This window comes from Danaus plexippus (assembly GCF_018135715.1).
Source record: "Danaus plexippus chromosome 18 unlocalized genomic scaffold, MEX_DaPlex mxdp_35, whole genome shotgun sequence".
NCBI classification, from domain to species: Eukaryota; Metazoa; Arthropoda; class Insecta; order Lepidoptera; family Nymphalidae; genus Danaus; species Danaus plexippus.
The window spans coordinates 681,063-969,420 of NW_026869854.1; the positions used below are offsets into that span (position 1 = coordinate 681,063).

The 288,358-nt window shown below is 34.4% G+C and overlaps 20 protein-coding genes and 1 long non-coding RNA gene across 40 annotated transcripts in view; 14 read left to right on the plus strand and 7 right to left on the minus strand.

Moving 5' to 3' along the window:
• Window positions 1–548: 548 nt before the first annotated feature.
• On the plus strand, window positions 549–2,480 carry LOC116773336 (uncharacterized). The gene is made up of 4 exons (XM_032665772.2): window positions 549–970; window positions 1,401–1,568; window positions 1,906–2,038; window positions 2,341–2,480. The coding sequence occupies exons 1-4, from the start codon at window positions 697–699 to the stop codon at window positions 2,450–2,452; spliced, it is 687 nt and encodes a 228-aa protein (XP_032521663.2). The 5' UTR covers window positions 549–696; the 3' UTR covers window positions 2,453–2,480.
• Window positions 2,447–5,523, minus strand: LOC116773337 (uncharacterized). The gene is made up of 5 exons (XM_032665773.2): window positions 5,302–5,523; window positions 4,552–4,685; window positions 4,210–4,365; window positions 2,774–2,849; window positions 2,447–2,688 (listed from the first exon to the last, which is right to left on the minus strand). The coding sequence occupies exons 1-5, from the start codon at window positions 5,444–5,446 to the stop codon at window positions 2,573–2,575; spliced, it is 627 nt and encodes a 208-aa protein (XP_032521664.1). The 5' UTR covers window positions 5,447–5,523; the 3' UTR covers window positions 2,447–2,572.
• Window positions 5,524–6,793: 1,270 nt separating this feature from the next.
• Window positions 6,794–56,566, plus strand: LOC116773043 (papilin). Of its 7 annotated transcripts, none has more exons than XM_061528600.1 (54): window positions 6,794–6,999; window positions 35,882–35,954; window positions 37,564–37,742; window positions 37,833–37,982; window positions 38,059–38,209; window positions 38,448–38,571; window positions 38,666–38,746; window positions 38,821–38,996; window positions 39,160–39,292; window positions 39,457–39,679; window positions 39,784–39,904; window positions 39,987–40,166; window positions 40,305–40,481; window positions 40,556–40,741; window positions 40,966–41,101; window positions 41,540–41,679; window positions 41,934–41,955; window positions 42,053–42,097; window positions 42,276–42,347; window positions 42,574–43,776; window positions 43,905–44,009; window positions 44,094–44,162; window positions 44,279–44,419; window positions 44,492–44,702; window positions 44,775–44,842; window positions 45,058–45,213; window positions 45,378–45,551; window positions 45,707–45,824; window positions 45,974–46,260; window positions 46,339–46,515; window positions 46,610–46,786; window positions 46,854–47,033; window positions 47,279–47,449; window positions 47,936–48,020; window positions 48,099–48,265; window positions 48,342–48,512; window positions 48,580–48,703; window positions 48,774–48,861; window positions 48,942–49,140; window positions 49,314–49,484; window positions 49,587–49,870; window positions 50,027–50,210; window positions 50,288–50,461; window positions 50,725–50,910; window positions 51,321–51,546; window positions 51,625–51,746; window positions 51,818–52,012; window positions 52,158–52,294; window positions 52,475–52,622; window positions 54,081–54,503; window positions 54,995–55,150; window positions 55,417–55,527; window positions 55,602–55,698; window positions 55,809–56,566. In XM_061528600.1, exons 1-54 carry the CDS (start codon window positions 6,977–6,979, stop codon window positions 55,894–55,896), a joined length of 9,165 nt encoding a protein of 3,054 aa, XP_061384584.1. In that variant the 5' UTR covers window positions 6,794–6,976; the 3' UTR covers window positions 55,897–56,566. The 7 variants fall into 7 exon arrangements, with proteins under 7 accessions (XP_061384584.1, XP_061384585.1, XP_061384589.1 ...); XM_061528601.1 differs by having other exon boundaries at window positions 44,097–44,162; XM_061528605.1 differs by lacking the exon at window positions 54,081–54,503.
• Window positions 56,567–57,228: 662 nt separating this feature from the next.
• On the minus strand, window positions 57,229–86,110 carry LOC116773042 (baculoviral IAP repeat-containing protein 6). Of its 5 annotated transcripts, none has more exons than XM_061528597.1 (58): window positions 85,877–86,110; window positions 85,464–85,648; window positions 84,544–84,672; window positions 84,224–84,459; window positions 83,693–83,894; window positions 83,372–83,609; window positions 80,580–83,298; window positions 80,256–80,510; window positions 79,838–80,019; window positions 79,138–79,325; window positions 78,496–78,630; window positions 77,738–77,887; window positions 77,214–77,372; window positions 76,848–76,996; window positions 76,196–76,544; window positions 75,599–75,792; window positions 74,467–74,851; window positions 74,182–74,391; window positions 73,943–74,071; window positions 72,999–73,140; window positions 72,756–72,924; window positions 72,300–72,609; window positions 72,037–72,188; window positions 71,880–71,955; window positions 71,644–71,772; window positions 71,189–71,465; window positions 70,854–71,113; window positions 70,643–70,781; window positions 70,481–70,564; window positions 70,280–70,402; window positions 69,783–69,922; window positions 69,325–69,487; window positions 68,847–69,071; window positions 68,326–68,572; window positions 67,323–67,558; window positions 66,834–67,012; window positions 66,564–66,699; window positions 66,405–66,489; window positions 66,137–66,333; window positions 65,794–65,895; window positions 65,467–65,617; window positions 65,023–65,165; window positions 64,619–64,834; window positions 64,200–64,457; window positions 63,918–64,064; window positions 63,492–63,691; window positions 62,830–63,070; window positions 62,487–62,689; window positions 62,204–62,380; window positions 61,688–61,865; window positions 61,134–61,296; window positions 60,732–60,849; window positions 60,383–60,503; window positions 60,046–60,263; window positions 59,563–59,802; window positions 58,017–58,205; window positions 57,708–57,842; window positions 57,229–57,596 (listed from the first exon to the last, which is right to left on the minus strand). In XM_061528597.1, the coding sequence occupies exons 1-58, from the start codon at window positions 86,052–86,054 to the stop codon at window positions 57,381–57,383; spliced, it is 13,257 nt and encodes a 4,418-aa protein (XP_061384581.1). In that variant the 5' UTR covers window positions 86,055–86,110; the 3' UTR covers window positions 57,229–57,380. The 5 variants fall into 5 exon arrangements, with proteins under 5 accessions (XP_061384581.1, XP_061384583.1, XP_061384582.1 ...); XM_061528599.1 differs by having other exon boundaries at window positions 72,756–72,879; window positions 75,599–75,795; XM_061528598.1 differs by having other exon boundaries at window positions 72,756–72,909; window positions 75,599–75,795.
• Window positions 86,111–89,397: 3,287 nt separating this feature from the next.
• LOC116772884 (cystatin cpi-1-like) lies at window positions 89,398–90,011 on the plus strand. Its single transcript, XM_032665187.2, has 2 exons — window positions 89,398–89,506; window positions 89,609–90,011. The coding sequence occupies exons 1-2, from the start codon at window positions 89,444–89,446 to the stop codon at window positions 89,951–89,953; spliced, it is 408 nt and encodes a 135-aa protein (XP_032521078.2). The 5' UTR covers window positions 89,398–89,443; the 3' UTR covers window positions 89,954–90,011.
• Window positions 90,012–96,733: 6,722 nt separating this feature from the next.
• Window positions 96,734–98,023, plus strand: LOC116772888 (cystatin cpi-2-like). The gene is made up of 2 exons (XM_032665191.2): window positions 96,734–96,844; window positions 97,517–98,023. Exons 1-2 carry the CDS (start codon window positions 96,782–96,784, stop codon window positions 97,904–97,906), a joined length of 453 nt encoding a protein of 150 aa, XP_032521082.2. The 5' UTR covers window positions 96,734–96,781; the 3' UTR covers window positions 97,907–98,023.
• Window positions 98,024–101,053: 3,030 nt separating this feature from the next.
• On the plus strand, window positions 101,054–102,296 carry LOC116772885 (uncharacterized). The gene is made up of 2 exons (XM_032665188.2): window positions 101,054–101,164; window positions 101,569–102,296. The coding sequence occupies exons 1-2, from the start codon at window positions 101,102–101,104 to the stop codon at window positions 101,980–101,982; spliced, it is 477 nt and encodes a 158-aa protein (XP_032521079.1). The 5' UTR covers window positions 101,054–101,101; the 3' UTR covers window positions 101,983–102,296.
• Window positions 102,297–105,878: 3,582 nt separating this feature from the next.
• LOC116772886 (cystatin cpi-1-like) lies at window positions 105,879–106,707 on the minus strand. The gene is made up of 2 exons (XM_032665189.2): window positions 106,594–106,707; window positions 105,879–106,357 (listed from the first exon to the last, which is right to left on the minus strand). Exons 1-2 carry the CDS (start codon window positions 106,654–106,656, stop codon window positions 105,959–105,961), a joined length of 462 nt encoding a protein of 153 aa, XP_032521080.2. The 5' UTR covers window positions 106,657–106,707; the 3' UTR covers window positions 105,879–105,958.
• Window positions 106,708–108,097: 1,390 nt separating this feature from the next.
• Window positions 108,098–109,037, plus strand: LOC116772887 (uncharacterized). Its single transcript, XM_032665190.2, has 2 exons — window positions 108,098–108,249; window positions 108,632–109,037. The coding sequence occupies exons 1-2, from the start codon at window positions 108,145–108,147 to the stop codon at window positions 108,983–108,985; spliced, it is 459 nt and encodes a 152-aa protein (XP_032521081.2). The 5' UTR covers window positions 108,098–108,144; the 3' UTR covers window positions 108,986–109,037.
• A 2,178-nt stretch (window positions 109,038–111,215) lies between these two features.
• LOC116772890 (uncharacterized) lies at window positions 111,216–113,090 on the plus strand. The gene is made up of 2 exons (XM_032665194.2): window positions 111,216–111,331; window positions 112,743–113,090. Exons 1-2 carry the CDS (start codon window positions 111,269–111,271, stop codon window positions 113,028–113,030), a joined length of 351 nt encoding a protein of 116 aa, XP_032521085.2. The 5' UTR covers window positions 111,216–111,268; the 3' UTR covers window positions 113,031–113,090.
• Window positions 113,091–115,131: 2,041 nt separating this feature from the next.
• LOC116772889 (cystatin 10-like) lies at window positions 115,132–115,527 on the plus strand. Its single transcript, XM_032665193.2, has one exon. The coding sequence runs from the start codon at window positions 115,132–115,134 to the stop codon at window positions 115,525–115,527; it is 396 nt and encodes a 131-aa protein (XP_032521084.1).
• Window positions 115,528–115,582: 55 nt separating this feature from the next.
• On the minus strand, window positions 115,583–124,502 carry LOC116772891 (protein O-mannosyl-transferase 2). Its single transcript, XM_032665195.2, has 16 exons — window positions 124,316–124,502; window positions 124,043–124,123; window positions 123,688–123,772; window positions 123,486–123,590; window positions 123,187–123,295; window positions 122,813–122,901; window positions 122,533–122,721; window positions 122,332–122,438; window positions 121,863–122,055; window positions 121,380–121,580; window positions 120,466–120,576; window positions 118,738–118,867; window positions 118,374–118,522; window positions 117,726–117,891; window positions 117,023–117,154; window positions 115,583–115,987 (listed from the first exon to the last, which is right to left on the minus strand). Exons 1-16 carry the CDS (start codon window positions 124,366–124,368, stop codon window positions 115,770–115,772), a joined length of 2,118 nt encoding a protein of 705 aa, XP_032521086.2. The 5' UTR covers window positions 124,369–124,502; the 3' UTR covers window positions 115,583–115,769.
• A 320-nt stretch (window positions 124,503–124,822) lies between these two features.
• On the plus strand, window positions 124,823–140,810 carry LOC116772883 (uncharacterized). Its single transcript, XM_032665186.2, has 8 exons — window positions 124,823–125,036; window positions 125,363–125,656; window positions 125,732–125,929; window positions 126,588–134,490; window positions 134,796–134,919; window positions 138,643–138,821; window positions 139,381–139,497; window positions 139,735–140,810. Exons 1-8 carry the CDS (start codon window positions 124,866–124,868, stop codon window positions 139,878–139,880), a joined length of 9,132 nt encoding a protein of 3,043 aa, XP_032521077.2. The 5' UTR covers window positions 124,823–124,865; the 3' UTR covers window positions 139,881–140,810.
• Window positions 140,811–144,852: 4,042 nt separating this feature from the next.
• LOC116773134 (uncharacterized) lies at window positions 144,853–145,689 on the plus strand. The gene has a single exon (XM_032665530.2). The coding sequence runs from the start codon at window positions 144,982–144,984 to the stop codon at window positions 145,609–145,611; it is 630 nt and encodes a 209-aa protein (XP_032521421.2). The 5' UTR covers window positions 144,853–144,981; the 3' UTR covers window positions 145,612–145,689.
• A 2,332-nt stretch (window positions 145,690–148,021) lies between these two features.
• LOC116772972 (uncharacterized) lies at window positions 148,022–193,110 on the plus strand. The gene is made up of 9 exons (XM_032665311.2): window positions 148,022–148,160; window positions 148,867–148,930; window positions 167,989–168,036; window positions 172,034–172,107; window positions 179,103–179,308; window positions 185,793–185,820; window positions 185,949–186,033; window positions 190,219–190,398; window positions 190,472–193,110. Exons 2-9 carry the CDS (start codon window positions 148,894–148,896, stop codon window positions 190,681–190,683), a joined length of 870 nt encoding a protein of 289 aa, XP_032521202.1. The 5' UTR covers window positions 148,022–148,160; window positions 148,867–148,893; the 3' UTR covers window positions 190,684–193,110.
• Window positions 172,740–173,135, minus strand: LOC116772973 (uncharacterized). The gene is made up of 2 exons (XR_004353679.2): window positions 173,054–173,135; window positions 172,740–172,870 (listed from the first exon to the last, which is right to left on the minus strand). It is a non-coding gene; the product is annotated as an uncharacterized LOC116772973 (long non-coding RNA).
• Window positions 193,111–195,174: 2,064 nt separating the features above from the next.
• On the plus strand, window positions 195,175–215,799 carry LOC116772872 (zinc finger C2HC domain-containing protein 1C). 5 transcript variants are annotated; one of them, XM_061528594.1, is made up of 12 exons: window positions 195,175–195,411; window positions 206,247–206,368; window positions 210,422–210,592; window positions 211,311–211,517; window positions 211,620–211,703; window positions 211,821–211,972; window positions 212,275–212,365; window positions 212,588–212,641; window positions 213,115–213,138; window positions 213,574–213,750; window positions 214,388–214,553; window positions 214,804–215,799. In XM_061528594.1, exons 2-12 carry the CDS (start codon window positions 206,282–206,284, stop codon window positions 214,965–214,967), a joined length of 1,377 nt encoding a protein of 458 aa, XP_061384578.1. In that variant the 5' UTR covers window positions 195,175–195,411; window positions 206,247–206,281; the 3' UTR covers window positions 214,968–215,799. The 5 variants fall into 5 exon arrangements, with proteins under 5 accessions (XP_061384578.1, XP_032521065.2, XP_061384575.1 ...); XM_032665174.2 differs by lacking the exon at window positions 206,247–206,368 and having other exon boundaries at window positions 195,177–195,411; XM_061528591.1 differs by lacking the exon at window positions 195,175–195,411 and having other exon boundaries at window positions 206,204–206,368; window positions 211,824–211,972.
• A 157-nt stretch (window positions 215,800–215,956) lies between these two features.
• On the minus strand, window positions 215,957–228,833 carry LOC116772930 (amino acid transporter heavy chain SLC3A1). 2 transcript variants are annotated; one of them, XM_032665245.2, is made up of 12 exons: window positions 228,565–228,833; window positions 221,693–221,883; window positions 221,249–221,421; window positions 220,355–220,552; window positions 219,897–220,059; window positions 219,182–219,351; window positions 218,422–218,612; window positions 218,000–218,163; window positions 217,444–217,554; window positions 216,993–217,111; window positions 216,499–216,636; window positions 215,957–216,158 (listed from the first exon to the last, which is right to left on the minus strand). In XM_032665245.2, the coding sequence occupies exons 1-12, from the start codon at window positions 228,662–228,664 to the stop codon at window positions 216,059–216,061; spliced, it is 1,818 nt and encodes a 605-aa protein (XP_032521136.2). In that variant the 5' UTR covers window positions 228,665–228,833; the 3' UTR covers window positions 215,957–216,058. The 2 variants fall into 2 exon arrangements, with proteins under 2 accessions (XP_032521136.2, XP_032521137.2); XM_032665246.2 differs by lacking the exon at window positions 228,565–228,833 and adding an exon at window positions 224,027–224,160.
• Window positions 228,834–229,230: 397 nt separating this feature from the next.
• On the plus strand, window positions 229,231–230,360 carry LOC116772931 (actin maturation protease). The gene is made up of 2 exons (XM_032665248.2): window positions 229,231–229,892; window positions 230,005–230,360. The coding sequence occupies exons 1-2, from the start codon at window positions 229,408–229,410 to the stop codon at window positions 230,324–230,326; spliced, it is 807 nt and encodes a 268-aa protein (XP_032521139.1). The 5' UTR covers window positions 229,231–229,407; the 3' UTR covers window positions 230,327–230,360.
• Window positions 230,361–230,439: 79 nt separating this feature from the next.
• LOC116772928 (phosphofurin acidic cluster sorting protein 1) overlaps window positions 230,440–288,358 on the minus strand; it is a 58,931-nt gene continuing 1,012 nt past the window's right edge. Inside the window, exons 2-19 of one of the 3 annotated variants that reach the window (XM_032665241.2) lie at window positions 243,982–244,209; window positions 242,168–242,261; window positions 240,576–240,732; window positions 239,915–240,054; window positions 239,432–239,572; window positions 238,506–238,631; window positions 237,950–238,103; window positions 237,118–237,192; window positions 236,566–236,693; window positions 236,050–236,208; window positions 235,778–235,974; window positions 235,454–235,587; window positions 234,959–235,103; window positions 234,505–234,619; window positions 234,055–234,234; window positions 233,552–233,702; window positions 233,212–233,334; window positions 230,440–232,671 (exon numbers count right to left, since the gene is read on the minus strand). In XM_032665241.2, the coding sequence (XP_032521132.2) occupies window positions 232,547–232,671; window positions 233,212–233,334; window positions 233,552–233,702; window positions 234,055–234,234; window positions 234,505–234,619; window positions 234,959–235,103; window positions 235,454–235,587; window positions 235,778–235,974; window positions 236,050–236,208; window positions 236,566–236,693; window positions 237,118–237,192; window positions 237,950–238,103; window positions 238,506–238,631; window positions 239,432–239,572; window positions 239,915–240,054; window positions 240,576–240,732; window positions 242,168–242,261; window positions 243,982–244,209 (2,572 nt within the window). In that variant the 3' untranslated portion in view covers window positions 230,440–232,546. The remainder of the gene's footprint in view (window positions 232,672–233,211; window positions 233,335–233,551; window positions 233,703–234,054; window positions 234,235–234,504; window positions 234,620–234,958; window positions 235,104–235,453; window positions 235,588–235,777; window positions 235,975–236,049; window positions 236,209–236,565; window positions 236,694–237,117; window positions 237,193–237,949; window positions 238,104–238,505; window positions 238,632–239,431; window positions 239,573–239,914; window positions 240,055–240,575; window positions 240,733–242,167; window positions 242,262–243,981; window positions 244,210–288,358) is intronic. The other 2 variants (XM_032665242.2, XM_032665243.2) reach the window with 2 other exon arrangements.
• Window positions 246,778–250,432, plus strand: LOC116772932 (NADH-quinone oxidoreductase subunit B 2-like). 3 transcript variants are annotated; one of them, XM_032665249.2, is made up of 5 exons: window positions 246,778–247,312; window positions 247,394–247,589; window positions 249,320–249,447; window positions 249,883–250,108; window positions 250,294–250,432. In XM_032665249.2, exons 1-5 carry the CDS (start codon window positions 247,272–247,274, stop codon window positions 250,408–250,410), a joined length of 708 nt encoding a protein of 235 aa, XP_032521140.1. In that variant the 5' UTR covers window positions 246,778–247,271; the 3' UTR covers window positions 250,411–250,432. The 3 variants fall into 3 exon arrangements, with proteins under 3 accessions (XP_032521140.1, XP_061384622.1, XP_061384621.1); XM_061528638.1 differs by lacking the exons at window positions 246,778–247,312; window positions 247,394–247,589 and adding an exon at window positions 248,745–249,216; XM_061528637.1 differs by lacking the exons at window positions 246,778–247,312; window positions 247,394–247,589 and adding an exon at window positions 248,748–249,237.

Sequence of the window (288,358 nt, forward strand, 5' to 3'; positions counted from 1 at the left end):
TACAAGTTTTTGTGGATATCAGGGAATTACGACCATCATTTTTAAAAATGATCAAAATAAGAATGATATTTTCTTGTGGAAAATCATATTATATGATAATGAACGTACGTATTTTTTTCTATCCGAACGGAAAACGCCCGATATTTTACGAAGCTTTACGCATACCCTGAGTTTTCATTGTTACATACATTACCTGTCTTTAAATAACACCTATATTATTAACGTAGGTTATTAAACGAGAATCGGCAAACGATTCCTCAGCAATGAAACGATCTTAATTTGTGCGTAGAAAGATGCATCATTTAAGCAAAGATGATAGAGTGGGTGGGAATTATATTAGGGTACGTGAAATCTAACCGCAACAAGTGTACCGAACATACTTCTACTGATCCAGGTCTAAGGCTCACATTCTGATAAAAAAGAACACATAATATATTCTTATTAAACATAAAACAAATCCAACAATACGAAACAAGACAAACGACCAAGCACTTGTGTACACAATACAAACTTTGATCGAATATGCATCACAATAGACTACGCGGGTAGCTGACACAGTTACTAACTAACACAGGTAGCCTCAGCACGATATTTAACATTTGTTATCTATATTTTTGGACAAAACAGTGTTTTATAACAATTAATAACCTTAAAACAGTCGGTTCCACGCTAGAAAGATATAAGTTCTCAATTGAAATGTACGCTGAAGGTTTCCAAGAAGAATCTCCGCTACCTCTCATAAGTACTTACACGGTGATAAAAGAAACAGATGTTGAAGATAAAAGGGAAATAGAAGACCGTGTAATATTAGAAATAGGACGGCAAGAAGACAGACAGAAGGAGGAATCGATGTTTTCCCATAAGAAATACGATAAAACCACATCCCACCAACGGTCTTACGTGTTAGAAGATTATGAACCCAGAAGAATAACATACTACAGATCGCAAGAGATCGAACAATCCCATGAAGGTAGAGACACAATTCTATCTTTCTGATAGCTTTTTTTTATGAAATCAAATGAATTTTTCATGTTTTGTAAATTTTCTCACGACTACCTGATATATGTTGTCAAAGAGACGAGGATATTAAATTGTCATTAACAATGTAACATAACGTTTTACGAATATAATTTTTTTTTTCAAACACAATGCAAAAACGAATATTTTATTTGATCTATCAGCAGTAATAAATTTGCAATTTAGGTACGTAGTTATCGCTGTGGTTTGCCACATTGAAAATTTTTCATCAGTAGCGAGGCCAAAGATAAAACTATTATTCGCGAATTCGCCTAGTTGTTTTCCGTTCATTTACAAGTCACAAATTAATTTGATTGTTCTAAATTTAAAACATCATTACTATATTCGTTGCAGTAATTGAAAACTTTATATAAAAATTCAAGGTTCAAGGTACTATGATCACGATGACTATAGGGACTTGTTAACACACGATGCCACCAGCTCAAAGTCACCTTTGGAGTTCTCGCAGGAGTCCCAAGACACTGGCAAGTTCTCGGATGATCAGGACCACTTGTTGAATTGGAAGGAGAGAGCGATACAATTGGAGAAAGGTACATTGTAATGAGAAAGGTACATCTTTATATTCTGGTTAAAATCTAGTATTCCACACAAAAGGGGAGATATTACTAATGAATTTATTAAAATCATAATTATCATAACACCTCAAATGTCCACAAAACAATGTATTCGTCATTATTTAAGTGACATTTTAAGTCCTGATCTTTTGAATGACCTACATGTGGGATTAGAACAATTTTTATTATCAATGAACAGTGATTTTAATACCAAAATGTTTAATACAATTTAAAAAGATAAGAAGATTTAACAGAGACTGTGATAAAAATACTATTTTTATATTGGACAATTTAATATCGAACTATTTTATAGAATACAAAAGATCGGCCTGTGACAGAGAAAGAACACGTATGAAGGATATGAATAGAGCTTTCGACTTGCTGAGATCCAAACTACCAATCACGAAGCCCTCCAAGAAAAAGTATTCCAAGATAGAGTGTCTCCGGTAACTAACTCAATATTAAATACAATTTGGAGAATAAAATAACAGTTTTAATGCTATATATTATTTGGAATTTCAATCACAGTCAACTTCATCAAATACTCTCGTAAAATCATTAGCGTTGCTTTTCCTCATTATACATTACAGCCATCACGAATGATATTAAAATATATATGTATATATCGTTTGATGAAAATGCACTTTTTTTTTATATAAATATATAACTAATCTCATTCATCATTTTTAAGGGAAATATATATTTTTTTGTTAGCATGTAAGCTCTATCAATTATAATATGATTTCAGAATAGCAATTTGTTACATTCGCCACTTGGAGTACCTGTTGGACGGCGGCGCTGCCGAGGACAACACGTTCTTCGATATCCACGACGCGGAAAGGAGACCACAGAGATTTTAATAATTTTATAATATCATTTTTGTTATCGAATAAATAAATAAGTCAATGTATAATTGTCAATTATTTTGCAATAAATAGAGTTCTAAATTTCCAATTTGATTAGAAGAACCCAATCGAATTTTAAATTGATCTCTTTCTTATTTTTCTTTCCTGGTCTAACTCCGCCTGCCTTCTCTCGAGGGCCTTGATGTAATCAATATACGCACATTTCAATATCATAGGGAATTTCACGATACCTGTAAATAATGATATCGATAGTTTTATGCTAGTTACAAATAATAAACTTAGTCTGTACTTAAAAAATAAATATTTTTTTTTTACCTTCGAAGCAAGTAGTAACTATTCTCTTGTATATCAAGTACATTGGAGCTATAATACTCTCAGATGATTCTTTTTTCTGAAAAAGTTTTTCAATTATAACTACGTTGTATGTATCCCTATGAAATAATTTATTTAAATTTAATATTATTTTTATCAGTTTTTTTTTAAATTATGAACATTGTCAATGATATGACCCAATTATACTAGGGAGTTATCAACGTCAAGGAGGCCACTTCCTGCGCAAGGGTATGATTTTGTCCAAACCAGTGATGGCGACGTGACCGTGTCCCTTTTTGTATGTTATATTCAGTCAAGGCAAAGTATATATAGGATTTCAGATAATTATAATATTATTTTGCTGTATTTAATGATTAATTTATATCATCTGTAGAGTAAAGTTTATCGCACACTATGTTTTTGAATGTTTTCAAATAGCTTTTGTGCTTCGGTATGGAATGAATGAATACGATGTGCGGAATGACGTCCCTCGTATGCAGCTAACGTGAAGTTACCAGGACCGCATAGCTCCAAGATGTTGTGAAAACTATAAAGAGAAAACGGAATATCATCTGTTCTATTCGGCATGTTACCACCCGGCGCCCAGAAACGAGGTGGTTCAAACAGTAAAGTGACTGAGAACCGAGGCTTCAATATCCATCAGTACCAGTCTGCGGAAAGCTACCGACAGCGATGGGACCTCGCACGAACGTTGCTACGGGCGACGAGTTTTTAATATTGCTTGTCAGAAGGTATCGAGTACTAGGAACACATGAACGCTCAGGTGTTTAGAAATCAGGAACATAGATTAAAAGTCATTCGGCTGCTGGCCTATGGTTGGGAATGGACGTTTGTCGTTTGCCGTCGGTTTGCTCTAGCGTATCTCAATATTGGACTGAAACAGTCTACGAGTATTAGGACATCATGAGTTATGTAGAATTCTCGTTGCGTATGTTGTATCGAAAGAATGTTAAAATGGCGAGTTATTTTTGTAAATTATTTATACCAATTTCATATTATATTGAATTAAATGGTTTGGGGAAAGTTAATACGAGTATCTGTTAAATGAATAGAGTTACTAAATCAATGAATAGAGTTACTAAGCCAATTCAAATGACTGTAAAATAAGCAAATACAAATACTTGAAAATAAAATAATTTAAAGTTTAAGTAGTTTGACTTTTTTCTGCCGTTTAGTTTATGCGAGTTTGCAAAAGCAGAACGTTTCAAACATTAGCGTTTCCATAGTTACGGTTACCGTGGCACCTATTCGCGGTAACAACTGATGACGTAACTAGGAGGACTAGGACTTCATGAGTTTGTAGCGAGTATATTGTTATCGCTACAAACAGCGTCAGAAGAGTAAAGGTGACCCGTGAAAGCGATGTAAATTGACGTCTAATGCATAGGGGTGAAAGTTTTGTTTTGTTTTTAACTCACGATAACGTTTCCGCACTGGTCGAACACAGGTGGGCGTCTAGTGTTAATACTGCGAATATATTCCTGCCAACGCCGAATGCACTCCGTGACGTCTCGTTGGTCGCCCCACACTCCTTGCGTATACGTGAAGTAAACGGCACCTACCAGGATACCAGCCTATGGGGGAAGTTTATTATCACGGCTTGCTTTACTTCCACGGCTACTAATAGCTACGAAGTGCTTAGGAGGTTTACGTTATAACATTATTTCATTCTGCTAAGAAAAGATGTCTGTGAAATATTTCAAGTTTACTTGTTTCTTTGTTAATTTTCTTTTTGTATTTGTAATAGGCAATATACTTACTTTGACAGCATACATCAATTTACCGTGAGGACAAGGTACTGTTTTTACTGGCAATGTTAGTTTTTTACCACTTTTCCTTAATTTATACTCCTCTTTGCTGCAAACTTTGATGCAAGTTGGATGTATGGGAAGTTCTGTAACAATTTTTTATAATTGTGTCTGAAGGAGGACTAAAAAATAAATCGATAAAGATACAGAAGGTCTTATTTTTGTCAAACAACATGAGAAAGCGATCATCGATGGAACAAGAAAACGCTCTAAGAAGCGAGCCAGATTACATAACTTGTAATAAACACTAGGAAAGCAGAAGCTCAAGGAGCTGTCCTTAATTCGGATGTAAGTTACAATGTTACTCAATCAGATAGATGGTCTGGAAGAAAGAGATGGCTATATCAAACTAAATGTGTACCTTCCTTAACTTTTGGTTTACTTCAAAGTTGTAGATGAATCAACAAAAATTAAACCAGACTCTCAGATAGATCTTGGTTTTCAAAAAATAATAAATGTATTTGTTTGTTCATAAGGCATTAAAATTACAATTAAAAAAGTAGATTCACATTTTTTTCAATACAGCCGAAAATTAAAGTTGCGCGACGATCACGTCTCTACATAGTGAACAAAGTGAAGAGTTATTTTATTTGTAAAAAAAAGTTGTAAACAAAGTTTCTAAACATTGTTTTTCGTTTCTGTTATTTTCATCACTACGAACACCTCACCAGTACTAGGAGTGTAGTTAAAGCTAAGAGTTACCAGGGACGCGAGAACATATTTTTTGCGTCGGACTGCACTTCTCATATATTTGCATATCTGGCTTCGGTTGGTTGACATTTTTAGCAAGGTTAATTGTCCGACACGCCTCACATCTTATGCGATCCTGGCTTAAATTTTCACACATTTTGTTGACTATACACTCAAAATTTAGTAAAGACGAAGTAAAATGGTTGACTGACAGAAGATGTTTAGTTTTTATAAACTGATGATAGAGTTACTGTTTTGTGGACAAGTGAGATCTAAAGAGGTTTTTTATGAGCATTGCATGGTTTATTCTTCGGACATGGTTAACAACATCCTTTAAGATTTTTCTTCGCTCCAATTAACAAATTCTTTACCATTGTAAATTTTAAATTTTAAAAATAAATAATTAAAAAAGTTCATGTGTTTTTTACATAAATATGAACACGTTTTTATAACACTGTTCATTAAATCAGAATATTTTAACATTCTCTAACTAAATATAATTCAATTTGATAAAAAAAGATTTCTTTTTAAATATTTGAAAATTATTTATGTTACGGCACGAGCTTAATTCTGCTTCATTTACAATGTATTGTCGAGCAATATAGAGAAGCATCACAAAGTAATATTTTTCAGGTATAAATTCTATTTCATACTGTAAAATTTTATTTGAAAAATATATTTATATTTGTTTAAGCAGTTTCTCAGTTCTTAGTTGTGCCTTTGCATTAAAACTACATCGTAAACTGAGTTCATTAAAGTGAAATTGTACGGCGTTGGTCAGAAGTAAATTCTCGCTTATGAGATTTTTATCATCAGACTGCAGCCAGCTATTGGATGTACGAACAAAACGAAAGATAAATCTTAGACTGAATGGAATTACGAACTATTCAAAACGAGATACGTGGAGTCAAATCAAAAAGAAGTCGTTAAGAATGAACTAACAAAAAAATATTGATTTTTTTTAGAATGTCTCAGCGTTTGAACATATATGTATTTATATGTGTACCATTATTAGATAAATATACATTTTTTTTATAAAAAAATCAAACATCGTAAGCTGTGGACGTTAACTGACGGATGTAGATACACCCACGCGCATCGCTTCCCGTTGCGCAAAACACTGCTTCCGAGACTCACGATCCTAGATAACATAGGCGAATTGCGAAATTTTGCCCAAAATTATATTAATTACTGATTGAATATCATATCTTTTTATAATATATATATGTATATGTAAAATAAAAATCATTACTCTGTCATAATTAAGTTGTATTCTATTTCATTTTTCTTTCAAGCGATATTCAACAAAAAGCTAGGATAGATCTTAAACGAATGTCTCATTCGTTCAACATTCGTTCATAATAAAAATGATTGGTTCGACTTAAGCTATTAAGTCATGTTAAAAAGTAAACGGTTCGTTTCATAAAGCTTCCGTGCTGAATGAGTTTTCATGAATGAGCCGGTGGTGGGGGGTGCCGGCTTCACGTGGATCTGCGCTGGCGCAGCTACTTGACAGTCCTCTAGGAGCCGCCGCGGTCGTGCGGGTACGCCGCTTGGGAAATAGTGCGGGAGATTCAAATAGTCACATTTTTATTATATCGATTTAGACTTTATTAAATAAAGCTGTGATACATCAGTGTGTTTTTGTGTGTTGGGAGATTTATTTGATTTTTTTGGGCATGCGCTAATGATGGGGATGTCATCTTTAAGGTGAGTTTTTTTTTAATTATAATTCTGTTCTCGTTAAGGTTCGTGGATTGTGTTTTCATTTCATTTTTTTATGAAGCATATATATATATTATTATTACTGGTTATTTGAAACAATTATTCTTATTAGATATTTTAATTGTTTACTAAATGACATAAGTTTAAATTGTATAAATATTTGAATTAATATAAAAAGTGTCTCAACAGTTTTTTTTTTTCTTATACTTACTTATTATTTGTTTTTATACGAACTAATAACGCTAACATAGTTCTTCGTGATCGTTTCTTAATAAAAGTTTTTGCCCACAATTATCTATAAGTATTAAGATTTTTTAAAATGATTTCGATCATTAAATTTATCTATAAAAATATTGTTGCCCTTTCATTTTTAAAGAATTTAGGCGATAAAAAGGAGCGGCATTTATTTCAAAGTTTAATTTTTTTTTACTGTTTAAGACTATGAAATCAGTAATAGCTATAAAATAGCATCAGGCGTTATAATGATTCAGAATACTCTCTAGAAACTATTCCGTTAGTCCATATATTAGCAATGAAATATATTTTTAATATATTTTGTTAAATCTTTTACTTATACTATACTTTCAAATCTATGAATTTATTAAATATTGTAAAAAAGTTTTATTATTAATATGTTTATCCCTTTTTAAATTAAAACCTTTAATTCCAATCACTCTTCTATTTCATGACGGGGTATTATTACTCTCTTTCTGTAGACACATATCTTCTTCTTTAATGACTCTACACTATTGGACCAAATAATTGGTGATATAAACTATACATTTACAATTAACACTGAGTACTTCTTTACACTTAATAAAAAATAAATTAATGAATTTAATTTTATAATATATTTTGTTTTCATATCTTTTTGCAGATGCCTAGTTTTTTAATATTGCAATAATATATTTGCACACATAGAAAAGCTCACTGAACTATAAACTTAAAACTAGATGTACTTCAATTTATTAGGTACTTATGTACAATTAATACATTTACATAATAATACCAAGACACTGGAGAGTGTTCTTTTAAATAAAACGAATATTTTCTGATTAACAACACGCTTTTTAAAGTTTAAAATAATTAAAAAATCAGTAGTATGTAGGTTTTATTTAAATACATTTACCGTTTTAGTTTCCTGATGTCCTTACTTACACACCAAATCATCTCTTTATCTAATGTACTATGAGAATCGCTATATTCACCTCCAAGTGTCAACAACCTTCATCGCCTCCCTTAATTACGGTTCGTGGGTAATTTTCTGAACTACCATCTTTATAACCTGGTGCCGGGATTATTCGTAATCAGTTCATAATGCACCTTAATATAAACGGGCCTGGTTATCTACGAAGCGAATCTCACGTAAGGTCAGCGAGTGTGCTACGATGTAATTTGTTTTATAATGAAGAAATATTCTACATACACTGGAAGACATCATTGACTAGCTTTTACCGGCGACTTCGTTTTTGTTTTTATGTATAGTTATCATTTGATTCTTTATTAAACATCTTTATTATGGATGAAACATCAACTTATATATATATATATTTAACGACGAAACCATTTGCATTCGGTGACGATAAAAACATCGCAAATTGGATTTCATGTCAGTCACTGGAGTCTGCGGAGTGAAAGACAGACGGGAAGCCGCACACGAACTGGATCTTGGGAGAAAAAAAACGAGCCCAGATTAAAACTAAGCCTATTGTTCCTTTTAGTCCGCCGTCCCGACACACGGAGTGAAATTCTCCACCGCTCATACATATATTTATTGCCGGTTTTGTGGCCACTGCTGCGTATAATTAAACAGCAGATTTAGATAAGGGATGAAGAAATATTTCAAAGGAATGTGACGCCTATCCCAGCGACATAGGGAATCTAATCGTTTGAATGTATTAGTCGAGTTGTATTTTTGGAAACAGTAGCGTTAGGATTTTGCGCACGCGAGTTCTTTGAAATACTGTCTCCGGATTCGCCGATACTTTTTTTGTCCTTCATTTAAGTAATATCGGTCATATCCTTGAAGTAGTTCGGTGGGCATTCCTTCGCTTATACCTTTCTTAAGTATCATCTCTCTAAGTAATACAATGAAACGTTTAAACTTCACTTGTAGATTGCGTAATCTCATACAAAAGGCTATTTAGTATGTGAAAGTTAACAAACTAGTTGGCTAAATTATTCGTAACTTTTAAAAGGTGTAATGTTTATGGCTCTATTCTTAGCATTTCAAACATTCTGAGAGCCCCCATTAAACGGAAATAGGTCAAAGCATCAAACAATGGTTTTGAACTGTATTTTATGGTTCTCGGGTAATCTAGACTTAATGCTTCTCTAAAATAAAACAAGCTGCTTTACGAATACAATTTTAAGATACAGTAATTGGTTAGTGCAGGAATTAATTCAGTCAGATCAAACAGTAATCGTTTATCGAACGAGCGCTTAAAGGAATATGTTTAACAAATGAGACCTAGACTGAGAATAATCGATTGCCTGAAAACGGACTTAGTGCTCACGAAGCTCTTACCATCTATGCTATCCTAGTACTTGCAAGTACATAATAAGACCTAGGTCTAGACTTTAGACATACTAGCCAAGTCGTTCCGTCTAGGATATAACCAGTCTAAATATAGACCTTGTTTTATTAGTGGCTGAAGATCCGACATACTAGTTTCGCAACTCGGCTTTGCTTATCAGAATTTTAAAATAAATCTGGTTTTCTGTATTTAAATATAATATATGAACCAATAATATACACATACCTTTAAAATAGCTGAATATTAGTGAAAGTTCTTTGAATTTTGGGTTTAAATGTTTTAGGATGTTCTTCATCACTTGTAAAGGAAGTTGGAGAATTCGTAAAGTATTAGAAAGCTTCCTCTATAATTCTCGGTATCACGAAAGAAAACTAAATAAAAATGAAATGTTTCTCAAATATTTATTTACTAATGTGACATTATTTTTCGATATAAACTTTAAGAGGATCTTATGCAAATGACGCCATTAAAATGCATTAAAAGTTGCGATATTCATACTAGTTTGTTTGTCATTCTAGATTATGTCATTACATCGCTGTTATGATGTTGATCGCTGAGCATAATAATTATGTACGCGGCGTGATTGGTTTCTTGCTTATTTTATACAGGTTGATGAATTTTGATATTATCGATTTTTTTTTTCTATTTATAACTAAGAGAAAATAATATGTATTTTTTGTACATTGAAGTGTATTTATTTAGAAATTAAAAAAAGTCAACAAGGAGACTAATATTAAAAGATGATTGAATAAGTTATGAAGAAAAGTTGATTGCTATACTACAGCTTTTGAAGTTTGTGAATAAAATATATTTAAGTTATTATAAACAAGAGGATGGGTTAAATAAGAAGTTGCAAAAAAGAAAATATTAAAATAAAATAAGAATTATTAAAAACATAATGGTGTAAGCATTTTAATTGACGTTTCAAACATCCATCATTGTAGAGAGTTAATTTTGATCCAATAGAGATAATTTCAAAAATATTCTCGTTTTTATCATAACTTAGTTTTGAATCGTATTTCTCTGAATGTTTTCCAACTGGTCAAATAATGAGGCGTGTACGATACGGTCAAGGTTGTATCAATGAAGTTCCTCAGGGAAAGTCAGTGGGCGAGCGGGGTGTTGATTTGAGTGGGATTTACACACAGACATGTCTGTCCGTTAATACATCAATTCGTTCTTTAAACACGATAGTTTGGAGGTCGATGACATTTTAGGATTTTTAGAATTGAAAAGACCGATTTAGAATTACTTCATACGAGTTCCATAAAAGTATACTCGAAGGATTTCTCGGCTTGGTGTGGGTTTTAATATATTTTATATTTCAAAATTCCAAAAGGTTTCATTAAATAGAGTGATATAAAAAATTCGTGTCATGTATAACAGTAGGTTTCACAGAATAAAAAATATAATAAGTGACAGAAAAAAAAGTAACGTAGATTTAATTGCTGGTCGAAAAGAAACTACCAAAAAGTTTATGTATAATTTTTTGCCTTAATTATATTTAAATGTTGTTGAGTACATTATAAAAGATTGTTCTACATGTATGTACATTACATATAATATAGCCTAAACGTATTTTAAGACGTTTTTATTCCAAACGCAAACTATTCGAAGTTATATTACTGTGCGACTGGGTTCGTTCATAAGCATTTTTTTTTTGGTACTACATTGACAGTGTAAAATTATTTATATTTTTAAAGTAAAGTTTTGCAGGAAGTTAAAATAAATATTTAATCTGTATTAAGAAGAATCGTACTAATTGTTTGAGCAATGTCAATGTCATTGTTTTTTATTACATAATTCGAACGATCGAAAATTTTTCCTGCAAGTATATTAAAACCTCCTTTATTATGTTGTCTGGTAAACTTTCTAAATATATGAACTAGCAACACGTAACTTAATAGCTTAATTAGTTTTTAATAACGTTTGAAGTGTCTGGGATATGCGACATCGACATGGGAACCAAGGACAGCCGGCCGCCACGTGTGAGTCTGCGGGGGTGACGAGATGCATCACGTCAGGGTTGACGGCGGGAGAAAGTTTTAAATATATACAACATAAAAATATATTTCAATATTAGTTATATTTACTGAACATGTACATAATAACTTCCCGGTTGGCTTATTGCTTTTAAATTTAGTGTCAACGTTTATGTCACAATGCATACGAAATAAGGAATTACGTGATTTCCGTTAACCCTAGGTTAGTGTTAACAAAGCTCGCTAAATCACCCGCAGAGCGCGTCATCGCAGGCGTGTTCTTTGACGAGCCGCTATAAGTTTTATGACAAGCCGTTGGCGTCTTCCTGAGTTCGCCATTCCGCGTTCCCATACTTCTGCGACATCGTCCGACACTGAAATCGAACCTCCGTCCGATTTCTGAGCTCCTGGTACTTTCTTAACTAAAACTGAGACTTTTCTCAGTAATTTGGGGAAACCGTCGTTTTCTTTTTGTTTCATTCGTTGTAAATTGTCATAGGTACGCTCCCTCCCTTCCCTTAAGAAAGAGCGAGTCCCTCGGCGAGTACTTCGGCTTCAGCGTACATGACTTGTTTAATACAAAGTTGGTAACGTAGTTAGTGCTTCCAAGAAAGTCTGTCTACTATTATTGTAACTGCAAAAAGATTTATAACGTCAATCCTAAAGAAAATTGGCCGTTTTCAAAACTCTATTGCAGTTGTTAAGGTCTCAAGCAATAATTTCATAGCTTCATATCTGCACTATCCAAAAAATTACTATCGATTATGAATCTGCCAATTCGTTATTAATTTCGCTATTAATCTTGCTGATAAATAACAAAATGAAAATAAACTAAATCAGTTGCTTTAACAACTAGTTGAATAAAAACAAGCAATAAAAATGGTGCATAACAATTGTGACCTTGTGCCTTGGACGAGTTTCTAGTCTTGCTTTTAGATAAATAAATGAACTTATTTTTTTATTTTACTTATTTATTTTAAAATTTTACTTTTTTATTTTAAAATGCAGTGTAGTCACGCGATAAAGTTACTATTATTATCAGACGCTGTTATTTAATGCCTTGTTCCTTTCATTGTCATTTATTCAGCAAAAAAAAGTATAACAGGCCAACAACCTTTGTGCAGGAATATTAACCGGATAGCGAATTTACATGAATACGACGGCGCGGCGTCCCGCTCCGTAGATGTTTTGGAGGCCGACCCTATTTACTCCTCGGGAATTATGATGTCCTGGTAGAATTTACAAGATCTGTTACAAGGACATTTTGAATTTGGAAGAATAATTTTAAAAAACTTTCCGTTTGTTTTACTTTGCTTCCTTCCAATGCTGTCAAGTTTGTTACCATTTTAAATTACATTGTATTATGGGCCCAGTCGTTTTTCGATTCGTTAAGATTAAAATAAAGAGCAATAAATAATTTCGACTGAACAGTTTTTATGTACTTTGTAGCTGCTAAATTTTATTTTTGGTACGATTGTAAAGAGGAACAACGTTCATTTAAAACTAGTTGTAAATTAAAGACATCACAAGAGATCTCGGTTTTATCTTCAACAGGTACATAATTTAAAATAATGTTAATACTGACCACTGAACACTACAATGTTTTGGTTTTCTTATTCGTAGGCCATAAATAAATACTTCGAAACTGATAAGTACTTTATCCTTGGGAAATGTCGGCTGTTGAACCGATATAATTATTCAGAAGATATTATATGTACAATCTATAAATTACATTAAAAATATAACTTTATGTTATAAAACTTTTACGTAGTGTCTTTGCGTTGTAAAAAAGAAATATTTTGAACATAGGGGACTTGGACCTAGAGACTCGACAACAAAGTTTTCACCAACTTTTCCCATTCGTCGACATAACCTTGTCCAGAATCGATATATATCTGTCTCTGTCGCTCGATGAAGTAGCTTTCAGCTCCGTTCCATTTCTGTTCGCCTGGTACTTGCCGGGCGTTGGAGCACCGCACGCCCTCACGGACTCACATGCGCAAATAAATAAATGCATGGATGGACGGACACACACATCTTAGACCATACATACACACTTTGAATTTCCTAGTAGTGAAGTAATAAATAATTAATGTTAGTTTTAAGTTAGGAAAAAAACACCATTCGCCAAAATCGTAATTTGTGCAATTTGTTTGCATAGTTAATTAGTTGTCAATCAAAGTTATAAAAAGTATGAGGGTCCGTTATATCAGTCCCGTTTTTGTGGTTTGCTTTATACATACCAGAACCGACCACTTCAAAATAGCTAATTATGTTACGTAACAGTATAAAACCGCAGGTCCGACGGGATCACGTTACAGGATGAACAACGTGCCTATAAATCATTATAATACCCTCGTTAATTTGCGGTTTTATTTGTGATTAAGGATTACTTTTTTTCGAAAATGGCAGCTTCAATAAACTACATGTTACTCATGTTTTCCTAGTACGATACTTTTTTTTGTGACAAAAAAAAACTCAGTTGAAAATTTAGAATAAATTCATTTGTACCGATAAAAAGTAATTTAATTTCCTTATCTTATTTCTATTCTAAGCGAAAATCGATAAGTAAATCTTTAATCTATCACTAAATTTTGTCAATTAATCATATAAATAAATAATTATAAATGCAAATAATAATTAATTTATTGTGAACTGGACGATGTCGCTTGAGTCACATCCTCAGAACCGGACTGACAACAAAACAGACAACGGCTGAATATTATAATAAACTTTGTGCAGACTGACGAATGATCAACCAAAACAAGGCACCCATTGTTCTGCCCATGTATGGATTTCCGTCGTCACCAAAAATTACAAAGTTAGATTGGATGTTGACTTTAAAATAATATTGTAGCTATATCGATCGCTTTCAAGCGGTTCGCTTCCAACATAGGAATATCAGTCACATGTAAATATATTTTAGGACTAGATAAATAAATAACGAATAAGAAAGAATATCGTACATTTTAGCGGACGAGCTTACAGATGTGTTCACATTATTTCGTAACCCAACACCAGTTTTGCTCTCATTGTGCAACGACGCGACGGTCTGAAAAGGAAAATCGTAAATTTTTTTCTGTGTTTACTCCATCTTTATAGTTAGCTATAACTCAAATATGAATATTTCAAAATTTATGTTGCATCTGTCAAAACAGTAAAAGCCAGACGGACATGTTGCGTAAACCAGTAAACAAAGCCCTACGAGGCAAGTTCACCTAAATACCGTTCAGAAACTGATCTAAAAGGTGTAATTGTTTCAGGAAACAGAAGCCGCCGGTATGCGGCGCATTATATTAGCAAACTTAGTGTCTATTCGGGTTATAATTGAAGGGAATATTACTTTAGTAAACTTGATAGCCACGTGGCGTGGTCGATTGTTAGAGGTCAATAGACATCGTGGGATAGTGTGGTGGTCAGCTTGAAATGAACTACAGGTGCTCCAGAATAACTCGAGTAACATGTTCTATAAATCGAGCTTCTTAAAAAAGAGTCTATGTTTTGAACAATATTGACAAATAACTGCACTATAAAAATATATTTTAAACAATTTGTGACTCGTTTTCATTACTTTGGTGTGTTTAAAGAATATTTATTATAATGTGAGTTTAGAAGAGAGAAATATAATATATATCTTTGAAGCTTTAGAAAGATATGTCTAGTTCATAAGACGTGACGGAATATACAACGAATTTGATCTAGGTTAGAAGTAAAACAGCGAGGTTTTAATGTGCTATGATATCATTGTGGATGTCATCAGAGTCGTTGACCGAGTGATGTGCTATTGTCAAGGTATTTATAGCTATGGTCTATCCAAAATTTTTAATCAAAACACTTTGATTAAATCGCCATATTATTTTCGTTAGGAACATTAAGCTATATATTTTCCGTTGGAATAAAATGTGTATACTATTTATGTAACAGTAACAAGAAATGATTTTGTTAATTAAATCAATACTTTTGGTTTATATTTCATAAAACAAGTGTAGATATAAATTTCATGTATTACTTTTAATTCCTTTGTGTTTCCTGAGTGAGTGAACGCGGAAGTGTTAGTATACGGAAGTTATTTTCGGCTGCAATTAATTTTAAGCAACATTTTAACTTTCCGTGCGCTCATAAATATTACATAAGCTAAATATATTGGAATAGTAAAAATATGTTCTACTTGTTACTTAGAAAACTATCGGTAAGTTTTACATCTGCACAGCGTTAACAGTTTTTCATTCCTAAATTAACCTTTATTTATAATATAAACGGGGATGACAAACAGAAAACGCTCCGTTTGTAGTGTGACGATGCAAACTTGTGATAACAGTCATCGGTTTACCCACAAAACACAAATCATAGTTTACTTTAGAAGTTAACTGTTTGTCAGAATTTTTACTGAACTACGTTAATAAAAAAATCACCCTGAAAAAGAATTCAGCTTAGGAAGAAGCAATATTTTTTTATAATACTTCCCAATAATATAAACACTTGTACCAGGCGATCATAAAACGTGTGTAGCTTTGGGACTGGGAGCGGAAAACCTTCGCGGATTGTTGTTTACGTTTTTGCATTTCATTACCGGGAGAGCAGCAGTCATTGGAGGCTCGGTCATCAAACATTTAAAGAAGGTTAAATGATAAATCCTCCTTGGTAGAAATTGGAAGTACAGTAGCATGTTGTTACACAAGATAGACAAACTTAAAGTTAATTAAGAATCGTGAAGTGATTTACATTGATTCAGTGTTTCACGTAAATGGAAAACACATGTTGGAAACGTGTTCAACGACGTCCGTTTATGGTACCCTAATAATATACTGATATAAAACTAATACTTTAAAGTGTGTACATTAACAAAACATTACATTTTTTTTATATACGAAGTAAAATAAAAAAATGCAGAATTCATTTTCATGTAAATAAATAAAATTGAATTGTCTGTTTGTTTTATTAAAGGAACTGTTGTTCTACTAAATGCATATGTATCTGTACGCAGTACTTATATCAAAATACTGTATTTTTTACATTTTTTATCTGTACGTCGGTCTATTCCAGTTAATCTTTGAAACGAGTGGACTGATTTAATTGGGACTTTCTCTGACAGATATATTTTGTAACAAAAATTAACTTAGTCAACTTTTGTTTCGGATATTTTATTTATATAAATAATAAGTAACATTCACGTGTTACGAATACGGCTATAATATATGTGAGAACATATCAAAAATTATTAAAATATAGTACCACAACAAAAATACAGGTTAGTAGTACACTGTTGCTATAGAAAATATTTCAAGCGACCCACTATAACTGGCAAATAGGAGATAATAAATTTAAAAAAATCGTGGCTATCGACTAGCTTCTATTGAGCGCCGTCTTAACAGCTTAATTGTATCTGTCAGATGTATCGAACATCTTCTGGATAAGATTAACGAGCCTGTTATCTCATAACACACACTTTCACCGCTTCCTATGATGCATTTTATGAGTATATTCCACAAACAGTATCAGTTTATTTCCAAACATTTTTTTACTTTTATTAGGTTACAATGAAAATTCACAATTCTAAATATACTTTTAAATGAAACTAATTTTTTTCTGATAAACTACGAGGATTTTTATTATTTTAAAAAACTACATAATCCTGACGTTTCCGTTACTTTTCAGCAACCGTGATCACGGGCAGACGAGGTGTGAGTTCATCTCATTATCTAAATATATTTGTTTTAAAGTCAGAACACATATTCTACCTTTAAATCTTGATACCGCGTTCAATGTAAACATTCTTATTGGGTCGCAACCTCAATTCAGTCAACAATCATTTGTACCAATAAAGTAATATTCAATTTATAAATTTTATATCATTTTAACTGCAAATAGGCGTTGGTCTAGTTAAGGAAGGATATTTATTTAAAACATTTTAATCAAATCTAGTTATAAATTTTTCTCGATAAACCATGTAAAATTTTAGTATTATCAAATTAAATATGTTTGAAATTTTTTATATTTTAATAAAATGTGATTCGAAGAAATCTTAAAAAGTTACATTACAAATAAACGTTAGGCAGATGTTGTTGAAATACGAAATCCGTCCCGTTGTTTGGGCGTAATTAATTTGCCAGCCGTCTGTGTAATACGCGATGATTATAATGTTTTATTATCATGTAATTATAATAAGTGTACCAAATTATTACCGAATATAGATAACAATAAATGGTTATTTCAAGCTAAACAGTACCGAAGAAATATCCTCATATTAAACATTTCGTGCCAATAATAACATTAAACTAGCTTGGAATGTTGATGTATTTAAAAATATTAATCAATTTTTAAATTAGTATAAAAAATTACTTGATATTCCTCATCTCCTTATGAAGTTTGAATATTTTGATTGAGACGTTCAACCCTTTGCAGAAATTCTCTCAAAAAGGTATACAAAGTTTTCAAAAGGTAAAGGTAAAATTTAAGGCTATTTAATTCAAAATTTCAACTTATGTAACATTACTGTATAATTAATTATTTCCAATTAAATATAAACTATTTTAAAAGCTACTTGTATTGTTTTTTTATTTATTGTATTGTATATCGACAATATTTGCTAAGAAAATAAAATGTCTAAGACACGTTCGAGTAATTTAACTACATTTAAAGAGAAGGAGTTATGTTATTGTTTATTTTATTCCATTCGAACTCTCCTCGGTGTCTCATAATGAAAGTCGTAGGCGCCGTTTACGACGATGGATTGATGCTATTAAAATATTATGATTTTTATTTATTGATTTATGTGCCTTTTTAGTTTTTTATATCCGTAGATATTATTGATTACATATTTTATGATTTCAGCATATTTCTCTATCCGGTCTACGTTGTTTTGGATTGGAATTGGATTGGTGTGTTCTGGAATAATTCCACAGGTGACACGATGTATTACACACTGATAGTTTCAAAATATGTATATATTCGTAATAAAAACCGCTCACGGATGAGATACGATGCAACTGTAGGTGTTAAATTGATGAAAACACGTACTAAAACTACCGACCCACATCACCCTGATGTTATTCGACGCGGAAAATCTTATCTTGATCGTCCATTAGTAATTTGATATATTCAGGAATTAATATCACTAATTCATTAGGTAGTGAAATAAGGATCGCAAAAAACCGATAAGCCACCGGTAAAGAACCAATCAGATCAAAAAGGTTGTACTAAGAAGAAAACATAAAAATGGAATAAGTATTATTTCGGCCAAAAAAAAAATGCCATATAGATGAGTCATAAATGTACCGTTCGTAAGTGACTTACAAACTCTTTATATAAAATGTGTATTATTATTGCAAAAAAAAAGAACGAATTATTTAACGAAGCAATTCTTTTACATGAGTTTAATTAAAGTAAGAAAACAAAATTTTTTCCGTAAGCTACTAATCTCTATTCACAATCAGATCAAAACTACTGACACATTCAATCGTCCATGTTAAATATTGAGACCATTCCTATACGATATTGCTATGAATTAAATCGAAACCAGAAATATGTTACAATCGGTAATATATTTCATAATTTCCGTTTCCGTGTCCAGATATTATTTATAGCAGCCTAAAACTAATGCATATCAAATTACATCGTAAATTAGTTGCGTAGAAGTAATGCATCGGATCACGGTTCACTTTCTTTCTCACCATTAATACGAGATGCGTTCGGCGCCATATTGAGTAATTTATGTCTCACAATTTAGTTAAAACATTCTACGGAGACGCTTTAAGTGTGATTTTCATTGCAACTTAAAATAACAATATTCTATTTAGTTTTATTTAGTTTCTTCTTCTTAGCTACTAGACTTTCACAATTTCTGTCTATCAGTTATACTGATTTAAACCGTAATTATTATAATGAGAGTATATATATATATATATTGTTTCGAGAATTACTTCTTTGTAGTTCCGGTAGTGGATTTAGCAGTTAAGGTTATAAGGAGTCGTTTTAACCAAACAAAAGGCTTTAAAATTCAGTGTACATCATTCTATGTATTAAATTATCAATACTTGTGTAGTTCCTGACAAATCTGTTGATTGTTCCCTGCTTTTATATTATATTTCGTTTAATTAAAGTCTAAATAGTCCGGGATGCTGTCAGCTGGAGATGATAATGTGAAGCACATGTTTGAACGATAACCCTAGATATGTTTAGGTTATGAGTGGCATTATAATTAGGTCTTCAGTTTTTTTCATCACCTACCCGGGAGTCAGTGCATGATGTAATTGTTCATCATTGTTTTATTATTCAGCCGTCTTTGAGGTTAATGTGAAACACGTGTTTTAGTAGAAAAAATTGTCTAGACTTGGTCATATTTGTACGCAATTTAATGAAATAAATTCTTTTCAATGTTCTATGATTTAAAATGAAGGTAATCTATTGTAATTTGGTTATCATTTGATAGATTAATATCTGAAACGTCAAAGAATACCGAAACTTTAATGTACAGCCATTCCAAACTTTCTGCCCCTACTATCTTAACAATATGCGATTCTCACGTATTGATTTTAAATCGGAAACTCATATTACGCATTCATCGATTGCTTTGTAAGGGATTACAATTATGATCTATACCAGCGAAAATCAATGAAGAACGAACAAAATTCCCACGATTAAATATCATAACGACTATTTAATCGAAATTTGAAATGTATGTGTGGTATTAATTATGAAGTCTTTAGGCGCTTTACCGTTAAGATCTGTTATTAATGATGGGACTGGCTGCGCAGTAAGCATAACTCGATCATCATTTTTACCTGAACACCATGGCTAAGTTACGTAATACACTCTAGAACGAATATAACACAATTTGCACGGATTTGCATGTAATTTTATGGGAGATTTTGTTATATGTGATATTAAATTAGCCTCGTTGGGTGGTTCGATTATTGTTTAATGTGTTTTTTATTATACATTCCATTATAAAATATGTATTTCTTCCGTGATAACATACTGACTTTTGTGTAGACATTTTTTTAATAACAAATAATGATCTATAGTTAATACGTAAAATCTTATTTATTAACTTTAGGTGCTACTAATTCTTACATTATTTTCCACCAGTTTTAAATATTTTATACAAGAATATGTTATTATTATATTTGTTATATTTTAAACATGAATCCACTTAGTACTTATACGGAGACTATGTGTAAGTTAAGAATAATCGTAAAGAGAAAATAAATTCCACTGAAAGCGGATTCTCTATACTTACCCCAGATTTCATCGTACAACAAACTGACTCTAATAGTTTTGCATTAATAAATCTTATCAAATTATTGTAGGTATTAATACTGTTTGAACCGGAAACGCCAAACGCGTCGTTCGTAGTGTGAAGATGCAAACTCGTGTTAAGCATACTTTTGTCTTGGTCTATATAAGACGTGAGTGACTTTTCTCGGAACTTATTCGTTTCGAACATTAAATTCGAATTAAGAAACTTTAATAGTCCTCAAAATCTTCACAGATCTTGATTCAGGCGTGTTAAGATCCAGTATTTAACATCCGTCCAGGTGTTACCACCTACAATATTAAGCGTCCTCTAACGTATTTTTATTACAATTTAACGACCCCTTACTTTTCAGATTCTACTAAGAGCATTGGTAATATTTTTTTATATGTATATATATATTGTCTTTTGTCAATAACTCTCATGACTTTATTCGTTTATAATTTATTAAATATAATTAAATGTTATTTTTTTTATATGAAACAGTTAATATATAATAATATTAACATATGCACATAATATTATACAACTTAGAGAACAAATGTCACCACCGCTCTATAATAGAGATGGTTTATTTTTTCAAATATGTAAATACTTTTTTATATAAAACCTCTCACTGCTTTGATTAAAATTTAATAAAGACTCTTTCGTATTCAAATAATAATAGGTTAAACTCGTCGTGGATGGTTGCATCATAGAAAAAAAAAATGTTAATAAATAGGCGGGTCCTTAGAATAATCTTCAAAAGGTATTCCTAGAAGTTTCCTAATTAAATTAGTTAGTTAAATATCCCCACGATAACGATGTTGTCAGATAATGCTGGACTTTTTATCGATAAATAATTAATCGACGTAAAAACTCTACCGTAGTAAATGTGAATCGTTTCAAGTCATAGATTTAATTAATTTAATGTCTTTATATTGATTTTTTGTTTTTTCTTTTGATATATTTTTAAGGATCTTGAATTAATAAAAAATATTGTCATTACTTGTTCATTTTTCTCGGTAAACGTTAAAATAAATTCGTATTACTTTATATAAAAAAATATTAAAATCAATAACTTATAATTTGTTTGCTATCGTATCTCAGGACCATAACAATGTAATGCCCTTTAATCGGCTCAGGGCATTTTTTGCCGATCGGTCGATCAAAAGAACGGTTCTGTTCTATGCCGATTTATCAAAATTAATACTTAACCACCATCTCTCTAGGGTCGACTTTCGGAAAACCTTTATTTTTTTATTAAAAAACACTTAAGCTTCAGAGAAATTGGACACTAATGTGTTTTTAATATACATATATACAAATCAAGATATTTGACTAGTTGTACCGTCATTAGATGTATAATAAGTAAAACTGCCATTTAAAAATAAATTCTAAGAGTTTTTCAATTATAAGCCGCCATAAGTTGTCATATTAAAACGAACAAATTATTTTTAACTATGAATATATAGGAACTATTTGGTCATGTCAATCGTTAATGGACTATAATCGTTTCTGGACGTTATATCGATAAAATAAGGGCGACCCTATTACGTTACTGCAAGGGGTCAAACGCATTCGGGTATTAAAAATACGTTTATTACGCACGTTTCACGGTTCACAATGTTGTTATGGGATCATCTAAATGGTATCCATTTTTTATTTGATGGAAGCAAAATTGAGACTGAGACTTGAGAGTCTTTTTGTTTGTTGTAAAGTTTGCATCTTAAACCCGAAGCTAGATATAGTTTCAAGATCTGTACGTAAGTGCAAAAAGTTTCTTTCAGTTCAGCCGTGAATCATGACTTATATTTAGAAATTTATCAAATAAACTGTTTGGATGTTTGTACAAATTGTTTATTATATCAGCACTATCCAGAGTTCGGTTTATTGACCTAGTTGCGAAAACTACTGTAAAACTACTTATATTTTTAACATGTTCTGTTTAGCAACTATCTTCGCCCACATCCCAATGAATCTCCTCATCATGACAGTTGCTTACACAGAGCTGGTCCGAGATCTAATTTTGTATTGGTTAACTGATGCTATCTAGATCAGAAGTTAACTTATCGGTTATTGCTATCTGTTTTGTATAACACCGATTTATTTATAAAATAGTTAAGCGTTACTTACTGTACATAATTTCCAAGGCATTCAGACACTTTTTTAATTGGTTCCGTTAAAGAAAGTTCAAACTGATAAACACCTAGTAAAACAAAATTCATATATAAATTATAGGACAACAATGAAATCAGTATTTAAATATTTACCTACATCTTTAAAAACATAAGAAATGTTTGTTACCCGGAAAAACGAACAAAGGTTAGATTCCAAAATAAGTTGGATGACGTAACACTTGTTTCTCCTCTGGTACCAGGCGAGCATAAACTATGAGGAAGTCGAGTTTAAATCCAAAGGAGTGATCCTGTGTCACTACAAATGTTCTAATTTCAAATTTATAATTATTATATCCACCGAATGCTTCGTTCTCTTTTTTTATTAAAATAAACACAAACCTTAAAGAAATTTTTGTTTAGAAAATAATCTATTAATCAGAGATAACCAGTTTAGACAGGATCCTTCGTGTTAGAGAGAGACGAATGTATATGAAAAGGACGATAAATTCCTTCGGGACTCACTCTCCGGGCATTCCATAGAAAGGGAAATGTTTTTTAACCTCTTATTAACTTTCGTGAATAGTATTAATTATTATAATAAGGATTTTTGAACGTGATATATGGATCTCATAAACGTACAAGGTGTGAGGATTTTTTGTTTGTTTATTTTTTTGTGTTATAGGGTTTTATAGAATGTCAATAATTATTATAGAGATCCTCGAATGCCAACATGTGTTTATATTTCTGAGCTGGCTGAATGTAGTTCAACATTTGTGTTTGAGTTTTGAAGTTGACAGTTAAGTAAACTTGTTGCCACATTAAATTTGCATTCCACTTAAATTGTACTTCACGAGTATATAGTGAGGGCACCTGAACATTTATTAGCAAACATTGCCAGTTTCGAACAACAAAGTTTTTCTTAAGCAGAGCTTTGAATTCATTTATTACATTCACTTCTAATTTGCTGTGAGAGATGCTTCTGGGTTGCAAAACCTACAACTTAATTATAAGTTTCACATGTATTTATATGGTTTTTTTCCGGTTAAGTACTTTTTTAGAAGTTTTGTTTAATATTTTGATTTCAATTTTCATGATGTTAATTTAAAAATAAATTAATAATAATTAATTTATTATATTTTTGGGGAGTGATATAAAAATGTTGTAATAATTTATCATATGCTTTTCTTTTTCTTTCACTTTACATTCATACATACTTTATGTAAGAATTGATAATGAATCATTTGATTTATTATTCCATTAGAGATATATTTTAAACACTTCAGCTATTAAATTGTTGGTACTAAATAAAATAACTTTGACAGTACCGGACTTTGTTTTTCCTGTTATGAATCCATGCTCTCGAGGCTGAAGAAATATTGAGTTGCGAATTCTAAATTAATAAATAACAAAATGTAAGAGATGCAGATAGAAAAATATAAGGAGGAAGCATAATCAAAAAACATATTAATGATATATTGATTTATGTACAACTAGCCGGCATTTAAATAGTCTCATTTAACATGTAATGTTCACATAATGGCTATTTCGCGGTCGGTTGACTGTCAGATGTCCCCATTGAAGATACACAATGGTGTCCGATGACTCGTGTGCCCGATTAAGGTCCACAACGTTCAGACATTTATGAGACAGAGTAACGGGAAAATTAATAGAAGCAAAACTTTTCGGACAATAAATAATTAAGAATACCCATCAATTATTTATTAACAAGTCATAAGAGTCAACAAAATTTAGAAATTTGTTTTGTTGAGGTTTATAAAATATAAGTTTCGTTTTGGATAAAAAATATTGTTCCTTGTAGTGAATGAAAAAACTTTAGCAACTCACACAACAGCACATAAGCCTACATACATGATGAACCTTAGACTCACACATTCACACTTTCCCATACCCTTCTATGTGGAGGTTTTATTAGAAAATAAGCCATGACCGCAACCTCATCGGAGCGCCCTTTTTTATCAACTTTTGTCCTAAAATGGAAAACAAGTACCAGGCACCCAGAGCTTGTGAACAGTAAACGGAGGCCACCCTTAGAACAGCATCAAGATACGAACACTCGGAGCTGTCTTGACGGTAAGCGGGCGACATATCTAACTCCCTCTAACGTTCATCCAGTTCGTCGATTGATCTCTTTCCCTCCTGCTTAGACAGGGTTGGGTCGCCGCTGGTGTGAGTGTCGTGTCGTTAAGGGTGCATGTGCCACCCCTTGAATGTACGAGACGATGCGTGTGTGCCCATTCCGTGTGTTGGCTCCATACGAAGCCATACATGAGTCGACTTCCTATTCCCTTCTGTTATCCTGGTTCCCGAGTATGTGTAAAGATTAGAATTTGCTAAGCCAAACGCTCATTTTTTCTAACATATCCCCCATACGGAGCTAATATCTATTTTCTAATATTTGTTTTGTACTTTACGTGTGCGATGCTCATATTGGTTATATTATTAACATGTTTGTTATACCCACTGCGGACGGGGTTAGAAGTTGCCTCAATAGAGCTTAGATAAAGCGAGAGGGGTTGTTGCGGCTGTCTCCTTCCCACGTTCCTATTCCCGATTATACACACACATGTATGTACCCTGTTACCTCATAAGTTAAACTTCATTTGCCATAAATGTAAATAAACAAAACATACATTTAATATTTTGTCGCTATTTTATTAAAGAGATAATTGAAAAGTAATTTTAACTAAGCTAGATTTCTGTAAACAGAAACAATACTTATTAATAATAACAAAAATACAATTAATAATACTAACAATACCTATAACATTTTAGGTAAATAAATATATTAGCGCCCAGTTGATGTCGCTTTTAATTTTTACGAAATAAAATTATATTAAGTAAATTAAAAGTTACGATCTAATTTCTTGCAACAGCCTAAGTTTTCATAATGTTTAGTGTTCCCGGGTAACGGTTCAAGTTTCGCCTAACGTACCTGGACCCTGGATCATATTGTAAATCTCATCTAATCCGCCGTCTGGGAGGTCTGATAACTAAGTTTTTATGAACATCATATAACAAGATTTATTTATTGACCTTAATTCGGGGCCAAAAAAGCTTATAATTTAAATCGAATCGGCGACTTCAGGTTTAATAAAGTTAGGAATTATCAATTTTTTTAAAGGAAAAAAAGAATATGATTTTATTTAATAAGAAGAAGATTGAATAAAAATTAAGAAGAATCAGTGAGCTTAGTGAAAGTCAACCCTTCCGATGGTCTCAAAACTACCAGAACATCATAACAGTGAAGAAGTATCGAACAGTGATACATCGCGATATGGCTGTTGTAGCGGACGCGAGCCTTCCGCCGCCCACGGTGTCCGCACTCATGGCCGCGTCTCACTGTTACAATTATCAATTGACACATATTCAATATGGCCAAAACTATTATATAGAAAAAATATATAAGGAAAATGTTGTGAAATATACGAGAGAGTTGCGCTAGCGACAAAATGATTTACATAAAACATGTTTCAAAAATTTAACAACCTCTCTGTTTATATTAAAAGGCCACGAGACGACCCTTCTTAAGAATATCTAATGTGTCAAAAAAAATCTATAATCTTGTTTCCGAACTTAAAAGGCTTCTGTAAAGGAAATGTCATTTACCACCGACGACGATGTAAGAAATTGATATTAATGTCCTTATTGGAGGATTATTTTTTTACATCGAGTTTAAAAACATTGACTGAGTCAGATTAATTTTATTTAGTTAGCATGTTTAAGTCCGATATTCTTCGGGGAAAATTGGTAGAGCAAACATTCTTCAAAAGATTTTGAGATCAAACGCACCGTCGGTAAATATTAACTCGTGCGTCGGGACTAATTGCTTTGCGCTGTTTCTAGTACGATCACCGGATAATTGCTAAAATATACGAACGTAAACTTCAAGTTCAAGGAAATACTAACAGAATATACAACGAAATTTTGATTTGGAATAAGAAAATGTAAATAATATTTTTTTCCTAGTATTTTATGGTACAAACGGAATTTTTAACAAGGAACCCATCAGCTGTAGAACGAGACGCGTGCCAATCATAAACATGTAACTGTAAGTGTAAACACTAAACAGGTGTAGTTAAGGCGCATGCGCGGAAATCTTTCCAATAAACGTTGAGCTTCTATCCGTCCTTTGTTTTGTTCACCCGGAACCGGTATGCTCGGAAAGATGCACCCTAAGAGTGTCTAGCTAAACTGGCTACGGCTGACAGGTAGGACAGGTAGAACGCATGCGCCAGGTAGGCGTTGCAAGCCTCCTCGCAGTGCCTGCTAGCCTGGTACTAGGCTGGCATCGTGCCACAGGTACGCTCCCAAATAACAGGTGCTATGGCTCTTTCACGTTGGCCTCGCTGACCCTAACCTTGACACGTTAACTGGCAGTTGAGAATTTCACTCGAGCGCGGTCTATTCGAGTTTTAGGGGATGACAAGCCATTTTATTCCTTAACTGCGGGTCGGAGAGTCTCATTTCTCCATAATGGGATCGAATGGAATTTAATTTAAAATAACTTGGACCCGAGAATAAATATCAACATAGTTATTATGCGTCAAATGCTTATCCTTATCAATATTATCAGGTGATACTTCGTCGCGGCTGTCACTTAAGTTAGACGGGCGGTTATAAAGAAATGCCAGTTTAATTAATTGCTAATTCCACTTGCATGAAGCATTATGTTGACGGCACAAATCCATTCAGCCTCGGATGTCAAGTTTCGTAATGAGTATCTGCATTTTATTTCAAATATCTGGTACACTTAACCAGTCTTAAGTTTTCTAGATTTTTAAGTTGTTTTTCATACAGTTTATCATCGAACCGTTTTTGAATTAAGATTAGACGAATACAACCAAAAAATACAAATAGCACACAAGTACACCAAAAACGTATAAAAAAATATATGTATGCTAAAATTTTAAATAAACATTTTAAGTATCCTACTGGTTAAAGCTACTGCTTTTATTAAAAATGTCAGATTCCGGTTTCTCCATCAAGGTATTTTAATTGGTAATCCAATCCCTTGCCGGGAATTTGACGCGTTTTATAAATTCGCAATGTAAAAATTCTGTCACATGAAATAGTAGCTAGCCTTATATGTTGATAAGAAAATCTAATCTTTAATAAAAAGATCGTGTTTTTAATTTATAGAACATTTTTGACCTCTTTTCAAACGATTTACTGAAGCCAAAGATTAATAAGCCTTAAATAAAAATAAAAAAACTATTATAAAACCAAAATCAACAAAACTATAAAATAATACAGGTCATAATCGGAATATTATACATTTCTAATTTTAACTTATTGGATACAATCTATTATAAAAATGTTTTTAATTATATCGTTTTATAAACTGAAACTTCCCCTGAAGTTCAACAAACTATAAATGTCGTAAAAATCGTTATAGCTCCAGGGTTCGTTGTCCGAATTGGTCAAGTAAAACGTCGCGATACTAATTGATTATATCACTTTGTCTAGACCCCACCCGTGACCTATCTAGGCCGCATCAATTAGACATAGTTTTTTTAAATGACACTAAATCAAAAATGTAATTTAAACCAATTGCTCGCATAGACGATCGCATTCTCATAGACGACGCGTGGGAATTAATTAATAGATACCATCAAGGCATCTAGCAAAACGATATGTAACTTTAAGATTAAAAAAAAAAAAATTCACTCTTATTTCCGAACTAAACCACACTTAAGGTGCTTCTGGAAACCGTTAAGAACAAAGGAAATTAAACGTGGACAGCAATTAGCGTGTATACATACGTATTGTTGAATTAACAAAGGTTAGTTAGCGGCGAGGAGCTGGTGTATCAATCACTTTGTTATTTTTACTGCTTCCTTTTTAGAAACCGACTACAAATGTGAAATGAGCCGTTCTGCTTATATGTTAAGTAATTAAGAAACGTCATTTACAGAGTTATGCAAGACACGTGGTTGGTCTATGTAACTCTCTTTAGGATAAACACATTTTCTATGTAAAATAAGTTAAAAACATAGTCATTATAATTGAGTATTCGATTTAAATTTACGTTACGTATTATGAATGAATTCTGTAATGTTAAATATTCAAAAAAAAAAAAACGTTCAGTTTATAATTAATTCATTGGTCGTAATTATAAAACTTTTTAATGCAATTAAAATAGTTCTTGAAGTATAACTTTCAAACGATATTTTTTTTTTCAATGCATAAAACGTGAAATATTATGATATTTGAGAAGGTATTTCTTCTGGATTTAAATTTTATTATATTTAGACATGAAATGGCTTCCCACGAAAAAAATTAGGACATATTAAGATCTACCACTAAAATAAACATCGCTTAACAATGGTTTACTTAACCCAAATTGGCTGTCTAGAATTTAGATCGCGTTCCAGACGTTGGGTTTATAGTTTAGAATTGGAGTACTAAATGATAGTCACTATGGAATGAAGCGGATCAAAGGACATAACAAATATTACAACAAATAAAACTCTCTACATCGAAAGTTTATTCAAACATCTATATCAAGGCATATTAATATATATGCAACCTCTTTTAACAACCTCAATATATAATTTTATTTTTTTTTTAATTTTGTGAAAAAACTAATTTTATTTTAAGCCAGTTGTATGTTTATTTTATTCTGTTAACTTTAAGATCGTGATGTGTACCACAGATAATAAATATATATTCTTGGATTGTTTAACACAATACAAGTAGGCCATCCGACTGATTCACGAAAGTTTCATGGCTATCTGCGTGTGTACAGTTCAATTCTATTGGTATTAATAGATAAAAAAATATATATAAAAGTGTTCTACAAGCAAGGTCTCCAAATAATACTCGGGTAATTTAATTTAGAGTGAACTTTAGTGGATCAAATCTATATTCTTATATTCCTCGCATTGTTTAAGACTTTGACAAATCGTTTGACAGTTTCGTTACTCACTCTCTCTTTGTTTGTATTGTCTCAAAATAAGTATATTTTCTCTTTTCATGTCCTCACCCACATTCAATCAGATAAATGTAATCTTAAATAATGTCTTTGTTATACATTAAAATTGTTTTGTTATTATTTGGTGGTTTTCTTATATGCATAATAATAATTTTAATTTATTAATATGAGAAATTTGACACATGTATTATTTTGGGTTAACTATGAACTATGTTGCCTGGACTTAATTAGTTAAACAAATTACGAAGCATATATATATATATATATATATATTTGATGCTGGGTGAGATAATTAATGTTTAAATTCCGTTTAGTAACAAAAATGAGCTTTATAGAAATTCTTATTGAGCTTTATGATAAAAGTTTCAACGTGATATATATAGTTCAACGTTCTACGTGACGTATGAATAAGGCGCGTCTTTATACAGTTGGCTTCGCTCGGAAGCACACGTGATTTTATTATTGCTAAAACTGTTTATGGGTGTAAAGATCCCGCATACATCCAACTCTTTGAACTATTGCTTCAAAGACGGCAAATAATGTAATTTATTTATTAGATTCATATAATTTTTTCGTCTATTTTATATATATTTGTATGTTTTTATATGCATATCCTCTTGTTTCTTCTGTCTATTGTTCATTTTACCGACTTTTTAAATTAAAACACATAAAAGATGCAGCGGTCCCAACAAATGAAAGGATTTAACAACTGGTTGTAAACTCGCTTTTATTTAGGACTATAAATTAAAAATTATCATATGAAAAAGATAATATTTTACTCGAAGCTTATTAAATAGTGCATATATTTAAATTTGAGGGTTAAACACCTGGAGCTGGTGTTGGATGCCATTAACCCCGGTTCGTGGGCGGTCGAGAAGCTCTATGTCTAGATCGGTCATCAATCTTCAATGAACTAACGCCAGCACTTCCAGCATTTAATCGTTACCACAGGAATAAATCCGTCATCAGTATTTTCAGAAGATACATAAATTATTATAAAAAAGTATATATTACCCTTTATAACTGCCACACATTAAATATGTTAAAATGGTGCTATCTACGTAAAACTCACGTAGTTTTTTAAGACTGTACACTTTTCTCGATATTCTAGTTTATATTCGACATTCGTAGATCTGAAATGCTAAATTCATTGAATCCTATATTGCAATCGACCCCATACTGTGTTGATAGATCTGTTACGGGCTCTCCTTACCACGGCAAATACTTCTAAATATTTCCATGCGTTTCAATTATTTTAACGCGTAAGAAACAAATAAAGAAGATAGTGACATTTTATTCTATATTTTCTATAGTGCGAAGTTAAAAAAAACATTTATCAATATATTACCAGCCGATATTATGATTAAATGTGGAATGCTTAAGTGACGTATGCGAGTCTAAGTACGACAGCATAATTGATAAAGCAATATGGACGGAACGCTGAAGGTAGTCGAGATCCTACTTTTAGTCATTATATATATATCGGATTTATACAAATTCATTGTTTTAAAGACAGGACGCCAGCCTCGCTGACGTCACTAATGTCACTTGTTTCAGTACGTTCCAGATATTTTAAAATGAAACTTCAATCTTCTAAATGTTCTTGTATTCCTCGAAGGTTCTTCATAATCACATTCTTTATGATCCGCACTCGCTGAACTCTGCAGTCCGCTGTCGTGCGTCCAGACGTCGTATTTATACCAGAATTCAAACATAGTTCTATTCTCTTTGATTTCGTTTCACTTTTAACAATAGTAACGACGACCAATAAGTTGTTATAATAATTGATGACAGCCTTGAGTTATTTTCATGTTGCATCCGTCATTGAAGCTGCTTGCGCCGATATATATGAGTTTAATTTAAGTATTGTTAAATACTTAAAAAACTGCTAATAAAAAACTGCTTTTAAAACATAAGAGATGAGTAATACTCACTGACTGACTACATAACTTTAATGTTTTAGATGTACATCAGCTGTTAAAAATAGTTGAGAACATAAATTGGACAAACAAGACCGTCACAGCCTATTTTAGACAGGCTGATGGGAGCACACATTCTAGAATTAAAATTTAATTGTCCAAATTCCTTAAATATATCTTTAAATGCTTTGACTTATCTTAACGAAAACTGACAGTCTTGTTCATTGCTATATAAATGGTGTTTTATACAAATAAGACACAGATAATAAATAATACAAACCGGTATAATTAAGGCAATGATAAAGAAATCGAAGCACAAACATACCAACAAAAGCTATATATTTTGTATAGTGACAAAAAAATTGAAATCGGTTACGAAGTTTACAAACTTATGAATCTTTGATTTGTTAATAAAGGATTTTAATGTAAAATTACATCTGGTGTGAAATATTGGTTTTATTGAATATAACTTTTTATGATGGCTATTCGATTATTATTCCGCGCGCAGCCCGTCGCCGTCGGTGGTGTTGTTCGCGTGTACTTACGAACGGTTCATCACGGCTTATTCACGTCTATTTCTATGTTATGAAGTAATTCGTGTACGATACTACACTGGATATTTTAAACAAAATATAGTGAGCTCAATAATAAATTTTATAGTATTTCTTTCGGATCTGACTCCACTTTTACGCGATGTATAAATGTCTTCGCCGTTTTTAACATTTACTTGAAACGTTTATTTTTTGTAGGGAATGTGTTAAAGTAATGAATATCAGGGAAATATGAGGTTGAATATTAACATAGACAACGTCTTTAGTTACTAGATATTTTACAGTATCAAATTATTTTTAGCAAAGACGGTTTTGAGACATTTAAAAATGTACCATTTATATTATAGCTTATATAAGGTGCTCATTAATTTTTCAAGCTGTTAGCCTCAAGCTTGTACCCAGCTCTCTTTATCCACTTCATCCGTGCAAACTCACACCCTCTAATTATTGTAATTGGCTGTTCCAAGCGCAACATTAAATTGGTCTCGTCTAGAGATCTGACTTTTTCCTCACGAGACTTTGTATATATATATATAAAACATTGTTTTCGATGTATTGAAAATACTTTTTGTGGATTATTTAGAAAAAACTCAAATAATAAAGATACAGACACATCTATATGTAATATATATTATAAAATTAGAAACTATCATACGACTAGAAAATTTTGTGTTAGTTATGAATTTCCAAATTAATATTTTCTTTAATAAAAGTATAAATCTGAGCTTATTAAAAAAAAAATGCAAACTCTTTTTATATTTCGATAAATTTAATAATATCACCATTACTTTAAATAATGTAAGAATGTATTGAGATAGTTAATATTGAAACATTGATACCAACAAGTCTGAATAACGTATTTGTTTAATATATATTTAAGATATATATGTTTATTCGTTTCAAGATTCAATCGAGTTTTTTTAATTTCATTCAATGTATCCTTTACAACCTCACGACATAATTGTCTTATTTAAAACAAAATATCTTTACGTATAAATCAACCCTTTCCGTAACAGGCGGCTAATTGACAGTCGCGTTGAATCGGATCCGTGACGTTCGGTGTAGTGTTACCATCCTGCGGAACTGCCATTTGTAACGTGCAACACCAAGTTCATTACATGAATGCTATTCAATATGTTTTGTCTACTCTGTTATGTTTCTAATGTACTCCGTTATTGAATTGACTATATGTTAGTTAAAACTACAATCCTAATAGTACATTAGTCGAGAATCTTCGAATCGAAGTTATATGCTCTTTCAGATATAAACTACGAAATATATTTTAAAAAATAAGATAAGAAAGGGTTACAATTTATTCAGAAATTCTGCGTAGTTCTTTAGGAAACACACCAAAAAAATATGCTAAGAACAAGTTTCCGTCGTCACACTACCTACATACGTACATAGCGTTTGAAGTTTCTCATTCAATAACCTGCGTCACTACTGTATTGTGTGAATACTTTTCACTGAAAAACTGCTAACCATACATTTGTAGTTTGACGATCCAAACTTAGGATAAAAATGCAGGTGTATTTTCTATGGGATAACGATATAATGACCACAGATGTCGCTGTTGTTTGGATATATTCCCCAACTTTTGGAACATACTATTGTATTAGCTTTTACATAAGATTTCATAAATGGCAAAAGTTTTACAAGAGGATTAAAACTAAGTTATTTATCACTAAATTTCTTGAGTAATAAATATTTGGAGTATCGTGTATAGTGAAAGAATTACAACTTTATATTAAGTCATAACGAAATGAGCATATCCGTTCGCGAAACATGTTTCTTGTGTGTGATATTTGTGAAGACAACCGTTACACTCAAACTCAGCAGAGTCTATATGAACTTTTATTAGCGTTTCCCATTCCGACCTTTGTTTATTATGTGATTTACAGCTATTCGGAGTCCCTTTGATAAGTTTATGAACACCTCATTGTTATATGTTTGATGGAATCTCTTCGCACATGCCGGGACTTCACAGCTTCCTCCCAAGTTACACGGTTTATTGCTGCTGTTTTGTTATTTGTGAAAAAAACGAGTTAGATTCGTATACTATCACAAATTCGTATTACGGGTTTCCTTTCAAAACATTAGTAGCATGTTAAGAAAAATTATCTAACATAACTTAATACAGATTTCAAGATGACTATTTAAAATAAATTTATTGAAAAATACAAATATTGTTTTACAAAGATACTAAACGAATTATGAATGATAAATATCTTATCTGTCCGTGATCACGGTTGCTGCAAAGTAACCGAAACGTCGGGAGTACCTATGTAGTTTTTAAAAATAATAAAATATGCGTAGTATTTTCGAATACATTAGTTTTATTTAGATATATAAATTATTAATCACATAGTTCGTAAGCAACGAAATACATAATTAGGTCACCAGAACAATCTGAACCCGTCATCGATTGCTTTAAATGATTTGATAATTAAATTTCAATTCACATATGACATAAATCATACCCACCAACATTGGATTATAGATGTGTATTGTTTAAACACTACGTAGCTACAAGAATAGACTCTGTAATAATATTAGGCGCGCGCTTAAATCCTCATTTGTAATAATATTATTATATGGCAACATTTGTCACAATTTAAATATCCTCATATAAAACTTGTCGACATTTTATTTAATATAATTATGATTACATATTAGTATGACGAGTAAATGTTGAAGTATTTTTTAAATACTCTTGTATAAATAGTTCATCATAGATAGTGTGACGCTGTCACAACTAATAAGGTAACAGTGTTAGGTATTCAAGTCGAAAAATAATTGCTGTATAAAGTTTCTTAAAGACATGTTTAAATTGGGATTGTAATAATTGTTTATTTATCGATAAATATAAATGAACATGATTTTTTTATCGTCATCTTAAGAAAATCAACTATTGAGATTTTAATGTTAAGATGATATAATTTTAAAATTAAAATATTATAAAACTTAAGTAATCTTTCCGGTAGAGATTTATGATTTAAAGGAACGGAAATATTTTTTTTGACATCATGTTTTTTTGAATTAAAATAACTTTACATGAGTGGTTGTTAGATTACTACAGAGACGGAAAAATTAAAAATCCGACTTAATTAAAGATTTTCAAGGTAGAAAAAACGGTAATAATCAAATCAAAGGATCATTTTAAAATAAATTAAAATTATGTAACAATATGTAATTTCATTTAGAGAAATTAACTTTGAATCACGCAAATTAATATCGAATGAAACCTGGTCACAAGCTTGTATAAATCATGTTAAGATTAAGTTACGTCTCATAATTTGATATCAATAGTTTATCTAAGTTAAACGTTTTCAGATGACCGGATATGATAATATTGACGTTTGATCAAATCAAGTCTCTAGTCTCGTTACGAATACGAAGCGTTCAACTTTACCGACATTTATTTAACTGACGTAAAAATATTTTTTTTATTAAACATATTTGATGAAGTTTTAAAGGAAAAATTCTTATGTAATATTTGAATATTAGTTAGTAATGTTTAAACAATATGTTTTATTGCAATTTGTCTATATATTGTTTGTTTTATTTCCAGATCGCTGTTATTAGCAGCCTTCTTGCTAAGTAACGTCTCCTGGTCAACGTCCAGACACCACTTTAGGCACAACGTGAGTCAGATATCAGTTACTGCTTTCTTTAATGTTAATTATTAAATAAGAAGTTCCGCGGATTAAGATCGAGGAATTGTCAATCCAAAATTGAACATATTACTAACAGAAGATTAGTTTATTTGGTTACTTAGAAGAAGAATTAAACAGAATATACAAAATACCGAACAAATTCAATAAATTTATCAATATAATTTTAAGTTTTTTTTTTAAATTATAAATATTAAATTGTGATTTTCTATAAAAAATACGGACCTGCCCGAAGTGTCATTGCCTAATTCTCTTTCGCCATAACATATGTACATTTTCTACTATATGTACTCACTATGGTAATCGTGGAATAGACAAACACAAATATTTATAATTGGAACTAAACCAACAAAAACATTAAAAATTCCTTAACACTACTTATTGGGTGATTGGTCAAGTTATACATTCAGCCATTCCTACTTATTTGTGATAGATTAATTAAGAATTTTGCCCTAAAAAGTTATGGAAGAGGAAAAATATGTCGGATGTAACGCAAGTCATTTTACTTTCAAAAGCCATGCACCGTTACACCCATCTATCACTGACTGACCGCGCCAGCCTTGACTTTGACACGCAATAACTAATAATAAACACTCATTAAATTACAATTCAACAATCCACCCGAGACGCATCAGAACTAATATACACCGATGTAAATTGCACATTTATATCTATTCTTGAGACCATTAATTTATAGGCCTCAATACAATTTAGTTAGTTCTCAGTAATTGCTATCTTTTCTATTAGTATTGATCAAGCCTTATGAATTTTGAGAACTGTTATTTTGTATTGTGAACTGAGTATTGTACTAAGCCTAAATTTTTTATTACCTTTTATATTTCTATACTTTACATTTGACTTCAAGATTGTAAGTCACACTATTTACGCAAAGAAAATCAATAACAATAGTTAATATATATTCTGAATAGAAACATCGGGACAAAATTGCAAATCCTTTGTTCCCATCTCAGTGTTCACGATTTCTTTAACCGCGAATTGGCGTTGTCCCTCGAGAACTCACGATTTCGCAACACTCGAGTTACTTGCGTGCGAACCCAAAACGATTACGGATTACAGGACAGAAAAGACGTTGATATTGACAAGTAAATTTTGTAGGCTCTTAGCTATAATTAGCAAAATTAAAATCTATACATTGCTTTACTTGCACATATCAGTAATTTTATAAAACAACATATTTCCAAATTAACGAAAGTGGTGTTAAGTATCTCATTTATTTAGGACAGATTCAAACAGTACTTTGTGAGCGCTAAGGCAGATAAATATTATTATTACTCACGCAAACACTTGTCATCGAGAGTTCCAACATCCTACGTGGGTACATCGCCTAGATGTTTATCTTCCCAACAATAAGCACGGTCATGCTTACCAACCTAGATGTGATAACATAACAAATTTTTAACAGACCAGAACTGTGGATCTTTTAACACAAGTTAAACATTAGATAAATATTATCAGGAAGCAATATATTTAAAGATATTATTTTCCATGTAATTACAAAGTTTTCAGAAATATAGACTCTAATAAATTTTGTAAATTGTAAAATTATTACGGCTTTCAGATTCATGGACACAGAAGCAGACATAGGCGGCAAGATGCAGGCTTGTTTCACCCGGCTTCTTACGTAATACCGGGGGGCGAGGGAACCGGGGTGTGGGGAGAATGGGGCAAAGTATCTCCCTGTTCCAGGACTTGTGGTGGAGGAGTCGCCAATCAAAAGAGGATTTGTCTTGAAGTTGGGTAAGTACAAGCTAGTATATCACAGCAACTACAAGATTTCCACTTTATGACCTGTACGGACTTTATACTTTACTTACAAATCACATTCAGTCTAGATAACCAGCCTCTCTGCACTGGTGGAGACACAAAATACTTCTCGTGTCAAACTCAAGACTGTCCAGAAAGTGCCGGAGACTTCAGAGCTGAGCAATGCGCTGAGTATGACAACCAGGCGTTTAGAGGCAGCGGCATAAAGTATAAGTAAGCAAATTTGTGATTTTTCTTCGTACGATGTTCTGTATAATGCTGTGGTATAAAAACCAGCTGTTTCTCACAGTTGGGTGCCGTACACTAAGGCCCCAAATCCGTGCGAGTTGAACTGCATGCCTCGTGGGGAACGGTTCTACTACCGGCAGAAAGCTCAAGTCATTGACGGTACTCGCTGCAACGATGAATCTTTTGACGTTTGTGTTGATGGAGTCTGTCAGGTAAGAAAATTCATTCTATCTGTGAACTTTCCACGCAGCACGCTGTTTTGCCCTCCTCCTTGACATGTTTGATTTTAGGATAGTTAAAAGTGTAAATAATGTTGTTTCAAATACTTATTACGATGAAGCATTGCATAAATTTAATAACCTTAATTGTATAAATGAATAAAAATAACGATATAAATGGTTGACTAATGAATGAGGTGATTGTGATAATTTCATTTCGATTGGCACACAGCCTGTTGGATGTGATATGATGTTGGGATCGAACGCACGGGAAGATAAATGCAGACAGTGTCGGGGCAATGGGACTAACTGCCACACAGTCAGCGGTCTTCTAGACACGGATGACCTTCGAAAAGGTATATACTAACATGACTTATACACAGATACCTCTATTACATTCTGCACTGTCATTCATTTGATACAATCCTTTCTATTTGCATATATTTTCAGGTTATAACGACATGCTACTTATACCTCAAGGTGCTACGAATATTTTCATTGAGGAAGTCAGAGAATCTAACAATTATTTAGGTAATATAGAACTATTTTATTATACTGTATTATCATATAAAAATGGATTGTAATGTTCGACGATTGACTTACAGCGCTGAGAGCGAAACAAGACAATGTGTACTATCTGAATGGAGACTACCATATAGATTTTCCAAGAAGTCTAGTTATTGCTGGATCATTATGGCATTACGAACGCAGTCAACAAGGTTACGCCGCACCAGATAAACTGAGATGTCTCGGTCCCACGGACGAACCGCTCTATCTCTCGGTAATGATGTGTACTTATTACAATTTTAATTAACACAAATGAGGGATAAATTCTTAGATCTCTATTGCGATACAGTCTTATGTTGTCTATAATTTTATTTCTACTATTCATTTGATGGTGTGATTGTAATGCATGTTAATATAAGTTTTTATTTTATTTTTAGCTCCTCTTACAAGACTACAACGTTGGTATCAGCTACGAGTATAGCGTCCCTACTGCTTTAGCTCCTCCTTCAAACCAGCAATACAACTGGGTTCATGAATCCTTCTCTGAATGTAGTGCAACATGTGGTGGAGGTAAACATATATATATTACCACCTTCTTTTATTATATAAATCATCAAAGTAACGTAGCAAACTTATACTCAAATTGAGTTACCCTACATTTTCTTATTTAAATATTCGAGATTGTAATGCAAAAATAGATTTTTAAAACTAGTCTAAATAATATTTTTGGTCAGGATATCAAACTCGTCAAGTGACATGCCGGTCCAGAGAAGAATTAAATATAGTAGATGAGAGTTTGTGCGACGAGGGTCTTAGACCGGCTACAAACCAGACATGCAATATAGAGGCCTGTCCGCCTCGCTGGGTAGAAGGACCTTGGAGCCCTTGCTCTAAGCCTTGCGGCGACGGTGGAACGAGATCACGACAGATCTACTGCGAAAAAATTATTACGAACAGGTAAAGGTGCATTTTATATAATATTAAGGCCAAAAAGAATTGACTAACTTCGTGTCAGACTTACAAAATAAACAATAAAATTCTTTAACAATAAAATCATTCAGGTTTCCATCAATAGTGGCGGATAAGGAGTGCTTCGACCTCCTCGGACCCAAGCCTGAGTTGTATCAGACATGCAATGAGAACGCCACCTGTCCTACTTGGTTCACGGGACCTTGGAAGCCGGTGGGAATTTTTATAAACTTATTATTGGCTTTTCAAAAGTATATTTTCTGGTTCCTTTAAATATGAATTATTTTTTTTCTAGTGTGATAAGTTATGCGGAGAGGGTAAACAAACACGACAAGTTGTGTGCCATCAAAGAATCGATGGGTTCGTTCGAATATTCGAAGACAGTGAATGTGAGGATGAAAAACCGATGGCCGAGAAGAAATGTATTTTACACCCTTGCGATGGAGTCGACTGGGTTCTGTCCGATTGGTCTGGAGTGAGTTAAAAATATTAATGAATCCATTATTATATGCTGAAAATTAATAAATAAAAACAGGATTTTTTTATATAATTCGTGTGAAGTGAGTATATAAATTAATATGTTTATTTAACGTCATAACATATGAAATTCCAGTGCGACACATGTCTGTCTTCGGTCCGCACTCGGGTGGCTCTCTGCGCTACCAAGGATCGTAAAGTAGTAGATTCAGAATTATGTTCATATCACCCAAATCCATTGTTGGTGGAGGAGTGTGATCGCACCAAGCTACCGCCTTGTCAGGTGCAGTGGTACGCCACTCAATGGAGCAACGTGAGTTTTTATAAGTCTCTAACATCACATGTCTTAAGTTAAAAAAATATTTTATATTTTTATTCAATAAACAGTGTTCAGTGGAATGCGGCAAGGGCGTGCAAACTCGTAGAGTATTTTGTGGTCTATTTGACGGTGCTTCTGTTATGAAAGTCGACGACGAGAGATGCGACCAAGAATACAAGTATAACAGTACGAAAGAATGCGAGGTACCGCAGGAAAAATGTCCCGCCAAATGGTTCGCGGGTCCCTGGTCTGAGGTGGGAAACATTTGTGTTGAATGCGTAATGTTTGAAATCAATTGTAACTTAATATTTTAAAGAAAGCATATATATATGTTAAGTAGATCCGGTTTAGTTTAGGAACATTGAAATATTAGTATATATAAATTCGTTCTAAGCTAAAACGTCATTTAATTAATAAGTATTTTAACTAAGATTAATGGAACTTAATTATGAATGAACTGTATTATATAATATTATAGTGCACTAAAAAATGCGGCGGCGGTGAACAATACCGTCGGGTGATGTGTCTGGGTGGTGGTAAAGAGATTCTCATGTGCGATAAGGAAGCCGTACCAGACTCCACACAATCGTGTAACATCGGACCCTGCGACAAAGGTATTACAATATTACTATTTTAAACCAAAGCATTCATAGATTATATATGTCAGAGCATACGTATTACATCCTTCGGTAATTCCCTAAATGTAATTAATTCATATACTTTACATGTTGTAAAATAAATGTTAAACAAATCGTTCGTTTGAATGAATCTATCTTAAAGGATTTGATTTTTTCGTAAAATTTGTGGAAAACGAAATCATATAGATAACGTATTTTAATTGTTGTATAAAACGTACATCTTATAAGCTTTCTTGTAGACGTTGATTAAGAAACAACGAAATATTCGTATATTATTTCATATAACAGACATCAAGGCATTAATCATAACTTATCGCTTAATTTAAAAAAATGAATTAATTATTTAAATGCATGTGAAAATAAATTAAATAAATCTATTAAGAGCGATAACTGATAATGTAATTCTGTTTTGAGATGACTTGCTACCGATCGACTCAAAGTCTACTCCGATAATGGATGATTATGATGATGAAGAATGCGTCGTCGAAGATTATGAGTATCCGGAAGAGGGAGCCGAGGCTTACGTGTCTGAGGCATCTGGAAGCCCGACCCTGGTTAGTTACATTCAGACACCTTAGCAGTTAGCATTAAAAACTTTCATTTAAATCCACTACTTGTAACAGCTTGGGTCAGAGCAGTTTCGAGAAGCTGTGACGTCATCTCAAACAACATAGTTAATGTAAAACACACTCAAGACCAAAATCAAAATCTCAAATAAACAAAGCAATCGTCATTTAAATATTTCCTAGTTATATTAAAAATAAGTTACAGTCGCAAGACATAAAATAATTTAAATTTTTTGTTGCAGTTCCCTGAATTCATCTTTGGCGGTAAGAATGTAACCTATAAATTATTGATATAATTATTTGATGTTGTATTTCACTATTTCACTTATGTACATTTGTCTATAATAATAACATCTTACAGATTCCGACGCAACAATGTCATCGGACGACACCGGTTCTGGTTTCGGTAAGATAATCACATATCATACTGAGTAGACTCGATTTTATATTAATTTGAACTGCTGTTTTAAAGAGTACATTATATATATGAGTCTCCATAATCAAAATTAAAGTAGTAGTTATCAAGTGTACAGTTTCACATTTCATTAAATAATAATAATTAGTTTTTTTTCTCACATCCATAGAGACAACTGGGACTTACGAAACAACAGATATAACTGGTTTTACTGAAACAACCGAGACTGATTTATTAGAAGGTAAATCATTTAGGATATTTGATTGAATAAAATTAGATAACAAAAAAAATTTAAAAATACTTTAAATAAATTATAACAAATTTACATTTACCTACACATTTAATAATTTTTATTCCTTTATATATTTTTTTAATATTGGGATGATAACTTTATCCTTTATTTAATATATTTTTTCTTTGATGTTTCTTATATTTTATTCATTATTAAAAATAGTGTAATTTATTAGGGTCAGCAAGTGGTCCGACTGAAACAACAGATATAAGTGTAGTAACAGAAGTTAGTACTGAAAACTCAGATTCAACTGTAACTGATGAAACAGAAGCGAGCACAACCGAAGTTTCTGATGTTACCTCGTCAGGAAGTAGTGATTCCAGTGAAACAGACAGTACAGATTCAGTTTCAACAGAAGAAACAGAATCTACTTCAGAATATTCCCAATCTAGTACAACAGAAAGTAGTTTCAGTAGTACAGATAATGGAATGAGCACAACAGAAGATGAATTAAAAACAAATGAAAGTGGATCCAGTACAACCGAGAGTGGTATTAGTACAACAGAGAGTTCAACTGAAAAAGAATCTAGCACACAAACAACAGATTTCGTTAGTACAATTGGAAGTTCTGAATCTAGTGAATCCAGCACAACAGAAAGTGATTCATCGAGTACTATAGAATCTTCATCCCTCAGCACAGTAATAAACGAATTTGAAACAAGTACAATTTTGTCTAGCACGACCGAGGATGAATTGAGTACACTTGAGAGTGAACCTAGTACTACAGAAAATTATTCGAGTTCATCAGAAAGTGGGTCCAGTGTGACAGAAAGTGAGTCTAGTACAACTGAGGGTACGGAATCTAGCACTATATCAAGTTCTGAATCTGAAAGTACAGAAGGTAGTACATTAGAATACGATGAATCTAGCACACCAATAACTGATTTATCTAGTACAACGGAAACTGATGAATCAAGTACAACTGATAATGTTTTAACAAGCACGACTGAACTCTTAGAATCTAGTTCAACAGAGAGATCAGAATCTACCTCAACAGAAAATGTTGAAGTATCCACAACAGAGAGTGTTCAAGTAAGTACAACAGAAAGTGATAAAATAAGCACAACAGACAGTATCGAGTCAAGTTCAACGGAAAGTGTTGAGTCGAGCACAACAGATAATATTGAACTAAGCAGTACAGAAAGTAGCCAGTCATCTACAACAGAAACTGATATTTCAAGTACATCGGAAAATATATTATCTAGTGTGACCGACATTAGCGAATCTAGTACTACGGAAAGTGAAGTGTCTAGTTCAACAGCTACTGATGAAACAAGTACAATGACTACTTTCGAATCCAGTACAACAGACACATCCCTATACAGTACATCAGAGGAATTTGAAACTACAGAGACTAGTGAATTTTCATCTACGGAAGGTAATCGTAATTTTGTATTTAAAGATCTGTAGTAAATATTAATATAATGTATGTAGCTTTTAAGAAGAATAGACATAAATCTTATAAAGTCATAAGACAATAAATTATTTGTTTAAATTGCTAAACAGGTATTAGTGATAGTACCACAACCGTTAGCAGTACAGAATCTACAGAATCAAATCCAACAGAATCTTCTGATATAACCGGAACTAGTGAAAGCTCCACGGCAACAGGTAATTATAAAGCGCTTTTTTAAAAGAAATAAATAAAATAATATACGTTAATGTTCGTTGTGACGTGGTTTATATTTTTAAAAGCAGGTAGCACTGAGTCTAGTTCAATTACTGAAGAAACAGTTACCGAAGAATCTGTTGCACCAAAATCGAGTATGTACTGTGTTATTTTCATGAAATATATAATTTTTATACATTCCGTTTTTAATTGAACGGTGAACACGTAATTGTAAAATATTTTTCTTTTATAAAACGTAAATAATTTCTAGCACCTTGGGATTGGGCGTCAACGATTGAAGTTTTCACAAAGAAACCTTGTAGGCCCAGAAAGAGAACCGCAAAATGTGTCAAAAGTAAATTTGGATGCTGTCCGGACAAAAGAACACCTGCTGCTGGACCATTTGACGAAGGTAATTCTAAAGATTACCGGAGAGTCACATAATTTTAAATGCAAATTCTAAAAAAATGGTTTCTACTCTCAGGTTGTCCAAATCCCAAAACATGCAAAGAGTCGAAATTCGGTTGCTGCCCCGATGGTGTTTCACCAGCACCAGAACCGAAAGGCAAAGGTTGCCCCGTTACTCTTTGTAACGAAACACTTTATGGATGCTGTAAGTCTGACAACATCACTGCTGCTGAGGGTAACAACCAAGAGGGTTGCCCACCTCCGCCACCTGTTTGCAAGTCATCTGAGTAAGATATATATTATTTTATAATATAATAAAAATCTGATATTCTTGTCTTACTTCACATATTTTTTTTTAGATTTGGTTGCTGTGAAGATAATGAAACAATTGCTAAAGGTCCTAATAAAGAAGGATGCTCAGAAACAGGTAGGTTCAATTGGAAATGTTAGTTATCATTATTACATTTCATACTAGGTTTTTTCTTAAAAGTTTATTTTTGCACCTTCGATTCCATTGATCTATATAACAATATAATTTTCATTCTCATTAGAGAAAATTCTTAATCATTTTAGTCTTAAATTTATCTTTGTTTCTCAATATAATATTGATGTCTTCTAAACAATATATTTATAATATTTCAGTAACTGAAAAGGTAACGCCAGTCGTTGCAGTGGGATGTGCTTCCTCAGAGTTCGGTTGTTGCTACGACAACGAGACCGATGCCTCTGGTCCAAATGGTGAAGGATGTCCTTGCAGTATTAGTGAATTCGGCTGCTGTCCTGATGGTCTCACTACAGGTATTAATTTGATATAGTTATAGCAATTTCTTCAAGTAACAAATTATGATACTTAACTTGTGGTGTTGGTTGTACAAAATTTTTTTGTAGGTAGCTGCTTTTATTTTCTCTTTTAGATCTTATAGATTAATTACAATTCATGACAACTTTTTTTTGGTTTCCAGCTGGTGGCGCAAATATGGAGGGCTGTGTAATGTCATGTAACACGTCGGCTTACGGCTGTTGTCCTGATGGAGAAACTCCAGCACATGGACCGGATTCTGAAGGCTGCTGTGTTCAGACTTCGTTTGGTTGCTGTCCTGACAACTACAAACCTGCTGAGGGACCGCATCTTGAAGGTTAGAGTTGTATTCTTGTACATCGTCTGAAATGAAATTTCATTCCGGGTAAAGAACAAATATTTTACAAATACTGTTATTTATTTTATTCATTAAGGCCCAAATTTAAAATTATTTTGAATGAAGTTAAGAACTCCTTTATAACTTTTCTTCAGGTTGTGGTTGTCAATACGCTCATTACGGTTGTTGCCCTGATAACGTCACAGTGGCCCGGGGACCCAATATGGATGGATGTGGCTGCGCGCACTCTCAATATGGATGCTGTCCAGATAGGTATTAGCATTGATATTTATCGCAATAAAGCTCTTTATAAAATACGAAACTACGATAATAAAGAGCGATTGAAAAGTCTATTGACATTGACTTTATTTCATTGATTTCATAAATCTAGTGTTCATGTAAATTTTATCGTTTTTTTTTAGACACACACAAGCTCAGGGTCCTGAATTTGAAGGATGTGGTTGTCACACGTATCAATTTGGTTGTTGTTTGGACGGTGTTACTATCGCTTCGGGTCCTGAAATGCAGGGATGTCGCTGTGTGGACTCCAAGTATGGATGCTGCGGGGATGAAAAAACTCACGCTAAGGGACCCAATAACGAGGGATGCGATTGTTCAAATAGCAAATATGGCTGTTGTCCCGATGGCATAACTGAAGCTCAGGGTGAAAAGTTCCTTAATTGTACCGACGCTCCTATAAATAGACAAGGTACATCCTGATTTTGTTACAGAAAGAGCATTCACATATTATAAGGTTTTTTTCAATCCATAACGTTCCCTATTTTAGCGGCCTGTGCACTTGCTAACGATGGAGGGCCATGCCGCAATTACTCAGTTTATTGGTTCTACGATATGACCTATGGCGGATGTTCCCGATTCTGGTATGGTGGTTGTGAAGGCAACGGTAACCGATTTCTTAGTGAGGAGGAATGCAAAGACGTGTGCGTTCAGCCATCACCAAAAGGTTAGTTATAGAAAAAATCAAATACAATAAGAAATAGATTGTAAGAATACTAAGAATATTTATTATTTACTAACTAATGTTATTTTCTCGGCAGACGCTTGTAATCTTCCGAAAGTCAAAGGAGCATGCCAGGGTTACCACGTTCGTTGGTATTACGATTCACAACGTGAACAGTGCTCTCAGTTTGTATTCGGCGGATGTCTCGGCAATGCAAACAATTTCGACTCTAAAGAGCTCTGTCAGGAACGCTGTGAACCGGAGAAAACTGAAGGTAATTTTACATTTATTTATATCATATTACATTCTTTGTCGTTTCTACAATAGTAGTATTTTCTTAGACACATGTAACTTACCTATCGAGCGTGGTCCCTGCGCCGGTAACTTTGCCCGTTGGGGCTTCAATCCGGAAAAACGGCGATGCGAACAGTTCGTCTGGGGAGGCTGCGAAGGGAACGCCAATCGATTTAATTCAGAAGCTGCCTGCCTGTTACAGTGTGATCCACCCGGAACTCCGAAACGTCTGTATAATATGCATCAAGTATTTGTTAGGTTTGCCTTGCTAGTATCGGTCATTACAATGATTTCTAATTCTATTCCTTCCTCTTTTATATTTAATTTCTGGTAATGGTTTTCTATTAATCTTTCACACTGTAGTTAGCACTCACAATTTCAGTTTAATTTCTATTAGCATAACATAAATAAGATTATTAAAACTTGTAATAGTATGCTAGACAAATTTTACTAACACGGTTGCACGGTACAGAGGCATGCTCGCAGTTACAAGATGTAGGAAACTGCACTGAGAAGCATGCGGTGTGGTCGTTTAGTCAGACGGAGAACCGCTGCATCCCCTTCTATTACTCTGGTTGTGGTGGCAATGATAACCGCTTTGAAAGTGAAAGCTCATGCGCCAAAAGCTGTCCCAGTGTTTATGGTTAGTAACAGTAATTTAACCAGACATTTTCAGTTTTCCTGCAGAATGATGTTTAAGAATTGACTTTACCCACTGAGTCAGTGAGGTACTTTGTGATCTCTGAAGGAGTAATAAATTGATACAATAGCAGTTCACTTATGATGAAGATTTATGAACAGGGCCTTTGTTTATTTAGAAACTATCGACTATAATGAGAATGGCGTGGCTCCTGTATGACAAACTTATATGAAATAACCTTTATTTACAAATAATAACTAACTTTATGCACCAGTTACAAATATTTTATATATGTATGTTAAGTTATTGTGGTTTTTGTAATTATTAATATCTGTTAATCACGTGACATTTTTCCGTTTGTATTGGGTAAATTAAAATTAATATTTATGTAAGTTATAATTTAAGATTTTTAAATTATTTTTGATATTTAAATAAGTTAGTTTTTAACGTAGAAGATGACTTTAGTATAAAACTTTCATAAAATTGCAGAGCAAGAAATTTGTACTCTCCCTGCTTTGACCGGTGAGTGCGCGGACTATACACAAAGGTGGTTCTTCGACACTACAAAACAGAGGTAAAGCATATACAGAGTGTACATACAAAATAATAAATGAAGTAAAAGCGATACAAATGATAATATTATATTTAAAAGATGTCGGCCATTCTACTACGGAGGGTGTGGTGGAAATGAAAATAACTTCTACTCAGAAATGGAATGTGAGACGCGGTGCTCGGAACAACCGGTCACGACCACCGTGCAGCCGCTCACGATGCCGCCGACACAAACACAACCGAACGTCCCTACGCCGGAAAGATCTGGTACATACAAGGAAGAAACACTTCTTATAATTCCATACTACTTTAAATAATTATATCAAATGTAATACTTGCGCAGAATTTTGTTACCTGGAAATCGACAGCGGTCCATGCACGCAGCCTCAGACACGTTATGCGTTCGATGCTTCCCGCGGTACGTGTGTGCAGTTCCAATACGGCGGCTGTGGTGGCAACCGGAACCACTTCCCCAGCCTCGAATACTGCCAGTACTATTGCGGAGTCAGTCAAGGTAACTTGCGCTTTATATATTGAATTTTCCTAAACAAAAGGATTATCTTAAATAATTATATTTTTAGATGTATGCCAGCTGCCGTTCGCGGAGGGTCCTTGCGACCAGTCCATCATGCAATGGTTCTATGATGCTGCCTCCGACTCCTGCAGCCAGTTCACATACGGAGGCTGTGAGGGCAACGGGAACAGGTAAAATTAGATAATAGTAAAAATGTACCAATTGAAATCACAGGCTAAAATTCTGATTATTTTTTGTAAGGTTTAATACACTTGAGGAATGCGAAAGCCGATGTCGTCAAAGTCTTCCAGCTACTACGACAACCTCGTCTACTACTACTATAACACCGGTGAGGATCTTTATATAATCAGATATTTAATATTAGTTATAAATGAATTACTTTCATAACGCAACATATATATTGTACAGGTGTACGTTTCGAGCGAATGTCAAGTATCTCCGGCGTTAGAGGAGTGTCGGGAGAGCGGCGAGGTGTGGTATCTGGACCAGGAGCTTCGCACTTGCGTATCTTTCGTTAACGAGGCCGAGGGCTCAGGTTGCAGACACACGGGGGCCTTCCACTCTCAAGAAGCCTGCGAGCGAGCTTGCGGAGCCTTCCGAGGACTCGGTATGCATTCTATAACAAAAAGTAGTAATTTAAAATTATTATGTGCTCTTTCCTTAAGTTTTTATTACGATTATATAAAAACAAGCATAAAAATGAAAGATTACGTGTCTCAGATAACCTATCCAAACAGGAACACACTTTTCCTGTATATATATATTTCATATTATCTATAGATGTTTGCCGCTACTCCCTCGATCCGGGTCCTTGTCGCGAGATGGTTCCCAAGTTCTATTACAACGAAGCCACTGGCCGCTGCGAATCATTTACATACGGAGGTTGTCACGGAGGTCCCAACCGTTTCTCTTCTCTTGAAGAATGTGAACAAATATGCAGACCAAATACTGGTGAGACTTGAAATTTGTAATATAGTTAAATATAACGTAATTTCTAGTGAAACAGAGACAGTAATTGATAAAAAATCACTCATTTATGCTTCAATTGTTTAGATCCTTGCATCCAATCTCCTGAATCGGGCAACTGCTTGGCTTACTTCGTTATGTGGTACTACGATAGTTCCCGAGATGAATGCGGTCAGTTTGTGTATGGAGGCTGCAATGGCAACGATAATAGATTTGAAACACAAGCAGAATGTGAAGGTCGGTGCAAGAAGGGTATTATAACTACGACAGCGTTTACCCTCGCCTCGGTTCCGTCCACGACCTCGACTTCAACCTCGACAACAACTACGACGACGACCACTACACAGGCGCCATCACCAACGCCACAGTTTGTAAGTTTCCCTGAACAAATGTATTGATTAAGCAATTAAATATATATTAAAATGTATAGATCAGATAACTTTAGATTTAAAACACTAATAGGTAACTATCACAAAAAAGTCATTTATGTACAATCTTACCCATGCGAAAAAATTTATATTCTTTAGATAGTAGAAGCGGAATGCTCAACCCCAGAGTCATTAGCGGTGTGCGGCAAAAACATTACGGTGTATTACTTCGATACTAGGACTCAAGCTTGCTTAGCCGGAGATTTTGGCGGCTGTAGGTATGCCAACAGTTATCGCACTGAAGAAGAGTGTCAGAGACGATGTGGCGCCTTCAGAGGACTGGGTAAGTAAAGAATTTAAATACTAGTCTAGACTATTTCCTTTCGAATTTCTATTTCTTTATTTTTATATTTTAATCAGACGTTTGCGGTTCTCGTCTTGACCCTGGTCCTTGTTTGAACACCATTCCTAAATTCTACTGGGATCCTCTCTCTGGCCGATGTCTGAGCTTTGCTTATGGAGGATGTCACGGTGGACCGAATCGCTTCTCTACTGTGGAGGAATGTGAAGAAATCTGCGGAGCGACTGGACCAGGTAAATCTTTCATGCCAAAACTTCCATATTTTGATTTCCATACAACACAAAACTCTATTACGGTTTGTCTATAACCTATTGACGATGACGTCAATAGGTTTGGCTTATGCATAATTCTTTAAAATTCAGTAGATTTATTAGAGCCTTCGAGTAGTTAGTTTTATAACATTTAACCTGGCTTAGAAGCTATAACGTTGCGCGTTCCTAACTCGTGGGGCTTAGTATTGGGGTGTGGGGACTAACACGGTGAGGTGGTGGGGCAGAAGCGCGTTGTCTGGTGCCGGTGTCGTCGGGTACTCCGGGCTGTGGGGTTCCCTCGCGTCGCTGGTACTACAGCGTCAGCTTCGGGGACTGCCTGGCTTTCGTCTACTCTGGCTGTGGCGGCAACGAAAATAACTTCCACACGTATGAAGAGTGCGCTGCCTGCAAGAGTGATTACTTGATCCCCGGTATATTGCGATAACTGTACGGCACCTCCGCTTTGCGATAGCTCTGCCGCACTTTTAGGATGAAATGTTTTATTTCGCTAAAATTTAAAACAAAGATTTTATCCCTTAATGGTATTTTTATTTTTATTACAATAAAGCAATGAAATAAAACATTTATAATTATGCCTCAAGATTATTAAGGACATCGTCGTGATCTGCTTTTGCAATCATTTGCACTGCTTGCACGCTTGCTTGTCTTTTTGTTTCTCACTGTATTTGCACAAATGTATATGAGATTTTATTAAATAATATAGGTTTTTAATAAAATTTTAAGGACTGAATTGGACGTTGAATTTAAAAATGTGTTCCTTTTCTGAGTAATTTGCAGGAGAGAAAATACAAAAAAAAATCTTATTCCGATATATTTACAGATAAAGAAACTGGCAACGAAGTTTTACCCGACTGTGATGATTTTAATGCGGAGTGCGCAGCCCTGGAGTGCAAATATGGAGTGCAGAGGATACGCGTGGGAGGAGGATGCGAGCGATGTTCATGTATCGCGCCGGAGGTTGACTGTGAACCGTTAGCCAAGGAATGCAAGAACCTCAAGTGTACTTATGGACTCCAAAAGACTACTGACGATGATGGCTGCGAGAGGTGATGCGATGACTGACGTGACTTGTAATAATTATAGCTATAAAGTTCTAAATTACATTGTTGATTTTTAATTCGCAGGTGTAATTGCATCGATCATCCTTGCGCCAACAAGGAGTGCGAAATTGGAGAGCGTTGTGTTTCAACGCCCTACAGAGATGCAATCTCGCAAGAAATTCTTTACTCCTCTGACTGTAGAATTGGTATAATTAGTTTTCCTATGAAATATTTTGGTTAAATATAAAAAAATAAACATTACTTGATGTCTGTCCAGCAAACAAATCCGGATCGTGTCCATCGGAAGCTGTGTCATTAACGGCGACGGAGAGTCAGTGTAGGCGCCAGTGTAACGATGACGCAGACTGTCCTGGTGTAGGAAAGTGCTGCGAACGTGGCTGTAGTCATCTCTGTCTGGAACCAGTATCACCCACCAGCCCCACGGCACGACCTGTGCCCATCTATGTACCTGGTTAGCTGATTGTCTTTGATGCTACTTGTTATATCTCAATGGATGGATGGAAAATAATTATTTTTCTGAGATATATCTATTCTTGTATAAAAAACCCAAAATTCTATTTGTTCTCCATTATTATTAATGCTATTTAAATTATCAGAACTGCCTCAAGTGCCATACGCAAATGAGGCGACGGAGCCGGAAGTCCACGCCACTCTGGGTGGCAAAGTTACTCTACGCTGTTTGTTCCACGGCAACCCCCCGCCCAAGATCACCTGGCAGCGAGGACAGATCACGGTACACACAATAATTTCTTTAATTGATCAAAATGACATTAACTATAACAGTGCTACGTTATTCAATAAGAGTAATTCGAATTTTATATTCCATACTAAAGTTAATATTACTGCAGTTGACGAATTTTTAATGAAATTTTGGAATTCTAGTTATATGTATTAAATTTTCTTCATGTGATAGATCGAAGGAGACGTTGGTCGGTACCGACTAATGTCTGATGGCTCGTTGGAGATTGTTTCCCTTTATCGCAACGACTCCGGGGTCTACATCTGTGTGGCGGACAATGGACTTGGAATAGCACGCCAAGAAATCAATCTACAGGTTGAAGGTAAGCTTGAATCCGGTGAGTCTCGGTTACGGCCAAGTTGACTTCATATGTGATAGGTGTTTTGAAGTCACCGAAAAATATTCCTGCTCACCTCGACCTTCACAATCAGCTGTTTCAAGATAACTTTTCGTTGAACTCGGGATTTAAACATCTAAACATTTGAAATGGCATGTTATAGAAATTGCATTTTGATTTTGATTTTTTCTCTCTATAAATATATCGCAATAGTTTGAAGTAGTAGTAGTTTTATTAGCATTTTTTTCTAGTTATTATAGCTTCCCTCTCACGACTATCTTTCTGCACTCTTTTTGACTTTTATTTTACAATTAAACATAAAAAACAAACGATCACTGAGAGTTTAGCTGCTGTCAATGTAATATGATATTCTATTGATTAACTATTAAAGATAATTTGGTCCGCAGTCGATGTACGAATATTTAAATATTTTGATATAATACCAGCTGACATAATTATAGAATGATAATATAATCTGCGACGGAAATGCACAATAATATTATGTAGAATTGTTGTGTTTTATAAAAAAAAAACTGTTTATGTAACTTAACATAATAAACAACTTAACTGACACTTTTGTTCAGTCGCTATCGTGAATTTTAAGTAATTAATCTAATTTTCATCATTCCTCTTAATGACTTGTATTTACATTGTATTTACAAACCGAGTAACGAAAGCGTAACACGAAATTAGAAATTTGAAACATTCGTAACATATATATGTATTTTGATGTGTAGTAATTTTTTATTTGAATTAAATTAATTTAAACACATTAGTTTCTTCCGTCGATGTCATCGTGGAAACAAAATAAAACAAATTCGTTATCGTAATTAACAAGTACAATGAAGTTCAAATGTTAACAAACGGGAGTTGTTACATTTTGTCATCGGACGTCCGTTGTATTTCGCAGTCAACAATCTTTTATCTAAACATACATTAGTGTTAGTGGTCAGTGGTCACATCGCAGGCGGACACATGAGATCCATCCACGGTCAAACAGACATGTTGCTACTATCAGTGGTCGTGTGTTTTGCGCTCGCGTGCGCAGGCGCAGCTCAAGGTTATATTTTTATTAACACAGGTTTTGGACTGTTTCATTTGTTTTGGATTCTCTTAAAATTTCACGTGAATCATGATTAAGTTATATGAGAGAATCCAAAACATATTGGTTTTTTGTTAATTTGGCTTATTAGATTACTAATAACGGTTTGTGGAATGTTTCCTTTATAAAATTTAATTAACTTGTTGTAGAATCATGGCATCATTGTACGACGAGAGTATTTTTTCAATATATGCACTATACATTTTAAATCATTGGCTGGGGTACTTTACATTCACGATTGCATTGGATATAAGACTCTGTAACTCGCGATTCATAAAACTTGTTGTCACTGATCATTCCACAAACAGTAGTATGTAGTCACTAACAACGGGGATGGTTAGATGGAGTGGACGGACCGGCGGGCATAGCTGGCCTCACTGATACCGTGGTGGTCGGGGAGCTGGGCCAGCCGCTCAGCGTCAGGTGCATGGCTTACGGATATCCGACACCATCGATCTACTGGTACCACGGCCGGAACGGACCCATGGTGCCCTTCAGCAGCCCGCAGTATGAAGCCAGAGATAACATTCTACAAATAAGGAAGTTGTCCATTGACACACTTGGCGAATACATCTGTCAAGCTTATAATGGAATCGGCAAACCGGTAGACTGGTCGTTAATCGTGCAGGCGTATAGATCCGATGACTCTGTTGACTCGCCGTACTTAGTGTCACGACAGCATGAAGTATTGATAACACCTAGGGAACCTCAAACTGAAGCTACCACGACGATCGCACCGGAAATTGAGATACCCGTCTACACCGGTAAGACCGGACCTACTTACGATTCCAACAAAAATGTTCCTTCTAAGTTATTATATATAAATATAAGATTTTTTTAAAAATTACGATTAAAACATAAAGATGGATCATTTTTGTTAGAAGAATATTAATGTACTGCATGTTTTTCGAGGTGATAGTTTGACGCATGTGGCTTGCATGATCATTTCTTTTCAAATTCTAATGATAACATTACAATTATATACTATCTTTATTATTACCGGCTTCTGAGAACGCGGGTTATCGGCTATTCATAATTACGTATATCCAATAACAAGTTCAAAGAAATTCATTACATGTTATGTTAATTGTATGCTTTGGTGTTCAATGTTAAGATAAGATTATGTAAAAAATATATTTCGTTTACAATGAGTTATTTGTTACTTCAGTATTATGTATCTCATTCAAGGTAGGTATGACTTATCATATGTACCTAGTGTAAATAGTCCACATTAAAATTAATTTTATTAAAACAGTTCCCGTTACAACTCGTATTGTTTCTGAACGCACGCGGCTGGCTGCGGGATCGGAGCTTAATCTGTTGTGTGAAGTCGATGGCTATCCCGTGCCGGAAGTCTACTGGACCAAGGACTCAGTCAGAATATCATCGGATGAGAGAATCAGAGCGACAGGTCCGTTCTTGAGTTGTTAGAAATGGTCGTATATTAATTTCACATACCCGGAGTAAAAATTACATGTTTGGCAATATATGATTACCGAAATTAAAAATAGTTTTTATAATTTAGAATCTAAAAGATTGGAATGTGAGAATAATTAAGTTCAGAGTCTAATCTCTTCAAACTATGTCCGAGTTTAGAACTCTCACAATCATTTGTAACTAAAACTTAGTTGTATTAATTGTAATAGTGACCGTTTCTTACATGAATTTTACTTATAGAGGCGCGATTGACGGTGATGAGAACGAACACGAACGACTCCGGCGTGTACAGCTGCCACGCATTCAACGCCTACAACTCTCATTACTCCAGTGTGGAGATTAGCGTCGAAGGTTTGTCTTACATATTAAATACTAATTCTTTCTTTAAAATGACTTACATAATATTTAATGATATCTGTTTTAAGGTCTGTACATTCCACCCACTTGCAAGGATAATCCGTACTTCGCCAACTGTCACCTCATAGTACGCAGCAAGTTCTGTCACCACAAATATTACTCTGGGTGAGAAAATGCGATATGTTACGATCATAAGACTTAAAAATGTTACAGAATTAATTTCCTAAATGTGTTGTTGCTTATGTAGCACGACTTTAAACATTTTTATTGCGCAGATTCTGCTGCAAGTCTTGCGTGGAGGCTGGACAGCTGGACCCTCGAGAGTTGGAGCTGCAGGCGGACAGTCCCCTGTACCGGAAGTAGTCGGGACTAGTTTAGAGACTATTCACTTATTGGCCTAGTAGTAGCTCTAATGTGGAGACTCACACTTATTGTTTTAATTTTATTTGAATACATTAAATAATAAAATCTTAAATTAAATTTGAATAGTCTCGCTGCGTGGACATCGCAATCGTTGATACTCATTTGGTGGTGCCATATTGAAAACAGCCAAACACAAAGCGCTCCCGCAACATAACATAATTACCATAGATAACTAATTATTGTAGATAAAAACGTCAATGTAAATAATGTTTGTCACAAAAGCTCCATCTGTGATGGAAGTCGGAAATAAATCGGATAAGAAAAAAGTATAGAGGCTTAAGTCGACTACGTAAGGTATAATTTGTAACTTTATAATTTGTGTTCTTAGCCTGTACTTAGAGATCTGTTGTTAACGGATTCGCATATTTTTTTTACTGTTTTAAACTTAGCATAGATAGTTAATAAATATGAAACGTTATTCCACTCCCCGTCATCAAGCGGCTTGTGTGCAATCAAAGGAACCGAACGATGAACTGAACGAGTCCGGAACACAGTTATTTATTTCTTAATAAATATTATAATAATTGTAATTGTGAGACATAATAATTTGTGTATGTGAATTATTTTTATCAACAGTGTAAATAAAAATAAATCCCGTTTAAATATAGAATTCGTATTCGTATCGTTGCCTATCCTGCATCCTCAACTCGGACTCGATAAATGAAAAGCCAATATAATAAAAGAAATAATAAAAATAAAACAAAATAATAGCAATAACATAAATTTTTATTTACATCCCGAATTTCACAATCAAATAGATAACAACTAAATGTCCTATTACCTGACGATGAAAATACAGAGACCATGAGGTACTTTGATGATTTCTCATATATACAATCACATTCCGTAATTTAATCCATACATCTGCGCACGGAACACGATAAACTATTGTTAGCTAGTTTACACTGGAAATCATTTAAAACCATCAGGATCCGTCCGGATCCGCCTTTATCCTGATCGATCCGGTTCGTTCCGGTTCAATCCGCCTCGATCCTACATCTGCTGCACACTAATTTGTATAATTTATAGTCGCTCCATAACTCGCGCTGGCCGGAGCGGCGCGCGGAGTGTGAAGCGTCAATACGTTCTTAATTACAGAAATTAAAACAAAATAAAAGTTTATATACATCAAATTATAATTTAATATACATAGAGGTCGCTGGCCGCCGGCGCGGGCCCGGAGCCCGTTACATTATCACAATATGTCAAAATGAACAAACCGCGGGGCGGGCACGTGTATAAGTCTAATAAAAACATTAATAAGAAACCGACAACTGTTACTATCATCGTATATAATGTACAGTCGACCCCGGGGGGCTGGGGCCGCCTCGTATCCCGGTCGCACGTAGTAAATGCATCCCGACGTGACGCCCGTACATCATACGGCGTTAACGTTACGGCACTACACACTATCCGTACGAGACTCAGTCCAGTACTTGAGACACGATCTTCTCCATGTCGTGGTCTATGTCGTATGAGGGTGTGTCGGGAGCGGGGGCGGGCGGTGGGGGCGGGGCGGGCGGAGTCCCTGCGGGAGGCGGGGAGGGCGCCGCGGGCAGCTGGAACGGCTCGTCGAACTCCTCCAGCCCCGCCGGCACCGGCAACTTCGCCAGCTCCTCTTGTAACTTGACGTAGTGACGCTACAATAACATACAATACATCAGTTTAGTAAATGTCTTTTGTCTCTGTCGGTACACTCTCGCAATCTATCAAAAGCTATATGTATTGCAGCAGGTGCCGAGTGACCCCACCTTGAGCGCCATGAGGTTGAGTTGTATGCTGCGCTGCGTCCTCTCGTCCCCGGTCTGTCCCTCCAGCTCCGTGATCCAGTTGGCCACCGTCTGCATAATCTCGTTCCGTTTCATCCAGAAGTGTGTCTGTATCACCTGGAAGAACATTTATTACATTATCGCATATCACACTACACTATTCGTGGACATATAAGATAGAAATCACACGAGGATGACTTCTGCTTTTATAATCGGCCGTGTGATATTTCTGTTAAAACAATCTCCGTTCCTTCTCGTCGTTAGTTTTCTAAATAGTATTGTCACAGTTACCTCCTTGAAGCAGGGCTCGGGCGCCCTGAGATGGTCCAGCATGGCCCAGCGCACGCAGGCCTGGTATATGTTTGAGTTGTACTCGAGGCTGGCGCTGTTGCCTACTCGTGTGCCGCGACTCCGCTCGTAGCCCGGCTCGTTGAAGTACGGCTCGGGCACCAGGATGAGGGACTGGATGGACACCAACACCTGCAAGGGATATGTTGTATTAACAATGGAACACAGTACACTATTGACTGTACTAAAAATTTTCGCCTAAATGTATTTTACTGTATTAAGATTATGAAATGTCGCTTGAGCTGATTTCGGAAATCCAGAAATCTATTTAATGATGATTTTGAAATAAACTCCCAATAACTATTCCTTTTTGCAAGTTTTTCCTAAACCGTCAAACTGAACGGGACCGGCCCCTTGCTGTTTTTTAGGATGTTTCAATCCATTCATATCTATTTGATGGGTTTTTGTATAATTCCACCTTCATAAAAAAAGTATTCTTATGACGCGTCTTCATACAACGACATTTCCCTCGTCTGACACGTTCTCCACATACGGCGGGAGATCTACACATTTCCCGTTACATTAGTTAAATGTTTGATGATTTTAATAAAAAATTGTAATTGAATTGCTGAACAGAAGCACAACAAACATCAAATCATTTTCCTATCCGTAACGCGTTATACAAGATACTCACAGGACGAGGAACTCTCACACCGGGTTATGGGACTCTATACCTATGTTGGTCTACTGTCCGGTTATTTCTCAAAGCATCTAAAAACCATTACACTACCACCGTTCGTCTTGTGATCGGCGCACAAAACACGTCTATTGGATCCAAAAAAGTTTGGAACTTAGCCTCGTCAGTCCAAAGTACTCTTTTCCAGTCTTCTTCCGTCCCGGTTTTATGAGTTGTGAGAACTGATCTTCCTGCTTTGTTGTAGATTCGGGTCCAGACCTCTTCCTGCCTCGATTTTCTCCCGTAGCTCGCTTTCGCGTATGAGAGTAATGTACACCTTTACGTGAAACTCCAACCTTTTTTGCGTTGCGTTCAGAATATCCTGCTTTGTTCAAAGTACGAATAACACTTGGCTCCTCGAGAGAAATCCGTTTCCTTTTTGCCATATCATGCAGTTACCAACTGATGTCACTGTCGCGTGAACCACACAAAGCACACGGAACTCTGAACTAGATGCTTAATGGAATTATATACTTATAAAACAAACTGATCGCTATTTAAAACAAAAACAATGTTTGTATCTACCAATTTCAAGAAATTAACAATTGGCAGCGCAGCAACCTTTGTGGTCATAAAACACGTGCGCCGGTCTTTTGTGAAAGTACGGAATAACTAATAAGAAATGAGTAGTTTTCTGTATTATTGGTATAAGCATCACTGTCAAAATAAATTAACTTCAACAAGAACCTGTATATTTAAAATTTATTTGCGATATTTTTTTTATTTAATGAAAATAGGGTGTTTCTAAACTTTTGTAGGGTAGTGTAAAACGGGATATGGCAATCAATACATATGATTACGAAGGTGTATCACCTGGAGAAAGCTGGAGGTGTGTGCGTTCCACTTCTCCTCGGGCCGGCCGTGCCAGGTGTTGAGAACGGAGAGGCAGACCTTGCCGTCGTTGTACAGGTTGGGGTTGAAGCGCACCGAGTGGCGGCCCGTGGTCTCCAGGTTGATGAGCATGGGCACGGCGGGGTACTCCGCGGGGAAGTACACGTCCAGGATGAAACAGCCGTTCGCGTACGGCGTGTCCGAAGGACCCGTTATTAGCACCTACGACAGAATCGTCACAATTAATTGTGAAATATGTCAGATTTTTTTTATGTATGTAGACACATATCACGTTATTAGAGTCATTTATATACAATAATTATACAGGATGTATTATAATATTTTTTTATACTAAAACAGGTTCTTTACAAAAACTATGAACTTTAAAACGTAAACAAGTTCTAGCATTGCTTGAAATATACAATGTTTATATATCGTAACGTGTTAGCAATGTGTGTGTCGGACCTTCATGACGTCCAGCCTGTCGGCGTCGGTCCTGACGAACACGCTGGAGGAGTAGGAGAGCGGCAGGCTGGTGGCGAGCGTGGCGGCCTCCTGCGCCAGCCTCTTCATGCGGGCGGGGTGCGCGCGTTCGCCCGCCGCCCTCACCGTGCTCTCGAAGTGATACGGCACGGTGAAGCGGAACCCGCCCTCGGGACACTCGCACATCATCTCGAACGGTTCTATAATCATATCAGTTAAAAGTCGAAATTTTAACGATTTATTAAGTCTCTCGAGGGTTAGGTTATCTAAGCTTTAATTATAAATATTATTGAGATAAATGTATGTAGGTGTCGCTCACCGAACTGCATGGTCCTCATGAGGTGGATGTACCTCTGTTCCCGGGACACGCCCCTCAGAGGTCCCGCCACTCCAGCGCCCTCTGCCTCCCCTTCAGATCGATACATCAACGCCGACGTCGCCTATATAAAGACATGTAAAACTTAAGGGATATATTGTAAACTCTCGAGTGTTACTAATATCAAGCATCGTTACGTATGCAAGTAATGTGGTTAGCCAGTGTATTTCGATCTCTTGCCTTTCTATCTGACACAGGCCTCCCTCGAACATTTCTACAGCGATCGCTCGGATACTGTCTTTTGCAACATGGAGGCGAACACATGTGCGCACAGGTTAAATGTCATCCGTACCTGAATATCAGCGATGAGCAGCGCCAGACCCTCGTCCTCCTCGGACAGTTCAGAGTTGGTCGACGTGTTGAATCTTTGGCTGTACGTCATTTTACCGAATATGTTCTTTTTGCTCATTCTGAAAGGTGTAATAGAATCATTTAGCATGTTCCGTTTGATGAATCGTTAATTGATAAGAAATATTTAGTTTCTATTGTAATTTGTTTTATAATGATAAAACAGACACGACCAAATCCACTGTTACTCATATACGTATAGCAGGTCTCGTTACATTTTACAAAAGAAGTCATGAATTTACGATAATTATTTTTAAGTCGAATATTAAGTTGAAAAATGATGCTTAAGCATATTAAGAGCAACTACAGCACAGCAGGGCACGTGGAGTAGTTTGATATTCATCACCTCAGTTTGGTGGCGTAGGAGTTGGTGGTGCGACTCATGCTGGCCAGGAGGCGGGGCAGCGTGCGCAGGGCGGGCGACAGGCGGCGGCAGCGGAGAGCACGCAGCGCGCGGACGGCACGCAGCACGCACACGTACAGCGGGATGTGACGTGACATGTCCAGCACTGGAAATAACATGATGCGAAGCTGATTATATCATTGCCTGGCTGGATTATAAGAATTACACAACGATACATTTTTTATTTTGTTAGCAAAAAGCTTGATGAATTTTTAGTTGTATATATATATTAAATGAGATGTTTGAAACCTCGCCTGCCAGTTATCATGTGGAACGTGGGAGTAAGTGCATTTTAAAATAATAAAATACGCGTAGTAATTCGAAAAAAAAAATAGTTTCAATTAAATGAATACTCGTGAAAGTTAAGTTTAAAAAGTAAATACATGTTTAGTAAAACTATATTGTAAAGTATTATGTTAATTGAGTGGTGTACAAGATTCGACAGTTTCTAGAGCACCAATACTTTAAGAAACCCCGTCACATGTCATCAGACTTACCAGAATCGTTTCTAAGATATGAACATATGGCGGGTACGAGTGAACTTCCCGCCACTAGATCGATGAACTCAGGGGGCAGTTCCTTGGCCGCTCCCTCCTCTTCCTCCCCTTCCCCCTCCTCGGGAGAACCTTCTTCCGGCGGCCACTTCTCTCCCGGGTTCATGTATGACACTAATACCTGAACATAATATTTTTTGTTTCTGTGAACATTGTGAAGACTTCATGTTTCTTTAAAACAGGCAACACAAACTTTGAAAGGTAGAAATAAAACTGTCGAGGTTAATGGACGATGTCTTATAATTAATCTTGCAAAAATTTACCGACTCCGATGACAATAGTACAACGATACCAGGTCGATGGATACGAAGAAATGTAAAGAAAGTGGAGAATTGGATGGTAGATATACAAGTATTTTAGTTATTTTGTGAAATTAACAACTCTGCATATGGACTATTAATGGGTAACTTAATATTAATATAGGAAAACTATGGCTTCTAAAGTTATAATATTATTGACCTGCAGCAGTTGTGTGACGTGTTCCTCCTCGACCCTCTGCCTCACCAGCGCCTGCTCCACGTTCCAGGACTGCCGCGTGGAACCTGTGCCGAAGCCCGTACCCTTGGCCCAGTACAGCTGAGACTTCTCCTCCTTGCCGGTGCCGCCACCGGAACCGTTCGAACCTTGGCTGTTTTGCTGTTGTAATAAACACGTCATTACAATAGTGCAGGCAATTGACTTAATTTAAGAACGAGGTTTTATATCGGGTGTTTGGTATAATATTTGTTGAGTGTGGACATACCTGCGCCGCCTGCGGTCTGTGATGTGTGAAGACGGCGAGGCAGGCCAGTACGAGTCGCACGGCACCGAGTTTCAGTAGAGCCAGGCGGAGCGCCCGCCCCGCCGGAGACGCACGGGGAGCGCTCTCCAACAGCTGGGCCACCACACGGAACGGTAGAGTGCCCAGCGAGCCGCTACCACCGGCGCCGCTCACCACTATGTTACCTACACGATATACATCATGAATGTACAGGCTCAGACAAAACAGACATCCTAGTTTATATATGAATGAGTATATAATACTAATAGCGAATACGTTGGACAATATTCCAAGCACATATATATGTATGTATCTTTGTACTGACGTCCTTCCTCGTCGTGCGCCACTCCCAGAAGCAGTCTCAGCAGGTGCACTGCCCGCGCGCCCTCGTCCAGCAGGGCGGCGGCGTACCCCGGCAACTTCAGCAGCAGCGCCAGCGCCACGAGCGCGTGTGCCGGCACCCCCGCACACCCACTGGACTCCTCGGTCGCGGCACTGCTGTTGCTGCCCATGTTGCCGCCGATTCCTATCACGTTGCCGGCTGACGTCACACCTGCTTCCTCCACCTTGAAATGTTTAGTAATATCAAACCGCGTGGACTTCATTATTTTATAAATAAACTTAATTTTTATTGTATATCTTTATGCAGCAGTCAACGTACTCAAGCTAACAACACTTTCATTTTATCCTATCGTATATACAACATATTGATCAGTACACCAATAGAGTCGCCGTGTCCGCGGCACATTATTTTTATATTTTCGTTAGCAATTGCTGAAGGCTATATTGTCAATGATATACCTAATAATATTTTCTTGCTATGCATCGAACAAGTAAAAAATATTTATGTGACAAGTACTGAAGCTCGCTTCCATTTCTGAGTTTGTTAAGTAGTTACTACTACATACAAGAGAACAACCTCATTATCGGCCGTGTGTGTCGGTGGTCGCGGCAGTTGGTTTGTCCGAATGTAACATAAAAACTCACTTCATAGAAGTCCTCCAGCTTGACCCAATCCATGTCTGTATGGTGCGGGGGCGCGGGGGGCGGGGCGGGCGCTGCGTGAGGTCGCGGCAGACGAGCCGCCACGAGCGCCAGTCCGCCGCAGGCTCCGAACGATCGCAGGACTTCGCTACCAGAACACGCCTGCTGACTGCCGCCCTCCCACATCGGCCCCGACCAAGTGTCTGAACAACATACCATACCAGTAACATATACAAGTGAATAGTAGGAAAATAAACGAACCGATTGATGTTTTAATGTATATATTATTTTTTCTCGACTATTTGGTGATTACTTGTGATATCGGTGCAGTCGGACGGTTGTAATGTTGGAAACTGGTACATTAATTAGATATCTGTAGATTAACATCTGTATTTACCTCAGAAGCTCAAAAATAGTTAATATACATACCTCCCGAGGTGTTGAGGTGTAAGTTGAGTGTGAGGTGATCTGGGGCGGCGGTCGGCACCGCGGCCACCAGCTGGCCGAGGGTCGTGCTGGCAGGGATGCAGCCCTCGATCCCATCCACTTGTACGCGGATCGTAGACTTGATTAGGTCTGTAATATACATATGTGGTAAAATTAAATCACTTAGTATCAAATATTAAATATAATCACTTAAAAACTTTAATGTTTATATTTTATCTGCTTAGCAAATATCAAGGGATTTGCTGGTATTAATTTAAAACTAACCATCAGTAACTGACAGAACAGTGGCCTCATTGTTCTTGGTTTGCCTTTTCTTGTTCCCCTGTTGCTTGAGGGTGGTGTTCTTGACATCCTTGACTCGCTTGTCCTTGGAGGCGCTCGCGGCGGCCAGGGACAGCTCCCAGGGCTCCGCGGCGGTCATGATGGCGGTGTCGGAGGCGCTCCGCAGTACTGAGCCGGGATTGCTGGTCGTTGCTGAACTAGTGCTTGTACTTAGCCGAGATGCTTCTTCGAGCAGAGGGACTGGAAAACATAATTTTTAATACAGTTTTATTTTTACTAGACAATATTGGTTATAGAAATAGCATCGGTCATAAAACCTATTACACACTGCTACTGCTTTTCTATTGATGTACCAATTTAATATATGGCCAAACATTATGGTATCCATAAAGACAGTTCACCTGGTGGTCGATGTTCAGCCAGTAGAGTGCGTACGGTGGTGGTGAGTGGTACATGTAGCGTGGCGTGTGCTGCTGCGGCTGGATGTGTAGGGACGCCCGCCCCGCACCATCCCGCCCCGCTCGACCCCGCCCAACGTAACGAAACGCTCACACGCTCTCCGGACAGCACCAGCCTCAGTATGAGGGAACGAGTGAAGCCAGACAGACCTTCTGGACCTGGGATACAAAGATGGCACAATATTTAGAATAATGATTGCAACTTTTCCATAGACAAGATATGCACGTAAGTTATTCGCATATGTTCCTAATTTTTAATATTTTTATAACATATCTACAACACATAGAGAACGAACATCTTATGGGCTTTGCTTCTGTATTAATCTTAAATAAATTTAGTTTCTCACCGGTGTAAGGCATATCTTCCAGTATGGAGTGTAAGGTGGATGCGAACAATTTCTGATTAGCTGTGTGACAGACGGTCAGCTCAGCGAACAGGCGGATGGTGTGCTCTTCCAAGGCTGCAAACGCAGCACTCTCCTGCCATGTGCTGAGGAAAAGAAAAATATATTAAATGTATAATACAGACGACACGAGGACTAATATAACAGAACAGCGGTCATACACCATCAAAACAAGGATTTTTATTATTTCAGGTCTTAATTAAAAGAACATCCCTTTAATTAAGACCTCAATTCAAAAAAGACCCAATCACTTAATGGCTCATTGTTAGTTATAACAATTTTATAAATGGCGTAAAACGAAAAAAAAATTATGGCACTGCACCGTCCACATATGACAGCAAATATAAAATTTAATATTTAAAGTAGTAAAGAGTAAGTTCATCTTACACATCATTAGGTCTCGGGTAGCACAGAAGCTTCAGCAGCGGTTTCCAGAACACGTTCCCCGTGGAGCCAAGCCAGTCCTTGAGGCGACGCTCCGAGCACACCAGCCGCGCCCACTCCACCGCGTCACACACGGACCGCATCGTAGACACCTCTGCTTATGACACACACACTATCAGAATCCACGTCAATAAATAAAAAAAAAATGAAAAGAAAAGAGTAGATAAGTGGTCGCTGTCTTCCATAGACATCGAGAATAAATTACTGTTTTCCATAGACAAAGCTGTCTCTTCACTTTGGTTTAAGACTACTGTATTTTCATGTGCTCACCCTTCAATCGCTTATGTTCCTCGCTACTAGTGTCCGTCATACGAATATCCTCTTGGGATCCCGTTTGAGTCATTAAGGTAGCTAGTTTCGCTTCACTGAATTCTGTAAAAACAAATTAATAAAGACTATGTATAAAAACGGACAAACTTAACTTCCTATTGACTGGACAATATTTGAAATTACATAATTATGTTTTTTTTTGTAAAATACGACATACAAGAAAAATAATATGTAGCCTTAATTCAATTGGTAGAACGCAACATGATATTTGTGCAGGTTGAATCCTGCTTGTTTTGATAAATTTTAATCTCTATTTAAACAAAATCTTAATTAAATCGCTCACCAGCTATCGATCGTACAAGAGCCGTGGGTAGCGGACAGTGTAGCAAGGCCAGTGTCGCTGCGGGCGACATGGCGGCCGCGGCCAGGGTACGGAGCTGCCAGCCGCGGAGGACCGGCACTGCTCCAGGTCTAGAGTCTGCGCTGCACGCTGACGCAGACGGACGACCGACCTTAGTGTCATCGGTCAGACCTTCCATACTAACAAAAACGTTTACATCAATTGAACTGTTTATATATTGCGTTGTTCGATAGATTGGTATATAACGTACCTCTCCGGGGAATCCATTTGTATTTCCATCTGTTCTAACAGTAGCCGGAACAGTTCGGGTCGTATGTAGCACATGGAGCACAGGACTGAAGAAAATAGTTAACGTGTTAGTTTAAGCTCTGTATTATAATGAGTTAACGATATGAGATAGACTATATACCAGAATCCAAGGATTTCTTAAGAAGATTCGTCTCGGGTACATCTTTAACCCACGTGTATATGAGCTCGAACAGGTCGTCAGTTATAAGATCTTCTAGATTATCTAATAGTCTTTCTTCTTTTAGAGTCCATAACACCTGGAAATAAAAATTTGTAAATTCATTAGTTAAACGGAAAGCATTTCATATAGATATCATAGAATACTTGTATGGTAGTATATACTATACTATATAATAATGATGTTTATTTCAGTGTAAGATAGTATCTTTACCGTAGCCAGGGTGTGTACTAGAGCGGCGGACGGCGGATGGCGTTGTCGCAGGGCTCTCTCAGCGGAGGTCGCGAGCCATTTCACGTACGCCCCGGCACAGCCCGCGCCACACCAACGACACAAGGCCTGCGCCAGCGCACACACGCTTCCCGCTCCTCCCACTGATGACGGCTGGAAGGCTGGAAATACATAAAACATATATGGTAATAATACTGGAGAAATCTGTACCGAAAACCCTTCATGACAAAGCTCTTATTAGGGAACATAAAAACGAGACGAAGGACCTTATTAAGAATTTTATCCATTAAATTACATTATTTAAAATATATACATATTAAGAAGACGCCTATAAATTTTGAGACTGGAATGTGACAAAGCAAAATACTGATTAGAGTTGAAGTGTGAGCTTAGGACGATACTAAACTTAAACTCTCCCCTTCACCAAACTATTGCTACGTTTCCTATGTATAATTAAGTGTATTTGCTAACAATGAGCGTGAGCGGTGGCGTCCATGTCTAAGAGTGCGGTGAGCATGGGCGCGCGCAAGGCGGGCTCGGCTCTAGCCGCCGCGAGCAGTGCGCGGTGCGCGTGCTGAGCCTGCGAGCCGCCCGCCGCCACACACGCACACAGAGCACTCAGCGCTCCGGACGACCCGAACAAACTCCACCGCCATCGCTCCAAGCGACCCCGCGTGCAAGCGTACACCACGCGCGTCCAGCGATTCCTGATAAAATAACAAAACACGATGTTATAATTAAATCGGCCATGTCTTCGTACAAGTAATGTATACCAGATATGTAGGACATATCTGAAAATCGATAATTGCGGTCAAAAATTAAACCAGTAAATGAAACTAGTATTATTCGGATATACTACGCGGATTTTATTATTTAAAAACTACGTAATCCCGACGTTTCGGTTACTTTGCAGCAACCGTGATCACGGGCAGACGACGACGACGACAGACATTCACACCTCGTCTGCCCGTGATCACGGTTGCTGCAAAGTAACCGAAACGTCGGGATTACGTAGTTTTTAAATAATAAAATCCGCGTAGTAAATCTGAATAATACTAGTTACATTTAAATGAATACTCGCGAAAATCTTAGATCTCATTAAATTAAACCAGTACATTAAAAAAAATGAATAACAATGTTTCTTAATATTTCAGTATTATTTATATTTTCGTTATCAAAACTGAATTCCTATCTTAGAATATAATTTAAAATCTAAAAACATATCAAGGTGTTTACATTTTTATAAGGAGAAAAAGTGTTCAAAGCATTTTTTTATTTATTGAAACGTATTAAAAATACGTTATTCGGATAAACGTTATCCACAATATCCCAACGTCGCCCCCCACACGCGACACGCCAATCCGTTAAGGTTCTCCAATATCTATTATCACCAAATGTTTAACATAAACAACACTCCAAGCAGTGAGTTCCGGCCGCTAGGAGATATCTGGTATGGATAATATTATCAAATTACTCGTGATTATTGAGGGTGTGCGCGTCACTCTGAGCGGCGAAGGCCGGGGCGGCCAGCAGCCTCAGCTGTAGGAGTCCCATGTTGGTGCTGTCCCGCGGCTTGTACAGTCGCAGGGTGACCGTGTTCACGACCAGAGGCCTCGCTAGCGCCAGGCGGATGAACGTCATCCCGGCCGTGTTCTGGGGCGTGCCCAGAGGTTCCACTGTACCGTTGCAGCCGGCCTCCACTGCGACCGCGCCGGGGCAGGCTGTATAAAGAAAAATGTCGTATAAGTCTGTTTTATTTATACGTCCCTGAACGATTTCCTAAAAATTAAAAGACTAACATGTTTTATATATTTGGTATGGAAAATATTTAACATATATTTAATATGTGAAGCATGTTAGTACTGACACCGTTTTCACATCCTTATATCACATGAGTTGTATCAGTTATCTTTGTAGATATGTGAGCTTATGTTTAAGTATTTTGAATCGCTTCTTTCTTGAGAGCCATATATTAAATATATTGTTTATACTGACTCGCGAGGCTGGTAAGGTGTGGGTGCAGGTGTACTTCGTGCAGGATGGCGGCGTAGGGCAGGTTGAGGGTGAGGGCGAGGGAGGCGTCGTCCACGCTGAAGAAGTGGTAGGACCAGGCGGCGGCCCGCACGCGGCGGGCGGCACACACGCCCGACCCCGAGCTACCCCCACCGCCCAGCAGCACGTCCGCCGCCTGAGCGGTCGGGTTGCCGCAGGAGACGGTGCCTGGAACATCATTATTACACTCTCGAGCTCGCTCTCATTCATACAAGTCTTCGGTTAAACTCCAGTTTATATTATTTTCACCGAATTAAAGCTCAGATTACCATTACTCATCAGCTTCATCATTACAAGCTGTATGGGCGTTGCCGCTCCATACTAATCAAGTTCAAGACGTCAAGCTAGCTTTTGAACTGCTCGTGATGTATTAAGTCTTTTTTAATGGATTCCTTTGTTGTTACAAGTTGTGTATACTAACAGAGCGGTGCGATATTGATGAGTCCATTCGCTGTTTCTATAACCGGCGGCTGCGTTTTCTTGTTGCCGGAGGAGGCGGCCGTGGACAGGTTGATGAGTTGAGGCGGGAGCTTCAAGTGATTCATCAGCGACGACACTAGACCCTGATTACTGCTGGGCCCCGCCTTTAATTTTTTTTTATAGAATTATATCATCAGTTTCGGCTCAAACTAACAATATAAAGGTTTAAATATTTTAATGGCATTTCCTTTTTTATCTTTATATTAAATTGCTAAAATAAGACATTTCAATTTCTGTTCTCAAGAACAAGAAAACTGCAGGATCGTGGATATAAATGTAGATTGTGGAGAAAAATGTCAAAAACAGAATGTCAATTGCAAAAAGAATGTGGTTGTTATATTTTTAAAATACAACACATTTTTATATTAAAACCACTGTGTTAATAACTGTACGTGATACCTTATGACAGGCTTGTAGTTTATCCAGGGCCAGTTCAAGTCCGCCGGCTCGTACGAAGGCCGCGCACAGTTCCGGTCGCTCCAGTGCTCGCACCACCACCTGCTGCATCCCCTGGGACAGCTTCACTACTTCTTCTTTTTCTGAAATTCACCAATAAACAACTAAGGGTTCGACATCTTAGGAAATATTAAAAGAAATAAAGAATTGTCCGAAACAAACTCTGACTAACTTTTAGAAAAAATCGAGAAATTTTCAAAATCTAGACCTTATTATCCTACCTATTATCTAAAATCGTTCAACAATTTCAGTTACATTTAATTACATCAAATTATCGTTTTAATCCTGTATGTAGGAATATGTCCTGCGCATTGTGACTTAGCGTCGTGAATTTTTTGTCATATGTAGAAAAAAATTGTCAAGCTAATGTTTGAAGAGATCTATCGCATTCAGAATATCGCCCTGGTAAGTACCAATAATCATATAAGAAATGTACTCACGTAAGTACTCCATGAGAGACGGTAACAGCAGGGCGGGGTCAGCTGCTAGCGCTGGTATTTGAGCTACCAGCCAGAACACCTCCTCACGGAGAGACCACCACTCCGTTCCGCCCTCGCTCCCTCCTGTTCTCATATATACATGTTACATATACTGTACGAGTTTGCTCAAATAGCCTATGTTCTGGTGTGAACTGTACTCACCAGAGTTCAAAACTTGCGTATTCATTCCGTCGCACAATGACAATGTTTTGTAGAACTTGTGCATTATTTCTGGATGTTGCAAAACTGAAAACGAATTTTTTTAAACATTAATAAGTAAACCTTGACGATTACAAAATGTGGGGACAGTTATAATGTATGCACCAGTGTCGGCGAAGCAGGGTGTTTTTGGAGCCTGCTGCTTCCTCTCGTCCTCCACGTTGGTGCCTTCCGCCTGTGCGTTGTTTTGCGCTTTTCTCTCATCCGTTTGACATTCTTCAGCTGAGCCTCCTGGACTCGGCGACTGTTCGTAGAAATCGTTTTTTTTTTAATTATTTTTATACACTTAAAAAAAATTAAGTTTAAATATACTTACCGAGTGCGCGAGGTCACTGGTTCCGGGCGATGCGGCTTCGCTAGTGGTATTCGCCCCTGGTAGTGGCAGCGCCAGTAGTTTGCGCGCATAGTGCAGTAAGTTCAACAACAGAGCCCGCCTGAGCGGAGCACGTCGCGTCGAGCCCGCCAGGACGTCGGCCAGCAGTCCCGACAGCCGCGCCTCCCCACCACCGCCACCACCACCGCCGCTCTCCGCTCGCCAGCCGCTACTCTCACGGACCCACCACCCGCACTGATCAGCTGAGGAAACACAACAGATTCGAATCATTGCCTTTTAGTGTACATAATACAAATGAACCGTCACCAGTGACTCACCGACGGCTTCTAGGAGCGGCAGTGCATGATGGACGTGGTGTGGTGCCAGCGCGGGCAGGAGTGAGTGCGCTGCACGGAGCAACGTCGTGTGCAAATCGAGGGCTGAATGTGCAACCGGCTGCGAGGGACCACCAGTGGAGTTCGGGCTACGCCAAAGCATCGCCACCACCTTCAACGCCACGAGAGCGCCCGCGCTGCCACGTGCCTTCACCACGCGAGACAACACCGATTGCAGGGCGGTCGCCGCTCCTACACCAGCCCCGATACTGGCACCGTCCTGTAGAACACGTGTAGTAATAATAAAGTTATAAACAACTTATTTAAGCGACATATTCAACGGAGTCTCCGTGGAATATTTTTCATTTTATTTTTGATGTTAACAAACATTACCAGATTACATATCGAGGGATTGATAAGAATCTTCTCTGTGATTTCTAAAGTACTTAATGCCTTACGAGGTAGGGTTCCGATGACACCACAGCCCCATCTGCCGTCACGTCCATGGAAATGAATTTGACGAGCGCCGGCACGAAGTACTCGCACTCCAGAATCACACGTCCCATGGTGTAAGAACTGCCTTCCGTCTGAGAACGGGTAAGGTGGGAATAGAAGAAACGTATAAATAACAGAGACTTATATCAAGCAAAGTATGTTATTTGAGCACATTTCAAGAATAATTTTAATTTTTTACCTGCAGCGGTAAACTGGACACCCAAGCCAACGCCTGCATCGATAACACCCAACACCTCAATGATATATTGTCTAATCTGCAAAAAAGTATCAGGATTACAATAGAACAGAACCCACACCTATCAGTCCTGTATCGATAACATTCTATGTGTACGTACTTTACAAGAGCGCGCAGGAGTGCCGTGATGGTGTCGACGGACAGCCTGATCCGCGGCACGTCCGGCGCCGCCAGAGCTCCCAGGGCCGCAGGACCGGACCCATTCAGGGTCAACCACAGAGAGACCACGTTCTCCATGAACGAACAGTCCACCTGGTGTGTGAATTTATTATTAGCACTTCATATTATATCATGCAACATCACTAAAGAACAGGTATATAACGTGTTCCTCACCTACCCTCGCACTAAAACGTTTTAACTTACTTGTTGATCGAATTCCAGAGCGAGATGTCTGAACACGTCGTACAAGGTGAGCGCTAGTGGTGGTTGCCTGGCGTCGTCCGTCTGGGGCGGGGTGGGTTGCATCGGCGGAGAGACTGGTGACGTGGGGTCGTTATCTTCGTTTTCGGCTGGGGAGGCGGGTGCGGAAGGAGGCTCGGGAGGTGGCCTGGCGGACGGCGCTCTAAGAGCCAGCGGCAGCGCTGCAGCGGTGGCAGCGAGCACCCGTCGTGCGAAACTCTCCCCGCCGCCCGCCGCCCCGCTCTCCAAGCGCGCGTCCACGCAAGTTGATAGGCTAAAAGTTTCATACTGTTAGGTTCTTAAACTACACATGTACGAGTATTATAAGATATAATCTACATACATTTCTTTTGACTATTTTTATATTGCGATGGTTAATCAAATTTATCTAATTCTAAATAAAGCATAAGGAACACCCACCAGTTGCTGCCGTCGGTGACGGGTTTCGTCCTAGATTCTTTCTTCACGGCCTCGAAGAAGTATTGTTCTAATTTCTCTTCGGATTCCGAGTCGTCGGATTCGGAGTTTTGTGACGATATTTGTACTAGTTGACAATCCAAGAATTCTAATAAACCTGAAGACGCTCCTACTTCAATTTAATAAGACACCGCAAGAGATATGGAGAATCAAATAAGGGTAAAGCATTAACATGAATTTAATTACCTGATATATTGGGTCGCTTCGGGGGCACTTTACACGAAGAACTGAAGTTCTGATTGACGCGAATGAAATGCAATTTGCCCGAACCTCCCCATTCGTCACTGGGCGTCGCTGGGAGCTCCCCGCACTCGTGTTCCACAAGATCCTGTAACACATATTAAAAATATAAGTAAATTAAAATAGACCAGAATATAAGTCTTAAATTTTTTTAATCTTGGTAATTAATATTAGGGGCCGTTCATAAAATACGTTCGCATACAAGGGGAGTAAGGGGGTCCTGCTGAGTGAGACAAGACGTGACAAGGGGGGCCGGGGGTATACGGCGACGGGACGTTCGCCGTTTATTATTCTATTTACATATTCTTTGTGAAAGATATTTATAAATTTATTAAAATTTTATTATAAAAACTAAATAAATATTTTAATTTTCAGAATTTGTGTACTATCATTTAGAGTTTATCATACTCAGCATCCTTAGGTTTTGTGACGAAATATTTCTAGGGGCGGTCACAGAAAGGGTGACAATAGGGGGAGGGGCCAAAAAAAGCTGATCTTAGTGTGACGCATTTTATGAACGGCCCCTTTTAAAACGACAATAGATTCATGTTTATATAAAAACATCACATGCGTTAAGTGCTCTTGAACTCATGTTCAGATTTAGATTACACCGTCTACATCGAGTAGCGAATAGATCATTACATACAATTGATTTGGCCTAATTATGTTTCTTTGTTAGCGTATTTATTTTGTTGGAATAAAAATCTGAAAATGTTCATTGTATTATCATACAGCGGACCTCAACGGGCAACCTACAACAATACCATCTTTTTGACTTAGATAATTTTATCTGATCTCATCCATTCCATTCGAAAATCATGTAAGGCCTGTATTTCTTATATAAATATATATAACAGAGACTGCATTGATAACTTCGCTATAAAACACACCTGCAGCAAGGTGGTGACGGCGTGTCGCGGCCACGGAGGTAGGGCGACCGCGAGTCTCGCCAGGCCCAGCACACTGGCCGGCTCCAACAGCGCCGCGCCCCCACACAAAGCGCACAGGCGGCCTACCACCTGAAACAATGTATACTCTAAAAACGTTCTGCATATATATAGTCAGAAATAATACGTTCGGTTGACGTGTTACAAAAAGCAGCAAAATACGAAGTTCATGGATAATATACCTTGGCACAAAGTAGGAGATGATCGGCCAGCAGGGTAGAGTCCATGGCCAGCATGTGTGTGACGAGGGCGTGCGCCAGCGACGCTCCCAAAGACGGAGAGACCAGCCTCGCTCCCTCGACAACGGAGCCAGCGGTGGACCCTGACGTGCCGCTGGACCCAGTCAGCTTGCACACCACAGCCATACGCGCTTTGAGACTCAGACGCGCGCGCTGTGTAACGAATCGTTTAAACTTCGCTTTAGAATATATTACATTGTGAGCCTAACATGAAGGAATGACCATCACCTGTTGCTCCTCGAGCGCGACCTGTATGCCCTGTCTCGCCGCGTACAGCTCCTGCATCTGATGCACGAGTTTTTTATGTAGTTTTCGTCTATGCAGCTTGTCGGGGGCGCGAGGGGAGGGTGCTCCGCCTTCGGGCAGCCTCGCCGCCCGCCCGCCCGTCACCCAGTCCCAGCGGGCTTGGTGGGCGGGCGTGGGCGCGGTGGCGGTCAGCGCGGCGTCTAGCACTGCCGCCAACGTAGTCAGCATGGCCGCTAGCAGCGCTGGCTGGGGCCGGCCCTGCAGTAGTTCCAGAGTGCGGGCGCACAACGCCTGCGTCACTCCGCCCGAGCAGGACCCGTGAGCATACATGCTTTTTCTAGCCATGTATATAACTCCCACTAAACATCTGTTGTATGGAAAACTGTACTCAAGTAACCATATTTTTTATGTTAGTATAGTTCCGATCGTTTGTATGTGAAATTCATTAGCCACCAGGGCGTTTTTATCTAACAGTAAAACGCAACACACAAGTACGTTTTTCCGTTCGTCCGCCATAAAACGATTTAGAAATAAAATAATAAAACTATTAAACAGTTGGAAAAATGCTATTTCATTGCATAAATACGTAGATTTTGTTGTGTTAACTCGCTCTGACACACTCGACTTTGTCCGGGTTGTTTAATATAATTCCAATATTTTTTACGCTTAAAAGACCTAGTTCTAATAAAAAACAGTGTCTGTGTTTAAACCTCAATAACTTTATATGGAATGAAGATATCGCGTGAAAGAGTTTTGGACATAACTAGTAAGGGATGACCTCTCCAGCGACCATTATTTCGTTTATACATAAAAGTAAGAGCTACAGCTCTACTGGCATCTTACACGTGTCAGGAGGCTAACTGACGACTGACGGTCACGCTACTAACATGTCTATTTTAAATTAGTCCATTGTCATATAAGAACTTCTTTTGAATATGACAATAGTATCCATATATAGAGACTGATTTACGGGTGCGTCAAATACCATTAAGGGTCGATCGTATCCGTGACGTAGCAGGGAAGGATTGGAGAAGAGCTTGAGCATTTGACCGATAATGGACTGGTTACAGCTGGTGGCGGGGATGATAATTGATAGGATAAGTAGATGTCAAACCTGTCCAGCGGGTGCGGCGGCGCGTCCCGATGTTCGAAGGCCTGTGTGAGCGCGTCAGGTAGGGCGGCGCCCCACCAGGCTTGTGAGCCGCAAGCCCGCGCCAGGAGCGCTCCTGCGCCGGCGCCCGCGCGTCCCCCCCACTCCCACGTCAGCGGCAACACGTTTCGGCACCACTTGGCGCTGACGCATCCATACTGCTGCAAACGGATTTCTATTAACGAACATTCCACCAGCACCCTTGCCATGAGTTGGCAACTCATTATCATATGCAAAGATTAACGCATGTGAAAATAAAGACATTTCGTATGTCGTGTTCCGATGCCAACTTGGGGCTTACCCCTTTACCCTTAGGAGCAGAAGTACACAGAGCCACATAATCTAATTTTTTTTATTTAATTCGATTGAATAGTGCCTGACTATCATTTCACCCGTCGGAAGGTGGAAATGAAGTAGATGATGAACGCACTACCTCAGTATTAGCCTATCCACCCTTTTTTTGAAGACACCCAAATTATAACTCAAAGGAAACAGAGAGGCAAACAAACTGTTCCAATATCTTGCTATCCGCATAAGAAAAACTAAAATATCCCAACTCACCACATCACCCTTCTGGAAGTAGAAGTACAGCAGTAGATCTATAATGTTCTCTGTTATGACGCGCAGTTTATCCGTGGAGGCTCTCTCCAGGAGCGATTCTGACGTCACCAGCCCCTTGTCGATCGCCTCTAGTACTTTCTCGTTACAATCCGGTATGTTCTGCAACCTCTTCAGTAAGTTGGTGCAGTTGTGTAGCTGTTGTTGCAGTTCTATGCACTCCTGGTAGGTTGCGAGCACTTTCGGATCGGATTTGTTGGTTTGGTTCAGATACGCCATCATGTGCGCTGCGTTACCATTGTAGAGATCCAGATATGGGTTTAGAAGATCGATCAGCTTACCCGTCGCTAGCCTTTGAGATATAATATTATGATATATATATATACACGAAAAAACAGTAACAAAACAATACCCAAATGTATCTTGAAATAATTACATATTTATAAATTTGTAAGTTCTTTAATCAGAAATACGTAACGTACGTAACGTAACGTAACGTAACGTAACGTAACGTAACGTAACGTAACGTAACGTACGTAAAATATGTACGAAAAATCATGATAATTAAAGATGAAATGGACGACATCGAACTAACATGGGTTAGTCCACGAAAACATTCAGTAACATAACGTAACTTAAGATGAATCTCCCTTACCGGAACCTGCAGGACAGGTCTTCATATAAGGCCTTGAGAGCGTTAACGGAGGCTTGCACATTAGTTATATCGACAATTTCTCCATAGAACCACCCGAGAGGTATCTTGCACTTCATCGCGGACATACCATAGCGTCCGATCGTTGTTATCTGTAATATAACAGATAATATATTTTTTTAGATAAATCCATACACATTCAGCGGGGATATAATAATATATTCTACAGAAAATAAACATAAAAAAAAAAATTTTGATACTTGTAAACCCAAAAAACAGCACGAATGCTTCGAAAGGAATATTTTTTTTAAGCACATAGTTTATATTTACCATGCTTGAGGATAACAGATCATAAAGTTGATACAATACCTTTATGTACCGACACAGCGGCGGCGGCTGTATGTCTGTGAGCACGAGGTACTTGGTAGCGATGTCGGAGGCAAAGGCCAGCTTCACGCAATCCGTCTCTTCACCAGCCGTCCAGATGTCGATGCAAAGCGTCACCAGGTCCGAACACGATGGTATTATCTATGGATCATGAAATATATATAATGAGTAGCTGTCGCTTCATAAAATTCAGTTAAATAGTTTATGTGAAAAAATGTGGAAAACATACATACAATGATATCTAACATTTTCGCGTGTATTCATTTAAACGAAACAAAGGTTTCCGGATATCAGCAACCGTGATCACTTCATCTCGTCCACCCGTGATCACGGTTGCTGCAGACGAAACGAAGCGTCTGGATTATGTAGTTGTAAAATAATTAAAAACGCAGAGTAACACCCGAAAACCTTAATTCCATTTAACATACATACAATATAAAATGTTCTATTATTAAGACCACGCTAAGTTCGGTAGTTTCTCTTTGTCCTTGAAGATGTTTCTATACCACATCGGTGAGTCTGACGAGGTGTCCGAAGTCCAGCACGATGTACCGGCGAGCGCCCGAATGCATCCTCTCCACCACGAGGGTGTGCTGCGGCGGCCGCGCCACCAGCGACGCCCACGCCACGCCACACAGCGACCACTGTTCCTCCTCCTGGAACGACATTCATAACACCTGTATATGCGAAATTTAAAACACGCTGTATAACTTATAAGTCTTATAGTAATATATTTTTTAATTGCCAAAAAGAACATCCGATAAGTCGAAGATTTTTATTCATTACAAATTCTTTCACATCTATATGTGGTTTCTTCTTTTCGTATTAATTGATCCGATTTCTGTAAATAATTCTTGATAATGAATGTGTTAGTATAAATTCTCTTATACTTTTTATTCATATAAATAAACAGGCTCTCATCTTGGCGGACGGTATGGACAAACCAACAACAAAATATGCACATTTAATTTTATCAATTTTGTTCCAAATACGGTTTCAAAGTTTTCTAAAAGGCTCACAAATGTTATTATCCGCATTTCGTCTACTTCTTCAGATTAAATAAGACGATTGTTTGTATCTGCACGTCATTTGGCTCACGAAACCTATGAGTTTCACTACTCACCCCGCTAGACGACGGAAACACGTTCCCACTGAAAATACTACAGTCTGACTGGAGCACCAGTATATTTGAACGGCGCCAATTAGTTGATAAATTGTCAGCAATAAATATGAACCAATCTGGTAACGTTGACCGACAGCTTACCTTAAAGAATTTATCATCCGCCAATTCTGATTGGTCCTGGAAATCGCATTCCATGAAGGGACTGTCCACGTCTTCCAAGGAGTCGGGGTCTTGGGAAGTTTGCTTTATGTGGCCATCCTTAACCATCGTCCACAACTGGAATAATCATTACGAATATTGTTAACTGGTTCAATATGAGTTTCAGTAATTTAAGTACAGAATAACTGTTTGTTTGTGCGTAATGAACCTATAACATGTGTGTATTAATAGTAATTAGAGAATAGCGATGTAACGGTCTTACATAGAGTTATTCGTTATTTTCTTTTAATTCTTAATGTCTATATCTAAAAGTACGTTAAGTGTACTTTCAAGCTCCTGGGTGAAATTTAAAATATTGGTTCTACACTTAAGTGTGTAAAACTTGTAGCGAGGACAATTCATCCTCTTTTTAAAGTTTTCAGAATATAAAATGCTTTTAAATATTTTGAGACTACTCGTAAACAATCAAACTTTAATTTTCTCCCTTAAATAGTTGTGGCCAATAAAGCATTACTGATACCAAGTCCTAAATTCTAACTATTGGCACATTCAGTATCATCGGGATCACAGTGCCATCGTTTGTGAGCAGGCGAGTGTTGTCAATATGCATTCATCCATGTGTACCTGGTGAGGGTCGGCGGAGTGCGCGCTGACTACGGCGGGCGGATGCGTGGCGGTGGCCGTCTCCAGCTTGGTGCCGTCCGAGGCGAGGTGACACGTCACGTGTAGGGGAGAGGCCTCCCCCAGCCCCGCCCCCACCGCCTCCATGCCACCAGTGCCCCACCACGCTGTGTTGGTTGCTGTCTTACCCTCTGGGATATATATTGATTGACTTAGAGATAATATAAGTAACAGATGAATGACTAATATTTTCGGATTACTACGCGCTATTTTATTATTTAAAAAAAACCACAGGCGCCTCTTTTAAAAATAATAAAATAACGTGCAGTAATCCGAAAATATTAGTTTCATCTAAATGAATACTCGCGAAAGTCTCAGATCTCGTAGGTAACATAGTTTTGGTTTAAAAGGTAAGTGGCTGCTAAGAACACCTACGGACTTTGCTCTAGTCATGACGTCATCCAAGGGACTATACGTATGTATGCTACTTTCCGCGGACCTTTACTTTACTTTAGAACGATTGAGTTTCATCTGAATAGTCTTAATATATTTTTATTTGCCTCAAAAACTTATATTCGACATTACAGTTTCCTAGTAACGATCCAATCAGCGACGACTTTATATGTATGCTTTACATAAAAATACAATTATGAATGCGACAATTTTAATAGGCTATAATGTAAAGTGTCGTGATGTCACTCACCTGCGTCTATCGGCATATTGAGTAGATCTTTGAGTTGGCAGTACTGCGGCGGGGCGGGCGCTGCTGGCGTGTCTCCGGCCAGAACACTCGCGTAGGTCGCCACGGAGGAACTTCCGCGACATAGCTCAGGTATTTCAGCGCCGAAACGGGTTCGCTCTAGCGGCAAGCCGTAGAGCCCAAACCTAAACGCAAAATTTAAATGTCAGGTCAAAGTTAAATGTCAGGGATTAAAAGAAATAGTTCAAACCATTTTAAAGTGTTCAATAATTTTCGTTTTAATATTATAATTTTCAAGATATGTACAACTCGTTGTATTACTCGTTTATGTCGTTAAAATAAAAGAAACTAATAACTATTCAGGAGTAGAGAAATGGAAGATTGAATATTGGTCATAACAGAGATTCTCATGAAAACAAACCTGGCCCGGAGCAGCTGCTGGTATAGGTCCGCCCTCTCTCGTAGGCACGTGGCGGCTCGCTCCAACAGCGCCAGGCCTTTGGCGACCAGTGCCGGTGCCGCGGATCTCTTGCTGCAGTGCTGAGCCAACGCCATCAACCACTTCAGAGCACCGGCACTCTCGCACGCCCCGACCAGTGGGATGCAAGCGATCACACTGCTCGTCAAAGTCTGCTCGAAGGACGACTTGAACGGCTTCGGTAGTTCCATCACGCCTCTGGGGAACACATTTTTGTCATTACCACGATTAATTATAGAATAAAAATATAAGCAGCCAGGTACTCACTCTCTCGTAATCAGCATTATTTTGACACATTTCTTAGCGACACTTCTGTTAGCGCAGAGAATGCAGGTTTTGATCAAAGCGTCCGTATGTTTTTCAATGACAGCGATGCATTCCAGTTGCTGTGTCTCCACGGGGTTCTGGGCATCTTTTTCCTTTCCTTTATCCGACTTTGCTAATCTCATTCGTTGCAAGCGTATGGACACCACCCAGTTGATCAGGTCCAGCGCTAGTTTTCGTTTCTCCAAGTCCCCTTTACTATTCACAGCTATTTCACAGAGCGTGTTCAAGAAGTTGTTTGATTCCAGCATAGCGATCCGCTGCTGTCGCTCCATCGGAACCTCGGTGTGGGGACAGGATCTGACGGTTAACGAGATTTGATGCAACCAGTCGCAGCCGATGAAATTAGATTTCTTTGAGGTACTCTCAGTTTTTGTTGAGCCTTTCGCGATGTCTTTTGCAGGATCGAACAAAGTCTTAATATGAATCAGGAAAGTTCTCCCTCTAGCTCTATAGAGGCGCGGACTCGTAAGTATTAATGTGCCGGATTGTTGAGTGGAGTCTAAACCGGATGAGAGAAATAATGGCCCAGCTAAAATCTCGGCGTTATGTGCTTGTAAGTATTCCTCGCTGTGCACGGGATTCACATAGTTGGACGTCTCCGACTCGGCGGCTGTGAAATGAACTGGGGATTCGGCCCTGTGGCCAAACGAAGCGTCTTTTTTATATCCTATCCCGTGTAGGTTCTGTTTCAATAGCGTGACCTGTATGATTGGCAGTTTCCCAACGGAGCTGGCAGTGTGTAATGTGAAGCCAAATTCGATGTGCGCCAAGGAAACGCTGTATGGTAACGTCAATTCTAAAACGTGCTCGTCCCACGTTGACGAGGTATTCTGCAACCGCCAAGATCTATTATTTTGGTGATCGGATCTCGATCTTTGGGCGGGTAAAAGTTCGCACCAAAAACCTGGGACCACCGCACTGTATGGCACGGTGGTATTCATACCATAGAATCCCGTCAGCGACATGAGAACTTCCAAATCGTTTAAGTCTAATTCAGGTTTGTTGGGTATTATTACCGGTGGAGTCGTTGACCCCCCAACCTCGTCCTTAGGAGCTTTTTGCAACATGTCGAAGTCCAAATTTGCAAATTCATCTTCATTGCCGTCACTACTCGAGTCTTTCTCGCCGTTATTCAGTGCATAAAAGTAGATCATGCCATGTTTGGTCGAAACACTGAGACGCTCGACGGAGGCGCAGTACACGACTGATGTGAATTGACCTTTGGGCACACGTTTTTCTGAAAGCATTTTAAAATCCGGCAAAGCGTAAAGTCGTAAATCACCGTCCGCCCCCACCACCGCTATTGAATACTGCTCGTGTTTGTCGGCAGGCAGCAGACATAAATCTACCGGGCTCTCGTTATATGGCAGTTCTTTAACAAAAACCGGATTATCGTCTAATGTGAAAATAGAAGATTTACTGTTTATTTTATAAAGTAAAAAGTAAGCTTTTAAGTCTGAGTTTTCAGTCTTATCGCGTTGGTCAGTAACTTCATCGATGTCCATCTTAATATCATTCTCGCCGTCCGTTTCCTCTTCTTTCTTAAACTTCTCCGGGTCAATACTGGATACAACTACAAGCAAATGTTCCTTGTCTTCCGTCGGGAATAAGTGGGTGACGGTGGCGTCGCCTTTCGCGTTCAGTTTCGGTGGAAGACTTAAGCACTGAACGGCTATTCCCTGCGTCACAGCCTCGTCTTGAGGCGGTTCACTTTCGAATCCGTCTGTATTGCTGTTGGTGATTATGGTGTGTGTGCCGCCCTTGCCGCCGCTGATGAACGCCGCCACTTTAATCTTCTCCGCGCCTTCGCCGCCTTCGTACCACTTCAAGTCTGATATTTCCAGGGGCCCATTGCCGGTCATGTTGAGATATTGCGTGATGGGATCACCATGAACCGCATCCGTTTGGTCCACCAGCTTCGTTCCCACGGATTCAAGGTTCCCACTTTTCCAACTCTTCAACTGTGATATCTTCCCAACAAAGTCCAACATACCTTGACCCGACTCAGGTAGTTCGGAAAGCAGAGCTGCCGGAGGCGGTGGAGGTTTGCTAAATGTAATCTTTTTCGGCTCCCAGATTTTACACTCCTCTTTACTGGAAGATGCGTTTAAATTTATTACATTGGTAATTTGTTCGTCCAATAAACTGTTGGTGCACTGTGGGAGTTCGGTGTCGTCGTCTGAATAATGTAAATACATAGTATCGTATATGTTAGCGTCGTCCGTTCTCTGCACGGCACACACTTTCTTACTGCCCCCCGGTTTAGAGTTACCGTTGCTGTTGGAGGTGTGAACGACTGTCGTGATTGAACCGGCTGAAGAACTGTGGATGTCATAAGTTAGCAGGAATAACATTTTGTTTTTAGGGGAGAGGTTACTCTTCGCTTCGTTCTGGTCATTCATTGCCTGTATGCTCTCTTTCGACCTATCCGGTGCACCAGAATCAAAAAGCGCCTTACTGGAATCCTCCTTGATCGGTTGATTTCTGGGCGTTGTGTTAGTTCTTGTAACGATAACAGCACAGATGAGTGAAGGCTTCGCTTTATTACTTATTGTTTCTTTCTCTATGTTTTCAGCATTTTGTGCATGCGGATACGAAGGTTCTTGTTGTGATATCATGCCCACAAAAGCCATGGCCGATAGTTCAATATTGTAAGTAGCTGAAATATAAAGCATTGTCTTTATAATCATGTATCGATGTAAATAACTATCATATCTAACATCTATACTCACAGGTGTCCTTTTCTAAACTAGCTGACCAGACCTTATTGCAGTCTGTTGTCAAAATTCCACTAAAAATTGAGTCATATGGCGAAAGATGAATGAACTTTACAAGTTTAAGGCCACAATCGAATTTCCAGATGTTAATTTTACCCTCGATAGTACCAGACGCTATCAGGTCCCCTGTGTTGCCTTTCGATACTATTCGTACATTTGGATATGGCATGGCGCAGGCTGTTGCATTGGTAACCTTAAAAAAATGTTTATATTTAAATAAATGACAAATATTAGGAAACATCATGTGTAAGAAAAAATTAAAACATTATAACTTACTGATATAGGCACATTGTGTGTGTACTCGCCCCTTACAAAGGGACAGTTGGGTGAATGTCGCTCGTGCTCTACCCAGGGTTCATCAGACTTCTCCCAGCACACGAGACAGACCATGCAAGTGAAACACATGGCACGGTCATCACCACTCGGAGAGGGCTGGTGGTAGAACCCAGCTTGTGCCATACGAGCAGGTAGCGCCCATCTAGGATAAATGTTAAGCTATTGTGATTCCTGTTTCTTTTCACTTAAAATGTCTGCCCTTATTGGAATCAGTCCAAATTTTGGGGTCATATTTAAAATAAGATTGATATTGTTTCAAATGAATGTGAAATGACTCATACCAATGACTAATAGTTTGGACATCAATTTGCATGAATATTAGGTTTTCATGTGTACTGTGTGAATGCTAGCCGTTATGAATGCAATATAACATTAAGTGTTGCAAAAGTGTTGAAACTAAAACATATATATTGAATATTCATATCCTATCCAACAATTAGGTGTTCGCAAACATTGATCTTGAATACTCACTTATAATCCATATGTGGCCACCGCTTGAAAGTTTCTTTCCTTTCGGCCTCTGAGTACATGAGGGCTCTGGACTCCTCGTCCCTTGTGCATGGCATCAACTCATTCGCGCGCTGTCCCACGGCTGAGGCAATGGCTAAAGCTGGTATTCGCCTGTTCTGACCCTTCAGTTCTTGTACTACACCCGACATAACAAGCCTTAGTGTTGACTGTTGAAGCAGTATTGTCACAGTGCTCCACTGTAATGAAACAAAGAAGATTTTTGATATATCATATCAAAGTAAAGAAAGTGTTGGTTATTGGCATAATAAATTGTTTCTTACTTTTTGTGCTTTAACACCCTTCCTAACAGGTTCAGCGTCGATAGAATTCTTCAATTCATTAATGAAATCCCCCAATCCTTCTATAGAGTGAGGGTCAAGGCTTTGCACACACTGATAGAGTAGAACGGCCTACAAACAAAGGAACATTACTCCACCAATTCAATGCTTTTGAAATTATGCATAATACATTTATATGTAATGTGAAAAAAGGTGAGAATGAAATATAAACAAACTTAGCAATAAAAAAAATACAATCAGGTATCAATTAAAATCTTAATATAGGTACAGCAAAATTTTATCAATAGACAATAAATTGCATCAACACATACCCACTATTTAAAAAAAATGTTTTTTTTTTTCATCATAAAATTTTAAGACACTGAAATAGGATTTTTTTAATATGCTTTAAACATTATATTGAAGCAGCCCAAATTTTATAAAGAAATTGTGATATTGGTTGTTCTTATTACTACTTATATATAAAACTTTAACAGTACAATTAAATATGACAATGAAATGACAAAACGATCTAACAGATTCTAGTCATTATATGACATCACTGTTATTGCTAACAAAGGAACTGTTCTAAAGGCCCAAGAAAATAATTAATTTCAACAATTTTTACTAGATATACATCTTTGTCTGGTGTCACAGTAATTGGTATAATGAAACTTAATATAAAAACAATGAAACCAGAAACTATGAGCATTAAATGTATGGTCAACAACAGAAACATATACTGCATTGACTTAGAAATTATATTTAAAAAAAGTTTACCCATATATTGTTTGTTTTTTTATTATATTCAGCTTTTTATTGCATAAAAATAAACAAATATTTACATACTTTTTATAAACAAACAATGATTGCAAACAAAAGATTCAGTTAGTTCATACATAAAACTGATCATCTTGAGTTACCTCTGACAAAACCAGTTCAAGCCTGACATTACTGTCTGACTTCGAAGGACAAACGGGTCGCTGCAAGGCTGTGTGAAGTAATAGGACCCCATTATAATCTGTCCGAGCGCCTACTCCACTGCTGTCCCATACGAATACACGGTCAGCTCCTGACGCATACTCCACGCCCAAGGTACCCCCATCATCTACAAATAAAGCAAATTATACCGAACATCCTCTCCACCGGTCGTATACTTTCAGAATGAATCAATTTGATCGAAATTGTTTACTAAGAACTGTCAAATTGAATCTATGTAGGGCATATATCGATGTATCAGCTATACATTTTTGTATGTACAACAGGATTTTCTTATGTTTAAGTAATCATAAGTACGCCAGTAGGAGCAATAATACCAGATCAGACCCAAACTTACCCGCTGATAGACAAGAGGATTGAAGAATCACACCAGAATTAACATCCAAAACGTGTACACTACCTACGTCAGTCTTCACTAAAATTATATTTAAATTACTGTGATACGATAGTGAAGTAACAGGAAAGTTCATACGTATATAACCATCTTCTCGTAATATCAAAGAATCATCGCCCATCGTGGCCGTGAACACATCTGTCTATTCTACGTAAACGCCATTTGTATTTTTTTATGTCAAATAGTTTTACACTAAGTGGCCAGACATAAAAAACATAAGTTTTGATTATGGTTTTCACAGACTATATAAAATATACACATGCTCAACAAATAACCAACAACTATTGCGCAATATTTTTCTTAACATGAGACATTATTAATATTTAAATGAAACTAGTATTTTTCGGATAAACTACGCGTGATTTATTTTTGTAAAAAACTACATACTCCCGACGTTTCGGTTACTTTTCAGCAACCGTGATCACGGGCAGACGAGATTATTAATATCCTTAGTTGTTTTCATTTTGTTATTTTATGCATAAATTTTATCATTGTCATACTATTATTATATTTTTAATAATTCACAGATATATCTTAATACATTATGTTATTTTTATAAGAACTAATCAACAGAAAAGATGTTCAATTTCAATTGCTTACATAACCTTTTTGTTTTTTTAATTGTACATGATAGAAATTCAGACTCAGATAAAGTCGTTCTAATCATTCGACTTGTTGATTTTAAAGACACCAAGACCTTAATATCCAAAAAATCAAAATCCTAAAGCTCCGTTGAGTTCCTTGTTTGACAATTGCTCTATTCTATGGTTTTATAGCTGTTTGTTAATTAACAAACAGCTATTACTTTAGGCAAAAAATCATTCAACACTCACTATCGAGTTACTTTATGAACCAAAAGAGACATTAAAATGCCCAAAGAACAAAAAGTCTGTAAACTTCAACGCTGAGAGTTTCATTTCTAGCAAGCCTGGCGAGTACAGTCTTAAATACTTTTATTAATGTTCTGGATATCGCGCACAAAATATTTATAATATAAAAAAAATATTTTAACCATTAGTACTAATAGAATAAATAGATAAAATAGTCATGGTAAAATTTAATTATATGTATTTTATATCACAGTACTATGGTATAGAATTTAATTAACAGTGTCAAAAGTATTTTTTACTGTATTTGATTTTTGACATTAGATACCAATAAGTATAACTAAGCATAAATTATATAATAATAACAATTGTAGTTGGTTAATGTATATAACAAAAAATCATCAGGCGTTTGGTGAGTACAAGTAAGTCTTAAGTAAGAGTGTTATTTTAATGGTAGCTTCGAAAAATAAATAGATATTTTTAATATATTTCAGCTTTTCTATATAACAGCTACTCAGTTACTGTACAAAAGACGACAACTACAAAATCTACACAATGTGCCATGGATTCGTGCGGGTGCCTGGTCCATCGCGTTGCAAGTAGAGGAGCTTCAATAGTACCTAGGACTTGCGACCCAGGTGTAGGTTTAAGGGGCCCCCTATCTAAAGCGTGTTAAACGCTCACCTCCATCGTCCAAGCTCCTCTCTCTAGGGCTGCTTTCAAAGTATGTACGTTCTAAGAACGAAATGATCTTAGTTCTGGATAACCAAAGACTTTTAGAAGGTTGTAGAGACATTTAGCTGTTATAACTCTCATTCCCACTTCTACCGCTCTATTAACACAACGCGTTATAAAATTCGCAAATTCAGAAATACTATGTCTCGTCTGGACACAAATATCCTCTCGAATTTTATATTGTTTCTCATATGTATATATCATTATAGTCCAATCCGAAGCCGCTTTAAAGATAGAGTAAGGCTTGACGTTTGATTTAACAGCCCTAGTGCTTTCTCTCCCAACATCTAGTAATTTAATAATCGGAAAGAAACGTAATTTAAACATACATAATTTTGAAGATTATATTTTTTTTACCCGAGGTTTGTTTGACCAAAGTCTATGGATTAAAATTTTAAAACCAAAAGATATTATTTTTTGATTTTTATGATGGCTGTCAAAAAAATTAATAAACTGTATTTTTTTAAATAAACTTGTACGAAAACTTTTGTTTGACTTGGAATTGTGTACCTATTTGTAACTATCAAGTCGACTATAAAGTTTATTTTTTATATGATATAATTAAATACGAGTATCTGTAATCCGTTAGAAATCGATTACATATGAATGAAACTTTATACGTAAACGTAACTAATACAGGGTGTTGCCAAATTTAAACTTTTCATAAAAAAATCATATGGGTTTTTACAATAGAACAGAAAGATTTAAACTAAATAATTAAAGTAAGTACACCATTAAATAAAAGATTGTAAAAAGTATTATAATTGTTACAAATATTTTTTTTTTTAATTCACTTCACGTTTTGATAGCGGAAGAACTAAATATTTGTGACAATTACAAAAATTATCTAAGTAAACGTTACGTAAAATGTATTTAACAAATATGACCATATAGGTGAGAATTATGAAAAACAAAGTTGTAATTATAAAACGAACAAGTGAAATTTTTATCTGTATCTTCTTCGTTGCTATTACATTTCATTTAAATATGCTAAGTATAAAAAAATATTATAGCCATTTTTAAGCAGTCATTCTTTCGTGCACATATTAGTCTCTTTTAATGTGTATGAATAATTCCAATGGAAACCTGCTAGTCCAATCAATAAGGCATTGAATATCATTAACACAGATTTTTATAAAAATAGTATGAGTAGAGAGAATAAATGGATTAAAATTAAGGATATTATTGCATCCTACCAACACAACTACACTCGCGATGCAATCTTGAGCTGGAAATTGCGGGGACGACCGAATCGTTGTAGAATCGCTATGGGGTCCACTCATCTGGTCGTCAATCGACTCGTTGTAGCCAAACCGGAATAATGTATAATGTTGGCTCCCCCAACGGACTGCGGAAGCCCATGCAGCACACGTGTTTAGATCCCGCTGCCCTCTATAACCGAGCAATCGACATTTAAAATCGTGACGTATCGTCTTCAGCTCAAACAAGGAATATGTTCAGACAAATCATTCATTCTTCAGCCGATATTTATGTATTTCACGGAACTAGACTATGATATTGGCTTGAAAGGAGTTCATTATCTAAATCATCATTCCGTCTATACATATTAGTTCTCGAACCAATCAATCAATGCCACAAAAGTTGGTATCGTTTTTTGATTTTCTGTCTGTGACTTACATTACTTTGGGCTAATCTTTATGGGAATAAGATTTTCTATGAGACTAAAAGATATTGTAGCAGGTGAACGTTAATATTTATGCACTTAAGTAATTCATGGACGACGTAATCATAAATTACTAATTACATTATATTCTATATAATGTGAAGCATTTAATATAACTAAAATCCATAAAAAAATATACAAAACTCACTGTATATTCTAATGATTTCTATTTTCTTATCGCTTCCACCTACTCTGTACAATATTATAAATTGTACTATATTATTATTATGTTTTCATATTAAATTACCAGCACAACAGACCAGTATGATTCGGACTAACTGTATTTTTACTCTACTTATTCTTACGGTCACCATCATGTTGACAGAGGTACGCCTTTAAGATTTATTAGTGTATCAATTTCTAATTCCAGTAATCAGTATTGAATAGTGAATACTCTATATCGTTAAAACAGTTCCATTTTTATTCTAGGTCAGCTCTGAACATTTTGGACCTGTAGTAGAGGATCCAAACTTACCTAAGTATTATGCGATGTCAGTGGATTCTTTGAACCAATATGAAGAAGAGAACGGATTGAAAAATCACCATGCCGTCGTAAAAGTAATAAAAGTTGTTACTTCAGTCGTTGCGGGACTTTTAACCACTATAGACTTCTACGCATCAAAGACAGTGTGTAAATCTAGCTTGTATGAATTGGTCCCACCGAATTGTCCACTAGACAATGTATCTCCCTTGTTGCTCTGTCAATCACAATTGTGGTCAAGACCATGGCTCAACAAGAGAGAGATCATCATCGAGTGTAGTAAGGCCATTTAAGTTTTTACAATACTGTTGATGTTGAAGAATGATGTACACATTTATAATATTTCGAATTCATATTCTACGTTTATTTTATTTCGAAATTACAAGTATATTTAATAATTTTATATATTTTTTTTAAATATGATATCATTTAAAGAGTTATTCCAATTAATTTAAAATAGTATCTATTATTCTTAGCAAACTCCTTAATATGATCTCCCATGCGTAACTTCATGATAGGAAAAAATATTTTTTTATGTAAATAATTACCTATATAAATAACTATTTATTGGAAATCTTTATTAATGTTGTTTACCCGATAGAAGCGAATAGAGAATGAGAATCATAACTTCAAACTATGTTAGTTTAGTTTTTTTATGAGAATGTGTAAATGTTACTTCATATTACTCCGTCGATTACAGTTCTAAAAACAGTTATAAAATGAATAACGGCTTTATTTATTTCTTTCAAATTATTTCATGGAAGCTTAAAACTGTAAGTTATTTTATAAAGCCGACATAGAAGGTCACTAATTATGATTAAAATTAAACACATTATAATTTTTAACTACCTATCACTCATTTTAAACATGCACTAACAAAAAAATCAAAGAAATATTTAAATTTGTCGAGCTGGGTCTGAGTTTACCGACACTAATGAATAGCAATAATAATTGATTTTATTATACATTAAGATTAAAAAAAAAAGAAACATAAATACAAATTGGTTATAAAAATGCTACATCATACTGTAAAATAAAATGTAAAGAAAATATTACATTTTAAAAAAACTATGAGTTTAATTTTTTCGTCGGCTTCTTGTTTTCATTTTAACGTATGTCTCCCTGCAAATTACATCAGTATTAAAAGTAAAATTATATGGTCAGGAGCTGTAAGAATATAGGAATCTGTTTACACTTTTAGTACGTAAGCATAGTCGAGGAATAACCTAATAGTATATCAAATGTCAATGGTGTTAAGTACCTAATGCTGACTATGAGCCATCCGTGGAAATGGGAAACGGGTTCTAAATTTATATAATTAACTTGTAGGAAATACTTCTTTTTGTATTGTTAACCTCTTTGGTTGGCTCTGAATAATCTAAAGTATTTGAAGTTAAAAAAAATCTTATTAAAACTTCAAATACTCTTAGATTATTCAATATGATAGGATGATACTACGTACTTAAAGTAGTATGCCTACTGGATAGGTTAATAATTTTAGAGTGTACTTGGGTTATATAACTGTTTACTTAGAGTCAGATATTAGTCGTAAATATTTTCTATTATAGCTTTTTAAAAATATGTGAACTGATACTCAAGATAGTAGACATACATTCACTTCCGGTGACACTTTTTATAGGTGGTAGAGCCCAGCTATGGTCAAGTAACTACAGCTCGAATATGGGCTGGCTCGACCGGGGAAGTACCACCCTTTCACAGAAGATCAGCGTGAAGTAGTCATTACTGACTGCGTTTCGTCCGATGAATGAGAGAGCCGGTTGCCCTTTCCCTGTTCCCATCCTTTCCTGCCATTTCCTTATTCCCACCCCTCCCTTTTCCTAAACAACCAAGGTTGGAAACGCATCAGAGATGTTGAGGATGTCCATGGGCGACGATGGCTAATGCTCATCAAGTAGACCGTCTGCTAGTTGGCTACCTGTCACATAAAAAAAACAATGTAAAAACCGCAGGGCTAACAGCAATACTCCTTACAAAAAAAACAAACTTTTGTTGTTGTTGCATGAAAAAGTGTATGAAATGTCTTTAAATGTTCATTGTTAAAAGATTGTTCTGAAACCCTGTGCTTTTATAAATAATCAAGTGTTGTCAGCATACAATTTCACCTCTAAAGCCAACTTTACAACCCTATATATTTACATACATATATATTAAAAACAATAACTATTTTGAAATTTAATCCCTGGGGAATTCCACATGTGATGTTATTTTATACGTCAAACCCGAAATATAAATTATTTTTATCAATAAAAACACCCTCCAACCACGTGTCACGTTTGAGGATATGATCGTGTTTGTAATTTTATATAAGAAGTAAACATATTAAATATAACAATTACCTGTTAATGAATTTCAATTTAAAAAGTCTTAGGAATATATTTTTTAATTTCCATTGTATTTTCATTATTCATTACATTCTATTTCTGTTCACTAAAAAAAAAAATTCTGTTAGCTACACAGCAAACAACAAATGACACAGCATTTCACTTCTCAACATTATCGTTTTCAATCTTATAAAATATGGATGAAAGTATCTTAGAGTTTCACTAGTACATATAATAAGACAGTAAGAATCGAATGTCTGTACATTAAATATTTTTCCAAAATACTGATAGGAGGCCATTAAAAGGGTCATAGAAACCAAAAAAACAATTTTTGGAATATTTGTCTGTCTGTCTGTCTGGTACGTTATAACTTCAAAACTACTCAACGGATTTGAACGCGGTTTTCAGACTTAGATTACATATAATTAGGAGCATTGTCAAAACTTTGTTTCGTCAAAATCAGTCAAAGGAAAAGTTATGGTCATTTAAAAATTTAATACAAGCGCTGCTTCAAAACTTTTAAACTCTGCAACTTAATATTGATTAGTTATATATTATATCTTAGTTAATAGTTAATTAGTTATATTAGTTACTAAAAAATATGTTCCAATATCTATATGTTAATTTTAATATTAAAACTTATGAGAGGTGCTGTGCTCGATAGATGGCGTTGATAAAATACGCCATCAACCTAGATCGCGGTATTAGGATTCTCCGTTGTGTAAGGACTACCATGCGGTTCGAAAATTCATAGCCGTTTGTTGGTTGTAGTTGTCTATCATTTGTTATCATCCCTTTTCTATATGTAATTATTTTAAGTTTGATATATATATATATATATATATATATATATATATATATATTATGGTTATGCAAAAAGCGACCAACACGCGGGCAAGAGCTAGTACTCACATAAAACTGCTTTCCGTATGAACTATATTAAATTTATCCCCACGTTTCGAATTTGCATTAACGCGATCATAAAGCAGAGATGAATGTGTCAAGTGTTAAGACAGCATCGCTTAATGAAATAGTAAATCCGTAAAATATAGTTTTGTTTATAATAACAAATATAACAATTCTTTTATTAATGGGATAATAAAAACGTTGCTGTAAATTCTCTTTCAAAAAGGACTTTTCGTTTGAAGATTTGTCACCAATAAAGTTATTAATGATTTTGTTTTTGTTTATATAATCAATAAATTCAGTAGTTATATCTTATTTCAACACCAACGTCAAATCTAAACATCATAATCCTTCAATTTATTTTTTGTGACGTCACCAATATTTAATAAATCTAATTTATTGTTCTATTTTAATGAAATTAAGTCTGTCAGAAACTTAACTGAGTTACCACTGTGAAGACTACCTCATGACAACTTAATATCACGAAGTCATCGGGAACTAAACGAAACTAACTAACGAGTATAGCGTATATGTTAGAGACATGACATACAAGTTTTTGGCGAGTACTTAGTAATGTAATTTATTTTTTTATTTTCATCAATATTTCAATTAATTTTTAGAAATCGTGATCACGGGCAGATGAGGTGAAAGATGAGATAAGATAAAAGTCTTATAATAAAGAAACGTTCATAGTTTTCCTAGAAACTTATTTTCATTTACATATGTTATTTCTTTATCCGGTGTCTAAAATTATTGATATATATCCCTCAATAAAAGAAAGTATGTTGTTTTCTTTTTTTTATTTTATTTAAAGATAATATAAGTTTTATTATACACTAAGTGTAATGTCCACACGATTGCTTAGTAATGGAAATATTGCTTATTTTAAAATAACTTATATTTCTTCCGAAATCAAACAAATTCTTACCTACCCAATAAGATATGTACCAATAAAGTTATTAATAAATAATATGTACCAATAAAGTTATCTTTACATTAAACCCGCTGTATACTGAGTATCTGTTAAACACTGATCATTTATCGCTTAACAAGTTCATTTATTGAGTACAATAATTCTTACGTACCAAGTCGACTATATATTTGAAATAACAAAAATTTTATTTTATTGGTGTACCAGCTTTATATAGAAGAATGATTGGCTGTACCTGTTTTGTCCTTTTTATGTTAATGAACACAATTTACTCTGAAAGGGTAAGCTGCTATTACTCACTCTGATATCTACAATTTACACTAGTATTCATTTTAATTAAATTAATATCTTTTTATGTACTACAAGTGTTTTATTATTTCGACCTACACACTCTTGAAGTTTCGGTTGCTTTGCAGCAACTGTGATCTATGATAGACGAGATGAAAATGTATGTTTGTTGGTCTTGTCATTTGTCAGGCGGCGGTAGATGAATAGTGGTATGAAATAATAAAAAGCGCGTATTACATCCGAAAATATTAGTTTTATTTAAAGGGTAAGCATTTCTTAGAAAAAGTATAAGCAGAGAAACATCTAGTTATTTCTAATAGTTAGTGTTAAGTAGCCATACTTATTATTTCCTACATATTTCAGGACGAGTATGAAATTAGCAGAAGATTTGATTTACCACGTAATTTAAATCAGGAAAGGGATCCAAAGAAACGTAAATATTTGTGGATGGCACAGGATTCTCTTAATCTATACGAATCTACAAACAACATGACCATTCATTATGTTTTTTTATAAAATTAATGAAGTTACAGAAGAACTACTTAATGGGACAATCACACATTGACTTCACTGTCATTCCAGCTTTCTGTCTAAAGATCTCGTTTCTTCCAGAGTGCTTGAATAATCCAGCATATGTAATGGAATGTCGTTCAGAATTATGGGATCAATCCTGGATTAGTAGAAGACAGATTACACTTGACTGCGGGCAAGGCAAGGACATTTAAGTTTGTCGTCCAAACCGACTTGAATAATTAATGTAATCCAGTATATTGCAGTTTAATGAAATAAGTTTCTTTGAAATTAACTTTGCAACTATTTTAAACCATTAACGCGGCTCTGGCTCCTATGAAAGATTATATTTTTTTGTAGCTAATGTCTTATACCTACTGTAATTATTAAAAATAAATTCCTCACAGCTTAACGGAAATTCTAAAGGTGGGATATAAACAAAAAATTAATTAATTATTGTGGGCCATAGTAGCCTACACACAACGGCCCCATTTTTTTCTGGGTCCCCTACCGCTACCCTTTAGGCCTGCAGCGCCCACAAGCGGCCATTATCGCCTCTTTCGGGGATAGCTGAATTATAATGATGAAAAATTAATAAATCAAGTAGAAGTTAATATTAAGTCATATTCATTTTTGAAATATTAACCAACACTATTGCTTTGAAACTAAATAAACACAGTAAACTCACCACTATTATCGCAATTGAAGTATTTTTTTTATTATTGCAAATAATTCAATCACTGAAAAACAAACTGCAATTTGATTTGAAAGCATTTCTTACTTTATACAAAGTCAAAATAAGGAAATTTATAAAATAAAATATATTTTTAATGCATGTTATTTCATTTACAAGGAAAAATATTATAATAATTGTAATAATTGTGTTTCGGATCCAAATGAACGCATACAACACCAATTATTATTAGTGCATTGATTTCACGCACGCCGACATGCATTATTTGATTACAACTAATTAATTTAAGGCGAGATTCTTTTTATTATGTATATGTGTATTTATCTTTAAATAATTTAAAAAAATATCGGAACCTTGATATATCTTAAATGGAATAGTGAGGTCTAATACCATTTGATCATTAGTGATAAGCCATGTTTCGTTTCTACATGTCTGTCTGCTATGAACATTTTGTATAACATATTTTAGTCTCGTCTTATTTTTCTTTTCTTTTTATTCCTATAACAATTCTTTTCTTTTATAGTTTTAAGTTCGACGCATACATGAACTAGATATGTAGTTAACGACATTTCAGAATAATAAGGATTTTATGTTTTATATACACAAATAACCTTAAAATATTTTATTTCTTAGAAAAAATAAGCCACTAATTGCAAAAAGCAACGCAAAAAACGGAATTTTCTATAACACGAAGCTCTTCAGATAAATGGTCTCTATTATCCCTTAAAATATAAAACAGTAAGGCCATTTAGGCCATATCGAAAAACTTTCAACGTAAAGTATGATTAAATTGAAAACAATCGGTTTTGAAAGCTTCAAACTAATGTAAAAAGAATTATACCTCTCCTTTTATATAGAAAAATAGTAAACGCTAATGTGATCATTGATTTTAGATTTAAATTAATATTAATATTCGCGATTTTCTGGATCCTTTCGTATACATTTGTTGGGTCAGTTTAGTATAACTTGTCTGATGTACTTTTATTACACACCAAACAGTCGAAAAAAAAGTCCAAACATAATGAGATCTAAGATTTTCGCGAGTATTCAAGTCCTAAGTCCCATACAGCTAAGCCTATCATATTTAAACCTATCCAAAATTGTATGAGTTATGTAGGGTCACGTAAATATTACAGTTCATATTACGTATGTATTAAAGAGCCTCATAAAGAGACGATTGTCTTCTCTAATGTCAGATAAGGATATGCTCTAGCCCAAATTAGTTTTATGTCCATGTACCTACCTAGAAGTTTCTTAGTTCAGATACACGTGTTTCTAATCGAAACGACTCATATTAAACACACACCGTATAATTAGTACACTAATTAAATGTATATCGACTTACATAATTTGATTAAAACAATTATTAAACTAAACCGTGATACTATATATAGTATTCATAAAACAAATAAACATTACTTTCTAGCAACATTAGCAGACTGCTAGCGAAATGGTCGGCTCTAAAACGATTTGTTCGTTACTTATGCTGATGGCTTTTACTTTGCCATCCGCGGTAAGAATTGTTTTATTTTATTTTCATAATTTCATATAAATTAGCTTTTCTCAAACCAATAATTTTAGATGAATAAGTTTTTTTTAATATTTTTAACCGATGTTACGTCATCTTTAGATTACCAAACATTTCAATCCATATGTCATCCAAAGCGGAATTAAGGATTAGGGAGGAGCTTTTGGACATAATAAGTTTAGTAGGGAAGTTTGGCCATTCACTCCCTGAATTTCGAATTAAAATTTATATTATTTAATTGGAATTACTTATTATTAGTGTCTCTTTAAAGGCAATAATTATTATTCTGTCATCCCTAATATCTTGACGACAGGAAAAGTTACTACATTTTGTGTTATTAGTAAAGGCACTGCAAGCCATTTATTTTCAAATTTCATTCTTCTCCTCTCTTCAAAACTTAATATGCCCGAGCTACATGTACATGGATACGAGCGTATCAGCTTACCTTTAGAAGCTCCATCTTCTAATCCCGAGGCTTATACTATTTGTAACAATACAAAATTATTATGCTTAGTATAAAGATAGCAGACAACTCATTGCTTATCTTATACCATATAACATAACATAATAATTTTTGACATTAACTTGGATTTTCCTTTTCAAGTTATGTTAGCAAAATGTTCCATTATTTTTATACATGAAGATTATATATTTCAGAAAACTCTAAGAGATTTATCAGTTGAAGACTCAAAGCCGAATGTTGGAACGGGTGAAATCATAGACGTGGATCCAACAAAACCTAAGTATCATGTGATGGCAGAACAATCATTAATACAATATGAAGAACAAAATAACCTGAATCAAGGTTACGTGGTTTTTAGGGTGATGAAAGTAACAGAACAAGTTGTCTCTGGTCTTCTGACCAGAATAGACTTCCTCGCCATACTACGACTCTGTAAGCAAGGATCTCAGCACAGAACTTCCAATTGTCAAGTCCACTACCCCGGTAGTACGTTATTATGTTATTCAGAAATATGGGATCAAAACTGGTTGCACAGAAGAGAAACCACTGTTACATGTGAGCCTCCACTAACTGGTGGTAGCTAGTTTGACGTTGTTACAACAGAATTAGTTATTTTCTTTCAATGTCTCCATGTATTAAATATAAATACAGACCATCTTACTTTGAAATTCAATAAAACAAAAATTTTGAAATCTTAATAATATTGTAATATTTGTTTTTAAATATCCTAATTCCTTTTCACATTCAAGCAATAAGTCTTTGTGAAGCTTTTCTTCCAAATATGTTTAAACTAAAAGCTGTCCTCAAATATGTCAAGTGCATTCCGGTAGCCATGATAACATTTTGGAGGACTGTGACCATGTAATATTTATCATATCACAACATTTCACACAATTATAGAAAAGTCTCTTTTTGGAATAATTATTATAATATACATAACTTAATATGAGAATTTGTTAAGAATTCGATATGACAAAAGTCATGGGGATTGGTGAGTTGTCCGAATGTGATGTAGCAGACCCCAAAAGTGCCTCTTAGAGGTAGAGCCTAAAATTAAGATGTCGTAGAGAAGAGAGTGGCAATCAGGGTATTTGAAGACTTGCCAGCCTTCTAGTACAATGTCGCTGAGATGTGTATGTTGCGGGAATTCGTCTTCGTCTGTGAGTTTCTTCGTCGGTGGCTTTCTTGTATTTATGGTCTGTTATCAATTCGTCATCAAGGTCTTAGAGCATGTCTTTAGGACGTCTATTGCCAAACGAAGAGTTGGGGGACAGGCAGTAGCCGACGGATTTGATACAAAATTGCGGTTTCAAAAAATCTCTTTGGGGTCGTCTTGATGTGCCTGACTAGCGTAGATATCGGAGTTCAGCTCTATCTAGCTCAAAGATGGTCTGGTAGAAAAAATCCCCAGTTTAGTTAAATCCCAAAGTAATGAGTTTTTTTTATTTGAAAGCCAAATCCCTTGCAGTTATTTTGAGTTATTTTTGATTAATGTCGATCCAGCAGCTCTTTTACTCCAAGCTTTTTGGGCTATGTGTTCTTTTAAATGGCTCAAGGGTTCTTGGGTTGAATTCTTGTGAGGAATCCAACAAGGCCTAATTCGTGTAAAAAATATACAGAAGAACCCAAGTCGAACCGTCGTATCGTACTACGAGTGGAAAGAGCGAGTGAACAAACCGTCAGCGGAATGATTACTAGACTAGATTTCCTTGCTTCACCACCATTATGTCACTTTGGATCTAGTGAAAATCTTTCTATCTGCCGATTAAATAAAATACCGAATGTATTGACCTGTCATTCAGAAATATTGGATCAGCTCTGGTTAGAAGTAAGGAACATAACAGTTGAATGTACATAATTATCAGATACTCTATTAAAACAGTCTTAGTAATTGATACTAAATTTAAAATTATTATTTTTTTACTTAATATTATACCAACATCTTGAAAATAAATATATAAACACAAGACAATCTATTTAGTTTAATAATAAAGTAATAGATATTCTTTTGTATTGCCGGATAAAAAAAATCAAAAATATATTCAATAAGTTCAAACTTTTTACTACATATTTAAAAAAAAAAGGTGGTACATATATTAATAAGCAAGCCATCAAATCTCTCGCGGAGGAGAGTAGGTAGATTATATTAGATTCACTAGTTTGAATGTAGGACATGTACATGTACCTAGTAGAACCTCACATTGGCTTTTTTCAGCAGTCATTGAGATGCAAAAAGACTATTTAATCTTGGCCTAGAGTTAAAACCGAGTGTGAAGCCTCACATTCAAAAAAGAAGAGTCTGAAATGATACACTGACGACGACACTTAATCCGCGTCAGTATGCCACAACCACGTGTTTCCCTCTACAATAATATTAAAGTAATACAAAAAAACACAGTGTTATTTAAATGTTTACAAGCAAAAATATAATATGTAGTTAATTTCTATGAAAGTCTTACATCGGTATTAAGTCGTCATCGGCAGTGAGTCCATCTTCTCATTTTGGCAAACTGTCTGACCGTCAATGATCTTCCGTGATAATATTTTAGGAGGAGTTCATTTTGCCAATGGTACAGCAATTCAATAAATCAGTTGCTGAGGCTTTCCCAAGGATTCTTCAAAAGAACAGTACACGGATATTTGAAGAGTTCCAAAGGGCATGTGATACACCTGGTACCGTACAGGCCATACGCTTCTTTGCGGATGACGTAGAATAAAAAACACTTACCAGAATGTATTGAATTGTGAGACTATACTAGCATAGTTTTCAGTCATTACTCGCAATTTATATTTTTTAGAAAACTAAATTTTACCCTCATAAAAAAAATTCAGCTGATCGGGCGTCTACAGCAGCTCCTGCAACATTTCAGCCATTATGACGATGTCGTCTGCAATTCGTAGGTCAACCCAGACAGTGTTTCTTCATACCAAGTCCTTGAACAAAAAAAATAAGCTAACAAACAAGATTCGAAACTGTAACCTTAGGAATGTCGGGTGCCAGTTGCTTTACCAATTAAGCTATCGCGTCCTGACTCAAGTCGGTGATTATGACATGATATTGCGATGAAATACATAGAATGATTAATTCACCTACTCGAGTCAGGAAATAGTAGCTTAATTCCAAACGTCGAAAAGAATTTCCGGAAACATAAAAGCACAACCCACGGCTTTAAAAGCAGTCATCCTTCACAGGTGCCTTGTTTTTAGTGACTTCACAAACGCTGTGTACTCATAGTTCTGGTCAATGGCTGCACAATGGCAATCAATATTTGAAGCATGTCAAAGGTTTGGCTTGCTGATGTGACGCAAGGCTTGCCTTTTTATTTAGAGCCCAATATTCTGATAAGTTTGGGATTGTGGTTCTGAATGTTATCATCATTCGCGTCGGCAAAGTTTCTTATTCAAAACCCTCAAACTCGTTTCTGTCCTGCAGACCATTATTACGTTTCACTAAAGTTAATAAACTGCATCAGAATGATTCGTTTAAATTGATAAATAATTGATTCTCTTCCAATGAAGCCGTTTTAACAAACGAACAGATAGACGAGTTCGTAACAAAATATAAGATTTAATTTTTTCTATTTAGATTTACGTAAACATTAAACAGCTTTAAATTTAATCACCTGTGTAAAAGGTTAATTTCTTTTTCTTGTTAACTCATTACATTTAATTACGAGTACAGAAATTAATTTATTTCGCACTACTGGTACTACCACCGTACTACGTATAAAAACGTCAATGATTTGTTATCGACACAGATTGGCTTTGTTTTGATCGCCATGATTTGGTCTAACTGTTATTTTGGACTTCTGATATTCATGGCTATTGCCTCAACGACAGTGGTAAGTAAATAATATATTTATAAAAAAAAAAAAAACAGAAAAAAAGTATTAAAAATCATTATAAAAATATCTATTTCTATAAGATGTAGGAAAAAAGGATTTATTATTCGATATATGAGACACATTGATCAGTGATATGTTTCTCTTTTTATCACTAATTATATTGTTTTTAGGCGTTAATGCGTAGGAGGTAAAACTATCCTTTATATACTACTTATTCATATAAGATATGTTATAAACTATAAAAAGAGAACAAATAACAAAAGAAATCATTTTCTTAATTCAACAATTTAGTACTTCTCCATATCTTCATATTTTACTAATTTCTGACAACAATATATCAATTAAATGATGCATGTATGTACCGTAAAATTGTGGCGTTATAACAGTTTTTATTGATATAGGCAGGCTTCAGAGGTATCATAACAATTCAGAGATCAAACGATGACGATGACAAACCTCTGGGAACTGGAGAGCCTGTCAAAAAGGATCCAACAAAAACCACTTACTACATGTTGGCGGAAGAATCTCTTCGAAAATACGAAGAAAACTCGGGAGACGACACTCGGTACAACGTGTTGAAAGTAAATGAAGTGACTGAACAGTTGGTTTCCGGAACGATTACTAAAATGGACTTCGATGCCGCACCTTTAAATTGTGCTGCTGACTCAGGATCTGATCATTTCTGTCAATTCCAGAGTATTTCAAATATATTGCACTGCCATTCAGAAATATATAGTAAGCCGTGGGAGAATCTGAAGGAGATCAAATGTGTCTGTACCCAAAAAAAATTCCGCTATAAATCAACAAATGAATAAAGCGTGATATAAAATAAATGAAAAAAATTTGTATTATATTTGCAAGAGAGACTGACTTAAGTCATTGTTTTTAAGTTTTCCCTAACATAAGTACTAGATTATACAGTAATCCCCCCTATTACACGGTATATTTGTTCCGCGTTATAGGAAAACGCGTTGTACGAAAATTCTCGTAAAACGCGCTCGTATGACCTCGTATAACGCGTTATATACAAATGATTCACGTTTAACTTTTCTTGTTAAAGAGGGTTTAAATCGAATATTAAGGAAAAACTATGTTATGAACGAAATATATGCGTTTTATTAAAATCAAACCAAGAACATTTGGGAATCCCCGTGTTATATGGGGGAAAACACGTGTTATACGAGGGACATGAAATCGCGTTATATGAAAACGCGTTATAAGAGTACCGTGTTATAGGGGGGATTACTCCCTTCTCCTATTTCCTTACTTATGTAAGTCCATTCATAATTTCTTGAAATTATTCAAAAGGCTATTATTGGTTTTGCTAATGGACATGTCTATGGGTGTTCTAAAGATTAAATTTCATTGACTTATTGTTGATTAGATATGTATGATCGTTTGAGGACAAGCTTTAGTCAGTTGCTATTCTTAAACATTTTATTCAGGACTCTTTTTAAATATTACTTTTAACCTCGTAAAAATGTACATCATCATTAGCTTACAATTATTTGAAATTTTGATTTATTCTAAAACATATTGATTGATTGTTACGTATATAATAAGAAGGTAGTATAGGTAAATTTAATATTTTAATTCGATCTACAAAATAAAATTAAAAAAACTTTTGTCAGCACTTTCTTTAACTTCACTTTAGGATTTTTCCAGAAAACCAAAAGTTTATAAAAAACTATTAACTTATGCATAAAACGAAATCATTCGTTGTTTTTTTTATGTTAAACGCTCTAATTTCAGAAAATTGTGGTCAACTTTCATTCTTGACGATAATATCGTGATTTGAGACCAGGACCACATTAATAAACTTAATGATATTGGATTTCTTTTTAAATAACATAAAAGTCAAATAGCCTCCTATTATCAGTTGTGCTCTAGGAATTGTATCGAGACGTCAGATCTTTTTATAGATTGAGGAATATTGTAATATATTTTTATCACTTGTCGAGTAATCACTAGTGAATGGAGAGCGGGAATAACGGGTCCTAAGAATATAACTTTCCTAAAAAAATATTGAAAGGGTGACAAAATTATTGATTTACTTAAATAATTTAGTCATACATATAGAATTTTATATATAATCTATTATCAATATAGTTAGTTTTTACTCTTTTTAATAACATTTAGAAATATTTTCGGAATACAAAAATATTTTCAGGATTTATTTATAAAAACTCTTTGCTATAAACCTTCTTTGTTATAGTATATGACACATTTTTTTTTCGTGTAGCTAAATTTATTTAAAAATCTTATTACTACAACTATAGACAAGAATTACTATTAACAAGATGAAATAAAACTGACAGGGAAAAGCAAATATAGGGTTTTCCATTAAGGGCGCTTGATCTTTGAAATGCAAAAAAAAAATACATGTAGGAAAGATATTTGCGAAATTTTTTTTTTATTTGGAAGGTCTATCGACCCCATTATGTATGGAATATGACATCATTCAAATGACCGCCACGGCTTCGGTTGGTGGCGCGCACACGAAAGGTCCAATTTTCGATGACTCTGGCGCACAAATCGGGCTGTATTTGATCGATGGCGTGGCGTATGTTGACTTTGAGGGCATCGGTGGTTTGCGGCTTGTTGGCATAGACCTGCGACTTAAGAAAACCCCACAAGAAAAAGTCCAGCGGGGTCAAATCGCACGATCTCGGTGGCCAGTTCACGTCGCCTCCGCGCGAGATGACCATGTCCAGAAATTGCTCGTGCAGAACTTCCATCGTAGCGTGTGCTGTGTGGCACGTAGCGCCGTCCTGTTGAAACCACATGTTGTCCAGATCCATATTCTCGATTTCAGGCCAAAAGAAGTTGGTTATCATCGACCGGTATCGCTCACCATTGACGGTGACGGCCACACCATTATCGTTTTCGAAAAAATACGGACCAATCACGCCTCCGGCCCAAAATCCGCACCAAACAGTCACTTTCTGCGGGTGCATTGCCACTTGGTGAATCTCGTGTGGATTGGTCTCGTCCCAAATACGGCAATTTTGCTTGTTGACATAGCCATTCATCCAAAAATGCGCCTCGTCGCTGAAGATGATTTTTTTGCCAAAATCGGCGTCAACTTCCAACTGCTCTAATGCCCAGTCAGCGAACACACGGCGCTGTCTATGGTCATTAACCTTGAGCTCTTGGGTCAGCTGGATCTTGTACGGGTGCAGGCTCAAGTCACAACGCAAAATTCGCCAAGTTGTCGTCTGCGAAAGGCCGAGTTCCTGTGCGCGACGCGGAATTGACTGCCGCGGGTTTTCGAGGACACTGTCGCGCACAGCGGCGATATTCTCGGCAGATCTCGCGTTACGTTGACGCACGGAAACCGGCTGATTGTTAACTGACCCGGTTGACTCGAATTTGTCCACCAATCGACGGATAGTCGACTCGGCAGGACGATCATCGCGACCGTAAAACGGGCGAAGTGCGCGGAACGTTGCTCGAACTGAAGACCCATTTTCATAAAACAATTTTATGATTTGCACGTGCTGCTCGACACTGTAACCTGCCATGGTAGTTTGGGAGGACGGAATGAATATAACACACTGCATTTGACAGCTGTCACTCAAACAACATGGCCGCAATCAGCTGTCAAAGTTCAAGCGTCCCTATTGGAAAACCCCATAGTAACGTAAGTAATGAGAGACTTGTATATCGTTGGTATATAGAGGGACAATATAATTTGACTAAACATAATTTCGTCATAATACGAAGTTTGATTCATGTCTAACTTACAAGTTTCATTTGTTTGTTTGTTTAATACATTAGCACTAACTTCATCGTATAAATATTTTATACTAAGCTATGGGTATAACTCATGGGTGATGAGGGTATAGTCAGAGCAGTCACGTTATTTATTTTCTGAAGCCAGGAAGCCTTGGCAAGATTCAATTTTACTCTTAACCTGACCCATACATACCTTTCACGTAAAGGACAACTTTATAGCTATGTGCGCTATTTGTTTAACCGTAGCAAATCAAAAGCAATAGTCTGGTGCGAAATCAAGTGTCGTTTAAAAAAGTATTTTTTATATATAATTAATTATTTCGATGACTTAATATGACTTAAGATAGCCGCGATTATATAGTGTCAGTGATTTATACATTCCTATATATAAATTATAATCTTAACTTGTTTGTGTCAAAGCCATGAATTTCACACCATGGTTTAGTAAAAATATCTTCATTAAAATTAAATTTAGGAACTCTTTGTACATCAGTATTAGAAATGCTTTTGCGTCTATTGTTGAGAGACTAATAATTAATTGTAAGGAGATCTTCCCTAGTTCCGGTACTGGATTTATGTACTTCTTGGAACGAATTTAACTTTGAAATCGTTCATTTGTAATTTTAATTCTGTCCTAAAGAATGCGTGTGTATTCCTTATAGCACTTTGTATTAATAATTCAGGCCAGAACGGGGCACAACTTCAATCATAATTATTATTATTAGTAATTGAAGTGTTGTTACCTGAAAAATTGGAAAATCTGACGGCTTTATATTTGCATATGTAATGCTTAGTACTATTCTGCTTATACTATTTAATAAGTACAATAAAACCGCCAGATATCGATACAGTTTAAAACAAATTGATGAGTCCAGATTTATTCTGGACATAACTCATGATAAGACATGTTTCATTCTCACGATAGTTTACAAGTGATATCCAATCATGCAATGGAGGTTAAAAATTAAACAAATTTAATGTATAGATATTATATATATTTGATGAAATTTGTATATCTGTATTTGTAATTCTTATTTCATAGTTTAGTTACATTTAATTTTCTGATTGTAAAAGTGTTTCACAGTCAATTTTAATCTGATTTTGGTTCAGCCATGGCCGACTCCATGTTTCTGAATGACATTTCAATATATTTTTTATATTGCTGACCTGACAGACCAATGGAGTTTTTTCGCTTGAATCATTAGGACACAGTGTAGATGACGCGAGGAAGTCAATTCTGGTCGAAGTCCCTTCTACCACCTGCTCAGTCACTTTATTCACTTTCAGAACAACGTGATGACTTTTCTTGCGTGTTTCATCTTCGTATTGTTTTAGTGCATCTTCCGCCATCATGAAATAAATACTGTTCGTGGGATCCTTTTCAACAGGCCGTCCGAGCGCGTGGTCCTTGTCGTCATCTGTTCTCGAAAACCTTATATTTCTGTACGCCATCTAAATCAGCGAGCATACATACATAAAGAATGAAACCATACATTTAATGTAATCCAATCCATTACGGTTATTAAGAAGAATGGAAGTTAAGAAATTTTTATATGGAATAATACTAAGGAAATTGCATTCTTTTCTTATTTGATTCTTCTTTACATAACTATCACTATTTTATATAAACATTTTCATAGTAATAGTTAAAATTTTTGTTCTAATTTTTTATTAATATATTTACTTACCCCTGCCGAACAGGCGATAGCCATGAATATAAGGAGTCCACAATAACAGTTAGCCGAAATCATGGCGACCAAATCAATGCTTGCGACGATCTCAAGATAAGAAAACAATAAGTTTCTCGATTATTAACATACTTATACTACTGTGAAACAAATTAATTTTTGTATCAATTAAATCTAATGATTTAACAAGCAAACTGAGATTGGATTATTACACAGATGATTAAATCGTTTATTTTTTTTTTATTTACGTAAATGAAATTCAAAAGTGGAACCCCTTGTTATTTATTCACTGTCTGACTGTCAAAGCGGCACTTATAAAATAATAATTTTTTATAAACTTAAATGAATAAAAATAAAGTCATAGTTAGGACTTATTAGCTTTAGTTTTGCATCGTTTGTTACTTTCTCTTCAACTTCCTGCATAATTTCAATATTAGTTAAAAATGAACAATTGTGATTTTCGTCGGGGTTTTTAATTTTTTTTCATCATTGTGTACATTTGTTAAAGACTAACTAGCAACTCGTTTTTTTTTAAATATCCAGCACCAGGTGTACCAGTAATTGGAAAGAAAGTTAAAAATAATGCTCTGTTTTATAATTTTCTAGTTTCTATTTAAAATCGACAAATCTTATTGCAGTTCTAATCCTAAAAAAATATTTTAATTTAATTACAGAGTATAAAATTATCACATTGTATCACGGCATCGGCGTTTTTTTAAATCCGAATAATGACTTCAAGGATGGAACTTTCCTTATATTTCAATAAAGTTGGCAATAAAAGTCATATTTTGTGTGCTAAGTACTAGACGATTGACGTTTTAAAATCTTTATATGTATTGCCTACAGAAAAATACTTAAAAATCTTATACATGAAGAATTTTTTGGATCATATTTATTATTTAATAAAATCTACAAATATAAAATGACAGTTTTTGTCTCTGATTCATTGAAAATAGATAGTGAAGACGTAAAATATTTACTTCTATTAGTTGGTATTATTATCATTTTTTCATCTTATTTTTTATCATCATTATCATCATTAAAAATGCACGTTTTTTCTCGTGTTTACTCACAAAAATGGGATGAATATTTTGATCTAAAAAGTTAATATTTTATAATTTTGAGTTCGATGCCAAGTAAAACACGAGTTAGAAACTCCTTTTTCTTTTAATTCGGTTAAAATTTGATCCTGTAAATCTATACGTATTTTCATAAACAATATAAAATATTATTCCGCCTTTAAAGAAGCAGACACAGCCAGTGTTGTATTAAATTCATATAATTTTAAAGTGAAATATGCTGAAATACCTGTGATAGGTTTTTTTAACAAATCAATATACATAAAAAATAAGGTAGATTTCTTTTCACGCAAAGCTCAGTAATGTGTAAATTGTATTCTCAAAAATTTTATATTATTTTATAGTTTTATAAATATCTATGACATCATTAGATTTCCTTTTCAACTTGATATCTTTCAAGTGTTGCTGATCTCATTTATCTTTACTATAAGAGCGTTGTGTATTCATCTTGACAGTATTAAATCTAGTCGCCATGAATGCGTTCAGTGTCGTTTTTTCAATCTTCCTTATTGTGAACGTTTGTGAACTGAGATTAGTGAAAGAAAACGTTCATTCGAGATCACTTAAGTCAAATGAGGTAATTGTTTATTGTTTACAGCGGTAATCTAAAGGGAATCGTAATTCCACGTAAATAGGGTAAATTTTTGTTTGGTATAATTAATAGTATGTGTATATGAAAAAGCAAAAAATTAAACTAGTTATACGTATGAGTTGTCCAAAATAAAAAAAAATTGGAGGTCATATTAAAAACTTTTTCGTTTGTGCCCCTTCTTAAGTTAATCCGAAGCATTGTAAATGTTTTCTCGTGGTACTTAGATTATTGCTGAAAATCTCATCTATCGCATGTCATATAACTTGGAAGTCATTAAAAAGACCTTTAAGAAATGTTCGTGTAAAATATTATTTATACCATTGACTATTTGTAAATATGGGCATTAAAAGATATACTCTATTTCTAGATTACTCTGGAGAATTCGAGAACAAAACGCGAAGTTGTTGGAGGTGTGACAGAATGTAATCCAAATGATGGGCAATATATGAATTTAGCAGAGGAATCCTTATCCAAGTACATGCAGGACGCCTGTTTAACTGAAAACTATCGCGTTTTCAAAGTTAATAAAGTAACGGAGCAAGTTGTTGAGGGTACATTGACGACTATCGAATTTGTCGCAGGCCCATGCGCCGAGGACGGAGTGGTGCCCACTTCAGATAAATGTGACGTCATAGACAATAATAACGTAATAGAATGCAATTCCGAGGTATGGGATAGACCCTGGATGAACTCCAAGACAATTGAAGTCTGGTGTGCGTGACTTTAACATTATTTGGTAATTAAACATACAATATTCGCAAAAAGATTTCTTATTTATTGATCAAATCCTTAGATAAATAGAATCGTATTTGGTTGTTTGTTTTTAATATGGCCTTCATCCGTGCAAAGAGGTGGACAGTATATTCAGCCAGTGTCGTGGAAGATGAAGAAGAAACGATAGAATCGTATTTAGGAAGTTTCCGCTAAAGATCAGAACGTCAATTATTATAAAAAAATTAAGAATGATGTTCCCACACATTTATTATACATGTATCATCCTACTGTAGTTGTAACATTTCATAAACAACTTATATAATATTTTACTGCGTCCAATATTATTATGTTTTCTATGAATGAATCTGCCATTGTAAACTTCTAAAATCTAAATTATCTTAGATAGATAGATAGATCAATCAATGATAAGAGTTTGTCGTGTTTTAATACGCGGAAATGTGACATTCTATTAATAATTGCGAACGACATTTTGAGATTAAAAAAATATTAGATGCGGTAGTAACTTTCCTTAAAGTCTTAATGATAGTATTCACGAATTTACCGAGGTCAGTGAACGATAAAGTGTTTGTTCGATATTATAAAACAGTTCACTTTTAGTACATACTCTTAGTATAATTTTAAAGTTACACTCAACATTTTTGTATATAAGTTGAGCTACGTGCTTCAACGATTGTGACAACATAACGCTGTAGACATGTTTAAAAATTATTACTTATTTAGCTCTTCACCACCATTAAGAGGATGGAATTCTGAAATTAAAAGGAGAATGAGAGAACGTATGATAATTAATTATCAGTGCACATGTTTGAGTCTAGAATAATGAATTTTTGACCTCGTTGCATCTTACAAGAGGCAGCAGTTTAGAGGTTATCAAAAGATAAGTAACAAAATATATCAAAGTCATTGATACAGTTAACTATGGGCCTTATTTGTATTAAGCGTGTCCTAATAGTTTCATACTCGTAACAAATTACTAAGAGCTTATTCATTACATCTTCGCTTATTTTAAATATAATAAATAAAGTTTTATTAAATCGTTCACTAATAAAAACGCTCCCGAGTACAGTTAAATCATCGTTAAGCTTAACGTCAATCAAATGCATATTGGTCACGGTAAATAATTAATAACACGAACAATTTAAGATTGGAATACCGTAAGTATTTACGAGTGATTTCATCGTAATCGTGTATGGTTATAAGAGGAGCATTTTTAAATATTGATTCTCACCTTCACGCGACTATCATTGACCGGAATAAATGATGATACATTTATAATCATTTATTTAATGTATCACACGGGCTATCACGCATCATCGCGCTGGGATTACGTACAAATATGTTCTGTTATAATTTTTCATAAATTTAAGGACAAATTACTTTGACATGTAATAACAATATATATATAATAAAAATTATGTTTTTCCGTATAAAATTGATTAGTTTTTTTTAACGATATATATTACTTAATTACTAATTACTTGATACGTTTAGTATTATATGGTGTTCATAACGATGATTTTTTATTTATATTTAAAATAATAAATGGAAATGTTTAATGAGTACATCGCTGGTAAATCTTGGTTCTGCCTTATCTTACATTGTCACCACCAGTCGTAATCTGTCCACTACTGGACATAGACGTCTCCCATTACACGCCACAGAGCTCTACCTTCTGCTCTTCTCCTCCGATCCTTTGCTGCTCTCTCAATTATATCACAGTCTTTATTTATAAATACAAAAAAAAAATGTATGTTTGCTCTTTATTCACCATTAATGGTATTGTTTTTCATTATATACAATTCCAGATAGAGTGCTTTTAATTACAAAATACTTGATTTAATTTCCGATTTTTCGAGTTTATTAGCTGGCAACATTTATGATTCAATGTTAATAAACATCAAAATGAATATAGTAAAAAAAGACTAATAATTCCTTCGTGCATTGCACTTAGCTTGCATCTGTTCTGGAATAAGCTGAAATTGAGCTCGACTTGTAGCTTAATTAGTAAAGCAATTGTAGTAAACACACTGAATTTCAGGTTCGTTTGTTAGAATCCTGCTCGCGTGGATGAATTCTGCATTATGTATTTTCTAATAGAATTTTAAATCATTCGTTATTATGAAATCTTAAACATATTTGCTACCTTCTGTATATGAAACTTGTTTCTCCGCTAATCACTCACAAACGCTGTTTTATATATAAAAGTTATTTGTTGCCATGTCTTCACATAGAAACTCTTTGCGACGTCACAACGTCCTTATTTTTCAACATGGAGTTAGTATATTTTGTCTATGGTATATTCATCTTCAACGCATTGTTTTACTCGCCAGTGGTAAGATTTTTTATATAATTTAAATAATAATATACATACAATAACATGGACTAAATAATAGTTATATTATTCGAAATATTAGTACGACTAGTCTCCGTAGTATGTTGGTTTGATTAAAATATGATTTATGTTATGACAACCGGCAATGAAAAATATATATAATATCTTTTTTCACGTATAGATTTAAAATATATATTTTTTAATATACTGGTTATTACGCCTTGCCCCTTAAACGCTTTTTCACTTTCTACTACCAAAACCGCATGAGCGTGATTAAAAGAAAAAACGATTTTTTATCATTATTCTTTTTAATTTTTTTAATGATAATTTCTTATTTTGCATACATAGCTGAATAAATGAATATACGTGATTTCTTGTCCGTTATGTGTGAGGAAACTTCTAAAGGGCTTAAGTGTATCTAATATTAAATGCAATACATATCCATAGAAAAGAACAAAATAAAGACCAAATCTCTTCATTGGTTCAAAATTTTGTTACATTCATATATTAAATTCAAAATTTCATACTAATTATCTCAGCAGATTCCTTTTTTAAGCTATTTAAAAATGATTATACTCCCATATAACCTCTACGCATGTTCTAGACGTATTAGAGCTCTTGATTATAAATCATTAAAATAAAGTATGTCGTAAGTATACTAGAGATACAACAAACACTTAAGTATTTATTTGTCTCTAAATAACATATACTTGTGTACATCTGAATACGTACCACGTATAACAAAAAATTTAAAGAATTACAGTTGTGTCAATAAATTACATGTATTATACGCCTAATAAACTCCGAAACAGAAATATAATATTCTCTTGCTATGTTAAATAGTAAATAAATAGTCTGCGTATTAAACATTAAATAAATATACATTATAATAATATTCGGATTGCCGGTTTTACATTAAAATGATTAAGGAATTTTCGCTTTGTGAAATTTATATTTGGAATAGTCTTGTTAATTTAGTTTTAATTACGGCCAATGCTACAAATACAAAAAAAAAATGAAACTTAAAGAAATGGGAAAATTCAACCTTATCAACAACATATTTAATATTGTATTAGGGAAAAATGACACTAGTGTAGATACACTTATAAAACTTTAGTTACTTTGTACCGATGTTTGATTCTCGTGAGACGTGGATTCCGGATATAGGAATGAAAAGAACAAGATTTTTATGTATTATTTTTCCCCCATCACAAATGTATTGAAAATATAGGTGAAGTTTTCATATTTTTTTATTCCCTCTTTCATTAATAAGATTTCTGGCGTTGTGTTAATACTTTTTTCCTCTTTATTTTACTTGAATGAAGTAACGGACAGTCGCACTGTTTATTTAGTAATTATAAGATTTTATATCAATTTCTATTCCATAAATTGTAAAAAAAATCTAATTCAGACGGCACACGTCATTGGGGGTGAGGTCGAGATGGATCCTAACGATCCGAAATATTATGCATGGGCTCAAGAAGCGTTGGACAAACAGATTGGTCAAGAAAAACTGCTGGTTGCTGTAGTAACAAGAGCAACTGAACAACTTGTGCAAGGATTGATTACCAGATTAAATTTCGTCGCACAATCGCGTGACGGAAATTACTTATTGATTTGTAATGCCAAAATATTCCAACCCCTCTATTCGACTCGGAAGGAAATTGAAGTGGACTGTCAACTGCCTTTAACTCGTTAGCCATTCATGTACATATTGGGAAACGAAATTTATTGAGAAATAAAAATATAATAAATTAAATCATTGTTTTGTTATTAAATCCTGTGTTATAAATCCCATCCTAATGTTATAAGGATGGTATGACTTAGTAAAAATTGGGATATAATTTTATTTCCACAAAGCCTGACGACCAACACGATTATAACAAGTTTTGCATCGGCACTCTACATACGAAATGATTCAACTTGCTCATTTGATGACCTAAGTTAATACTAGGGTATTTGTGAGTGATGAGCTAGAAACGCTGCGTACGTCGTGTGACCGTGTACACTGGCGATAAGCATACATATACTTAAGCGCTATATATACTTATGTTTATTTTAATACCGCCACCACAATAGTCCATGTATTGACTATCCGAACTGAGATTGATTGGAAGAGAATGAGATTACCTAACCCAGACCCTCTTTTGTATATCTCAGGAACTGTTTCTTTTTTTGTTATTATTATTTCTCTACCGTGTAGTGTCCAATAAATTGTTACGGAAAAAAGTGCTGAGCTCGATTTATAGTTTTTTCCCACCTATAGTCCTACTTCCTACTACTACGCTAGCAACTAACTTCCTACGCTAGCAACGACTGTTTACTCCGCGACCCTAAAACCATCAATATAGAGTATCAGGCATCCCAAAGTCATCCTTTTAGACCCTGATGACAAAATTACGTCCGTTCCAAAACGAGGTCTCGTTTCATATACATACATCGCTCCGGCCTCTTGGCTTCGGAGGACGTCATGCAGTCACGCAGGGGATGGCCCTTGATGCCACCCCCTTCAACGACGTTCCAAGAAGAGGTTCAGCCTCTTAGAGGCACTTTAGGGTCGAGCGAAACCCTTCAGGTATTTTACGGGTTCACATAAGACTTTCGCGAGTATTCATTTAAATGAACACAGACATTCTCATCTCGTCTGTGATCACAGTTGCTGCAAAGTAACCGAAACGTAGGGAGTATGTAGTTTTAAAAATAATAAATAAACGCGTTATAATCCGTAAATATTAGTTTCATTTTAATTTTACGGGTTGGCCCCATTGGACAACCGACCCTCCCCAGTGACGCTGACAAAGCCAATGGGGCTTGCAGCCAGGGTTAAGTCGAAACAAAGAAAATACCTACAGGGCTTTCCAAACTTCATGATTTGTCCAAGTTTGCATCGTCACACTACATTCGACGCGTTCCACGTTTGTCGCCACTAACTTGGACTGAGCATATTGATTCGCAGACTCCACCTGAGGACCTGTCTGTCATAACGGCTGTCAATTCTACGGCATACGTGGCCTAACCACAGCCTTCTCAAGTTGCTAATCCGTCAAACTATGGCAGATGTCCGAGTTTTCTGTTGAATAACTTCGTACCTCTGATTCGAATCCAATCAATCTATACTCTTCAGTTTTGTATCGTCATATTGTTTTGATTTCTAAGACTTCATAGTCCATATACTACGGGTGCATGTAATTTTGAAACTGTCAGCAGTAACTTCAACCAAAATTCTTCAATTATAATTACATTACATTACTTCAATTAAAATTACATATTTTAAATTGCATTATTGCTCATATAAAATATATTAAAGTCACATGCACACCCACCTATGGTACAAAGTTTTATATAAAAAACAAAAAAATCAAAAATTATTAATAACATTTTCGTAGCATGAATAATAATTATCCAATAAGGTCCATAATAATTGTAATAAAAGAAAAGACTTGTTAGTACAACATGACTTTACCGGATGCTATGCGTAACATGCGAGTAGTTGGCGTGGAATGCGACAACAGACTAAATTTATTAATCAAATATACACACAAAATGTCCATCTCTACACAAAGAAAATACAGATGTATTGACTGTATGTATTTTTACTACGCTGTACAGAGAACAAAACTGACACGTGTTTTAATGGGCTTTTCAATAAAAAAAAGAAACATCTGAACAAATGTTATATTTACAATCACATGCAAAAATAATCCTTGAAATAACACCGGCTTTTGTCTTCCAAGGCGACGTGACGTCAAACGGACCTTTAAATTGCTCTGTTCGTGCGGCGATCTCACTTTCAACTCACCATGTGGCTACGTTTGGTACTTTTGACAGTCGCTGTCAACGTTTGCGTCGTTGAACTGGCGAAGACTGGGGGGATAAGTAAAGTGAAGCCCAATGACGAACATTACAAACTAGCCCAGCTTTCGCTGAGACAATACCTGAAGGACAGCTGTGCCGACCAAGATTACCAGGTGATACGGGTCACGCAGGCTTCGGAACAGGTCGTGGCTGGAACTAACTACATATTGAAGTTTTTGGTGTCTGCTACGGACTGCGATTTGGACGAGAACGGCGAGCCTTCAGACTCTGACTGCTCTGTGGTGGACAAAAGCGACAGCTACCCTTGCCAGTCCAAAGTATTCTCCCAACCTTGGAGCGACTACACCGAAGTTACTGAAGTCTTCTGCGATTTTCAATAACTTCTATACGGATGGTTGAGGTTGTAATGGGTTGAGGCAAATAAAACAATCAATATAAAAAATTGTATACGTTTATTACAAAAAATATTTTCACATGTATGTATAATGTATATCTATACTAATAATATTAAAAAAAATATACAATGAAAAGATTTTTTTTTTTATAAATAGTAAATTGCACCAACTGATTACGTAAATTCTAAAAAATGTTAAAGACGGTTTTAGTAATATATATATTACGGTCAAAACTCCCAAGACTCGAGCCACTTCAGGCCGGTCATAGTAGAGTTAGGTTCGTGCGACAGCGGCCCACTCATGCCGTAGGCGAGGGGCGAGAACATGTAGAAACTGTATACGGTGCTCGATATTATTAGGCCCATAACACAATGATACAGTGTCCTGCCCAGCTCTGGACTCAGGTAGCTTCGGACGCTCTCCAGCAAATATACTGTCAGGGTGCCTGAAACATTATTGTGACTAATTTAGAAGAGTAGTTCTTGGAGACGGAAGGTCATGTCACCGTACTAAACTAGTAAACATTTTTAGTCTGCGAAACAACGAGGGCTGGTATAAGTTTGACGTCAAAATCTGCGCCTGTTTGTCTGTTCGTCTGTATCACCGTAGCTCTCAAACGAAGCGAGCGTTTCTGTTGCTCAGGCGAAATCATCAGATCTAGTTTGCTATTATGAAGAAACCTTTCCAATGTCTCTTTTCTATAAAAAAATAAAAATATATAAAGTAGGGTCTAATGAGAGACGTTTTCTTTTTTTTAAGTCGGTTAAAAATATACCAATTTTTTTTCACGTACATACCATACTCAAAATTATTTTACAAAAAAAAACTGTACTCACATAATACCAACATAATAAGACAATATTGTTTGCACGGCTGTGGCTAATTATTTTAATTTATTTTGTTTGTTTTTTTTTAGTCTAAGCGAATAGCAGGATGTAAATATATTCCAAGTAAATCCGCCGACAAATATTGGAAGTAAATTTAATGAATTTTAATTTTTGTAACCTTAAGGACTTGAAACTTGGAAGATATTATCGGATTGGAATAATAAAGTATTGATCAAATAAGCTCAGAAAACCTGTTAATCAAAGCCTACAACATCAAATACGTCTTTAGGGTTCTCCAATCATTGTAATAACTTCTGAGTTTTATTAGTATCAAATAATATTATATTAGATCCCGAGTGGCCACAACAAATACGTGTATATAGGAAATTTCTTATCTATTATATTCTGAAGGATGACGGTCGGAGCTTCATCTGTTCTGTAATGTTATAATCTTATCCATATACCCCCGTGCCCATATTTTATAGGGGATGGGTTTTCATAGATGCAGGACGATGGACTACGTTATTAAACTATTGGCCTATCAGTTCCGTAATTATTGAAAACTAAATGATATGATAATTTTGACAATAAATTTTGACTTATCTACAGTAAGACACGGTGATTGTATTTAGATATAACGACTGTGAACTGACCGGTAAGCATCGAGCTGAAGACTAGGGCGGGGAAGTAATGGTGGAAGTACAGCACTCGACCCATAGCCCAGAACGGAACGTAGTGCAGCAACCAGCAGCAGCACTGCCAACGAGCTGACAGCAGCAGATTACCTAGATTTACGATATTTTTTTAATAAAATTTTTTACGTGTGTCGGAACAATAGATATGGCAACCAGTCGGCAGTGATGTTAATAGTCTGTGGATCGTATCACATGGTTTTATGGCAAATTTAAATATTACGCCGCTATCCCACGGGAACTACACAAATATACACAAAGCCCATATTTTATTCCGATGTCTGAGCAACAACACTGTTAAGTTTCATCAAATCACGCTGAGAAGTTTCTGCGAGAACGACCGAGACATTCATTGATACGCAGAAACAGAAATCAGATAATAATGAAAACGAGACATCGAGGAATTCATTCCACAACACGCCGTCGACGAAAAAACATGAGGGAATTATTTGATATAGTTCTGTACGAACGTCAAAAAGTTAAATGATTCTCAGTGATTGACTAATATCAACACGAATCTTATCAACACTGAACATTAAGACTTCCTCGTGACTGGCTTATTAACAGTAAATTCCGTGATAAAATTACTTGTTTTATAATTTGAACACAAAATGAGATCAAAACAGTGGTGAGATGAAAAATATGTGTGATATGTTCGACTTACATTGGTTGCTCGGTGCGGGAACACCGAAGGCTGAGGCGCGCTTTTCTCTTATAGCGTTAGTGACGAACACCACACAGAATATGCCCAAAAAGGCCAGGTTGGCCCACCACACCACCGGGTTGCCTAGCAAGTAAATCCTGTGGGCGCTGCCTGAGAAAAATTGTCCCTAAAAAATACAAGGAGGATAAAATTAATCAAGAGTTATGTTATAGAGTTTATGAGCTCATCTCTTAACCAGCCGACCAAACAGGTCGGTTGACCAGCGACGCAAGAGTTGCCGTACAAGTCTGTGTGTGTGTCAGTCGGGGTCGTCGTAGCTCTCAAACGGATCAACTGATTCTGCTGAGTTTTCCCTTACGGTGGCTATTAGCTATGTTCTGGTTAATATCGGTCCAGAGGTAAAAGAATTTCAGATCTTTTGTTATGGAAGTCATTTTTTTGTATGTATACTCGATTAAGGACATCATTCCTGAACATTATACTCTCTAAATGACAATTAATAAGTAGGTTTTATAAATAAGTTTCTTATGCAAGACTTAACCGACCGTGTAACAAGAAGCATACAAATATAATACTTTTTATGTATTCACAGGACTGTACTCTTATGCAAGCGGACATTATTTAATGTTAATGTGATAGTTCAATTACCCTATAATTAATCGGCCACTGCCAGGGCTGTGACGTCACTTCCCCCTCCTTGGGCTTGAGGCCGGCGTTACCCTGCAGCATCACAGCGTGGGATTCTATCAGACGTTCCAAAAAGCCGGAAGCGTATACCGAAAAATTCATCTTTGGTACTGTGGGTGTGAATACACTGTCATCAGTGACTTGACAATCAACGGAGTTTAACATTTATTGAGGGTAGAATAAAAAAATATATCATCTTTGTTGAGATTTCCAGTAGCGTATATAATATCGAGCTATTCGCGACAAGACACTACTTGTACATGTCTTATGTCTTAATTTATAAATAACGTATATTTCCAGAACATATATCATAACTTCTGCTCACATTGATCGAATATGTTATCCTCGACGTTCCAAAGCGCGTTCTTATCTCTCAGGTTGTGGTTACAGGCAACCTCCTGTTGTTCGAAGCCCCACTTTGGTAGCTGCTTGCCGGTCGTCGTCAGAGCACATGACTGTAACAAATGATTTTATATCACCCACTCAATTCCACATATAAATTTTTTAATCATAGGAAATTATAAGACTGACGCTCTGAGAACATACACGATACATGCACATGCAAACTTGTAATTAATGAAACAGCTGATCAATACTGAACCAGGAGCCACAAACGATCCCCATTTCAGGGAATTGGGGCCGAAGGTCATGAGGACGGCAGGTGCGCTGGGGAAATTCCTCCCGAACCTCGGAGGACCCAGCGCAGCTTGCAGGCGGCTATACTCTGGGGTCTGTCGGAGTATAGCCACGTACGGTGCTCCCGTTTGGGCTGATCGACCTATGAGCCGCGGGGTCAAGGCCCTACTGCGCTCGGCGCAAAGGGCACCCGCGGTGAGGGTGATTAGGGGGTACCGTACGGTCTCCTGGGCCGCAGCGACGGCTCTTGCTGGCGATCCGCCCTGGGATCTTGTGGCGTCGGTTCTCGCCGAGGTGTTCTCTTACGTCTCGGGTAGGAGGGCTCTCGGAGAGAACCCTTCGTCAGAGGAGATCCGGGCGGTTCGCCGGCAGGGGGAGTCGCGCCTTATGCGGGAGTGGGGGGAGGACCTGGCGGGCCAGCCGTACGGTAAACGTACAACGGCTGCGCTCCGTCCGGTCCTAGAGCGTTGGATGAGGCGGAAACGCAAACCCCTTACTTTCCGTCTGACGCAGGTTTTCACCGGGCACGGCTGTTTCGGTGACTACTTGTGTCTGGTGGCCAGGAGAGAGCCGGGAGGAGGCTGCCATGAGTGCGGCGCTGCGGTGGACTCAGCCCAGCACACCCTCGAGGTGTGCCCGAGATGGGCTGCGCAGCGCCAAGACCTTGTGGCGGCGCTCGGCGGAGTGGGCTTGTCGCTTTCGAGTGTCGCGGAGAAGATGCTTGAGAGTGACAGGTCCTGGATGGCGGTGTCCTCCTTCTGTGAGACGGTTATGTCCACGAAGGAGGCATCTGAGCGGGAACGGGAGGTTGCGGCTGATGCACCCTCCCTCCGCAGACGACGGACGGGGGCGCGCCGGGGGCGATATCAACGCCTCCTCCAATAGCGCCCCTGCACTCCGGGCTGGGGTCGGGCTGGTAACCCGGCTCCTGTGAAAGCCCGGCGTCGTCGGGGCGGTCCTAATTGCCGGGATCACCCCCTTTCTCCGAGGGAGTAAGTCCGGTCTTTGCCAGGACCGGCCAGTCGCTGGTGTGCCCTGTCGCTGACAGATCCGGGGTGCACCAACATAGCGGCCGATGGCTTTCGCAGTGGTTTTAGTGAGTAGGGACCTGCCCAGGTCGAGTCTCACACATCCTCTCCGGCCCCACCAAGGCCGGTGAGACGGCTCGTAAAAAGAGTTTCCCTGCGTCATCAAAAAAAAAAAAAAAAAAAAAAAAGGAGCCACAAACGATCCGTTCTCCGACTATTCCCCGCATTATTTACAAGTGCACTATCAGTTACAAGTCGATTAAATTGGCTGAGCACCGACTCAAGTCAATTGTGACATATACGGGCGTAACTTGATAAAAACCTCGAGAATTCTAAAAAAATCAAAATGTCATTCTGTAAATCAAAATAATTATAGAAAGTGTAATCACCTGCAGGTAATGGACAAACATGAGTTTACTTTTCACAGTGAGTATCTCCTCGCCGTCCGCGCCTCCTGACACCACCACTTTCCACACGTCGTTGGCGTCACCAATCCCATCCTGAAACATAAAGTATCGGTAAAAGTGTTTATCATATATCTTTTTTTAAACTTAGAACTCTGGAGTAAACTAAGTTGACGATTTAAAGGAATTAAATTTGTTGTAGGATTTAGCCAATAAAGATTATATTAATGAGATGTTTTCGGATGAGTACAGGTTATTTTATTATATTTATAACTACAGAGCACAGACTCCCGACGTTCGGGTTGCTGCAGAGTAAAATCACGCGAAGTAATTCGAAAATATTACTTTCATTATTATTACTATTACTTTAACTTGACCTGGATAGTATTGACTGACATTCAGCCCTTTGGATGGTGGAAATAAAATCGAATATGGTGAGCGCACCGTCTCAGCACCAGCCTATTCACCCTTTTCTTGAAGATACCCAGATTATATTTCCAAGAGAACACAGACGCAGGCAAATGATTCCAATCATTAGTGCGGATGACGGCTGAAGTGTGTCTGGTTTGGTTGACAGATGGTGGAAATGGAATGCGGGGATTGATAAGATGAATAATATACCTGGAGAGTGGTTGGTCGAGACAATCCTTATCACTCGACGACACAGACAAACTCTATTTTAGTTAAGGAACAAGTTACTATGACTCTATACGGTCTGAGAGACATAAAATCATAACAGCAACATTCACTACATTTCCTTGGTAATTTTTTGCATACATATACACTCTATGCTTAAAGTAAAGGAAATATGATAAAGTAAATTTTTAGTAGTTTCAAGAATTTTGATATTTAGACTGTAACAAAAAACAATCAAATAAATAATCATTTAGTTCCCACACCTCCCCATATCCAGTGACTTGCATGTACTTGGTGGTTAGTGGCGCCCTCTCGCGGTGTGAGTGCAGGTTCCTGCCGGTGGCGACGTGGGTCAGTCTGACGAGGTCGCCGCTCTTGACGACCACCACGCCCTCTACCGCCTCTTTATCATAAGGCTTCACCAGCCATCTATTATTGTCGTCCTTGTGTGTGTATGTCGTGATCTAGAAATAAAAATAGTGAGACGAAAAGCTTAACGATTATAAAAAAAAATTTTTTTTTATTAAATTCTATATGTTAGGTATCCTCCAAACCCAAAGAATTTATAATAATCACCAAGGTAGTATTTGAGTTTTCACCAAATGTCATTATTTACATTATTTTAAAATTGTTTCGGTGACTGAGATGTTATAGAATCAAATCTATAATGAAATAACAGCCATCTTGTAAACTCATTCCCTGTGAAGTAAAAGTCTTCCTACCCTCAGAGCCTTTATAGTTCTAACCTGTTGTTGCCTCGCCCCCACTCCCGAGGGGTAGAGGTGGTGGTGGGAGTGAAGGTATCCGCCCCCCGTACGATGGTTCTTTAAAGTAAGGATCGCTCCGTAAGCCAGTTGACGCGGAGCAGCGGCCGCGTGCAGACTGTTCCCGCGCAGCACCGCCTGGAACCCTGAAGAGTAGAACCCATCGCCGTTACCACTGTGGATAATTAATGACAGTGCAATTACATTTACTTTGACCTAAGGTTGACATAATTTATAATGTTTTTTTGGATATTAATTTTTCAAAAAATATATTGTTGGTACCAAAGTTCCGGTAAAATTTTATATATTCAAAACTTAAGACACGTTTATTTTTTTGATTGTCAAAAAATTTGTAAAAATTTTTGCCACACCAAAATTGATATCACAATATAAATATACATACAATAATAAGGAAGTAGTTAATGGAACTTGGTGAACATATTAAGTATACCTTGTATTTAGAACTGTGAGATGAATCCAGAAAAAGAAGACATAAAGAATTATGGGCCACAGGATCAGTGTTATACTTCTTCCAATAAGATGTCTCACTGTTAAACTCTAAAACATATATATAGAATGTTAGAAATTTAATGCACATTCATATTATGAACACATATATGACTAAAGATCTGTATTATATAGGAAAACTCACCACCGGTTTAGACAAGTCACCGAGCACATGCCAAAGATCAGCTACAGTCCTCAATCCAACAAACAGAACCACAAACAGACCCACAAACTTGACAGACATAGTGCAAGCTAATGACGAACCTAGAAAAATCTGCCATAGAAGCATATGAGGAGAAAATGGCGGCGAACCGGCCTCTGTATGAGAATGTACCTGTAAATTTACGTAATAAAACATATACATACAATATTATATTAAATCAAGATTTCCTTCTATTTAATGAAATTATTACAATACATTATACCTTACAGGCTCCAAAAATAGAACAGCTCATGAAGAAAAGAAGAATTGGGTCCAATAATATGTATCTGTTCAAAGTCAAAAAGCCAACGTCTGAAAAAAAAAATCAGTTGATATTTTTTCTGACCAATGCTTGTGTTATAAAAAATAATGTGCATCGATTTCTATTAAACAATCTGTAGCTAATAGTCTGACTAATAATAATGTGACATTATAAAATTTGAAATAATTTATTATCTGTATAAATATTTAACAATAACAATAAAAACACCTAATGTAAATATTTTTGATGGTTTTATTATTATCTAATAAACCTTCTTATTATAGTAAATATGTAAATTGTATAATTCCGATAGAATATCTAACTCTGTATCATACCACACAACAGGAGCAATGTTCCTAGAAAAGAAGCATCCAAAGACTTTGTCATTTCCCACATTGATAAAAATGTCAGGGGTATAATGAGGGCACCTAGTGTTGTGCAGAACTGAAACAAAATTATAACAGTAAAACCCTTCGTCATATACAAAACAAAACATCTTTACATATTGAGAAAATCGAAAATTCTTTCCAAGTGAAATATAAAGATGAATTTTACATAAGCAATATTTTTAGCCGACTTAAAAAAGGAGGTGTCTTATATTAGATAAATATTGAAAATTTTTCAAGAAACCCACTATTCTCATTCCTCCATATTTAGCTCCTTCATACTTATCACCGGGTTTCTCAAATGGAAATGTACCGTCATAACCTGTGAGCTTCCCAGATAGAGCAATAAGCATCTGTAAAGTAAGAGGTAATTATTACTATTGTTTTATAATAAAATTTTAATATTTATTTAACATTTGTAAATATATTATTATTTGTATTTTTTATTACCTTTCCAAGTGGAGGATGGACATCAAAAAAGAATGTTCTGTTGATGTACCAGCTGGCCATTTTACCAAAATGGGTTTCATCCCAACTAAAATCATTGTATCAACTTATAAAGCATATTTTAAACATAGGTATGTTAACTTTGAAAAACTTTCAGGCTATAATTAATTTCCTATTGGTTTTTTTTTTTTGCTCTCTTGTTGATTCATAATAATTTTATTTTAAATCTCTTAAAATTAAATTATTATTTCATAGTATTCTTTGTTGCATATCATTCTTACCATACATAATTTTTAAATTATACTTAATAAAAGTCTGTATGTTCAAAAGTTACAACAAATACATTGATACCACTTACCAGACATGATCTGGCTCCAAAACTTTGTAGAAACGGGTAAAAAATGTTGCCCCGCAGATTAACCCAAATATGATCCACCATCTACGAAAGTTGTAGATATTAATTCCAATAGTAGAAATAACAAGAATGGATATGAAGCTTTAGTATACTAAAACACGGCTTCATCAAAATGTAATAAAACACTCTAGTTTACATAAAACTTTAAAAAATTATTAATAATTCAAAAGCGCATAACAACTTTCATATTTTTATTAAAATACTTGAATTAATTACAGTCTATGATTTGTGTCTTTTAGAGAAGTATTTTTCCTGATTTTTTCAGTCATTTCTTCTATAATATTCGAGTAAATTAAATATTGTAGATATTATCTTATAGCTTTTCAACATATTCCCATTACGGTAGTAACGGTATTTTAAACTTTCGAGACTTTTAGATACGTCAAAGCAATTAGTTTTGTGAATGGCTGCGTACGTCAGCGAATTTTTGCAAAAAAAATCTATTTTTGTTCAAATATTGTTTTATATATTATTTATAATAAAAATTATAGTTTTCATTTGAAAACATAATTTTTCAAAAATACATATTTACGAATAGAAATATAGTTAAATAAATAATTCTGGACGACATAAATGTCTGTCAAACATCAATGTCATTGAATAATCTTGTAATGTTAAAATATTTGTTTTTGCAATGTTTGTAATCATGATTGTTGATTCATTTTTCTTCCTTTGATTTTATTAAAATTATAAGTGACGTAAACATCATAGTTTCAATCAGTCTTCGTGTGTATGCATGACGATGAGCTCGTCTTAGTAACCCAACATGAAGAAACTTGAGTGTGTGTTATTTTGTTTATTAATAAGTTACTGTTTGGGAGAATTAAGTATTGAAAGGAAAGAAAAGTTTCTTAATGGGTTTGTTGAGTATTTAAACAACCTACCCAACCAATTTTATTCATACGAAGAAGGTTATATATTAAATGCGCAGAATACTGTGAGTAATCACGTATTTTTTATTTTTATATGACCAAGGGTTATCACAAAGACCTGGGTGTTTACATCTTATTTTGTAATTAAAAGTTTGAGAAGTTATCTGAATTTATAACGAGTTTTGGACTTGGTGGGGTGATGATTAAAATATGATACCTGCATAAATTAGGTTTTTATGTGTATATATAATGATATAAATAACATAAAAAAAATCAGATATTAATAAAAACTATTGAGAGTTGTTTTTTTACATACTTATTTAAATATAATTATTTAACTTTCTCCTGTATCTTTTGAAATATAGAAGGCATATAATATTTTTTATTGTAGGATGATACAAATTGTTACAATGTTGAGACCTTGCTACTCTCAAGACCTATTAATGATTTGGATAATGCAAAGTATCAGAAATGCTTTGCCACAATAGTGGACCTTGATGATAATGGGATAAGCATACAGAATAATCAACATCATTGTGAGGATTCAGATCTGATATCTCAAGTAAATTCTTTGGATGATACCAACCTTGAAGAAGTTGTTGTGGATGAGACAAGTACTACAACTGAGGCTGTAATCGGTCATAAGCCAGTGCAGCTTGATAATGAAGTACAAATTAACACTGGGGTAAATAATAACATCCACTATAGGCATTAAAATAAGAAAATATCATGACAAGAGACATATAAATCATTGTTCTAGGTAACTTCTGGTGAGCAATTCATTGCTGTGCCGAGAAGGCAACCAGGTGGAGCTTGTGTGGGTTGTTCAAGTCATGTTAATCCGCAAGCTCCAGGTGTTACAGAATTAGCAACACTCGGCGTCAAACATTTAAATATTCATGAGCAAAATGTGAAACATTCCCTTGAAGCGGTTTTAGATGTCGAAAGACAAGTTCAAGTGAGTATATGAATTTTTTGGTTACTAAGTGGAGACAACACTACAATAAAAAATTAATAATCAATATTTAACACTCTAACATTGGGTGGTTTTAATCAACTCAATGTTACATTTCATTGCACTTATAACTTGTGAGCATTACTTCAAAGTATTATCAAAGTATGTCCAATAGTTCTACAAGCTCTATATGCTATTACACTATCAATATAATGTCAAAGACCTCATTAGTCTGACAATTAACATTGCATTACACTAAAAGCTCTCTCTAATTACTCCAAAATCATTACTCAGTCGTGATAATTAAAATTTATGTATGTGAAAAGAGCGACGTCAGCATTTTTTGCATTTTTTTTATATTAAAGAAACTTGGGTTACTTAATAAAATCCAAGATAAGTATGTATGTTGTTGAAGACCTATGTTTGCATGCCCTCATTGGTCAGTCGCTACTAACTACACTTTTCCTTATATTAGTCATGTGTACAATATTTCAATGCACTTTTTTGAATTGTAGAAACAATAAATTATAAATAGTATTTATTTAATTATAATAACATAGCTTAAGAATATGGTCGATTGTTCAATTTTTTGTTGTATCGTTTTCTCCATGCCACAGGACATTTGTATGTTATATTCAGAATATGTTAATTGCTCTTGTAGGTCGTTAACGGTGTTAGATACATTTTGATACTACAAGTAGGATATGAACCATGTATTACTACAAGTGAGGGATGTGTTGATAGAAAAGTCTGTAAAATATCTATATTGGAGAAGAGTTGGATAAAATTACCAGATGGTTCTAAATATAGAGCGGTTTTATCTAATAATTGCACAGAAGAATGGCAATTTGGTGACGAAGGCGAAATAATAACGAATGATGAAAATAATCCGCACACTAATAATCCCATCGATAACAACTCAAATCCTACAACTGATGATGACAAGGGATCAAATACTGGTTCTGTTGATGAAGTTGTGAAATCCGAAAAAAATTTTGATGTTCAATCCCAGCCTAATAAGGGACTCAGTGATGAACAGATAAAAAAAATAGAAGAACAAATCATACCATATGACCATATTTACGAAACTACAACAAGTGTAAACATTTTAGAAAAATCTCTTCAACCTTTACAAGAGAAAGTTCATAGCGTTGACAATGCTGAAACAATTACACATCAAGTAGATAATACAATTCCGTTCAAAGAAACTTTATATCACGAAAAGGAGAGTTTCTTAGGTGAGGATAGAAAGAAGGCTATCGACGATTTAATAAATTTTTTTGACTCTGCTGGTCTCGACATTAACCAAGCTAGAGTCCCGAGAGCGAGGAGGAGTTATAACCATGATCTGAAAATTATGGCACTAACTGAAAAAATTCATAAAATAAAAAACAATATTAAGAACGCTAAATACCTTTACGCTCTGGCACAAGAAGTGGTTGACTATCTTAATGAAATTGACTTCGAAATAAAAACACGAACACTTGTGGAAGTTACAAATGCTGAGGAGGAATTCGAAAACCATCAACACTTTTTCTATATTCAGGCAAGAGTAATCATACCATGTGATAAAGCTGATTGCGAAGACAAAGAAGGAGAAATGAAGATCTGCAATGGTGTTATTGAAGCAATAGAAAAAGAAAGGCCTCAAATTCTTAATGCTTTTTGCTATGATGATAACCAAAAAAAGCATGTATTCTCAAAGACCGAGCCAATAGACCTGGATGATCCTGTTCTGATGAAATTAACAAAAGAAGCCCTTAAAAAAATTGAAAAAGAATCCCTTCATCACAATGCTTTGAAAATAGAAAAAGTTATACAACCAACCATAAAAAAATCTTCCGGTATCCTTACAAAATTTTCTCTTAGCCTGTCGTTAACAAATTGTAACAAAACAGTTCCGTATGTAAATAGGGAAAATTGCACTATTATGCAAGGCAACGATTCTCTAATTTGCGAAGTTACGATACTTGAAAGACATTGGTTAAAAGAGAAAAAACTTACTCATTCTTGTATGTCTAGACCGTTTGATGAAAGATTTTCTGCCAAGAAACAAGTGGAAACCAAACCCGTCGTGACTCAGGATCCTAAGATTTTAGAAATGGTTCTACAAGCCTTGCAATATCTAGATTCAAATTCCAATAGAAACAATAAGCAAAAAGTCGTTGAAATTAAATCAGTATCTACTCAGCTTATTGGTGGATTGATAACTCAAGTGGAATTCGTTGCTGGTTACACCGAATGCCCCAATGAATTTGATGTTGATTTAAAAAAATGTAATTTGCTTGAAAATGAAGCATTACGAAAATGTAAAGCAGAAGTTTGGGATCGACCATGGTTGAATGACGGTAGACAAATAAAAGTTAAATGTGATGATTCTTTTAATGGACAATCTAAAGTATATAGGAAAAAAAGGGATGTTTCTGATAGCCAACATCATATGGAAACTTATCAGCTTATTGGCGGTCCAAAGGTATCGAATGAAAAAGACACTAAATACTTAAACTTGGCTAGAAAGTCGTTAAATCAATTCCTGCAAAATAATGGAGTTAGTGAGAAATTCGAAGTCCTGAAAGTTAATAAAGTAACCGAACAAGTAGTCGCAGGAACCTTAACCGAAATCAAATTTACAATAATTTCTCAGAGTAATGGCGACAACATAGATTGTCATTCGAAAGTTTGGGAAAAGTCTTGGATTAATTTCGAAGAAATAACTGTGACTTGTGAAGAATCACTTAAAAATAGACAATTACGACAGAAAAGAGGAGTAAATGATCGCCCACTCGTCGGTGCTCCACAGAAAGTAGATTCGAACGACGGTAAATACTTAAACTTGGCCAGAAAGTCGTTAAATCAATTCTTGCAAAGTAATGGAGTTAGTGAGAAATTTGAAGTCCTCAAAGTTAATAAAGTAACCGAACAAGTAGTAGCAGGAACCTTAACCGAAATCAAATTTACAATAACTTCTCAGAGTAATGGCGACAACATAGATTGTCATTCGAAAGTTTGGGAAAAGTCTTGGATTAATTTCGAAGAAATAACTGTGACTTGTGAAGAATCACTTAAAAATAGACAATTACGACAGAAAAGAGGAGTAAATGATGGCCCACTCGTCGGTGCTCCACAGAAAGTAGATTCGAACGACGGTAAATACTTAAACTTGGCCAGAAAGTCGTTAAATCAATTCTTGCAAAATAATGGAGTTAGTGAGAAATTTGAAGTCCTGAAAGTTAATAAAGTAACCGAACAAGTAGTCGCAGGAACTTTAACTGAAATCAAATTTACAATAACTTCTCAGAGTAATGGCGACAACATAGATTGTCATTCGAAAGTTTGGGAAAAGCCTTGGATGAATTTCGAAGAAATAACCGTGACTTGTGAAGAATCACTTAAGAATAGACAATTACGACAGAAAAGAGGAGTAAATGATGGCCCACTCGTCGGTGCTCCACAGAAAGTCGATTCGAACGACGGTAAATACTTAAACTTGGCTAGAAAGTCGTTAAATCAATTCCTGCAAAATAATGGAGTTAGTGAGAAATTTGAAGTCCTGAAAGTTAATAAAGTAACCAAACAAGTAGTCGCAGGAACTTTAACTGAAATCAAATTTACAATAACTTCTCAGAGTAATGGCGACAACATAGATTGTCATTCGAAAGTTTGGGAAAAGCCTTGGATGAATTTCGAAGAAATAACCGTGACTTGTGAAGAATCACTTAAGAATAGACAATTACGACAGAAAAGAGGAGTAAATGATGGCCCACTCGTCGGTGCTCCACAGAAAGTCGATTCGAACGACGGTAAATACTTAAACTTGGCTAGAAAGTCGTTAAATCAATTCCTGCAAAATAATGGAGTTAGTGAGAAATTTGAAGTCCTGAAAGTTAATAAAGTAACCAAACAAGTAGTCGCAGGAACTTTAACTGAAATCAAATTTACAATAACTTCTCAGAGTAATGGCGACAACATAGATTGTCATTCGAAAGTTTGGGAAAAGCCTTGGATGAATTTCGAAGAAATAACCGTGACTTGTGAAGAATCACTTAAGAATAGACAATTACGACAGAAAAGAGGAGTAAATGATGGCCCACTCGTCGGTGCTCCACAGAAAGTCGATTCGAACGACGGTAAATACTTAAACTTGGCTAGAAAGTCGTTAAATCAATTCCTGCAAAATAATGGAGTTAGTGAGAAATTTGAAGTCCTGAAAGTTAATAAAGTAACCGAACAAGTAGTCGCAGGAACCTTAACCGAAATCAAATTTACAATAACTTCTCAGAGTAATGGCGACAACATAGATTGTCATTCGAAAGTTTGGGAAAAGCCTTGGATGAATTTCGAAGAAATAACCGTGACTTGTGAAGAATCACTTAAGAATAGACAATTACGACAGAAAAGAGGAGTAAATGATGGCCCACTCGTCGGTGCTCCACAGAAAGTCGATTCGAACGACGGTAAATATTTAAACTTGGCTAGAAAGTCGTTAAATCAATTCCTGCAAAATAATGGAGTTAGTGAGAAATTCGAAGTCCTGAAAGTTAATAAAGTAACCGAACAAGTAGTCGCAGGAACCTTAACCGAAATCAAATTTACAATAACTTCTCAGAGTAATGGCGACAACATAGATTGTCATTCGAAAGTTTGGGAAAAGCCTTGGATGAATTTCGAAGAAATAACCGTGACTTGTGAAGAATCACTTAAGAATAGACAATTACGACAGAAAAGAGGAGTAAATGATGGCCCACTCGTCGGTGCTCCACAGAAAGTCGATTCGAACGACGGTAAATACTTAAACTTGGCTAGAAAGTCGTTAAATCAATTCCTGCAAAATAATGGAGTTAGTGAGAAATTTGAAGTCCTGAAAGTTAATAAAGTAACCGAACAAGTAGTCGCAGGAACCTTAACCGAAATCAAATTTACAATAACTTCTCAGAGTAATGGCGACAACATAGATTGTCATTCGAAAGTTTGGGAAAAGCCTTGGATGAATTTCGAAGAAATAACCGTGACTTGTGAAGAATCACTTAAGAATAGACAATTACGACAGAAAAGAGGAGTAAATGATGGCCCACTCGTCGGTGCTCCACAGAAAGTCGATTCGAACGACGGTAAATACTTAAACTTGGCTAGAAAGTCGTTAAATCAATTCCTGCAAAATAATGGAGTTAGTGAGAAATTTGAAGTCCTGAAAGTTAATAAAGTAACCGAACAAGTAGTCGCAGGAACCTTAACCGAAATCAAATTTACAATAACTTCTCAGAGTAATGGCGACAACATAGATTGTCATTCGAAAGTTTGGGAAAAGCCTTGGATGAATTTCGAAGAAATAACCGTGACTTGTGAAGAATCACTTAAGAATAGACAATTACGACAGAAAAGAGGAGTAAATGATGGCCCACTCGTCGGTGCTCCACCGAAAGTCGATTCGAACGACGGTAAATACTTAAACTTGGCTAGAAAGTCGTTAAATCAATTCCTGCAAAATAATGGAGTTAGTGAGAAATTTGAAGTCCTGAAAGTTAATAAAGTAACCGAACAAGTAGTCGCAGGAACCTTAACCGAAATCAAATTTACAATAACTTCTCAGAGTAATGGCGACAACATAGATTGTCATTCGAAAGTTTGGGAAAAGCCTTGGATGAATTTCGAAGAAATAACCGTGACTTGTGAAGAATCACTTAAGAATAGACAATTACGACAGAAAAGAGGAGTAAATGATGGCCCACTCGTCGGTGCTCCACAGAAAGTCGATTCGAACGACGGTAAATACTTAAACTTGGCTAGAAAGTCGTTAAATCAATTCCTGCAAAATAATGGAGTTAGTGAGAAATTTGAAGTCCTGAAAGTTAATAAAGTAACCGAACAAGTAGTCGCAGGAACCTTAACCGAAATCAAATTTACAATAACTTCTCAGAGTAATGGCGACAACATAGATTGTCATTCGAAAGTTTGGGAAAAGCCTTGGATGAATTTCGAAGAAATAACTGTGACTTGTGATGAGTCACTTAAAAATAGACAGTCGCGGAAAAAGAGGTCAATAAGCATTTCTAAGCAAAAACGTTCCTTCAAAGGACGCCCCATTAAACAGCAACCCAATAAAGCCGAATATAAAGTTTTAGCTGAAAAATCACTGCGAACATATTTACAGGTCCAAAAAATAACAAATAAACACAAAGTGATATCTGTTGAGCGAGTGACGTCACAGGTCGTATCAGGAACTATCTATGATATTGACTTTATTGCGTCACCTATTTGCTCTAAAGTAAACCAAAACAAAAAAAAGTGTGATATAAATGATGTCAGCAAACTCTATTGTAACGCGAAAATTTGGAATCAACCTTGGAGGAGCCAGGAAAAAATCGATGTTGATTGTAATAATGGTATTAGTGAAGAAGATGAAAAATATTCCAGAAGAAAGCGCAATATCCTAGGAGCTCCCACAAACTATGTTGATGACGAAAATATCAAATCTTTGGTTGAAGAAGCTGTTACAAAATACCAGAAATTATCAAACACCAAGTATGTGCATAAGATTGTAAAAATCCACAATGTGAGTGAACAAATTGTATCTGGTATTATTACTAAATTGGATTTTTCAATTTCGCCTACAAACTGTTTGTTAGAAGACAATGCTATGCATATCGATGGTTGTCAGACACAATCATCCGATAAAATATTACATTGTAATGCGCAAGTGTGGGTTCAACCATGGATTCAATCATCTAAAGAAATTGAAATAAAGTGTGAAAAAAATAGTGAGGAAAGTAAAGGGGACTTAGAGACTGATAAGTTTTCATCTGATCGAATAAAGAGGCAAATTACGCATGATGAAGATGATATTGATGAAGACACAAAGTATTATTACGCTGATCGAGCTGTGCATTACATAAATGAAAAAGAATCGACAAACAATTTGAATAAACTCATTACTATCCACGCGTTTGAAAGCAGTACTAATATGGGAGTCAACATGATAAAAATGTACATCGAAATAGGTTTAACTTATTGCTTAAGACATGAAGATGAAGCGGAACTACAGAACTGTGAAGAATTGTCTGGTATCTATCACAAACTTTGTTATGTTCGGTTGTGGCCATCACCCGATGATGAACTAGTAGTTCAAAGCTTGGCTGTGGTCTGCGACGACGAACGGGACTTCAAGAGCGTCACAGGCCTATCGATAACGAATCTTATCAAAGAAGCTGTTAAGGAATTAGAATCTTCGCCTAAAATTAAAAACAAGTTGGTTCACCTCGGTGAACCACACGTAGTACCTAGCCTCGATTCCCGTAAGCCCACGCAATTAAGTTTTATAGTGCGAGCTACAAATTGTTCCAAGTACGTAGATATTGAAAAAGACCGTTTCCAATGTTACATTGATAATTCTAGACTTCCTAAACCTTGCACATCAAGTATCTGGATGGCAGCCAACACAAAAAAAATAAGAAAAGTCACAACACGCTGCAGTAGATCACTACCGAATCGTAGCAGAAGATCGCTTTCGTTTGATACGACAAACACAACTTCCGACGAAAAACTTATCCAAGGTATGGTAAGGGAATCATTGGACAAGCTAGAAATGTCGTCGCTGTTAAACTATAAACAGAAGTTGCTGCAGATTAACAGTTTTATGACTAATATAACCAGAGGAAGACTAACAACTATAGACTTTGATGTAGCTTATACGACTTGCTTAAAATACGAATGGGTCGATAATATGACTGCCTGTGAGATAATAGAGCACCTGCCCAGAAGACATTGCATATCACAGGTGAGGGAGCGGCTGTGGATACAAAATGGCAGAGAAATAACGGTTAACTGCGACGACGATGAAACGCCGCTAGAATCTCATATAGAGTATGAGACCGCTGATAACGGAATGGCTTTGGCTAACGAGGCTTTGAAGCACATCGAAGCTAAATATCCTCATCCAAATAAACAGAAAATTGTAAGAGTGTTCTCGTTGGAAAAACAGCAGGTTGCTGGGTTGCATTTTAGATTGAAATTAGAGGTAGGCATTACAGACTGTCTAGCTTTGAGTGCCAAGAAAGACTGTAAGCTAACAAAAAACATGTCAACAAATAAATTCTGTCGAGTAAATATTTGGTTGCGTCCATGGTCTGAACATCCACCGCTTTATAGGGTGATATGCGACTATCAGGATGAAGCATCACACGAGTTTTTCTTCGAAGTTCAAGCTGAACGTCTCTTTTCCGACTTCCTAACTACCTACATGCCGGATTACGTCGATAATAAATCAGAAATGGTCAAAAGATACAAAATATTTAAGGACAACGTTAAAAGAATACACGAATTAAATATCCACGAGCGTGGAACAGCAACTTACGGAGTTACTAGGTATTCGGATCTGACTTATGACGAGTTCGTATCAAAATATATGGGCCTTAAGACACATATGAGAAACGAAAATCTGATTCCGATGAGACAAGCGGACATCCCAGAGGTGGCTCTTCCTGAAAACTTTGACTGGCGCGAATATAATGCTGTCACTGAGGTCAAAGATCAAGGTTCCTGTGGAAGCTGCTGGGCGTTCAGTGTTACCGGTGAGTAAAATGTACACCGTATATTTATTTAAATGTAATATAATCAAATCACTAAAGCTGCTGAAATATTAAATTATTATTTGAATCGTTTGATATTCATGATAACGCTTTAAATAGCATGTGCTTTATTACAAAATATATATAATGTGCATAATATATATATTTTTAAATTGAAATTATGTTCATATTTAAATAAAATATCTACGAATTTAGATATTTCTTCTGTTCTTTTCTTCTGTTGTGTAAACACAATAATCCAAGTAACGGTAACATTATTTTCAAGAGGTCTTTGTTCGTGTCTACAGGTAATATAGAAGGTCAGTATAAGATCCAGAACGACGAGCTGGTCTCTCTGTCGGAGCAAGAATTGGTAGACTGTGACAAACTGGACGACGGCTGCAACGGAGGCCTCCCAGACAACGCCTACAGGTACTATTTTATCTAAGCTTTTCTAGATAACGATGACGTCATCCTAATATTTGTCTACAAAAAAAATCTTATCCTTGCAATGTTCAACTTAATGAAATGCTCTTAATTTATATGTATTTTTTATAAACAACTCCTTATAAATCAATAGCCGTGTCTCTATTTTCGATATTAATGGTATAACTAAAACTATCGACATACACAAAAATATTATCAAATAAAAATATAAATATAAGTAGGTACTACATGTGTTTGTGAGTGAAAATTGATTTGGCTTAAATTTCCTTGTATTTTTTCACACCATATTTCTAAGATTTCATTGTGTCTAAAATTTTTATCGTCACAGTGTGATGTCGTCATAATTTTTGTGAAAAACCTTAGATTTTTTATATATATGTACTTCTTTACACGCGTATATATACATATATATATATGTTTGAGGATTATCACATAAAATCATTTAAATTGCAAAGTAATATTATAATATAATTAAATTATTAACTATTGTACAAATTATACATTTTCCGACTCCTTTTCCTTTTAACGTAATAATATTATATGTCATACTCATAACATATAAAAGTTAAAGCCCGCTACCCGCACCAAAACCGTATTGTTATTGTGTCACATCCATAAATAGCAATTACACATAACATCCTGTAAACAAACGTTCACAAATAAAATTTTATTCGTGAACGTTTGTTTTGTTATTACGTACAATGTTTACGCCGTTTTCGTCGCAAAAGATAAACAAATTAATTGTATCGCCAAATATTGCCAAACAGAGGATATAAGGTAATTATTTTCATAACTGGCGGTGATTACGATTTCAAATATTTCCCTGTTACGATGTGGGGATGCGATTAATCTGTACGCTTAGTACAAGTTTCTAACGTCACACTGCATACGAAGCGTTATCAGTTTTTACTTCATGAATACTCTATAATCATACTATTGCCGTAGGCTAATGAATACAAAAAATATATAAACCAAATACAATAAAAGGATCCTACTATTTTCAATATATTTTTATATATTACTAGTTTTTGTCCGCGACTTCGTCTGCGTTAGTTTTAGAAATAGAAATGTATACCTGACCGGGCGAACTCTTCTTCCTTATAGACAGTAGATAAGAATTTATTGCATTTGATCATCTTATTTTTTTTTTCTCTTTTTCAATCGAATGATAAGTATCCTATGTCCATTCCCGTGTTCTAAGCTATATCTCCACAAATTTTCATCCAAACCGGTACAGCCGTTCTTGAGTTATAAACAGTGTAACTAACACGACTCTCTTTTAGATATAAACATTAATTACACTCGTCTGTTACAATATTGAGAGCAAGCATATACTTAAAGTAAAAATATTATATTTTAACGACCCTGATTATAAATGTCAAGTGTCAACTACAGAATACATTCCATCTATTAGAACTATTTTAAAATAATTCTAGAATTTAAATTTGAATATATAATATAATAATAATAATAGTAGTAATAATATTTTATATGAATAATTAAAAGAGCAAAATTCTAATTGGTTTAATGTTTAATTACAGTGTCTTTATACAAAGATAGGGTGTATTTGCGTTATGTTTTGATTATGCTATTATTATATATTATCAATCGTGTCAACTTGAACTTTTGTGATATAAAACTATATAAATAAAATATCTAATGTAACGACTAAAGCGATAACAAAATACACTTTCATATAATAAATAGTTATAAGTTAAATTTAAAATAAAAATTCGGAATACCAAAGAACGTGTTTAATAAAACGCCCGAGCTGCGAGCTCGTTGTTCCGTAATTATATTTTAGTTCATATAGATATGGAAAATAAAATCTTACCTCCTGCTTTGTAGAATAATATAGAGAAACTGTCATAATTAAATATCCCATCGTCTCTAATATAAACAGCACTTGGTTCGTTAAGGCTATTAAGTATATACCTATAAAATTGATGGAATTAAATCAATAAAAAAATAAAGGTTTTTATTGTAATCTATGTTTAAAGAAATATATGAAACTAATCTTTAAATTAGTTTTTAACTACGTTTCGATTTCTTAAAAGTGATCACGGTAACATTCAATGTTATAGTTTGTATAGGCAAGTTACTCTAAGCTACGTAAGGTGAATTTTTTCATCCCTTTAAACCGCACATTACACAATCGACATGCTTACTAATCATAAATATTAAAACTCTCCTACACAGCGTGAATACACAAACTTGTGGTAAAGCTAGCCTACATAGTTTACATCGAAAAACTATACACTGACAGTTTAAAGTATCTCGTTTTTATATCATATTCATAACATTTATATAAGTATTAAAATAATTCGAGAAATTGAAGAGGCGTTTTTGTCTTTAAGTTTTATTGTATAAAATATATTATTTAATATGCAGCACGATATACATATATACATATATATGTCATCGGTTACTTTTATTGAACATTACACTTCCTAGTTACATTTGTCTAAGGATTTGACAATGTACGTGTGTCATGACGTAACACTCTACCTTAAAAGTAGCGGAGTCTTTGTTCCTACGACATAACCACATTATATATATAAACTTGTGCTGCTTATTGTATTATGTTTATCTAATATCTATTAATACAGACTAAACGCAAAAAATACTCGGTAAATTATAGGTACATTCTCAGTGCTAGCTATTTCTCGCAGCATCAGACTTGTGTATATGCAGGTGTATGTTAGTTGCTGTAATATAAAAACCTAACTTAGCTAATTGAAAAAAAATATATTTTGGATGTATATAAGAATGACTAGAAGCAAATAGAATACATTTATATATAGATATATATACATATATATATGTGTGTGTGTGTGTCATGAGATAAAGTTCTGGATTGTTCTATTATATGAAAATCTGTGTCGACTTAATATTGTGTGTGATAGATATTCGCGGAAACCATTTGTTTATCTCAAGAGATCATTATGAACAATCGTGATAATGACCAGGGATATCACTCATTCTAGCACGCAACATAGAAAGATAGTACGAGTATGTATTTTAAATAGTGATGCTATCGGCGAGAAAAAAAAAACCTTTTATAATTTTATTTTAATAATCGTATAGTCACTATAGTAACGGTTAAAATCTAAATCTACACGTTTCGTAGTGGCACTAAACACGAATCGTAAACAGAATAACCATATTGGCTGCCTAATGTTATCTAACGCGATAACAGAACAGGAGACACGTAATTAACACTCTAAAACAAATACATCCACTTCGTATCTTATTGTTTTATTACACAATTAAAATGTCGATTGTTGTCTGTCCATTGAATCTGTTTATAAGATTTAAGATTTCATAAAATGCTTCACGTAATAAGGCTTCCAAGAGCCGACTATACCATGTGCGAATCATTCCATTATTATCAAAACAATGATTTATAAGATTATTCAAGTTCTAAATTAAATTAATTTATATATATTTTTATTTGTTTTGGTATACAGTGTGTTACATATATGGAGGTTGTGTATTTTAATGTACGGTCGTAAATGATTTTTACATTGGTTAAGGAAAATCATTTACAATATTATGTGTTAAGCAATATTTGCTTTGTTTGGTTAATTTACGTGGACTGTCTAATAGGTGTGATGAAAATAACCGTCCGGCGAACGGTTATTGACGATAAAAATAATATTTTTATGTAAGTTGAAGTGATGGTGCTCAATGGATCTATATTTCCAGGGCTATAGAGCAGCTGGGCGGCTTAGAACTGGAATCTGATTACCCTTACGAGGGCGAGAACGACAAGTGCGTGTTCAACAAAACGATGTCCAAGGTCCAGATCAGCGGCGCCGTTAATATATCGTCCAACGAAACAGATATGGCTAAATGGCTCACACAGAACGGACCCATCTCTATTGGTACGAATATCGTTTGTAATGTTAAAGTGCAAACATAATAATTTTAACACAAAGATGGAAGTGATCTTTATCTGGTGCACGACGGGTTTAAAATTGTTGAATCTAAAAATCTAAAGTTATTTATATATTCGATATTTGTACGGGATTTCCCGATAAAAGAAATTGTCTTAATGAAACATGTCTACTTTGGTAAAAACTATTTTCCTGTTTGCTCAGTCCGTGCTAATGTTTGCTAAATCATCCGTCTGTACTCGGCCAATATTTTGTCGGATATAAAATAAGTTTTGTGAACACATTAATGTCGTAAAAATCGTGAGTCTTTTGCTATCACACAAGAAAGATTCCATATGACTTAATATGACAAATTAAATAAGTAAAATTTCATTATCTATATATGTCATTTAAACAATATTTATAATATAATAAACAGAGACCATATTCTTGCTCCAATTTCAAAGTTTAGAGTACAAAGATAAAAATGTCTTATATGTTCTAAATTCTTTCGAAAGAAATATGTTACCTTTTATTAAATAGTATTTTTATATTTTATTTCGTATAGGTATAAACGCGAATGCGATGCAGTTCTACATGGGGGGCATCTCACACCCGTGGAAGGTCCTCTGTAACCCCACCAACTTGGATCACGGCGTACTTATAGTGGGCTACGGAGTTAAGAGTAAGTTGTACAAGCAACACTCATTATTGAATTAATGCAAATTAATAGAAAATTAAAAAAAATATTGTCGAGAAAAATTCCTATATTTAATACTGGATTTGTCTCCACGTGTAAATATATTATAGTAGGAAGACATTTTCATCAAGATATCTTCTTAACTTTGAAGGCTTGCTGTGTGTCCATACAGAGACTGACTAAACAGTAACCAGGTGTATAACCGGAGTTTTACATTCCCAGACTACCCTCTCTTCCACAAGCGTCTGCCCTACTGGATTGTGAAGAATTCGTGGGGAAAGTCGTGGGGCGAGCAGGGCTACTACCGGGTGTACCGAGGCGACGGCACTTGCGGCGTCAATCAAATGGCCAGCTCCGCCGTCATATAGCCTCGGCCTATAACATGTAGCTGAAACAGCTGACACGGGGAGTGTTAATGTAAAAAATGACTTTAAAAAAAATACATTGAAATATTATAGTAACTTATAATAATATTTTGCAGGCACTTGTTATGGGTAAACTTCTTATGATTTTATACTTCCCTGGGTCAGACCTCCCTTCCATGGTTCTGTCTCGTCCTGTTTAGGCTCGAGCGTAAAGTCCCCTTGTAAAAGTTAATCTCTGAAACTCGTGAACCATTATGTATACAAACTAAACGTTTATTAGTAATAATTACTCTTATAATATTGATGAACTCTTATTGCCAGGGTATATCCCCCCAGGGTAGCGCACGACGGGCGACAGACGAGTCTTCCGTTCTCAGCATAATAATAATATATTTTATTATATATGGCACTAAAATGCTTTGATATGGCAATATTTTTATATGCACATAACATTTTTTAATTGTCCCGTCAATAACAAGTAAGGTCAAAAGTGTATTACAATTTTGTACTTGCTGTATAAACCTCACTCAATAACTGTTACATTAAAGGGACGTCTCTATCTTAAAAATAGTTTTTTGTTAGCGAATAAGCGAATATTGTTTTTTTTATATATTATATAAGCATATTAGGAGTTCTGTCAGGTATTCTGACCGCTCTTTATCTCTTTGTTGTAAACTTAATACTCATTCTTATGAAATTTACTTCCATCTGATAAATTAAGGTTTTTTTACGTATCTTTTTTCTTTCTGTGCCATGAGTCTGCTATATGTCGAATCTAACTTAAGAATATCTGAAGTTAGTGCAATCAATCAATAGGTGTGTTAGCTTTGTCTTTGTGATTGGATGGCTTTAAACTTACACTCGAATATCTTTATTAAAATCTAGCTGTAAGTGCAAACTCTTTAACTTTTTAATAAAATTTTGATCATGTTGTATGTTATTATCATTATTCCTACTACCGTCAACATTATTGTAGTAGTCAAGACTGAAAAGCTACCCTCGCTGTATATCATTATTTAGTTTCTGTAAAATGTACTAGATGGCGCTGATTATATAAAATGAGGATTTCGCAATAAAAGCTACCTAGCCTCTAGCATAAAAGACCAAATTTTATTTGACTCTGAAATTTCTTTAAGTATTTATGGAGAATAAACATATTAATATAATAATTATATCATATTAAGAATGTGATTGTTTTGATAAATTATATATATTTGTATACGGTTAGTTCCACAAATGCATAGATTATATATGACAAGCAGCACGAGGCGGCTGGGAATTTTCATATGGACTCCGAAACAATAATTCTGTGGGTAATTAACACATAAATATGGACAAAAACATTATACACTATAAAAAAATGAAAGTTTATGAAAAACAAAAAAAACGTTGAATTACTAGAGCAGTTTCATTTTTTTTTATTCGTTTTTTTTCTTAACCTGAACGCTCCCTAAATTTAAAGTTATTGTATTAGACGGTTTACCCAAAAGATGCTGACATGTATGACCTGACACTGGAAAAGTGTTTGTAAGTTGATAAATAATTACGATTAATATTTTTATTAGGAAACTCAGATAATAGTGCTTGGGACCAACGAGGGAAAGGAAAATAAATAGCTTTACTCCAATGCTATTGCATTATGTGTTCCAATAAGATAATGTAACACAAATAAATGATTGAATAACAAAAACAGAAACCAAATTAACGTTTATCTAGCAATACATCTTTAGGGGAAGCCATTCATAACAAGAAAACAAAATCTCAACAAATCGATCGCTCATATTAGTGTCTGTGTCGTAACTCGATTGAGGCGCAGTTAGTAATTCAATAGAATGCCTAGACGGTCTGAGTATCTATGTAGGTGATACACCGAGGTCGCGGAACCGGAACGCCCGAATGTATTCCTAGAATCGGGTTAGCACTGCAGAAATACAACCAAAATAAATGCACGAGTTTGACGAGGATGGATGAGAATTATTCGCTTAAAGCTTTTAAAATATAACGAAACTATATTGGACTTCTTGACAACGAAAAAAAAGCAAATCTCTTCGTAATTCATTTCATTTACTGTAGTCATGAAATCCATATTCTGCTTGAATTGAGGCTGGCGTTCCGAAGTTATTAGTACTCAATACCATATAAAATAGTCTGTAGACTGTAGAGTGTAGACCATTGTCTTGATTAAATCTTTCTTTATGATCTGTCACGCGTTTAACTTTGATATTATGAATGTCACGAAATACCTATAAGTCAGAATCCATTTCTCTTAAATCCACTCGCTAACGAACTGAAACTTAAAATCGTTTAGCCAGCAAATCCATCTCGCTGCTCGTTAGGTCTGCAGATCCTCAAATAAGTTGCTATCCATGCGCACATACGAGCAAACGTACTCCCTCGTAGATTAACTTCCATGAAGTAGACTAGTCCGCTCCAAATTTGATATACCATATAGATCGATATAGATAGAAATAGTAGTTATGCTTTTCTCACGTCTTAGTGTTTAATGTTAAGTATTCCAGTTTAATTCATAAAATAGTTACACAGATTGCATTCCATCTTTTTCCTTTTTTTTATCAACTAGTAGGTAAAATCGCTTAGTGATTTAAAAAACTAATTGCAAGACCCTAAAGTATTGCTTTAAAATAAAGAATACATGACCTGTTCATACACAGTATTCGATACTTTAAGTTCTGTACGTAAACCATGTGCACTCAGTTGTTAAGAAAAACTTTTTAAATACAACAATTACCTAATTAATTATTATTCACAGAAACTGTTAGTTCTAATTAAATTTTCTTTTGTGATTTAACTTATTTCGATAAGACTTTTCCGATACTCGCGATTAATAATTAGAAATGAAAATAATATTTTCGGATTACTGAGCGTATTTTATTATTTTTAACAATAAAACTACACACTCCCAGCGTTTCGGTTACTTTGCAGCAACCGTGATCACGGACAGACGAGATGTGATACATTATAAAATACGCTTAGTAAACCGAAAATATTAGTTTCATTTAAATTAATACTCGCGAAAGTCTTGGATCTCATTGATAATTAGAATTTACTTATCAATAGTTAATGTACGACAACTATTATAACTACAGCTACTTCAATTTGTTAATAATAAATTAATAAAGAATGTACTAAACTTACATCATCCCGCTAGATATTAGTTTAGAAGCTGCTCATTAACAGGCCAGACAGAACATACGTATACATTAAAATAAAACAGATCCCGTATAAATAACTAAGTATAGTTCAAAATCAACACAGATAGAGGTCTTGAAAAATAATTGCAACACGAAAACCGATAGTGTTAAAATATAATATGCAGCCACAAGTAACAAAGCACAAAGTGATAAAAAGTCCTTTTAAGTAGAAATTAAGCTTCTAAACAATAACATTAACTTTGATTATGTTTAATGAACTTATACGCCAAATATCTATATAATAAATAACCTTTATCATAGTAGGGATTATGATTAACAATTGGCAGTTTAATCAAACGATGTCCTTATTTAATGAATCTTTTTTATTACATACTAACTTTTGCCCGGGATTCCAATGCTGAAACCGAACTGCACTTTATGGTTTCACACTTGTAGTTTCGGGATCGGGATAAAAGTAAAAAAACAATACAGCTACTGAATCCAAAGTGCACTTCATTGTTCTACCCGTGTAGTTTTGCGATCTGGGTCGGCATCAAAGGTAGCCTACGTCCGTCTCCCGTGTTCAATCTATCTTTAAATTAAAATTAATCAAAATTTGTTCTGTGGTTTAGGTGTGCAATGTAGCAGATTGACAGACAGAGTTTCGAATTTTTAATATTAATGGGAATAGTTTGTTAACACATACTAAGTTCTATATTATAATATTTTTTTCTCGACATATTCCACTTATTAGGTTATCAGCTTGAACGGCGTCCTAGTACATGTAAATCACCTGGGTGTACTTTTTTCTGTAAGGAGAAATAAATCTGTCACTATAGCGGATTTTTTTTACTTTTTAATTACAAACATTTATGAAATTCTATATAAATATAAATACACACACATATAACAAACATATCAGTATTATATTTCTTAAAATCTAATGTATTATCACGTACTGATAACAGGTAGGTACGTCCTCTCAAAACATAAAAAAACATTTACTATTATTTTAAATTCACTCTCCCATATATACAAATTCGACTCGAATAAGTTACCGAATCAGTTAAAATCGATTAATAATAATAAATAGATACGATTATGACAATCTTCGATTTTCTGAAACATCGCCTTCCAGCCATTTTATTGAATAGTCCATAGCGTCATGACTCGATTAGTGCATTAACAAGTATACTGCATAAAGTCGTTAGCTCATTGCTTTTACTCTGTTCGAAAAAAATACAGAATAAAAAACATTATAAAACGTATGAGAGTAGTTTAAATGAAATAAAGATTTAACACAAAACAATCCAAATTCAGATTAAAGCCTCGTTCCGTTAAAACTCTTTCTAGATGAAGGCTGCAGTGGAGATTCAGGAGTAATCATTCGGTTGACTTGACCGGAAGAACACTATAGCTTTTTTATTCTTAAAAAATTCATTTTAATTCACCAAGAGATATATAATTGAAAAGCGGCCAGAACGGACTTTTAATTTTCTCTTGAATGAAAGTTTTTTTTTTATTATTATATCTAAAGTAGTTTATGATATAAAACTTTATATTCATTATTACTCTTTTGTTTGTTTCATACGATTGTATTTTATTAATTACTTTTATTGGAAATGAATGTGTGTGGTCCAATTATATTTATAACTTTGTAATTATAAAAATTCGCTTACAATTATACTTGATACTATTAGAAAAATTTGGAAAAACCGATTGATATTAAACGATTAACCAACATTCCTTATGGATTTTATTGTATCTCTAAACTTTAAAGATAATTATTTAAAACTATTGACGTTTACAAAAAAAAAAAAAAATTGGCACTACACGTAATGACAAACGTCAAACCAAAAATGTATTTTAATATTATTTTAGTTCCATATTTATAAAAGTACAAGTGTTTGATCTGTAAGATCTGATATTATAAGAAAATAGGGCATCCAAAGATGTCTGACGATTTTAAAACGTCACCTTGCTTAAACCAAAGGTCTGCAATGGAATCAATAACACCTACAGGTGAAGCAAAGAAACAGGATATAAATCAAGCACACGAAGTCTTCAGGAATAATATAACTGCAGTAGAAGTTATTGTGAAACAGATTAAAAATAAAAACGCTAAACAATATACGTCCTCCGAGGAAAAAAATATCGATGGCCTCCACGAGGAAATAGAAAAATTGAAAACGGAATTGAGTTCGGCGAAGAGATCCTTGGAGGTCACAAAAAAATGTTTCTCGTCCGTTATGTTTGAACTGGGAAAACAATTAGAAACTGCGAATCAGCGCGAGTTGAAAAGACAAACAAAGAATATAGTTCTTCAACTGGAGGAAGAAAAGATGAAGACGTTATTGGAATGTAAAACAAACCTTGTTTGTAAAATGTCCAAAGAAATGTTGTATATGAAACGGATAGCCAAGCTGTTGGGTAAAAGCGTCGGGTGTATTGCCTCTGCGTCAGACCATATTCATTCACGTTCAGAATACGAGGAATTTGAGAATGATTTATTGAAACGAACGAATTGCGCGGCGAATACCACAGACGATCCAATCACATACAATACTACGACGTCTAGTTAATTATATTGCTTTCGTAAATTATGTATTTTTTTAAATATTTAAGATAAACATAATAAAATGTTATGAAAACTTAAACAATGCTTGGCAAATTAATCGACCCAATAATATGGTTTGAGGCCGATATACGGAATGAAAAAAATATAAAATCCACTCACATTTTAAAATTTAAGAAAATGTAGTAAAACGACTTAAAATAAAAAGAATTAGAGCGTTTAGAGGCAGAAAGAAAATTACAAATTAGATATTTTTATTTTAACTTTTATTTGAACAAAAATATGATGCCATTAAAACCTACTTACTGCTTACTTTAATAAAGTTGTCGCACATGTACTACTAATAATATATTATAGCACTTATAAGCTAATTTTCAGTGATTATATTAAATCTGTAGGTCATTAACCCTAACAATACCATCACTGGATATACCGAACGTCGAATCAATTGTGAAGACGGCATGCAGTGTGCAGTGCACGAAAACCGGGCCATGACCGGGTCATGCGGTCAAAGCGCAGCCCGGTCAACTGGGACACGCCCCTAACCTATATAACAATAAGAGAATATTATGACAAGGAATCTTTATATAATTACGTAGTCGTAAAGGAATCATTGCAATAAAACTTTACTTTACATATTAACTGTAAATAGTTTACTGCAAGTTTCGCAACTTGCTTAATTTGAAAAAAATACAATAAGCCTGATATGGGTTGTGAAAAATATTTGTAGGTGGATACTTATTGAAATTGTGTAGAGGACTTTTTAAGGTAAATCAGTACGTTCGTGAAGCCTGCAATGAAATTTGTCTGACATATTATGACTATGACCGTCTTTTTATTGAATACAGATAAAAAAGGTTTTATATCAATAACTTCACTACAAGTGTGACCTTTGACGACAATATATATATAAATATTTGTCAAACATTTTTGTAATGTCATTCTCTTCAAATTACTTTTACTATTTTGTAACAGTATATAAAAATATATTCTGATAGTTTAATAATATTTTTAAAGTATGCAGTTTTTTTGACAGTGTGCTATTTTTATGACCTATTATATTAGGCCCTTTTTGAGCTTGGAGACCTGTCCAATCTTTTGAGAAGATCAGAGAAATAAAATTACGTATAACGAGAGAGACAGCTGTTAGTATGGAGCGACATAGTTACACTGTTTCTTTTTCAAATACCATGACTTATGGAGACCATTTAGTATGACTTCCACAGCTCTCCACGGATGGTTAACGCTTAACATTAATGTTAATCATTATATTATCAATAAGTCAAAGATAAATAAATACCTTTTAAACAAAGATATTCCTTAGAAAATACAACTAAGAACCATATATTGAAATGAGAGTGTACGTCTTATCTCATTTTTGTCAACCAATCTAATTCCACAGCTGCTGTCAATCCATAATTATTTAATAATATCTTTTATACCCATATTCATGTTGAAATAAAAGCACTCAAGTCTGCTTTACGTAGACAGAAAATCCATTATTTCTGTTCCTATGTCTCAGAAACACTACGCTGATATTGATGAGATGCATTGAGGATGTAGGAAGGGTAATTCTAAATAGAACCTATTTACATCAAATTATAACCTTTTTTTTTTGAACGCCTGTCAGATGTAATGATACTTCAATATATTCGTAGCGACGAAGTTTGTTGAAAAAAATTGCGAATAAATAAATTTACAAATTTATTTTAAATTTTTTACGACTGTACAAAATTCTATGGAAGGCAAAATTTATATAATAGATAATATTATTTTCGTTTTAATAGTGTTAATAGAAATCTTGTAAAAATTAACGTAAATGTAGCCACTATTTGTGTTCGTCAGTAGTAATTGTCACTGCTTCTCGGGGTAAACGGCACTACGCCGATGGACATTCGTAACATCAGCATCAGTCGAATTTTTCTCTTGCTTTTTTGAATACAAACTTTCTATATTATTTAAAATATGAAACGTATAATAAGCTTATCAATCGTAGAAAAAGTGCTTACACTGCTTAGAGTAATAAAAATTGACTTTTTTTTTTATATGAGCATATCAAAAAAGTATTTTATGACCTAAACATATCGAATACATACAAAACAATCTCTAATTATGATATTTAAAACCTGTTATTATCTGCTAAAAAAACTATATTAATAAATAAAGAGCTCGATCGTAAAACGAAATCCAATTATTTGGATAAATCCCGTTAGCGTCGCCATTATCGCTTGAAAGCCCGCTCAGATTGTTTACAATCACATCGATTCCGCGATGCACTTAATGATATTTGAGTATAACGAATGTTCGGATACAAAATGTTTTAAAATTCCTGAAAGCTTCACGAGACGTCGATTATAACCTCTAACAAACAGCAAACCGACGAAAGCCAGTCGCTGCTCTACCTCGGCGTAGGACGCTCGTCTTCCCTCACCGTTGGCCCGCATGTGATTAACGTTTTCCTAGTGTCGTGGCCAATTTATTATTTATTATATATTCTTATTATATTATAGTGTTGACGATGGGTCCAGTATATCGACGGAGGCAATAGACTCGCAGGTTCGTTTTAGCCTGTACTTGTTCTTTTAACCGTCTAATGTACTTACATTAATATCTGATAATATAAATATTATTACTAATATATATTTGAAGAAACGTAGAGAAATCAAAATTTTAAAATAGTTTTCTTTGATTTTGAGATTTACCTACATTAAATTTTCATGTAATCAAATATTTTCATAGAAATATTATATGTTTTTAACTTTGAGTGTTAAATATAATTGAAATTAATTATATTAAGTTATTAAAAAAAATTAAAACGATAATTGATTTTATAAAAAATATGTTATCTTTGATTTTAAAATTAAAATCATTTTATGCAACCATTCAATTTACAATTTTTTTTATAATGTATGTAATTGGCAATGAGCAAACATTTGTATGATATTTTCTTCTCAACGACAATAACTTTAATTTCTATTTTATGCGATAAAAATTAAAGCCGTTATATAGTACGTGATTATCAGATAACTAAAACAAAATACACGATAAAATAAAAAATCCAAATCAATCTGTTTTAACACACACACACACACACACATATATATATATCACTTATCACCTTTCGAACAAGATTTAAATATTCAAACTAAAAAAGGCTTAAAAATATATGTTTTACAAACTCGAGACAGTATTTTTAATATATTAAAATCAAACATATTACATATTAATTTATAAATGTTACTATAGAATTTATTTGTTTCAGGAATTCCTGTGACAAGCTTAACACACAATGTTTTCTTTATGCCGACGTTACAAAGACGAACACGGTGAGTTAGAACGTCTTTTGCGAATAATAATATGTGCGGAACAAAAAACAACCCTAAAATATTATTTTTATTTATATATATACGATTGAGGTAAACTCTGATATTAATCTAGATTTAATTTGTACGAAAATGTTTTTTTTTTTATTTATTTTTTAAGAGACGACTGCCATCAAAATGGCGGTAAAAAAAAATACGATTACTATAAAAAATATTATTATTATAGTAGCAAGTATCTGTAGCGCTGGAAGCATTACTTTAAAAGGTAAGTAAACTTAGTTGACTTGTCCGACAGTTTTTTATTCTCAACTTGGAGTTTTTACTCGTATCGGAATGCATGAAAGCCAATTTTTCCCGCTAAAGTAATGAAATAAAAAAAGCTATTTTCCTGAAATACTCGTAGTTGTTGTCAAATGATTAATATATATTTTCTATTTACCTATTTCTGCTAATGATATGAAAAATTTCAACTTCATATAAAGATAAATAAATTACTTTTCAATTTATTTCCCGATTGAACAATTTAAACAATTGAACAACATTTAAAACACCTTCAAAACTAATATGAGAATTTATACGATACGAAGTAATCCTTTTGGCAGTCAGATAGAGGTGGGTAATATTAAAATATGTAGTCTTCAATAAAACACTTAAGATCGGGCGTAGTTTGATTTAATTCATCGGAGAAACACATTTTAAACTTACACACATGATATTTTTTAATTGAATCGGTGTGAAAATCGAAGTGAGCCTAAGAGGAGCTGCTAGATGGCCCCCACAGGGTACGCCCAGCGGGGACGTTGACAATTAATTAAATAGTAATTATGTCTGGAATCTATGTCTAGATATCTCGTTATCAAATGTGTTTCTCATTAGATTGTAAACTTTCTGTTATGATTAAACCAATTAAACTAGTTTTGGTTTATAACTTGATATCTGAAGATCAAAGAATGTTCTAGATGTTTCGAAAACTACTCAGAAATCTCGGCTACATTATGAATCGTTATTAGGAAATTACTTCGAAAAATAATTGGAAACGATTTTCATTTTGTACATCTTTTATAAACGAATGTGTTACTTATTAACCTTTAATAATAACTGCTCTGAAACTTGAAATAGAAATACTTACATATGTATTTATTAAGTTGACTGGATCAATATTAAAACAGCAAGATATGGTTATCACAATGTCCTAAACATGTTTAAGGTTTCTCAAAATAAAAGTGAAGATGTAAATAATTCCGTCTCTGTAAATCTGACTTAATAATGTAAGTAAAAAAAATTGAATAGTTATTCTGATACGTGCCTACGTCTCGGTTTGACACAAAAAAGTTACATACGAATAACGAAGGCTGTACTTGTTAAGAGTTACCTTAGTTTACCAAAGTTGAAGTATATGGCAATTTTTGTATGACACAGTTGATATGATAAAAAGAATCTCGTTTGCGGTTTTGCGAGTTCGACTACGAGTCATACAGCAGCCATTGAATAAAGGTAATCATCAATTATCACGAAATAAATGATTTGAAGTACCGTCCAGTTGGCCAATGAATGAATTTAAATATTTCGAATCTTTAAGGAAGTATAAGTTCTCAAATGAAATTTGTGATAATGTCAAAATATGTAAAAATGTTTTAACTATTGGGATACCTTTTTATATATGACAAAAATAAGTTTATTAAGATTCGCTGTAGTATTTAAACCTTTAGTATTCAATATTTTTCGTAATCAAAACTTATGGTTACGAAACCATAGCAGAACTCTTATTTGATGCTAAAACTATGTTTTTTTATACTTCTGGGCTAACAAACAACATAAAAATGATTTCAAACCACAAGTGATATTATTGAAAACCAAATGCACTGATGCCGTGCGGTAAAATTTGTCCAAATTGATTGAGAAAGCGCTTTGCAAACCGCCCTCGTACAAATAGAAGCCGTCAGGGGTCGTAAATTTGACAGCCGCTAGCCCATCCTGTGCTTAACAGCGTGTAAAAAGCTCTTTGAATCTCAAAAAACAAATCTGCGGAAGTGCATATAGCGCTCTCAACGCTTTATTTGTTGAAATCCTGTATTGCAAAGTGCAGAAAAAAATATATATTTTTACTACAACGTCCTAACATAGACTAAATTTATTATGTATTTTATTGGCTAACAGAGATGTCAGGGAACCTTCTAGGAAACGTGTTTAAACTGAGAATAAAAAAGAAGCTGCCAGTGACATTATTTCACTCTTAAACAGAAAAGTAACAGAAATTCTTGTAATTATGTTCTAGGCATAAATCCATATTAATTTTATAATTGAACTAAAATTTTAACAGACAATGCAGACATATAATTTTACGCGATAGCTCAATTTGTTGTCGGTTCGAATGTTGCTCGTTACGGTGTTTTATTCATTATAACAAATTATTTTTGAAAAATAGTATAATATGTACTTATTATATATATTCGAGTGGGCTTCGGTTATTAAGATCAAACAAAATATACACTTTTGATATTCTAAGGTATACCTACCTGCATTACGAAGATCAATAGCCATTGTATGTATAATATGTAAGATTATATACATTCATATAATATTAAGAAACAGATAAATATATTTTAATGAAACACTAGTTAAGGTCATTATTTTTTTATTAATTATTTTATTTATTTTTTTTTGTAAAATTAAGTAACATTATTCTCTGTGAGAAGACCTGATATTTTGTACAGCGGTTTTTTGCAAATCAACCCCAGGAAGTGCTACGAAGATAACTGAAGTAAAAAATACTGTTAAAAAATATACTTTGAGTCGAACAAAAACAGAAACGTCTGTAACTGACATTGAAATTTATTAAAATCTAGACAATTGAATGAAAACGAACAGTTTTTTAAAATAAAGTTTACATTCTCCGAAAGAATATTAAAATGTAGTCCTTAAGGAGTGAAAATATAAAGCTAGTGTCAGCAGGAGATATTCTCTGTAATGAGCACTATTTAAATATAGTCATAAAATAAAAAATAAAAAAACAATTTTTTACTTTGCAAAACAAAGTTATTTATTCATTTTATAGTAGCAGATTACAAACTGCTTCTATAAAATGTATTGTCTTAAACATACATGTTTAAGACTGTCGTCTGACGCAAACATAATATGTATAATAATATACTTTCATACTTCAAACTTAAACAAGTCAAAAATTTCAAAGAAGCTACCAAAAAAGACAATAATGTACACCACTTACACTTTAATTATAGCAAAGAATTTAAACTTTTTTTTATTATAATATATCTCAAAGGCTGTCTCTTTATGTACAGCATTAAATATGAAAGTATGGATATAGGAAACGCAAAGGCTCTTGAAGATTATAACATAAAAAAGATCTTCGCGTCTTCGTTACTTTCAAAAAACCTTCCAACAAAGACCGCTTCAACCTGGTACACGTTCATAAAATTTTAATATAATTAAGTTTATACAACTAACATATTAATTAAATAAATACATTGATTCCAAATTTCAAGTATACGACTTATTTATAAGTTACAAAAAAATATATATTTCAATATTTTTACAAAAAATATATATTTTTTGTCATATTATACTTTATAAGATAATTTACCTTTCGCATAAATTTTTTATCGGTAATTTCTTACACTTCATTATCTGCATCCTTATAACAATATTTTTATAGTGTTATTATCTATGTGAAAATAAATTTACTATAAATGTGATTATTTTATTTTTTTTCATCCTTTAGTAAAGATTATTTTTTCACCATGACAGTATCTACTAATTGAAACCGGACTAAGAGATTATCAAAAAGCTTCCCTTATCAAAAATTTTCTATATAAAAGAAAATGGAAAATGAAGAATATTTAAATTCACTTAAGATATTTCTCTGATATACCAATTAACATCTCTTCATTACCTGTCAGGAGCGACGTAATGAGGTTGGAACTTGAACGAAAAAATATCAACCAGATAATGGACAATAATTAATATATATATATATATGTGTCATATTCAATACAACTTCCAACTCTCAATTATATTTAATTAAAACCTTCATTAATACGTTATGAAATTACTGTCTGCGATGGATTCAATACTGATGAAAAATTAATAAAAAAGGGGTGCAATGATAAGATTTTTCAAATAGAAACCTTCCATTTCTACCGAAGTCAAAATTGATATATTTTTTAATTTATACCTCTCGTGATATGCTCACTGAATTTGTCGTATTATACAGACGTCTGCTTGTGGGTTTTTGATATATTCTACTCGCCAAAGTTACCGCAGCCTAGTGTCTGGAAACAAATTCCGGAAGGTAGCCATGTCCTCAGTTAGTAAAATAGAAATAGCTGTTTGCGTTCAAAGTTGCGTTCTCAGCTTAACATCTCGTGATAGGTAATCCTATTGTATATTTGTGTTTTATATAATTTTCAGTTATATTCCTCTTCCTTTCAAAATAATTCAAAATGTACATTAATGAGGAAAGCTTTCTAAGTAATGGAATAGAGGATAAATTTACAATAGTTTACTTAGTTTGAAAAATTTCAATAAAATTATCCATCGCCCCTGTAAAAACCTCATCAGAACGTTAACATAGTTTTTTATAAACTTTATATACACATGCTGGATGATAGCCATTGGACGAAATGTGCAAACCATCAGTTATTCGTTTTGGTACTCCCTTTTTTTTACTGTCCGTCGTTAGATCTCAGAATAACCTGGATTCATCCTGATAGGACTTTTAAGGATTACGAGGGAAAAGATTATATATCGCCAAATATATTAAGACCAGACGAACATGACGGATAATATTATTATAATATCGTGCTAATAATATATTCTTATTGTTATGAATAACTAAATATTATTGCAGCCCTGTCTTTTAACTAGGTATGTGTGTGATTACATTCTTGCGCGCGTATGTGCGTGCGTGCATTTGTGACGAATTTGCCGATTAATTGTAGATATTTTCTTCCAAAAGCCGGCTTCAACACGTCGGTTTTTAATTTTGTTGGCTGACTATCGATCCACCAAAGAAAGAGTATCGGCTTTTTAAATAATGATGTGTGGTATTTGAAGCGTATGATTATTCGATTAAGTGCCTCACACGTGGCAGTGTGATCTTTAAATGACAATTAACGCCTAGAGGCTTTTTAAAATATGTTTAATACAATTTTGTAATTTAGAGTAAAAAGTAAATGTGAAATATAAGTTACGGAGCATATTCATTGATTGCAAATCTATAGAGATTTAAAGGTTCCTTTTAAATTTCTCCTATTATCAAGTACATTTGAATTTTAACTTCATCAATTCCGCGGCAGCTCTCGGTTTAGCGTTGTAATTTAATTTATCTGATGTCTGCTACAGGGAAATTTATGTAATTTTTAATAGAGCATTGTCATTTATTAATTCATTACACTTTTGTCAGCATACTGAGCTAATCAAGCGCCTTGAGACCCTCGAATAAATGAGATCAACTCAAGAAGGTCAAGGGGTTTTCCAATAGGGACGCTTGAACTTTGACAGCTGATTGCGGCCATGTTGTTTGAGTGACAGCTGTCAAATGCAGTGTGTTATATTCATTCCGTCCTCCCAAACCACCATGGCAGGTTACAGTGTCGAGCAGCACGTGCAAATCATAAAATTGTTTTATGAAAATGGGTCTTCAGTTCGAGCAACGTTCCGCGCACTTCGCCCGTTTTACGGTCGCGATGATCGTCCTGCCGAGTCGACTATCCGTCGATTGGTGGACAAATTCGAGTCAACCGGGTCAGTTAACAATCAGCCGGTTCCCGTGCGTCAACGTAACGCGAGATCTGCCGAGAATATCGCCGCTGTGCGCGACAGTGTCCTCGAAAACCCGCGGCAGTCAATTCCGCGTCGCGCACAGGAACTCGGCCTTTCGCAGACGACAACTTGGCGAATTTTGCGTTGTGACTTGAGCCTGCACCCGTACAAGATCCAGCTGACCCAAGAGCTCAAGGTTAATGACCATAGACAGCGCCGTGTGTTCGCTGACTGGGCATTAGAGCAGTTGGAAGTTGACGCCGATTTTGGCAAAAAAATCATCTTCAGCGACGAGGCGCATTTTGGATGAATGGCTATGTCAACAAGCAAAATTGCCGTATTTGGGACGAGACCAATCCACACGAGGTTCACCAAGTGGCAATGCACCCGCAGAAAGTGACTGTTTGGTGCGGATTTTGGGCCGGAGGCGTGATTGGTCCGTATTTTTTCGAAAACGATAATGGTGTGGCCGTCACCGTCAATGGTGAGCGATACCGGTCGATGATATCCAACTTCTTTTGGCCTGAAATCGAGAATATGGATCTGGACAACATGTGGTTTCAACAGGACGGCGCTACGTGCCACACAGCACACGCTACGATGGAAGTTCTGCACGAGCAATTTCTGGACATGGTCATCTCGCGCGGAGGCGACGTGAACTGGCCACCGAGATCGTGCGATTTGACCCCGCTGGACTTTTTCTTGTGGGGTTTTCTTAAGTCGCAGGTCTATGCCAACAAGCCGCAAACCACCGATGCCCTCAAAGTTAACATACGCCACGCCATCGATCAAATACAGCCCGATTTGTGCGCCAGAGTCATCGAAAATTGGACCTTTCGTGTGCGCGCCACCAACCGAAGCCGTGGCGGTCATTTGAATGATGTCATATTCCATACTTAATGGGGTCGATAGACCTTCCAAATAAAAAAAAATTTCGCAAATATCTTTCCTACATGTATTTTTTTTTGCATTTCAAAGATCAAGTGCCCTTAATGGAAAACCCTATAGATCAAATTTTCATATCTCACAGCCCAAAAAGCAAATGATGGTACATGAACATTTCAGGTAATAAAACTCAGGACAATTTCGACGAATACATACTCGTGTACTTACGCTTTTGTATTTATTTCATGTCTTGGTATGTTTTCTTTCTAACTTTTGAGCTTAAATCTTCGTCTTATTGCAAACTGTAGATCTTCAATTCTGTGAACGCGGCGTCCTTTAAAATAACTAGCTATTTTTATGTATGGTTTGATATACTAGGAAACGTCAGAGTGACAAATCAGCCTTTTTAATAGACAATGTTTTTTTTACAAGCGGAACTATCTTTCTAGATATATAATATTTTTGTGACATTTTTCAAAATTATGTGTGACTCTTCATTGAATGCTATTAAGATGGAAAAGAAAAACTCTAGAAAACGTTATTCTGTTTAATTGTATTGGCTTATATCAATTGTATTATTTAATATTATTGCTTTTTATTATTACCAAGAAAGATAAATTTATATATTTCTTATTTTTTCTATTATATTTGGATCCCGTCTTCACTTTATTGTTGTAAATATTTCTTCAAAGCCGTTAGTTAACATAATGCAGTGTTAAGAACCACTCATCTATAAATATTGCGCGTTTATTCATCTCAATTATTCTGACTTCTATTGAATTGAACATGTTTTTACAGACATTTTGTGTTTGATATTAAACAAATAGTGTGCTTACTCATTACGAAATTAAAACGGTATCCCGAAATTCACCTAAGAAATTGACGGAAAACAGTCTAACTGGAAAGATTAAGCCTTCATTTCCTATTCGTATTATTTTGTACAGCCTTTCATATATTTTCTTAATCTTCCGCATAACATCCTTGTTGAATCACAGGTCTACATTTGACTGTGTTATGATCCTTTTCGTTGAAATATAAGAAAATACGTATTTCGCTACTCTTTTTTGGGTTGTTAATCGAGGGCATGGCCTGCCATAGGTACTCTGGTTATTTGATTGATAACAGCGAGCTTAGTAACCAGTATTTCAGCCTCATTTATATATGTTGGATTTAGTATAACCCTTGTCTTTTTTAAACATTATGACGGCAGCATCACTAACGTCACCAATGCCTTATTTTTGGTTATCATCAGCCAGTCGAGAATTGGAGGTAACTTCGTAGACGGTTTGACGAATCCTTTATGTCGAAGACGGCCGATCCTTACAACTTCTCGAGCGAGAATGTTTAACTTTTAGTCTGTAACCTTCATGTAGTTATAAAGACTATAAAAGTGCATTTAGTTTTATATTAATATCAATTCCATTCTCAATACTACTTAATATTTAAAAATGTGTTATTGAAGGTGAGCGTGGGTGTTTTCAAATGAAATCCTAAGCCTATAATAGGTGGGATGGTCTAGATGACGTCATTCCAGATATTTTAAAGCCGCTTGAGGATTTACATTTATTTGGGTACATTCGTAACGGTATTATGCGGTTTGGCTTAATGAAACTTCATTCGTGCTAGGAACTACGTTCATTTAAATAAGCAATGATAGTAATAACCTATAGATATTGAATTTAAAAAATATTATTAAAGAAGTGACAGTTTTATCAATATATAATATTTTTTATCATAGTAAATTAAGCTCTTGTTTATAAAATAGGAGAATGTTGATGTGAGTCCAGCTTGTTTAACATTATCAAGGTTCCGGTAACGCCATAACGTAAAACAGCTCAATATAATTCTCTATAAATCACCGGACCACAAGTTATAAAACCTTCTCCTTATCGACCTAACCTCAAATCATAATTACAATGACTTCTATTTATGTCTGACTCAAGTTGAAACATACGTATATATATTAAATAAAATGCCTTTCCTTCTTATATGTATGTATATCCTTCAAATGTATTTATAAAATTTGAATAAAAACGACAATATTTTTTTGCCTTAAAACTTATGTTGGAACTTACTTTATTTAATAAAATTATTTGTAAAAGTCACGCTGTCAAAACACTTTTGCGAGAGGTGGGCGGGTTATTATGAAGTATTCCGAGATGACGAACACCTCGCGCGTCAACCAGCTTCTATTCAGCCTGTTCCGCGAGATGGAACCGTTCAGGTACACTCTTGCTGAGAGCACTTCATACTATATCTCTTGGGCCAGAAAGTTCTCTATCCAAGGTCAAGAAAGTAAACGTGACTAAACTCCGGTTAGAAATTTAGGTTGAGTGAATTTTAAACCCACACCTCTCGGTTTGTTTAATATAGCTCAGCTAAGAACAAATAATATATGTTTTATTTTTTACAATCTATCGGACACAGCGTGAAGGCTGCTTTATTTGAACTCATTACATCAAATGATAAAATTTCATTGACATGCAAATTAAGAGACCCTTCCATGGGACTGAATATAAGAAAAAAAGCCGGCCTTTTTGAGATTTATGCAAACAAGTGGACAAAGAGAAATTTGCATCGTATTACACATGGTAGGACACAGATTCGAGGTCGGTCATGTGTCGGGAAGTATTTATAACATTGTATAACATTGTCATAGCAACGGCTTTACAAAACCAAATATTAAAAAAAATCAATACCAAAAAGTTATTGTAATATTTAAAAAAAAACTATTACAATAGCGCTTTACTTGTCAACAGGAATACCAAGTTGCTATTATATTAAAATACGTTTTAATTTCCCTCCATTTTGATATTTAAATACAGTATAATGAATATATGTTGATAAAATTATCGTGTGGATAGAAGCATGTATTAATAGTAAAAAAGTATCATAACACTGCTAATATTTTATTTAGAAATTTACACTATAGATTAACATCGTGTCCCTGTCACCTTTGTTGATTTTATCGCCACCTAAAACTTACACTTGTTTATTTTAACCAGACACCGTGGTCGGGTTATCTATCCGAAACAGAAGTTGCGAAATACGAATACCTCAAACGAGTACTGTTTGGACTCCAGATTATAAAGATATAATTTTTTCCGGATTATAACTTTTTTTAACGGCGACCTACACCTTTTAAAAAAGTTATAAATAAATTATATAACAACAGAATTAATAATGATCGCAACTTATTACAAAACAAATCGTTGTTCACAACTTTGTGTGAAGTAATGGCCGCGTTAGCGTCTATTATCTAACTCCTATTCCTGGTTGTTAAACACACAATTAATTTATTAATCTCCCGGAAGAAAGCCACATTGCCACCACTTCCAAAAACAGGTAAAACTATGAAAAAATGTCCTCGATAACATTTATACTATTTAGGCACATGCCTATGTAATAAAAGTAATCGCCTATGTAATAAAAATAATAAGAAATCCCGTCACTAAGAAGTGAACATCCATATAATTAATAGGTTAATTTCAGTCCATAAAAAGTCGACAATGATTAAAACATTTCTCTCAAGTAAACTTAATACAAGTATTGTGTTATTATTTAATTACCTATCGAATATCAGCTAACATGTCCTGAATCTCATATTTGGATTTCGCTGACATTTGCAGCTTTCCATTAAGCTGACGTCAAGACAAACCGTTCTTAGGGAAATATTTGCACAGGATCAGCCATGCTCAAAATACATTGCTGACAAGGAAACGTTCACATAAGATAGGTAATAAGAAAGACGCAATGGACGTTGTCTGGAAGAAATGTAATTGAAGTCGAATGGGAATTTCGTGAGACGCATTATCGATCGGGACTCCGGCTTAGTTTTATGAATGGCCGCGCTGCTCCCTTCCCCCGGCCTCTAACCCCTGTCCCTGCAAATATTTGGGCGGCACTAAGGAGGTGCCCCGATCCCAGTTCACCTACTTTAGATGATTACCTTATAAAAACTCACAAGCATTTTATTTTCCTGAATTACGGACGTTAACTTTAAAAGCAACATCATTATCTTGAAACCGAAGTGATTTGAATAATATATAAGGGTATTCATTTTGGTATAAAAGGAACTTTATTAGGTAATACGTATTACAGATGGATGAAAAAGTTCTTCGTTTTTAAAATAAATATTTTGCAAACAATGATAGACTTTTTTAGATTATCTGTTTTTTTTTTAATGTGAAAGGTGGCAAACGAGCAGACGGCCTACTTGATGGGCAGTAGTGACTGTCGCCCATGGAAATCCGCAATAGACATATTGCGGATGCGTTGCTAACCTTGGTTGTTGAGGAAAAGGGAGGGGTGGGAATAAGGAAATGGAAGGAAAGGGTAGGAATAGGGAAAGGGCAACCGGCTCTCCCCCTCATCGGACGAAACGCAGCTACTAAAGACTACTTCATTCCGATCTTGAGAGGGTGGTACTTCCCCGGTAGAGCCGGCCCATGTTCGAGCTGTAGTAACTTGACCACAGCCAGACTCTACCACCTCCAAAAATCTAAGAATTACTGGCTACAAATAAAAAAAAAATGTTTTAATGTACGTTTTTAGTTCAATCACGCGCAAACGACTGCCCTGATTTATACTAATTTTGGCACTGAAGTTGAAGATGTATCTATTGTTTATTATTATTGTGTAGTATTAATATTATTTAGTCCAAAATTTGTTTAGACTCCATGGAAATTATGTTTTTATTTAATCTACTAAAGAAATTTACAACTCAACGAGTTTCAGTTACATTTTTTCTTCCATTTTATTTATTTTTTTGCCCAACAATTGGTACGTAAGAGTTTAGTCATTGACAGGATTCGTTTTCACAATACCTTTTTGTATTTCAAGAAATAAAATGTAAAGAAAATGTTTTCCCCTAATGAAAACTCTGTTAATCAATTTAGTGAGTCAGTTTAAGGTCAGACATTTTTCAAAGATGTCAATGGCAATGTCAAAATATATATTTTAATTAATCTAATTACATTTTTTATCTATATTATTCCAAAGATAAACATTAAAATCATAATTATATGTAAGTTATATTTAAATTATATTTAGTTATGTTTAAATATAAACTATATAAACTACTAGTTTTTGCCCGCTACTTCATCCGCATTAGATTGTTTTTTTGTATAGTAGTATGAAAAAACCTGAAGTGTACTTTTTTGTACGTATGATTGAATTGTGCCGAGATGGGATGAGGCATACTAAGTGTGATTGTCATAGGTTAGGTTAACACATTTTAAGAAGAAGATAGGTTACTGGAATACATTTTTATATACGATGTTTTTGTTTTTCCTTCCTTGGCCAGAAAAGTAATGTTCCCCATGGGATTGCGTTGTTTTTCCGTGGTCAAAAGTAACACATGTCCTTTTTTAAGTCTCAAACTATCTCCTTACCAAATTTCATTTAAATCTGTTCAGTAGTTTAGCCGTAAAAGCGATCGGTCCATCTGAATTTTCCCATGGGAATGCGTCATTTTCTCGGGGTAAAAAGAAGCCTATGTCCTTTCTCGGGTATCAAAATATCTCCATACAAAATTTCGTGCATATTGTTTCAGTAGTTTAGGCGTGATTGAGTAACAGACAGACAGACAGAGTTACTTTCTCATTTATAATATTAGTATGGATTATATAAATTGTTATGGTATTACTGAAGCTTCGAACTTATTCATATTTATGTGCGATACGTCAAATTCTGCTCACATTATAGATTCATTAATTATAACCGGTATTTAAGTATATAATTCTTAATTTAATTTCAAGAAATTTATTTTAAATTATTCAAATGGTTTTAATAATATTTTCAACTTCATGATATCAAAGGTTAGACAACTATTAACAACTTCTTTTGGGAGAGATATTTAATGTCTGTATCGATTTTCCGATCGCTTGCCCACAGCCCAATGTATGAAAAGCCACGGTCACAATCATGTTTGTATACGCCAGATAATTGTAAAGGAATATTACTCTTAATCAGCCTCAACTATGGGCTTACTTGTTTATGTCGTTTATATATTATTTTGATGAAAACTTTCGTTATTTTTTTTATTATTCTATCAGAATTTCACTTCACGTTTGCTAGTATGGCAGGTGTTCGATCAAATGTGGGTAGTTTTAAATGGTTCTTGTGATGCTATCTAGGTACGAGAAGGTTGTTGATACTAAGGCCACGCTTTACATGATTTAATCAGCTTCTAGATTTTTAGCATCTCAAAGGAATTACGCCCTCTGAAACAAAGATTTGTCAACAGTTGCTAAGAAGGACGGGCAGTGTGATTTCCCATTGAGATACCTCTCTGTAAGTGTTAGTTTCCAATAAACAGTATGTATGTGATTGCATTTTAAATATTCATTAGTTTTATTATTTTTAGTTAAAAAAATAATGATAATGAAAATAAACGTACAGGCACTAATAACTAATTTAATACTTTGACTAGAAATTGCAAATTTAAATAAACAAATAAAAAATCTAGATTTTAAGAGTACGTAGGTGTATTAAATGAATTTATTATTTTTGTTTTAAAACAGAAATACGAAATATATGCCAAAAACACGTTTACATACATGAACTATACAAAACGTGAACACGAAATGAGATCCTGGTATGAAAAAAAATAATTAAGTTCTCCTTAATTAACAGAGATTAAGTCAAGCAATCCACAGATATATTTTTCTCATTTCGCTCACGTTGTGGAATGTGAGTTCAAAGGGATTAAAGACAAAGACTCTCTCGCTTTTTATTTTTAATCGCAAACTTATTTGAAATTTCTTGTACATTTCTTTCTACATTCACTTTTTTAAGTCGTTTACAAGGAACCAATACAGGGGATGAAAGAGATACGATATTAAAAACGTATACTATATGCTAGGTACATGCGTGTGTTATGTGTACAAAACGATGCTACATATATAAAAGAAAATCGTATTGGTTAAAGCATTTATACCTTAAAAACGGCTGTACCGAATTGGCATAAAATTGGTGTGGAGATAAGGTGGAAACAGAAGACGTACATACTCACATAGGATGGCTGGATGGCATTGATAAAAGAATAAAATTGAACTTAATATAATCCAAAATCTCCTTATTTGCTGCCTCCGAGGAGGAAGTTCGCCGGGTCAGCTATACTTTTCTAATTAACGTTAACGCGTACGAAGTCACAGCCAAAACTAGTATAAAATAAACCAGAATATTATAAACCACTTGACTTAGTAGATATGGATGATGACGATTTTAGAATTCGTAAAAATATGAGGTCTTACTTTTACTTGATTCCTAAATGTTTTGTGGCTTGTAGAGCTTTTAAGCTTTGTGATATTTACATTTCATAACCAGCGGCTAATTGACAAGGGATAAGGGTGTAAAACGAAAACATACTACATATATTATTATCCATATTAATCCTTCTAGTGTATTCATTAATTTAAATTGAACTGCTTCTTTCATAAATTAATCAAATAGATAACAATGTTCTCACACGCCGTCAAAGGCGAGAGAAATAAATATTGTAGTGTTTATTTTGCTTACACCCTACTTAATACATTGAAATTTTGGTTATAATATTTTGTTAAAACAAACATAGTTATATTAAACAAACACAGTTATAAATTAAATAAACAGAAATGTTGAGAGTAATTTTATATTTACTAATTACGTATGAATTAATATATGAAAAAAAAAAAAGATTACAATAAAGCCTTTGAAGAAAATTTATTCAGATTGAATGGTCATATAAGTGAGGCGCGTTTATCGAAAGTCTCTTAGACGCGAGTGCCAATCTAAGATGTATAGCTGGTGTATCTGTCATCTTCTACAGACAATTGATAGAAAGAGACGGACTCTTGTTCATTTATCTTAACATCGTCTTTATACATAAAATCGGTTTAATGAAATGAATATTTTTATTCAATTATCTTTACGCTTTGACTTTGCTATGAGTCACTTCGAAAAATTTATTTTGAAAAATAACGTAGCAGTTTTAATTATTGTAAACTATGGGTGTACCTTAACTTGTGCATGATATTTCTTGCATATTGAGATTATATTTAATATTTTTTTCAGTATATATATGTACATATAGATAGAAGTAGGTATATATTGAAATTATAACGTAATTTTGTATGTAAACTAATGATTATGAACAATATTTTCTTCCAAAGGTAGAAATCCTTTAATCATTTATAAACCAGGCTTTGCTGGAATAAAAGGTTTCTATCTGATTTCATCTATGAAAATGAGAAGCCTCAAGCAGCTTCCCCTGATATTAAGATTGGCGAATAGAGTAGAGAGCTTATCAGAAGTCTGTTGTTAAGATAATTTATCTTTCTTAATAAAATAAATGAAAATACTAAGGTGTAGTTAGCAATCGAGAAACGAAAATTTGACACATAATAAGATTCTCGTAGATAACAAAAATAAATTACACCAACAAATTTTTTGGGTGTATCTATTATATAAAACAAATTTGTTATAATAAGTAATGTTAATAATCATTTACTAAGTGCGATTTACTCATATTTACACGACATTAGTGTATCCTAGTGTCACATGTTAAATTTTCACGTAATAAATATTAAACAGATTTATTTGCTTATTTAAATATTTAATATTTTTACTCACAAAGGTATAAAGTATTGATTTCATCAAATTCCTATTTGAAAGTGAACATAACATTGTAGTCTATTGGATTATATATATGATATATAATAAAAAAAAATTAAATGATCGAATAAAAGTTTATAAGTCAACACTGTTCTTATATAAATACAATATATATATATATATATATGTATGTATGTATCTCAAAGGTCATTCAAACAATAGAGAGAGCTGAATCGCTAGCAGCCGTACGATAATATGAGAGCCGACAACTCCTTCGTATCGGAACGTCTAGCGCAGGTTTATTACATTATATTAGCATAAAACCAATATCCTGCACAGCCGGTCCACAGACACCTTTAGAGCCTCTCTCCAGAACAGCCTAGTAGTTATTCCGAATTCATCTTATGACACAGCTTGCAGGGACTTGTTCGTGGTAATATTCCACTGGCTACCAAACAAAGATACCTACACTAGTTTCAAGTGTTTGCTGAATAAAATCTTCTCCGACAAACCCGTATGGCTTGGCTAAATTAAACTTTGGCTAAATACATGCTTTTAGATTTAATCTATTTCTTTTTACTAGTTTATTCCTGTTTATATTACGTAACTCTTCCTTATCTTCCATAAATTTTTTGGTTATTAAATTTAACCATAAAATAAATAATGTGTGTTTCTCAAGCGAAGGCCACTAAAGTTCCGTGGCAATACAATCTACTTTTAGATCTTCTAAATAAAAACATTGTTTTTAATTTATTTGAAGTACTATAATGTATGCCCATCTTTATGTATTTTCTTATTAAAATGTTATTATAAAATAGATACTGGAAGCTTACATATATATATTTAATTATGAATACATCTTAAGTACATATATTTTTCCCTACTTTTTAACGGATCCCTTTTAACCCTTCTCTTATAGGATTTTTATTTCAATCTTCGAAACGTTAAATACAAAAAAACAAAGTGGTGAGAGGAAAGTGAGCTTAAAAGGAGGTTTGTAGATAAAGGACTTTTTAATTACAAGTCAATTGACCTGCACTAGGTAATAATATGGAGATTTAAAATGTAGAAACATGAATATATAGGGTTTTCCATTAAGGGCGCTTGATCTTTGAAATGCAAAAAAAAATACATGTAGGAAAGATATTTGCGAAATTTTTTTTTTTATTTGGAAGGTTATGTATGGAATATGACATCATTCAAATGACCGCCACGGCTTCGGTTGGTGGCGCGCACACGAAAGGTCCAATTTTCGATGACTCTGGCGCACAAATCGGGCTGTATTTGATCGATGGCGTGGCGTATGTTGACTTTGAGGGCATCGGTGGTTTGCGGCTTGTTGGCGTAGACCTGCGACTTAAGAAAACCCCACAAGAAAAAGTCCAGCGGGGTCAAATCGCACGATCTCGGTGGCCAGTTCACGTCGCCTCCGCGCGAGATGACCATGTCCAGAAACTGCTCGTGCAGAACTTCCATCGTAGCGTGTGCTGTGTGGCACGTAGCGCCGTCCTGTTGAAACCACATGTTGTCCAGATCCATATTCTCGATTTCAGGCCAAAAGAAGTTGGTTATCATCGACCGGTATCGCTCACCATTGACGGTGACGGCCACACCATTATCGTTTTCGAAAAAATACGGACCAATCACGCCTCCGGCCCAAAATCCGCACCAAACAGTCACTTTCTGCGGGTGCATTGCCACTTGGTGAACCTCGTGTGGATTGGTCTCGTCCCAAATACGGCAATTTTGCTTGTTGACATAGCCATTCATCCAAAAATACGCCTCGTCGCTGAAGATGATTTTTTTGCCAAAATCGGCGTCAACTTCCAACTGCTCTAATGCCCAGTCAGCGAACACACGGCGCTGTCTATGGTCATTAACCTTGAGCTCTTGGGTCAGCTGGATCTTGTACGGGTGCAGGCTCAAGTCACAACGCAAAATTCGCCAAGTTGTCGTCTGCGAAAGGCCGAGTTCCTGTGCCCGACGCGGAATTGACTGCCGCGGGTTTTCGAGGACACTGTCGCGCACAGCGGCGATATTCTCGGCAGATCTCGCGTTACGTTGACGCACGGGAACCGGCTGATTGTTAACTGACCCGGTTGACTCGAATTTGTCCACCAATCGACGGATAGTCGACTCGGCAGGACGATCATCGCGACCGTAAAACGGGCGAAGTGCGCGGAACGTTGCTCGAACTGAAGACCCATTTTCATAAAACAATTTTATGATTTGCACGTGCTGCTCGACACTGTAACCTGCCATGGTGGTTTGGGAGGACGGAATGAATATAACACACTGCATTTGACAGCTGTCACTCAAACAACATGGCTGCAATCAGCTGTCAAAGTTCAAGCGTCCCTATTGGAAAACCCTATAAATACTCCATACTTATTTGTTTATAAATTTATTTGAAAATGCTGCTTTCCTCATATTTTTCTTACTGGCTCTAGAAATAATGTACAACGTCAGTTTTAATATTGCAAGAGCAAATCATTTTCTTGTAAGAGAAAAACTGTTAAAAGAATAAAAAATTAAATAAAAAGCATAATACACATCAAAACTTCTAGGCGATAGTACAAAAGCTACCCCATATAATGTGAGGCGAGAACAAAAGAGTACTTTTTGTGTGATTGTTCATTCTGTTTCAGGGTAATCTACATTCACACCCATATAAAAAGTGGGTAAAGTCTGTTTCATTGTTAACGATTACCCCGGGGTAATTTGTATTTTTTCAGTTCGATTCAGACACGTAACTATTCATTTTCTCATTTGAAACTCTTTATAAAAATGAACAATCGTGATTTTTAAATAATTTTTGCATACATTTTTAATGGGTTCTGTTGTTATTTGACTTGTAATAAAATATAAGTAAAGGAAATATTGTTATCATAACACACCTACCTGTCTTCTATTTGGAAAATTATTTCTTTGTTAAAATTTTCCTTTTAATTTAACCTTTCCCTGTTCAATTAAGTTAACCCTTGTATTTTCAGTTGATGAATCTTTGTCGAGTTTTGTACGTTTGTTTCAAAAATACTGTTTACACTAAATAATAATGGCCGGAGTTTTGTTTATATGGTCACACGTCAACTATATGATTACTGCAAATTTTCTTCGTCACAATACATACGAAGGGGTCGTAGCCATTGCAAGTCGTTGCTTTTTCTTAAATCTTCTCAAATTATAGTATAAACGTAGGCTATTCAACGAAAAACGGAATACGCTTCGTTTTTAGTGTGACGAATCAGATTTGTGCTAAGCATACAAATTTTTCCAAAAGATCATGCAATAGAAAATACTTTATAATATATCAAATATGTTGTTCATGAATTGTATTTAGAATTAACATTTAAGTTTCGAAAAGATGTTCGAATTTTATGAATTTACCAAACAGTATATCCGGGAATTATATTTGTTCCCTTATTAGTCACAGTTCATTGAACTGTACATTTCTGAAAAGAGAAATCTAAAATTTTAAAACGCTGACTGAATTTCGTTTAAAAATGTCGTTGAAGGAACTTTCCTCTGTCACTGTTTGTTTAAGAGAACAAGTGTAATAGAACGCAGTCGTACAAATGGGAAAACTTTAAATAGAACGAGCGGTAATTTGTCGTTTATCTATCGTTTTTGACTTTATTGTTATTTGAGAAACCATAAACTTTTAGTTTTATTTATGAAAAAATATAGTTTAAATTATAGGTTAAATCTTGACTATAGTATAAGTTTAAGCTGTAGGAAAAAATATATATTTATCGTTCGTAGTTTACATGGTTTTTAATACAAACTTGTTTTTATTACAGAACATGGCGCTACACAGATTAAAGGAGGCTACATGCTTCGATACAAACGTAAGTTGAGTTCATTCTCAGTATAAAGACTTTTATTATATTGTTTTTAATATGTATAATATATGTATATACACACACACACACACGCATACAACTATATATTTGTTTGAAAATTTTCATAAAATTCAAAATAACTTTCCTAATTTGATCACAGTATTTTTGTATACTTCAGTTTTCATTCACGTACATTTTTTTTTAACTTAAGGAAAATTTATTAACGTTGCAAACAATAATCATTTGAAATATATTCTGGGTCCAGCTGAACAAACAGACAATCTAATTTAAATGACAAAGATTATGTCAGGTATCAACCCAGTTCAGATTCTATAAAGCCTCAAACAGACTGTCACAAAACCAGCTAATTTTAGACAAAAGACCGGTTGATCTCCTAACCTGAATCTTCCAAGAATAAAGGTCTACACTCGCGATAGAAACGTTATGAAATTGATTATATTAATAATTCAAGTTCATTTGATCTGAAAGCCTGTAACTGTTATATATTTCATCTTAACAATGAAATACGCTTAATACCTTCTCGCCAATAATCAGAAGAGCACCAAAATATTAAATTAAAAATGTTATTATATTTGAAATACGGCAAAATATTGATTTATTTGAAAAATCAAAAGATATTACAGCTATTTAAAATAAAATGTATATAATTTTTATATGGTATTGAAATAACCTGGACAAAATATTTGTCAGGTCCCTGTTAATTAATGTGATTTTGTTGCATTTACAACCTTTTTTCTTTTCCTTTATTTTTATCATTATAACATATATTAAATAAATATAAATAGCTTTCGTTACCTCATATCTAAACTAGACAAAACTGCTAATTGATGAAGTTGAATTAAAAGAAACTTCTTAATGTTTGTATGTTATATTTATTAATAGGTAAGAATTTTGAAATAACGTTAAGGCTATAGGATTAAAACCAATACTATCAAAGCACAAAGTACTCATAAATAATGTAGTCACATGAGTTATGGTGTCTTTTTATGTGCAAAGCAACAAGCAACAGAACAACATTACGTTCCCAATAACTTTTGTCAGTCGTAGACAACAATCAACACAAGGTATGGATGTCAGATTTGACTTGCATAGCGTCATGTCCATAGACCTTTCACAAAACACGTACAGGTAGGTGTAGGAGTGCCCTAGTTCCTACATAACAACAGCTTCTACAGTGACCTACATCTTCCGACAACGCATAGCATTTTAAACAGCTATCTAAGGGATCTTCAATACAGCCGCGAATCATTCACACTCTTCTAGAATGAGTTATCAATCTCATGTATTCCATATTCAAAAATCAATGACACGACTTATAAGAATTTATATTATTTACAGTGGTCGTATACAAAGTCGATACATAAGTTATTAAAAAAAATGTTATTTTGTTAAATATATAAAAATATAAAGTATTACATGTTTATATCAGAAGAAATATATAAGTATCACAAACGTTGTTAAAGTTTATTATTGGCTGTCAGAATAATATATGTATACAATGATAAGTTTTTTACTGTAGTGGGATTAGAAAACCGTCATACGGGAACCCAAGCTACCTAGATAGTAATGGAAGGGCATTTTTTTCCCTAGACCAAAAAATATAATTGCTACTCTGCTATAGTCTTTTTAATTGGCTCTTCTCAAACCTCGTTGTGAATAGTTCTATGTATAAGAATATTTTTATTATAAAACTTTTTCATTTCCTCACATCCATCTCATCTGTTTCTTTGTTGTCTCCTGTCAATGGAATATTTCCATAAATAGTGTCGGATTACGCACTCCTACTATAGATTGAGACAAAATGTTGAAGAGGAAAATCTTAATAGATTATAGGAGACCATTTTAAGAGTTAGTAGCATATACACATACACACAATTTATTTCATATTCATCATATTTAATAATGTCTCCGTAACCTTCGAGTCGTTGGTATGGACCCATTTTATATTGGTACAATCTCGTATTTCCCTCCGTTGGCAGACATTCATCAAGTTCGTATATTTTATATGTAACCGATAATCCATTCGCCTTTGTGAGATTTATATTATTAGGTATATTTCTCTGGATCGTTAGTACATCGAAGCCGGATTTAAATCTTTCCCAAAAACGATAATTGAATTATTTGCTTTGAAATCATTTCGTAATATATTTCTTATAAATACGATATTATTTTTAAAAATAATATCCGCTTATTTTGCTCATTCAACAACTTTTCTACTTTTCAATGTATACAATTGAATAAAACAGTAAGAATACAGTCTTTGAGAAGACTATTCTCGAAGTTTTCCGCATCATTTTGATAGCTCCTGTGATATTTTTTGTCGTCTCACTTAGATTGAAATCCCACTGATATTTGATGCCATCGCGTGACGGCCAACAAATAGAGCATTCGCGAAAATATTCAAGGAAATACTAAACGTACAAACGTTTCGTAATTCAGATAGTATTCTGTGTTTGAGGATTAAAAAAAATATTTCTTTACTCACCAGAACATTTTTTATAAAAGTTTTAAATGTCTCAAGATATATCAAATAATAAACTAACGATCTATGTTAATTATTCAACCATAGCATCTGGGTACCTGGATGAAGCTGCGGGTAGCAGTTAGTAATTAATATTTGCCGTCACCAACAAATATTAATATCTGTAAACATGATACAGCATCTGATTGGTGGTTATAAACGAGATCCCATCTTTGCAATTACGTGATTGGTTTATTCATAGAGATAGATGTAGTGCCGTTGATATTTTCAAAATGTTTTCATCAAATAGATTTGTTTGTTGTTCTTTGCTTCTGTTTAAGCCTTGTCCTTAGTACATTTACATTTAATAATAGTTAGTATAGACTATAAAACTCGTATTGATGATGTTGATAAAATATCTAACTTGAATATCGACTTCAATAGTACAAGCTGATCGTTATGAAACTTCAGTTGGAGGGCCGTATATTGACATTGAAAGAGTGACTTCCAAGTATCTAATCCTATTATTAAAATGCATTTTGTTGTTAATCTGTTCATAAATTATAATTGTTTCTTCAATTAAAAAAAGAATAATCTAATTTTGATTCTTTATACATTCTTATATTAAAAAGAGAAGAAAAATTAAATCAAACCATAATGAAAAATATGTATGTATTTATATGTAAATCACGCTCTCATCTTTTAAAGTATTAATTAATATAATATTCCATAATAATAGCGAAATCTTTAAATGTTATGGGTTTTGCAAAAATGGTCCCTTAAGATCTACCCTTAGGTATCTTTTTGCTTTATTTTAATCTTGAAGCAATTTATAGTATGAAACACATCAACATTATTATTTTTATTCATAAGAATAGTAAAGTAATTAAGAAGATAACATACAATATTTACAGAGGAATCGAAAATAAAATCAGGAGACAAGATTTAATCTGTTAGTATAAAATTAATCTAAGGACGCGGAGATTTTTCAAAGATCACGTTCTCTACCGGACATTGGGAACGCTAATTTATTTGTTTATTTAAAGTATAATAAACAACATGTAATTTTTATAACTGATATATGTCCTGTACTTCGTGAACAAAGGTTTTTTGGAGCTTTGTTGCCAAGACTCTAAATAAAATGAGAAAATATATACAAAATAATAATTGATTCCAACAACAAACTATGCCTGTCTGTTTGTTTAATCAGATCTAAGAATATGTCTTAGTTGCAATAAATGGGAAGATGACAAAATAAGTATTTAAATTAAAAATACATTTTTAATCAAAAATGAACGTTTCGTTTCTTCTCATGAGAGTCGAATTAGAATAAAAAAAAACTCAAATTTAAACCCAAAATATGTTTCGGTAAAGTTTGTAATATTTCAAGCAATTTTTTTTATTATATTACTTTTTAACTCTCATAAGGAATAGTCTGTGTTTTAATCTTGAATCGGTTCAAGTCGTTCATAATATATAAACTGTTAGGTAGCTTATTTTGTATTAACCATTTTGTTCCAGGTAAATACTTGTGGAACACGTGGTCTGAGGAGTGGGTGGTGCTCTACGACGACTCCACCATGGCCTGGTTCAAGGTTAGCGCTTTATGTGTTTCTGCACATTGACCTAATTTCCAAAAAAATATCCGTTTTTTAAATTCGGCTGGACAGTGTTTAACTAACATTCCACTCGTTGCAAAGTATTGTTAGACGCGTTAAGTTTGACATATTACTTATTGGTAGGTACATATTTTAAGATTTCTTAAATATTAATGACGTATTATTTAGTATTGAAATTGAAAAGATGTGGTTTTTTCACCCGGACGTGTTATAGCAAACTGTAAAAAAAGTGATATTTTTTTACCACTTTCAAAATACCTTAAACTAAAAGTTACATTATATTTTGTTTGTATTATTTATTACTCAAGAATTTCATTTATATCTGTTTATCCAAGAATTTTGCCATCTTTGATAACCCTTTATTAAAACAAATTAATTAAAAATTATCTTTTAATTGTGTTTGAAAAAATAAACAGCGAACTTGAAATACCGTCGTCCGGTTTTTTTTTTTTATAACAAAAAGATTTTTTTATTATGTGAAATTTATGAAATACACGTAACATATTTTAGAGCAAGTAATAAAAATGTACCAAATTTATTTATGTACGATTATCCAAACTACTACTTAAGATGTCACCACAAAGAAGATATGGAAAAATTAACGTACATACAAAAAAATATTTTTTATATTAATATATTATAGGACTTATAACACTTGAAATATTTTCTAATTATCATTATAATGAGGCTATCCAAAACCCATTAAAGACGGCCGCTCGTCAATCCCTGAGACAGGTGTCTATGGAACAGAAAAAGGCTAATCTTTACAATAATTGAATTCAAAGACTATTCATCACCGGCGAAGAGTCTCGACGCTTTCATTCAATCCGATAGACTTGAACTGATGATGTCTCCGAGTATCTTTCATTTGATGCGATCGATAACAGTCGTATGAACCAGTTGTAATAATATTATATATCACCCTCAATACGCCCTGTCGGTGTCACTCATATAGTATGCGTGATTCATCCTTGCTACTAATAATGCATGACATTGCTAGTGAACACGACTACTACTATACAGACTGAAACGAACGAGTTTATACTTTATGTACAACAACTATAACCGTCTCATATAACGAAAATATATTACTTTATGAAGTACAAATCAACGCTATATTTTCCTCCTAGAATTTCATCATGATTGTATTAAGACGAAAACAAAATCATACACTCGATAAAACCAGACGTAGGTGCTCGTGACTTGCGATGGTTTTCGATTTCTTGATTGAGAAACTTCCACACTCCGACCCATGGGTACGAAACATTTAGCGGAATACGCTAGTAGGTTACGTGTTCATTTGTTTAATTAAATATTGTTTGTATTGGCTGTAAGCAGGCTCTGTATATTTCTTTCATACAATGATAAATCCAAAGAAAGAATATTCATGCAGTAAATATTACAAAATAGTGTCGTTTATTTTAATGTCCTCGTTAATTCCGAATAATGTGTTACCAGTGACAAGTTATAGTTGTCAATTCATTTGGAAAATATCATAAAGCTTATTTTCTTTAGAAACAATTATATGATATATTTAAAATCTATTTTTTAAGTTAAAGAGAAATACAATAATTCCTACCCGTGCATACGAAACAGCGACAGCGAAGAATTTAAATATTAATTTTATTTCTATAACGATGTTAAAGTGAAGTTCTTTTCAAACAACTATTCAAAGCTGAATGAATTCTAATTGAGTTATACATTTTATTTTTAATAATAAAACTTAGAACTTCTTAAAAACTTTATTAACAAGCCTTGCATAAGATAAATATAATATTAATAAATACATACATTTCGGTTGAATTCATTCAGATTTTGTTTACGGTTAACAGAATCCATCACATATTCTGTAAACGTCTGTGAGACATCGCTGTCGCTTGAATTGAAGGCTTTTTTCGATTTGTGTGATACTCAATGAAGTGGAATTGGAAGTCTGTAGACGAAGGGTATTAGTTTCTACTTTAATATACGAAGTGTTTATATAAATAATCTTATACACTTTATATTTTGAAACAAATGTACTGTTCACGACTTTTATGAACGAGTTTTTTTATTATTAAATGCAATAAAATCAATGTCATTTAAGCAATAACTGTTTTTCGATTATTTTGCGTTTAAAAAATGGCGATGTTTTGTCGTTTTGTGTTCGGTAACTTAAAAATAATCGTCGAAGTATTTAAGATAGATATTGAAATAAAATATAGAAACAATATTAAATATATTGTAGTGCTCCGAGTTGTCAAGTAGATGTGGGAAAAAACTTAAACCAGATGAGGGACGGGCAAGTCCCAGCCAGACGCCATTATCATATACTCAACATAATAATGATACAAAAATGAAGCGAACTCAGAAAATAGAATACACAAAGACAACATACCTTTTTTATTATAAGAAGAAAGATTAGAGACTCATTACTAGACTATTAAAAAACAAAATATTAGATTCTTTAATAAACAAAAGTTTCACTTAAAAAATACTTTTAAAATATTTTTGCTACCTTCCAAGATATAGAATATACATTTTATTGAATGTGTTTCTGATCTTGCGTCAGAACTAACTTCTCGGAGGAAATTGTTTCTTATTTTGTGTTTGTTAATGTCAAAAGTTCAAAAGTTTGTAAATTGGAAACTCAGTGACGGTTGCCATTGCTACCGGAATTGTATCTATAGCTGTAGGAATAACGTTCTTAACTATAGATAACATAATATTAGATATGATGACAATAAACCTGTATGGTGGTCGGAAATCTTATCTATTCTGAATCTTTTTATATTGTAGTTAAATCCAAAAATTAAATCCATTTAAAATATCATCATTATTTACTTATATTTGAATGCAAGTTAAAAATTTAACTTAACGTTTGCGGTAAATTGAAATAGATAGGGATTTTTTTGATTATAATAGTTTAAAATTTTAAAAGATCTGGGTGTGAATTCTGTCATCTAATTATAAAAATTAAAAACTACGCCGTTTTTTTAATAGTTTTGATATTGAACCTTTTTCTACTATTTAAAAATAACAGTTATATATATACATATATATATATATATATATATATATAAAGAGAGAGAGAGAAGAAAAATTTACTTAATACCACTGTTTGTGATAGTTATCTTGAGAAACTTTGTGATTTATATCATCGAGTACTAAAAATGCTGATGTCCCTCGATCAATAACTCTATTGAATGAAATAATTTTACGATACTTTTATGGAACTATTATCTTACATCACACATAAATAACAAACGTTCATAGGAGATCCACATATTATTATCCCTCGCCCATAAATCTCTGATTCCAATATCAGAAATCACAGACTGAAGACTAAGCGAGCTCGGAAATGATGGCCGAAAAAGTTGTTATAACTTCAGAACAAGTTACAGTCCAAGTTAAAAGTTGTTACCGCATGTAATAGTTCAATTACTATTATAAATTTTATGAGGAAACATAAAAGAATAACCTTTATCTGTATCTGAACTGGTGGAGGGTGGAGTGGGAGAAACGATCAGTTACTGAACTAACTGCATCGCTGTTGTACATACTACGAAAAACTTATTTACCCGCCTTCTTACTTCTTTATTGGGTAATAAAATTTAAACGAAATATTTAAATCAGACAAACAATAGAAATCTTTATATTCGATTATGACGCAAAAAATCTAAGCTGTGTTATTGTTATATAAAAATTGCTAACTTACAACTTATAAAACAATATTTTTGGCTGTTTTCGACATAAAATATGTCCATTATATAAATTATAGTTCACTGTTCCTACTTCCTAATCACTCTTCTTTGTTTCTTTATTCGTATTGATAGCTATAATATCGGATATTATTCTAAAAAACAAGATAGTTATCAACATTATTAAAATTTTAGGCTATAACATTTAGAAAAGAGTGTATGAGTTTACAATATATAAGCGGAAGTGAAATAAAATGTTTCTTGAGACGTGTAGTCACAATAAGTGATTGCTTTTAGTATAAGACGTAAGTGTAATCTTTAATTCAAGTGATAAAAATGTATGAAAAAAATTTTACGTACCTACATAAATAGAGTTGTAAAAAAAAGTCATCTCAATATAATGGTAATTGTATAGTGTACGAAAGTATTTTAAGTATTATAACAGGCTATTAATCACGGTTCTGCCGAAAAATTAAAGATTTTTGTTTGAATGAAAAACCTGTCTTCATTACAAACTTATTCGTTTGAGTTTGTCGCATAAAAAGTATAATGTTTTTACTAACGACCCCAGTGTTTAATGTACAAAACCTTAACAATTACAACAGGTCAAAAAAAACGCAAAACGCGAACTAAGGTAATAGAAGTCTAAATAAATGTGTTTTTTTTTTTTTTAATAACTGAATTAGACTGGAAAAGAAATGCCAGCATAAACGCTGGCATTTCGTTATAATGTTGTGATATGTTTAGTTATATATATATATAATTATTTAGGTACATCACCGTCATCACAACGTCTATGTTTGGTTGAGTGAAGATATAATCGTATTTATATATAATTTAGTTGAATTTTAAATAAAACATAAAATGCGGACCAGGTCCGGGGCGTAACTGCATATGTATATTATAATAACAAGATTTTTTCTTACTCAGAAAAAGAAAATATTTCAAGATTATTAAAACAAAATTAGGTTATACTTCTATTACTCCCTACGTTCTGTCTCTCCAATCAGTTATCAGGAGCTCTTCATCCAAATTGAGATTTTTTTATAATAGTTTCCCTAAAGTAACTTCTTGCAACACTACTTATTTTTCTAAACTATAGTCTCTGTTCGAGTAATCTCATTGTTCCATTTTTTGTCTATCTGATTGTGATTCAATGACAGGAAATCTAACATTCCATAATTTACTCTTTATATTAAAAACAAGACGAAACTCAATAAGCACGAGTTTAATTAATAGAAAGGTACAGAAGCTTTTATCTCGAAAATAAAACGAAATATATATATATATATATAAAGTAATTGTTGTGCAAAAGAAAACATAAAAGTCCATAGCATCGAAATCCAGAGAAATCATTAATTCAAATGACTCATGTATTTCTAAAACCCACTTTCAAATAATATGCAAGTTAACGAGCTTTAGGAATGACGTCATTAAAATAATATGAAGACATTGCAGCAAGGAAATAAAGTTTCGTAATTAAACAGTTTTTGAAGTTCTACAATAACGCCCAGCTTCAGAGCAACGAGGGTCTTTAGGTACTGAACTATGAGACGACTGTGTTATGAATATAATATATATATACACCATAGTTCACCCGTGGACTTAGTACAAGTTTGGGTCTTTGCCCTAATATTGAGCGTTTGCAGTTTTCCATTCCGTAAATTATTAAATGAGGAATTGGAAACGCTGCGTAGGTAGCGTGTGTATGAAAACATGTGAACATACTGTTATATAGGGTTTTCCATTAAGGGCGCTTGATCTTTGAAATGCAAAAAAAAAAATACATGTAGGAAAGATATTTGCGAAATTTTTTTTTTATTTGGAAGGTCTATCGACCCCATTATGTATGGAATATGACATCATTCAAATGACCGCCACGGCTTCGGTTGGTGGCGCGCACACGAAAGGTCCAATTTTCGATGACTCTGGCGCACAAATCGGGCTGTATTTGATCGATGGCGTGGCGTATGTTGACTTTGAGGGCATCGGTGGTTTGCGGCTTGTTGGCATAGACCTGCGACTTAAGAAAACCCCACAAGAAAAAGTCCAGCGGGGTCAAATCGCACGATCTCGGTGGCCAGTTCACGTCGCCTCCGCGCGAGATGACCATGTCCAGAAATTGCTCGTGCAGAACTTCCATCGTAGCGTGTGCTGTGTGGCACGTAGCGCCGTCCTGTTGAAACCACATGTTGTCCAGATCCATATTCTCGATTTCAGGCCAAAAGAAGTTGGTTATCATCGACCGGTATCGCTCACCATTGACGGTGACGGCCACACCATTATCGTTTTCGAAAAAATACGGACCAATCACGCCTCCGGCCCAAAATCCGCACCAAAAAGTCACTTTCTGCGGGTGCATTGCCACTTGGTGAACCTCGTGTGGATTGGTCTCGTCCCAAATACGGCAATTTTGCTTGTTGACATAGCCATTCATCCAAAAATGCGCCTCGTCGCTGAAGATGATTTTTTTGCCAAAATCGGCGTCAACTTCCAACTGCTCTAATGCCCAGTCAGCGAACACACGGCGCTGTCTATGGTCATTAACCTTGAGCTCTTGGGTCAGCTGGATCTTGTACGGGTGCAGGCTCAAGTCACAACGCAAAATTCGCCAAGTTGTCGTCTGCGAAAGGCCGAGTTCCTGTGCGCGACGCGGAATTGACTGCCGCGGGTTTTCGAGGACACTGTCGCGCACAGCGGCGATATTCTCGGCAGATCTCGCGTTACGTTGACGCACGGGAACCAGCTGATTGTTAACTGACCCGGTTGACTCGAATTTGTCCACCAATCGACGGATAGTCGACTCGGCAGGACGATCATCGCGACCGTAAAACGGGCGAAGTGCGCGGAACGTTGCTCGAACTGAAGACCCATTTTCATAAAACAATTTTATGATTTGCACGTACTGCTCGACACTGTAACCTGCCATGGTGGTTTGGGAGGACGGAATGAATATAACACACTGCATTTGACAGCTGTCACTCAAACAACATGGCCGCAATCAGCTGTCAAAGTTCAAGCGTCCCTATTGGAAAACCCCATAATTAAAATTAACGTGACACTCCTTAGCAAATGCAGCGTTGCATTATACATAGTAAGGATAGTCATTATATATAAAGCTAAGGTTAACTATTGAATATACTTATGTGTTGTCCTTCCCCGATAAAACTAATATTTGCTCCAGTCACGACTAAAGCCCAAAGACTAAAACTTTAAATTCGTTCGTTTTTCAAATCAGTTGCCCACTGCACGCATAATAAATATTCGTATAAAATTTTGTTCTTTTGTCAGGATGCTTCAGGCAAATGCATGGCGACCCAGAAACACCTGGTAAAGGAAAGTCCAGAAATGCTGGCCATCTCCAGCTGGACCGGCCAAGTTCCCAAGAGACCACCTCTACCCCCTGGGACCAAGTTGTCGCAGCTCATGGCTCTCGGCTCGCGAAGAAACCCTGGCCACGTAGTCTGGATGCTTGCCAAATCCGACTCTGAAATGAGGTGACAATTAGTACCAAGCCATTAAAAAATTCACTACTTTGATAATGACATCATAAAATATAAAAAAATAAATTTCAACATAATTTATTCCATGTACATTGCATTCATGATATTTTTAAATATCTTAGAATATATCTCTGCGCTCTCCTTCAGCCATTGTCGCCATTTTGTAATAACATGTAAGAACTTTTACATTTAACACAAAAATAACTTGCGATGTTATCGAATTGCTGTAATGCTTGTATATATTCAACAAACTATTTTTAATATATATTCAAAAAAGGAATAAAACGAAACCCTAAATATTTGCAACTCTCCGATTTTTACGGTATCAGAGCGGATATTTTCAAACGCGAGTATAAGTTTCTTGTGAAGTTTCTTGAATATTTGAATTAATGCATGCGATGCATTCAGTATGAGCTGACAATGGATTCCATTAGCATTTCGAGAAAGAACTCCACATTCAAGTAAGGGTAATTCGATAGACGTTATTGAGATAATTCTATTGTATATAGTTTAATATTTTATCTGTATCGTCATAAATTTTAACTTGTTTGTTTCTCGTCTTGTTTTTATCGCTATTCATGCTTCTTTCAGCCAACCTCAATAATGTTTATAAATTTTGCTGTATTGTCGTCCTTATGGTTAGGTAGTAAAGTTCATAATTCAGTGTTGGGCGAGGATGTTTTTCCCAGTTTCACATTTCCAAAGCTGATTTTCTTTTTATAAAAACTATTGCTATGTGTTTTGTTTTCGATAACTTACATTAACAATTTTTATTCATACTTTTTTTTTTGTTTGGGGTGTAACAAAAGACTTTATTCGACATATTTTCGATATGTATAAATTTTTGATTGTATTTTACAAGCAAATTTTATATAAAACAAACAACAGCCAGCTTTTCACTTTTCACTACAGCAAATAAATGTAATTCTTCGATCCTATAAATTTTAATTGAATTCAAAAAAATAATTCTTTTGAAAAATTTAAAAATACTTGTTCATTATCTAAAACTACGCATGTAATAAAAATGTTACGGATCGCCGTCTGTACATAGACGAAATTATAGGAAAAAGATAGGTCTATATGAAGCTTGTGGCTTTGTCCCGTGTTAGCAATCCTAGCTGTTTGCTGTGGTGCCGAATGGCCATACCTCTAATATCGTACATAGAGAAGCATTTATTGTAAAGATTTTTTATGTTAAAATAATTCTGTTAACAAAACAAAAACAAACAAACGGTTTATAAAAAAACTCTGCCTAAAGTCTATTCCACGTGCACAAAGTCTTGGGTATAGCTAATTAAAATATAAAAAGCCTAATCCTGAATGCTTGTAGCTTTATAAAATATGAAACGGAAAACTAAGAACAATATACATGTATATTGACCACATGCGGAACTTGATGTAACATATAATCGGAATAGTTCGCCCCGAGGACTCGGAACAGACCGGGACTACAGTAGCAGTTAAAGGTTACGGTCTCATGAGAATGATCTTTATTGTCTATCCGGATGAAGTTATAACGCCTTTGAGACTTTAAGCTATTTAATTTCCTACCAATAAACATTTATTTCTTAAACAAAATACTTATTATGTCCTACAACTTTACCCCTTCCCATACATGTTATCGGTAAATAACATTTATTTTTCGTTCACGTATCTGTTTATAGCTTAACTTGTGTATCCTCACATATCATCATACTTTCGATGTCATATCATTAGAATCTTACGCTGAATGTCGTGATGATTACTGTGTTAGTGAAATATTATTATTTTATTTAATTGAGCTAACAGAAAGTATTGCTACAATTTGACTTGATTCGGACCGGCTTATTGATTACAAAGCCTCTATCTTTCCTTTTACGGAATATGAATTTTAATTAACGCTGTGTAAAAACTTTGACAATATTTAAATTATCCATAGCATTACATTAAATTACTTTAACTCTAATAAACAATATAAAGCAAGCAAGGAATATATCTTGTAAGTTATACATATATAATGATATTTATTTCTATTCTCTTTGACAACATAAGATCATAAAATATACAATGGATACAGTTCAAAAAGCCAGACGTAATCAAACTTTAGCTGTTGTCTATCATTGTACAATAAACACTACGTGTACCTAATAATCCCTTCGCCGTCCTCGTAATGCCACTTCACGGCCCACAAGAACATTATACTTATTTATCATCTCAAAAAAGTCTTTCACACCGCCTCCTCGTTTCAAATTGCCGGCATTATTCTTCGTATCTTCCTCGGTAACGCGATCCTGCCTCATTATTTATAACAAGCTTTTCAAACCGACTTTGCTCACGGATGTCTTTATTAATTGTATCTCACAACATTGAGACGACTTCAAGTTCTAATGTTTGCTTGTTATTATTTTGTAGATCGTTAAGTTATTTTACATTTATTCTCATAACATACATATGTAATTCCCATAAGGCCGTGTGCAACGTATAGTAGATTACCGCACAACGACTTGGATCCATTCGAACGCTTTATTTAAGGAAAAGCAATCCATCATTGATGGAATCGGGATAAGGTGCCCTTATTGTGTAATCTGTTACAAATATCAGTTTCATTTAATGTTATTGCTTCAGTACTATTTAATGTGGGCGTGTATTAGTTTAGTTACATAATGTTACTATCTTGCCTTGTATTCACGATTAAGACAAATTAGGTAATAAATAAATGTTGCCCACAACAAGCGAACTGGGTAGTGGGGAAAAATGTATATTTGTGTGTTCTCCACGCAAATAAAAATAACATTCATAACTATTATTTGTCCACTTGTTAACAATAAATTAGACGGAGACATGATTATATAGTTTGAATTCTATCAACAAAACTAAGTTATATGGAATTCAAGCTAACTATTTACTTAAAAGAATGTATACGATAATATTCATGTTTATTTAAATAAGATAATTAAAATATAAAAACTATATACATTTTAATTCCATTAAACCTATTTAAAAATTAATTTCACCAATGATTTTTATGTAATGCTAATCTATTATTTTTTCAAATTTTATATTAGACGTTGCTACCACGATCAGGTTGTCGAGTGACGGGGCGTTCGGACGGTATAAAATTAAGGGCGCTGACAAATTGGGCGGTTTCAACGCTCGACGCGAACGATAAATAACATGAAACTTTAACATTGTTAGACTGCGAAATACCCGACACCGTGAAGGACTGTAAATAATTTAAAGAAATAATGAACACTTGCAGCTGTAGTTGGAGTTTTCTCAATGGAACTTGCATTCTATAATTAAATTTATGCCATATTGTTTTATTTGATATTGTTTCACGGTTCGCCGGCTGAATGCTATGCAAAGAATTTTCGGTTTTATTGTTAGCAAAGGTCCAGTTCTCTTTTTAAACTGAAGAAGAATAATATAGTTACCTGAGTGAAATTTAATGCCGGATATGTCTACTAAACGATTAAAGAAAACGTAGGATTTAAGTCCATTACAGGATTTACTTACCAAATTATCATCGTCGCTGTTGACGTTAGACGTTACCTTTACTTCATAAAATTCATGGTTTCGCTCGCTGTTCCACTTGCCTGAACATTTTTCGTTCCGCTCGAGAATTCATTTCTTCTACATGAATGCTAAGACCTCGCTGTTCTCACGACAATTTTGCCAAATTCAGGGTCTATCGGGCGAGTAAAGACTAATTATGTTGAGAGCATTTGAACGGAAATAAGACATTACAGCCTATAATTCTATTCCATTACGTATCTGCAGCGTCGCTATAGCAAGTCCTAGCATATTAATACCAGACTTAAGCCTCTAGAATCCTTGTTGTACATTATTATGGTAAACTACTACTTTCATCGCTGAGAACTCTATTCGGTACTTTATTTTAACAAAAAAAATGTTTCTCGCAGAACAGAAGCCTGACTTTTTTGTGAATAAAGTAATTATTTTTTATGCTTTGGCTTCGTACGCATTGGAATCGTGGAATATTTTGTTTATGGCTACTGGCTATGATTGAAGTTGACCTTACATTGATTATAATCTGTCACAAAAAATGATAAAAAACAATTTAGTCAAAAAATTTATTGCAACGATCGATTGATTCATTGTTCTTATTTAAATAGGAGCCGATGTGACTCCACAAGAATTTCAGCTCAATATGTAAAAATACGTTTTAAAAAATCACGTTTTAACACTATCCATAGGAAAAGATAATTTAATAATGGTATGTATAATGTTATAGAAACCTTTTGAGGTTAACTCAAAAGTTTCTTTTTAATCAATTGTATTGTGAATGTGATTTTGCCAACAAGTTATCAAATACCGTATTATTTATGTTGCTAATATATAAAAAATGTAATTTTCATATATATAACTTATTTTTTACATCTGTAGACTATGTATATCGTTGCGTCAGTGTGTACTTATGAGGTCCACTCATAAAACACTTTCGTGATAAAAGCTGTTACAAGTTATAACTTTATGGGTCTCTCTCACGTTTATTAGAGATACGTCTGTTTGAAATGGGTTTTAACAATAAAATAAAAGGTTAAACATTATATGGAATTATATATTTTATATATTCCGCTTTCTTTTCATGCTGTTTTTATTTCTTGACCATATTTTCACTAATTTTAATTTGTATTTTATTACAACCAGGCTATAATATATAAGAAACGTTTACGTTAACGCTACGCAGATATTATTTTGGCAAAAAAAAATTTCGATTAGCTGCGCTATTGGGTTGTACACACACACAAACTATTGATTTAAAAATAATCGTCAAATGAAAAAAAAAACGAAATGTTTTGATCAACGTGCCTGATTTTCAATTAAATTTCTCTCACTTGTTGATAATGTTTTTATATGAGTCATATTAAAGTTGTATTAACAATAAATGTATGATAATAATTAAAAATTAGTTTTGATGCTAGAAGACCTCGGATAAATGGAGCCCAGTATTATACAAACACAGTCATTATTAGCTCTGGCGTATATATTACATAATATTTTAATTTTAAAAGTCTCGAATGTCGAAAATGGGGCGGAAATGAAAGAGCATTTCAAATTTATTGAATTTAAAGACGTCTTTGGACGGCCATTACGGAAATCGACCAGACAAGTAGACCGCTCTCCGTAGAATTTTAAAACACTGATATTTTAAGTAAAAACATTTAATAATTCATAATTTCTTAACAATTCTAAGGACAGTTTAATAAAATCACATAAATTATTGTTGTCAATGGAAAATATTTATCATAAAATTATTCATCATAAAACTAATAATATCATAAAACATTGTTCGACTTACCACAGTTTCAATAAAATGACTTACCAGTACTTTTAAGAGAAGTTTGAATCAACACTCTAAAAACATCACGTTTCAAGTTTCGATTTATAAACTGACGTTGATAGGATCACGTGTGATTGATATGGGATGGGAACCAGAGGTTCCAGGAAAACTACGAAACTTACTTATATGTATAATATTATAAGAATTACATATTAAAACTTATAACCTATACCTAAGACTACATGATTGCCCCGATGTTAGGATAGCAATACCATTCCATAGCTTGGGTGGTAACAGGAATCTTCTGGTTCACAAGGCTTGGTGCTCGTTCCGCGGAGCCAGCAACGACACTCTCAATATGATATTTTATCCATACAACGATGTTGCCCCGGCGATGTTCTGTTATTGTTTAATATGTTGCGCGTACGTAACATTTTATGTTTATGGTCAGAAAAATATAAACGCTTTGTATGTAATCTGATTAAATGCAAACTTGTTATAAGGAGGCTCTTGTACGTCCTGCGTTATATTATTTACAAGTTTTAGATAATTTAACCAAAATATATATTTTTTGTTTCTTTTATGTCATGTACAAAGAATTACTGGTGTTAAAAATTTTAAAGAAATCAATAAAAAATAATAATTATAACACGCAGAACATCATCATCAGCCGTAGTCAGATCATCGCTGAATAAAAGCCTCCGCATATAAGTTCATAGACAGCCTTATTTTATATATATTTATTATATTCAAAATTATAATAAACATTATATAAACCTAAGACTTTCGTGAGTATTCATTTAAATGAAACTAATATTTTTCGGATTATACTACGCGTATTTCGGATTATACTACGCGTATTTCGGATAATAGGACGCGTAGGATAATGCGAAAAATATTAGTTTCATTTATAATAAACGTTGTTAAAGTAAATTTTTGTTAATAAATGTTTAGTGCAAAAATATATCTGCTGATGATTCATAAATACACAAGTTAAACTCAACTTATAATAGTACATAAGGCTATAATTTTATTTACTCAGAAGTTATGATTTTATAAAATTTTATATACAGGTTTTCTAAACGCTTGTAAAAAAATTATACACTATAGTTTTTAGGTAAACATGTTCAAAAAACCCAAAATTCATTTATACCTACTAATTCTTTATTTAAACTCTATACATCGCTTACAAAGGGAATGGATGAGCGCTATTTCAAAAACAGTAAGTACTTAAATAACATTATTTTAAATTTTATTCAGATAAATATCAATAAGGCAAATTTAAATAATAGCCTATCAAGGTGTTGTAAACTCTCTGAGGTATACTTAGCCTGTGTACATGTCTTCCAGCTGCCTCCACCTCCTCACATCGAGCTGGTGATGTCGATGCCGTACCTCCGTACAGCCTTCAAACGACCCACCGTAAGGGTCAGGCGTAAGTAGTCCAACACATTAAAGGATTCACCATAAGAAAGACTATTAAAAGGCTTATATTTGAAACACAATGAATTTGTACATAGCTTTGTCGTTACATTCCGTGAGCCCTTCAATTACTTCAGTGGGCTTAGCACAAGTTTCTCATTACACTCCATACGGATCGTTATACGTTTCTCATTCAATAACTTAGGTCAATACTGCAAAATGGGAAGTTTTATTAATTGAAACCTGTTCCGCCCTTTAAGTAATGCCACGATGCAAACTTGGGGTAAGCCTACAGCTTTTTTTATTAGCTGGTTAGAATCAAAATGAAAATAAAGAAAAAACAGAATATTTTTAAAACACACGATGAATGAAAATAATATTAGTTATTATTAAGACGATACATTATTAAATAATCTTTAGTGTTAGTGAACTATTTAACTAAATTCATTAATCCGTACCCATATAAAATAATATTTATTAATCTCATTGATATTAACTGGTTAGAATAGCTTTAAATAAAACTAACTTGCTATCCAACCCTTCTTAATGAAACAATTCCCATAAAGACTTCCTTTTCTCAAAGCCGACCTTATGTCCAATTAAATACATTCATTTTCAAATAAACAAATCGGCTCAAGACCGCTTCGGTTGTTACATTAAGTTAATTAACTTACACATTCACTTATGTAATACATTAATCACACGGAGTAGGAGCTCCAAGTATAGTAAGTCAGGTACGCGGAATCTTAATTAAACGACGAAATTTATTCACAAGCCCAAAATTATTCATAACTTGATAATCATAATTAATGCACGTAAGGCTGTGCGTCTGAGCAGATGTCTCCTAAACCTTAATTATAACGAGGACCACCACAGAAACTTGCCCTTAATGATCTTATTAGATACGGCCGTTTGAGGCTGCGAGATAGATTAAGCTGGCCCAGATGACCACTGCCTTACGAATAATGGTTGGCAATTAAATAAATCTACATGACATTAGTGTTCATAATCTATAATGTTTCATCTTTGACTTGTCCGATTTACTTCTTATCTCTTAATAAGTCTAGAATAAAATTTTATGGCCTGCAAAACTATTTGGGATTTAATAAAATTGTTTATACCGTTAAATTACTATGTTATTTATTATCAGATATTAGTACAAGTATCGATTTTAAGATCAATTTATTAATATACATAGCACACATAAAATTATTGAATATACATAACGTACCAACATAGATACTCCTAAAGGCTGTTGGAAATATTCACACATACAAACTACGTAATAAATCAATTTTATATTATGTATTGTTAACTACACTATCGAGAAAATCTCTTCCATAATAAAGTGTTTTATCAACAACAATTAAATGAGATGTAATATAATTAGGAACCCGATTAATGAATAGTATGGTCAATACTCAAACGCGAAGACATCCCATAGTATGATTAGTTCGCCTCGCATAATACAGAATATAAAAATAATAAATTGATTTTACTTAATATAGAGAAAACATACTTAATTTGTTTATTAATTCCATATTTATGAAAAATATAAACTTGGAATATCCGAAATCAAGAATTGCTTCCCTTAACCGATTAAAGTTGAAAGTTGCTTTAAGAAAAATGTTTTGCAAAAGTCGTCTATTTAGGTTTTAGAGGGTAGATGTTTGAAAAGTACGTTGGATAAAATAAAACGTAACAATATAATGATTTGAAGTGTTACCAAAAAATAAACACTTCGTTTTCTCAAACAAAAGACAGTTTCACAAGCTAGAAAGAAAATATGCAGGCACCCAGAGGATATTTGAAATTCCGAAGCCATCCTATTCCATTTTTTTTGTGATTTCGTCTAGTTGTTAGATTTCCTTCTCTTACTATTTATAAAATTCATACGAACATTCGTAAATAGTTTAAGTAACTTTGCAATATCAAAACGCCACTTCAATACATTAATCTTAAAATTATTAATATCTCTAATATTAAAATTTTCATGGTAACCAACATATATTACATTAAAAAAATTATATTCGTTATTATGTAATTGCTGTCTTAACGACACTACTCTGTGGTCTCGTCAATTACTGGCAGGGATAACGAGCTCTTACTGGATCATGTAACGAGATAGTTATGTACATTAATTAAAGCCCTACATACATTTGTGAACTCGCCTTACATTTCACTAGTGTCGTTATGTTGAAGGTTATATTACTTTTTGTAAATAAATATAACTTGAATTTTATTTTAATTTTTAATGGACATTTTCTTTTTTATCAAAAAAATAATAATAAAATTTCTAATATAAAAGTTCTATATCTTACATCAGCCAACTATCTGGTAATTTAGAGATTAACTGGAACAAACAAACAGACTGATAAACTGAAATATTAAAATTATATTTTCCTCTACGTACCTTGATACATACTTTTTCAAAATGATTTAAGCCATATTTGCTGAACCAATGCTTAGGAATGATCAAATAAAGTGATAAATTTTATGAAATGATTGTAACCAACGCTAGTAGACATGCTTTCAAAGTCCACTAAGTCTCGTGAGTTACGAGTGGCGTGTCCGATGTATAACAAAGTCTAGTCAATACAGTTTCTAACTCGTAATGGGGAAGTTTCTCTTACATCTTCTACAATGTTACGGAATTTAATTTAGTTGAAGTCTGTGTAATAGGGAAAGTTTTCCAAAATTTTTTCATAAACTAAGTACCTCATGACAGACTCACATATTTCAAAGAACAAATATATTGAGTAACATTACGATGTTTATTTACATTTACATTATATATTTTTTTCTCTGCGATTTCAAACGTCTTGAAGAGAGTGAAATCTGTTGGACATTAACCAGCGTTCACTACATTAGTAGGCGAAGGAAGCAATCTTATTTGCTCGTACACGTGGCTGAGAAAATGTCACCCATTTTGGAAATTTAAACTATTTGTGTAAATATGAAATAATGGGTCTATATAAAATGTATAAACTTGAACGTATCTTTATTTTGTGTATTTAAAATGAATCATTATTTGAAGTTTCGAAACAGTTTCGAAACTTATTGTTATATATTTACGGATCACTTTTCAAAACACCTAGAAATCTATAAATACGTTGAAAAAACCAGAGCATATCATATAAATATTTAAAATAATTCTAAAATTATATAAAAGCTTATTTCAATTCAGAATTATTACATTTTAAAACAGTTTAGTTACAACGCTACTTTAAAAGTAGCACGGTAATTAATGTTAACGCCGCTGAATTGTTTCGTCCCTATATAAAACAGCGCTTCATTGTATTGTCTTTATATTATTGTCAGCTGGTAATAGTTTCGAAAGTGGTTTTAATGGACTATACTATCGTTCTACGATTGGACTTCTGCACAATTTTTTTATGTGTAATCTGTAAAGTTTTACTCGACATTGACACTTATGTCAATCACTTATGTCAATGTCAATATCTTAACTAAGCAAAACGCGTATTCAGTACACGCACTGCACACTTGGAAGTAGTTAACAGAACATTAAATAATCCAATACAAACTATAATTGGCGAAACTATTACTAATAAAATAACACTGAGGTATAAGAATTCGTTGTTTTAGAATTTATTTCTAATAAGGTCCAGTAAAGTCGTAAACACGAAAATCTCGTCTGACAAGTCTTAATCTTCTGATACGCCACACGCCGACATCAGCCAACAAACTACCAGATGGCTCAATTTATTATCTCATAGTCTAGCTGAGGATTTTCCCCTTTCAGTCACAAAACTAATTCCTAGATAATACCTAGTATATGTTTTATTTATTTTGGAGATTTTATATTGAAAATGTTTTATCCGAATGAGTCGGATAAAACAGCAAACATGTCATTATTCTTACAACGAAAACAATAACGTCGTAGATAAATTTTATATTATCAACGAAATAAATATGACGACTAAATTTAGTAAGATAATAACTTCATTATACTTTAATTGTTTCTTTAAAAAAAATTAATAACTCGACTTGCTTCGAATGTAATAAACCGTAGACATATTTGCACCAATAATTTGTTATTGGCAAATTCTTGAGACCTCAGAAATATACATAGTTCATTGACCAACATAGCGAACATAAACGTACATGCTAAACAAGATATTTCGCTTTATTTGTACTTTTTATTGTTTTTATGCTACTATAACATTTATGTTTCCAGCTACAACATCGGCGGACATGTTCTCCCGTTCATCTCGCAACGCCGTAGGTGCGTTGGACGGACGCGGTCTGGTGGCAGTCATTAAGCGACAAGTACCCCTGGCTGGGCAGCTAGACCACGAGCTTGCTTGGGGACAGGGATGGGGATGGGTCACGCTGCCGAATGGAGCTTGGAGTGGCAGTAAGTGCTCAACTCGTCCGAAACATTTGAGGACAATCTTAGAAAGTAATAACAACCAAAAATATTTTTCCAGGATTAACATGGTCTCAGGAGGGTGACGACTTCGCCCTTCACGCGATGCCCATCATGCATCATACAAATGTTTCACAGGCCTGCTCCATGCTGGATGGAGTCACAGCCTATGAGGCCTCAGCCTACGAACAGGCCCTGGCCGAATACGACGACACTGCCACAACCTCCGATGACTGGGACTTCGGAGTCGACTGCGGTGACTTCATGATGTAATTGTCATACTGATATTACCTGTTTTACGAGCGATAACGCAATTATATTTCGTTCCAAATTGCATTTTGGATTCAATTTATATTATTTACCAACAACATTGTTATTTAGTTACATTTAATTTTGATGATGTCATTGCTCAAGCCTGGTGTTGATCTTGTGCTGGTCACGATATTTATGTGCCAAATAAAATCCAACAGTAAAATAATTATATAAATGTTGTGTCTATGATTATGAAACAATAATTCGAAGTGTTCTGAATCTTGAATTGACATTTCTAGGGGTTTAAAACTCTTCACTAGTTGCATGTTCTTTAGACGTAACTGTGGTTGTCATATAGAAAGATGTGTGTAGTAATAAAGTTTAGATTCTCTTATTCTATCTACGGCCTATAACACGTAGACGAAGTTCAATAAATTTAGACATAGACTTTAAAGCACTGATGTAGGACTGTCGGATGAAAAATCTCCCAATTTATTATATTAATTAAGTTTGTCCTTGCTTCATTTTTACATATAGCATTTACCGGTTTTTTATAACCTTATCAATTTAACCCTATAATTTTTCCAAAGAAATTTTAAAACTTTTGAATAATTTTAGTGTACGAATACAGGGTAATATTATGCCAATATTGCATATGTTTGTATTCTACGCGTGGATCTGACGTCGCACAAAACAATTGTTCTTATCAATAAAAAAATATTGCGTTCAGTTTTAGCTGTAAGTCAAATTCGCTTTGTCCCATGACACCAATAACAATGAAATTATTATGAACCACTGTATTGTGGGAGATAGGTAAGTTAATAAACTCGGTGTTAGTATGTAGTATGTGGTCGGTAGAAAATTATTTTCTAAATACCCCGTAATGGCAGCGAGGCAGCCGAAAAGTTTGAAGGAATAAGTAAAGATGCGTTTACAACGGACAGTATTGCAAAATATGAGAGACAAAAATGCACAGAAAGGAAACTGAATTGAACATTATACATAGATACAAGCTAATATATGAGCTTGAACCTATACTGTCTGTTATAAATGTTATGAGACATGTGACATGACATTTCTGTGAGGGATGTCTCAAGTGGAATAGTTAGTTGGGGTATTGTCGAATATATAGTTATACCTAGTCGCTGTGAAATCTTCCGACCTACCCAAAGACTGCCTAACGTTATGTACCTATACTTGTGTTGTGTGAACCCTAGGTGTGGTACCTCGTGATCCTGGCCCTGCGGAATTTGCATCGCAGGACTTTATATCCGAAATACGTAAAAACTGCATTAACACTTATAAAACAGATAGAGTGAAGTCGTTGCCAAATTCTTCCCAGGTCGTTACCTAAGGATACCAAAGATACATAGGTATTAGATAACAGACTTTCTGAAATTATATCTCACCAGCATCAATATCAAGGGATTTCGATAATTCTTCTTTCAATTAATATATTTATCTCCGTTTGAGGAGCAACGTTTGTAAATTATGAAAATACAAAAGTTACTTAGGAGTCGTATAAAATAACTAACTTTCCTACTGCCTTCGGAATCACAGTTTAAATATGTTCAATAAAAATTCGGTGTCTAAAATCTTGCGATGCAATGTAGTTGTAGAAGCAAATTATATATGAATTAGATATTATACATATATCTTACGCTATTTCGATGTTTCTCATAAATGTGTTGTCTATGATATATGTTTTCTTTGTGTACAAATATTGTATGAGTTTTTATAAATTTTTTACTAAATATTTGTAATATAGTAACACTAACGGTCGACGCTGGTTTCGTCACTTAAAATATTTTTGTATCGCGCACGTTTGAATCGATTTTTTTTTTTTTTTTTATATTTCTATTTAGACCAATATTAAGTGTTAATTGAATGTAATATGTATTTGTTCGTTACAGCTAGTGCTGCCAATCAATATTTTCTTTTACATTTACGTTCTAACACACTCCAGGAAAAGATATTACTAATATAAATGAAACTAGTATTATTCGGATTTACTACGCGGATTTTATTATTTAAAAACTACATAATCCCGACGTTTCGGTTACTTTGCAGCAACCGTGATCACGGGCAGACTAGTTTTTAAATAATAAAATCCGCGTAGTAAATCCGAATAATACTAGTTTCATTTAAATGAATACTCGCGAAAATCTTAGATCTCATTATATTACTAATATAGTTTTTTATGTAAATCAAATTTATATATCCTCTATTTTATTGATTTAATACCATTTCTAATGCAATATAAATCGAATTAACGGATAGTTTGTGTTTTTTCACATATTGTTGGCTGTATTGTAATTGTTTGTTTTTTTTTTTTTTAAATAAATATGTATTAATTCGCAGTGAACGCATTGTAACGGGAACGTAGAGTCCTCGTTAGTAGTTCTGGATGTTTGTATGTAACTTTTATATAATAAACCTGTATGGTAATGTCGTTTTTTTGTTAAAACCCTTTAGCTCATGAATAACTCCTCACAAGGACATTCTTTACGATCCCTCAGGACCCAGGGGACAGCAATTTATGTGCCAACTGTTTCACAAAATTGTGTGCAAAATTTCATCTATTTCAGGTCGGTAATTTTTACTTTATTCAATAATAAATACATACATTTTAATATGTTTATTATTCAAAACTAGCTATTGAACGCGGCTTTGTTCACACTTTCACACTTCTTTTAGATAGGTATTATCATCAATGTGGGGTTTCATTAGATTTCTCAAACACCTTCATTCTGACGTGGTGCCAATGGAAATAACTTTAAGACAATGTGTTCGGGGTACAGTTTCAGGCTTGTTTTTTAATATTCAGCGATACTTCGAGTAATGTCCGACAAAATGGCTGAAGCCAGTGTTTCTAGCTTTCAAATATAAATTGATACCCAAACGTTGCCATCTCAAAATTAACATAGGTTTAGTATTATAATTAATTATAAATAATTACAAACATTGATTTCAATATAACTAATAGGTATATATATTTTTACTTTATAACTTTAATTTACTATCAATCTCAAAATTTTATCCCGACAATATCCACAGGTACATTTATTTATTATTTATTATAATCAGCCATAAAAATGATTCTATAGTATATTATAATTAGTACGACACGGATGTAACAAATGCTTTCTCGATTAAAAAATTAAATTATTAATAGCTTTGCAAACACTTAGTCGAATTGAGAAATTTCCCTTGTTTGAAGTCGGATAAAACGTAGCCTAGGTTTCGTCTCATGAGTGAGCCGTTGCAGAGGTTAGCCCGAATAAATTTACAGACAAAAAATTTTAAAATGTTAGTATCAATGAATGTATGTATTCTACATACCTTCATACGTGTTTAGTGAAAAGCTGTTAAATTGAATTGTAGGTGGTAGAGCCTAGCTGTGGTCACGTAACTACAGCTCCAACATGAGCTGGCTTGACCGTGGAAGTACCACCCTCTCACAGAAGATCGGCATAGAGTAGTCTTTAATGGCTGCGATTCTTCCGATGAGTGAGAGAGCCAGTTGCCCTTTCCCTTTTCCCATCCGCAACATCTCTTATGTTGCAGTTGTCCATGAGCAACGGCGACTACCTTCCACCAGGTAGGCCGTCTACTACTTTGCCACCTTTGAAATAAAAATAAATGGATATTAGAAGCAATTATTTATATGGATATATCTTATTATTGAGTATACATCAAAATGAAAGAAAATTTTATCAACTCGTAAAAATGTAAACTTACAAAATATTATCGCTCCAGCTTTATAACAATCATTGACAATCGTATACGGTATTATTTTTTATTTTACATATAATTATTTTTTTGCAAAAGTGAACAGAACAAGATATGGTATTATTCATAGGTACCTCTGTTCGTCAGTTCATCAGTTTAAATAAAGCTCTTTATTATTAAAAAAAAAAGAATAATAACTTAATTAAAATAACCAATCATCATTAAAATTTAAATGATAACGCAAAAAATTTTACAGAAGACACAAAGTTCAAATATGGACTCAAACAATTCCTTTCATGGAAAACTTTTTAACGAATAAGTACCTCTAACGAATAAAAAAGCTATGCTGGTTTCAATTGAATTAAAAATGTAATTCACTGACTGTATGTATGGCGTAGATGCAGATGGGATGCAGATTGAAATGACGCAGCATCTCTGCAGTAGAAATGCGCATTGTAAACAATGCATTTAACGTCTCGTAATATATATTTAGGGTTTTATATAGCAATCTTCCTTACTTTTATTGCTTATATCTTTTTTTTATATTAATGACAAAACCAATTTTTTTTGTGTCCTTTATTTTAAAAGTTTAACTTAAAGTCAACAACGTAGTCTGGAAAATTTAGTTATATACTTATATTTCTTAATAACCTTGATGATGAATTTATTCAAGTTATTAAATATTTTTGCATCTTTATAGAGCAGATTACGATGCACTGTTGCCGGTGTCGCCATCTTGTTATCCAAGACGACAGCGCGTCGTTGGGGCGCTGCTAGTGCTTAGTGGCTTGTTAAATCATTACAACATCGCACTCGTAACGGCTGTGCGCTTACAATTTAAAAATATATTTATATGTCAAAATGTCGTGTCAAATTTTATGAATTATGTGCTTAATGTTTGATAAATCGCGTGTAATATTGTTAAACTGAAACTATTTTATTATTAACGTGTCTTCCAATAAGTGATCTGATAATAAAATGGAGAGGAACGGTGGATCTAGACTTCTCCAGATGCAGGTAAATAAATAATATTTGTCGAAAAATTTTATTTAAAGGATTAATACATAACAAAGTAAACAAAAAGCAATTTAAATAGGTTTTTGGCGTCCGAAACCCTTTCATTTAAATAAAAAAATTACTTTAATACTAATGCACAGACGTGTTAAACATAAATAAAAAGGAAAGTAATAAAGAAAAATAATTACCATTTAAATAGGATAATTGAGTTGCAATAATTATATAACTTATATTTTATAATTACTATTGACTATTATCTGAACGTAAAAACGAAATATATTGTATATTCTAGTCTAGGATGACAAATATAATTATTGCTTCTATGACTCAGTTGAAATTGTAATAAATGTATTAAATTTCCTTCCTTAAGTCAATATAAAGAATACAATACAACCTTACACTAAACAAATTAACATTAAACACATTAATATATATATATATTATTGTGTATGTTTATTTGTATAATGACAATTAATATAGTAATAATAAAGATAATATCAAGTAATCAAATTCAATTTTATTTTTTATTAAAAAGTCGTTTAATATATACCAAACTGACACCACATTTTTAACTCATTGAATAAGTAATTTAAAGTTTAGTTTTACAAGTGCTTAAAAATTAATTTTCATTGCGTTTGAATTATTCTTAAGTAAATTCATTTTCAATGATTCACAGAAGGATGTTTTTTGAACTGCCCAACCGTCGTATGCCGTTTCGCAATCTGGGCAATCCATCTTTTTCCTTCCCACAAATTTCTAAATCGGTGTGAAAGGGACGGTATCGTCTCGTATGTTTCTTACACAAGACTGAACCTTGACCTCGGTCATTTGCCGTTTCGGTCGTTGATTTCAACGGCACCGTTTCCGTTAAAACTAAACTCTTTTTTTTTATCTTCATTTCTGATATCGGCTGTATGGTTTCTGACCTAATATATTTTTTTATCTATATTATTCAGTCCGCGGTGGAATTATACCCTAGCAAGAGTAAATATAGGTTACTATAAAAGGATAAACGTCGAAATTGTTTTCACAATAGCGAAATTATTATAATTTTTCCAATTCTGAATATCGATTGATATAAATAGTATGCTATTATCTGGTATGTCCAAAATAGGTCAATTATATAGCGAGGCGATGACACCCCAATATCGGTAGAATAGAGAAATGCCATCCGCGCCCTAGTTTCGCTTCAGCCGATCGATAATATGACAAATAGTTTCAATTCAGGTTGTTACATTCAACACATTAAATACTAATACGTAACACAGGAATATCACGGAATGGCTATTTTACTATATAAAAAAGACTGTTGCAAGATTTGAAATTTGCTTTATATTTTGGTGATAAATAATATCATCAATATAAAACAGTTGCAGGTCTCTCTCGCAAGTAACGTTGATACGTAAGGTTTAAGGTTTTTAAGTCTGCTATTTTCTTAAAAACCACCGACAAATACTTGCAGTATTTAACAAACAAGCTTATACAAACATGAATATGATTTGATCCATAATTATTCCAAGACACTAAATAAACCCCCTGAATACTAAACTAACGAGGATATGACGATATAATTACTATAACATAACAAAAATATATGAGCAAAGGTAATTACTAAGTGACATAACTTGGCCTTTGGGTCCACCAGTCACCAGTCTCGCAACCTGTTGATATTAAGTTATGTTTACGTTTGTAACCTCAATGGACTCCCTTTCACAATACGATAACCGACTCACGGAGGAACATTAACCTAAAAAAAATCACTCCGCTATAATAACCAAGCAAAGTAAACACATGGCAGGGCTCTTAACGAAACTTATTTATTTCACCAAAATATAAGCACAATTATGAATGTTACAAAAACAACTCTTCCAGTATTCGCCTAAAAAATTATACGTAATAAAAGCCTGTTTTAATATCTTATTCGATACAAGGGCTAGAAATAGTTTAGGAGTTTCATGTAACAAACATCCATACCTACCTTTTAATATTGTGGTGATAAACAAACACATCTATAAAAACTGTATTACCTTTTTGAAAATGAAAATTACGACCCTTTCTGTTAAGGCTTTACTCAAAGATTATTAAAGAAAACATATATTATTTTGCAATTTTTTCCTAATACATAAAAATAAATTTAAAAAACTGTACCTGTTTTATGATATGAAGAGAATCTCTCATTAGTTAATGCATCTTTATTTATACGGTGTGCTTATAATAATATGTTATCTGTACCAAAGTAAATTTGTTTGTCCGTTTGTGCCATATTTAACTGACAGATAGCTAATATAAAAAGTACTTGAGCATTTTTTTTTTTTTAATATTTCATTTTCACATAGCTTAATCGAATCGCTAATTAGAAAGGACATGAAATTTTTTTTAACTTTAATCATTTCTGTTTAATATGGTACTAATCGAAACATCGAATTCGGATCAAACGATTTAACAATATGTAGACAAGATAAAAATTATACATAAATAGCTTTTGTGATCCGTAAGGTCGTGTCTATGCTAAAAACGACCCTGATGAAGAAAAAGTCGCCTCCGTGGGTGGAACTGATTGCGGTCCAAGATAACCTTCGAAATCAGCCGCGAATCCCACGTTGCGTTACCATAAAATGATTCTCATTATCTTTCAAATCTCATTATAATAATATATTTATATGGCTTAACTTATGTCAATGAAAGCCTTTCAAAATATGTCATAGCTCGGTAACCTAACACGTAAAATAACTATAGAACTTTTATTATTCAGACTTTACACCGAAAGTCTCTACGTTTTTGTATCTACTGCGGATAGAGATAATCAGATAGTAGTGATAATTATAATTTATCTATAATAAAATTTAATATGAGATAGAGGCCCCTCAAACCTACTCCTGGGTCGGAAGTCCCAGGCACTGTTGGAGCTCCTCAGTCCTCTCCCTGTAATGCGATGGATCCAGCACTCGCACGGTCAATCCATGGAATGCTGTGAAGCTTCGTTTCATATAAATATATATTTTATCTCATCTATATTTTCTATAAAAAATATATAGCAAAATAGATATAAATACATTTCCACATACGTCTATAATTCAAATTAAAGTCCTTTCAATCATCATTATTTAAAAAACTCGTCTTTGCACATCGTTTTCTCATTGAGCTCGAAATAGAAGTAGCAATTATAAATGTAATTATTAAACAAATTGCGTTTGTTTGTAAGATATTTACTCTATTATTAACATTGTTATGCAAAATACAACGTAACGGACACGTCTGTGGTCCCTGTGGTCTCTGTGGTCTCTGTGGTCGACAATCAACCTTTGTGGTCGACCTACGTAATAAGTAGCCGCACTCATGTCACATGCTCTGAACATAATCAGTCTATTTGATATCATTATAAAGAAAATGACATCAGTCTTATATGTCACAAATAAAATGTAGTTGACATTGCTAAAAGCTTTAACAGATTCAGTGTGAATAAAAAAGAAGTAGAGGCAAAGATTTAAAACTTTTTTCTGTTTCCGGAATAGTAATGAATCTAGTTTTTCAGCCGATGTCAGCCTTGTTTGTCACTACCCTAATATTGCGTGTTAAAAAGGTTATACAACACTAGCTCCCACTCGACGTGGTTGGTCACCAAATGTCACTAATAACGTATTATTCGTTACTTTTTACAGCTCTTTTTACGCTAGATGAGATAAGTATTCAGATAAAGAAAAAATCGTCTAAATCTGCGCCGGGACCCGATGGTATCCCATATATAGTCTTTAAAAAATGTCCATCGGTTCGTAAACATCTCACATATATATACGATAAAATCTGGTCAAGGAAGCAAATCCCGGAGTGCTTCGGGAAAGCAATTTTTGTCCTCATTCCCAAAAAAGATCGAGTCACAGATCCGAAAGATACTAGACCGATAGCCTTAACAAATACTATATCCAAAATCTTTTTCTCAGTTCTACAAACGAGAATGACGCGATTCATGCTCAGCAACAGGTATTTTAGGCCAAATCACCAGAAAGGGTTTTTACCCGGAATTTCTGGCTGCCTAGAACACAACACTTTGCTGTCGGAGAGTTTAAAAGATGCTAGGAAAAGCGAGAGGCAAATTACAGTTTGTTGGATAGACTTAGAGAACGCGTTCGGGTCGATACAACACGAATTGATGCTATTCGCGCTAAGATGGTACAACTTTCCGCCCCTAGTTACCAATATGATCGCGTCGTACTACTCAAAATTAAAGTTTTCTATAACAACTAAAGAAGGCCATTCAAAAACTTTTAGTTACAATGTAGGACTATTTCAAGGTTGCTGTTTGTCTCCAATTGTATTTAATATTGTAATTAACATCTTAGTAGATAAATTAACCAGCAACGAGAAAAAGTGGGGGTATCGGTTCAAGTTTAATAATAAATACACGGAATCCATTTTAGCCTTCGCTGACGATCTCGCAATACTGACACGTAACCCCAAACACTGTCAAGTACTATTAGATGAAGTGGATAGATTCTGTGAGTGGACCGATGGATTGAGGACAAAACCAAGTAAATGTCACTGTCTGTGTCTCGGTAGGCGGAGTACAAGATACACCTCATACGATCCGGGATTATCGTTAGGCGGTCAATGCATTTCTACGGTTACAGAAAATGCACCATTTAAATTTCTCGGTCGGAAGATTGATAATATAGGTCGTACTCCATCTTTAGAAGGTATAGTAGATAGCTTTTTAAACGATCTCAACAAGGTAGATAGCCAACAGATCAGTAACGTTAAAAAAGCTTGGATCTACGATAATTATCTGACTTCACGTTTAAATTGGCCTTTCCTCGTTTATGATTTCAATAAAACCCTTTTGTCAAAGTTAGATGCAGGCGTCATAAAGATGTTGAAGTTGTGGCTCGGGCTCGCGCTAACGGCTGATTCATCGGCTTTATTTAGGGATCGCAATAGTTTTGGGATGAGTCTAAAAAGGCCATCGGAGCTCTACAAACACCTGAGAGTTTCCAAGAGATACATCCTGGGGAAATCCCAGGATGACGTCGTTACATCGCTCCCAAAAGACAAAGATGCCCCAGAGCTAGAGTCAAGGCTTCAATTCCACAAGCAGTTTATGATAGGAGCGCAAAGTAACAGAGTAGGGTTAGGATCAAGTAGGAAGGTCCAAGATACGGATATATTGAAGTCTTTTATTCGGCAAGACGAGAATGATAAATATAAGATCCATGCAATAAGTTTAGAAATGCAGAACGAGTGGTTAGACATAGGAGATTTTTGCATCCCATTAGCACTAAAATGGCGCACCTTAATCCATGATTGGTCGCCAGCATTGCTAAAATTCTATCTCAATGCGTTCCAGATGACTCTCCCAGATCAAAGTAATTTAGTAAGATGGGGTAAAGGTACCGAAAAGACTTGCTATATCTGTGGGAAGGCAGTTGGAACTGCTAGGCACTTGTTAGTGGGATGTAGGGTACTCCTCGATAGCGGTCAATACTCGCGTCGTCACGATAGGGTTCTAGAAATCATACGTGAAGCGGTTAGTCTTTCGGTAGCCAGAGCGCAAAAGGAAATAACCACAAACGAGCGATCAGTAGGTTTTGTGAGAGAGGGCACTAGGGCTATAAAAACAAATGTCAAGCCTTACTCCATCCTTAAAGCGGCTACGGATTGGACTATAATGATGGATACGTATGAAAAACAATACAAAATCCCCGAGGATATTTGTGCGTCGGCCTCCAGACCAGACATATTTATGTATTCGCGAATCTTAAAGCGCGTTGTGATGATAGAGCTTACGGTTCCTTGGGAAACCAACATCCCCAAAGACCATACCATCAAGGTCAACAAATATTACGAGCTCACAAACGAACTCACTCGAAATAGGTTCGTCGTGGATTTATACGCGGTAGAAGTGGGAGCGAGAGGTATAACGGCTAAATCTCTCTACAACCTGCTAAAAGACTTGGGCCTGTCCAGAACTCACATCAATTCGTTCTTGGAACGTACTTCGAAGGCAGCCCTAGTAGGTTCTTTTCAAATATGGTTAGGTAGGGAGAGGAGCTTGGACAGTGGAGGTGAGCGTTTAACGCGCGTTAGTTAGGGGCCCCTTAAACCTACACCTGGGTCGCAAGTCCCAGGCACTGTTGAAGCTCCACTCCCTGCAACGCAATGGACCCGGCACCCGCACGGTGAATCCATTGAATGCTAAGAGGTTTCGTCTCTGTAAAAGAAATCGGCTCAAAAATATAAAAATATAATATGTTTTATAAAAATAATTTAATGAGGATTTGTATAAGATGATTATTTAATTTATAACCCACAATAAAACTGGAAGAAGGTTCATGTGGATTAGTTAAATTAAATTACTTATGATAAGGTAATTATCGACTTATTTCCAGTACACTAACTTCGGGTACTATTCTGTATTGTCATACCTACGTAGTATTGGAGCGTTGATACATTCGAGTGGTGAGATGTTTCATAAATCTAGCCACACTAGAAACGCTCCGTAATAAGTTGACACACACACTTGTAGTAAGGCTATCGATAAGAAGGTAAACTAGTGGGATATTAGAAGCGAAAATCTCCGATACCTGTTATGAAAACACTAATCACGAAACAAAGTCCTTTTAAATTTGTTTATTATCCCAATATAATTTTTTAAGTATTTAATACTATTGGGGCACTAAAGACTCTATCTATTATTAAATGTTTATTCTTATATGCTCCGAAATTAAAAGGTGTGGTTTTAACCGATTAATTACACTCAAAACATTACCGTTTCTCAAATAAAGTGAAGCTATTTAATATCGATAATCAAACAATTTCGTCAATATGAAGTGCTCTCAAACTGCGTTACTATTCCGAGTCCCTCTTCACGTATCCAGTAATGCACACTTGAGTCAACAACCAAAGTAACGTTAATCAAACTGCGTATATGTTATTTGTAGGTATGCAATTCATATATATATGAATTCTAGGCCGGGGTTCATTATAGACATTTTTTTTTTATTTAATATGTTCCAATTATTCTGTTACTCGTGTTCATGGAAGACATTTAATTGCAAAATGCAATTTCGTTTTAACATTACATAGATTTTCATTTTTATTAACTGTACAATGCGTTATTATTAAAAACCGATAAAAAATCTTCATATATTGTGTCGCGAATGCAGAATTTGTTTAGTGTACACAAAGTACACACCCAAGTATCTTTCTTCTGACGCATCAAGATTTACCCATAATAGTTTAATATCAAGTAAATTGTGTGATAAATATATCCCCACTCAACTCTTCCGTCCAATAACAATACACCTATGTTATCAATGTGGGTAGAGCTCCAATTATGTCTACTTTATTATTTTCAGTGCGGTATATTTTTTTCTTACATCATAGACCGCAAACGAGCAGACGGCCTACTTGATGGGAGGCAGTCACTGTCGCCCATGGTCATCTGCAACATAGGAAATGTTGCGGATGCGTTGGCGACCTTGATATCAGGGGAGGGAGAGGATGCGTTGGCGACCTTGATATCAGGGGAGGGAGAGGAAAGGGTAGGAAAAGGGAAAGGGCAACCGGATCTTTCACTCATCGGACGAAACCCAGCTATTACAGACTTTTTCACGCCGATTTGGTAGTTCACCACATGTAGGAAGTGACTTGACCACGTCTAGGGACTGCTACCTACAAATCCTTCTATGATATCTCTATAGAATTAAGGAGAACACGTGAAATACTTTGAATCTGATTATATTATTAATGATGAAGTCACACTTACATATGCACATGCATACATTATACTTAACACAAGTCTGTACCTCACACTATACACGAAGCGTTTCCCGTTTCTCGTTCAAAAACCTACGATAAAGCTATAATAACTGTTGATTTAATACGAAAAACGCAAACTTGTATAGAAATAAATTGCGTACAAAGTATTTTTAACTTAAACAGGTAATAACACTGCCAGAACGCCCGTTCATTTTTCTCGTGATCCTATTTATCAATAGAGTTATAGGTTATTTAATTTTTTATGAACAGCTTCAATAATAACGTATGTCCAATTGTGATGCTTTTGTATGAACGGTCATTGATATGTAATGCACGCCTCGCGTCACGTACAAAAGACTATTGTTGCAAAGCTAATATGTTGATAAATTATCTGATATGAAATTTTAATAGTCAAAATACTCTTATACTCGTGTTATGTAATATATATGTATGTATAATTAAATCAGCGTAGCCTTAAATATCCTTTAATGAATTTAAATTCAAATAAATGATGTAGAGGAAATTTATTTTTTTCTAAGTTCTTATTCAGTTCATATTTCTATTTCTGTAATCGAACCTTGATAGCAAAACTATCACCCGTTATGTCATGCATTATTATAATTTTGTTAAAATATACCCAAATAAATAAATTCCTACGGACTGTTATGTGTTGCACAAATTTCAATCCATCAGTTTTATTAAGAAGTGCTGGCTTGTCTTCATGAGCTGGATTATCGTGAGCAATTTCCCCAAGATCCTAACACAACCTTCAATTGATACGGACGGTAGTATACTACATAAGACGAACCTCCACACATCCGTTGTAGATTTTCCTCGCATACTGAGGAAGCTTTACCCTTCTTCCTTCCTCATGAGAACAGCAAAGGTTTGCAACACTTAGCCTGCCTCTATGTTCCCTCCAACTTCCAATTTGGAGATCTTCACGAATGAATAGGCTTTTACTGATATAGTGCGTTTACCATCTCTACCATCAAGAGGGATGATAACCAAGCATAATCCAGTTGTTATAAAAAATATATATACATATTTGAACGTATTCTATACAGATACATGGAAATCTTGAATATTAAGTTCATACGACGTACTGACATGATATTTCATCAGCTTCCTATCTAATACTGGACGCAATTTACTTTAAAAGGATGTGGCTGTTTTTATAATTTACCATGTCCATCGTTTCGTTCATCCGATATTACTCCATAACTCATTTTACGCTAATGGTCGTCTAAATTAATTTCATGCAAGAACCAAGAAATTTATATTCAATATAACGCCATTATTCCCTCAGATAAGATTTTTTTTTAGTAATAAAGACATATTTGACATTTATTTTCCATTTTTCACAGAGAGAAAGAATAAATCGTATGGTGAGAAAAATACTAAAGTGATTAATTTCATATAGAGTAGACGAATTCAGCGCTGTTTTGAAAATATTTTAAATTAATATAGATAATACATTTAATGTTAGCCTGTTCATTAATAGGTTATTGATTATTATAGGAGACGGTCATGTTGCAAGAGGTGGATGATGAGTTATTAAATGAGGAAGTAATAAACTTCGTACCGCATAAGAAATATATCACTTATTAATATTTCTTGTATAATTTACATCAAACACCTTTTTAATGTGAACCGTTCAAGTTTTTAATTTTTGTAGTGTTAGTGTAGCAACAGAAGAGTTTTAGTTAAAGTTATTATTATTTAACTTTTATTTCCAAGTAAAATTTTATTGAATGCAAATGCAGAAATCTTCAAGAGGAATCTTACTATAGTTGAACTAATTTAAGGAAATACAAGATTCCAATAAAGACTGCGACATCTTGCTTTGTCCCTGGACGGGACAGTTACAGAAGAGTTGGGCGAAAGAGCTTAACGTTACTGCCGTCTGAACAATTTATAACATAATTATTTTCTTCCTAATCAGATACTAGCATCTAGGCCAAACCCATTCAGCATTACCACTTGAAGGATAACAACATTAAAACTAACACCCATATTCTGATCTGTCAGTAAAAGCTTAGTATATAAAGCTGTAATTTTGACATTAATATAAATTATTTTCTAGATTCAGATCTTATACCTAGTTTAGACTAACGTAAAACCAACTCTAAACCTGTCTCGAGGTAAATTCTGTATATATATAATATGTATAACCACTGTCTTAAGATTCTCTGCAAATACGCGTCGTGTGGGAAGGAGGGCGTAGGACGTATGAATGACCTTAAAAGAATTAAAAGCCTCGGATGAAACACAGCTAGTAGAATTATAAAATATTCTTCAATAATGTGAAACTAATTTTTTTAAGATCTATCGGTCAAACTATCTAGTTATATAAAATTCTCGTATCAGATCACTGTAACTGTTATTCAATTTACGTTGTTAGTATACGTGTTGTAAAAAATATACAAGACTTATATAGTATATGAAGATTATATTATTTTATACATTCGAAGTAGAGACTGTCACAGCCACACGACTATCATTGTTGGAATTATACTGAACAATCTTCATTGATAATACTATCAACTGGTTTAATATGACAATTTTTATTATTTAAAATCATTCGAATGTATTTAAAAAATGTGTAACAAACTGAAGCTTAAGTCATCGATGACCGGGTCAAGTTAGAGGGATTCTTCAAGGGCATGAGCTGTTCATAGAAACACCGTGACATTGACTCTGCTGTTCACGTGGCCCGCTGCTAGGGAACAGAGCGGCAAACAAACAATGTACTACAACACCATTCAGAGCTGTTTGCTAACTGTTACGGACGTGGTGTTTTAATATTACCTTCTGTATGACCAAAACAATACAGCTCGCTTTTATATTGTAAAGTGTTTTGTTTGTAATTTAATACAACTGTCATTTAATACACCTAAATGATGGTATAATATTTATGACGATAATATGATAGACTTGCTTAAAACTTATGATCGGTATTGTTCCGACGAGATCGATGTTTTTCCAAATTGAACGGTTCCTGTCAAAGTTGATCGGTGTTGTTCGGAATTGATTGAAATTTCTACCGTTTGTCATGGAAGGCAAAATTTCACATTCTCTAGACCACAGTAACTGGTGGGAGCCAGATCATTGGAAGATGCGTTCTGGCCAGATATCCACGTCCCTGGGAGAGGCTGATCCAGCTGAAATAAGGAATGGTTGGCTCACATTACCTGACCCTAAGGTACCACAACAACTAACTCAACTTACTTATTACGCGTATAGAGAAAAAACTACACAGTTGTTATTTATTTTCTTCATGTATTCATCGTTACTGTCTTTGAATTTGGTATTAATTTGTTTAGATTAGATTTTGTTGAGCTTTACGTAAGAATTGCTTAGAAATGTTTTAATATGTTTGATATTTAAATATTTTAGACACGTTTCAAAGAATGACGAAATAACTATTCTAAAGGGACTTATATGGGGATTTTTTTTAAACAATCGCTCACATCGATACATATAAGGTAAGATTTAAAAGCAAATAAAAATCAAAACAGATATCCGTTGTAATTAACAACAATTATCAATAAACAGAAATATACGAGAATTTGTCTAAAAAATTATAATATACAACTACAAGATGTAAATTACGTAACAGAATATTAAAATAATTGTCTAAGCGAACTAAGAATCAAAACTTAGGATGTTAGTCATCGCGCTGTGAGGCGTTACATCACAAGTGATCGTGACTCACGACCTTATATGGAGAATGCGCAACGATGTTGGACAACACTGCTCCTTCAAGACTGTCAGACATTCAATACATTATGATAATATTATTATATAACTATGACTGATTATAGCTAAGACTTTCTTGAACATAGATTTAAATAAATCAAATGATTATTCATTTAGCCCGAGTTTCAGTCAATCACAATTGTGAAGTAACCGAAACGTGGATTTAAATGTGAAATAGATTAATAAATGTACGTAATATATCCGAAAATAATATTAAATTTTCATTGAAATGTGGATTCATTAATAATTTTAGATATCATTGGCTTGTGTAAAATCAATTTTTACATTTAAAACTAATAAGATCTTGCAAGGAGTTTTAATAGTTCGATAAAAAAAAAATATGTTATTATTGGCTATAAATTTTTTCGATCTGTGCTCAGATTAATTTTAGCTATTATATTTTATTCAAGTTTTACTCAAACTTAATAATAATAGCCATTTTATCTCGATATTATAAACATTTAGTACGAAAACACAGACAGGAATTTTATGATATATATATTGAGTTTTATAAGAAAACCAATATAGATCTAAGTTTGCCAAGACGTTCATTTTGAATACAAAAATAATTAATTTGTATTATCTCGTTACTCTATAATAGCGTTATCTCGTAAGTTCAACGAGCTTTCACTGACACAGACATGTCCGGGTAACGGAATTCATTAAACATGTGATTACGTTATGATAAAAACAATCATATTATCGAAGGTAACAAATAACAGCTTCGGTTATCGTATACGATAAATACGGATGTATTGATAAGAATTATTTAATATTAAATTACCTATTATTTCTTTAAGTCGATTGTCCTTGTTCAATAATTTATCGACATACGATACAACAGCTTTTCTTATGAAACAAACAAACTTAGATTAAACGTTGTTTCCCCTACCAATCACGCAAACATTACTGAACCGATTTTTATGTAACTTTACGAAATGTAACACACGAATCTATTTCAATAAACTGAAAGTAACTTGGTCCGCGAGCGGTGCTAACGGAAACAACTAGTATCATACCAACATATGTACTTCGCATGTTAGCATGAACTGGCATGCACTGCATGCATAACAGCTATGTATGCATGCAAGTACAGCCAGCCCCATGTTCATAACCAAAACAAATAAATTAATCTTTATTTACTTAATCTTAACGGAGTAAGGTCGATGACTGTCTATGAGTCAGGCGACGAGTATGGGCATTGAGAACGGCGATCACAAGACCGCCTTGGACGGGGATGGGATATTTAAATTACTATAAATAAATATATTCATATAAACACTAACATTTGTTCTGTCAACCAATTTAGTTTTTTTTTTTATTCATCTAATAAAATTAATGACATTCATATTTGAATGTGGAACGAGTCTTTGTAGACTTAAACAGTCCACAGATAATATGCTGTAATATTTCCGTATAATAGATCATAAATGAAAGTCGAACATATATATAACAATGAATATTATATTATTGTCGTGGGTGTAGCGTCCATATTGTAATCAATCGACGCGACCTTCAAAGTTATCTACATTATACATACACAATACAAGCTAGAACAAGACGTTTACCGCACTTAGATTGATACATTTCTCGAATGGAGCACTATTGAAGGTATATAATATAATATAATATACGAGTTATATACAAGAGGATTCCTCTGTCCGTTTATTATTCTGTGAACATTGATCCCGTTAAAGTGATCATTATAAATTAAAGTTAAGCATGTCATGACTGCGCCGGCGCCGGGCAACACACTCAACTTAACATATAAATTAAACGCAATTGATTAAAATGGATGAAATTTCTTCTTAATAGCACAGTTCAGTTACTTTGAACGATTTTAGTGTTGTAACGATTATGTTTAATAAATAAAGCAACTTAAATCGGTTCAAGTCCTTACGGATGAAACGATGAAAGTCTTATAATGTCCAGAACTTTTTATTTAGACAAATAAAACAGTATAACTTAATATTCGATTAATATTATTGAGTCGTGTCCGTGGAATGACTTAACCAGCCCTTTGATACAAATAGTCGCTAGCTACTTTAGGACGAAAATTGAATTTATATTGTCTCAAAAATTATTCAACATACAATCAGTACGTATTGTTATAAAATGTATCTATACCTATGTATTACAATATTGTATACTTTTTTTTAATAATGAAGATTTATGATTTTAATATATTTGTATATTTATATCAGCTCTTTTAATTCTAAAATCTTCCTTCAGGCTAATAGTTAGCTGGAAGACATCTCTTAAAGCCAATGATTCCATCCGTTTTAAATTCTATTTAGTTTTAATTATATTTTATATCTATTGTACATAAAGATTTTTACAGAAAATCTTATCTAAAATTTGAGTAAGAAGGCAAAGATTTATTTCATTCGCCCAGACTGTGACCTTAGATTCGGTAATTCAATCAAGCGGAAATGGCGATTGTCCAAAACACAATGCCATCCTTGGCAGGTTGTGGCTGTGTTGTCAGATTACGAGCAGTAGGTGGTGCCACCCTCGCTCGTAACATAATTATAGATATCTACATATAGAGTTGTAACTTAAAGGTTAAACTTTGAAAACTAGATATACATTTGAATGTTAAAACTACCAGTTATATGTATCTATAGCTATTGATACATTTCAGTTCGAGGATCATTAATAACTATCGGTCTTTATAAAAAATTATACTACTAGATAAATTGTTATTAAATTTTACATTAAGTCATCACCATTTAGACTTATTACAGATGAAGTTTTAAAACTAAAAAAAGATTTTTATAAGCAATACAATATGGTCGGTGATGTTGTGTTTTTTTTTTTTGCACGAAGGCATATCAATAAACGAAGACGAAATCGCGGGTCTCGGTTAATACAGACTGATAATATCTAATCTATACTAATAAGTAAAATTGGAATGTCTGTTTGTAATATTTTAATAACCCCTTTTTTACTACATGCATATGAATATGTATACGGAACAATTACACCAAAATATATTTTTTTTTAATTTTTGTCTGTCTGGCTGTTTGTTCCGGCTAATCTCTGAAATGGCTGGACCGATTTTTACGTGATTTATTGGCAGGTAGCTGATGTAATAATGAGTAACTTAGGACACTTTTTATCAAGATCCCGAATCCCCATCCCGAAATTATAACGCGCGAGTGGGAGGCAGGGTTCATACGGAGCTTAAGTTATTTCATTGTTTCTTATTGTTTTGCTTACGCAGACGGAGTCATATATATATGACTATATACATATAAGAATCTGCATTATATGTTAAACTTGAGTATAACAACATTCCGAAAATATAGAAGCAAAACTAATGTAGAGAAAATTTTGTCTGCTTCAAAAAATCAGTTTAAAAAATATTAAAGTTTCTAATAAAATTATCTAAAATGAATAAGAAAAACTCTCATCGTCTCAAAGTCATTCTCGTATTGAAACTGCTAACTAATCCGTATTTTTGATACAACTGACAGTTTCAACCTTCCACTAGGCACGCTTCCAGCAGAAGCAATTACAGGAGCGCGAACAGAAGATCGCGTCTCTATACGAATCACAGCAAGCCAGGGCTCTGGACCGAGTGAGACACTCGCCAAGCAACGGACTCACCAGCACCACGCCTACACTACCATCACCACAGACCCTGCCTCATCAGCCGGGGAAGGTAGGGAACAAGCATTGTTCCATGAATAGGAAAAATATCTGTAAATCATAAATGAGGTTGACGGAAATTGGCTTAGCGTTGCTTAACACCTCTATCGATGAATGGCTCTAATGTGACTATGTCCGAGGCTACGCCAGTTTCTATTGAAAAAAGCAGGACATTTTCATAAAATCAAGACTACGTAGAGCGATAATTTCATGAAAATCGTTAAAGCTTATTCGAGATCAATCACAAAGATGTTGGACAACGGTTGGTTCCTGCTACACGAGATATTATGTACCAAGTTTTAACTACACCCTTTTTCTCAGTATGAAAGTTTACAATACTGTAATGATTTTATTTTAATGTTTTGTAAACTGTGAGTAGTTTCGTTTCATCTAGTGATTATTCATACAGAGCAAACACTTCACTGAACCGATAATGTACCGATAAAAGTTAGTTCACTGATATGTTTCACAAAAGATTCAAACACATATATAAATTGTAGAAAATTATAATTCAAATATCACAATGTACAGAAATTTTATGTCATTGAAAATATAGAGCCTACAGTTATTTCTTATTGTTGACGAAGATCATATGTACGAGAACATAAGATTCAATCCTTCAGGCTCGAATAATGAAAAAACCTTTTCTTTTAACAGCTTTAATAGATATTAATTAATTTCTATGAAATTCAACACATGTTGTCTCCATCATGAGTATTTGCGAATCTCAGGTCCGTCAGATGTTTGAAGAGAGGCGAACCAAGGCCGGGATAGACAAGAGCTACCCTCTCCAACCGATACAGAACACGGAGCGGACACAGCCGCGCAAGACCATGACCAACGGCTTAAATAAACTGACAACCAAGACTGCTGACAGGAAAACGCTGAAAACGCTCACCACGAGCACACACACTGTCAAAAAACAGAACACTACGAAGGTAAAACATGTTCCTTAACACTCGCAATAATTATTTCCCTCGTCTTCATTACTTGACGTCATATGATAGTGATATATTTTTAATCTGTGATGTGACGTGCAGGTCCATAAAGTCGGTGCGGCTGTGAACGGCTCCGGAGACGTCAACCACAACCACGAGCTGGACCTCAACACCAACACGTCTGTGGTGAGACTTAGAATGTAACATACATTTATAATATTTTCATATATACCAACGAATTATATTTTTTCTTCACGTAATTGAGTAATTTTACTACATAAAAATTGATTATAATATGTCCAGCAGCCTCGCAGCAACGGTGAAGTACAAAAAGATGAGAGAGACGCCAACGACAACACGGAGCTCATAGAGAACGAAACCTTCCCTGAACTAGCGCTGGAGCAGTTGACGCCGCGGACGACGCCAGACACGAACGGGAACAATAATAATAAGAAGTGATTGTGAATAAATAATAAAAAGATCTGTGGTATATACCATGCAGCAAAAAGTATTTACTGTTGGAAGACTGGCCGGTGATGATATATCTATATGAAAAAAAAGTTACAACAGATTATATACACGCTAGATCATATAGTAGGGCACGTAACAAAAAAGAAAGAAATTAAAAATAATGGGACAAAAGCGGCGACAGGGGTTATAATGATGTAAAACATAATGAGCGCCATCCGCACCCCTCCACACACACAGAAATATCATGTTTCAATTTTACATGAATTCATGTAGTTTTCCTATATAGGAGCAGTCCGGCAGCGACGAGGCCCAGGAGTCCAGTGAAGAGTAAGCCGGCAGCTGTCACAACACCCAGGAAACTGACCAGTGACAATAAGGTAAGACTCACAGACAAACACGACCAACACAAACACTCACTCCGTACAGTCGGGGAGCGAAAATACTTTTTAAACAGGCTGAATAAACCTCCTTTGTGAATGTCTCGTTTGTTCCAAACTCAAACCGGGTGCGAGCCGTCACCGTCACTGTCGCTGGTCCGGCAAGACGTTAAATTTAAAGTCGCATAATAACGTATTATATAATGTGATTGTTTGTGTCAGGCGTCCAGGGAGAACAGTAAGCCCCGGGGGGCGATGCAGCGGACGGTCAACTCGGTGAGTCCTAGGAGGTGGTGGGCGGCACGTGATGAGGCTTGATAAGACACAACCACTATAGTGGAGGGAGGCTTAAGACTGAAACCGCGCCCTCGCGGAACGATACTCCGGGGAACAACTTACACTGATAGTATTTATGAAATTATTAAACTGTCGCTGAACGCGTCATTTGTCTTTTTCAATATAAACTACTGAAGTTCGTTTTCCGCTAAAGTATGGCGATGTTTCAAAAATAAATAACATAAATGCTTTTCTTCCCGAGCTCGCAAAGAAGTTAACAATAATTTATTTGAAAATTTACTTAATTTCCATTCTCAGTTCCTGTAAACATTTTCTCGTTCGATACAACAGTACCACAGGAACACGATTTTTAACTAAATCATTCAATTATAGCTCCAAGTGCTTTATAAATAGGGACGTGATTAGTTTGCAATTTTTTTTTATGTTAAATGTCTTCAACTTTTGTATTGCAGGTACTTAAAAAACCTCTCACTGCGGTAATTTTATTTACTATAATCATTTTACATCAATCATAACTTCATATGACAAACTTAATATTTTAAATAATCGATATTATGAATAAAAATGATTCATCAAAGAAATGATTCTTAGTCTGTTGTTTATATAACAAATACCATTTTCTTATTTTAAGACTATAAATATGCAGTTCCTGTTAACATAACGCAAAATAAAATTTTACGCTTGGATTACAAAAGTATGCTCCACCCTCACTGTTTTTTATCAAATAGGCCCTATTCCCTATGCCCTAATTTTCTCGCTTCATAGAATTTCACACTTTCTCCAAAATGACCAAAACCAAACTTTAATACATCATACAAGCTACAGACATATCTCATGCATTCCTTACAATTTGGTAACAAGAAATAGATTGTCGTTCCGACTCGCTCTAATCATGGTTCAACGACGGCCAGAGTCCACAGACCTCCGCCTCGAAGGCGCGCTCGACCACCGAGAGGTCTAGTGAAGGGGCGTGCGGCGTCTGCGGGCGGCACTTCGCCCCCGACAGACTCGCCAGGCACCAGGACATCTGCCGCAAGACACACTCCAAGAAGAGGAAGCCCTTCGACGTGCTCAAACACAGACTAGCGGTCAGTACCATAATATATATATAAACTCTCTTGTCCATGGCTGTATGATTTGGACTAATTCAATATCTATAGAAAATTATTTTAAAAAGTCCCTACTGATGACATTTCCTTATAACAATAGACAACATTGCTTTTCATTTTTTCTATTCAACCATATTTTGTTGTTTGTACCCTTTATATAATATATTTGTGAACTAATTTATAACGTGTTATATTCCGCTTCGTGAATGGATTAGGGAACCGCCGCTGACAGTCACAAGGCAAGGAAAATTGTTTATAACACTGAATGACACATACACATAAAGATATTACAAAACGCCCTTTAGTAACTCGTTTGTCATAAATTAATAGCAATTTTGATTAAAACATTTAAATTAAAATGGTCGCATAAAATATACAATGGAAAACTCACCGACACGAACGGATTTCACTCCCTGACACGAGACGGTCAATTAAATATTCTACAGATATAAATATATAACCGTCATAAGTTAGTAGCTGCAGCGGCTCGGATGCGACTCCAGCCACAGCACACAGCAGGCTCACATCCCGGCCGTGGCGATGAATTACTTGACCCTATTGTTTGATAAAATATTAGTTCGATACAAAGACTTCATTGTCTTCGAAACATGTCCAGGGCACGGAAGCCGAGCCGTTCATCAACCGACTCCGCAAGGGACCCGCCAACACCTCCTCCACCAAGCTGCAGAAGCCTCTGAACAGTACGTGGAGACAGAAACACGAGGAGTTCATCCAGGCGATACGAGCCGCCAAGCAAGTTCAGGCGCATCTCAACGCTGGAGGTACTCCCACCACACAGCACAGTTAACATGACTAGCTTACAGTTAGAGAGCTTTGAGCATATGGGATCATAAGCTCATGAATGTGTGACCACACGCGGTCGGTGTCGTGGCGGGGAGACTTTGAAAGAGTGCGATCTATATCCTCACTGCAACTTTTTTTAGCTTTATTTAAAACTAATATCATCAAGAAAACCGAAGCAAACCAAGGTCTATATTATATAACCTGTAACACTCTCTCCTCCGTGTGCAGGTAAGTTGAGCGACCTGCCGCCGCCTCCTCCGTCCGAGAACCCGGACTACGTCCAGTGTCCTCACTGCAAGAGACGCTTCAACCAAGCCGCCGCCGACAGACACATCCCCAAGTGCGCCAACTTTCAATTCAACAAAAGTAAACAACCGCCCAAAAAACGATAATCACATCAACAAACGCAGCAGCGGACCGTCGACCGGGTCTAAAGTAAACTCTGACTCTTAAGACGAAGTTATACGTTTTTTTTTCACTAGCCTTAAATTTTATTGACCTTGCTCTTAGACCGCTCACGCGTTACAACGAACTCTAGAAACTAATATATTACTTTTTCCTATAAAACAGTAACAGCAACTCATTCATAGGTTTCCGTGACCCGATAGCCAATAATATAACCTTTGGGCATTTCTGATTCAAACATAAGTACATTAACTGCGTCGGGTAGCGTTCCCGTCCGCGTCGTTCTATCGCGGGAACCGTTTCTATGGCACGGGCTGATAATGAAGTAGAGATGTCCGCGTGTCGTATGGGCGAGTACTGCTTAGAGAACCTCATCCTCCGCCTGTGCCTGGCGGCGCTGGTGTCCTTCACCATCTGGACGGTCATGAGATTCGTTCACGACCACACGTGCGTCCGTCCGTCTCACGCCGTACTAATACCCGACACCGACTTCGACTCCATACCAAACTTTCTGCACCTCCTCCATGAGGTCGAACTCGAGTGACCTCCCGACTCTGACTCGCTAGACCTTAATCTTCAACAACAGATCACGTGTTTAATATTATATAACAGTAGTGGTTACATTCCCAAAGCCCGTACTCTTGTAATCGTTTCAATCTCGTAGGCGAATAAATTAACTGTTGACAAAATTAAGAAATTATTATTATTAAAAATTAGTTCTGATTAATTTTATATTTGTAAAAAATACGCTTTTTTTTCAATGTTAACACAGCGCTGGATGTTATTGGAATTTTTTAAATATACTTATCATTTTTATAATGTGTTTTTTTTAATACACCTCACAGTTTTGTAACATTACGCTTAGTTATTATTTGAAGATGCTATAAAGTTACTACGGTTACTGTAATAGCTGAATTACTAATTTTCTACGATATGTGTACGATATAGTTACACCGGGAAAAATAAGACTCGGAAATAAATTGCCAAGCATATATTCACGTTAACTAAAAATACAAATGAAAATGCAAACAAAAGGCCGTTAAATACAAGCGGCTGAAGCGCACGCGACGTGTAGTTCTCAGTTTTCAGCGCCATCTTTCGGCACGTACGAGAAGATCACCGCCGACTTGCCCGGGACGAACACGCTCGCCGTCTCCACGGCCTGGTTACTGGTGTAACTAAAATAAACACAAGGCACTATTTATACAAAGAAACTACTCTTAATGATCAATTAATGTAACTTCACTTAAATATAACTTTGACTGTAACTAAAAGCTGCCGAGTTATGATAATGGAATAAGTTGGAATAATGATTACTAGCAACTGTGATTCGGTGATGTAAGATATGTTTTGGACCATTCAAATTATTGTTAGTAAAATAAATAAGTATTCATATAAATGTGAAAAAAAATAAAGTAATTGTTTCATACTTTACTATTTTGAGCCAAACTAAAGAACAGATATTACATGCACTAAGTATAGAAGCTTCGACGGAGGCCCTTATAGTAATGTACTCACTTGGAGGCGAGCTTGGTGTTCCTCGACACGTGATGCACCGCGAGGGAAGACGGCAGAGAGCGGACTGAAGAGAGAGACACGAGCCCAGAGGCGCCGGGGTTATACACCGACACGTAGCCGGAGTGGTCCGCCTTCCATCTGATGTAACATATCATATTTATTAGACTTAACCAAAGACACAGTCTCAGAAGAGCCGATAATTTTTTGATTTCAGTTTCAAACCCGACCTAAAAAAAATTTTGTGAGAGCTGTGGAAAAGTTCTTCCTCTATAAAGATATAAATAAAAGTCGGTCTGTGTCAAATTAATTGTAAGTCAAGTTGTTATTATTTAATTGTTATGACCCTGTTTGATGTGTTGATCGTCACAAGTGATGATTACTACTGACCCATATTGACAGGTCGATAAAAACATTAGTAGGGAGAAACCAGGACTAGGAGCAGGCACACGATGAATGTCATATCCTTATAAACTTGTCAATACTATATGCCTCACCTGGCGACGGCCAGCATCGTGTCGCTGGAGTTGTGAACGGGTGCGTCAGTCACAACCCACGCTCCGTGCTGCACACTGGCGTCGGTACGCAGTGATATCGCGTGCTTCAAACTCTCGCTCTGTTTTGGGAAACAACATTTTATTAAACTCATCTCGGTCCCCAAAGTGTGTACGACAAAGACGAAGTTTTCCCAGTTTGTCGTTCATAAATCTCCACATGGTTGATCAGGTTGATCTCGATGATTTATAAATTAAAACTGAGAACGTTTAGTAAATTAGTAAATCCGAATAATACTAGTTTCATTTAAATGAATACTCGCGGAAATCTTAGATCTCATTATGAGAACGTTTCGTATTTAGTTTGTCTTTGCAAACTTGTGGTAAATTTACCTACTGTCATACAATAGCATATATATTAATATATTTGATTTAATAATCATTCTATACTCACGGGGGTAGTATCATTGTCATCCCCAGCCAGTTGTTCCAAGACCATGACAGGTGCGGCCGGCAGCAGCATGGAGAACACGGCCGTCTCCTCGTCCGACTTATCATCAGTCAACTGGAAATTTACTCTCGTATTACATTTTATTACATAAAAAATCATCTCAAATCAAAGGAGTTCCATTGAGTTAAAATTTTTACAAATTGTAGTTTGATTGATATATTTGTGGACTTACATATAACGTTGAATTACGACAAAAAAATTAAGGGGGGGTTATAAAAAAAAGGTTATGGCTACTTTGGGACAAAGAAAGTCATGATACGATTAGTAGGAACACTATTGGACACCACTTGATAAAAAATTGATTTAGCCGAAAAATTTAACAAATTTATATATGTATGTAATGTATCTTACAAATTGAAAAAAAAACATATGATAGGACTTTTCGAAAATTTTAAAAATATAAATATTCAAAAATTTACTTATGAAATTTCTGTTATGTATAAAATATTTCATAATTTCGTAGCACGGTTTTATATGTGTATGTATAATATATAAGTACCTGTATGGCGGGCCAGCGGGACAGTCGCTCAGCGAGGAGCTTGGCCGCCCCGGGCCGCGCCAGGTCGACGGGTGCCCCGCTGGCGGGCCGGAGACAACTCGTGTTCCTTTGCAGCATGAACAGCTCCGGCCGGGAAGGTTCCGCTAACGTGAACACCGTCGGCTCTGATACACCGAGATTAAACAATACGTTAAACATGACGTAATTATTATATTATGTTTGCATGGAGATGCAGAGAGCTTTGTGCTTCATGAAAAAATATACTTTATTTCTCTCGTTAAAGTACTAACAGTCCTGCATTGAATTTTTAGACAAGAAAAGGCTGTAGCTGATGTAATGGATTTACCATTTCGTGGTTAGTTCGCACAACCAGGTGGTATAATAATCATGACCCATCCAGGCGATATTCTAAAAACCCTCACCAGAGGAAGCTTGCTCCACGATGTACGACCAGTGAGCCAGCAGCGAGTCCAGCTGTGGCTGGTCCGAAGTCCGAGAGTGTCTCCAGAAGGGGTACTGCGAGTGGTCCGCCCCCGGCGTGCTCCCGGCGCCCGTGTGAGGCAGCTCAGACAGAGGAGGACTGCTCACTAACAGCTGACGGACGTTGTGCAACCTTAAATGATTTTATAATATTTGTATATTAAAAATATAGTTACAGAACTGTCCAGCGACACTGGTGGATAATCACAGTTGAATATAAATTCTTTTTCAACGAAACAACGATTTTTATCGCTACGTCCCCATTCTATGTCGTGTGTGGAGGCTTGTACTAAAACTTTACTAGCTTCCGAGCGTCGGCGACTCATCATACAGCTCTTGTTATAGTGGTAACACAAAGTGTGTGTGTGTTGAAGTCTTAATTCTTATAACAAGAACACTCCAAAGACGACACAATCGAGTTGGTATTGATTAAAACATGGCCTGAATCCCGTCTCTATAAAATGTATTACTTGTGAAAGTGTGGAACTTATATAAAGCATTTTTGTGCTTTTTTTACTAGTATATAGCAACAATAATCAAATTGAAATGCTCTCTGGAAGGTGTATCTAAATTAAACTTCTTGTCTTTGATATATACTATACTTTCATAATACTCAGGACTCAAATAGATGAGGAACTAATCTGACATCTGTACACAGGAAAAAAATATATGTAATGAACAGATATTCTCCACAATATATACCTGATGCCACCGGCTCCGGCCTTCATCCACAGTCTGATGACCTCATCAAACTGTTTGACTACATTAGGGTTGTGGAAGTTGAGGTCAGCAAGTCCCTCGCCATACTGGTGAAGATAGAATTCCTTCCTTTTCTCACTCCAAGACCATGCACCAGTGTTCACTGTGGACACCTACACAAAACACAGACAATATATTGTTATACACTTATTACAAAAATTTGTTAAGGTTATTAAGTAAACTATGTTATATATATAAGTGAGCTTGTTTTATCCTGGGATTGGTTGTGATGTAGTATGGAAATGGAAATAGAACTATGTTGACTCCAACAAATATATATTCAAATGTGTCATACAATCTCAAAAATATACTGATATCTTGTTTAGATATTGGGTATAACACAACTGAATGTGTTAGTTTGTGAAGGCCGATGTATTGAGGATCAATCTAAAAACTGTTATAAAAAAAAATTTACATGTATTCTAAGACATCAGAACACTTCATGGTCTACAATTTATCCCGGAATGCGATGTAATTCCCACGGGATCTGTTCATAACAGTTGTATTTAGTGGCGAGTCACCTGACACAGACTATAGTCGCTGCCGATTGATCACCATATCTTGTTTTAAAACATTTATCTTTCAATGCAATTTCGAAGACGAAGTCGCGAGCAAAAACTAGTGTTTATATATATATTGTGATGTATGAATGGCTCACCCAATCATTAGGTGGTTTGGGTATGGTGGTGTTGAGTTCGGGATCATGTTCATCACTCTTCACCCAGATGAAGTACTCCGAGAACTGCTCTGAACGGTTCTCACTCTGTTGGAACCAAGGATGACTGGTGGAGACGAAGTTGGCTGTCAGGTCTACTATGACCCTGGAAATATAGACAAGTATTGTATAAAACTAGAGAAGCAAATAGAATTATTACAGCATTTTTTGTCGAACACAAAATATATTAAAAAAAATTGTGAAACAAAAGGCAGAGTTGTAGCTAAGGTTTCATCATATAAGTACTCTAATATTGTATATTAAAATATCATTAGTAGTGACATATCTTTATACCAATATAATATTACTAAAAACTTTGTAGTGTTTTCAGAATAACTAAATTAAATTACATGCACTACATGTAATTGTCAGTAATCCTGGACTATGGTCTATGTTCTTACTTGATTCCATAGTTCTTGGCTTTATCAGCAAACTGTTTGAACTTGTCTAGACAGGAGCTGTCTTCGAGCACCTCGTAGGTAGTCTGACAGGTGGAGGCGAACAGCCCAGACACCTGGTATTGCTGGAGAGTGTCTAGATGAGACTCCGCCGTGGTGTAGTCAGCGAGATCCAGATCAACTAGAGGACCTGTCTCGTACCTAGTGATGTGTAAAGTAGGAATTTCAATAAAATATCTTTAATATATAACTTAATACTCTTCATTAAATATTTTCTCTTGAGGTCATACCATATACTGTATCAGTACTCATGACAGACCAATTTTTCCTCATCTATGAGGTTTTCACTTGATATATACATACATATATCTTAATATATTTCTTATTTCACAACCACTAAGGAAATTAAATCCTAATACACTTCTACAAAACAACAGTCAAAAAATACAATTATAATAGTGAATAAAAAAATAATATTTTTTCTGCCAAATTTTACGCATTCAAGTCAAAGTTTGTGAATATTTTTTACGCTTGAATTTATGTAAATTTATAAATTCAAAGATTAATGGAGATACGAAAGATTTAGATGTATATGACAAAGGCAATGTTCAAATGAAACAAAACTAATATTTTAAATGACTGAGACATTATCGTCTCATCCGACCGTAATCACGGTTGCTGCAAAGTTACCGAAGCGTTGGGAGTAGTTAAATAACGTAGGTAGTAGTAGTAGAGTAGTTAAGTAATGTAGTTTTAAAATTATAAAATAACGCGTAGTAATCCGAAAATATTAGTTATATTTTATTTTAATAAATACACGCGAATGTCTTAGATCTCAAGCACAAGGTTATATATGACTATAACAAAACATCATAGATCAATATAGTTCATACACACCTGGTCTTAGGCTCCGGCGCGACACACCTGGGAGCTCTCACAATGATGGCTATGGCCCCGGCCAGCATACACAGCCACAGAGACCAGAACAACACGAACATGAACCAGCGGAGACGGACCCAGAACGGGTCGTCCGCGTACTTCATCAGCTCCTCCTTGGTCAGGCCCGTGAACTGGAATTATACAGGCATAAAACTTAAACACCTCTCGACACTGTGTTGTACAACAACCTAGTAGTATCTGTGACAGAAATAGATAAATAAATAGCGAGGAATTTCAACATTGAGATAATTATAAGTAAACCTGCAATATCTAGATTCAAGAGAACGATGTTCTAGGAATTTTACTTACACATATTGATTGCAATAGTTTTATTATGAACTTATAACCGAGCCGCGACTTATTATACATGTATGTATTTTCCGTGAATGTAATTAGCATTACCCTCTTGTTCGCGTCCAGCTCAATCTTGGCGTCCCCGTTCCTGTGATCCTCGACCACAAACTTGGCGTCCGCCATGTCGACCCTGGTCGTTATCTTCGCCTCCTCCTCCTTCTGTAGTAGTCTCTCTTCGGCCTCGTCTGCGGAGACCTTGTCCCTGGACTTGTGCAGACTCGACTTTGATGTACGGAATTCTGAAAGCAGTATGACCGTTGAGTTACTAAAACGAATTCAAATATTTAAGTATTAATAAAAAATATAAACTAAATATCATTTCAATCCATACAGAATAAAAATGTACAGATAATTTTTATTATTTAACTCTTTAGAGCAGCTGGTCAGCAAAACTATTTTAACATTATTTTTTAAACTTAAAGTTTAAACAACGACCGCACATTCGTCGTTTAAATAAGGGGAGGTATACACGACGGTGAACTGGTTCATACTGTAACAAAAGGTTCAATTCATAGTAACTGTTAAGGAACAAAAGAACATTAGTCACGGTGACGCCGAGGACAAAATTGAAAGACACATACAAGATATGTATAATATATAATAAATTATTAATTACTTCAATATAACTTGGCAATTATAAAATCTATTGAATATCAATTGAAAAAAATATGTACAAAAATGTATATATTATACAATTTGAAATAAACTACAAATGCCTAATGTATGTATTATTTGAGTATTGTTTAATAGCTTATACGATTTAACTCACAGTGACACGTCTGATCGCGATGCGGCCCCCAAAATTACTGAAAACTCACCCGACGTCTTTACATCGGACTTGATATATGAGAAAAAAATTACAATAACTGTACGAACACGGCTTGGGATTTTAAACGAGAAACGGTTCCGTATACAAATTCTGTTTGTATGTATGGAAAAATATTAATTTATTTATTTAGTGCTAAAACAACTTTTAAATATTTTGTTGCATATAAATATATATAGCCCTGTAATTATGATGGAATATAAAATTCATGTAGCCATTCTCGTGTTATATCTTCTGAGCACTGTCCAGTTGATCTCCAAATGTTCCCGAATCTCAACTGGTCTTCGTGTTCCAAGAAACACCAGCCTGAGATGCAACATTCCCTTTACCAGTTTTTGTCCAATATTAAGAATTCAATTTAACCGCGTAACATAATATGTAGTTATATAACATTTTATTTTTCCTACACACCACGTTCATGTAACACTTTTGATCACGTATTCAGATGTGACTTGATAATGTATAACCGTGTACAGTCAGCAAAACACATTACTCTATTGCAACTTCAGCCACAAACATAGTTGTTTTCAATATGTACAGATACCTACCTAAGTCTGTCTGCGTTCATTAAAAATGAGAAAAGTGTATAGATTTTAAGTATATCAGTGAAAGGTGATCCCAACGAATATAGAAATAAACTAATAATAGTGTTTACTAGGTCCAATTTATTAGATTGATGCGTCCTTCGTTCAACAAAGGAGTAACATTTTTATACCCAAACATACACTTTACTATGAGTTTGTTCAGGAACTTAATCTATGATGTGCCGCTGATTTATAAATAATCATGATGCATGTTAAGATTAATGATAATATTCAATGTGATGGGTTGACAAGTCCCAATAAAAAGATCTAAAAATCTCTTAAAAGTTATAAAGAAATTAATTTTTAAATAGAAAATATTTAAAAACAAAACACGCAACGAGCATAAAGTAACAAGCATCTGTTTGTGTGTATGATTTTTCCACTCCGTATTCCCCGTTAGTAAATCTCAAAAACTTCATTTGTTTACATACATTAATGCCATTACTTATGTCGTTTCTCATGACTTATAATATATCACCGAAAGTAACGAGCTAAGACTACCCTCGATAAGCGTTTTAACGACTTTCACTAATCATTCTGTTAATGACCGTAAGTTCAAACAGAAAATTAACCTCATTCATACTCATTAACATTAGACCAATAACAAATAACATTTCAATGAGATTCGAGTTATTTGAACACAAACTATGTTTAGATATCACCTAATTATTATTTGATAATTTGCCGACATCATCTAATTATAATAAATTAAAAAAGTATGATTGTTTAATTGATTTTCTCACACAGAATCTGATCGCCCTACCAGTGTTGTAAGTGAAGGTTTGTATGTCTATTTTATCGTTACACGATTAGGTATAAATACATAAATAACAATAAAATGTACGGCGCTGAAACCACAATCATAGTCTCAAAAAATCCTCAGCATAGAAATGTCAATGCGATCGAAAATAATTTAACGAAAAAAATTTTTAAGTAGGCTAAATTCATTAAAAATTAAAAAAAAAACTTTACCTGTGTTCTGTTAGCTTTGAATTTAAGTACATAAAGATTCAAGATAATCTAAATTCTAAATGAATGTTATATAGATGAGAAACTACTCGCGGCAGTAGCGGCGCGGCGCGGCGGTCCACTGAGGAGCGAATAGCTATAATCAAACCCATTACCGCTGATGGGATTACAAACAGACAGGGTTATCACTTACGCACCACATGTATATAGAATTATATTTTTTTCTAAACATCGAAAGAAACATACGCTACATAATAATCCTAACGCTTTACAAAAACAAAAAACGATAAAAATATTTTATCTCAATATATAAATACGATACAAAACAATTGTTATCAATCTTTCATCAATAATAATATTGTATGTAACAATTTTACCACCAGCATGGAGTGCTAACCCTATCGTAATATCTTGCAATATTACCGTTATTCAAGACAGTATGTTCTAGTGGTCACCAACACAAACAGCTGCTCGTAGTTACATCATTATTAGAAATGTAAGTTTTCTTCCAATTTCTACAAATACGTTATGATATTGTCTAATTTATTTGGTATATACACATATGTGTGTGAGTGTGTGAATGCGTGAGTGCGTGCGTGCGTGCGTGCGTATGTGCGTGCGTGTGTGTGTGTGTAGTAATAATATAGATTTAATATAATTTTAAATAAAAATAATTGAATAAATCTAAGAAAAATTATAAAGACCTCATAGAACTCTGTTCATGTATTATTAATAAGACTGTATGGATGGAAATCTTTGGAATTGAAAAACTTTTTTATTGTAGTTCATTTGATTGAAACGAGTTATTTCTTATTATAGTTGAGCGAACAAATCACATCACATGTAGAACATTTAAAATTAAACTTTTGTATTCAATATGATAACAGAAATTAAATATTCCGCATAAAACGAAAGTGACCCTTTCATTGGGGCTGACTAACAAACACAACATAATTGACACTTCAATTTGGAAATAGATTTTAAACATATTGATTAATAGACAGTAAAATAAAATAATTTACAAGAATATTAAAAATCAAACCATAAATGTTCCTTTTACGAAAAATATATAGAAACTAGGTACTAGCCCCGCTTCGCACGGGCTCTTAACAAAAAATATAATATAGCCTATTTAATTTTATAGAATTATTAAACTTATATTATGATAAGTTTCAAACTATGCGCCCGATTTAAATGATTTAAAAAGTTATTTACAGATACTGATGTAGGCTTGAAAACGAACTAATTTATTTTGATAAGACTTAGTACCGTATTTATGTAAATAGCTTTCCAATAAACGCTTTAGGAATGCCAATATTTAGAAGTTGTAAAATGGATATAGTATGTTATGCTTAAGGTATAGACATATCCCACCCCGGACTTTTCTGTATACCTATATAAGATATACAATTCCCCCATATGTTATGTTGTTATATCTCAGACTTAAGGCAGCGTTTTCGTTGAAAGCTCTCAGACGGCTAATGTTTTCCCGACATCATCAACAGATATCGTTAATGTACACACAAGTAAATACAAAACCTTTCTCGAGAATCACGCTATCGAGTGGTGATAACTGTTTGATAATTGGTGCAGTAGTTTTTCCGTTTATCGCGAAGAGACAGACAGACAGACGAGGGGAGGGACTTTGTTTCATAATATGTATTGAAGAGCATTCTATAAATTGGTCAAAATTTACTTTTTGGTCAAGACTTGTGATATAAAGTGTAAGTATTCTTATAGGCTTATGCCTACACATATATACACACATGCCTATACATTTAGTATGAGAATTGACACAAGCACATAGTATGACCGTAAAGAATTTGATTTTAACCTAAAATTTAAAAATAAAATAAAGGAAATTAACCATTTCATTAAATTTATTAATACTCTCGTCATACAAATTACAGTACAAAAATAAAATCACAATCTCTTAAGCAAGTATGGCCGGATCTGTATATAGAAGAAAAAAATATTTTCAGTCCAGTTATTTATGAAGAATATTTGACTGCATTCAATATGTATTACAATTGATTGATGGAAATTGGAAAAGTTAATAATAAGATTGAGTGATTTCATTAACGTATCCCTCATCAAAGATGACAGGTAGAGAAAACATGATGCAACTATGTATTTGAAAATAAAGCATATTTTTTTCTCTTTTAAAGCTATTTCTATTTATATATTTTTTCTATATTACAGCCTTATTTTATAAATTAGCCTTCTACCTCGCCTTTTATTATACATGTTTCGTCAGATCGAAGAATTAATGAGTGACTTATGTCATCTTATTTAAGTTTCCATAGTCACATACGAAGCGTTTCCCGCCTCTCATACAGTCATTCCAGCGCCATCTGTTGAACAACACTAGAACTTTCTGAATTTAATTAAGTGTGTAACAGATGGCGTTGTTCCACAATGTTGGCCTCGCCAAGATTTGTCTAGGTCAGAGAATGTTAGTCAAGTGTTATCATGTTTCTTCTTCTTTAAGGTTTAATGATGTCGTTAACAAATAATTTTAATCATATTTTCTGTACTTTTCCCCACATTGATCTCTTTGTTACGAATTTAATATAAATAAATAGGCAGCTATGAAACTTTTTAACTTATTATTTACACAGAAACATGTTGAAAGAAGTTATATACGTCAAGAATTCGAGTTTCACTTAGAATTGAATAATGTATAGAAAACTTTACCTACATCTATTTGACCCTGGTTTGATAAAACATTAAAAATTTATTAAAAATCTAATTAACTTATTGCAAAATTATTTATAAAATAATTCGCATTTACAAATTACTATACAATTATACATTAATTCCTATAATAAAGTTTATTAACTAATGGTTCTGATGCAAATTATCAAGGAATTGTTGGAACAACCTATTCCTTTCTCTCTGAATGTTATTGGACTCTTCGACTATATTTATTAATCTATCTAATTTCTCTTCTACAACTCTCTGCCTATCTCTCATTTCTAGTGTAACTTTTCTAAACTCTGCATTCCTCTTTCTCAATAATCTTCTTTTCACTTCATCATTTTGTCCATTAGAAGATTCACCATTTTCAAAAGTTTCTTCGTGTTTAGAAGAAGAATCCATTCCCATCAAAACTTTAGTAATTCTGTCACTGTTGCCGTCTGTTATCTTCTGTTTGATTTCTGGTTGATATTCTCCATCAACGCTATAAATTTCTTCGAATATGTCAAAATATGGCCATTTGAATGCTGTCACCCCACTACGATTCTTCTTTCTTAGTAACCTTATGTATGTCTGTTTGAGATTTCTGAACTTTTTGTCGCAGCTGTCCGGACCCTTGCCGATTGCATTTGCAATATCCACCCAAACATTTTTTTTCCTTATTTTTGGATTTCTAAACTTTTCTATATTTTGCAAGTACAGAGCCAGCATGCCAGCCGTACTCTCGTGATCCCAGTGATCGTCGGGGTCATCTGAAGTCTCCATAATATCGGCCTGATTCAACTGCATGTATTCAGTGTCAGCCTCAATATATTGTATTTCATGTACTGAAAACAGAATCTCCAGTCACAATTATCCCAATAATCTCATCATGTATCGCTTCGACTCCAATATAATTTCAATTGTTATCTGATGCTCTCAATTGGCACATATAAGAACTTCCTCAATTAATTTATTATCATCCCCACGCGTTATGCTTGATAGTCTTCGAGGCTTACCTCTAATAACAATTGATACTGTTTTTCAATACAAAAAAAATCCAACACTTGATGAATTCGTTAAAGAATTAAAAACAAAATATATGCAAATAAAAGACGGATTGCATCAGTCAGCGGAGTTAGCACAAAATGGCGCTGCACAACTAACAATTCGTCCAATGAAAGCGCTTTATAATCCGACCGGTTTAAGATAGCGACAGTGTGAGACATGTTTGTCTTAGGTACGGCTTGCGAGATATGTTAAGTTGTTATTTTACAAATTTCTAAAGGAAAAATAGAAGAATACAAAACTTTACTTATATCAGTATAAATTCATCAGATATAAAATAAAAATAAGGAAATATAATAGAATATTAATAACCAGCTTGATGTAAGCGCTTTTAGTGTATAACTGAATGTATAACTATGATTGAATCAGTATTGCTTTGTTTGAAGTCCAAATTAATCGATTACGCTAAGTCATTCCAAGAAATATTGTCATATACAATGGCATTGTAATAATATCTCGCTAACAATGTTTACTGAATAAATAATAAAACAATATATAAGTTATGGAGGCTTCTTAACACGGTAGTATAATAACGAAGTCTGACATTTCAAGCACCTTTCTACTATGTCAAGGATCGTCTGATAAGGCCAAATTTATTAATGAGGAAAGATGAGACAACCTTCATTTTGTCTTAAATAAAAGTCTATAAAATAATATGGCTCATAGCATACACGAAAAAAACTACCCGTATTCTACGATAGTAAAAGAGAACTACGATCGAATAGAGAATAATTTTATTTTTATAAAACTGAGAGCTAGAATTAACTTACAATTTTTATATATAAAAAAAATACCTGTATCGGATTCCGGGATAGGTTTATAAGAGGCGACGTGGTCCTCTTCTTTGGATTGTGCACCATCTATAGTGAGATGGTTTTTACGCGTCTCCGACATGATGAATTACTCTTTGGCAAACAGGTTCAGCAAGAAATTAATTTTCTCCAATTTTCAGTAATTATACCGCAGCCCACATGAAAAACGTTAATTATCTTTCACCACAACGCGGATTTAATGATACCCGTTCCGCGCTCGTCCCAATGAAGTTCGGGAACGGAGTCAATAGCGAATGAATGAATATATGAATGAATGAAACATGATAATTATTACATGTATGTACCACACCCAAATATAATAATCAATAAGTTGACATTCATTCTTTACTTAAAATTTTCAAGCAAAGTGCAGAATCAATAAAAAAAAGAGTTATAGTTAAATAATATTGATACATAAATTAATTATATTTAATTTAAATTTAATGAATAAACTGTAAAAGTGCTTCGAAAGTCTTTAAATTATGAATTGTTTTGTAATTAAATTTCTTTGTTGTAGTAATATTAATTGTATTATATTAAATAAGATTGTTGCTGATTTACCATGGAATAAACTATGTAAGTGAGTCTTATTTAAATTATATTCTGTTATCTTTTAAAGTTTTAACTGTTTACTTGTTGATTAATGACTAGTTGACAGTTGTCAAGTTTGAAGTTTGGACTTATCAGCTGAGATATAGTCAAATAGACGCATTTTATAAAGAATGCATGATGATTTATTATTTTTATATTAAATCGAAATTAATAAACTATGTGTAAAAAATATTTAAGGATTTATATAAAAGTAAGGGATTATTTTTAATAAAAATGTGTTCTCTACCGCCTGTACCTCCACCTCCACCACCCCCATTGCCGCCCAATTTCACTTTGCCAAAAATATCTTTAGATAATACTACCCCTCCAAATTATGACAATATTTGCCAATGGGCTTTACCTGAGCTCTCTGTTTGGGAAGTATGTGCCAAAAATCAAATATGCCTCAATAAAGCTCCATACCAATACAAATACAAAAAATTTAAATCAATTATGCAACAAGGACCGACTTGTGGCTTAGTCGCTCTCTCCATGCTTCTGGATGAACAGATCACACCCGAAGAGCTGATGAATATAGCAAAACAGAAGGGCTTCAGCAGCAATGGAGAGATGTTCAGCTGTAACAATATGGCCAAACTTGCACAATATGCTATCACTTTGATAAATAAAGAAAATATAAATTTTTGCGTAAAAATGGGCGGTTTATTTAGTGAAGAAGTTATTCTTGAGCTTTTAAATGGTGCTGTATTATTAGTAGCGTATCCTTTTTAATATACTTATATAAACACACATGACACATTTTTTGTGACATTTACAATTTTTAGGTACTGTATTATGATTTCTGTATTTGTGTTCCTGAACAGATAACAGTTACGATGCTGATTTTAACCACTCTCCTTGCTTAAGACGTGGGCACACAGCTCACTGGGCATTAGTCTGTGGTATAATAATAGTCTCAGAGCCGGTGGAGAGTTATATTTCAGATCCTAATAATGTTTATGTGCTGTGCAAACACGGCAAGTCGAGATACCTCACTGCATGGTCTCTCAATGTATTGGATAAGAGTAACAAAAACCTTTGGGAGTTTTCTCCAAAGAAACAACAGGACGGCCTCGTATACACACTGCCTGAAGGTGGGATCGGAGGAGAAAATGGTATAAGAGATCAATTTTTAATATTCTATGGTTTGTGAGTGCTATTCATTGTAATATATTATTTGTTTGTTCCGTATGTGTTTTATTGACATCAATGTTAGTGTGACAGCATGCGATGCATACGGGATTGGTAATGTGAAATAAAACAGAATTATTAATGCAAAATTTTATTTGTACAATAAATACAAATCATACTCGCAAACTGTTAAAACAATAAATCTCATGACTTCACTTAAACATACATAGAGTTCAAGAGCAAAGAAACATGAACCATCATATAGAGGCGGCCTGTTATTGCACCTTAGCTCTTACAAACATATAGATTAAATGGAAAAATCATTTAACTTTGTACTAATTTATTAAACATTAAAAAACTGAATTATGAGCCGTTACGAATTTATTACACAAGAGTAGAAACTTTAATAACACATTCTACAGAATCATACACATACAGCCAAACAAGATATTTGATTTTGCCAAGTCAGTCAGCGTTGAGATCATATCGTTTAATATTACGCGTCAGCGAGGCCTCTACGCTAGGGAATTGAGCTTCTTTTTGTTTTAACTGCTATCAACATATATCATGTATACATACATTACAGAGAGGTTACACTTCTATGAATAAATTAAAACGGCTAAATACAAGCATTTAACACAAAAAGAAATTCCCATAATAATATTATATATATATTTTTTGCACACATCATACAGGACTAGATAATCATTACAATACATATAGTATTTTATGGAATTTTTAATACAAATAATAGTATTTAAATACGAACATGTAATACTGCATCCGCAGACAGAACATAAATAATTCCCTTGAAATTAGCTTTAAAATAATAATAATAATTCATAAATTATTTCACATAAAAGAAACTGAAAAAAAAAACATCGTTAACATATCGTCAGACGGAGACAAAATAATCGTAAATTAATTTCATATGCTTATCATATATAGATTATATATAAACGAGCCGTCCGTGTACGTGTTAACTATCGAACGCCCTACACTAAACACATCGAGTTTTATTCCAGCGGACATCCAGATACATTAACTATTGTCATAATACGTGTTTCACTCGCAGCCGGGCCTTCCGTTAACGAACAGTCAGTAACAGAACAAAATGGAAGCGTTAAAATACAAAATGAATCGGTTTAATTTGGCACTCACTTAAATAAAAACACTTGGAAGACCTCGAAGTGTCCGCGATAGCCTTCAGCGTGACAAGGAGGAGAGGAGAGGAGAGGCAGCAGAGAGATTTTATATAATAGTTTCGACTGGATTACCATACTGTATACTAAATGTTCGTTGCCTTTTATATACTCTAAACATATATGTAACAATTCTTTACACCTACCACGGGTCATCTGCACCCGACTAAACAGACAGTGTACCGTTTCTCTTTAATATTTCTGTCGATCACGAGAAGGTCGTGAAGGAAGAACTGGTAACTGGTCGTGTTTAGTTCGGCTATGCTGGTGGCAAGCGCGTCGACCCGCTTTCCTGCGGCCGGCGGACGCTATCTAATATGTACAACCTAATTTTGGTTTCCGGTCAATTTTCCGAATAAAACTCCTTCAAACTCCCTGCGATACAACTACGAACAACAGTCGACACATGACAAATACACATCACAGCAGCCGCGCGTCTGAAATAAGTTTCGAAGCTGGCTCGGAATACATATTACTAGAGAGTGAGGTTACGAGACTATGACGCTTACAAGATCTAGACGTCGCCTGCTCTAATGTACCGAAAGCTAACTACGAACTAATCCGCATATAAAAAATACAAAATAAACACAGCTAACTCACGCTCGAAACATCGCTGAAACGCTCTCTTACATCACAGATTAAATAAAACCGCCAGCCGTCTGATATGTGACTCGTACTGCGTACACTAAACACTACACCTCCAACGACAAACGGAATATTCACGAACCATGAACTGACGAGTGACATCTTATACTGGAACCGGCTAGAGCTCAACTGATACAGGCCTAGTCTACACCGATTCCGACTCTACGCCGCGTGGGACAGAGTTCAAAGTCGTGCCGCGAACTACGTCTGAAATCGCGACTCCATCGGAAGCTCTACATGCAAGACATTCAAACATCGCCCTTATAGCCGGGTGATAAGCCTCATTATTATCGAACGAATATATTGATGATACGTTCCTATAATTCTACGGCGTATTTTGAACACACCGAGATTTTTCAACGGGAATGACTTGTTTGCGAGTGGAGTCACCGGGTCTAGGAGTCCGAGGGCGCCAGCGGAGCCCCGCACGTGGCCACGGGGAAGGTCTTGACGTGCGTCTGCCACTGGGTCGACAGCTGGAAGAACTTCACGCCGTTCCACTCCGTGCCGTCTATGTACACTGCGGAACAACGGTGGCGCTCAGCAAATATATGATATAGAGAGATCTAAGATTTTCGCGAGTATTCATTAAAATGAAACTAACATTTTCGGTTCACGACGCGTTATTACGTCATTTTTAAAACACATACTCCCGACGTTTCATGCACATCTCCTCTGCCCGCGACCGCGGTTGCTGCACAATAACCGTGACGTCGGGAGTATGTAGTTTAAAATAATAAAATACACATACAAATCCGACAATATTAATTTCATTTTTCTACAGCATACTATATGAAGTAGATAGTTCTTGACCCAAAGTTGCCGTCAAGTTATGAGTTGATCTCAAAGAGATATTTATTGCAAGTGTTCAAACATACAAAGTGGAACTGTCAGCTGCGACCTGCCAGGAATCGCTTTATAAATTATAGCCCAAGGCGTATATTAAATTCTAAGCTACATTTGTAGTTTGGAAGAGCTTTGAACTTGCGACCTCATGAGGAGGAGGTCGGTGGTATTATTACAATCAAAGTCCTGATCTCGTTCCCCGTCATTCCACTACCTTTAAGCGGCGCGTTGTGCGAGCCCTTGGCGGAGCAGATCAGCCTGGCGACTCCCTCCACGGTGTGAGCGCGCCCCCCTTCAGCCTCGCCGGGTTTCTCCTTTTTCTTTCCCAGGCGCATGACTGGTACAAGGACATCAATATTAGTACATTTTCTATATTAATCTACGTTTTGTTGCTACTAACGGATTTTCAATATTTATTTCTATTTTTCTCGTAACGTCGGATGAAGAAGAATATTTCCTTTAGCTAACCCAACACTCTACAGTCTACTATATAAAATGTTCCAACAGGTGAAATAATAATTGTGGGTTATAAGTCTATCGGTCCTGGGTCGTACTTTTTTGTTTCTTTTCCTTGGTGAGGTATGTGATGCAGAGGTGGTGATTGTGCCTGGTGACGAGCAGAGCTCTGAAGGTCGCCTTGAGCGTCACCTTGCCGCCCTCCGCGCCCGCCCCCGCCGCGCTGCCCTCTGAGCAGCGAGCGCCAACCTGTAACACACATACAGGTTTAGTTGTTTCTTACTCGTTTTCCTTCCAATAATTTTTCTATACTTTTCTCCCATATGACATTACGCTCATAACAGATTTTATCAAAATAAATTCAGCAATTCGGCTGTTAGGAGTTTCCAAATAGACGTGACTTTTCTGGCATCATATTAGTTTTAATTATTTAAAAACCATGGAAACAGCGTCAGTCTATTTTGAATGATGAACATCAATATGTTCGTATAATAAACATATGAGTACTGCAGCACTCTTTAATGTTAAGTTCCTTGTAGGGTAATACTAATATAAACGCATGTCAGTGGCCAGCGATCTCACGAAGGTGCAAGATTCGTACCAGCCAGTAGTCCAGCTGTAGTTCCAGGGGCTCGGTCCGTGCGAACGCGAGCGGCGGGGCGAGGTCCGGGGCGGAGGCCGGAGCGGGCGTGGCGGGGGGCGAAGGCCGGGCCGGGGGCGAGCCGCCTTCGTCTAGCTCCAGGGACGAGGGACCACCCTCGCCGCAACCGACTCGCACCTCCTACATATTTATAATTAGGTTAAATTTAACTGTACAAATATTTGGAATGAACTGTTGACTTAAAGTTCAAATAGATATTATGCAAAGAAATTCTAATCGATACGGTTAGCTTTCGAGCCTGTAGCCTCTGTGATACGATGCTTCAGCTGCTGAGGTATCGTATCACGAACGTATTATTTTATCTCCAATCTGAATTTTAATTAATATGTTATTATCGGTGAACATTGCTTTACTGTTAAAATAATAATGGTAGTATTGCGAGGTGGTTACCGCTATGAAGGGCACGAAGGTCTGGCTGGAGTCCTCGTCCCCGGACCGCTCCCGGTAGGCGACCATCGCCTCTCCTATGGGTATGTTGTTGACGGGGCCGATGCTATTGATGTACCTGTAAAAAATATATAAATGTATAACATTAAGTTTATCTTTGTGACTTCGTTGTAGTGTCTCTTGCAAACAAAGTCTTGTGTTTGTTCTCTTTTTAATTGTAATTTCTAACTACCTCTAACTCTTAATATCTGGTTTCCTACATCGGTAGTTCATAACGCACGAGTCTTAACCCGTGTTAATAATTTTAAAATATTAAAATCCAGTGTGGAGTTACCTTAGTCTATCAGATAACTTAGCCACACTGGCCTCTCTAATGAAATATCACTTCGGTACATTTTGGAAGCAGTCTCCGTAGCATTGAAATGGCTCATATGATATGTCACGAGTCATGATTCACCTGGCTATCCTGGAGCTCATCTCGGCCACGTCGGCCATACAGGCGTCCTGTGCCCGTTCACAGAGCGCGCTCCAGGACTCGTTGCAGAACAACCCCGCGTACGTGCTGTCCATGGCGCCCAACCAGCGCGCCACCGTGTTCACACCTGCACCACACATACACTGCCACATGCACCCAAGACTGTACGGGTCTTGGGTCCAATGGAATTAATGTTTATTTCTGTATCCAGCACTCCGCCCCCCGGTGTCGCTAGTGAAGGTTACTGGTATTTATAAGTACAAATTTTCCTAGACTCTGTACCCTTAGCACGAGTCTTCCATCGTCACCCTGCATGCGGAGCGCTATCACGTTTTCGTTTATGAACCCAGCAGTGTCATGTACGAAGATTTACGAATGAAAATCTGGTAAATCTCTGTATGCAGTTTGAAATTACGAACTTGTGGTGAGGGTACTCTGTGTGTGTGAGCGTGTGTGTGTGTTAGTCAGTTCACTGACCTGTTGGTATGATGTAGTATCTGAGGAGCGGCGCGTCGTGCCTCCGGGCGGCGAGCTCCGCGTGAGCCCTGAGAGCCGCGGCCGCCGCCGCCTCGCCTCCGCACACCACCACGCGGACCACGCGCCGGACCCCTCTAGACAAGGACACAATCATTCACTCACTGCACTCAACACATACCAGTACTACACACGCGACACTAGCTCAATATATGAAGTCAATATATTGAATAACCGGCTTCCACCGGCTTAAACATTTTGGCTTATATATTCTATGACGTCATCAAAGTTTGACGTTCAGAATGACGTGTATATATAATGTCTCACTGTTTAGCGGCCCGGGCGAGCAAGGCCTGGAGGAGTGGTCGAGCGTCGGGCACGGCTGCCGGAGGCGAAGGCACCGTGGGGACGCCGAGCGCGTGCAGAGCCCGCACCAGGCCCGGGGGCGCCACCGCCACACACTCCGGCCCGGGACCCTCCTCACCCAGCACGCGAGACACTTGCTCCAGTAGAGTGCGACGGGGCTGGAAAATATACACCCTTTATAATATAGCACATATAACGAAATTTAATTGATCGGAATTATATTTATGGTATACCTCCACGGTGGTGGGACTGTGCGAGGGCAGGTCGTGTGCGCTGAGCGGCCGCTCCGTGTGGATGACGAGGGAGTTCTTCTTGCGCGAGGAGACGGCCGGGGTCAGGTTACCGCCGCTGGTGGCGCTGCGGAACAAACGGGACCGCTTGTCCTCCGACGACTGGAAGCGATCACATACTATTCATACAATCCAACACAACGAGCAGGTTTCAATCATAACATGTCTTAGGGTTTAAATGGACTTCATACACATTTTTTATTTGGACGCCAACACACGAGACTATAAATGTCACATGACACATACAATATATTTGAATTCTATGACAAGATAATACATATTGAATACGAATGGTTAGAGGAACAGCCAAACTTACTTTACTATCCTTACATTCTCATCGATTATTTTCTTTGTGACTCCAAGCCGACTATGCCACACGTCATCTGTGTGGCCAATGCCAATGGCCAACTGTGAGAAAGACCCACGATGGGCCAATATGGGCCGATGTTAACCAAGTACCTTAGTCTCATTGGGCGGCGAGCTGGATACGGATGCGCCAGAGACGGGCGCGTCCAGCGTCACGTCACCGTCGCTGTTCCCCTCGCTGGCTCGTTCATCGCCAGCCGAACTGCGTACAGCCTCTGACTCTAACAACACATCGCCGCTTACAAACACATCTCCTTTACATTATATGCAAGAACGAGTACAGAGTAGATATATACAGAGGAAATCAAACCATAACACGTGTCAGTTACGACTGCGAAGCGTTAAAACTATCAACATAAACAAATAAGGCTATGGAAAGAGAAGTGGAACAAAACGATAGACAGACAGAAAGCTCTAGACTAGAACAAACGTTATATATATATATATATATTATATTATATTGCTTTAATATCATAAGTTGAATAGATTTCTGTTACGATTGGAACACCCTGTGTTATAGTCACGAGACAAGTAATGTTATATTTTTTGACAAGACGTTGATTCAATTCGGTCCCCGGTGCACGGTTTCTATAACTCAGAGTATTTTGTATCTTATGTGTATGAGGTGAAGGTGTACATTCGTACCTGTGAGCGGTGCGGAGGCGAGTCTCTCGCGCGGCCGCAGCTCCCCGGCGGAGGCCAGGCTCGCGTGTCGCGTCACTGAACATGCGGGGTTTATACTGGACGGACGGGTACGGGTGCGTGTGTGTGTATGTGTGTGGCTTTGTTGTTATTATTATTTGTGATTTCATTGAACAATTGAAGTCATACAGCCAACGTTACTTATTTCGTTCGATTCAAATTGTACTGCCAATGTGAACGGCGAGAGTTTTTTATTTGTTTGTTGTTCTTAATGTAAACTGCCAGTTTATCTCTCATCCGGATAATGTACGAGTTAAAATTATATACACCTATTTCAGACGCGATTATATATTTTTTTTAAATAAAAGATGTCATCATCGTAGAATTGTTTATTTTTAATTTAATCTGTTTATATAATATCAACCATATGTGTGTGTGTGTGTCTACTCCGTCTGTCCGTCACATGCACTACACTATGCACACAGCATCACAAAACGGAACACAAAAAGATAAATCATGTTATGCATTACATTTATGAATACTTTAGAAAAAGGACAAGTCCCGACCGGTGACATTTATACGTTTCTATACTTGTCTTTCCTCCGTGACGTCACTAATGCAAAACAAAACAAGCCACACGATGCATCGTCAGTCCAGCGCTGGCTTCGTGACGGGGAGATGTTTGTTACCATCATAATAATATCGAGTAACATACAAGTGTGGGGTCTATCTGTTCGGTATTCAACTTTGAATTTTATGGCGACGTAAATAGAGCACATTTTTGTCAGACTCCCCAATCAACGTATCGCATTGCGTGCTATCGCGGTCGGTATACCGTTGGAATGTCTGTGGTGTTCCTGGTTGGCGAGGCTCCTGGAGCTGCTGAAGAACGGCCGCAGCGAGGGCTTGGGCGTTGAGCCGATACTGATGGTGTCCATCTGGTCCGGTCCGGAGTCCTCGCCCTCGCCGCACGACAGGGACTCCAACTCCTAGGATACACACTTATAACATGAATATACTTCCACCAATACTCTCCTGCGACTTCAACAGTACTGATAAATTACTGTGATGTATCAATAATAAGACAGATGATGCCCTAATGTCAGAAATAATTACATTTACTAATAAATTTATACGCAAAAACATTTTTCTACCAACAGGGGTACTAGACATTGCTCCTGATGTCCAGTACAATAGTCTTATACAGCTTAGTTTAGTTAACACCAGTTAAAGCCAAAATGTACTGCAACTAAAACCTACTAAATCTTTAGGATCATGTTATAAACCTGCCGTCGCTTTTATCATTCCCAAATAAATTAACCTTTGAGTTAATTTATAGCATTTGTGAACGAACTAATAATTAAGCTGAGTCCTCGGTTCTCCTGTCTGACCTGGAACAGCTCGTCTATGTCTCTCTGAGCGTGGTGCGTGTCCCTGGCCGCTCCTCTGTCCGCCAGCTCCTCGGGCACGCGGAACCTCCTCAGCAGCGCCGCGAACTTCTGCTTCAGATTCCTTTGCTGCGGACAACTCGATCATAAGAATCAGCCACAGACATCACAACTTATCTTTGCAATATCTATCGGCTTTACGATTACATAATAACATATTATTTTCATACAAATTGGGTGTAATTAATAAATGAAACAATCCACTCGTATTAAACATACCAACACACAGTCGACCATCATATATGTCATATAACAGAGCACATAGCAGACAGTCGAAGAAACACAGACAGAAGATTATTAAGAAGACAACGACAGCTCCATAATGATGTGAATATTGTTATATCAGAGTAATAATCTAATCTTAAGCGTACTGATATAATGAAAACGTTATGATGCTATGAAATAATCGACCATGTTGCAATAGCGTAAAGTCGGTTTTACATTAACGCGCCCAAATCACGACGAAGTCGCCTTCAGATAGGAAAAATTTGTTTATCTCCGAATTAGTCATTGTGTTAAAAACTAAAGTAGTATATTATAGACCCGTCTGATACATTTAAAAGAAAACCCGAAGACGAAAAGGTTTCTAGGAAATATTGTCACATGCATAGATCAAAAATATATCTAGTTATATACAAAACTACGACAAAACAATCAAAACTACTTGTGAATCGAGACGAATTTCATAACGCAGGGTAGCCAGTTATAAAAATATATATATTTTCTGTTTATATTGTTATTTTCATTGTCAACATTCAAAATGTAATTTTTTATATAACTGGCAACTTCACATATTTTTTATAGTGGCAACCCTCTACATGTATTACAATTATCGTCTCTATCTGTGTACACATAAGATGCTCGCTCACCGCGAGCTTGCCGCTACTGGCCTTTCTCTTGGTGGTGGTCTCCATCTCACTATCGCTGTCTCTCTCTTGCTCCTTCGACCTTATATAGCTCTGTATCTTTCTCTCTCGCTCCCTGAAGCTTAGCTCTCTCGAGCGTGATAGCTATAAGTATATTTGAGCTAAGCGTGAAGCACACTATATATTTCGTACGTTTATATGAACATCATTAAATAGATAATAATAATGAAAGCAAACAAAATACTTTATCAATATAGATTACATTTTTATTTAATTAAGTGAAAATAACTATCAAAGAATTAACAAAAATATACATACAAATATACAAAATACTGTCCAAGCTCTATCTAATCGATTTACTTTATGTAAAAGATAAAATAAATAATGCCTACAAATATATAAGTCAAATATCCGATCATATGCTTGTGAAGCGAGCGATCACCCGTGTAATCTATGGCACAGGTTCCGTACGGTGAATAACAATACCTTAGTATATGAGAGGTCTCCCTGTTTGAAGGCTAGCTGCCTGTGCGCCCTCCTGCCCGCGGCTCCGCCGTACGTCATGTCGTCAGCTTCGTCCACCGAGCTGAACTCGCCCTCCTCCTCCTCGTCGGAGTACCCGCGCTCTGTAACACATAACATACACGTTGAACACTACATATTAAACAAGGTTAGCCAGGCAATGCGTTCGAATTAATTTTGGACTGTGTTTAGGGCATCATGCAGAAATATTATACTTATATTTATTTGGGCGCGCCACCGACGACGATAATCATAAGTTTTGGGGATTTACAAAAGGGCTGACAGTTCAGCAAAAGGTAAAGGACAAGCAATACGGGCACACCACTAGCTGAGGGATCTCCGTAGAGCCCATGGGAATAGAGGCTATTAAATGTAGAGAATGGTAGAATGAAAAGAAATGTGATTGAAGTAATAAGGCCTTACGACAGAAAAGTAAAAACTTGAGACCTAGTTGGTGCTTTCATCTTTTTCACTGGTCATAAGAAACGTAACCTCCAAAACGTGCTACAGTTCATGGACTATTCTAAACCCAACCAGTCTCTACTATAGAATCCATTTTTGCATGGCACAATAGATGAACAAAATCTTTAAACCAAGAAGACTTGTATCGAGACGAATATCTGACCGGTGATGAGCAGCGTGTTGTTGTTCTTGGTGTCGTGATCGACCGGTGTGGAGGCGAGTCCGGTGATAGTGAGCCTGGCCACGGGCTGCCCTCCGGCGCCCACCTTCCCGCCCACGCTAGTCAACTCGAGTTCCATATCCATCGAACGTTGCAGCACCTGAGATATGACATACTGTTAAGACTTTCTCCTTTCATATTTGTAAGTATATAAGGTTAAGGCTTAAGTTATAAAGATACATATAATCAATAATATTATTTTATAAGTAATGAGTGATCATTTCTCTCAATGCTCGCACAAATCTCATGACGAGGTTTTTAACATGATCGTTGTATGTGACTTTCTATTGTGGTGTAAACATTTAACATTTTTTTACCGATTCAATTCATTTATTCTTTTTCTTGGTTGTCACCAAGGAAAGAAAGCCGACCAGGTCATTGACCGAACAATTTTAGTGAAAATCTTAAGAACATTTTTTTAAACCGGTTATACGCCATGAAAAACGAATTCTCGTCTTTATGAAAATGAATTAAGAACTGTCGCAGACGCTTTTTATGTTTTAATTAACTGTCAACGGACACTCGTAAGAAAAATATATAAAAAATCTAGCCGTCCACTACGAATATTCCAGTGGAAACGAAGTTTTGAGAAAATATATAAATATTAATATATATATGAATATAAATTACTACACTATACAATATAGCAGCAATATTCTGTCATATATATTTTAATCACCAAACTTGTTAACAAATAATAGTTATATTATAAAAAAAAAAAAACAATCCAACTTTGAATTAAAAAAGTCATGTTACATCGGAAAATAAAATATTAATTAAAGTCAGGACAATAAATAATGAAAGGTTCTAATAACAGTGAAGTCAAACCATATTTTTATAATAATTCCAATAATTTTATCACAACTTAATTGAATTAATTAAGAAATATATTTTAATTAAAAATATTAATATGACATTCCAATTACGTCGCACATAATACGGATGACGGGACTAATTGACGGTATGACTACACTCGGCTTTTTAACTTGTATTAATATTTATAAATCCACTGCGAGTGAAGCCACAGCCATAAAAATATATATATAAATTAAAAAAGGTTGATAATTATACTGTGTAAATTTAATTTTATACGCCCTTAAATTATTTTATGGCACATAAAACTAGAAAATGCTTATTACTTTTATCGCATGTTTTTTAAATAGCCAAATAGAAAAAAAAATCAGTCACAGAAAAATAAAACAGTCGAATCTTCTAACTTGCCTCCTCTCTGACTAAGTGACTGGTCGTATATATACGTTTTGGAATTTTAATAATCGTGACCGTATAAAAGCATTATTTTTACTGTAGGTTTTTTAATAACGGAATATGTAGTACATTCTCACAGACAAGTCAGAAATAAATTTTACATCAATGCAACTGTCATTTAAAACAAACATTGCCAGTAAAAAAAATGTAGATACCATTTTAATTTAAAATAAACCGTAACGTTACCGTACGTAGGTGACGGTGCGTTCGATTATTGTCATATAATATTAATGTAATATAAAAGAACCCTCACATGGAGTTGTTCTCACCTGATCCATCCTGATGACACCTTCAGCTAGAGTCTTGTAGCCGAGGATCGTGCGATTCTTATATTTCTTGCGCCTTTGAAGCATTATTTGCAATCTGAAACCATTCGTTATATAGAAAATATAACGTTAGAAAAAAATATATACTCGCATCGTTGAAATCGTTAACCTGCTTAGGCTTGACGACAATACGACTTTTATAGTTATTATAATATTTTATTTCCTATTATTATTTTTATTACTTATGCTGTTCGTATGTGGAATATTTTATAACAAGACCGTTTCAGAGGACATGGTAGAGGACATGGACTACAAAATGAGACATGACCCCACTATTACAGTAACAATATTCTTTGGATTTTAAATTAAAATTCACAGTATTTTCTTTTTTTTTGTATATAAATCTATTTAACCTTACTCAGTGTATGCTCATAATCACTATGCCAGCATTATAAAGTCGTTTAGGATATGCGAGCAAAAAAATCTGTGAGTAAATAAATAAGAGCTTGCAAAATATTATCAACCAGTGAGAATATTATAATGTTGACTGGAATCTGGAATGAAGGGACCGGGGCAAGTCGATCGTGGAAAAATTCCAACACAAAGAATGAGAGATATTATGACAATGGAATACTTTGACCTATATATATATTGTGTTAACGGAACATGGAATCCATGGTAATGTCTGTGATATTATATAATATACGTTTTATATCAAGTAATGTCTATAGAAAAGTAATTAATCGAAACGTAGATAAATTTTATTTTATAGTAGAATAAATTTTATTTATATAAGAAATTTAATCACCAACTTTTTAATAATGTAAAGACGTCGGACTAGAAACTGATCTGTAGAGCCTCGGCAGTCCATTGAGATAGACACAGTTCTCGGAAGATCAATTATTGGCTTCAAATCTAAACCTCTAAATCTTTTATGGAACTTTAGATTATTTATTCTGGCTTCCTTAAGATCTTCATTATTACATATTTATCAATACATTTTAGTCCATTTTTATTAGAGACCCATTCACCAAATATTTATGACGTACGGCAATCAAACCCGTGACTACATCAGTTCACTTATAGAACGTGGCTATCAAATCTAATAGCAGCATTAAGGCCGACCTTGACCTTCCATCATTACGATGGTAACACTCATGTCTCATCTATCTTCAATAATAATAAAATCCTAAGAGCTTTCTTATCTAACGCCGCTTTTTATAGAAAATATTGCTTTATGTTTCGTCATAATAAATTTGTTGTTATCGCATTTTAAAAGCCTTTTATGATAAAGGATTTACAAGACAAGGTACGATCCAGTAATTTGACATGCTAGAGAGAGGTTCTTGAAGATTTTTAATACGACGAAAATATTTCTCATGCTTATACTAATTTATAAAAGGGAATGTTTGTAAGCGTGTGTGGATGTTAGTTGCTCTTTGACATTAAATATAATGAATGGTTTTGATGAAACTGTCCAATAATGTTAGCTAAGACATGATACATAGACTATAATCCCTTCATTCCGTGTAGTTTGGATAGGAATACATCACACCGCTTGTTTTGTGTGTGAAGTCGTGACATAGACGATTGATGTCAACGACTTTTAGTTAATAATTATATTAATTAAAAATTACAATTTCGTTCTGAACACGACACCGAAGAATATAAGGACAAAGCGAGTGAGAATAACTAGTATGATCATAAATAATCTGGTTTCAATACTTCTAAAGAACTATTTAAAAGAATTGAAACCAGATTCAATCAAAGAGTCTGTTCGCATCGACAAACTAAATTCAATGTAAACTCTCTCTGACCTGTTCCCATCCCGTTTGACGAAATGCGGATACTGCAGCGTGAAGCAGAGATCCAGCTCTACATCCATAGGGGGTACGGTGATGTCGTTGGAACGGAGGGTGCGCTTGCTGCTGTGCATCCTGGCTGCGAGGGTGACAGCCCCGGCGCCCGCACTGCCCGCGCCGCTCCCCCCGGAGTCCCCCAGGGAACCACACACGCGGAGACGAGTCACACGAAGCGTGCACAGCCTGGAACACAGGGATACATCAACCTTATAATTATAACATAAATGATTGTTCGTAAGTTTGTTACGTATTTGATTCGTAACTGATGATAGCTAAACAACCATCCTAATACTTAGTTCAACATATAAAAATTATTCCCAACAAAATTTACTATTACCATGTATATAATAATCATATCCATATAATTTATGAAAATCTCATAGCCTGGAAGCGATGACAACGTACATATGACAAATGTCATTTATATTTAAATCATAGTAATGTTTGAAATTCTTTGTGCCGCTAGTAGATGTCACGCGACTGCCATTTTGTTAGTGCCCGTCCTGACTCAAAGCCATTTAGAATTATCGACTAGCGTTACTAAATCGATATTTCTTCTATTTTTATTTCCGCCCTTCGATGTAGTAAACTTTTGCGAGCGTTGTGTGGACGCTATTCGATTTTTTTAAACAACAACGCAATATAATCATTATGTTATAAAATTATCTTCAAAAATATGAAGCGCTTAAAGCGCTGTTTTCAGTTTCTCATGCATTGGATTGGTCAATATGAAACACTGTTCAAAAGGACATTATACAGCATATTATAAATACATACATATGTATAATATATGTTACGTACGCGATAATTGATACAAACGGAAATATCACTTCGTCTTCTTAGGTATAAATTATTAATTTTAGTCATGTATTTTTTATCATAATATACATGTAAATAAGTTTCCTAGTTTTCCCGCAGCTGCAGCTCGCCGTGAGCGGTACCCTGTTTAAATTGTTCATAAACATTTCAAATACAGGTGACAGTAACATTGCAAGTCGTTCCAAATCTCAAACGTCTCGGAAAACCAGATTTCCAGGTGTACAGATAATGTCACAGACAGTGGCATCGCAAAACCAGCAAAGCATTTCTATTAAAGCATAATATCTTCATCAGAACTAAATTAAAATATTCAACATTATATATATATAAGCTATTATATCTCGGACTGTATTTGAGATAATAATAATGATTTGTTATAATACAAATCGAATCACTCTTTATAGGAAGCCTGCTATAATTTCTTAGTTCTAATTGCCCGCAGCGGATCGATCGTGTTTTTAATTGCCCCGTATAAATACCCGCTGTTCGCATGTCCGTACAACGCACTCTACATACAGATTAACAACCACATGCAATTATTAGATTCAAGATAATATATTGATGTAAAAACCAAACAACAATATGACATGCTATATGAGGCTCTCGAATTTATGCATGTACAGAATAATGCATACATTTACAATACATATATATGACGAAACATTCAGATTATATTTAATGGTAATATAAATTGGATCTGTCTTCAACATTAATCTACTTCAATTTTATTTGTTATACCGCGTTTAATGTCAGCTGGGACGTTGTACACGACGTCACTCTACATCACCTATTTCCAGGCTGACATAATTCCGTCATGTCAGCTTCTTCCTCCGATTTAATAGAATCATGTTCAAGCTGTCACCGTATTCAAGCGCAATAAAAAGGACAATTTTATACAGATTTTAGAATAAGGATTATTCAGTTACGACAAAATTACCTTTGTTAGACATTACATCCGAACGTGACGTCATTATAGAAAGACTAATCCAGTCAAGATTATAGCACTGCTATTTTACTATTATTAATATTATTTACTTTCATAATACTATTATTTAACGTCTAATATATAAACTAATAAGTATACTAAACACTGATGGTAAGAGGGTAAATAAACTAAGTGACTTAGACTTTATCACAAGAGTACGTAACACAAATACGGTTACGGAAACATCTGATAACTCTTACAAATCTCAAAGCAAGCAGAATATAATAATTTACATCTGTATGGAATACATTTCTGTAACACAATATATAAGTTATTTCCTATACAATCAATATTATCGGGCAAGCGATTTATCATTACATAATAAAAACCAAACAAGGCCGCTGGGAACTTGGGTAGGCTTCTTTCAATAGGAACAACTTTAAGCGAAAAAGAAATTCATATTGAACTTTTCTTCGCTGCATAATGAGGACGCGCAGGCTGAATTATAATTTATTATCGACGAGCTGTCTGGCACGGAGGGAAACGTTACTTGGCAAAACAGATCGACACAGATTATATAAAAAAAAGATACCAGAGTTGTCTATGACTTGAATAATTGATACGACAAGTACTGATATATGAAAAAATAATTATAAAATTTTAAATGTTCTAAGACGACCACAAACGATCGGAAAAGTTTTAAATAAAAATAATCTAGTTTTCGGTGTAAAATGACGTATAAGAACTAGATCCTTTTGATCCTTGGACGTTTAATAAACAAAAATAATCCAAATTTTAATCAAACTGCGGTAAAATCAATGAAAAGACGTAATGTATTTAACTAGCATGTAAAGATACATTTTAATATAGAATATACATAGTGTAAAACATGACTCCTCCCACTACTAATTTTAATTAATCCTGTGCCGTAATAATATATCTCGTTCGTGTAATGCGAGCTCCCTTTACATGGTCGGGTTATAACTGTCATTAATAATACAAATCTTGTCGGCCAGTTATTCAAATTATCATTTTCGATAACCATTAAAATGAATCGACATGGCTCCTCAATATTGCATACAACTGTTCAGTATTTAAAACACTAAATCTGAATAGCATTATGTAAAAAAAAATGCCTTACATTTCATCACACGCCTCCAAAACGCTCGGAACTCGAATCTTTGCATATTTAATGTATTCCGAGTTACAAACGTGAGATCAAATGAAATATGCGATGAAGCACGTTCTCGGACGCAAATAATCTATAAATAACAAATGAGCACAATTACAATATCCTGCTGAAAAGGCTGTTATATCTCAAGACACGGCTACGTGATCCGACCTTTTTAGTCATCAATGATAGTTTGAAATAAATAACGTCATTGATATTTCAAATAATTGCAAATGTATTGACTGAACGAAACGTCTTTTAGAATAGTTGAGTTGAACAATAAATAGAAAAGATAACAAGATAATAGAAAAGATAAGAAAAGATAACAGAATGATCAGAAAAGGATTTAATACGAGATGTTTACTGTTCAGGTTGCCAAATATCAAATTAATATTGATTATTATTAATGGCAGTCTTTAAAATATACACGTCAATGTTTTAATGTAATATAGGAATTTTACTTCAAAAGCCAATGAGCCTAAGGAGCTGCAAAAGACAGAAGAGCCTCAGACGAAGAAAGAAGCAGATCCTTGTGCGGAAGTAAAGAAACCGAAAGCCAAGAAGTATCCACCCGTCAACCTGCATGGCCCTCAGAGCTTCAAGCTCAGTGAGAAGAGACCTTACTCGCCATTTCATTTCAAAGGACAGGTGATAATCATTAAAGATATTAACGAGGAATACTGATATATATATACATTGGTTATATCACGAACATTTATATATATATATTGTTCATACACAAAACATATTTTGAATTAATCTTTCCAAACAAACAACTATACAGCGGAACAATTTTTCAGAATGTATATATGAATAGGAAATTTAATGCATTTACATAATCCGACTGGTGACGTAACGAAACTAAACAAATATTCAGTTATTTAAATAATCTGTGCAGCAGATTGTGGGATTTTATTTAACGAGATACAAAAACAATGGAAGCACTCCGGGCGGAACTGGGACGAATTATATTGAATTATTGATAAAATATGTTATAAAATAATCAATAGTCTCATGTTATTTTTATGATGAATATTTATCTCACGATATTTCGTTGGGATACTTTGATTTTGTAGGTTTATTGTTTTAATAATTCGATTGTTCCTTAATAGAGTATATCAAACTTCAAAGCAATCACAATCCAAGACACGAATATGAATTGGTATCAAGGGTATTTCATTATTTCATTTTACGGAGAACTCAACCCATAAACATATTATTCATAAACAAAACTAAACTTTAAATCTTAAGCAAAACGAGCCCGGTGTAAATAAAGAAAGTACAACAAGAGCGGCGTCTTAGTAATTAGAACTTTAATCTGTATGCCTAGCACAAGTTTGTATTATCGGAATATTAAAGTACTTCCCGTCCCTCCTTCAATAACCTACGATAATAATGTTATTAATATAATTAAAAACTTTTAACGCTCCGTATGTAGTGTGACGGAAGCTTGGGGTAAACCTACATAAGGGGGATCCAGACTTGTTTGCAGTCCCGGACATATCAATATATATGTATGCTACTAGTCATAAAACCAGCCACATACCGCGTATATTTAGACAAACGTGACTTAAATTGAAATAAAAGTACTGAAATTGGAGATTAACCGTAAATCCCATTACAAGTGACTTTCGTACAACATTAGCAGTAACTTAGGCGGAATTAAATAGGACTTTTCTAGCAGAAAACTGCTCTTACGTAATTAAAATACATTTATTTGAACGAAAAATTAAATAAAATCCAAACAAAGGAGACAATAGCTGCGAGAGTGAATATGAAAATTGTTAATAGTTTTGTATATGTGCATGCTTTCATAATAACAGATATATACAGTTAGACAACAATATGTAGTGGTAGGTAATATTAATAGAGGTATTTTAGACCTTATGCTTGTTAGCTACAAAACGGTTCATGTTCAATCTCACTTGATCCACCCCGGCTTTGTTAAATAACATTCGGACACATCTCTTAATGGAATCTCTTCGTGAAGATTTTGTCCACATATCGGAACATCATCTTGCTAGGATCAGTTTTTTCATTTAAATGTTAATTAATTCCAGGGAGTATTGTAAAACAGTATATATTTCTAACTATAAAATCTATTTTATTCTATGTAGTAAATATTAGTTATGAAATGACGTCCCAGATATTATCTCGTGTAAGCGTCACAGATTGCACTTCCTTCAGACTCCCGAGTACATTTCCTTTCACGTTTTATTTCTGTTTTAATACAGTTTACGTTACTGAGTTGGAGTTTCCTCTCGGCCTTTATCGGGTATTTAGTGTAATGTTCGAGGTGTCGCATTATAAAGTGTTTGAACGAATTAGAATTGAATGTTTAGTTATTTCAATAATTACAAGTTATGTATGTTATCCAGTCCACAGTGGAGTGGGTGGTCGCCCGAGCTGATGACATACTCAACTGGGGGAGGAAGAACTCCTTGTGGCCTCTGACCTTCGGTCTCGCCTGTTGCGCGCTAGAAATGATGCACTATGCCGGTCCCAGGTCTTAATATGATGTTTTTTAATCAAGTCCGTAGCAACAAACACCCTTCCCCCTTTAATTTCAACAACCTATTTTCGTTCCATTATTTCATAGAAAACTAAAACAATTTTCAAATAAAAGGCAAAAGGCCGAGTGTTGTCGTTTCAGTGAAGTGTTCCATCTTGACGGCGAGGTCTGAGGTCAAGTATTTCTGCTTAATTAGCGCCCTCAGCCAGCTGGGGATTAACACTTTATGTCACGATTTAGGAATGCACTCCGTCGTCCAGAACAACGTGATATTTTTCTGCACAACATTTACGACTCTTCACAAATGGATGAACTTATGTGTTTTTTCTGATCTTTTATTTTTAATCAAGACACTAAAGCAATAAAAGCAAAATAGAAATGAAGACATATTTTTCTTAATCATAAATAAATCAATTAATTTCTATTAAGATACGACATGGATCGCTTCGGCATGGTGTTCCGTGGGACTCCACGTCAAACGGATGTGATCATCGTGGCGGGAACTGTCACCAACAAGATGGCTCCCATCTTGCGCAAGACCTACGACCTCATGCCGGATCCCAAATTCGTTGTGTCAATGGGTAGCTGTGCCAACGGCGGCGGCTACTACCACTACACGTACTCCACCGTGCGAGGAGCTGATAGAATCATACCAGTATATAGTCTAGTTACCTTTTACGTGTTTAGAAAAGTCAATAACTTAAAAAAAAAATGTAACGCAGGAATATTTTGGACCGTATAAAAGATGTTTTGTTTGCGCCTGTGTTTTGTGTGATGACGATCATAAAAATTTGTTTTTCATATAAATGATGAGCCCTTTAATATGTTTTCATATTCCAGGTCGATATCTACGTCCCAGGCTGTCCTCCGTCGGCCGAGGCTCTGTTGTATGCGATGCTGCAGCTCCAGAAGAAAGTTAAACGTATGCGCATGGTTCAGACCTGGTACAGGCATTAAATAAACGTTCCGTTTAAAAGAATCTTTCATTAATAATCCTTTTATTTTATATGAATAGTAAATATAATATTTTCAATATATTTATTTTGTTCGTGACGTCGTTAATCGCCCGATTTAATCTCAGACGATAATAGCATTAGCGTGGAACCCTTCCATACTGCCTTATCACAGACCAGATTACCTCCTTCGGCGTAATTTAATAGCATATTCTACATAAATTTTCTATCATTTCAATCAGTTTAATCGAGTGTGAAATTTAATCGAGATTAAACTACCGTGACGGGTAAACAAAAAGGAAAAATTACGTTTTAATTAAAGTTGCAATTAACAAAATTAAGCAATAGGCAGATGTAGGCCATTTTAAACATGCTCTTAAAACGCATCTGCCTTATTATAGCTTATATTGTTGAAGGCATTAGACTGAGGTGTACAGGATGTGCATCATTATGCGGAGGCACGTACCGAGTCTTGTGAAAAATGTTCCAGTTCAAAGTAAACCAATTTTATATTCAGATAACATTGAAACATTATTATGCACGTTGCAGATAAACAATTTTCGTTTTGTTTTTAAACGAAATTAACATTTTTAACACAGAAATGACTTGAAGAATTTTTATGATTGATGAAGTAAGAATGATGGAATCGCATTGAAAGTTAATTTTATTAATATAACATTAAAATGTTAAAGAAACTTTAAAAAGACCAATCTTAAAGTTTCTGCTGAGTGGTTTTCCTGAAGCAAGCTCTCCTTTAAAAGTTTTCCGAACCCTGAATAACGTTTTTGTGTCAAATCGTAATTAGGTCAACGTCTGACATACGGAGTGGAGTTTAGCGATGGCTCGAAGTAATATGCTCGCTTTCATTATAACGTTTAATACAAAGTGAGTTGTTTCACACGTAATCATGCACGCGTGAAAAAATAAAAAAGCTTTTAGTGCCTTTTCCAGCTCAGGAAATGTCTTTATAAACTTTACGTGAATTTGAGAACCGTTTTATTAAACAATTTGGTTACGTGAATGTAGCTTGAATGAATGGGTTATAAAAACAACTGCATGGATCTTGTTTGAATTCATTCGTTCAAATAATAGGCATAGTGAGCATTCAAAGACTGTTCGTTAAAGAGACCGGCTCATGCAGAGATTCGTCCCAGTTTGGGAAGTGGAAGTAGAGCAAAAATAATGGTTATTACTCTCAACGTGGTTCCGAAGCACGCTGTATTACTTATGAACGGCTTTTATTGTATACTTTAACAGAGAGCTTTTGTTCAGTTGTGAATGAGTATAAATGAATGGAAATAAAAATATAGTGATCCATTCGCTGGACAATATGAATATTAGCGAGACGCGAATTGTATTACACTGATTTAAAAAATGACCTAATCTTTTGACATTTATATTTTATTATTAATTGTTATACATACATTTACAATATATATATATATTATATTTTATAATAAACGTATCATTTTCAATAAATCTATATTCGATAACATAAAAGCAGACAAGTATGAAGTTCTAAGTATATGGCAGTCATATATCAATCAGCTGGTGGAGTTTTCCTCTTAATGCAATTTTAAAGCCGATAAATATCTGGAACGGTTGTAAAATTAAATTCTGTGTAAACTCAAACAACAAAGAGACAGGTCTTAGCGAGCTACGAACAATGGGCTCGTAACATTTTATGAACTTTCGTAGTTTGAGGCAAGAGCGGTGATAAAACGCAGCTGCCTCCATTTAGTATTTGGATTTAAGATGTTTACCGAGATCTAGCCATGGCTTATTAAATATTATATATGATTTATTATCTGCAGCTTGTGAGATAAGTGAAGAACAACATTTTAATTTGCAATTACTTTTATATATACGTCGAGGCAAGAGTTCTTCCTGACTTAAGCATATTTCAGACGATAACGTCTAGAACTTTTATAATAAAATGTAATCTGTCTGAATGACCTGCTTAGTGTGTTCATTCTACGTGACATTCGCAGAATGTACTGTGCAGATTTGTATGAAAATAGACTGGGCAATATTATATAAAAAAATATATTTAAAAAAATCCTGAATATGATAAGGCGTTATTCAATCGAGGAGTATTACTCTCGTTACGTCGGAAGTATTCTCACATAAAGTTCGCAGTTAATTGCCTCCAGTACAAAAAGCCCGGTAACAATGAAACCGTAATCACAGCAGACAGCTCTAATGAGAAACTCGACTGTAGTCTTACATAACGTTATAATTATGACGCCATTCGCTTGTATCGTTGACAGATCTACTTGATACACTTACGATGAAAAGATATCGTGAAATCCAATAAACAATATACATTCCCGATAATAAACTACTTTTTATTCCGTTAACGTCCGAATATATTGCGAAAGCTATTCTTATGTTACCAAATAAATGTGTCTCCAAATCTAGTAAAGGAAATGCAAGTTAGAAAATATGACAAAAAAAAACTTTTTTCATATTCTATCTCATTTTTTTTAACGTGTAACGGATGTTTACAATGCAAAGGTCAAGACGGTGAGAGCCAGACGGCTGACAGACAAAACAATGCGGTGTCAGGAGATGATTCATCATAATATAGATTATATAGTGCTTAAATGCCACACTTGTGACGCGTTCAAATATGTTTACTTTTTCATTAAACATAAATATCTTTAACATGTATATAATCAATGTCTTCTAACGTTTTGATTTAAAAAATGTGATCGCGTATTCTAGGCTGTGACTAATAGAACAATTACTTTGTTATAATACATATAATCAATGATCGACATTACATTTTTTTTTTATTTTAAATGAGTCAACGGCATAAAGCCAACAATAGCAAGAATACATTATTATTCAATTTTCATTTGAACTTTTTTCCCGTTTCTGTGAATCTCTTCCGTTTTATTCCAAAAAAGGAGGCTAATTACAGGGACATTCGCTTAATTTAGGGGCACTTTAATTAAGAGGTCCTGGCAGGCGTAACTTTATTAGGGTAACCTATTACGATTGCCGTCCCTAGTGTACTTCAACTCATCTTGGATTTGACTATAGCTGGTCGGATATTTCATTTAATATATACTAGTTTTTCCCCTCAACTTCGTCCGTGTGAAATTTGGGAATAGACTCGGACGGAATTATATGCGTTTTTGTTATACCACGTTTTATAGTGACTGTATTTGACATTTTATGTCATAATGTAACTCATATGCTACTAACATAAAATCGATGAGTTTGTTTGTTCGTTTGAATGCGCTGATCTCAACAACTATAGGATTTTGCTTTAAGTACTATGTATAAAAATGAAAGTTACATAAGAAATGTCCTATAAAGTTACAAATTATATGAATCCTCATACTGAATCATGTCCAGAAAAAAAGTTAACATTCTATCATAAAGAATTGTTTTCATCGAAAAATTTACGATTATATTTAATAAATATTGTGCATTATAAAACACATATCTTGGATAAATAATAACGGAAGACATAGAAGTTACTTACGTGATTTATAAGATTTAAAACTAGTTAGGAAATCCATTGAATCCCAGTTAGGTCGGATTACTAATTACAGTACTGTATCCGAGGAAAACATGTTTTCATTCAGTTTATTTCAAACGATGTACAAACTTATACATTTTTGTATACGATGCGTATTTTATAAATTTTTTAATAAAATTTCTGTTTTAATTTTAATCTTATATTTGAATTCAAATTATTATGTACTGAAGTCTGTAATAATATTATTTATATCTCAAAGATGAATTTGATATGTGACAACGTTGTTGTACAATATGCCTACTGATGCTGTTATATCTCATTATGGCAACGAGACTTCAACCGGATATTGTTCTTTCAATATCCGGTAGTCTTTCATGTTGAGGAAATAACTGCCGATGTAATTAAAGATACAGTTATAGCGAATAATATAGGACATAAAAAATATTATTTCAATATTGTCTTGATGTTTACAGTAAAGGTATGATTTTCATTTCACATTGGGTGTATACTTAGTAGTTTACATCGTAAAACAAAACAAAGATAGTTCAAAATCTTTATGATTAATCTTCTCATATGACAAATGTATGAATGACGAACTGTCTGTGTTTAGGTTCAGGACGCAACTTGTACTAAGGTCACTGGTAAAGTGTATTTTATTGATCACAAAAAGTCGTTTTGAATTTAAAGGAAAGAATGCTTTCATGGAATAAAATACATAGATCCTTCCATAACCATGACATCACTATCAATATATCTTTATTAACTATAATATTAACTAACTGCTTAGAAATCTTTTTTATATGAAGCGTTCGCAGCGTCTCTTGCAACTCGCTTTAAACGTTCACCTCCACTGTCCAAACTCCTCTAAAGAGAGTTAGGTAGAGACCGAATCAAATTTGAAACGGACCTACTAGAGCTACCTTCGAAGTACGTTCCAAGAATGAATTGATATTAGCTCTTGACAGACCCAAGTGTTTTAGTAGGTTGTTGAGAGATTTAGCTATTATACTTCTCGCTCCCACTTCGTTCTCAGCGTACAAACTTACGACCCACCTATTCGGTAGTTCGGTAGTGAGTTGTAATACTTATTGACCTTGATGGCTGTGTCTTTGGGGATGTTGGTTACCCACGGAATCATATGCTCTATTAACCCAACGTGTTATAAAATTCACGAATACAGACATATGTCTGGTCTGGACGCCCACCCACAAATATCCTCTGGGATTTCATATTGTTTCTCATACGTATCCGTCATTTTTGTCCAATCTTGTGTCGCTTTAAATATAGAGTAAGTCTTGACGTTTGATTTTGTAGCCCTAGTGTCGTATCTCACAAAACCTATTGATCGCTCGTTTGTAGTTATTTCTTTTTGCGCTCTGGCTACCGAAAGACTAGCCGATTCAGGTACGATTTTAAAAACCTTATCATGACGACACGAGTATTGATTTTTCGCGTTTCAGGGGATTACTTATTTAAAGGCATATTTTTCTTTGTTGGACTTTAAGCGGCATAAATACCGAGCTGGGCTAGCTATTCCATTGCCCTTGGCTGTATTTCCAGCAGTCATCTGTCTTTCCAGCGCCATTATTGTTAATTACTTTCTATAATAAATACCACTCCACCATTATATTAACAAGTTAACATCAATCCCCGTGTCGGAATGTTATATGTAATTCATTCATGGCATTCGTCACTGTTAGTAGTAATTAATTTAATTTGAACCTCACCTTAATAGTGTCGGTTATTACTAAGTTATGTTCCTTGAATGTATAATAACAATGTACTTTACGTATTTGTATGTAGAGTTCAAATTTGATTAACGACCACCACTGACTGTACCTACCCACACATTCTGACGGAATACAAATAATTTCATTCACAGCTCGAAAACAAATCGAAATTTACTTGCTTGTTATTGGACTGATTCTATTTCGGTTTATAATCCAATCGATATGAAAGTAACGATAAAAATAGATTAAAAATAATAGCCATATTGAATGATTCAAACGTTATACCAAGAGTAGGAGAACGAGTATTGTTTAAACCTATACGAACAAAAAGCATTTCCAGTTAACGTGGCTTCCAATTAAATGTTGGCGATTGATATCGAACCTCTGCAGTTATGAAACAGTTCTCAGGAAATCAAATTAAAACCGATATGGAACCTCAGATTAAAACGAATCTACAGCGGATTTTCACATTTTTTTAATCCCATTCCGGAGTTTACATGTATGTTAGTCATTCCACTAAACTACCAAACTGATAAACAATAAAACAACGAAAACGAGAATTAACTCCAATCGAGTTGTAAACGACCCCGCCACCTTCGATAAAGTAAGTGTAACAGATAAGGACGAGTATAGCCTTGATGGAATTAACTTTAATGAGAATACATTTTTTTACATTCATGAGGCGTGACTGTGAATTTGTTTATAATATATAAAGAAACAAAGAAATAACTTAATATGTGATTAAAATAAAATTTTATTTTATTTAGATCAAGTATAAGAGACTTCGTAAAAGAACTTATTCTTACATATATTGTATGAAATACGTAATTAATTAATTAATTTTATGTTATAAGGGAAGTAATTGTTTTTTTTTTTTTAATAATTACAGCAATCGCTATACAATGATTAACGGACGGAAAGTTATGTTTTAGAAATTGATCTTGCGTTAAATACGTTCATTCAATTTTAAACTACAAAAAAATATGTTACGCTCGCAGCACGAAGATAATTATTACGAGTATTAAAATCGAATATTACAAACTTGTATATTTTTCTGTTTTCAAAACATTGAAACTAAGATGGCGCTGACTAATAATATTTTAAAGTATCACTGACGTACGTAACATTTTGTTAATTTTTGAACTGATTTTAACCTGATCGAAGTCGTAGTGTCTAATGAAATACGGGAAGAGTTTGTCATTTAGATATTTTATTTATCAGTTGTTATTTACTTTGAGTGAAAAGAAATATATATATATATATATATATATATTTACAATGTGTCAATCTAAATATTATCATTTTAATAAAAATATATTTAAATTTAATAAAACTTGATTTGATTCATTTCAAAAAGTATTTAGGTGATACTTTTAAATGATACTAATACTGTCAGCTTTTAGGTTGGCGATTAAACTTCATCTAATGTGTGTATATGTATATATATGTGTGTGTGTGTGTGTGTTTATGTTGATGTTGATGAAGTGCATCTTTAGATAGTGCATATTGAAAATAAAGAACATATAAATCGTTTAAGAAAATGTTCGTCAGTAAATTAATATTCATAATTCATAACGTGAGATAAGTACAGGAATCCGGTGCGGAGACAGCATCACACGATCGAGCGGTTTGGTCTCCGGCCAGAAAATAATCTCCGAGCGCGTTCCTATAATTTGGCAACATTTACATACAATGCAGGGGAAATAATCATTATGAACCTAAGCAATTAGTAATAAGGTTCATTTTGTTATTAATGATATAACTATTTGAATTGCACAATCGTAATATATGCGGAACTACAGCTGTCTTTATTTTTTCAAAGCGAACAGTTCACTAAGTGTCATTGCCAAAAATTCATTGCACGTATTAAGGGGACATTTCATTTATTACAATATAAACATTAAGTACATTTCAAACAGCCGGCTTATTTTTCTTCTTATAATCAGTATATTATATACTTTAGAATGATTTAACATAAGTCGTCATAATATTGTAAATTCTATATCAATAAATCTATTCATTATTTAGTTGTCATATTTTAAGTTCAGATTGTGTTAAAGTGATGTTAATATTTTTTTTATATGAAGGACATTAGTTACCTATGTATAAAATTGTATAGATTTGTGAAATTTATTCTTTCAGATAAGAACAAGAAAATACAGCAATCAGATACAGCCTCTGCCCATTCGCTGTAGATTTTCGTCCCCCACGGAGGAAGAGATAATCTTCTTCCTTCCTCATGATCACCGCAAAGGTTTAGAACAGTTAGCCTACCTCTATGTTCCCTCCAACTTACAATTTGGAGATCTTCACGAATGAATAGGCTTTTACTGATATAGTTTACCATCAATGGCAATATCTCTACCATCAAGAGGGATGACACCCAAGCATTATTCAGTTATAATAAAAAAAATAATCATTTCCGATCGCCACAAATTCGAATTTTAAAATCATCAATACTCTATTCATCTATTCGTAAATAATATCGTGCACAGCACACAACACAACTGCTGAATGTGTTATTAATAAATACGAATTATCATAATGAAAGTGTGATGACGTCACCGGTATTGTTACAATCTGATTATGTATGTATGTCACTTACAGATGTTCCACAGAAAATATGTTCAGATAGAGTTTAGAACCGTCGCCTTACCTGTAAATAAAGATATCACTTATTAGTTTTGATTTAGATGACATGATAATTAAACTGATAGAGAGATGACTGATAGAAGAAATATAATAATTATATATATTTCTCTGTACGTGTATATAAATATATATATTCTTAACGTAATTTTTATATATATATAATACGACGGATGAGATTTCAAAAATGTTTTAAATCTAACTTTTTTTTTATTTTATTTCAATATAATTAAAACTCCCGATATCAGCCGGAAAAATAAATCTAACAACAAATAAGTAGCAAAGTTTTATCATTGATCGACATACTTCTGTAAGAAGGACTCGTACCAATTTATTGTTGAGTTGCGTTAGTTAGTACTTGATGGCTGATACATATGAAAATATTGTTTTAGGCAACAGATTATTTATAGTAAAATAATTATATAAAATAAATATTTGTATATAACTTAATAAGTACTTTAATAATAATAGTAGATAAGGAATAGAAACCCATATTTTATGTGTAAATAGATCTAGATTTTTCCTTACGATTGTCTCTGAAAGGTATTCGTGAGAAGCTCCAACTAATATTTATTACCTATAGAACTGCACAATGTGATATCCATGTCAAGGTCACTAGAGGTATCATATCATATCACATCATATCATATGTCATATAATATTCTGTCACGTGTAAAGCATATAAGGCTCTGTGGCGCCGGTGTCCTTGATCAGGCGCGATCTCCATCAAATGATCACCACCTTGTGACTCACGCTCTATACAATCATTAATAGTAAGTTTGTTTACCACGACAATTTGTATAGAATATCCTAATTTACCTTATGATGAGAATACATTTTAATCTTTTATTTTCACTGACTCCTATATGATCAGCGTGAGTATACTTCTTGTCGTCTTTTTGATTTGATTGTATATGTTCTTCTCTTCTGTCATGCAATCCATACATCCCTCTATCCAGCCTTTTATACCATTACTAATCGTATCCCTTAACATACGTTAATGCGAACGAAAATATTTATTTTGAATAATTAAATTGAAATACTATATTTGATGTATAAATTACTCAAATCTTTGTAACATTGACATTCTGAGAGGATTTTTTTTATCTACAAGGTAATTATTATGTATGTTAACATTATAAGGTAGGACATAAAATTGTTAGAAATAATAATTAAAAAAAAAAACACCATAAAATAGGAACTAATCGTTACTGACCTTGGTTCAAAATAAACCAGTTTGTGTTAGACTAAACGAAATTAACTAAAAGATTTATAGTAATGCGAATGGCATCTAATTAGTATACGAATAAATGCCAACGTCATTACTATAAATAAGGGTTTACAAATGGGTTCTTTATAATAATCAGCAAGTTTTATTAACATAAAATTAAGTTGGTTCATAGTTTGATCAAAACATAGTCTGGATACATCTCATATTAGGATGGTTAGATTTCAACTAAATTGAGGCGCTGTTTCAAGTCAGTCTAACGTATTATAAATAGACTATTTCAGTGCGCGTATAAAAATGTTCGTATATTTGTTTAAATCAAAACCCAACAGCTGTTTCAGTACACAGATGAAAGCGTTTAACATCAACAGCATCTCCAATAGGTATTAATAAAACAGGAAACTCTAGCAGTATATGCTTACCGCTAGTTTTTATTTTCACACAACATACGAAGCTTTTCTCGTCTCTCGTTCGATGCACTACTTTAATACTATAATGTACGGATATTTATGAAAGGAAAAGTTCACGATCCGTATGTAGTATGGCAATGTAAACTTGCAGTTAGCAGAGTGGTAAGCAAGATTTAACTTTCAATGTGAGGGGTGGCATCGTATGGGTGGGAGATTTGTGTAATCACGTCTGTTGGCGCGACTGCATTGCGGTTTCCCTTGTACAGAAACTTTTCATTTTCACTCGAGTAATTAAAATATTAATTATTTATTGAAGTGTCGCTTTAAAAGGACTGATACTTTCCTTATATTTTTCATTATAAACGTCTCTGTATGTATGTATCTTACATCGGAATGATTTATACATGTGAAACTATACTCTTAAATGATCCCTCCATTTTTCCGCATCATATATAATTAGTATTTGTATCGACGTATTAAATATAGATATTACATTAACGTTATCAGTGACAACGGTCAAGTGCGAGTTGGCACACTACCAAATGTCAGCATTCAGCTTTGAACGACGTTAAACTATTGTTTCAATTTATTTATGATTGTATTAATAAATACAGACTATATTTAGTATCTAACAACAATACCAAAAAGGTTATCTTTGTATTCACAGCATTTTTTGCAGGTATATACAGCCAAGGACTTACATGAGGTACTGTAATTAAAAAGTTATAACTTTGTCTTGTATATTATCTTTATTTTTCTGTAAAATAACTGTAATAATGTTATAAATTAAGACAATTCTATGTGGACACCACGAAAGATATATGTTATAAAAAATGTATGAGATGCTTCTCCTCTAACAAATCTTCTCCATATGAACTTGGAACACATCAACAGATGTGTATTAAAAACATAAATTAGGTTAAATTTATTGTAGACTGGTCAGTTATGATTTGGACTACCAACTTTGTCTAGTGACAAAGAAAACAAAATTTAAATTATAAAATTTATAATAAAAATACATACACAACCAAAATTCGAATCTACAACCTGCTGGATATCGCGGTCCAGTTGTTATGCCATTTAAGCCATCGCGTCCTTGTTCGAGTCGGTCAATGAGGGATTTAAATATAAGCTCAATATAGCTTAAATTTTTAAAACATAATTACACGATGAAAACAAATTTAATACGAAATGAAATGAAATACTTTGAGACTTATATATTATATGTATATTATTATTACTTGTAACATCTTAATAATCAGTAAAGTCGTGTAATACGGAATTAGTATGGAAGGAAAACCTGATTTCATTAGAAAATATTATTATAAAACTAACAAATTCCTACTATGAATATAGAAACGAAAAAATTATGTTCTTAGATTTTCACTATTAAGCTGAAATTATTAAATTCTACCTGAATGAGGTTAATATGGACACCATAAAAACAGATTACACTAAATGGAGGTAAAAATAATAAAAAAATACGTATAAAATATACCTCCTAGAAAATTCAAAGTCAATAATTCCTACTTCAAATCTAACCACCATACCGAGAGCCAGATAACATTCAAGTGCGGGATCACATCTCTATGAAAACAATACTTGGGTATAACATGTGTATTTAAATTTAAGTAACTAACACCATTAATAATTTTTGATCTAAAGAAATCCTACAAATGAAATCACATCCCAATTTACTATTTTAAAAATTAAACTAAATCGAAATAACATATGTACCTATATACATATATTTTAAGAGCATTCGTTAAACGTCTTTTGGTCTGTTTATCTCTCCGGCGGTCAGTGAACGCTGTAACGTCGGCTTGTTCAATATCTGTAACACCCTCATGCTGTTTCTCATTACGTAAAGAGCCCGTTCGAGTGAAATCAAACTTTAAAATACATTATTACAAATGTTGATGTAATAACACTAATAACATCAACACTTAAAATAACTTTAAAAATAAAAATACTTATCTGGAAAGTGGAAACTTTGGAATGAAGAGAAACAGGGATGAAAAAAATCATAGTTTATAGAATGGAGAGTAAACCAATGTATTCGAATAGTCGAATATAAAAGAATAAAATATTATTTACAATCAATATTAAGGTTTCCATACTGACCAACAGACATACAAAAAATAATGCAGTCATGTACCAAAATCAGATAGTAAAAGGGTCGAGTGAAGAACGATCCTTTACGCTTTAAGGATAAACGAGAAAGTCGCTTCAAAAATTATGGAATATCCATGAAACACTTCATAATTCAGATAGACACAATTGAAAATTAAAAAAAAATCTTCGTCATGAGATTTTAAAGTCATTATTGGCATTTATACATACTACATAATCAGATGCGGTTTGCATTTAGATTATATAACAATGGCCTTATTTATTTTGGATAATTAAATGCAAGTACACAAAGGATTCAGAGATAACATTTAATAGTACACATTAGAATTATTCATGAGCTAATATTTATACCTTTATGGCCCCGCCCACTTTGTTTGTTCAACTAATATGGTCATCAAAATTGTTAGCGTTGATCTTTAATATTAATGTTATAATATATATATATATTTAAATTAATATTATCAAAACTCTATGTAAATTTTCTTAAATCTCTGTGTGAAATAAATAAAAACTCACAGATCAGAATTATCATTGATATTCTGATTTTATTTAAGAGATTTTCATTTAAAAATTTTGCCCATCAGACACACACAGCCAGTCGTGAGACTGCGACGAAGCTGTACTATCAAATATAACTGTTGATAATATAAAGATTTCTCTTTATTCTTTAGGAAATATCATTAATACATGATGTTTAATACAGTTTTTGAGTCTAATTTGAACAGGATCGACAAAAACGATGCATCTCTGACGATTTTTCGTACTTAAGGTGTTAGTTCAGTCTCACCTGTAAACCTAAGTTTATCATCTAAATATACAGATTAATGTTTCTTGTCTTTATATTAATTTATTATATCAAAGCATAGTATTAACGAATATAAATTAATCGAAAAGTTTAAACTGACTTTGTTTAGTTTCATAGTAAAAACGCGTGGTAAGTGTTAACTAGGTACGTTGTAACGAGTCGGTACTAACGACAGTCTCAGACTTACAATATCATGTGTTATTCTCTGAAGAATTATTTAACAAACAATCATTCCCCTTTACGTATCGATCAGAGGACACAGCTCGGCTGAATTGAAAAAGCTCTAATAAAATTACCTCCGAATACGACACGCAAATATTATTGGACACAATAGTTTGCTTTGGTTACGATGGACAAACAATCACATTAAAGCATTAACAAACAAAATGATAGTATTACGTAGTTACTTTTTATGTTTACTAGAATACATTTTATTTATTTTTATATAATATTATAAATTTTTCAATAACACGTTTAAATAAGTAAATATAAATTATAGGTAAATATAAAATATAAATAAAGGAACGTTACTAGACCAAATATATTGATTTCAAGTTGCGTCTGTCAACATTGAGATGATTTTTTTATTAAAGAGATAAGACAGGATTCTTTGTATCTAAAACTAGCTTCAGCAGTGATCCCGTTGGTGATAATATCTTTTTAGGCTTATAAGTTATTAGAAACAAACTGTTTCTTCACTGAAGCAAGTATTAATAGCAGAATTTATCAGGAATTCAACGTTATGGTTAATTATTTTTATCATAATTTGATCAATATTTTGAAAAAGTATAGGAGAAAAATATATACAAAAAAAAAAATAATCACGCTTAAGATAAAAATTCATACCTTTAATAATGTACGTGATAAGTTATAACGACAAAAACGGAAAACATAAGAATATTTTTTTGAAATTGGATATAATACCAAATCGCTTTCTGAGCGGAATCTATTAGATCTGATATTATAAAGCGGGCAATGTTGATATTTAAAATATGGTGGTGCAAAATTAATTAACACAAAACTACTATTTAAGATTTAGCCCCAGCATCCTGTGATACGGTGGTATAACTACATACATAGATGTATATTTAAAATAAGTTACTGGTCGTAAGATTAAGGGTTATAAGCCCCTGTCGTGTCTTACCCTGAAGAGGGTAAAGCATCCATCATAATCATAAATCCAACAATCCTGCCCGATGAGGGTGAGCATCCATTACAACAATCTCCTAGTATCTACCGTGCGAAACGTGAATTATGTACCGAAAATTTACAAAGCATTCAACGCTGTTTTTAACAACACAACACCGCCAATTTGACACTTAAAAACTCATTTACTGTATTCATAATAGTTACAGAGCCAGCAACACCCGCTGTGCCGTACAAACAAAATGTATTTCTTCATACAAAACCCATTATGTTACGAAATAAGTCTTCATACATATATATGTATAATTTTATTGTACGTATCTACGTGTGTATGACATTGAACTCCTAAACAGCTGGACCGATTTGAATGTTTTTTTTTAAATGCATTTGGGTGGAGCCCCACATGGTTTAGATTCACAAATCAGGCCGGCAGATGGCGCCGCAGTCGATTTGTAGTTCATTTAAAATCAAACGGCTGCGACGTAGGTTGCTATATGTATTGTTTTGACACACTTTATACATTTCTCTCTGAGCGCAACTTTAAGATTCACGAAGACGGAGCAGCTGGACAAACTAGTGTAGATATAAGAGTCTAAATACGCGACTAAAATTAACCAACAACAAACTTATAATTTAACGAGAATTTCTATAGGCTATAAAAAATTAAATATGAAATCAAATTTATTACCGACATTAAATTGTCTATTCACGTCCTTGCACAAAACACACATACATACAAACAGACGAGCTGTGGTATAAACTGTTCTTTTAATCATTAATTCACGAGAAAAATAGGTAAAAAAAATAATCTCTTAATATTATTTTCTAAAATTAAAGTTTTATTTTAATTTTCAAATAAAACTAATTTAAAATGACAACTAAACGAAGCTTACAGTTTGGGATCCCTACTATAAAACGTTTCAATGAACATAAGCGCTTTATTTTGAAACATTCGCGGCTAGTAGTTATAAAATTCTTCCCTGACTTTACTAAAAAATACATCAAAAAGATATTTTATTATTAAATATAATTAATAATAAATATATCAATATATCATATTTTTTTGTATAGGCGCAGTAATATCTCTACAAACACAGCGGTTTCCGTCAAATTGCCTGCAATCAAATTTCCATCAACATATTATTTAATTACGTCAAAATGAAGAACTCTGTTACCAGATAGAAGGTATGAAAGAAAACAGTGAAGTCGCTGAAGTGTTGTTAATTTATAAAACAAATCTTAATTACTTATTATTTTATTTTCCAAAAAGTTCTTATTACTTTGAACATGCCGGATGATCATTTATATTGAATTCAGACCCATAAAATAGAATGTAAGCGTTTCATTTGTAACAATTAATTACAATTTTGTAATTTAATAAGAAAACATTGAATTATTTTATCAAATTGAAATAAATTAAAATTATTTAATTTATTCGTAACCAATTGATGATAATGGTTAACTCTATCGTGATCATTAATATTGAAGGTGGTACAAATGTGTCTCATTAACAAGCGTCACGGTCCAGAACGGAAGGTTCCGGCGAGTTCCCGTAGTAATGGACGTGAGAAACGAACTTGACCTCATTGTCATTACCATATATAATACCAACAGCTGACTCATCCGTAGAAAGTCTTATGAAAATGAAGAATACATTTATATTAACTGAAGAAACAAAAAAATACCGCCAAGGAAAATATCTTTTTGTATAATGTTGTTTTGGCAAGGAGCAGAAGGCTATCGAATATACATATTCCAAAGCTTTATACATACTCAATACACTATCACTGTCACACTGTCACAAGTGGCTGTATATTTTCTTAATATGCGAGAAATATCACTAGTCAGAACTAGTCTAAGATTACGAAACACATTTGAAGGTAAACTAAATTAACATTCTGTAGATAAAATAGATATTATCGAATTAAGGAAATCCCGAGGAAGGAATTGCAATGAACATTCGGATGAAGAACTCTTTCCTTATTGTACGATACACAACTAAAAAAAACTGAATAAAACCTTTTTGAAATCTTTGGCTGAATAATGTGATCGTTAGCTAATTACGTTTAGTTGCTCGGGTAATATTTGACAAGTCTGTTATATAAACAGGAGTGTTTGTTATCATAACAAATATAAATGTGAGTCGGTTTCAGGTATTACGGATAATGTAAATAACGGCCCGCTTCCGGTCACTTGGCTGGCATTATAAACCTGTTGATGTTAAGACGTAAGATAGGCTTCGCAGCGGATAAGATTATAAGTATAAGTACACACTTAGCTATACGTTTCACTTGCTTGCACAGCACTCCTCAATATCTCACGAAATGTTCAAGGATTTAATATTCATACATTATACACGTATACTCAACTTTGACATGTTTCATGAGAATTTGTTCTATTTTCTCTAAATCTACAATAATGTGAGTCGTTGTCACTTTTTTTCACGTTAGAGCCAAAATTATCATTAATACATTTTCTTAAATAGAATATTATTATAGAACAAAAAATAATCAAATATATGCTCTGACCCAGTAAAGAGGTTACAACTGAAGGTGATCTCTCTCCGAAACCGATAGATCTAGTGAACCGTGGAATTCAACTCCAACCCACACATAAAATATATGATGTTTATATTGATCTAAATATATATTATATAACTATAGTGATAATACAAATAAAAGCAGTATTATTTGATCACTGATGTAAATAATAAGGCTTTTTGTCGAGGATAGAAATGACGTCGGTATTACTAAATATTTGGACCAATTTCATTTTTATATATTACTATGTATAGTATTATATATAAATAAGGTCATTAAATAGTATTTAATACGATGTAAGTCTGTTTTTAAAAGACTGTAAGTAAACCTTCAAAATCATTAAATTGTAGGGTAGTCGTATAATATAAGTGAAAAGGAAATATCTAAGGTCATAGTGCAAGTATTATAATGCCATGTAAAGTTTTCATATAAATATATATATCAATTAATATTTCTTGTTTCAATAAAATGGGATATTTGATTTATAAAACCTAGTGGGGTTCCACTTACGTACTTCCAAATACCAATTCTGTCAATAGTGATGGATGAAGAGTCGATGGAGGTCTGAGGACTATTAATTTCATACAATACTCAAACAATTTTCATGAAACATCATCAATAACATTCAGGACGGGGAGTGAACTACTTGGGAAAGTCAATAGGAGGCCTATTCAATAATATTAATTTGCTTTACGATAACAAATTCTTCTATAAAATGTAAGGCGAAAACTAAGAACTACAAATTATATTACGTTTATGTCTAGGAAGCTTCACTTTGAAACTGCTGGTTTGATGTTTTTTTCGAAGATAGCAGAGAAGAGTAAATCCGATTATTTAATTTATATTATTCTGTAATTAATATAATTGAGATCCGTTGCATACTGAATTTCATATGATTTAAGATCATTAGTCATTGGTTACCTCAAATTATTGAAATTAACTTAGAGCAAACAAACAATGATTTTCACATATCATTTTATAAAGCGAACATTATCTGCTGTGAGAGCGGGTACACGATAGCGCAATTATTGTCGCGACGGCATTACATTAGCAGGTCGCAGGATCGAATCACCTACACTAAAACATTAAAATTAATATCAATTTGCCACAGTTTTTACGACGCAGTGCTTTCAAATACGTTTCATAGTTGTTTTATTACCGACTGCGGTACTATTATAAAACGCTACATCAAAATGCAAATATGCGCAAGGTTTCAGCTGAAGGACTTTATGTGCACATGCAACTGTATGGTAATGATATTAAAATATGTGGTTCCTATCAGAGACAACATGTCAACATACTTTGAGTCCTGTTATGAAACACTGATGTCGCATTTCAATAAATCAAAGTCTTTGGTTAAAACTTTTGACATTACGAAGGAATGATTTTATAAAAAATATATTGAATTATGAAAATAACATTCTTTAATTTCACGTACTTTAGTCAAGTAGACGTATTTTCATTCGAGAGTTTCGTTATTTATTAAGCATGGAAAACTTTCAAGAGAAATTTATATAAAATTGTTAATAACATTTTTTGGTTCATCCATGTAAAATCTGCTTGAACAATTTGTAGCAATTAAAACGTTATATCAGTGGGGATGCGACGTAGCGCGCTTTAATGATAAAGCTGAGAATTAAAACACACAAAGACTATGAAAAACATTTTGAAATAATGAGGAGCTGAACATTAACATTAAACATTTGTGTAAAAATAATGTTAATATTAAGAAAAAAGGGAAAAAAATAATGTTCAATTATATAAATTACACATACTAACTGATATTCATTATGAGAACTTTCTAGAACATAAGGAAAATTCATGTAATTTAGTCACCACGACAATGGGACATAAAATTCAGATTACAATACAATACACGCCTTACTTATCATGTTTGAAACAATAATTTTCGCTTCACAGCGCTTTACATTTACTTTATTTCTGTAAACAAACCTAACTGAAATCGCTTTATGATAAAGATAAAGAAATAATGGTTGTTGATTTGCATTTTAATTCTCTATATGCCTTTATACATGAAGATTGCGTGAAATTTATTAACGATTTATGATTTTAAAAACAATATATATAGGACTTGAATCGCTTAGTACATGAACTATTTGGGAGGGGAATTACATTTATTTAGTAGGTGTAGAATAAATATATTTGTTTTATTAACCATCGAATGATTCAAAATGATACATAATTAAACAAAGGTACCTACTGACAATAATATTGACGCTTATTCATTGTCCGTTGTGATTTTACTGTGATGTCAAAACTTGTTAGGTGAACTGTACACGCATAAAATACCACTAACATGATTCACAGTGCCGCTCTCGTGATTCAGTTATTTCAATATGACGCACGTATAGCTGCGACCTCGGATAGGGCGGGATACGATGTCCATCATAGTTAACAAACGGGACACCGGGTGAGATACATCTCTGAACACATAGTAGGGGAAACCAAGACTAAAAGATAGATGTATTTATCCTATTATTACTCATGCATAAAGTAGTAACTGTCATATATCAAAGGGTGTTTTTGTAGTTCAGTGACCCTTTAGTATCTGAGCTAAAAGAGATTTTTTTATTACGTTTAAAATGTGTTAAAAACACGTAATCTTTTTATACAAATTTTATGCAACACAAACTATATTACTAACTTACAGTAACACTGCATTAAAATAGTATCCTTTTTAACGTATAGTTTTTGAGTGAATGGCTGAAAAATAAACACACATATATGTATGTAATAAAATAATGCAGAAACTTTTGTGAAATTCCTTCATAATCATCCTCTTTTTTACCACAGCAACATAATATCTAAGATGTCACAATAAGCGACACGTCCAGCTAGATTTATTTGAACACATATATAAAAATATTTAAATTATAAAATGAAAATACATTACATTCCGAGACACAACAAACGATCTGTCCTCATAATGTAAATCAAGAGACGGCTGTCACAACTCAAAACATTGAGTTATAAATTAGGCGAGCCTTGGGTGGTGGTAATGCAGATATGCCATCCATAAATCATAACAACGCAGCATCCAAAGTAACATTTGACAACCCTACACAACAAAAATCCTTCTATACACAGAGCCTTACAACTTTTCCTACACAAACAATCTCCTGCAACAACAATCTATAAGAAATATATATACATGTGTGTTACAAAATAATTTCATCGTGTCTTCTCATAGAAATAAAAGCTTCTTACTTTCAACTAAGCTACGATGTTAAGAACTATTGTCTCGTTTTAACAGGATTTTCAGTGAAAAATAACAACAAAACAAATATTTATTTCTTTACTGCAACAATAACGCAATAGGTCTTGATAGAAACACCAATTTAAAGTCATTAATTAATATTTATAAAATAGTATTGTTTTATAAAACTATATATTTGTTAAGCCTATGTAACAATATAAGTCACATAAGTTATATATATGACTCATATAGGTAATAAAAAAAAAATCTGTAATGAAAATTGACAAAGGTTTTGCTGTAACAGGATCCAGCACTCTAAATAAGGCAATCAAAATGGATTCTACCCTTTAAGCGATAAAAAAAAATAGGTCAGAAAATGTTTATGTTAAATAATTGTAAATGCTTATCTTTATTATAAATTTGAATGAAACAAAACAAAAAATATTTTAGGTAAGATAAATATTTTTTGTAATTTAAATTACGTCATTTAAGTGTCAAGTATATATGACATAAATATTCCATGTCAATGGACATGTCCATATGTTGCGGGAGCAATTTATTCATCATCATAATAATAAAGTCGGAAAAATTATCATAATAGTTTAGTGCAACACGTTTTTCAACATCCTTCCTCATTGCGTGCCATGAACGTTTTAACATTCCACTTCGAATATAAAAAAAAATAACTATAAATAGACTGGTTTCTGACCGCGACTCCGTCAGCGTGGACTTCGGAATTGGTTCAAAGATAAATAGATAATAAGTATTTATTTTAATAAATTTGATGAGACCATCAACTAAATTAGACGTGCTAACTGTATTCTGTGTCATGTAACTTCTAATTTAATGAAAACCTTAGACATTAGAGCGTGTTTACGCAATTTCAGAATAAATCAGGCCTATATGTTACAGCGATGTCTTAGATACATCACAGAAAATTTCATCAAAATCCATTCAGTAATTTTCATACGAAAGATCAACAAACCTCCATCCATACATAATTAGTATCAGCGGGGTTCAAGGTTTCTTGGATGTAAGACAACGACCGAGTTTAACAGTACATACACACACATTAGTCATTTGAAGATCAGTTATCGCTGTAATTGCTGGGTACATTAGCGTTTCACTTTGGAATTCTTTGTTATAGAAACATTAGCAACGAAAAGGGCATCAGGAATCCAATTACAACCGAAATAAGACCTAGATTAAAACTAAACAGCCTTAGTTTTGACGATAAGAATAAATTCAATTAACATAATACCCTTAACACAAGCGACTAAGACGTTTAAATTAACTCACGGCAACCGTTTGACCTCTCACCTTTAGCGTTTCATGTAACTAAAAACGGCTACATAAAGGACATTGATAAGAAAAAATATTTTGTTTAAATAGTGAAATATATAATATTTAGTTATTAGTCTAGTTAGTTACAAACGTTGTATTACAAATGGTCTTACTATATAAGCATATGAGCTAGATGTTTGCTAACCGCAAGCCACATTGAATGTTTTAAAAAAATACTTAGATTTAGGATTATAATAGTGCGGAAAATATTTATATTTGTTCTGTCATAATTTTCTTGCCGCTAAATTCTTTATAAAATAAACTTGTATAAAGTAGAGGGAAGTATTAAGTAACATTTTTGACGTACAAATAAGTTGTCGAAAAACAGCTGGGGGCTTACCGGATTTAGCACTAGAAGCTTTATTGATTTCACATACGGAGGGGAGCGACTGGTCACGATACATAGGGGACAGAAACCCCACAGGGGTGAAAACAATGAAACGTCTTACTTACAGAATAATACGAACTGAGAAAATAATAAAGTGTTTGGGAAAAGAAATTAGGGAGCGATCCCAAAGACCCTTCTTTACAAACACTACTCTCATTTTAAGGACCTCTTGGTTCTCAATGAATACTTAACTTTTTACACAAAAAAAGTTCAATAATTCAAATTCGTAACTAATAAACATATAAAAATTTCTTTATGATATGATCGAGTAAAAAATATTCAATGAGATTCTCAACATTTCAAGGACATCGAAACTACAAATCTTTACATTATCCGCTCGCTGGATATCCTTTGAAACGAAACTAATATTATTTAAACCCATAGCTTTCGGATATTGATTACGGAAAAATCATCGACCTTAAACCATTTTACGGTAATATATAACGTTTAATATATAATATATCGCTGGACCTGAACCGCCTGGTCTCTAACGAACCCCATATCATAGTACCATTATACAGGCCGAGCGTTCCAGTTACAATGGTCGTGCGACCCACAAATTTCACGCCAGATTTGAACTCTACGACCTTGAGATATGGTCTTGTTTATGCAAAACCGGTAGGAAAAGATAAACTAAGGTGCATTGAACTGTGGACGTCAGTATTTACTGTTAAGAGTCGCAACTTGATTGATTTATTTCAATAATACACAGCTTCCTACGTATCAAAATATGATGAACGTTATTTTCAAATTTAATTGTTGCATAAATCTTATTTGAGTCAGATGTTCTCTTATACATTTACTTTATTACTTTTGTGTGTATTAAGATTCATCAAGAATCACTTTCGCCAAACCACTTTTGACACTATATATAGGATAATAATGTATAGATACATCTTCGCAAAAATTGCAATTAAATTATTTATATATAAGATAATGATATGTAAGATTTTCGCTTTCGGTTATTACTACGCATTTTTTATTATTGTGAAAATCTTTCACCTCGTCCGCCCGTGGTCTCGGTAGCTGCAAAGGAACCGAAACGTCGGGATTATGTAGTTGTATAATAATAAAAAACGTTTCGTTAATACGTAAAATATTTTTAATATTTATTTATAAGATTAATGTATTGAGAATATATTTGTTAAACAATAGCTCACGACGCTTGATGTTAATATTTCATCGAGACGACGCTGAAATAAATCAGAACGCTTATCACAAGTTCCTAACGACTTACTTTATACGATAACTTTTCGTTTCAAATTCAAAAACCTTCAATACTTTGAAGCTGGGTATGTACTATATTGCGACGATGTAACTAACGTAAGCGTAGTATTATAAAAACACCTTTAAAAAAATCTGATTAACTTTGTATTTTTTCAATTCTGAAAAAATTCTTAGAAAGATTTAACTTCAAAGAATATACTTTGTTGAGAAACTAAATATAATCCTTTAAGATTTAATATAGAATAAAATCTATAACGGAATAAAAATATATATTTATTTAGTCTCAATTTCACTAAAATTTATAACAATTATCTTATAAAAAAATAAACTATTGAACCGCAGTTATAGAAAGTTAAACCGCAATAGTTTAGAAATCGTTTGTAATCTAGAGTTCAAATCGGTGTCCCTACCCCAAGTTTCACTCGTTACACTACATACTAATCGTTACTAGTTTTCAAACCCACGTTGATGCTATATGCGAGTAGATATATGAATGAAAACCTGGGAACGCTCTCTATGTATCATGACAATGCAAACATGGGATAAGGCTGCAGATAAAGTCCCGTAACAGGGGTTGTCTAATGACTAAAAGGTCGCCATTTGATGTGAAATTAAACTCTCAAAATAGGATGTTTAAGTCCTATATTTCCATGTACCGTTAATTGCCTTGTGCTGTGTTCGTCATAAGTAATAACATCTTAAACGACTTGTAACATACAATCATTAACCGGGACTTCTGGATTGATTCTTAATTTCTTATGAATGAATGAGACGTATATTTGAATAATCGGAGAACTAAAATATGATTGTATGTAGTCTTATTTTAGAGTATACGGTATGATATGATAATGATTGTATTATGGTGATAATAATTTCGTCAATAAAATTCCAATATTCAGACCACAGTCGTAGAGACATAACATTTATATTAATTTTATAATATAATTATTTATTATTTGTATTTATAATTTAAAACATATCTGATATAATACATTAATATGTCCATACTCATACTAGACTTATAACATACCACTCACTATGGACAGGTCACCAAGATGGACAACTCACCTGGAATGATAAAAATATTATTAAAATCAAAATATTAGTATACAAGAAGCATTGAAATAACTAGCATGAGACTATTAAGGGATGACACTTCTTAGCATTCAATGGATTCACCGTGCGGCTGCAGGTTCCATCGCGTTGCAGGGAGAGGAGCTTCAACAGTGCCTGGGACTTGCGACTTAGGTGTAAGTTTAAGGGGCCCCCATCTAACGAGCGTTAAACGCTTACCCCCACCGTCCAAGCTCCTCTCTCTACCTAACCAAATTGAAAAGAACCTGCTAGGGCTGCCTTCGAAGTACGTTCCAAGAATTAATATTAGTTCTGGACAGGCCTAAGTCTTATAGTAGGTGTTAGAGAGATTTAGCTGTTACAACTGTCGCTCCCAATTCTACCGCGTACAAATCTACAACGCACTTCTTAGTGAGTTCGTTAGTGAGCTCGTAATACTTATTAACCTTGATGGCATGGTCTTTTGGGATGTTGTTTTGCCGAGAAACTGTAAGTTCTGTTAACAAAAAGCGCTTTAACACATAAATATTTCTGGTCTGAAGCCCGAGGCACAAATATCCTCTAGCATTTTGTTTTGCTTCTCATACGTATCCATCATCATAGTCCAATCCGGAACCGCTTTAAGGATAGAGTAAGGCTTGACGTTTGATTTTATAGCCCTAGTAATATATTATATTCAAGTACTTTGTTACGTGTAAATATTATATGTGTATATAAATTTCGAATCATTTATATGTAGACAATAAAAAAGACTTAATAATACTATTTATTATAAAATAGTTTAATAAATTATCGAAACATAAATTAATTTAAAAGTATATATTATACATAGCTTAAATATTTCGTAACAATTTATTACAAAACAACGGACGAAGTCGTTGCCAACACATTGTACCTAAATTTAATATAATAATAATATATACTTTGAATTCTAAACAATTTAAAACTACCCACAATAGTTTGTATGATCGGAATTAATGAAACACATGGATCAATGACCGCTTCTAAAGGATCATAACAAATACATACACATGCACACAATCGCGAACAGGACCACACACACCCACACACACATCAAGTTACATCTTTAATGGTCACACATGCAAGTATATATTAATAAGGAGTGTTCTATATTTAGATGAACCAGTTCATATGTAATTCAAGTTTATATTGTAATTTAAATAGATTAATATATGAAAAAACTTTTTTAGGGTTATGTAATCGATGACCTCGAACAGCTGCGAATATTATTATCAAACGAATCGTCCCTTACACAAACCTCCTAAGTAATTAAACATTGATTCAAAGAATCGATATAAGTTTTTAATTTGATATAAGAAGAAATTGGAACATTGTTGTACACTGACATATATACAAGTAATATGCTCACTAACCTTGAGACTTTTGCTTTTCATTATTACTATTCATAATATATAAAACACGGGTCTTGAAGTCTTCATATTGTCTAATTCACTTAAAGTTTCAGAAAGTCCAATCTGTCCAAAAACTATAATCTCTGTGCATGACATATAAAGTGATTTCCGTACACTCATTAATATTTGTTACCTGAATCTTTTGTGTGCTCTTAGACATTTTAAAAGATTTAAATGTAATAAGAATTCTCTAGTTTTGAGATTTGTTGTTGTAATTATCGCGTGAAGGAATTTGTTAACTTAATCGATTCCTTACTTAAGTAAAATGTAGATTTTTTTCTTGTAGTTTACAGTACATTACAGTACAGTCTTGTAGTGTACAGCATTATTTGAATACTTTAATACATAGTTTACGTGAGTATTATATATATACATATATACATATATATATATATATATATATATATATTATATATCCATGATTGGTCGCCAGCACTGCAAATTTTTTATCCCAATGACTCTCCCAGATCAGAGTAATCTAGTAAGGTGGGGTAAAGGTATCGATAAAACTTGCTACATCTGCGGGGAGGCAGTTTGAAGGGCTAAGCATTTGCTGGTTGGATGTAGGGTACTCCTGGATAGCGGTTAATACTCGCGTCATCTCGATAGGGTTTAAGAAATCCTACGTGAAGCGGTTAATCTTTCGGTAGCGAGAGCGCAAAACGAAATAACCACAAACCAGCGATCAATAGGTTTTGTGAGAGTATGCAATAGGGCTACAAAATAGTAAGCCTAGTTTGTAGACATAGAAGCGAGAGGTAAAACAGCCAAATCTCTCTACAACTTGATAAAAACTTAGACCTGTCAAGAACTAACATCAATTCATTCTTCGAACGTCCTTTGAAGGTAGCTCCAAACGAACCTACGTTTCTAATTTGATTCGGTCTCTGCCTAACTCTCTTTAGAGAATTTTGGACAGTGGAGGTGAACGTTTAACGCTCGTTTGATAGGAACTCTTGTAACCTACATCTGGGTCGCAAGTCTCAGGCACTGTTAAAGCTCCTCTCCTTGCAACGCGATGGAACCCGCACCCACAGGGTGAATCCATGGAATGCTGTGAGGTTTCATCTCTGGTGCGTTATAGGAAATTATTGTATTTTTATTTTTTATAGTCCATTAAAATGACTTAAGCTATAAACACACATAGAAAAGCACACCACCGAGATCCGTCAATAAATTATTTTTTTGAGTCATTAACTATGTTATGAACTGCTCAAGAACCCTTGAAACAAAACCACTTCTTTTATTTTCTAGGACATTGACACAAAAGTCCATCGTTCGCGAGGCATTCCATAAATATGTATACTGCTTTAAATAAAATTTTTATGAATTAACTTATTAAGAGTACTTTGCAAATCATGGATAAGGAAAATCTTCTCAATAAGTAGGTACATAAAAAACAACGGCGTACGAAGTCTGGTCATATTTCAATCAATTCTTAAGAGTTCGTATTTTCCTTTGGATTTTTTAAAAGAAAATTATTCCATGTTTAAAATTCTATTAATAGGGAAATCAAATAAATAGAAAGAATAATCATATAAATGTCAACCTTGATAATGAAACTTCTCATCACTAATAATTAAATAGATTAAGAAAAATTGATATTGAAAGACTTCAGAACTTAAAAAAGAACGCAATATTAATTATAATTGCTATATAAATTATGTTTTATATTGTTCTTTAAGGAATAAAAAATAAAAAAGTCAAGAAACATTAAACAAAAAGACTTTATTAGTTTCAAATTTTAACTATTCTAAATACTATATATTAAAATGTTGTTATTACTTAATATTCTTATTTTATTTTATTTTATAAACAATATACAGATATATCCTTATATGGTGTCTGCATCTAATAATGGTAAAAGTTCTTCCTGGAACACGTAACGAGAGATCCATCCTCGTGACAGAGAAACCAGTTCAGTGCTAATATACTCTTTCCCACGGTAATGATCATGTTCTTATAATACATACATTGGTTCTATATATCAATGGATATAAGACATGTGACACACAAAAAGATATAATATATTTTTCATTTTGTAATAAATTATGAAAGATATTGTTAAGCGAAGACTAAATCAACATTCTGTGAACTACGAACGTACCTTTTACGCTTGGGATTTGTTTTGATTTGGACTTTGATGTTGAGTTCTGTCAAGAGGTTGGAATAAGAGACCACAGAGGGTAGGTAAAGGCTAAAGTCGACCGGTTAACTTTAAGTCGATACATATATAATGTTATTTGATTGTTGTTAAAGAAAAAAATAGAAAATATTAAAATTAACAAAAATATCATTATAGACAAATAAAATAACATAAATATAATAAAATCAATACCATCGAGAGAAACCTAAGATGTAAACGAAGGTAATAAAATAATTTACACGGGATCTCACATATAATTTAATTACAACCATAAATATCTAAATGCAGCTTCACTGCGCGCCTCTGTTCTAGCTGCAGTCATTAGCACACTGTAATCTCTATGTATATACGTCTCGGTACAAGACCGCAAATACCGCAGATCTCCGGACACTCATGAAATAGATCTTTAAATTACACAACAGAGTCTAAGCAACAGTTATTATTTAACGAATCTACGGGGTGCTGTCACGTATAATAAATACATAGTGTTTCAAAATGTAAATTTTGTCATTAGTTGGTGACAGAAGACATCCATCACGAGGATGTTGATCCCAGGGGATTATGATTATGGAAATGACGCCATCATTCTTACAGCTTTTATAGACTGATGGTGTTTTAGAATGACAGAGAGGTATTGCGAGATTAAAGAGAAAATTACGCATCAAAAAACAATATATGCATAGCATCACGGTGGAGCTATGCCATAAATTTTATAAGTGTAATTTCTGAGAAACTTCTCATTACTAAAAATTTTATATGAAGTTATTGTTAATAAGAAACAGTGAATCAATGACATGTGGTCTTTTTACATATCAATCAAAGCGGACAAAACCGCAAGTACTGACTAGTTATAAATAGTTTGGTTGCAACGATAAAACGAACGGTTCAAACCGAACCATATGGACATATTTAAAAACAGGAACCTAATAATAAAGTTAATGTCCCTGCTTGTTAATTATCATTTTCCTAGCTAATAACGCTACGAGTATAATTTACTCACTTTTGTCATGTTTCATTGCATACGTGTAATGATATCTATGTTTCGCGGTTACGCATTTAAAATGAAACTATTTTTTTCGAATAACTAAGCGTTTTTATTTGTACTTTTTCTGACGATTCGATAACGACAACCGTGATCACGAGCGGACGAGATAAAAGTTTGCCTGTAAGTCTTGTTATTTTTTTTATGTATACATAAATAAATAAAATAATACAATAGTTTTCGCATAAAACACAGTTTTATATCGAAATACATCTCCCAGAGGCTGCAGCTGAAAGTCTCTGACTGAGAAACCACTGTATTATAATCCTCTGAATCATACTCAGACTGCTTATTTCAGATTCGTCACAGCCGTCACGTATAATGCCTGATGCTTTCACCGACTCACAAACTACCGGATGTATTACGAATTCAGCACTTTGAACTCAACGCAGACGCCATTGAAATGTGAATTTCGCTTCGCACTAATGAAATATAACTGTGTAGATTCGAAAATTACATTTTGTATACACTTCTGTGTGTTATGAACAATTGTATGTAATTACAATACACGTGAAACTTATGTTTGATAAAAACAAAGTGATAAATATGAGACAAAAAAACTAATGTACATGTATTCATCTTAGCTGACATCAATATTCTTATACCAAACTAAATCTTAAACCAAAATTGAAGAAAAAATTAATAACCATTAAGAAACATCACGGTAAAAAATTATTTAAATCTCAACAGATTTCCATAATTGTTACAAAAGTAGGTTTTACCTGAAACTTCCTCAGCCTGGGCTTCGGAATTAGGCTCAAAGTCGAAGTATCTTAAAAAGTCTTAGACATCCGATTCCATAAACAAAACAATTGTTATGCCTTGATTCTTTAGTACCTACATAAAATTTATGGATAAGTTAATTACCTAATTACGTTTAATACTGTTAAAGCTTAATGTTTCTTTTTATTATAATTGATCTGTAATACATTATTTATTATTGTTTACAACCGTTCTCTTTCCATATTATCTTTATGGACGCCGTCACAAGCTCCGAGTAATCCGATCTCATCGTAACCTGATATTGACATTGTTTGAACACAAACACATGCTATTGAATTAAATTTGCATTTCACACAATCAAATAAACAAACGAATCTGTACCCCTACTACGAGTTTGTGACACAAAAGTGATGACGGTGAGTTTCATTACATATTTTAATATAGGTTTACACTATCATGTGTAAGTATTTATAAACGTTAAACTCGACGACGCTGATTAGTAATGCATACTGAACGAATATTTGACGAAGACACTATTCGTTTCTTATTTTTAATAAAATAACTTACATTAATAACTCACAATATAATGTGCGAATATTTATGAATGAAAAACTGTTAACACTCCGTGTGTAGTATCACGATGAAAACTTATGGTAAGAATAAAAATAATATAATTATATCACGACGTAAGACATTCTCTGTACAGTAACGGAACATCCCTCCGTACATGCCCACCGGTGTAGTTGACGTGAATGAAAGTGTGTATTGTTAAATCATATCACAATATATATATTGTGTGCAATAAAGAGGATACAATTCAGCAATGACTAAAACAGACCAATTATAAAACAATCAATGATAATATAGCTTGTTTAAATATAATATATTTAATTAGTTTTATTAGTTATATTGACCTAAAAATATATCCCTTATTTTAATATCAATATATATTTGGTACTATTCAAAGATAAATCCGATAAACTCGTTATCTTATTTCAAACAAGACCATGAGATATCGACGGGTACAATAAAAATAAGGCCAAAAAAAAAAACAACAAATGACACTAATTATATGACACATACATATGTACGTTTCATTGCTGATAATATATTGTAAGCATTGCCTTTCAAATAGAATATATAAAATGAAAAATTTACACGAGCAGGATTACAACGCTCTATTCATCATCACTATTTTCTATATTAATAGGGAATAAACAAATTAAAATAATATTAATTCGCATTAATATTTAGTGAAATCTTATTGAAGTTGTTGAAACATATAATACAAACAAGCTTGTTCTCCTGCCACGAGTGTAATTTTAACATGTTCTACCTACCTCTAAAATCTAAATAAGCAAGAGGAAACCAAATAGATAATAAAACACTGGTATAACACGCAATATATATATATATGTATATATACAATTAAAATAAGAAATAGCCTTATCATCAACATGAATCAAGCAATATCTGTGAATGTAATAAATCTACGAACTTGAGAATCTCATTTAACAAACTGAATGAATTTAATATTTCACAAACAATGTATATATTATAGCAAAAGTGAGAATGATTTTAAATGAGCCGAGTGAAAGCTGTTCTTTATAATGTCATCCCGCCAATAGATAACGTCGCTGTTGCATAATGATTCAATGCAAACGACGCAGAATAAAATTTATATAAATAATTACATAATAGTTATATTTATGACAGACGATTTAGTTTTGTAATAGTAATATCCATTTTATGTTTAATATTAATGTTTTTATAATTGAATTAATGCGAATATAAAATATGTATTAGATACGATTTGTACAAAAATGAATTTCAAAATACAGCTACATATTTCATTGAAATGTTAATAATAAGAATAAATTTATATTAAATTATATAAACGATCATAAAAGAAATTGTTCATATATATATATATATATATATATATGTATACCTCTGGTTATGTTCTAAAGACAATAAACGAACGCTTTATTGTAATTAATACAGGAACATTAATAAAACAATGAACTTCAAATTAAAATGTACCTATACTCTCACACACGAAGCGATTTTATATATTTTTATATATATACAGTTATATACAACACGCAAACGATCGTGATATTAAATAACCGTGTTGTACAGAGACATTTTTTCTCGAACATCAACATATAACACGCTGTTAAGACTATTTGTTATTAATTATATAAACAAAGAGCTTAGAAATCAACACCGCGATTAGTATGATTGGAATCTACACGCGATGTGTTCGTGAGATTCAGATGATTATTTAAAATTATACAATAAATAAGAATATTATATGTGATGTTTATAAATCATAATTTTATAACCGAATTCGCGATCTACGTTAAAACATTATCTCTTCTATCCTCATCTATCTGCTGTCGAGATGACGAACCTCATGAACCACTTTCAAGAACGTCTTTCACGAAAATTATTTAGAAAACGACTAAGTATACGTGTTACATATATAAGCCGTATTAAATATTAGATTTTAATCTAAGGTCATGTCTAAATTTTCTTGTACGTATATGTTCCTCTATTTGTTAGTCATAGTTTATATCAAAAGATTGTTCTTATTTATGCTTCTAGTTTAATATTAAATAGAATTCAATAAATAAAAATCTAGAGCCAAAAAAATCTATATATCATATTCACCTAGGTCATACCCGCGATTTCATTCACGTTGTTTGGTCAATTAACAAAGTTTCGTATGTTCAAGAGGACATATTTCAATGAACAGGTGGTACTGTAAAAATCTGTTTGCTAAAACCTGTATAACTGCAGCTATATTAAATGAAGATAGCGCAATATATATATTTCTGTAGTGATGCTGAAGTAACTTAATATAAAACATAAGATGATTTAATCAAAATCAATCCACTAGATTGTTCTGGTGCGATCATCTACACCTACACATCTCTGTCGTTTTTATACAAATAAATAAATAAATCTTAGTTCTGAAATATTAACATTTTATAAAATACGTAAGGAAATACTGGAGCCTTAAATTCTATACATAAGAATAAAACGACAGTTTCCGCTCGAAGATTTTGTCATGTGTTTGTATAATAGTTTCCTATAACCTATAAAGTACCAACAACATGTATTTAAACATACAGAACGATTCGTGTAACCGATCACGTTCGTCCCTTTGCGACGTGTGAATCACCGCGTCTTCCTACACAATCCATTGTTAATTTTCTCAACGCCCGTCAAGTCTGTTAATTTCCTTAATCGTCCGCGGAACTGATCCACAATACCGCTTCCTTCACGTCGATACGTGTTCAATAAAAAAGTGATAATCGAATAGCATGTAATGTTTACGAAAATCGGATACTCGATACTATATTCTCTGGAACGCGTTAATAGATTTATATAACTATTATCTCTTTTAAATTATTAATCAGTGGTTTCATTAGTCAGAAATGACATGTAAATATTTATTGTCGATTTTATTTGATAATATAGTTTAAAAATATAAAGGAACATTCATATATTTTCTGTATCTACGTATTTCAATCAATCCATTTCGTCAAACTGTACCACTAATACCACGTCTGTGCAGACGTGTCCCACAAAGCTATAAACGTTTTCTAGAAAGTAAATTTAAAGCGAGTTATTAGAAAGTGAGCACAGTTCGACTCAGGGCTGTCGATGATACGGTTCTGTTCCTAAAAGTTATATTAATCCGTGAGGCGTAAACATCTGTCGTTGTTGAAAAGAATTTGCTTGATTTATAAACGTTCAAATTCAAGACGGTTAATGTTTGTACGTAGAGAAGAATTGCATAACACTTTTATTACATAAGAAATATTGGGGATTTATTGCGTTATTTAATTCCAACATTATACACTCAAATTGACATCTAACATTGACAGGTAAATGACATATGACATGCACAGATTATTATAATTTTATATCATCTATTATTCAATCACAACATAAAGATTGATTATTATTTAAAATTATTATAGGAGTGATACGATTCTTATGTAGTATAATAATAAAGAATCTTTACATTGAATGTAATTAAAACGTATTTAATATTTAAAAATATTTATTTTATTATATTAAAAACAAATATAATTATCTATTAAGTAAAATTAAAAGGACCACACGATAAAGTCATTAAGTAGGACTCATATTAAATTCCTAAAATGATTGAAAATTTTCCGGTTTGTTGGGATGATCTGAAAAACAGATTTATATAAAGCTGAAGCTCGCAGACAGAGCCACATGCTGACGCTAGTATAATCTAATAACATTAAAAGCCACTCACTATGATTTCGGTAGTATCAGATCGGACAGTGTGGTATTGGACAATAAAAAGTACATCAGTGAAATTGTAACCGTTTCGCGTTTCTTATCAGAGCCGTTGACAATAAATGTACTGTCTACTTATAACAGGGTACACAGGTCGATGAACTTTGACGGAACTTTGAATGGTGAATACATAGAGTGCTATTGTACATAATGATTGTATTTAAATAACAATTCGTTTCTCTCGTTTCACAAATAAATTTTATCGATCAACAAGATCATGTTCAATACTTCATTGTAATGCATTATTCATTTTTATAAGGTTAGGTTCGGTATAATTTGATTCATATAATAAACCATTTATATAAAATTAAAATACCTTTAAAAATATAGAGATCGATATTTCGTTAAGGATATAACTAAAATTTTTTAAATGACATAATTCAAGTGATTGTACACAAAATTAATAAAATATTATCAAAATTATAATATATCAAATATCATGTTAATAATATAACGAGATGTTTTCACTTATAATAACTATTACGAATAAAATAGCATCTGATAAAGCATGCACAAGTACAATGGACTTAACAGACGCAGTGTGCAAAACATCCGGCCACAGGGAAATATTCATGGCCGGTACAGTATACACCCGTCGTTCATGGAGTGATTTGGATCATTACGATCGTTATTACTATTTTTAATGCAACAAATGTCGTTATAATATAAGTATGATTCAATTACGATTAATTTGAAATAGACACTTTTTTTTATAATATGGCCTTCATCCGAGCAAAAACGTGCACAGTATATTCTGCCAGTGTCGTGTAGAATCCAGGAGACACGATCCGGGATTAACTTTTGTATGAAATAAACACTTATACAGACAGATTGGTTTGGGTTTTGTCAATGACCGTGTGGGTGACATATATTATATGTCGGGATATTATGGATATATACAACTCAATAAAATAGTCTCAGCTGAATGAGCTAAATCTTGAAACTTCAGTTTCCAGTACCGACTTGAGAGGTGCTCTCTGGTGATTAAAAAGACCATTTATTTCCTCTACCTATATAAGTTTCCAATCCTCATCATATTATTATCAGAGGCAATTCCGATGTCTTTTTTGTTCTAAAACTCTCCGCTTGATATTTTGTATCGTATAATCTTTATAAATTTTCTTGTTAGTAGTTTAAACTGAATCATCTAATCAGGTATAATTCAAAATCATTTCTTTACTTCTGTTATAAAGACCTCTCCGAAATTTACTTTCTTAAAAATAAAATGACAATATATATTTTTTGATTCATGTCAATATAAAATCCTTAAATCATTGGTCATTGTAATCATTGAACTATTATTTTAAACGTACTTCATCTCGTGGCGTGTTTATAAAATACACCCGAACTCAAAATCAATTTTATAACAGAGGAGATACGTTAACACTTCGAGTACGTGACTTAATAAGGCCACGTTGATTCGAACGTGCGAAAGTACAACACGTACTAAGTCTTTCAGATTAGTATATCTATGTAGGATAAAAATGTCTGTATTGAAACAATTACAGAGAGTTTTTTTTTTACCATAGGCCATACTTGTAACTGAAGAAATATTAATGTTTTATTAAAAATATGAATCTTTACGATCTATATATTAATTATATGGTTTTTATTTTTTACGCTAATAAGTAAAAGCCTATAGACAGAGGATTACAATTTGAAGACAGAGTTATTAAACACACAAAATTTATAAATGTATGAAACAAATAAATCCTAATTTCTGGGAAAAACGTTTTAATACAGCAGAAGCTCAAAGGCAATCATATCAATAGGTAAATAAATTCAGGGTACTTGAATCGTACGTAAGTATTAACGTGTAAAATTTACTTAGGAAATTCGGATATAATGACGTTCCTGTAAAAGTTCACACTAAATTGATGATACAACTTATCTTTACTATATGACTGGGGCAAGTCCATTTCAGTTAGGATCCCGGAACGGATGTGCCTACTCATGGCACTTCAGCATTACCAAGGGTTTTAAACGTCGTACAAAACATATACAGTTTAAAGAAATTTACCTACGTCAATACGATCAAGAACGACGATTTACTCGTGAAAAACTGGAAACCTTGTGTTTACTGTTTAGTCGGACAACGCAAAATTTATGGTAGGTATACAAAACAGTTGTTTTGTGTAGCGTTATTTGCTTTAACTTTAGAATATAAATATTAATTTAACCTTGACTCCGATGTGCTCTGTAAATCCTAAGAAACATCCTGTGTGTATAAAATTATGAATATATTTCAAAGTGATTAAATATATGAATCATGATAACAATATATTGTGGATGTTGCTCGTAGTTTCTTGTACATACGGACAGCGATTTTGTTACAGACCGTATTTAATTATTATCTAAATATTTCTGAATGATTGACACACAACGTTACATCACACAATAGACATTCCTTATGTAAGGCAAGGGAATTTGAATTTAATATATTTCTATGGAACCTTGATCCTATTTTTTATGTGGGGAAAATTCAACGTGTATACTATTAGCTCCTGTAAAATCCAATAGAGTGTAAATCTTATAAGAATCTTTTCAAAAGTTTAGACAGGACGAAAAAAAAAAGCAAAAATGGAGAAAAATGTATCTTTAATTGACTATAATTACTTGAAGTATATAATTGCACGAAAGTTAACATTTTTTTACGTTTATATTTTAAGGCTATTGTATTTTTTTGTGATTAAATACTCGTTTTTTTCGACTTACCTAAGGTTTTGTATCATATTAAAATATTTGTAAGAGATCAGTTTTCATTTCTTACCAAATTATTAATGTCATTAATACTCTACTATGCACTTATTAATAAAAAAAAGTATATACAGCGGTCCCGCGGTAAACCGACAAACATTTTGAAGAACAGTATCGGACTATCGAAATAGTCCGATTTGAGCGTAGAGCCCGGAATTTTTTTCAAGGGTCCAACAAAATTATACATCCAATGATACGACTATATAATATGTTACATTTATGAATTCTGAAGAACAAACCACACCGGTGTCTTGATAACTTGTATAGAAATTCAAAGTAAGCAATCAGAACACAACAATAACCTCCGCGTCGAGACAATAGTAGTGGCGCGTACGACTTATAACTTCGATCACGTCACGCATTAGTGAAGATTGACAAAACTATATTCAATTATAAATAATAGATCATGACGGATTACAGAGACTGGATTACTTAGCATCTGCAAAGATGCCGTCGGCTTCAAAGCGTCCATTAAAGTTGATCTATATTTTAAAAAAAATAAGGAATTAAAAAATTAATCTTCCACACTCCATAAACAAGACCCAATGATATGTGCAAATATAGTAAGTAGCAGTTGTTAAAACAACAAATTATAGTATTATTAATTAAAAGTTTTTATATAGAGTTGTGTAGATCGCTGCACCGCTGAGTCAGGAGTGTGTCATCATAAAGACGACCTTCATGACAACGGACAAAGGACCTAGCCCTAAGATACCGTAAAATTTTTCGAATTGGTCGAGATTGCTTATGGTACGCAAAAATCTTCACTGCCATATATAATATAATACTTATTCTAACAGAAAACTGCTTCGTATTTCGATCAATCTTCTGAATAGAACCAAAGTCGTCCATCCACTTAGTGTCGACACAGTAAGAGCTATTAATCATTAAACAATCACAGATCAGACATAATAAAGCTTGGATGTAAAAATACACATAGATTGATAAATTTAATGCTGTTACCAAGTAAATCACATATTTTGGCACAGTTCCTCATTATCTTAACTCTGTGCCAACCACAAGAGACAGTATTTAGTTATGTTGGATCATCTAAGATATAAAACGCAAGTCCAGAGTGATACTGTTTTTATACAGATGTAATATGTTTCAACTATTTACCATAAGCGGTGTTTGTGGGTGAGTCATGGAAGCAATGTTCTCCTTTCAGAATAGGTTATTTTAATGGCTCTGTCACAGTTCATTACCAACAAACAGCTTTCGGAATGCTCTGCTACTTCCACAACACATGTATGTACGTATGTTCACTGGGATAACTCACTATAAATACTATATGATTCCATTTTACATTAACTTTTGATATCCATTATATATTTCTTAAATTTTTCTACTTTTTTATTCCATACTGTTTGACAAAATTCCTCACATTTTTATTATACACCTACCTATAAACAAGATTTGAACTTTCCAATTTTCATACAATGCATATACAATAAGAAACATGATATGGCTTAAAGTGTAATCTTAATTTTCTTTAAAACTGCATGTCAAAACAAAATTACTGATAAGTTATGAGAATTATCACCATTTCAGTAAAAACAAGAAATAAAGACAAGTCCTTTATCAGTTTTAAACATAAATTGCTCAAGATCAGTTCTAATAAGAATTTTTTTTAATAGATAACATAGATAATATAACAGAATAATAAAAATATAATACAAAATAACAAATTAACATGTTATTGAGTTATATTATAGGTGTGTCATGACTGTGTCAATAAACAAGGTGATATGTAAATCACTGTTATAAACATCACAAACAAAGCAACAAAGGAGCTAATACTGTTTGTTAATTAATTAGACATGTATAAATTAGGACATCCCCATTATGGGAACAAAACAAAAACATTGTCAAACAAAGGATCACTATATAAGTAAGAACAGGAACTGTGGTACTCCTTGTATGATATCATATATATATATATATATATATATATATGCTTTTACTAATTCCTTAACATGTATACATGAACTTTGATGCATCTCTATTAAGGGCTATAAATAATCATGAATAAAATGTACAGAAGAACTGTTCAGCTAGAATCTTATTTTTATCTGTTTATTAATTAATATGATACTCTCTTTTCCATTACACATTTTATGTCA

Bases quoted from the DNA above. Each gene is read 5' to 3' on its own strand.
- LOC116773336 (XM_032665772.2), top strand. From the start codon at position 697: ATGTACGCTGAAGGTTTCCAAGAAGAATCTCCGCTACCTCTCATAAGT. The intron at 971-1,400 runs GTAGAGACACAA...TAAAAATTCAAG, and splicing joins GATCGAACAATCCCATGAAG to GTTCAAGGTACTATGATCAC. The intron at 2,039-2,340 runs GTAACTAACTCA...ATATGATTTCAG, and splicing joins TCCAAGATAGAGTGTCTCCG to AATAGCAATTTGTTACATTC.
- LOC116773337 (XM_032665773.2), bottom strand. From the start codon at position 5,446: ATGTGTGAAAATTTAAGCCAGGATCGCATAAGATGTGAGGCGTGTCGG. The intron at 4,366-4,551 runs GTAAGTATATTG...CTTCCCCCATAG, and splicing joins AATTGATGTATGCTGTCAAA to GCTGGTATCCTGGTAGGTGC. The intron at 2,689-2,773 runs GTAAAAAAAAAA...CATTATTTACAG, and splicing joins AGTTACTACTTGCTTCGAAG to GTATCGTGAAATTCCCTATG.
- LOC116773043 (XM_061528600.1), top strand. From the start codon at position 6,977: ATGATGGGGATGTCATCTTTAAG. The intron at 48,862-48,941 runs GTGAGGATCTTT...TATATTGTACAG, and splicing joins CTACTACTACTATAACACCG to GTGTACGTTTCGAGCGAATG. The intron at 51,547-51,624 runs GTGATGCGATGA...TTTAATTCGCAG, and splicing joins GACGATGATGGCTGCGAGAG to GTGTAATTGCATCGATCATC.
- LOC116773042 (XM_061528595.1), bottom strand. From the start codon at position 86,054: ATGGGCGATGATTCTTTGATATTACGAGAAGATGGTTATATACGTATG. The intron at 64,458-64,618 runs GTGAACTGTCTT...TATGTTTTCCAG, and splicing joins GGCTGAACATCGACCACCAG to TCCCTCTGCTCGAAGAAGCA. The intron at 59,803-60,045 runs GTCCGACACACA...ATTCTGTCGTAG, and splicing joins ACAGGCTGGACGTCATGAAG to GTGCTAATAACGGGTCCTTC.
- LOC116772884 (XM_032665187.2), top strand. From the start codon at position 89,444: ATGATTCGGACTAACTGTATTTTTACTCTACTTATTCTTACGGTCACC. The intron at 89,507-89,608 runs GTACGCCTTTAA...TTTTTATTCTAG, and splicing joins TCACCATCATGTTGACAGAG to GTCAGCTCTGAACATTTTGG.
- LOC116772888 (XM_032665191.2), top strand. From the start codon at position 96,782: ATGGTCGGCTCTAAAACGATTTGTTCGTTACTTATGCTGATGGCTTTT. The intron at 96,845-97,516 runs GTAAGAATTGTT...TATATATTTCAG, and splicing joins CTTTTACTTTGCCATCCGCG to AAAACTCTAAGAGATTTATC.
- LOC116772885 (XM_032665188.2), top strand. From the start codon at position 101,102: ATGATTTGGTCTAACTGTTATTTTGGACTTCTGATATTCATGGCTATT. The intron at 101,165-101,568 runs GTAAGTAAATAA...TTATTGATATAG, and splicing joins CTATTGCCTCAACGACAGTG to GCAGGCTTCAGAGGTATCAT.
- LOC116772886 (XM_032665189.2), bottom strand. From the start codon at position 106,656: ATGATTTCGGCTAACTGTTATTGTGGACTCCTTATATTCATGGCTATC. The intron at 106,358-106,593 runs GTAAGTAAATAT...TCGCTGATTTAG, and splicing joins CTATCGCCTGTTCGGCAGGG to ATGGCGTACAGAAATATAAG.
- LOC116772887 (XM_032665190.2), top strand. From the start codon at position 108,145: ATGAATGCGTTCAGTGTCGTTTTTTCAATCTTCCTTATTGTGAACGTT. The intron at 108,250-108,631 runs GTAATTGTTTAT...CTCTATTTCTAG, and splicing joins GATCACTTAAGTCAAATGAG to ATTACTCTGGAGAATTCGAG.
- LOC116772890 (XM_032665194.2), top strand. From the start codon at position 111,269: ATGGAGTTAGTATATTTTGTCTATGGTATATTCATCTTCAACGCATTG. The intron at 111,332-112,742 runs GTAAGATTTTTT...AATCTAATTCAG, and splicing joins CATTGTTTTACTCGCCAGTG to ACGGCACACGTCATTGGGGG.
- LOC116772889 (XM_032665193.2), top strand. From the start codon at position 115,132: ATGTGGCTACGTTTGGTACTTTTGACAGTCGCTGTCAACGTTTGCGTC.
- LOC116772891 (XM_032665195.2), bottom strand. From the start codon at position 124,368: ATGACTGAAAAAATCAGGAAAAATACTTCTCTAAAAGACACAAATCAT. The intron at 120,577-121,379 runs GTGTGGGAACTA...TTTATGTTTCAG, and splicing joins AAGTCACTGGATATGGGGAG to GATGGGATTGGTGACGCCAA. The intron at 117,892-118,373 runs GTAATTGAACTA...TGTATTTTTTAG, and splicing joins AGTGGCCGATTAATTATAGG to GGACAATTTTTCTCAGGCAG.
- LOC116772883 (XM_032665186.2), top strand. From the start codon at position 124,866: ATGAAGAAACTTGAGTGTGTGTTATTTTGTTTATTAATAAGTTACTGT. The intron at 125,037-125,362 runs GTGAGTAATCAC...TTTTTATTGTAG, and splicing joins TATTAAATGCGCAGAATACT to GATGATACAAATTGTTACAA. The intron at 134,920-138,642 runs GTACTATTTTAT...CTATATTTCCAG, and splicing joins CTCCCAGACAACGCCTACAG to GGCTATAGAGCAGCTGGGCG.
- LOC116773134 (XM_032665530.2), top strand. From the start codon at position 144,982: ATGTCTGACGATTTTAAAACGTCACCTTGCTTAAACCAAAGGTCTGCA.
- LOC116772972 (XM_032665311.2), top strand. From the start codon at position 148,894: ATGTTTTCTTTATGCCGACGTTACAAAGACGAACACG. The intron at 168,037-172,033 runs GTAAGTTGAGTT...ATTTTGTTCCAG, and splicing joins CTACATGCTTCGATACAAAC to GTAAATACTTGTGGAACACG. The intron at 186,034-190,218 runs GTAAGTAGTCCA...TTATGTTTCCAG, and splicing joins ACCCACCGTAAGGGTCAGGC to CTACAACATCGGCGGACATG.
- LOC116772872 (XM_061528591.1), top strand. From the start codon at position 206,219: ATGGAAGGCAAAATTTCACATTCTCTAGACCACAGTAACTGGTGGGAG. The intron at 213,139-213,573 runs GTAATTTTATTT...AACGACGGCCAG, and splicing joins TTAAAAAACCTCTCACTGCG to AGTCCACAGACCTCCGCCTC. The intron at 214,554-214,803 runs GTACTCCCACCA...CTCCGTGTGCAG, and splicing joins GGCGCATCTCAACGCTGGAG to GTAAGTTGAGCGACCTGCCG.
- LOC116772930 (XM_032665245.2), bottom strand. From the start codon at position 228,664: ATGTCGGAGACGCGTAAAAACCATCTCACTATAGATGGTGCACAATCC. The intron at 220,553-221,248 runs GTGTGTATGAAC...ACACATCACTAG, and splicing joins GCGCCGGAGCCTAAGACCAG to GTACGAGACAGGTCCTCTAG. The intron at 218,613-219,181 runs GTATATATTGTG...AAATCATTTAAG, and splicing joins GCCGGAGCCGGTGGCATCAG to GTTGCACAACGTCCGTCAGC.
- LOC116772931 (XM_032665248.2), top strand. From the start codon at position 229,408: ATGTGTTCTCTACCGCCTGTACCTCCACCTCCACCACCCCCATTGCCG. The intron at 229,893-230,004 runs GTATCCTTTTTA...AACAGATAACAG, and splicing joins GGTGCTGTATTATTAGTAGC to TTACGATGCTGATTTTAACC.
- LOC116772932 (XM_032665249.2), top strand. From the start codon at position 247,272: ATGATCAGAAAAGGATTTAATACGAGATGTTTACTGTTCAG. The intron at 247,590-249,319 runs GTGATAATCATT...TATGTTATCCAG, and splicing joins CATTTCATTTCAAAGGACAG to TCCACAGTGGAGTGGGTGGT. The intron at 249,448-249,882 runs GTCTTAATATGA...ATTTCTATTAAG, and splicing joins ATGCACTATGCCGGTCCCAG to ATACGACATGGATCGCTTCG.